The sequence below is a fragment of the Balaenoptera musculus genome, chromosome 3 (genome assembly GCF_009873245.2).
Source record: "Balaenoptera musculus isolate JJ_BM4_2016_0621 chromosome 3, mBalMus1.pri.v3, whole genome shotgun sequence".
In the NCBI taxonomy this organism is placed as follows: domain Eukaryota; kingdom Metazoa; phylum Chordata; class Mammalia; order Artiodactyla; family Balaenopteridae; genus Balaenoptera; species Balaenoptera musculus.
In genome coordinates, this window is record NC_045787.1 from 54,196,653 (window position 1) to 54,470,749 (window position 274,097).

A 274,097-nucleotide genomic window follows, 5' to 3' on the forward strand; every position below is an offset into this window, starting at 1 on the left:
TTGTATTAGTTAGCTTTCTTGGAAATCATGCTGAAAAACAACCTCAAATCTCAGTGGCTTATAACAAACATATTCTCTGTTGGATCCATGGTTTGGCTGATCATTCTAGGACCCAGGCTGAGGGAGCAGCCACTATCTGAAACACATGCTCATGGCTTATGAGGCCAAGTCAAATTACACAAGCACATTTCGTTTCTACTTGGAAGAGGTATACATTATTTCCACCCAGGTTCCACTCAAGCTCAACATCACTGGGGCAGGAAAGTATACTCCCACAGCAGGGAAGTGCTGGGGAAAGCAATGGATATTTGCTGAAAAGAATACAGTCTACCACAGCCTGCTACCTTGGTCTTAAATATTAACTTCCCTTCTGCATGTAAAAGATGCACCTCTCCCCAAAGAAGGTAAGCTAACAATGTCATCTAGTCATACCAGTTTCAAAGAGTCTTCACATTATTTCAGATGTAGCTCTTCCTGATCTGGAGACCTATGAACTGAAAAGACAAGCTATACTGCTTCACACAGCCAGCAAACAATAGTGGAGAAGGACTGTAGCAATTCTGAAATATTGCTTGGCAGGTAATAGGAGGTGCCCTTTCCTAGGGGACAGGGAACACCTTTGGATTTGGCTCTCTGGAAGCAGTTCTTTATCTGTGGTTCTTCATTCTGCCCTTTGGGAGGTTCTCCCTATCCATTACTAACTTTGGCCATATCTGAAGAGGGCATTAGAGATTATGCCTATCTGAACAGCTTTCTTAGTTGGGGACCCAAATATCTTTTTACATCTCAAATAGTCACAGTCTTAAAATCCAGGCTAGTGGTGCTTTTGCGAATACATTTTTCTTAAAAATGGTGGTGGTGGTGATGGTTGTTTTGGTTGGTTGTTTCATCATATCAAACTATGATTTACCAGCTGACTGGTTTTATAAATAAAGTTTTATTGGAACAAAGCCACACTCATAGGTATACATATCATCTATGGCTGCTTTCCCTCTACAATAGCATACGCTGGTCCCCTGCTTATGATGGTTCAGCTTAGGATTTTTCAGCTCTGTGATGGTGCAAAAGCTATATGCATTTAGTAGAAACCATACTTTGAATTTTGAATTTTGATCTTTTCCTGGGCTAACAATACTCTCATGATGCTGGGCCGCAGCAGCGAGCCACATCTGTCAGCCACACAGTCACAGAGGCAAACAACCAATATACTTAGAACCATTCTGTTTTTTTTTTTTAATAAATTTATTTATTTATTTATTTATTTTTGGCTGTGTTGGGTCTTCGTTTCTGTGCGAGGGCTTTCTCCAGTTGCGGCGAGCGAGGGCCCACTCTTCATTGCGGTGCGCGGGCCTCTCACTGTCGCGGCCTCTCCCGTTGCGGAGCACAGGCTCCAGACGCGCAGGCTCAGTAGTTGTGGCTCACGGGCCCAGCTGCTTTGCGGCATATGGGATCTTCCCAGACCAGACCAGGGCTCGAACCCGTGTCCCCTGCATTGGCAGGCAGATTCTCAACCACTGCGCCACCAGGGAAGCCCAATCATTCTGTTTTTCACTTTCAGTACAGTAGTCAATAAGTTACATGACATTTTCAACACTTTATTATAAAATAGGCTGTGTTAGATGATTTTGCCCAACTGTAGGTTAATGTAAGTGTTCTGAGCACATTTAAGGTTAGGTGTATTGGGACTTCCCTGGCGGTCCAGTGGTTAAGGCTTCACCTTCCAATGCAGGGAGTGCTGGTTCAATCCCTGGTCAGGGAACTAAGATCCCACATACCTCACAGCCAAAAAGCCAAAACATAAAACAGAAGCAATATTGTAACAAATTCAATAAAGACTTTAAAAAAATACATTAAATAAAAGGGTTAGGTGTATTAAATTCATTTTGACTTAGGATCTTTTCAACTTAGGATAGTTTATTGGGACGTAATCCCATCATAAGGAAGATCTCTAGTTGAATGATTGAGTAGCTGCAATAGATTATATGCACCCCCTAACCTCTTCTTAACAGTCATTGACTTGAAGGAACCAGTTACCCTGTAGAAAGTTCTCTATTCTGATTAGTCTGATTGCTTCCTAGTAGTTTAGGTAGCTTGTTTCACCTCTGTATTCCTGTAAATCAGAAGTCAGATCTAAGTGCTTTTTTTTTTTAAATTTATTTATTTATGGCTGTGTTGGGTCTTCATTTCTGTGCGAGGGCTTTCTCCAGTTGTGGCAAGTGGGGGCCACTCTTCATTGCGGTGCGCGGGCCTTTCACTGTCGTGGCCTCTCTTGTTGCGGAGCACAGGCTCCAGACGCACAAGCTCAGTAGTTGTGGCTCACGGGCCTAGATGCTCCGCGGCATGTGGGATCTTCCCAGACCAGGGCTCGAACCCGTGTCCCCTGCATTGGCAGGCAGATTCTCAACCACTGCGCCACCAGGGAAGCCCCCTAAGTGCTTTATTAAAGTAGTTTCAAATTTTTTTTATCAAGAAAATTCACAAGTTGTTCTGGGTACTTTGTATTGCATCACATCAGGAAGCTGTCATGCACAATGAGTTCTATCTACCTAACAGATGTACAGCAAATGTCAGGAACAAGGTACATGGAACAAGAAAGGAGTCAAAGGCCAGATAAGACAGGGACGTTAAGACACAGTATAAGGTAGAATCAGATGGTGTGCTCCACAGGTCCATGAAAATAGTCAAATAATAGCATTCAGGATATAGACTTTTGACTGAAAGAAAAATGCACAATGTAAGAGCTGTGAGTTGTTTTATTCAGTGTCCTACTGAGGACTAGGAGACAGCCTCTCAGATGCTCTGAGGAACTGCTCCGAAGAGGTAGGGGGACAGGCCAATTATATATGTGACTTTGGCTAATAAGTATGTGCAATCCAGTATACATCTCAGTAGAAGGTTACTGCTAGTCAAGAGGAAGAGGTACGCCAGTTAAGGATTTTAGTGCTTTTCTAAGTATGGGAGGATGCAAGAATCCAGAATCACAAAAAAAATTTCCTGAAATATATCTAACTAAGGGGCTGTTTTGCCTGTTCTCCTAAAGCACAGAGTGCCTCCTCCTGTTCTTTGTTCTGAATTCCTTTCAGGGTGTACTGTAGGTCAGCTATTGCAGTGGCTAATGACTTGATCCTTGTAGAACTGGAGGGTGGGCAATATTGTTTTACAAGACAACAATCATGAGACTTGCATGGGATGAGTAATAAATGATGTGATGACAGGAGGGTGATTGAACTGAGCAGCAGGAAGATAAGATAGGATTTGGTTTGCTGCCTCAGCTTCAGCTACTTTTATCATCTTCATCCCAGAAAGAACTAATCAAGAAGGGGCCTGGATGAGAATTCTGTGGAGTATGAATGCCAACACTTACAAATAAATCCACAAGTAGAGAAAAGTCAGAGCATTTTCCTGGCAGTCTTCTCAAACAAAATTCATACCAATATGACCAGTAATTTGTACTGCATTTGACATTTTCTGAATTTATCATCAGGTATTCCCAGGAAACTTCTTGGTATTACAGGACTTGGAAAGTTTATCTTTTAGTAAAATCTCTAGACATATATACACTAATATGTATAAAATAGATAACTAATAAGAACCTGCTGTATAAAAATATAAAATAAACTTCAAAAAAAAAAAATCTCAGGCTTCCCTGGTGGCGCAGTGGTTAAGAATCCACCTGCCAATGAAGGGGACACGGGTTTGAGCCCTGGTCCGGGAAGATCCCCCATGCCACAGAGCAACTAGGCCCATGTGCCACAACTACTGAGCCTGCGCTCTAGAGCCTGCAAGCCACAACTATTGAGCCCGCGTGCCACAACTACTGAAGCCCGTGCACCTAGAGCCCGTGCTCCACAAAAAGAGAAGCCACCGCAGTGAGAAGCCCATGCACCGCAGTGAAGAGTAGCTCCCGCTCGCCACAACTAGAGAACGCAGGTGCGCAGCAACGAAGACCCAACGCAGCCAAAAATAAATGAATAAAAAATAATATAATTTTTTTAAAAAATCTCTAAATCATGGGAATTATTTGCCCATTTTCTTCATCTCTTTCTTAAGTATAATCATAAAGGAAAATGACAAATATTTATTTTATTTAGAAAAGTAGCCAATAAATTCTCTCTTAAATGACCAGAATGAGAATCTAATATTGTAGATTTTCACATAGAAACTTGCTGTTTCTCTGAATGTAAATGAAAAGTCTGTGTACTAGGAATCTAAGCTGCTGTTGCTTTTGAGCTTACCCCCCCCCCAGCTTTATTGAGGTCATTGACAAATAAAATTGTAAAATATTTAAAGTTTTCAATGTGATGATTTGTTATATGTATACATTGTGAAAGGATTCCCACAATCCAGTTAACACATCCATCACCTCACATATTTACCTTTTTTTTCTTTTCTTTTTTTTTGGTGAGAACATTTAAGTTCTACTCTCTTAGTAAATTTCAATCGTACAATACAGTGTCATCAAGTATAGTCACCATTTTTGAACTTTAAAAACACATTAGTTTATCTGGTTTCGGCAATGGTGACTTTAAAAAAAAATTTTTTTTAATACACTTTATTTTTTAAAGCAGTTTTAGGTTCACAGCAAAATGGTGCAGAAAATCCAGAGAGTTCCCGTATACCTACTTCCCGCACACAGGCACAACTTTCCCCCACTGTCACCATCCTCCACTAGAGCGGTACATTTGTTACAACTGAACCCTAACATTAACATGTCATTATCACCCAAGGGTTGTATATTCTATGAGTTTTGACAAATGTATAATGACATGTACCCACCATTATAGTATCATACAGAATAGTTTCACTGTCCTAAAAATCCCCTGTGTTCTGCCTATTTGTCCCTCCCTCTCCCCAACCCCTGGCAACCACTGATATTTTAAGTGTCTCCATAGTTTTGCCTTTTCCAGAGTGTCATATAGTTGGAGTCATTCAGTATGTAGTTTTTTCGAGTACCATCTTTACTCCCACTGTCGATGAAAATTCAATTAACTATTCAGTTAGTTGATATTCAATTAACTATCAAGATAAGAGGGGGGGGAAAAAAGGAATTTTATTCAAGCCAAACTGAGGATTATAATCCAGGTAGCAGATTCTCAGAAAGCTCTGAGAACTTTTCCGCCTGTTAGAAGTCTAAGGCACAGTCATACATTTTTGAGACAAAGGATTGTACATCAAAATGACAAACTGATATTTTACATAAAGTTCACCAAGCATATATAAACCAGGTGAGCAGCAAGTCACCGTGACTCCCTACAGAGCTGGGAAAGAAGGCTATTGTTTTAAGTTACATTGCTAGCGTCAGAACTTTGCAGTTGAGCAAGTGCTCCCATGTTTGATGAGCTCTGGTTAATGTGTAATGCAGATGCACAGCGCACATTAGGGAGGGAGGAGGCCCAAAGGGACACACAGAATTTTATGTTTAATTTTTCTTGTCCTGTCTTAAAATACAAGTTTCATTTCATCACCACCAACGATATACATTAGTGCCTCTTTCCCTACAGCCTCCCCAGATCATATTGTCCAAATCTGTCTGTTGGCCAATTTGACAGATTGAAAATAGCGTTTCAGTGTAGTTTAAATTTTTCTTTAAGGGAGGTTGAATGTCTTTTAACGTTTTTAAGGGCAATTTGTGTTTCTTTTCTGTAATTTACCCGTTCATGTGCTTTGCCCATTTAACCACTTTATCAATCTGATTTTAGAATACGTGCTGCTAAAACAAGCTTTGAAAGCTTTAAAAAAAAAAAAAAAGATTCCTGGTGTCCTCCACACACATACTGAATCAGAAGGGCCCATATTTAGGCTCAAGAACCCTCCTAGATTTAGAAACCACTGACCTAGATTATCAAAACAAATTTGTCACTCTAAATATTTACAATAGTGTAAGGCTACATTACCTACAAAGTTAAATGGCTGCAACATATTGTGTATTAAAATTTTTTAACATTGTAAACATTAATATTTACCATAGAATTTAATATAACGTGGGGGAATGATATGGATGGCTCATGTTCCAAAAAGAAAAACTTGAACTTCTGAGTTTTCTCAAACTCGAAGTAGGCAGCAGTTTAATATCAGGACTAATGGTAGAGAAAGGAATCAGAATACCAAATCGAGAAATGTTAATAAGCAACGGGAATTAATACAACATTGTAAAACAACAACACTTCAATAAAAAAAAAAAAAAGCAACGGAGTATTAGGTGGCCTTGTATGGACCCGGAACTGACCACTCTTTCTGAGTTTGCTTCTTACTCCTAAACTTTAACAAGATTGTTCGTTTTAGGAAGACTCAAGGATTTACATTACTTATTTGGTTTCAGATTAAATTTTGGACTACACTGAAACTGGAAACTGGCTATCTGGAGAAGAAACGGTCCCAGATCACTCATAGGCCGGTGAACAAAATAAATACAATACCACAAACCTTCGTCTGCAAAACGAAGCAATGGGAAACATCTGGGTCAGTTCCCAGGCAGGAAGAGAGGAGGGGCGGTGTCACGTACAAGTGGGTGGGGCTAGCTCCGCAGTGGAGGAGTGTCTCTCCCGAGCGCCCGCTCCTCCTCCGTGACGTCACAGGTAGAGCCCGCCCCCAGCCGCCCAGGACTCCTGTTATAGCCGCTGCTCGCTAGGGCCCCGGAAGCTGCCCCTCTCGGGGGTCATGATGGGCAGTAAGATGGCGTCTGCCAGCAGGGTCGTTCAGGTAAGGAGACTCGGTTGCCTTTCCGCGCCGTAGGCAGTAGAGACGGTGCTGACTGTAGCACCGGCGCTGGGGAGGAAAGGCGGTGGTGGAGACTGCTCGGTGACCACGGCCCTGCGTAGGGCCAGTAGCGGCTTCCCGGGGTGTATGTGAGAATTGGACCTTGAGCTCGTTGGGTCGGGCAGTGAGCCGGGGACCGCAGCTGAGGGTTCGAGCCAGGTCGCGGGAGTGCATCTCAGCAGGTAGGCACGTAGCTGTTCCGAAGTCCCTGGACTGCCCTCCACCGGGACCTCGTTAGCCTGTTAGGAGTCTGCAGGCTTGGCTGTCCTGGCAATATCCTGGCCAATCAGCGACCAGTATTGTCTGTGTTGTCGCGGATCAGCCAATCGGAAGGAAGGCGGTAGCGTTGAGTGAAAGGAAGCGAACCCTGCGTCTGACCTGGCGTCCCTTCAAGGTCTTGGAAATGGCCAGAGAACTGGCCCCGCGGGCTGCGTCCTCGCCGTCCTCGCGGAGGCGGGTTCTCCCCCACCAACCAGCGTCTCGTTACAGGCTGGATGGGGGAGAATGGAAAAAATACATATTTAAGTTTATCTGTAATATATGTCTTAGTGTTGGTTTCCTAAGCTTTTTTCCCCTGAATTTAGATTGGCGCTAGAGGAACTTTATTGTTAAAACACACATCAATTACTAACTCCTGACAGCTTTTGTTTTTGCTTCTCCAACTGTGATCTCTAGCTTAAATAGGAGAGGTAAAATTGGTATTAAAAAAAAAAAAATTGGTATATAATGGGCCACAATCTCCACTTTTGTGGTTGTTTTACACGAGTTTTTTTTCAACTCTTAAAGTGTATTATTGTACAATTAACTTTTAACTTTGACACGAGAAGTGCATTTCCCTTTGCACATCTCTTAAAAGACCTTTTCTTAAAGTTATTTCGCTCTGAAAGAGAATCCTAGATCCCAGTCTTTGCTCCCATTGCAACGAATGATCCTCACTTACTCATTCAACGGGTAGTTATTCAGCGTTAAAGATGCTGTGAGGACAGAACATCCGACAAAGGACTGGTATCCATAACAGATAATTATATATATCCATAATATATAGCCCAGTTTTTAAAATGGGTAAGAAAAACTTGATATTGCACAAAGCAAGATATTCAAATGAGCACTAAGCCAATGAAAAGATACTCAACATCATTACTTGCCAGGAAAATGCAAATTAAAACCAGGAAGTACTACCACACCCACCAAAATTATTTTAAAAAACTGACAATACCAAGTGGTGATGAGAACATGAAGCACCTGAAACTCTCATACAATGCTGGTGGGAATATAAAATGGTACAGTCACTTTGGAAAACTTTTGTGGGCCTCTAATACTAGTTAAACATACCTACCCTGTGTCCAAGCAGTTTTTCTCATAGGTTTATATCCCAGAGAAATGAGTGCATATACCTATTTAAAAAACTATATAAAAATGTTCATAGTTGTTTTATTAATAATAACCCCTAAACCAGAAATTATCCAAATGTCCATTAGCAAGATAAGGTGTGGTAGATTTGTTAAAATGGAACAGTACCCAGCATTAATGAAGAACTTACTATTGATATATGCAACAACAAAAAAAAGATGCTGTGAGGTATACAGTAAGAAATGGTCTGTCTCCTTTTAACAAAGCTGCAAAGACTTGTATTCAGGTTCATAATACAAAGCAGTATGTGCTGACATGTAATAATTACATGTTAACATTAGCAAAATGTATTGAGTACTTCTGTGCCAGGCCTATACTCAGTGCTGAGACTGCAGTGCCAACAAGACAATACATGGTGCCTCCACAGAGCTTAGAACTTGGCTGTTGATTGGTGTCTTGAAGAAAGAGTAGTATTTCAACAGGCTGGCACAAACTGATAGGAATTCACAAAGCATAGTGTCACCATTAAGTAGAGGGATTTGGCTGGACCACAGGGTATTCAAAAGTAATTTTAGAAGAGTAATTTATAGGTGTTCATTAAATGCCTGCTAAATGCCAAGCAGGGGCTTCCCTGGTGGTGCAGTGGCTAAGAATCCGCCTGCCAGTGCAGGGGACACAGGTTCAAGCCCTGGTCCAGGGAGATCCCACATGCTGCGGAGCAACTGAGCCCGTGCACTACAACTACTGAGCCTGCTCTCTACAGCCTGTGATCCACAACTACTGAGCCCGCGTGCCACAACTACTGAAGCCTGTGTGTCTAGAGCCCGTGCTCCACAACAAGAGAAGACACCGCAACAAGAAGCCCGTGCACCACAATGAAGAGTAGCCCCCACTCAACACAACTAGAGAAAGCCCGCGTGCAGCAACGAAGACCCAACGCAGCCAAAGATAAATGCATAAATAAATTTATTTAAAAATAATAATAATAAAATAAATGCCAAGCAGTATATATTTGATATGTTTGGGATGATGCAATAGTAGAAAGGAGATAGTTAATCATTTAGGAAATTGTTTGGCTGCATGAGACACAGGGGAAGAAGATAAGTGGTTGGATTAATTCAGGGTTTGAGCTTTACAGGTGAGGTGAAAGTAAACCTCCAGCAAGGCAGTTGAGAGTGCTAAGAGATTTTTGAATGGACTGTAGGTTCTAGGCTAGATGAGAAAGGAAGTAAAGTCAGGATGGAACCAATTGACTGGGAGAAAAGGGAACGATAAAGGAAATGAAGGGCTTGCTGGAACTGATGGTGGGAAATAACAGAGAAGAGAGTTGTAAGTTAAAAGGTTGTAGTTGAGTTTAGATTTTAGATTAAGAGTTTAGGGATGGTACAGTTCTGAACTCAGTAAAGAATTAAGAGTAGGGCTTCCCTGGTGGCGCAGTGGTTGAGAATCCGCCTGCAAATGCAGGGGACACGGGTTCGATCCCTGGTCCGGGAAGATCCCACATGCCACGGAGCCACAGAGCCCATGTGCCACAACTACTGAGCCTGCGCTCTAGAGCCAGTGCGCCACAACTACCAAACCTGCGTGCTGCAACTACTGAAGCCCGTGTGCCTAGAGCCCGTGCTCTGCAACAAGAGAAGCCACCACAGTGAGAAGCCCATGCACTGCAACGAAGAGTAGCCCCCGCTCGCCGCAACTAGAGAAAGCTCACAAGAGCAGTAACGAAGACCCAAAGCAGCCAAAAATAAATAAATAAAATAAATAAATTTATTTTTAAAAAAAAGAATTAAGAGTAAAAGAAAAGAACCTTTCAGGAATAGATGCTAAACTGGAAAGAATATAAAGGTCAATAGGCAACTTGGAAGTTTTGCTAAAGGAAATAGTGGAGGAAAGGAGAAAAATGATTTTTTTTAAAAGTCACAGATAATGAATGAGGCCTACGCAGGTCCCAACCTGTCCGTGGTTTGGGGTTGCTATCTGCCTCATAAAGCAAAGTAGAGGGTTTGTCTTCTGGGAAGACAAGAGTTGTCTTCTCCTCTAAAAAAGCCTCTTACATAGTTGGCTTTGGCATCTTCCAGGAATAGTAGGGCAGGGATTGAGGCCTCATGAGGCTCGGTTTTTAGTTGAGGTAGAGAGAGGAGATGGTGGTTATAACCAGAAAGTCCAGAGTGGAGTGTTACCTCCAGAACTCGTCACTGTTAACTCTGCCTGGGCTTCATGAATCATAGAAGTGGATTCCTTAATAGAATAATAGTTTCCAAAAGAAATCACTGATAATGAAAAAAGATGAAAGGGATTCAGAGAAAATCATAGAAGTAGATAAAGACAAGACGATGCAACTTTTGTATAATAAGTAGTCTCTGAAAAAGTGAAAGTAGATAGAGTTGACCAAGTCTCAAAACCTATAATTTAATAAAACTTTCCTGGTACAAAAGAAGACTTAAAGTTATACCTTGTAGTTGAGAGATTTGATCCAGTATGTTTGATTAATGAGTACATTCTAGTAAAATCATTAAATTTTAAAGAAAAAATTATTTGGTGATCCAAGCGACAAGACCAAGCACTTAAAAGAGAATGGAAGTTATCAGAGTTTTCAACAATAATACTTCATTAAGGAAAACATGTGGATAACATATTTAAGGTAGTTAAAGAAAATGTGAACCAAAGCTTTATCTAGCTACATTGACCTTCAAGTGTAAAGGCCACAAACTCTTCTAAACCTTTAATAACTCAGGGAATATTGTTCCCTGAAGCTCTTCTTACAGCTCTCACAGAGAATGAGCTTCAGACAACTAAGAAATACTTATTTGTACTTGTGGCTGTTTTAATATAGGAACTGGGTATAAGCACTGAATGTATTTAACTATAGAACTAAGACTAAATGATGCAGATAAGGGAGAAAGACTTGTTGGTAATATTATTTTTTTTGACAGTATAGATCTAATAAAACTTTTAAAATGGAGGGAATAAGGGGAAGAGTATACAGAAGGTAGAATAAACTTGCTAATTGCCTCTGGTTATTAAATGGTAGTAAAAGATGGGGAGGGAAGGCAGAGAAGAGATTACCATCAACTCCTTTCATTCTTTCTCATAATAGTGAACCAACAGATAGTATCTCAGAAATGGGCAACTAAGAGTATTATCTAAAGGTAGCAACATAACATAAACATTATACAAAAGTACAAATCTTTCCAAATACCAAAAAACAAAACAACAAACCCCACAAATGAAAGCAAAGAAAAAGATCATATGACAAAAGACTTTATATTTAAATAATCATATAATGATATGACAGAAAATACACCAAACTTGTGAGTTATATCTATAAATTTAAATGGTCTAACTGCCCTTTTAAAAGTATTCTCAGATTAGCCAACAAATGAATATTCAATGCTATGCTATATATGAGGCACAGCTAAAACTAAGAGACTTAGAAAGGTAGAAATAACAGGATAGTCAACTGATCTTTGACAAAGAAGCAAAGGCAATACAATAGAGAAAAGATAGTCTTTTCAATAAATGGTGCTGGAACAACTAGACATCCACTTGCAAAACATGAATCTAGATACAGACCTTATACCCTTCACAAAAATTAACTCAGAATGGATCATAGGCCTGTATGTAAAGTGGAAAACTATAAAACTTCTAGAAGATAACAGAGAAGAAAACTTAGATGATCTGGGGTTTGGCAGTGACTTCTTAAATACAACACCAAATGCACAGTCCATGAAAGAAATAATTGATAAACTGGATGTCATTAAAATTAAAAACTTTTGGTCTGCAAAAGACGCTGAAGAGAATGAGAAGACAAGCCACAGATTGGGAGAAAATATTTGCAAAAAGAATATCTAATAAAGGATGTTATTCAAGATATATAAAGAACTCTTAAAAGTTGCCTGGTGGCACAGTGGTTAAGAATCCGCCTGCCAATGCAGGGGACACGGGTTCGAGCCCTGGTCTGGGAAGATCCCATATGCCATGGAGGAGCTAAGCCCGTGCACCACAGCTACTGAGCCTGCGCTCTAGAGCCCACGAACCATAACTACTGAAGCTCATACTCCCTAGAGCATGTGCTCCGCAACAAGAGAAGCCACCGCAGTGAGGAGCCCGCGCTCACCTGCAACTAGAGGAAGCCCGCTCACAGCAACAAGGGCCCAACGCAGCCAAAAATAATAAATAAATTTATAAAAAAAAAAAAAAAGTCAACGATAAAAACAGCCTGACTAAGAAATGGGCAAAAGAGCTGAACAAACACCTCATCAAAGAAGATATACAGATGACAATCATATGAAAAGATGTTCAACATCATAGTCATTAGGGAATTAATTTCAAATTAAAACAACAGTAAGACACCTCTATATACCTATTAGAATGGCTGAAACCCAGAATACTGACACCACCAAGTGCTGACAAGGAAGTGGAGCAATGGGAACTCTCATTCACTGCTGTTGAGAATGCAAAGTGCTACAGCCACTTCGGAAGGCAGTTTGGCAGTTTCTTACACAACTAAACATGCTTTTACCATATGGTTGAACAGTCACACTTTTACCCAAATGAATTGAAAACTTACGTCCAAACAAAAACCTGCACATGGATGTTTATAGCAGCTTCATTTATAATTGCCAAAACTTGGAAACAACCAAGATGTCTTTCAGTAGGTGAATGGATAAATAAACTGGTACATCCAAACAATGTAATATTATTCAATACAATATTATATTATTGTAATATTATTATATAATTATATATTTGTATATTATACAAATGTAATTTGTAATGTTATTTCAAAAAGAAATAAACTACCAAGCCAGGAAAAAACATGGAAGAAACATACATGTGTCTTACTAAATGAAAGAAGCCAATCTGAAAAGGCTACATGCTGTATGATTCCATCTGCATGACATTCTGGAAAAGGCAAAACTATGGAGACAGTAAACAGATCAGTGGTTGCCAGAGATTGGGGAATGAAGGGATGAGCAGGCAGAACACAGAAGATGCTATAATAGTGAATATGTCATTGTACATTTGTCAAAACCCTTAGAATGTACAACACCAAGAATGAACTCTAACGTAAAACTTTGGGTGATAATGACATGTTAATATAGTTTCATCATTTGTAACAAATAGAATACTCTGGTGGGAGATGTCCATAGTGAGGAAGGCTGGGGGGGTGGGGTGAGTGGGGGCGGTGCCCAGTGGTATATGAGAACTGGAAGAAGATTGGAAACGACTCAAATTAACAACCCAAATTAACAGGGGGCTGGTTGAATAAACTCATGGCATTTATCATGACTTCCTACTGATTCCCTCAGATTCCAGTCTTAACACTACAGTATTCTTCCTTGCCTTCCCTCATCCCATATTTGTATTTTCTTTCTCTCACAGGGAAATCCCTGCCTTCCCCAACCATCAATATATGTATATACTCATTTGCTTAGTCCTACAATATATACAAAACGTATAGCTATATCTATACAACCAACCTACTAAGTAAAAAGTTAAAGATTTCTTTGTATTTCTTTTTGTCTTTAGACTGAAGGTATATAGTCCAAGCACTATGAAAGTTATTTGGATTAGCTTTTTTTTCCTTAGTTATAAGCTGCTCAACTAATTGACAGACTTGTTTCTCTTTGTATTTACATTTAGAGTTTTAAAAAGACAATTTTGAGATAGGAAAATTTGAGCATAGCTAAATAATAGATGATATTAAAGAATTATTTTTGTTAAGTGTGGGAAAAGTATTGGGATTATGGTTTAACCAAAATCCTTTTCTGTTAGTGATACATGTAGATGGTATTAACAGATGAGATGAGATGACTGGGATTTGTTTAATGGGGGAAGGGTTGATGAAATAAGATTGATTACTGTTGAAATTGTGTGATGTGTTTATCAGGGTTTATTTTACTACTCTGTCTACTTTTATGTATTTTTAAAATTTTCTCTTAAAAAGGGGGGATACCAAACTGTGGGAATTTAATCTATATGGGCATATTACCATATTTTTAAGTGTACAAAAGCAATGTTGAAATGGCTTCTTTCTCTCTGGTGTATGTACATTTGTTTAAGTGTGTATATACATACTTACATACCTATACAGTTAGCCCTTACTTACAAATGGTCTATTCACTCATTTGTCAAATGTTTGCTGAGCATTTACTACGTACTGGCTACTGCTGCAGAAGTACTTAATTTTCCATCTCTGCCTTTCCAGGAGCTTTGCTCTCCTGTAATCATTGGCTCATTTACTGTCCTCTACACAATATTCTTAAGATGTTCAGGTTGCTGTGGAAACACAGGAGGAGTTTTTAAATCAGATTTAGGAATCGGGAATCTTCTTAGAGAGGAGTGACAGTTGAGCTGTTTTCAAAGATAAGCAGTCAGATGAAAGTGGAGGCATGGAAGCGGGTTGGGACCTGGGAGAGATTTCGTGGCAGAGCACACAAGCTGTAGATTGAATGCGGATGGAAATGGTATGAGGAGTTAGGGAAATGAAAAGTACTTCAGAATACTTGGAGTGAAAGGTACAGTGGTGGGGAATGAGGCTAGAGAGGTAGGGAGAGGCCTGATTATGATGGGCCTGTGTGTGCCAAATGCGAGTTTGAAGTTTATCCTGAAAAGCTTAGGACTATAGGAAGGAAAGAACAAGAAGCCTGGCTATGAAAAGAAACAGGTACTAGATGGAGTGAGAAGGTTTGTTTTTTAACACGAAAGATGTGAACATGCTTTTATGCTTAGGGAGACAACTATCTTCCAGCATTTTCTCACAGCAGCAGAATTATGGTGGTTAGTTTTCAGACCCATCCCTACAAGCCTATTTGCTTCTGTACTCATATAAAATGTGTAATGTTTAGTACATACATACAAATATATTGCAGATAAACACACACCTGTCTCACTAGTAACACAGCAACTTATAGATTACGTTAGTAAAAAATAGTGCTCTGTTTATTAGAGTCTCAGCATTTTATATATATTCAGATTTCATACTGAAAGTTCTGCTTAAGCTCCTCTGTAGCATTAACTGGAATTTTAGGGATAAAACATTAATACTCTTCAAATATCTTATTAAAAACAGTGTTCTAAATACATGTATTTCTATGGGTATAGGAAAAAGGCTGAAGTCAAGGGCTATCAAATGTTTAAATCTGTTTTATGTGGGTTTTGGCTTATAGTTGGTGTTTTCTTCTTTGTGCTTTTCTGTGTTTTTTCCAGATTTTTTACACAGAACATGTGTTACTTTTGTAGTCAGAAAAAGTATTTTTTTGATTACCTAATTTTCAATATCCTTTTTATCCTGCATATCCAGTATGCAGGGTGATTTAGAAGTCATGCAACATAAAATCCTTGTCACCTTATAGGGTTGTTTTGAGGTCAGTAGGCAGTACAGTAAAATATCTTGTGATGTATAAAGTACAAAGTTCTTATGAATATCAGATAAGATAATAGTTCATAGACTAGCTATCCTTGTTGGGAAAGAGTAAAATTTAAAATAGTAAAATTTAAAGTTGCTGTCAGGTACTCAGTTATTTAACAAAGGCATCTGCTTGTAGGGTTCATTAGATTATTTCTTATGTAGTAAATGAGGTTATTTTAGTGCTTCATTTCTTTTTCATGCATTTTATTTTTCCTTTAGGTAGTCAAGCCACATACTCCATTAATAAGGTTCCCTGACAGAAGAGACAATCCTAAACCCAATGGTAAGCTGTAGTTTATTTATACTAAAAAAATATGTACATGCAGATTTATACATGAATATTCTATTATACACAATATTTCTTATTTTAGAATCAGGTAGACAAGGTAGCGTAGATCACAATGGTACGTTAGGTTGCATTAACTAACTTTCTATTACCTCCTTGTAAAAAAGTAGTAACTTGACAGTAGATATTTCTGAATTTTTAATGATACTGTGTTTATATATGGGAATTTTTGTTCCACCTTCTGTCCTTCAGAAGAATCTCCCATGCTTATATTTGCAGAGATTATGATGAATAACCACCATTCCTATATTTCTCTCCCAGCTAACCTTCTTTTCTTTCATTCACTGATTTATCTGTTCATTCAGGCAGTAGATATTTCTTGGATTGCCTTAGAACTTAGCAATCATTGCCTATTAAAGTAACTGAAGATTCTGAACAAGTTCTGTTTTTCTCTTACTGCTCTGTCACTGTCTTTAATTATAAGATACTTGACCTTTAATTCAGGGAGAATTTTAACAAATTTTGTATGGATATTTTTAACTTATTGTAACTCTTGAAAAATTAAGATATAGGTGACAAACAAGTATGGAGAAAACAAATCTCATCTGCATTTACCAACTTTCTTATTCTTCATTGTATGGTATTACCTGTAATCTCTGCCATATGACAAAATTTAAGTAATGTAAGTTATCCATACGGGTTGAACTCCACTACCTAGAAATTTCATTATTTTATGAACTTATTCTTCAATTTAGTAATTCATTCACTTAAAACTACCTCATTTGCTTTAAAAAGAACTTTATGAAACTATATTATGAAACTATATATAGCTACCCAACTAAGTTACTCTATAATACTTAGCTCTTGGATTGTAATACTTATCATTTTAAGAATAACTTGATTATTTAATGATAGATAATTCAAAATAGTATTTTAAGACACTGAACAATTCCTCTATTTTTTTTTTTTCTAATTTCAGTGTCAGAAGTTCTGAGATCAGCAGGACTACCATCTCACTCTTCTTCAATTTCACAGCATTCTAAGGGAAGTAAATCGCCAGACTGGCTGATGCATCAGGGCCCACCAGACACTGCAGAGATAATAAAAACTTTACCTCAGAAGTACAGAAGGAAACCTGTATCTCAAGAAGAAATTGAATTTATCCAAGTACGTTGTTGCTCTTTATCCCAATACTGTGGAAAACACCTTAACGTTATTGGCTTTGGAGTTTCATATTGCTGATTTCCATGTTCTTCCCATTGTCTTGTCAAGGTGTGTCCATAGCTAAGACAGGGATGGTCATGTAGGCCTGGACTATGAGAAATAAACGATGTTCGAGCCCTCAGTAAATGTGCATGAAGGAATATATGTGTAGAAGTATAGTATGGTAAATAGCAAAATACATACACCCCATGGAAAAAAGCGCTTTAGGGTCCTCATTAATTTTTTTTAAATTAATTTATTTTTGGCTGCGTTGGGTCTTCGTTGCTGTGCACAGGCTTTCTCTAGTTGCGGCGAGCGGGGGCTACTCTTTGTTGCGGTGCGTGGGCTTCTCATTGCGGTGGCTTCTCTTGTTGTGGAGCACGGGCTCTAGGCGCACAGCCTTCAGTATTTGTGGCGCATGGACTCCGTAGTTGTGGCTTGCGGGCTCTAGAGCACAGGCTGAGCAGTCGTGGCGCATGGGCTTAGTTGCTTTGCAGCATGTGTGATCTTCCCGGACCAGGGCTCGGACCTGTGTCCCCTGCATCGGCAGGCAGATTCTTAACCACTGCGCCTCCAGGGAAGCCCCCTCATTGATTTTTTAGAGTGTAAAGGACCAAGAAATTTGAGGACCATTGATCTACGTCAACCTTGAGTCCCCTTCGGATCTGAAATTCTTTATAACATTGATAGGAGTGCCCAAAAGCTATGAAAAATCTGAAATTGTTTTTAAAACCTAAAGATCATTGGCTTAAAATGTTTCAAATTTGTATAGTGGCCATGAAAACATTTCTTTGTAAATGAAACACCTAATCTTATTGCTTTATTTCTTCCTTTTCAGCGTGGAGGTCCAGAATAATCCCTGACAATGTGGCTGCTGTTTGTTTAATCAGACAAAGAAGAGTCTTTACAATGAAGGACTTCCAGAATGACAAATGAGAAATTGTACATTAAACAACTTTAATAAAATTTCTGTAAAAAAAAAAAAAAAGAAGAAGTATAGAAAATTTAGATGGACACTTGTATCTCCTAATTTATGTATCTCGGTCAGCTTCTCCACAAGCTTACCTGATTGTTTATATACTTTATACTTATTAAAGTATACATTTTTTAAATGTTAGCCTATTAATTTACTCAATCAAATTATCAAGCATTACAGTGTTGAACTATTAAAAGTACACAATGTCTAGTGAACAATCATAGGTTTACCATAATTTCACTTCTCTTTCAGTTTCTGTTTAAATGTGGAAAGAATATATCCGGCAGAATTGCAGCTTTCTGGAATTAATTTTCCTGGAATTGGATAAGGATCAGTGAAATAATGACTCCATTATTTGTTTTTAATTCTCTCAGTGTTTTTGCATTCACAAAGTGACTGGAGAATAACTGGCTCAATAAGCATATCGTACTCTAAATAATAAAAATACAGCCATGGTAAAACAGATGACTTTGTGGTATTAAGACTAGGGAGTTAACACAAAAGATTATGTAACCTGTGTTGAGAAAAAAATGTCACTGTATAAAATGGAAAATGAGAGATCAAAATGAATATAGCATAGGAATAACATTTGACCAGAAATTTTAAGTTATTATGTTTTTAGGGGTGTTAAGAAAGTCTTGTTCTTTGGTTTATTTTACTGTTTTGATTGTGATCATGTGTACAAATCCTGATAATCATAAACTTTCTCAAACTTCATTGTCCAAAAGCCTCATAAAATCAACCTATTCACCTTATTAAGGCAATTTACAGAATTTTAATAGGCTCTTCCTGTGCCAAGGGTATGTATAATTGTGAAAGTAAAGCCTCACAAAGTGAAATAAATTCTCTTCTATACCTTTAATGATTTCTAGACTATGCGTTAAAGAAGTCATCCCTAATAGTAAGGGTAACTCATGAGTAATTGACACAGTAGAATTGTTGAGTACGTTTTTGTATTTGCCCAGTTGAGTATGGATTAATCTTTATACTTTTTTTTCTTTTTTACTATTTCAGAGTTGATCTGCTTTTCGTGTAAATTCTGTATTGTGGCCTAGTATAAATGTTGCCCAACTCGAATGTGAAATAGGAGTTTGGTGCTAGCAATGAGCTATTCTGGTAACTCATGAGAAATACATGACTCATGATTTCTTTTTTATTATTTCAAAAATATACTTGGAAAAATTTCTTTAAAAACTAGCACTATTCTCTTTTTTCTCCTTAGCTTTCTCATTTCAGTAAAAGGAAGCCCAAGGCAATTTTTTTGCTCTCAGGAACAGAGTAGGTGCAGGAAATGAAGAGTGGCTTGAGTAATGCCGTGGGCCAGCAGTTAGAAACCCCAATACTGGAACCGTCTGAGGACCACCTTTACTATAGCTGCTGCCATGAAAGTTCCAATGAAAAAATATATCACCTTTACAGAATTTATGACTAGAGGTATGGCAAAAGGATGTTAGTGGGAATTGCTGTCATAGGATGAGCTCCCAAGGAGGATGGTGTCATAGAAAGAATTTGGGCTTGACTTATCGAGTAAATAGCTTGTGTTTTCATTTAGGAGTTAAACACTTATGTATCTGTAACCGTTAGCAAATTGCTCAGTTTGTCCAACTTGGAGTTTTTTCTCCAGTACTATACAGTGTGATAGGCAGGATCAAATTAGTGTATTGTCTACTACACTGTAACAAATCACCCCCAGATTTAGTGGCTGAAAATAACACTCACTTAATAGCTCATGGTTTCTCTGGGTCAGGAATTCTGGGGCAGCTTGGCTGGGCAGTTCTGCTCAGTGTTTCTCATGAGGTTGCAATCAATGCCACCTGGGGCTGCAGTTATCTGAAGGTTTCACTGGGGCTGGACCATCCATCTCCAAGATAGCTCACTCACATAGCTGGCAGGTTGATGCTGGCTGTTGGCAGGAGGCCTCAGTTCCCCTCCACCTAGGCCTCTCCACAGGGCTGCCTGAATGAATTCATGACATGAGGGCTGACTTCCCCCAGAGCAAATGATCCAAGTGTACAGGCAGAAGCAGCAATACCTCTTTATGATCTAAACTCAAGTTATACACATTCATTTCTGCAATACTCTATTAGTCACACAGAACAGCCTGTTTCATTGTGTGAGGAAACTACACAAGTGCATTAATACCAGAAGGCAAGAATCATTAGGGCCATCTTGGAAGCTGGCTACTACTGGTGTGTGAAAGCGCTTTCTTAATTGTAAATGCTATACAGATGCTGAATAGTATATTTATACAGTGCCCTAATGAACCCAGAATATCACTTAAACATTGCCTTTGTTACCCTATTTAAAATGTCCCAATATAGGAATTTACTTGTCAGCAGCATGGTATAATGTGATTATCAATTCATATGCCATGGCACACTTGGGAACCTCAAGCCTCAAATTTAGCTCACTATTTAGCTTGTTTCTACTACAAGTGAGGTTAGATTACTGTTAACAGTGATGTCTTTTAGAAGGAACGATGACCTAAGTCATGTGACACCACATATCACTAGGTATGACTTGCCACAATTAAGAGATATAAGTGGTAGAGATGGTATGTTTTCTGCAACATAGGAGAATTTTGCTTAATGAATATATCAACGCTCAATAAAGACCCAAGTAGTGACAAAGATCTGGAAGGTGACCAGTAATAGTTATGTGATGGCTAATATAAACTGCACAGTCAGTATGCTAAGGGTTTCTGACGTGTGCAGTCATTTAAGCCTTACAGCAACCCAGTGAGTAGGTCCTATTACAGAAGAAACTAGCAACAGAAATGTTAAATAATTTGCCCAAATCATAAACCTAGTAAATGAATAGTGGTGGGGCCAGTATTCGTATGCAAGTAGCCTAGATCCAGAGTAAGGACTCAGCCTTTACACTGGATTACCTTGAGTAAGTTATGAGTTTTTGTATTCTGCTGCCTTCTTCAACCTAACTCTGAAAACCAGGATTCTCAACTCTTAGAAGCATCAAATGCTCCAGCTCAAAACCTTAGAATTATCCTTTTCTTCCCCCACAACCCATGTCCAGTCTGTCAGCAAATCCTATTGGCTAGAAGCCAAACTGGTACCCTCAATACAACCATCTGGATTCCTGCACTAATTCTTTAACTGGCCTTCTTGGTTGTCCTTGCCCCTCTAAGTTTACAGTGTAATCTCTCACAACAGTCAAAGGGTGAGTTTTAAAACATTAAGTCTGATATCACTTGTCTGCTCAAAACTCTGCAGTGGCTTTTCAGTAATGTCTTTCTGGTACCACCCTATTTAAAATCACAAACCCTACTATCTATCCCCTTTCCCAGCTTTATTATCTCTGTAGCACTTATCACTATGCATTATAGCATATTTTAATTATCTCCTCCCATTGGAAGGCACTGATATTTGTTTTTCCCCTGCTGATTTCTCAGAGTCTGCAACAGAGCCTGGCATATAGTAAGCATTCAATATATATTCGTTGAATAAATGAATTAATTGTTTGTTGATTTGTATGAAAACTTATGAGAATCAAAGTTGGGTACTGATCACAGTTAACCATTGAGCACTATGTCTAAACTTTGTGCAAGTTTCATTTAATTCTCGCAACCACCTATGACGTAGTCTACTAGTTCCACCTTACAGGGTAGAAAACTGATGGCCAGAAGTCTGTTCCACAGCACGAAATTGTTCAGTTGACTTGGAACTTGTTTGCCTAGACGTGCTTCTTCATAAAGGACTAAGAATGCCTCTTGATCAGCCCTTAAGAACTGGGCACTCGCTTAAGTAACCTGAAATTGTCGGCTTAGGCGTCCACAGTAACCATGGTGACAGGACACCCTTGAGCAAAAACTAGAGAGCGAGATCAGAGACAAGGCCGAGCCTTCCGCACTCATACACACCTATTAAATCGTGAACACAGAGCATCGTATCAGAGCGCTGATCCGTCTTCGGTAGTGAAGAAAGTATCTAAGTTAAAACGGTAACGGGGTGACACAGTTAGCCACCACCGAGAGCACCCCGCTTCCGGTACAATCTGCGGTCACGTGGTAGGGCGGGGTGCTGCGCAGAAGAGCCCTCCTGCCCTGCCTCTTGCTGCTCCCTTAGGGCGGGCTCTGGCCGGACCTACTTAACAGCATCCCCGCCCACCCCGGAAGTGGGGCGGAGCTAGTGAAGCATCGGTGCTCAGTGGGCGGAAGTGGCTGTGGGAGGCTTTAAGGTGCTTTAAATTCTTGCTGTCTTGGGAGTTCCCCCACCTTTCAGTTGGAGTCGAGCTCAGCGCGACAGATGGCTGTGGACGTGAAGTCGCGAGCAAAGCGTTATGAAAAACTGGACTTCCTCGGGGAGGGACAGGTGAGATTCTCGGGCGGGGCTCGGAGGGCCCTGAGCGGGGAACGCCGGGCCGCCTCACACCGTCGCGGGTTTTCTTGTGGAAGCCAGGGGACGGGCCACGCTACTCGTTCTGCTTGCGGGAGGCTGCCCAGACCCCTCCTGCGGCCCCTCTGTCCACCCTGGACATGAGACCTTGAGCGGCCTTCTCCGAAGGATAGACTGGAACGGAACGTGGACGGCCCCACCACGTTTCAAGCCGCCGCGAGTTTTTTCCCAAGAACCCTGGGTTCCTTGCGTCCCCAAATCTAAAAAAGTAAAAAGGCAAACACAAACCAAAAAAACTCTCACCAACTTAACTTTATTCCTCTTCTTCTCTCTAGTTTGCCACGGTTTACAAGGCCAGAGACAAGAACACCAACCAAATTGTCGCCATTAAGAAAGTGAGTTGCAGTTTGTTTTTCCTTGAGTCTCCTTGAAGATTGTGTATATGGGAGCTGGCGCCTGGCCGTTTTACTTCTCTTGACCGTGCTCTGCTAGTGAGGAGTTACTTAGGTCATTTGCAAAGAAACTAGAATTTCTTAGTGTCTTGTGTTCCAAGGTGGAACTCGTGTTGAACTTGTGTTTCGTTGCATTCATTGAAATTGAAATGAAGAGGAAGCTGTGTGTTTTGTTTGTTCTGTAAACGCAGACATTGGCAAAGGGGACAAATACTGCTCGTCTGTTGGGTCCTCAGAACACCTGACCTTTCCAGGTCCCTATTTATGCCTCACCTGCATCCACTTTGTATATCGGTATTTCCTGAGTACAGGTTTACCATGAAAGGCTTTTGCCAGCATTAATGACATTGCTGTGGTGCGGGGTTTTTTTTTAAATGGTGTCAGTAGCTTTTTTACTCGCATTCATTCAAGAAACTTCGGTCGTATTTAGCTAACTTTCTATATACCAAGCATTTTCACCCTCGTTTTTTCATTTAATCCTCATAAGAGCCCATGAAGTAGGTAAAGTATCTCTATTTTACACTTGAGGTGGCTGAAGCTGAGAGAGATTAGGTGACTCATCAAGATGGCACAGATAGTAATTGCTAGAGCCGGGATTTAGATCCAGGTGTCCTGCTCTCAGGTTGATTGCCTTTTCCCATACTACGGAAATCAGTAACCTTCTCAAGAGAAGCTTGGTTTCTTCACACCTCAGGCCTGTTGGTGGCTTAGGTGACCACCTTCCTTATTATTCCTGTTGCTGCTTTGAATCTTTCTCCTTGAAAATCCCTAATTCCTTTGAAGCATATCCCTCTCATACTCTTAACACCTGCTTCCCACTCTTCCTTTCCACAATTATTCCTGCCATTGTTATCTTTTTTACTTTTTCTGACGTGTCTCATCTCCTTTTCCAGTTTATGTTCTATAAACCAATGCCATAGCTACTCCCTTGTGAAACCCTTAACTTTGTTAATTCTTTCTAAAGTTATTTTTCTGATTCTACCCCTGGTTCACTTTATTCTAGCCACACTGACCTTTCTGTCCCTTGAATACATTAAATTCATCCCAGTCCCAGTATCATTGCATTTGCTCTGCCTTCTGGTTAGTATATTTTTACTCGAAAACTTGAGTAATCATGTAATCAGGAATCATGACTGATTCCTTATCATTTAGATCTCAGTCAAATATCTCCTGTACATACATGCCTTTGCTGGTCATTCTAGCTAAAACAGGTGTGCCTCCCTTCTTACCTGGTGTTCTTTGCATATTTCTCTATTATTATTTCATAGTGTTTATCAAAATATAAAATCTTTTACCTATGAGTTTATTTTCTATTTACTACCACTTGAATTATATTTAGGACTGTGTCTAGTACATTTGCAGGCACTCATTAAAAATGTATTGACTGACTGATATAGTCTCTTCAAATTGGTATAATCTCATTGAATTCTGTGGTTTTCTGAAAATCCTAGTGGGTTTTCTTGTTTGCTTACTTTTATCATAAACTAGGATTTAGAATTCATCCTATTTCTCAGTGATAGACTTGTACCCCTTGAAAGTGACTCATAATGGAATATTCTTTTTTTTTTTTTTTAATTATTTATTTATTTATTTATTTATTTTATGGCTGTGTTGGGTCTTTGTTTCTGTGCGAGGGCTTTCTCCAGTTGTGGCAAGTGGAGGCCACTCTTCATCGCGGCGTGTGGGCCTCTCACTATCGCGGCCTCTCTTGTTGCAGAGCACAGGCTCCAGACGCGCAGGCTCAGTACTTGTGGCTCACGGGCTTAGTTGCTCCGCGGCATGTGGGATCTTCCCAGACCAGGGCTCGAACCCGTGTCCCCTGCATTGGCAGGCAGATTCTCAACCACTGCGCCACCAGGGAAGCCCTGGAATATTCTTTTACATTTAATTTTTATTTCAAATAGTACATCTTTGTGGTTTTATGCAATATAACCTTTATATAAATGAATATATAACCTTTAAAAATTGTGAATCACTATGTTGTACACCTGAAACTTATATAATAGTGTATATCAACTGTACCTCAAAAAAAAAAAAGAAGCAGAAATATTTCTCCTTCTACCAAACCAGTTATTTCTCAAAACATTTTTTTTTAAAAAGTCAATTACTAGGCCAAGCATGCCTGTCTCCTCTACCCCTGGTTTTCACTCCTTGGAGCAATCACTTTCAACTCCAAAACTGTTTTCTCTGCTATTTACATACATTTCTTTAGATAGTATGCTCATCATTATTTCGTCAGTGGTCTCTTTCCCTAGTTTTAGGCATTTTCTATACTTCATACTGTAAACATTGGAGATTTGGTGCTTGTGCACCTTCCTCTCCCAACACTCAATTTCTACTCCCACTCATTTACTGACATGTTTAATTTTACCAAAAAAATGAATAATAAGCTATGTATTCTGTATTCTTTTGCCTATTGTATTTTGGACTTTTAAGACATCATTAATCTACCTTATCCTTTTTAAACAATTGTATTGAATTTATGTTTCCCAATTTATTTAACCAGTCCCCTATGGTAGTTTTTTGGAGCCTTTCTCATTTTTCAGTATTTGTTTTGTGTATCTCAACAATATATATAATATTGCATACTTCTAAACTCTTTCTCTCCCTACACACACACACACAGGCACGCGTGCACGCGATATTCTTCTGCAGCTTGTTTTTCTGAATCAGTATTATTTCTGAAATCTTCCAGATGGATACATGTAGATCTGGTTTATTCATGCTCATCAATGATTAGATTCTATTATGTGGCTACACTAAAATTGGTCTATCCAAACTCTTGTTGATAAACATTTAAGCTTTTTTTTTTAATGTTTTACTTTTATACAGTCCTTCTACAGACACTCTTATACATATGTGAGTTTCTCTAGAGAATGTATCTTTAGTTGAAACCAATTATGAATTGTTGCTGCATAGAGAATACACAGCAACGTCGCCAGAGATTGTCAAATTGCTCTCCAAAATGGTGGGATAAGTTTAACATCCCACCACATTCTCACCATCGTTGTATTGTCAGACTTTACAACAGTTGTCAATTAGATGGATCAAAAATGGTATATGGTTGTTTTTTCAATTAATATTTCTCTGATTACCAGCGAGGTTGATCATCTTTTCCTAGATTTATTGGCTTTCTAGACTTTTTCTGTTAGGTTGCCTACCTTTTTTTCTTTCCTGTTGATTTGGTGGGGAATTTCTTATATATTCTGTATACCGATCCTTTATCAGAAATATGCACTGAAGATACCCTCATTGCTGTAAACAATCAATAACCGATCTATAATAAGAATAGAAGAGTATTATTCAAACCAAACTGAGGATTATAGCCCAGAAGACAGTCTGTCAGATAGCTCTGAGGAACTGTTCTGAAGAAGTATGGTTTTCAGCATAGTTTATATCTTGTCAGAACAGAAAACACAGAAAACATCAAGCATGACAGGGTACATTCCTTCAAAGTTTCAAAAAAAAAAAAAAAAAAGATCAGCTGAAGACAGATCACCGAGTACACAGTGAGTCAGTATGGCCTTGCTCCTGGGAAGGGAGCCTTATCATCAAAGGAGTACTACTACTGAAGTCCCTGGAAGGGAGGCATTTATCCCTATCTTCAAAATGGACATTCTTTACTTCGGGACAATGCACCCTTTTTTTTTCAATGGTTAAAAGCAGATGTACAATGTGTGTTTGATAGACCACAAAACAGGCTGTTCTAGTTAGCAAAAAGTTTGTTAAATCATGTATAAGCCAAAATGACTTCTCCATACTTCAGTATGTAAAAATTTTTTCCATCATCATCTCCCAGTCTTTGGCTGGGCTTTTAGTTGATTTATGGTATGTTTTGAGGCACAGATATTTAAAATTTTAATCTGGTTAAATTTGTCCATTTTTTTCCTTTATTGGTTCCCTTTTTTGTGTGCTTCCCTACCTCCAGGTTATAAAGAATTCTACTATATTTTCGTCTAAAAATTTTTAAGTATTGCTTTTCACATTTAGGTCTTCATTCCATTTGGAATTAAATTTTCTTTGTTGTGTAGTATGGGGATCCCATATTTTTTCCCCAGCTCTCTCAACACTATTGATAGTATATCCTTTTCCTGGTGAGTTGTAATGCCAAGTTCCAGTTTCTACTTGGATCTGTTTCTGGGCACACTATTCTTTTTTACTGGTTGACTTTTTTTTTCCCCCATCCCTGCTCCAATACAATAAGTCTATAATTACTATTGCCTTATAAAGTCCTGAAGTCTGGTAAGTTCCACATAGCTGTTTTTCTTCAAAATTATCTTGGCTTACTCTATGGGTCAACTGAGAAATTTGAAACAGATCAGGAGAATTTGAATATGAACTAGTTATTATATGCTACTATGGCATTATTATTAATTTTGTTAGGTATGAGAATGGCATTATAGTTATGTAAGAAAATGTCCACGTTTTAGAGGTGCCTACTTAAAGAGTATAGGGATGAAATAACATGAAGTCTGGGACTTGAAAAAGTGTATATTGTAGCCAACAAAAAGGGGAGGATGAATGAATTAAGTATGGCAAAATATTGGTAATTATTGAATCTGGGTGATGAAGTAGATGGCTTCATGAAACTAGTCTATTTTTTATTGTGTTTAGAAAATGTAATAATGTTTTAAATTATCTGTTCTTAGCTCCTTAATTTTCCATATAAAGTTTAGAATCCATTTGTCAATGTCCTTGAAAAATGCTGTTGTACTTTACATTTAGTTCCATTAAAGAGAATTGACATATTTGACATATTTATGATATTGAGTCTTTCTATCCATGAACATGCTATCTATGTTTATTTTGATCTCATTTCTTAAGCATGTTTTAAGAGTGCTTTATAGTGTTCATGGAAAGCTTCATACATCTCTTGTTGGCTTTATTCCTAAGTGCCTTATATTTTTTGGTGCTATAATAAATAGCCTACCTTTAAATTAAAAGTTCTGTTTGTAGTATATAGGTGGGGGATATTTTTAAAAGTAGAATGGTTGATTTTCTGGAGTAGGATTTTTTTTTTTTGTATTCTTGGTTACATTGTCATTGTATAAAGTAGTTAGCTCTTGTTCTTTAACCTGGTACTTGGTTTTGTGTAAGACTGAACCTATTAATGCAGTTTGATGTGCTTATTCACAGTAACAACAGTATAACCATTTTCTATATCCATCGCAATTTGTAATTTTTCTTTTTGGAAAATGTGGTCCCTGGGAGCATATTATTGGACACATTAAGCATCTTATTTTATGTGTTATGTATTTCCTCCCAAGTAGTCTAACTTGAAGTGCTCGTTTTGTTTATTAGCCTCTATGCGTTTAATTATTTGTTCATTTAATCTAACAAAGATGTGTAATTCAAAACTTAAGGGGAAAGAAATGATAGGTACTTGATCCTTTCTTATATTGTTAATTTTGCCTTTCTGATTCATGATTCCCACTCCCTTCTTGCCTACTAATACTAGCTACATACGAGTTGCTATGTTTTTTTTTTTAATTAATTAATTAATTTATTTATTTATTTTTGGCTGCGTTGGGTCTTCGTTTCTGTGAGGGCTTTCTCTAGTTGCGGCAAGTGGGGGCCACTCTTCATCGCGGTGTGCGGGCCTCTCACTATCGTGGCCTCTCTTGTTGCGGAGCACAGGCTCCAGACGCGCAGGCTCAGTAGTTGTGGCTCACGGGCCTAGTTGCTCCGCGGCATGTGGGATCTTCCCAGACCAGGGCTCGAACCCGTGTCCCATGCATTAGCAGGCAGATTCTCAACCACTGCGCCACCAGGGAAGCCTGCTATGTATTTTTGCTATAAATTTTTTTTTTAAGAATTTTTAAAAATTTTAATTAATTAATTTATTTTTGGCTGCTTTGGGTCTTTGTTGCTGCGTGTGGGCTTTCTCTAGTTGTGGCAAGCGGGGGCAACTCTTTGTTGCGGTACGTGGGCTTCTCATTGCAGTGGCTTCTCTTGTCGTGGAGCACGGGCTCTTGGTGCGCGGGCTTCAGTAGTTGTGGCACGCGGGCTCAGTAGTTGTGGCTCACGGGCTCTAGAGCGCAGGCTCAATAGTTGTGGCGCACAGGCTTAGTTGCTCCGCGGCATGTGAGATCTTCCTGAAACAGGGCTCAAACCCATGTCCCCTGCATTGGCAGGTGGATTCTTAACCACTGCGCCACCAGCGAAGTCCTTGAAGTGTTTATATATATGCATTGGTCTAAATAAGTTAACATATTTCTAATGTGTTTGTTTTTTCCTCTGCCAGATCAAACTTGGACATAGATCAGAAGCTAAAGATGGTAAGTAACTTATTTCATGTAATCTGACAGAACAGGAAAGGTTCGTATTCTCAGTGAGGAAGAGAACAAAGTATTAATTAAAGTTAACAATGGTTCTGGATAGAGTTATTGCAGGGTCCCAGAAGAGTAAAGATAGGCTCAGGATAGAGATAGGATATTTGTGATTTTCACCATTTGGGTGTTCAGAAGAATATTCAAGTCACCTAAGTAGATGGAAGACCGCAAGGTTATTAGTGACTTGTCTTGATGTCTTCATTACTGCTCTAGGTGTTGTTACAAGCCATTGTTTCTTCTTCTTCTGAGCTGCTGATTACTTTGAAAATTCAGGACTCATGGAATTATACAAAGCTTACTATAGAATAAATGTATGGGGGTGGGAAGATTTTTTTTATCCCTTCTTCCAAAGCCTTATTTGCTAGAGTGCTAAGTCCTATTTAGTCATCAAGAAATAGTTCCTATATAAAGGATCCATCATCTCTGTAATAACTAGTACCAGATTTTATTTTAAACGTTGAGTTCCATCCTTCACATTGGGCAAGATGGTATCTAATCACTAGTTTGCTGTTAGCTTAAAGAATCTGCCACTGATATTCATAAGGCAAGAGAAGGGAGCCATTAACTTCTCACCTATATGCTACACACTTGTGTACATGTTTTTCCAGCAGTCTTCAGATCTGATATCTCACAGATAAAGTGAATACTTTTTTCACCATTTATCATAGTCTGTGCTAAGCTATTTTAAAAATAAAGCAATATAAAATGGAAATGGGTATGTCATAAAAATTGTTATTTTTTTTCCTGAGGAATAGTCATCGCTATTTCGTCAGACTGACCTTTCCCAAAAAATACGTTTACAAGAAGGTTTGAGATTTCAGCATTATTTTTCACTTTTTTCTTTGCCTTTTTATGTAGGTATAAATAGAACAGCTTTAAGAGAGATAAAATTATTACAGGAGCTAAGTCATCCAAATATAATTGGTGTGAGTATGATCTAAGTTGTTTCTGGGATTTGGGACCCTGCCTTTCCTGAATGTGGTAGATGTTGATTGAAGGCTCAGCAAGATAAGTTGTTCTAGATGAGCCTTGCAAAAAGGCTGAAATTTATTTTCTATCCTAATTGTTCTTGTAGGCAGTGTCTTAAAAACTATACAACTGATTAAATAAATATTGGCATACAGGCTAACTTTGTCAGAGATCATTTTGAAGCCTAGAGAGCTCTAGCATGTGTAAGACCTTTAGCAAGTTCCCTTGAACTCTGTGCCATAGTCCCTACCTCATAGCGTTGTTATGAGACTAGCTCACTGAATACACGTAAAGTACCTGGGATAGTGCCTGGCATAGAGAACACGCTCATTCAATGAATGATAGCTGCTGATGCTATTTGTAGGATATTCTTAAGTACCAAGTTTGGGAATTTTTCTAAATTGGAGACTTAAATGAGGTTTTCATTAATTCATATCTTTATTATAACTCCAAAATTTGGAGGGAGAGGTTAAGTATTTAGTGATTTTTTTTTAATAGTAAGGTAATATCTTGTGCTTCAAAGTACTAATTTCTAGCCAAAAAAAAGGATAAATATTAAATTTAATAAAATTATTTAAACTTTACAGAGAATTATCAACAATCCAAATGCTTGTTTAAGTTTTTTAAAATTACTTCAGTTGGTGTAATACTGTCAAGTGTTTAATAGAGAATCACATGTTGATTTTTTTTTAATTTTGCTTTGCAGCTCCTTGATGCTTTTGGACATAAATCTAATATTAGCCTTGTCTTTGATTTTATGGAAACTGACCTAGAGGTAAGATTAAAATTCCTGGAGGAATTTTTTTTCTCTATTTATCAAAAGAGAATCTAAATGTTTATTTTCTACCTTTGAAGATACTGGCAGTCAAAAGAATGCTTAATTTTGTTGAAATCTAGATGTGTTCTCAAGTCAAAGATCTTCTGAATCATTTAGCCATATTCCCAGGGTTAAATACAAGAGTTGGATTTCAATAACATTGTGTCTACCAAGTTCCCAATACCTTATTGACATTACTTTTTAGAAAAATGAGTGTTTGGCTTTGGAGGATTTGGAACTTCTTTGTGATATTATCACAGAATATCCTTTTGAAAGCCAGGTTTCTTTTTGAGAAAAATAAGATTTTATGCTTTTCATTAATATTAATTGACTCTCAATAATGGACATTCCAAGGATGTGGAACAAGTGGAATTCTCATACACTGCTGATGAGAATGCAAAGTGATGCAGCCACTTTGGAAAACAGTTAGGCAGTTTCTTATACAATTAAATATACACTTAAGGTACAATCTAGTAAATACCACCTCTACGTATTTATTTATCCAAGAGAAACAAAAACATGACTACACAGATGTTTAGCTTTATTTGTCACTACCCAAACTGGAAACAATCCAAATAGCTTTCATTAAGTGAATGTATAATCATAAAGTGGAATACTATTTGAGAATAAAAAGAAACAAACTACTAACATATGCAACAGTATAGGTGAATCTCAAATACATTATACTAAATGAAAGAAGCCAGGCTCAAAAAGCTATTGATATTATATGATTCCATGTATGATTTTTTGGAAAAGGCAAAATTAAAGGAACAGAAATCAGATCAGTGGTTGCCCGGGTTGGGAATCGAGGGGAGGATTGAGTAGAGAGTGGCCTGGGGAGAGTTTAGGGGGTTATGAAGCTATGTCTTGATTATGGTAGTGGTTACACAACTGGATGTGTTTGTTAAAATTCATAGAACTGTGAGATTAAAAGGGTATATTTTACCTATTTTAAAAAAAAGAAAATGTGAATTTTTAGCTCATATAACGAAAAGTCTAGGAATAAACTGACTGACTTGAGGCATAGTTCACAAATAATGCTAACGTAACACAGTCTTTCACTTTAACTCAGTGTTTTCTTCTCTGTTGCCTTGTTCATGGGTAGAATTTCTCAATATAGTGGCTCAGGCACTTGCAGGCTTCTATCCTTAGAGTTTAAAAATCCCTGAGGAAAGAAAGTGCTTTGTTCCCTTTGATTCTAGCACAAGTATTTGCCTTGGCTTGGCTCACATATCCATCCCTGAGCTAGTTTGGAAAGCAGGCTGCAGTGTGGTGACTGGCCATGCCTGGGTCGTGTGTCTACCTCTGAAGGCTACAGGTAGTGCACAGTCCTGTTTTAACCACGTGGACTAAGCTGGGAACAGATGGAGTGTTGAATGCTGTTGTCAGAAGGGGCTGTGTATCTGGGGGCAAGTGAAAACAACAGATGTTTGCTACACGGATGCCTAAAAGCAAAGCAGTAGGACATAAAGCACTGCTTTCTTTCCAAACCAAAGATACTTTCCCTAACCGTATAATTGGAGGTTCTGTCAGTACTTCCTAAGGAGAGTTAGGCAATCTCTCTTGAGATTCTCCTCTATGAATAAATCCATTTTATGTCTGTAAATGATTTTATATAGTAGAGTCCATTTGGAATAATAAAGCGTACCTGTATATTGTATGCCTGCTTTACAGGTTATAATAAAAGATAACAGTCTTGTGCTGACACCATCACACATCAAAGCCTACATGTTGATGACTCTTCAAGGATTAGAATATTTACATCAACATTGGATTCTACATAGGGTAAGGTTTTTAACCAAGTAGTATTGCTTCTTCACGTTGTAGTCAGACTTTATGTAGCCAATTTATTACACAAAAGGTCTGAATATGTGAATTGTTACAAGATAGAGCTGGGCCATTTTATCCAACCTTCTTCCTCTGTGTGCTCCCTTCAGTTCCACGACGTGGTGCTGTGAGGACTATGAATTACTATGTGAAATTTAGAAATGGAAGAGACCTAGTCCTTCGTGGTTTTCATAGTTGAAGAGCTAAGTTGCTGACCAAAGTTACATATTTTTTTTCAAGGCCAGCAGCTGACAACTGACAACAGTATTAGAACCTAGACATTTTGGCCTGAAGTCCAGTGTTCTTTGTGCTATACTGTTGTAATGGGAAAAAAATAAACAGAACCAAAAACAGTGGGAGTCTGGATTAAATTATGCAATGCAAAAATACCTTTGGAAAAATATTTCTAGTAGCTCTAAAATTCTAGGAAATAATGAAATAAAATTTCTGAAATGGCTGAGTCATTGTTAGGAGCATTCAGCTACTAGAACAAGGCTGATAATTTAGATAGGTAGATGTTCGTAGGCCCCCTATTTAGATGAAATAGCTAAAAATATATAAGTTATAGTTAGTAATTCTCATACTTACACTTGGAATCCCTTTTAGGTTATTGCTAATATATTTTTAGCATAGATTGTGAAGACTGTATTCCTCATCCTTATAAATGCCTAATATTTTTATTTACTGAAGTTCGTATATAGTGGGGGTTTTTTTGTTTGTTTGTTTTTGTTTTGTTTTTGGCCTCGTGGCTTGTGGGATCTTACTTCCCCGAACAGGGATTGAACTCGGGCCCTCAGCAGTGAGAGTGCAGAGTCCCTAACCTCTGAACCGCCAGGGAATTCCCCATATATATTGTTACTAAATTAAATAGCAGCAGCTATTTATTGAGTGCTTACTATGAGCCAGTCACTACACTTGGGTTTTTATAGGAAATATTAAATTTAATCCTCACAGCAAACCTGTGAAGTAGGTAAATTGAAGTTCAGTGAAATTAAGTATCTTCACCCAATGTCTCACTAAGTAATATGGCCAATCTTATTTTGCTTTGTAGGATTTTTTGTCAATAAAAATAATATTGGTGGTTGTTTAGATTTGGGATGTTAGCCCATTTCTGCTAAGTTTAAATTTAAGCCAACTAAATGTATCATTGTGATATTCTTCTCCACCCTGCTTACTTGTTTGTTTAAAACCTCCATTATATAGGACCTAAAACCAAACAACTTGTTGCTAGATGAAAATGGAGTTCTAAAACTGGCAGATTTTGGCCTGGCCAAATCATTTGGGAGCCCCAATAGAGCTTATACACATCAGGTTGTAACCAGGTAAGGATTCCTTAACTAACTGAAACCTTATATTGTGTAGGATATACACAAATGATTGTGATTACACAAATGAGCATTTGTCTTCTCTGAAATTTTGGCAGAGTTCAGGGATTACTATTGATATTTTATTAAAAATATAGCCCTTTTTATATTATGTATGTCTTACCACAGTGAAAAAAATATACAGCCCTTCTTTCAAACGGAGTTGAATTTAACTCAGTCCTCAGAGATTTACCAAGTTATTTTTGGGACTAATTTATACTTCTTATACAGTTTAGTTAGGTAGGTTGGAACTGTAGTGCCTATTCTTGTACATAAGCACGTGATTTGGGGGGCCTGTGTTTATTTTATTGGTCAGTCTTGGTTCCACATTTTATATCATTCAGTGTGAATGAAAATTCTCTAAACAAAGCAGTGCATTTTTATTTGGGTTTTGCATATTATTAGTTGCTTCCATTTTCTGTTTATACTTTTTATGTATAAAAACTAAAAATCACATTAAATAGATAGGGATGGTAGATTTTATCTTGTCAGGATGACATTTGTTAATTTCTCTGACTCTTTTAAGGATCTGAGAAGATCATCAGATTCTCTATCCTTTTAAATTACTTTGTCACCTTCCTCCAGATAGATCTCACTGAGTGTCAATCACCTGAGCCCTGAGTAAAAAGTAAGGGATATAAGTAGTTGTTCATGTAATTTCTGGAAAGATTAAGCCCATCATTCAGGAACACTGGGGACTCAGGAAAACAGGGACCCACATACATGAGTATTGTGTGCCACTGCTTTTCATCTACCCGTTTCTCATACTTTCTCTTCTTGCAAATCAAATGCTACTAATAGGTCAAATTAACGTGAGGACTGAGAATTAACAATTTAGATAACCTAGACAAGAGCAGTTTTGGTGGAGCGGTGGGATGAAAGCCTGACTGAAATGGGTTTAAGAGGATGAGAGAAGAGGAAATGGAGACAGTAAGAACAGACAACCAGAGAATGAGGGGTAACTGTTAGGGGAAGTAGGGTCCAAAGAAGTTTTTGTTTTTTGTTTCTTTATATTTTAGTTTATTTTTTAAGGCTAGAAAAAATAATGGTACATTTGACATTGATGTTAAAAATCTAGTAAGAACAAAAAGTTGATGTAGGAGAAAGAAGAGAGAATTGCAGGAGCAATATCCTTGAAAAGGTGTCAGTGCCCAAGTTGAGGGATTGACTTTAAAAACAATCAAGGATAGTTCATCTGTAGTTATGGATGGGAAGGTGGATTGTGAGAATACAAATGACTGAAGGTGAGTCTGTAGAAATTTTTTTTCATTACTTGCATTATTTCAGTGAATTAGGAAATAAGGTCATCAGCTGAGAGGAAGGATGGTGTTGAGGGTTCTTGGAGAAAGAAGGTGTTACTCATCTCCAAGTGGGAGAGTGAATGGACTAAGGGTGTATGTAATTTCCTGGCAGCAATATGGAACTTGTTGGTTTTATAGCCAATTTTTCTTGAGTTAATATATCCATAAAAGTGCCTTTCATCAGCAGATGATGTTTTGCTGAGGAGTTTTCTCTAAGAAATACTTTAATTCCATCCTAAAATGACAGTATTTCTTTTTGTTCTTCAGGTGGTATCGGGCCCCTGAGCTACTATTTGGAGCTAGAATGTATGGTGTAGGTGTGGACATGTGGGCTGTTGGCTGTATATTAGCAGAGTTGCTCCTAAGGGTAAGTCTGGGATTGATGTACACACTTCAGTATTGTTATAGGAATTTGTTTTTATAATTTGTGTAATAATTATCTTCCCAGAGGTAATTCCCAGAGAGGAGTACCATCCTTAAAACAAAAAGCCAACAAACAGGTTAATAAAAAAAAAAACCTCTGCCAAGTACAACCTTTTTATTAATGCTAATGCGAGATGAGATCTCCCACTTAGGACAATAAAGGTTTTATTATAGATCATTCTGTGTTCTGAAATGTAACTATAATAAAACTCATTGGGTTGTAATATGGTACTATCTCTACAGTAACTAAAAGTGTTAGGATAAACTTCTGTACTTCTGGTACTTTTTTGTTTGGGCTGTTTAAAAGTACACTTTAAGAGATATGTAATACCAACCACTGCAGATGCAACTCTGCATAACTTTAAACATTGTGTGAGAGGAGCATTTTAGTTCTGTTCAAGCAGAGCAGACGTGGTGGTCCTATAGCATTTCTCAAACTGAGACCATCTTACAATGAAACATCCTCTCCCTTCCCTCACTGTAGAGAAAGATGCCAACTTGGTAAGTTTTCTTTAGCTATGAAGTTTAGTTTAGCCCTTCTCGATGATGAAGGCAGAGGAATATTGGGAAATCACACTGAGGCTGAGTTTTTTTCCTTCTTACATTCCAGATTCCAGCCTCTACTCCCCCTCTCCTCAAGCCATGTGTATTTAAAGAAGTGTGGACCCAAAACACAAAAATACAGCTATTTATTTCCTTGAACACAGAAAATAGCTTCTGTACGCCAGAGAGAAGATACCTTCTTAAATGTCTTTTTTAGTTTAGTGTGAGTTCTGTGCATCATTTTGAGATGCTCACCCTTCTGAATGCTTGTAGAAGAAACCCTCACATTTAGGCTTGAAGATGATATAAATAATCCCTGTGCTAGTAATGGGTCCTCTGAATCACCTGGTGTGACAACTCTGCTACTCACAAAAACAGAGTTTACTGGAAGGGTACATTTGAGAATCTGTTAACTCTCAAAAGCCCAGTTCATTCATGACCAAGACAGAAACAGAATTCCATAGCCCCTAGTGTTACGACTGATCATTCCATTTAGAAAGTAAGGAGAGAGAGACAGCAGTTGAGAATAGATGGGCTAGAAATTGTGGACCTGGTTGAAGTCATAGTTGGAGTCTTACTAACCATTGGCATCGTTGTTGGAATTATTATTAAGGTTATGAAGGAGTTGACAGGCAGCCCTATTTGGTGAAGAATTGTACCATTTTGCCATATATTTTTCCTACACAATTAAAGAAAAATGCTTCCTATTTTAAACTGTCTCTGCTCATTTGAAAATATCCATGGAAATGCTGTCCACACAGTTCTAAATCTGTGGTGAGATTCTGCAGTCCAAATAGATAATAGTTGAAAGCCAGGGTAGTTCAGAAGATTTGCTAATATAAGCGTTTAACTTTTTTAAAGTGTTGTCTTTTTCTATATAAATTTTATAAAAGGTTTAATAACTAGAAAACAGGAGCAATAATAAGTAAGCCTATATCCAACCAAAGTAGTCTATATAGTTTAAAACATTTTAGAAGCAAATTGGTCTTCATTCTGACCTCTGAAAAGGAATTGAGAAATATTTATACTAGTGGAGTATTATGTCACTAAATAACACAAATCTACTTTTTAATTTATGATCTGTTTATGTTCTTTTTTCTTAATCATGTTATGAGACATAGTGATTAATAGAAAATCTAAACTTGGATATTACCTACTGAGCAAATGCCACTATCTGGTCTAGATAGTTTCAAAGATAACCATTTTAGTTTGTAAATAAGAAGTAGTTTGGGGGAGACACTTTATGCTTTATAGGAAGGTCACTGGGCATCCTACTGGCCTGCATTAGAGCATTCCCTAGAGATGATGTGGTGATACAAAGATTTGATCAACCAGCAGCTGCCTGCCATACTCTTACTTCATCCAAATGGTGAGTTCCAGAGCTAATGGCTTGGCCTGTGGTTGACCTTCAGCCCTCTGACATTCCAGTACTTCAGTTTGGCTGTATCAGCTCAGAACAGAGCTTCCATCAGTTTTTGCATAGGCTTCTGGATGCAGATGGGTGTTAGAGGCTATAGGATATCAGATGTTCAAGAACGTTATTGTTCATGCCTATTGCATAAAAAAACTTGCTGATTTTCTGATATTTGGTTTGTGATCCCTGCCTCTCTATGAAGACATGAGAAAGAAAAAATAGATTTCTGCAATGTCATTGTTCTTAAAAAGATGAATCTCAACACAATTTTTTTATAAATTTATTTATTTTTTATTTATTTATTTTTGGCTGTGTTGGGTCTTTGTTTCTGTGCGAGGGCTTTCTCTAGTTGCGGCAAGTGGGGGCCACTCTTCATCGCGGTGCGCGGGCCTCTCACTGTCGCGGCCTCTCTTGTTGCGGAGCACAGGCTCCAGACGCGCAGGCTCAGTAGTTGTGGCTCACGGGCCCAGTTGCCCCGCGGCATGTGGGATCTTCCCAGACCAGGGCTCGAACCCGTGTCCCCTGCATTGGCAGGCGGATTCTTAACCACTGCGCCACCAGGGAAGCCCCTCAACACAATTTTAAAAGAGAAGTCATACTGAAAAGAACCCGAGAGAAGTCCCTCTTGTGTTCCGGTACTGTTGAACTCAGTACTTCTCTTCCTTTTAGGATTAATTGGACTCTTTTTCCTAAAACTGAAAAGTTTTCATTCATATGCTTAGTCACAATTGTATTGATTAAATTCTGTTGTCCTCTAAGAAGCTGTTATAGAACAGGATAAAAGAACAATAAAGGGCTTCCTTGGTGGCGCAGTGGTTGAGAATCCACCTGCCAATGCAGGGGACACGGGTTTGAGCCCTGGTCCGGGAAGATCCTACGTGCTGCAGAGCAGCTAAGCCACTGCACCACAACTACTGAGCCTGCGCTCTAGAGCCTGCGAGCCACAACTACTGAGCCCATGCGCCTAGGGCCCATGCTCCACAACAAGAGAAGCCACCGCAATGAGAGGCTCACGCACCGCAACGAAGAGTAGCCCCTGCTCACCGCAACTAGAGAAAGCCTGTGCGCAGCAACGAAGACCCAATGCAGTCAAAAATAAACAAACAAATAAATAAATAAATATAAAAATACTGACTAGGACCTGGGAGGCCAAATCATAAAAAAAAAAAGATTTATTTATTATTTATTTATTTTATTTATTTTTGGCCGCATTGGGTCTTAGTTGCGGCATGCAGGATCTTCGTTGAGGCGTGTGGGATCTCTCATTGTGGCGCGCAGGCTTCTCTCTAGTTGTGGCGTGAGGGTTTTCTCTTCTCTAGTTGTGGCGCACAGGCTCCAGGGCACGTGGGCTCTGTAGTTGTGGCACATGGGTTCCAGAGTGCATGGACTCTGTAGTTTGCTGCATGCGGGCTCTCTACTTGAGGCATGCAAGCTCAGTAGTTGCGGCACGCGGGCTTAGTTTCCCTGCAGCATGTGGGATCTTAGTTCCCTGACCAGGCGTCGAACCATCGTCCCCTGCATTGTAAGGCAGATTCTTTACCACTGGACCACCAGGGAAGTCCCAGACAGTGGATTTTTTTAGTCAACATTGCATTGATGCTTAATACAATGAAGACATTTTAAAATAAAGTGATAATTATATCTTAAGGATTTTTAAGATGGCAAGGCAAAAATCTCCCCCGCTCAGAAATTATCTCTAAAAAGAAACAAATATAAATGTTTGAAATTAGGAGGTGCCTATAACACTATGCCAGAGGATATGAAACCAGAAATGAAGAAGGCTAAAAGTCTTCAGAAACAGATACCAACTGAAGGCAAATTTTGTTTCTCACACAGAATCCTGGAGTTGCTTAGCAGTGAGAGGCACCAGTGATCATTGATGGCAATAATGAGGTGCAGGACTAAAAACAGAAGGGTTGGTTGAAAAACCTGTATATTGAGCACTTAATACCAAGGTCCCCAACACAACCAGGTTACTTTCCTACCCCCAGCTATACTTCCCCCTGACTTATTCCTCCACCAGGGAAAGGTTTATTCTCCAAAGAAACTGAAACAGGAATCTCTAGACATGGGCATCCTTAGACACAGTGGAGGATGGGGGTGAGATGCCAGGGTGAAAACACACAGATTACATGAAAGTCTGTACACTAAACAGTAAAACCTCCAACTTATTTCCCTGTTCAGCTCCCAGAACCCTGGCTGCCAGTGTAAAACTCATTTTAACTCAAGTAAAAGATTAGAGGATCCTTCACTGGAAGAACTGGACGGTCCCAGAAAATAGACCCATAGGTAACTGGCATTAAGCTACCTGTCCAATCTTTCTAGATAAAGGCCATGAGTTAACAAGCTCTTTTCATAGATAGAATGCTTTGAATCAGCTTTTTTAGTACTTTACCTTTAAATATGAATGGTTAGCCAGTGATCAGATAATTATCAAGGATTTTCAGGTATATAATGACTGCTTCCAACATGTAAGGATCACCAGATAATTGGCAAGGATCATCAGATATTTGATGAAAGCGTCCAACATGAATGACAAACTGAAACAAACTAAAAAAGAAACTTGGAAAAAATAGAAACTATCAGGTAGCAGAAGAAAATTCATCTTCGCCTCCCCACCCACACCGAATCTTCAGAGAACTGAGAGCATATACTGCATACATAAAACAAGAACATGATGCTCTTTTACTAAAGGAACAATCAAAGAATAAAGTATACTTGAAATTTTTCAAATAGGATAACTAAAAGCAAACAAAAATACTAGAAAAGTAAGCTAAAGAACTCTTTCATTAAATAGAACCAAAAGATAAAAGAGATGGACTGTAGTAGGGAAAAGATAAGAAAATTAGGAGATTGATCCAGGAGTGATCTTAGAATATAGCAAAGGAGAAGAAAGAAAATCGAGGGTAGGAAATTCATAAGAAAATAGCACAGCATTGATGGATGTGAATAGGTTGGAAGTGCCATAAAGATTCTGCACAATGAATGAAAGAAGACCCATGCCCAGACACATTGTGAAATTTCAGAATACCAGGGGATTCTTAATTAAAAGCCTTTATTTCCAGAGAGGCAAAACATGAAAAGCTCACACAGAAACCAAAATAAAGGATTAGGGAAAAGATGGCATCAGACTTCTCAAAAGCAACATTGGAAGACAACAGAACACATTGTGAGGGATCCAAAGTCCACACATGAGGCAGCTCATTTTAATTTAAATTTCTTACATCAGACAAAAACAGCCATCCTTAAAATCTGGTTAAATTGCAAGCTTGCTCACAAAACTCAGGCTATGATGATGAGTGTCCCTGTCTTCAGATCTCATAGTACAATTTACATTGGTGGTTTTGCAAAGTAGCAGAAAATCCTTTGAGGTTTAAGAAGAAAATGTGAACACGTCTAAAAAGATTTATGGGGACTTCCCTGGTGGTCCAGTGGTTAAGAATCCGCTTTCCAGTGCAGGGGACGTGGGTTCGATCCCTGGTCAGGGGAACTAAGATCCCACATGCTGCGGGGCAACTAAGCCCACGTGCTGCAACTACAGAGCCCATGTGCCGCAACTAAGACCCGACAGCCAAAAATAAATAAATATTAAAAAAAAAAAGATTTATGAAATGTTATTTAATATCCCTTCTAGTTTCTATTTTATTCACATTTAATATACATAATAGCACACTATTATAAATATATAATTTAAATAGGGGTTGTGTTAAGTCTGGGTCCAATCAGAATATAGAAACCACACATTAATTTGAAAAGGGAAGTTTAATATAAAGAATTATTAACTATGACAAGAGGTTGTAGTAATGAGGGATTGACTAGCAAAAAGTAAAGAGAACTCTAAAGAATATAGGAATAGCAGATATAAGGAGCAGTCACCCTTATACCTAGGGGTAACCCTAGGACTAAGGACAGAGCACCCAATGAGAGGACACCCAGGGCTGAGATCTAGACCTCTTGAAGAGGGCACAGTGTGGCTCACTGGTTGGCAGAGAAGCTGCTCTAGAGCTGTGCTGAACTTGCTGGAAATCTGTCCTCTTGGATGCTGAGGAAAGTGTTCAGGGCATTTCAGGTGCTGAGGAAAGCATTTCTCTAGAGGCACCCTGCTACAAAACCATCTGCAGGGCGTTCTAGAGGGAAGCTGCTGGCCTCTGTGCACTGTTGGGGCTGAACACTGGAGAAACTGGCCACACTTCAGGAACCTGGTACTGATTCTAGAAGCTGAGAGTGGTGCAGGAGTCTGCCAGGCAAGCCGACTGGAACCAGGAAGCAAAACTTTTCTTCCTGTGATGTCTCTCCAGCATTCTCTACTGACAAAGCTTCACTTGGCAAAGGAAAAATATTTAAAGGGCCCAGATCCATTTTTACGGAGAGTCAAAAGGGTGAATTTGGAATATATTGATAACTGGCAGAGGTGTTTATGTTATGTTTTGTTGCTGGTAGAGGTCCACAGTAATAAAAATGTTGGAGACTTGGTACTTAATTTCATGTCTTCCCAGTGATTCTATAAACTTTTTCATTGCCTTTAACGGTGCCAAAGGCCTCTTACTCACAGAGTAGAGAAAACACCTTTTTTTTTTTTTTTTCCTGTATACTTACATGTCTGAGAATGAATTGGAAAATAATGTCTTTGTGTAGCAAAGATTTTGATCATTTCTTATCAGCTTACTGATGTTTAACTTATAATTATTTATCCTCTTAAAGTTGGCCAGGGGCTTCCCTGGTGGCGCAGTGGTTGAGAGTCTGCCTGCCAATGCAGGGGACACGGGTTCGAGCCCTGGTCTGGGAAGATCCCATATGCCACGGAGCAGCTAGGCCCGTGAGCCACAAACTACTGAGCCTGCACGTCTGGAGCCTGTGCTCCGCAACAAGAAAGGCTGTGATAGTGAGAGGCCCGCACACCGCGATGAAGAGTGGCCCCCACTTGCCGCAACTAGAGAAAGCCCTCGCACAGAAACGAGGACCCAACACAGCCATAAATAAATAAATAAATAAATAAATAATAAATAAATAAATAAAATTCCTTTAAAAACAAAAAAAAAAGTTGGCCAGTATACCTCTTCAAAGAAAGAATTTGCCAAGAGATTGTTTAAATAATATTGGAATAGAGATGTGTTCTCTTGCCTCCCAGCCTTTGCACCTGCCCTTTTGTTAGGATAGTTTTCTTCTTCCATCTTAGACTTTTCTTCCGGCAACTCTCATCTTTATCTGTCAACTTTCATGGCCACTTCCTGTAGGAAGCCTTCCCTCACCTGTCCAGAGTGGGTTAGGTGCTGTTCCCGTATGGGCTAGGATCCTATCCTGTGCTCTCACTGAACACATCATCTTGTAAATGCCACTTTACTGGTATCATCGTTGTTCACCATGTCCACCCCAGGGGAGAGCAGGGACTGTCTTGTTCCCTTGTTTAAATGCCTAGGGCTTAGCACAGTGCCTCTTACATGGTAAGTGTTTATTAAAGATGTGAGGCGTGAATCACATGGACAGTGTGGTACTCTTTACTTGGATAGCAGTGGCAGGATCTAATGCCGTATCCAGTATGCCTCAGACTAAATTTTTGTTATAGTTTAGTGTTTCTTATTAAATTAAATTTATAGTATTATTTGTGTAACAGCTATCAAAAACCATCTTGAAGTGGCTGCCTCTCACTTTCTTTCAGGTTCCTTTTTTGCCAGGAGATTCAGACCTTGATCAACTAACAAGAATATTTGAAACTTTGGGCACACCAACTGAAGAGCAGTGGCCTGTAAGCCTTCATACATGTTCTTTGAAATTTAGTTAGAATTCTGTATAGTGTATAACGTGAATATTACTTAAAGAAATGTACTAATTGTCTTAATTTATTAGTAATATATACTCATTGCAAAAGTTATACAAAGTAAAAGTTAAAATTATGATATACCATCCAGCCTTCTATATACTTATAGCCCTCCCCCATCCCAGTAATTCCCATTCCAGGGTTAATCACTCTTATTTTGTTGTAAAGCCTTGCCATGGGGATGCACACACAAACACATACACACATATAGACATATAGAGTTGCTTTTTCTTTTGTTTTTTAGCAAAAATGGGATCACACCATACAAATTTTTTTTGCAACCAACTTGCTTTTTATTTAATATTATTGACCTTTTCCTTTTTAAGCCATATAATATTTAATTTTATGGATGTTCCATGGTAGTTTATCAATATCTTGATGGACTTGGATGTATTTATTGAATTTTCGCTAACACAATCAAGATTTTTTAGTAGTATAATTTTGTTGTTGTTGTTGGCCACGCTGCATGGCTTGCGGGATCTCAACTCCCCAACCAGGGATTGAACCTGGGCCACAGCAGTGGAAGCCCAGAATCCTAACCACTAGGCCACCAGGGAACTCCCTATTATTTATTTTTAAACCATTACATGTCTGTAAAAAAGAAATACTAAATCTGTGATAAAATTTAAAACAATATAAATTGCTAAATTTTATATATTACAGTTCAGTGAAATTCTCACTTGTTTATTCTTTTTTCTTATTTATTTATGTATGTATGTATGTATGGCTGTGTTGGGTCTTCATTGCTGTGCGCAGGCTAGTTGTGGCGAGCGGGGGCTACTCTTCGTTGTGGTGCGCGGGCTTCTCATTGCGGTGGCTTCTCTTGTGGAGCACAGGCTCTAGGCATGCCGGCTCAGTAGTTGTGGCTCGCAGGCTTAGTTGCTCTGCGGTATGTGAGATCTTCCTGGACCAGGGATTGAACCCATGTCCCCTGCATTGGCAGGCGGATTCTTAACCACTGCACCACCAGGGAAGTCCCCATTTGTTCATTCTTAAATTATAATTGAAGACCGTTTTATTTTCCTTTCTGTTATAGCCTCATCTTCTGGGGAAAAAATAAATACTAGAAAAGAGAAATTTTGATCAGTCTCTTTATCTTCTGGTTAAAACTGTAATGAAATTATCTGAAACTGAAATTTAGGAGTTTCTTTTGTGCTGTTACTTCCTCAACTTTCTAACTGAAAGTTGGCTGTATGTTCTAATTGTGAAACATGCTCTCATAGCTTTCATTTATTGAACACTTACTGTATGCCATTAATGGTAGGGTTTCATAAATTATATTTAATTCTCCCAGCAATCCTATTAAGGTAGGTACTGTTATTCCCATTTTACAGATGAGACAACTGAGGTTTAGTGAGGTTAAGTAACTTGCCTGAAGCTACCCAGTGTCAGAGCTAGGACTGCAGTCTGGGTCTTAGTGACTCCAGAGCCATGTTCATAATATTTATTCTGTACTATTTGACATGATTTTCTAAATAATAGTTGCTTACTGATGTTTTCCGTGGATTTTTAAAAATTCTTATTTTGATTTACATGCAGAAGGAAATAATACAGATATATCCCTTGCACCCTTTACCCAGCTTCCCAAAGTGGTAACATCGTGCAAAGTTAGGATAAAAATCACAACCAGCATGCTGACATTGATACAGTTAATATACAGGACATCACCACAAAGAGCCCTTTTACAGTCATACCCACTTTCATTCCACTCCTACCCCTTCCTTAACCTCTGGTAATCACTAATATGTTCTCCATTTTTATAACTTTGTCATTTCAAGAATGTTATAAATGGAGTCATATAACATGTAAGCTTTAGGGATTGATTTTTTTTTCACATTCAACATAATTCTCTGGCGATTCATCCAGATTGTTGTGTGTATCAATAAGTCGTTCCTTTTTATTGATGAGTGATATGAATGTACCACAGTTCGTCTTAACTGTTCACTCATTGAAGCATATCTGCATTGTTTCCAGTTTGGGGCTATTACAAATAAAACTATTATAAACATGCATGTACAAGGGAATTCCCTGGTGGTCCAGTGGTTAGAACTCTGTACTCTCACTGCCGAGGGCCCAGGTTCCATCCCTGGTCGGGGAACTAACATCCCACAAGCTGCACGGCCAAAAAAAAAAAAAATGCACATACAGGCTTTTGTGTAAGCATAAGCATTTATTTCTACGGGACAGATGACCCAGGAGTGCAGTTGCTGAGTCACGGGTTGCACATTTAGCTTAAGAAACTGCCAAACTGCTTTCCAAAGGGGCTGTACCATTTTCTGTTCCCACCAGCAATATATGAGTAATCCATTTTCTCTGCATCCTCTCTAGCATTTGGTGTTGTCACTTTTTTACTTTAAGCATTCTGAGGGATTTTCTCTTCCCTAATGACTAATGAATGGTGTTGAATATCTTTTCATGTACTTATTTGTCATCTGTATAGCTTTAATGAAATGTCTTTTCATGTCTTTTCCTTGTTTTTTAATTGGATTGTTTGTACTTTGGCTGAGTATTGAGCACTTTATATATTTGAGATACTCGTCCTTTGATTGTATATGTGGTTTGCAAATTTTCTCTTACACTGTAGTTTGTCTTTTCATCCTCTTCACAGTGTTTCCAGAGTAAAAGTTTTTAATTTTGATCCAGTCTGTTTTTATCAGTTTTTCTTTTTATGAATAATGCCTTTGATGTCAAGTCAAAGAACTCTTATCCTAACAAAAAGATATTCCTGATGATTTTCTTTTTCCTGTAAGTTCCATAGTTTTACATTTAACATTTAAGTCTGTGATCCTTTTTGAGTTAATTTTTATATGAGGTGTGAGATTAAAAATGTCTTTGGAGGGGACGGTGCTGTTTATGATACCTCTCCCTCTACCAATACCACAGTCTTAATTAAGTAGCTATATATTAAGTCTTGATATCAGGTAGACTGATTCCTCCCACTTCTGTTCTTTTTCAAAGTTGTTTTAGCTATTTTAGTTCTTTTTCCTTTCCATATAGATTTTAGAATAACCTGTCTATATCTTTAATAATTTTGCCAGAATTTTGGTAAGAATTGCATTAAACCTGTATACCAATTTGAGGAGAATAGACATCCTTATGGTGTTGAATCTTCCAATACACGAACATGATAGGTCTCACCATTTATTTAGAGCTTTGATTTATTTCATCAGTGTTGTATAGCTTTCAGTATATGAGTCCTACACATGTTTTGTTAGATTTTCACCAGAGCATTCCATCATTATTTTTGAGTGATTCTAAATGGCATTGTTTTTCATTTCAGTGTCCACATGTTCTTTGCTAGTATGGAGAACTACTGTTGATTTTTTTATGTTTACCTTCCTGTAACCTTGTTTGCTCACTAGTTGTAGGAGTTTTTTAATAGATTTCTTGAGGTTTTCTACATAGATCCTCATATCATCCGTATGACAGTTCTATTTATTCATTTGAGATCTACATGCCTTTCAATCCTTTACTTAAGTTTGAATTATAAAAATATTTTTACAGGACATGTGCAGTCTTCCAGATTTCGTGACATTTAAGAGTTTCCCTGGAATCCCGTTACAGCATATCTTCATTGCAGCAGGAGATGACTTGCTAGATCTTATACAAGGCTTATTCTTATTTAATCCGTGTACTCGAATTACAGCCACACAGGTATTTTAGCATATCTTTAGAATTTCTTAAGATTTTCTAACATTCTTTAAATACTGAAAAGATGTGTTTCTGTTTTGTTTTAAGGAGTAACAAATTTTATTTTTTCCCTAAGCTACAAGCACTATTCAGACTGGTATTAAATTATATGATGCACACAAGTACAGGAGGGTTTATTCTTGCTTAAAAACATATAAATACATTTTAATTTCATAATTAATTTGCTTTCAAATAGTTCACTAGAGAGGAAAAAAAAGGTTTTTGTATTTGTTACAGCACTGGTATATTTCAGTTAAACTCGTATGTATTAACTAAAATTCTGTGCTAAAATCAATGCCAAAAGTGTTTTGTTTTTTCCCCATAAATGCAGTTCAAATATGCATTCTGGTCATTGTCACAGTCAGACAGTGATAATAGGGAGAAAATGGTATAGTCTGATACAACTGTATACTTATAAGAGATTGAAAGGTATTCTAAACAGAAAAACACTGAAACTGAGTTATTTAAAGGAAATAAGAATCAAAGTCAAGAAAAATGTGGAAGACCAAGAACATCTGCTCTTATAAAAGAGGGAAATGTTATCCAATACAAAAATATAAGACCTATAGATTTGAAAAGGTTTTTTTTCTTTGTTTTAAAAACAAGCACACAAAACTGGGGCAGGGACAGGCAATGCAAAAACGCAACACGGTACAATGATTTGCCTTCATAAAGGAAGAGACCAATTGAAATGTCACAAATCTTCATATCTCACAAAACATATTAATGTACAATATATGAGGGATACAAAGTGGTTTTTTTTCACTTAAGTTTATTGCAGACTACCAAATCATTGTTTAATGCATTTGCTTGTACAAGCCTTCTCTTTGTAGCAGTACATGCCACGTTAATACATATATACTAAATATTTTACCATTGGAATTACTCTTCTAATTTCAAACAAGTAACTCATTTTTACCTTTTCACTCATGCATATATGCATATTATCTCCATCATAAGAAACTTGAGACCAGGTCAGATTATCTAGAAAGTTGTTTTCATTAATAGTAAAACTCAAAATATATAGAAAAATACTAGTTGTGATGACTTATTGGGGTTGTATTTTGATAGAATGAATTTCTTTAATGGGTTTTGGCTTGTAGATATCTAAAAGTTGGAATGAGATACTCTTCTTAGATCTCTATGTAGCTCAAAATTAGTTTAATTTACTTATGGAACTGCTATGATTTGGAAGTAATATTTTATAAATGCAACTCTTCTGAAGTAAGAAATCTCTAAATTATTATTACTGCAAATAATATTATGTTGGCAAGTAGGGGGAGGTATGCTTGACAAATTTATATGACTTCTTTTTGTTCATAAGAGAATTATCCAAAAGGAAATACCTTTAATTACTGTGGCTATTGAACAGTACTGTGATGCAGATAAAGTATGAACTTGACAACTTTGTCATCTAGAATAAAACTGTTTTTATTGGAATTTTGGAACCAAGTAAAAATATCATATAATAGAACATTGGACTGGTAGTAAATAGAAGTAACCTTGGGCAAGTCCTTCCAAGTAAAATTTCTATTAATTTGTAATGGATTGTTGGATTTTAATCCGTTGTTTCCAACCTATCGCATCTTTTTAAAAGCTTTATTTCTAAGAATTTATGTGATTTGGAATTTGAATACATATAGATGTGACAAATAAACTTGGACGTTCTTTTTAAGCAAGTCTCTGTGTTTTGAACTACAGAGACTGTAATGTGTAGAGAGGTGAATTTTATAATATCTTACTAAGGATATTTTGTACTTAGTATAGGCTATTTAATTGTGGAAAAATTTGAAGGTAGTGTCTTTTTCTTATAGTAATGGAATTATCAGTCAGTCTTAGGCTGCTAGATGTTTATTTGTAGTAATCTGCATGTGCAAATACTTGAAATTAAGTTTGCTTGGGGAGGGGGTGTATTCACATAGTATTTTTAATGCTCCTTATAATTTTGGAGGTTAGCTTTTCTTAAACACAGTTCAGATATTCACTTAAAACCTTACTTTCTCTGGTATCTTTTCTTCTGAAAGGCATTGAAAACTAAGTATTTCAGTAATCGGCCAGGGCCAACACCTGGATGTCAGCTGCCAAGACCAAACTGTCCAGTGGATGCTTTAAAGGAGCAGTCCAATCCAGCCATGGCAACAAAACGGAAGAGAACAGAGGCCTTGGAACAAGGTAAAACTCTCATTTTCACAAGAAATGAATTCAGAAAACTCCAGATAGCTAATATATAGCTAGTGACTGAAGGGCAGCTAAGAAATGTAGACTCTGAGCTGTTTACTTGTATAAATTTAAATTGGATAAAGTGGAGTGTAGTGTTTTAGCTATGTTTACTTCCATTGAGAATACTTACATCATGCTTTTTAAAAGGACATGGGCACTTTTGAGTATACCTCAGAGTTACAAGTACTACTATCCATGTGCACCCTACTCTTTTCATAAATTCCTGCTGGTACACTGTATGCTTAATGTTTAACTAGTGCTATTGGAAAATCAAAGCGAGTAAAAATAGAGGTAGTTGGAATGCAATGACTGGTTAAAATTGCTATAAGATTAAATGTAAACAACCTCATTTTTCCCCCCAGGAGGATTACCCAAGAAGCTAATTTTTTAGTTACAGAGAACACTGGACAGTATTCTACTACTGAAGGAGATAGTGAAAAAGGCAAAATAGTAAACATTAATAAATGCTTTAAAAGAAATTTGTAAATATTCTATACATGTAAAATATGTAAAACTGGGTTATTTTATTAAATGTATTTTAAAACAAACTTAATTCTGATTTTTCTGATTAGAGTGCAACAGTAAGATAAGTTTAATTCTCTGAAATGTAGAGTTGAAAATGCATTTAAGGAATTCTTAATAAAAATAACTATCAGTTATTTTAATGATCTGGCCCATATAGCATTACAGATTTGTAGTAAAGGGGGTATTATTTAAAAATAGAAAGATAGTAGTAATATACCAAATACCTGCTACCCTGACTTAACATATGTTAATATACTAAATAGGAAAAAAAAATAACATTACAGATAAAATTGAGCTCCCTTTAATACATCATTCCATTTTATTTTTTCCTTTTTACCCTCCCCAAAAGAGAATGGCTCTCAGGAAATGAGTTTGTCCTTCCATGATTTTACACTGCTATTTTATAAGAATGCATGTAGTAGTATACAGTACTGTTTTGGGTCTCAGAATTTCAGTGGTAGACGGTACATCTCATACAGCATTTTTATTCTTACTCAAAACTTTAAAACTTTGAAACTTAGTTCCCCATCCTGTAGGTCAGTTACCTCTCATGGCTCAACTGTGTTTTTTTTGCATAGGCCAATATCAAGGTGTCAGTTGGACTCTGGGCTCTTCTCTGAGGCTCTAGGGAAGAATCTGCTTCCGAATTCATACAGTTTATGCCATTTTAATGCACATGCCTCCTTATCCTTGCTGGTTGTCGGCCAGGGGCCTCTCTTAGCTTCTTAAGGCAGTCCACTTGCCTTGTTGCATGTCACTCTCCATCTGCAAACCGGCAACAGTGTCAAATCTGTCTGGCTTCCTCATCTGCTGCCAAGAGAGAAAATTCTGCCTTTTTTTTTTTTTTTTTTTTTTTTTTTTTAAGGACTCACCTGATAAATGATGTCAGCTTACTAAGGGCTTAATTATACATCTTAAAAATCCCTTCATAGCAGTTCCTAGATTAGTGCTTGAATAATCAGGACAGGAATCATGAGAGGGCCATCTTTAGAATTCTGTCACGTGGACATTTAGGTTATTTAAAAAGGATTGTTGGGCTTCCCTGGTGGCGCAGCGGTTGAGAATCTGCCTGCTAATGCAGGAGACACGGGTTCGGGCCCTGGTCTGGGAAGATCCCACATGCCACGGAGCAACTAAGCCCGTGAGCCACTATTACTGATAAATAAATTAAAAAAAAAATAAATAAAAAGGATTGTTTATATGCACATGCAAGCGTTTCTCTAATGTACATACTTAGAATTGTAATCATGAGGTCATAGTGTGTATTTTCAATTAGTGTTGATATTGCCATATTTCTCCAAAGTAGTTGTATCAGTTTACACCCCCAGCAGCTGTTCAGTAGTTCTTAAAAATGAAGAAGCCCCTTACCTTACACTGTATACAGAAACTAACTCAAAATATATCAAAGACCTAAACACCAGGCCTAAAACTATAAAAATTCTTAGAAAATAACATAGAGGAAAAGCTTCATGACATCAGATTTGGCAGGGACTTCCTGGATATGATCCCAAAAAGCACAGGCAACAAGAGTAAAAAATAGACCATTTGGACTATATCAAAATTAAAAGCTTGTGTGCATCAAAGGAACATAATCAATAGAATGAAAAGACAACCTATGGAATGAGAGAAAATATTTGCAAATCATGTATCTGATAAGGGGTTCATATCCAGAATATGTGAAGAATATATGTTGTTATAGCTCAACAGCAACAAAATCCAAATAAAAAATGGGCAAAGGACTTGAAATTAGACATTTCACCAAAGATGATATAGAAATGGCCAAAAAAGCCCATGAAAAGATGCCCAACATCACTAATCATTAGGGAAATGCAAGTCAAAACCACAGTGAGATTACCACCTTATACCTATTAGGATGGCTACTACCAAAAAACCCCAGAAAATAACAAGTGTTAGTGAGCATGTGGAGAAATTGGGACCCTTGTAAACTATTGGTGGGAATGTATAAAAACAGTGCAGCAGCTGTGGGAAACTGTGGTGTTTCCTCAAAAAATTTAAAATGGAATTACCATATGATCCAGCAGCTTCACTTCTGAGTATATGCACAAAAAAATTAAATGTGAGATACCAAATGTATGCATTCGTTAACCTGTATGTAAGAATCTATTTCACTTCATCATCTCTAGCATTCATAATGTTTGGGGTCTTTGCTAATTTGGTATCTCATTCTAATTTACTTTTCTTTGATTTCTACTGTGTTGCTAATCATATATAATCCCTCCTTTGTGAACTGTTGGTTCATTTTTTTTTTAATACAATTTTTAAAGGTATTTTCCATTTAGTTATTACAAAATATCGGCTGTATTCCCCATGTTATACAATACATCTTTGAGCCTATCTCACACCCTATAGTTTGTACCCCCATTCCCCACCCCTATATGAACCCTCCTCCTGCAACCACTAGTTTGTTCTCTGTATTTGTGAGTCTGCTGCTTTGTTGTTAAATTCACTAGTTTGTTGTATTTTTTTAGGTTCTACATACAAGTGATATCATGCAGTATTTGTCTCTGTGATTTATTTCACTTAGCATAATGCCCTCCAAGTCCATCCATGTTGCTGCGAATGGCAAAATTTCGTTCTTTGTTATGACTGAGTAGTATTCCATTGCATGTATATATACAACATCTTCTTTATCCATCATCTGTTTATGGACACTTAGGTTGCTTTCATACCTTGGCAATTGTAAATAACGCTGCTGTGAACATTGAGGTGCGTGTATCTTTATGAATCAATGATTTTGGTTTTTTTGGATATATACCCAGGAGTGGAATTTTTGGATCATGTGGTAGTTCTATTTTTAGTTTTCTGAGAAACCTTCATACTGTTTTCCACAGTGGCTGCACCGGTTTACATTCCCACCAACAGTGTATAGGGTTCCCTTTTCTCCACACCCTCACCAACATTTGTTATTTGTGTTTTTGATGACAACCATTCTGACAGGTGTGAGGTGATGTCTCATTGTGGTTTTGATTGGCATTTCCCTGATGATTAGCAATGTTGAGCATCTTTTCATGTGCCTGTTGGCCATCTGCATTTCCTCTTTGGAAAAATATCTTTTCAAGACTTCTGCCCGGTTTTTAATTGGGTTGTTTGTTTTTTTGATGTTGAGTTGTATGAGCTGTTTATGTATGTTGGACATTAATCCTTTATCATATCATTTGCAAATATTTTCTCCTGTTCAGTAGGTTGTCTTTTCATATTGTTGGTTTCCTTTGCTGTGCAAAAGCTTTTAAGTTTAATTAGGTCCCATTTGTTTATTTTTGCTTTTGTTTCCTTTACTTGAGGAGACTGATTCAGATTCTCTGTCCATTTATCAATTGGAATATAAATTTTATCAATTTATTTGAGTTTGTTTTATATACACACATACTTCTTTCTAGTTTTTATAATTTGATTTTTTTTACACTTCCCACTTTGGTATTATTAAATAATCCCAGATCCTTCCTTTCCCTACCTTTTATGTTAAATTATTATATATACTAGGTGTGTATGGTCTTTATCCGATTCTCATTGACCTGCTGTTACATTGTTTTAAATAATGTAGCTTTGTATTACCATCAGGACTTTTTTTTTAATTTAATTTTTGTTTTATATTGGAGTATAGTTGATAGGATAATACATTTTAATATCTGGTAACAGTAGATCCTCATTATTCCTTTTTTCAAAATGTATTTGCCAATTTTTCAGCTTTTATTATTAATGCCAACCAGTGCTGTTCCTGTAACACAACTATAAATGGTTTATATTGTTACCTTATTATCCTACTGTTAGCTATCTAATTAAGTAGTAATTTCTTTTCACTAGAGATCATTTCACTAGAGATTAGTTTTATAACTGCTGACAAGGTAATGCACTTCCTTTGATATCATTGTGATGCTATTAATATAGTAATATTCCCAAAAGGTATTAAAGATTATTACTGTGTAATATTTCTAGAAAGAGAAAATAATTTTAAATGGCCTAAAATTCAGCATCAAAACCAAGAAGTTAATTCAGAGTGGCCTAAATGCCAGAATTCTGCGTAGATCTGGTTACAGAATGTCACCGCTCTGACGAAAAGGAAGCTATGAAATAGGTAACTAGCAATGACTTTGAATATATTGCTGCCAAAGTCCCACCATAATAACTTTTTTATTGAAGTGAAGGAAATTATTTTTAAACTTTATATGGCAAATGAAAAATCCAGAAAAACACAAAACCAGATAAATGTATTCCAAAAATTAACGTTCAGTCACTCCTGTTGTTGCTTGAGCCAAAGATCTCTATAAGTCAATCTAAATAGTTAATTTTCTTATCAAAATCACTATTTGTTTTTAAGATGATGTTGGCAAATACTGAAAATTTCAAAAATATAGTAATGAAATATGTCAACACAGAATACTAATAAATTTCTTGTAGAGAACATTTATTTAAGCTGCTTCCCCAAATTTAGAAATACCCGGAAAACATACAACTTCTGAAGATGTAGCAACATTTACATGGTCTGTTTTCAAAGTCTTGATATAAACAGCTCTCAGTTCTAATTTCAACTGGTTTGTCTTCAGTACATGATATTTGATGGCAAAGAATAGGATCTTTTAAGAGTTCTTGCGTAGTTTTGATCTGTTTGAAAGTGCTGAATTGAACAAATGCAGCCCACAGAATTAAAAATGTGAACACTTGAATGTACAGGATCACGTAAAACAGGGAATTCTGAAGTCTTCTGCCAGGGGTTTTTTAATAATGGAGAATTGTCTTTCATAGGATTTTTTCCTTTATTCTCTTTTGAGGTGGTGCCTTTGTCTTCCAAAGCCCGAGCAAGCATGTAACTAACTTTTCTTTGATGAGCCAAAGCTTCTTCTTTATCATTTAACTGCATGCACAGAAATTAAAAACGTACCAGTTAGTAAATCACAGAGTACAGAGCTATAGTCAGAAGTATTTCATGAAAATGTTCAATCTCCAATCTAAGCCAGTCAGTATGAATAAATCAATTAGGTGTCCACTGATTCCTAAGCATTAATGCTACGTGTTACTGAGGATTTTTTTTAAAGGAAAAATAGAAAACAGCGTTCTTTCTGTTGAAAAATTTTTTAAGTCATCTGAAGAGAGAGGAGAAAGAAGAAAGTATATATTTACATGGTATGTGTGTATATGTGTATATATGTATATATAATACCAACATGTACTTACCTCTGTGAAAGAATGTTGAAGTTATTTATATAAAAATTTTTATATTTTTATATGCAAATAAACTTTAATACTCTTCTATAGATAAGTATGTTCATATAACATGAGTTTCTTTGTATAGTCATCTATGAAATTGAGGATAACAGGACCGATTTCAGGGTTTTGGTAATGATTAAAGGATAGAATGCATGAGGAAGTTCCTTGAACACTTGAAAAATTCCTGAATATATAAGTCTTGTCATGAGCTGTATATGTAACTGCAGATGACGGAGATGCCTGGACTTAATTTCAGGGAGCCTCCTCTTTTCAGAGGTGGAGCTTTAAAGCTGCACAGGAAGAACACGGATGGGAGAAGTGGGAAGCATGTGTGGGGTGTTAAAGGAGATGAAGATCATAATTCTGGAAAATGGTACCTGAAATGGGAACAGAGCATAAAAGTCAAGTATAGAGCGATAAAGAGTTGAATTAATAGGAAGGAAAAAGATAAGCTCATCCACAGCCTCTAACAAAAAGCAAAGATACTAACCAAATCTATTAGCATCTTAAAGACTTCCTGAGGATCATGCTGGTCATCAGTACTCTTAGAACTGTTTTCCAAAGGGAGCATACCCAACAGTTTCTGCCCTAAGGTCTTCTTACTCCTTTGTGATGGTAACCCTAAAATGGAACATGAAAATCCAGCTGAGACACAAAAAGACACTCACTGAAGTACTTCCAGAAAAAGGGGTAAGTGTGAACCAAGGCTAATTCATTCCTAAATCAGTCAGGACCTTGTCCTCTTCAGGTGACCTCTAGCACGAGTGAGTCAGGCAGCACAGTGCAGTGGGAAAAGCAGACTTTAGAGCCAGGATGGCAAACGCAGGTGAGAGGCCACAGTGTGAGAACCCAGAGCAGCGCCCTGCCACTCTCATTGCTCAGCAGCTGCCCATGGGAGAATGCAGCCTGTGCTACCTGATAATCTCAGTCTTCCAAAGGAGCCAGCAATCCACATCTGCATGTGAAATCTCCCAGTGTGAAGGTTAGCCACCTGCCCACAATATTTGAGAACACTATTCACTCCCAACAAAACATGTCTGCAGACAGGTGGCCTCTGAACCATGCAAACTCTGCTTTAGAGCCAGAAAGACCTGGACTTGAATCCCCATTTAACCACTTCCTAATGGTATCATGTTGGACAAGTTCTCTAAGCTACATGTCCTCACTTCCAGAATGAGAATAATAGTACCTATGCTCTATTGTTGGGTTGCTGTGCCATTAAATAATAGAGCACGGGCTGGGGGAAGGGAGTGGGCAGTTAGTATTGAATGGGGGTACAGAGTTTGTTTGGGAAGATGAAAAGGTTCTGGAGATGGATGGTGGTGATGATTATACAACAATGTGAATGGACTTCTTGTCACTTAAAAATGGTTAAAATGGTAAGTTTTAAGAAAATGGTTCTAAAGAACCTAGGGGCAGGACAGGAATAAAGACACAGACATAGAGAATGGACTTGAGGACACAGGGAGGGGAAAGGGTAAGCTGGGACAAAGTGAGAGTGGCATGGACATATATACACTACCAAATGTAAGATAGCTAGTGGGAAGCAGCCGCATAGCACAGGGAGATCAACTCGGTGCTTTGTGACCACCTAGAGGGGTGGGATAGGGAGAGTGGGAGGGAGACGCAAGAGGGAGGAGATATGGGGGATATATGTATATGTATAGCTGATTCACTTTGTTATAAAGCAGAAACTAACACACCATTGTAAAGCAATAATACTCCAATAAAGATGTTAAAAAAAATGTACCTACTTAAAAAAGAATGGTAAGTTTTATGCATATTTTATCACAATTAAAAAAAACAAAACAGTTGTGAAAGCACCTAGCCCAGCTACTGACATATCGCTTAAAAGTCCACATCCTGCAATATGTACACTGATACTCTTCTTCATCCATAGAAAGGATGCAATTTGTAGCAGAAAATACAAAATTTATAGATTTATACAAAGCAAGTTTCAAGAATGTTTTTAGAATGCTCTGCAAATGGTCTAATGATCAGATAAAGTCTAAAGGGACAATTCCCTTTCCACCCAATCCTGATAAACCCCAGTGACTGGGCCGCACACCTGACCTTCTTCAATAGCAGCTGTGGCCAAGGGGAAAAGCCAGACAAGCTGACCAGCTCACCAGTTCTGAGAGTGGATGAATCTGTCTCTATTTTCAAGCTAAAAACAAGGAAACATGCTTATACGCTCTCTCTCGGAACTTGTCTAAGCAGCCGTATCAAGAAGAAAAGTTAACATAGTGTTAACCACAAATAAGAAAATGACCTGTAACAATCATCTTGTACCAGATTATTGAAGTATATTAAAATGAATCAAAGTCTTGTCACTAAGAAACTCACAAAGAGCTACTAAACCTTTTACGGACTTGTAAAGGCTCTTCAGAGATGAACTAGTTATTTTAAATGCTGCTTCCAGTCTCTCTCAGTACCTTAACGGAAAGCAAAGATTGGGAGCTGTACCTCTCAAATCATATTTTCTATGGAAAAGTTCCTGAATTCTGTAAAAAGCTAAGAAAGGCAGGAATTCTGGAATATAAAATGAGTACAAGTGCTGAACTGAATATGAAATCTACCGCTTCTTTCTCCCTACTCTTCTCTCTACCTTCCATCAAAACAAAATCAGATTTTCAAAGGGATTTGACTTCAGTTAACACAAAACACCTAGGCTGCCCTCTGAGAGTATACCTTTGAAAATTTTGCAATCCAGCTCCTATCAAGGGCCTCACTGAAAGAAGAGGTGCTTGAGGAAGATCACCTACACATTTGTTGTTCACGGTAGAACTAGATATTCTTAATGTTTTCCACCAATTCCTCAAAGGCTAAGTACATTGGACTATGTTAGCTTATTCCCCTGGCAAATCACTTACCTTGACATTAAGGTTATACCTTTATCTTTTATCAAGGAATTATTATAGAAAACAGCCACGTAAATACTAACTTTTTATCTATTATAAGTGACTGTTGAGGACTTAGCCATTATATTTGCTCACTGGCCTCTGTAAATCTCATATCAGAAAACACCTTTAGAAGTTAATTTCAGTACAATGTGGAATGCCTGATTAAGAACGAACAAGAGCTGAGGAACATTATTTCCCCCCTTTTGCCCTGACTTCCACCTGACTCTAAATACATAGCTTTTATAATCTGCTTTCACAGTTCTTGTTTACTACTTCTATTTTTATTATCCCTATAAGCTATTTCTTAACACTTCAGCAAAGAGATGGGTAAAGTTTAGTTAATGAAGCTAAAATTCACAACACTTGACGCATATACTAATGCTAATATGCACTGTTTGAAAAGAGATATTTCAAACAAAATTAGGTATCTACTAATAAAAGTTTCATTTTTAATACTACAAGATTCTTATTGGTCCTAAATTAATCTGAAAATGAGAGATACTGGAACTAGGATTATAGATTTTGTCAAATTAAAAAAGATTTAGAAACAGGGTCATGTCAGAATTTGAATACTAGAAATTTACACTTCTTAATAAACTTCACTTTAATCTTTCTTGACTGATAAATGGTTTCAAATTGGAATTTTAAATTGAAGCCATATGAAGCCTACTGAATAATACTTACAAATGAAAATTGAGACTGACCATTTAGAGAAACTAAAATTTCTAAAAAACAGCTACTTTGTTTATTTTGGACAGTCTACATACGTCAATGGCAATTTATTCTCTCATGCCATTTTTATATATTTTGTTTACACTAATACCATAATGACTCCAAAATGGCCATGAACTTTTGATAGGCTTGTGAACCAAAACCTAAACCTTAACTTCTGTTTCACTTTTTATAAGAATATTTTATTAATTTGTCCAATTTAAGATTATTCCTCTACTGCTCAATGTCTCCTTCCAAAGTCACACATTTCAATAAAGTTTAATTAGATAAATTTAATGTTGGGTTCCACTGTTGGGTTCTAGTGCTCTTATTATAAATTTTTTCCACTAAAAACCTCTACTAAAAAAGAGATTCTCCTGTTATTTTATGGTTTCATCTGCGTAAGTAACACCCAGTGACTCCTTTTTTCCCATAGTTGTTACATTTTTAGATAAATCCTAACTATATGTGAAATTTCAATTATATTCACCATATTAACTGTGCTTAATCAACTATGATTATAACCAAAAACGACTGAAATTACACCTGATTATTACCATTATAATTCATATTTACCATCATCTTTAAGGTGCTTCCAATTTGTCCCTTTTGTTGCTTTCTTACACATTTTATCCATTTGTGTCAGTCTTAGCGCCTGGTCATTTTTCCTCATTAATTGTTGCTCAAATGCAATTCTGAATGCATCTGCCATTATGTAGGCTGCTTCTTTACTCTTCTGCAGAAGTTCCAACTGGTTTTGAAAGAAAGTTTGAGAGGTGTTAGAGGCAAAACCAGAACAATTCTTGCCTGAATGCTGAGTCAGATTAGCAAATGCAGTCTCCCTGCCTAGTAGGAGTCTTCTGCCTGCCCTTGATCTATTGCATCCACTTAATCTAATTAGTACATGCCATTCTCTTCTGCAGTAGCTGCCCACTCTGAACTAGATTACCAGGAGTTTCTCTTGTGCCTGTCAGTTCCCTGGTAATCCTACTCCTCTTAGACCTCAATATCCTAGACGGGCCTTGTGTATGTCCTGCCCAGCGAGGAAGAAGGGAGGATGCCAATGGCTGCATTTCAGTTCTGCCTTGGGCCATGCCAGAAAATACCACTGAAAACAATTATGAATACCATCTTTCAGATACCTCCCACAGCTGCCTCTGATCTTTGTAATCTTACGCTTTTCCTGATGAATTGCTAATGTTTAGCTGTTTGCTTTCATATATACTCTGAAGACTAAATTCCAAATCTTCAATAAAAACATTTTAAAAATTATGGTCCATACTGTATTTGTTGTGAAAGCCTAATTATAATGGCAGCTATCATTTGATTAAATGCCAGGCATGGCCCTGTGCTAAACATTATATGTCTACCGTTTTTTATTTTTCACAACAACCCTCCAAACTAGTTATCAGCCTCCATTTAACATATGCGTCCAAAACCACAAAGCTGGAAAATGATGGAGCTGAGATTCAAACCTAGGTCTGGCTGGCACAAAGGTTCCTTCCACTGTACCTTGCAGCTTTTCTAATAAGCTTCATGTTTATCTCTCGGCTAATCAGTGTTGCACATACTGGTGATTTTAAGCATGTGTGCCTTTTCCTCTAATATCTAGTAATTTTAGGGCCACGTATAGACAAAAGAAATATGAACTTAGGAAATAGTAACTAAAACACAAGCAAACAACTTTTCATGGCTGCAATATCGTGCCAAGTAATGTAAACAAAATCCAGTTTATACGTTAATGTTATCATTTAAAACTAAGGATAAGTTCCATAGCCAAAGACTACCAAATTAAGCTAATTATTACATATACTTCCATTTATTCTACTTTGTGTTAATGGAGAAGCAAAACCAAAGCTTTTACTGTTTTGATAACACAATACCTCCTGTTTGACCTGAAGGAGCATTTTCTGAGTAGATGCTGCCCGTCTGGCACAGGTACAGGGGCTCCCTCTGGGACCGTGACAAAGGCAGGCTCCCACAACTGCAAGCTTTAAATCCAAAAGAATTATCCGTTACTAAGTGTCACATTGTTCAGCCGTACACAAACACGGGGCGCACACACAAACCCATGCACATTTTATTCAAGCACCTAATTCAAAGAAGCTGCAAAGGAAAACAAAAATAGGAAGCTGAGACCATGATTTCAGGACCCAAGGGGAAATGAACTACAAATGAGGAGAGACTGTTATTACTTGGAACAAAAATACACAGGAATTCTGCATTCCTTCTGCGCACGCTCCGAAACCTTGCACTTGGTACCAGTTTCCTACACTTCCGAGTTCTTGGCAGGAACTAGACCTAACGAAGTGAATATAAACATCCACAATATGGATTTCCTGTGACTGGGTTTGGCCTTGCTACCCAGCGTTCATTACTGTCAGGTCCTGCCAGGAGAGATGCATGCTCAAACGATGAGTGAATTTTAAGGAAAACAATCATCCTGCCACTCCTAAAAAAATGGTCTCTGATCATGTAATAAATTCTTATATATTTCTTGGCTCAGCCACTGTTCTGGAATTGCATATGGCCCTGATCCTTCAAAACCTGTCTTTGGATCACAATGAAGAAACGAGTCCATGTGGGTCACTCCTGGTTGACCACTGTAGCCAGAAGAAAAGTAAGAACTGTTGTACTTTTTTTTAAAACCCATTTTGGCAACTAACCACAAGTTGCTTTCCCAAAATATTCCAACAGCTTCCAATTTAATGGAGGCGGTCTATGTAACATATTGTGCCATATCTTTTAAAGTTTCACGTGGAACATACTATAAAATTATTGTCTAAGCTTCCTGCTGCTATAAATTTCACATGGACTGGCTTAAAGTAGAATCTTATTTTAGAGACTGTTTAGACAGGAAGATTCCACGGTCTCTCTTAATGTAAAGGCTATTTCAGAAAATTCCTTCTCGCATTAATGATAACTGTGAAGTACACAGTGAGCTTTCAGTTGACTCAAGTGTACAAATGGCGAATATGTGGCAGATTGGTATCTTCCCTTTTCAACTTCCGGCTCCTGATAATTGTCCCTGTGAAAGTTGCCAAAAGCAACTTAAGACCTGGGTAGGGCCAATATAAACATGCAAGGTTTCTGCAAGGACCTCTGCATCCTAATTCTATGTCCTTACCTCAGTGCTCCTTCATCAACTGGCTCAGGGCCCTTCTTCTTGCCTGCCATAAAGTTACTTAGAGCCTACTCAAGATTATAATAAAGCACGCTTTTTCTGAACTTTCTCTCCGTTCAGTTTCTTTTATTTTTCTTTTTTTTGCTATTACACTAGTTTTCCACCCAGGCAGTAGAGCATGGTGATCAAAAGCACAGACTCTAAACTCTACCTGGGTGTAAATCCCAGCTCCACCACTTAGTAGCTCTGTGACTTTGGGCAAATCACTTAACCCTTCTGTGCAAAAATTACCTCATTTGTAAAATAGGGATTTAATTGTACTCACCTTATTTGGTAGTTGTGAGAAATTAAATGTGTTAATCTATGTGAAGCACTTAGAACAGTGCCTGGCACTTACTAAGGACTATGTATTTGCTATTATTAGTGGTAGTTGCTTTATTTGAAGTTCTATAATAAGTGACTGGCTACCCCTTCTCACTCCACTGGGATGCTCATTTCTCATGAGTCCCCAGGACACTTGTGAGACCTTTCACACCTCAGTAAGCAATTAGCAATGCATCAGCAGATCTTTGTCCTGGACCTGGCTCAACCCCAGAGTGACTGCATCACTTTGGGAAAGTAACTAAAACTATCTGAGCCTGAGTTTCCTCATCTGTAAAATGGGGATAATACCTGCTTTGCAGCCCTCACAAGACCATTACCAAGATCAGATTAAAAAATGTGTGGGAAAGTACTCTGATGCTGTAAGCCTCTACCCAGGGAAGATACTACTAACATACTTTCTGCTAAAGCTGTAGAAAAAGGAAATAAAAGGGACAGGAAGTGGCTAGCACATCCCCTAATGTCCAACAATGCTGTGCCTGAAAGGTATGGTACCAGCAAGGCTGAAGAGTGGACCTCGGCCTCTCTCACCCTCAGTCTCAAATTGCTAAGTATGGTTCTATCCTAGAAGTGGAGCTGATGGCGACAGCAGAAAGAAAATGGAAGTGGAAAATTTCCCTCCTACTAAACTTTCATACCTGCTTACCTACCTCAAGACCTGAAACCTCGGTAAAGCCACTTGTGTCCTGGCACATGTTTTCCTGAGCCATCTTCTGCTGTTTGATATCAAGCAGGGCGAGGGCCTCCAAATACTGTTGATTCAAAACTAGGAAGGGCCATGTAAGAAAGTGTTAGGAGGTCTAACCCCAGCCTCACCTAATCCAGTTAAACCAACACCACATACTCACTTCTAAGCAAGGGATATACAACTACCCACAAAATCTGTCTCCAACCAGAAAATCTGATAGAATAGTGGGTATCAAGTGAGTTAACACTAGATAAAATGTTATTTTAATGTGGAAATAACTTTGCAACCAAAGTCTGGTCTTCATTTGCTCAAAGAAAATTTGTAGGATTTTCAAAAAGAGAACATACAAAGGCTAATTATCCACACTGTGAGACGATCAGATGATGAAATCTCATATATTGTATTAATGTCAACTGTACCAGCTCTCCAAACTCTATCAGACTTTTCTTTTAGTTAAGAGTTTTCACAAGAGGCTCTCAACCCAAATATTTAGAACAAGAGGGGTCCTGCTATTTACTGGAAAGCAGAATAACAGTAACTTTCCCTCTCTTCTTGTAGGGTGGAAGGATAGGGAGGAAGGGACAGGAGTAGTGGTTATGAGCAACTTCTGTCCTGGCACCAACCTAACAAGGGGGAAATCACTATCTGCTCAAATCACTGGTGTGGAGAAGCATATCTGTGTGTGCAGTTCTCACCCAGGGCATTGCCACAGTTCACTTACTACACTATGTAAAGTGCCGCTCTCGGGCCCATGACCTGACTGAGCACTCATTTTACGCCTTTCAAGCCACCACTTTAAAATAGTTTCTGCTGGGAATTCCCTGGCGGTCCAGTGGTTAGGGCTCCGGGCTCTCACTGCCAGGGGCCCAGGTTTGATCCCTGGTCAGGGAACTAAGATCCCACATGCCACATGGTGTGGCCAAAAAAAAGATTTCTAAAAAGTTGGTACCACCTTAATACTCTTTCATTAACTTTTGTCATATAGTGACTCATTATATAAAAGATATGCTCTGTGTGTGTGTGTATATGCACATACATCTATAAATTTCAAGTTCTTAATGAGTCAAATAATATTTTGAAAAATATTTGTATTAGTGACAAAGTCATAGAAGACACTTTTATGAGAAAAAATTATGTTGAATAACTATACAATTTTATACTTTTCCTACTAGATTCCCAATAAACATACACCTACTCAGGTTCCTCAAACATCAGGTGCTCTACCATTTTGTTTACACTGAGTATAAAAGCTAAAGGATAAAGGGAGAATCAGGAGAAACTGCTTAATGGGTATAAGGTTTTATTTTGTAGTCATGGGAACGTTTTAGAACTAGATGTTTGTGTTATGAATTGTTCACTTTTAGATGGTTAATTTTAAGTTATGTGAATTTCACCTCAAATTTTTTTTAAATTCGAAAACCTAACTGATCAAACCCACAGCCAACATCGTTCTCAATGGTGAAAAACTGAAACCATTTCCTCTAAGGTCAGGAACAAGACAAGGTTGCCCACTCTCACCACTATTACTCAACATAGTTTTGGAAGTTGTAGCCACAGCAATCAGAGAAGAAAAAGAAATAAAAGGAATCCAAATCAGAAAAGAAGTAAACTGTCACTGTTTGCAGATGACATGACACTATACATAGAGAATCCTAAAGATGCTACCAGAAAACTACTAGAGCTAATCAATGAATTTGGTAGAGTAGCAGGATACAAAATTAATGCACAGAAACCTCTTGCATTCCTATACACTAATGATGAAAAATCTGAAAGAGAAATTAAGGAAACACTCCCATTTACCATTGCAACAAAAAGAATAAAATACCCAGGAATAAACCTACCTAAGGAGACAAAAGCCCTGTATGCAGAAAACTATAAGACACTGATGAAAGAAATTAAAGATGATACAAACAGATGGAGAGATACACCATGTTCTTGGATTGGAAGAATCAACATTGTGAAAATGACTATACTACCCAAAGCAATCTACAGATTCAATGCAATCCCTATCAAACTACCAGTGGCATTTTTCACAGAACTAAAACAAAAAATTGCACAATTTGTATGGAAACACAAAAGACCCCAAATAGCCAAAGCAATCTTGAGAAACAAAAACAGAGCTGCGGGAATCAGGCTCCCTGACTTCAGACTATACTACAAAGTTACAGTAATCAAGACACTATGGTACTGGCACAAAAACAGAAATATAGATCAATGGAACAGGACAGAAAGCCCAGAGATAAACCCATGCACCTATGGTCACCTTATCTTTGATAAGGAGGCAAGAGTATACAATGGAGAAAAGACAGCCTCTTCAATAAGTGGTGCTGGGAAAACTGGACAGCTACATGTAAAAGAATGAAATTAGAACACTTCCTAACACCATACACAAAAATAAACTCAAAATGGATTAAAGACCTAAATGTAAGGCCAGACACTATAAAACTCTTAGAGGAAAACACAGGCAGAATGCTCTGACATAAGTCGCAGCAAGATCCTTTTTGACCCACCTCCTAGAAAAATGGAAATAAGCATAAACAAATGGGACCTAATGAAACTTAAAAGCTTTTGCACAGCAAAGGAAACCACAAACAAGACAAAAAGGCAACCCTCAGAATGCGAGAAAATATTTACAAACAAAGCAACTGACAAAGGATTAATCTCCAAAAAATATACAAGCAGCTCATGCAGCTCAATATCAAAAAAACAAACAACCTGGACTTCCCTGGTGATGCAGTGGTTAAGAATCTGCCTGCCAATGCAGGGGACACGGGTTTGATCCCTGGGCCGGGAAGATCCCACATGCCACGGAGCAACTAAGCCCGTGCGCCACAACTACTGAGCCTGTGCTCTAGAGCTCACGAGCCACAACTACTGAGCCTGCGCGCCTAGAGCCCATGCTCCGCAACAAGAGAAGCCACTGCAAGTGACAAGCCCGTGCACTGCAACAAAGACCCAATGCAGCCAAATTAATTAATTAATTAATTAATTTTTTAAAAAAAATCCAAAAATGGGCAGAAGACCTAGATAGACATTTCTCCAAAGAAGATATACAGATTGCCAACAAACACATGAAAGGATGCTCAACATCACTAATCATTAGAGAAATGCAAGTCAAAGCTACAATGAGGTATCACCTCACACCAGTCAGAATGGCCATCATCAAAAAATCTACAAACAATAAATACTGAAGGGGCTTCCCTGGTGGCGCAGTGGTTGAGAGTCTGCCTGCCAATGCAGGGGACACGGGTTCGGGCCCTGGTCTGGGAAGATCCCACATGCCGCGGAGCGGCTGGGCCCGTGAGCCACAACTGCTGAGCCTGAGCGTCTGGAGCCTCTGCTCCGCGGCAAGAGAGGCCGCGATGGTGGGAGGCCCGCGCACCGCGATGAAGAGTGGCCCCCACTCGCCGCAACTGGAGAAGGCCCTCACACAGAAACGAAGACCCAACACAGCCAAAAATAAACATAATAAAAAAAAAAAAAAATTAAAAAAAAAAAAATACTGAAGAGGGTGTGGAGAAAAGGGAACCCTCTTGCACTGTTGGTGGGAATGTAAATTGATACAGCCACTATGGAGAACAGTATGGAGGTTCCTTAAAAAACTAAAAGTAGAACTACCATACGACCCAGCAATCCCACTACTGGGCATATACCCTGAGAAAACCATAATTCAAAAAGAGTCATGTACCACAATGTTCATTGCAGCTCTGTTTACAACAGCCAGGACATGGAAGCAACCTAAGTATCCATCGACAGATGAATGGATAAAGATGTGGCACATATATACAATGGAGTATTACTCAGCCATAAAAAGAAATGAAATTGAGTTATTTGTAGTGAGGTGGATGGACCTAGAGTCTGTCATACAGAGTGAACTCAGTCAGAAAGAGAAAAACAAATACCGTATACTAATACATATATATGGAATCTAAAAAAAAAAAAATAGTTCTGATGAACCTAGGGGCAGGACAGGAATAAAGACACAGACATAAGAGCATGGACTTGAAGACACGGGGAGGGAGAAGGGTAAGCTGGGGCGAAGTGAGAGAGTGGCATGGACATATATACACTACCAAATGTAAAACAGATAGCTAGTGGGAAGCAGCTGCACAGCACAGTGAGATCAGCTTGGTGCTTTGCAACCACCTAGAGGGGTGGGATAAGGAGGGTGGGAGGGAGATGCAAGAGGGAGAGGATATGGGGATATATGTATACATATAGCTGATTCACTTTGTTATACAATAGAAACGAACACAACATTGTAAAGCAATTATACTCAATAAAGATGTTAAAAAAAAAAAAACCTAACTGATGCATTTCTTCTCTTTTATCCTTAAAATATGTTACTTCAAAATATTAGCACTTTGTCTATTGATATTGTGTTCTTAACATAGGACATTCTATATAAAACTGATCTTTTAACATAGTATTTTTAAAGAATTATCAAAATACCACTCTACTTACTTGTATTTTTAGACTTGAGCATTTTAATTTCTTCTGTTTTCAGTTTCAAAGTTTCTTTGAGGACTGCATTTTCACAGTTTAGCCTGGAAAAAAGTACCCCCTAAATAACTAAAACAATAATACTTTGTAGGTGAATGAGAACATTTAATCCCATAATTAGAACACGAAAACCCTAATATAATTTTTCTTACATCAAAACAGTCTAGAATTTATATATGTAATAAAATAAAAATTTAAAGGAGTGTGGTTAGACTTTGAACTTACTCTTAACCCTTCTGTATACTCAGCTGAGAAAGTATCAGAACCAGAAATACCTCTAAGTCATCTATTTTGAACACTCATTCTCTTTACTAAAGTTTCAGTCAAGTTAATAACCATTTGAACACCAACTACATGCTTAGGCCACCTTCCAAAATTTGCATAAAAAGATACATAGGGAGGTACAAACTTCCAGTTGTAAAATAAGTTAAGTCCTGGGGACGCAATGTACAGCATGAAGACTGTAGCTAACAATTATTGTACAGTATTTGAAAGCTGCTAAGAGAGTAGACCTTAAAAGTTCTCAACATAAGAAAAAAACTGTAATGATGTACGGCAATGAATGTTAACTAGATTTATTGTGATGATCATTTTGCAACATATACAAATATCAAATCATTATATTGTATACCTGAAACTAATACACTGTTATATGTCAATTATACCTCAATTTAAGAAAAAGATACATAGGGAGCTTTATCTATTGAATGAAAATTGGAATTACTTACAAGAGTTCCTAAATTGCCCAGCATCAGGACTTCCCTGGTGGCACAGTGGTTAAGAATCCACCTGCCAATGCAGGGCACACGTTCGAGCCCTGGTCCGGGAAGATCCCACATGCCACAGAGCAACTAAGCCCACAAGCCACAGCTACTGAGTCCGCGTGCCACAGCTAGTGAGCCCGCGTAACACAACTACTGAAGCCTGCATGCCTGGAGCCCATTCTCCGCAACAAGAAAAGGCACCATAATGAGAAATGAGAAGCGTGCGCACCACAACGAAGAGTAGCCCCCACTCGCCGCGACTAGAGAAAGCCCGCATGCAGCAACGAAGACCCAACGCAGCCAAAAATAAGTAAATAAATAAATTTATTTTTAAAATAAATAAATAAATAAATTTGTTTTTAAAAATAAATAAATAGCCCAGTATCAGAGGCTTAAAAAATTGCGCTTTTGTAATTAAAAACAGTCGCCAGATCATCTGGTCTAATTTATAACTTTAAATAAAATACCTATCAAGACGTGATATTCCTAGGGAATATTACATGCTGTGCTTGGGACAGGCCTCATATCATTAAAACAGTGGTCATGAAGTTAAAGTTTCTCAATTAAAAGTGAAATGTGGTTCACATCACAAGAAAAAAAAATTCTGTAACCATGTATGGTGACGGATGTTGACTGTATTGTGGTGAACATTTTGTGATATGTACAGGTGTTGAGTCATTGTGTTGTACACCTGAACTAATGTAATATGTCAGTTATATCTAAAAAACAAGAAATGTAAATCTAAGACATTCCCTTTCCATGAATTACCTACAAATTAATAAAACGTGAAATCAGTTTCTCAAGCAATGTCTATATCCCTTGAGGAATAAAGCACTTTTTTTTTGCTTTATAAATTTATTTATTTATTTATGTATTTATTTTTGGCTGCATTGGGTCTTCACTGCTGCGTGCGGGCTTTCTCTAGTTGTGGCAAGCGGGGGCTACTCTTGGTTGTGGTGCATGGGCTTCTCATTGCGGTGGCTTCTCTTGTTGTGGAGCATGGACTCTAGGCATGCGGGCTCAGTAGTTGTGGCTCATGGGGTCTAGAGCGCAGGCTCAGTAGTTGTGGCGCATGGGCTTAGTTGCTGCACGCATGTGGGATCTTCCCGGACCAGGGCTCGAACCCGTGTCCCCTGCATTGGCAGGTGGATTCTTAACCACTGTGCCACCAGGGAAGTCCTAAAGCACCTTTCTTAGCACAACCTCTTCCTAGGACTCTAGGTCTGTGATTCTCAAACTGAACTCTGAATAATTCTAAGCTTATGAGGACGTTCAGATGCTCACAAACATTTTATGAGATGCATGCAAACTACTTTATAAATTAATTTTAAAAAACAACCTACTCAGGGACTTCCCTGGTGGTCCAGTGGTTAAGACTCCACGCTCCCAATGCAGGAGGCCAAGGTTTGATCCCTGGTCAGGGAACTAGATTCCACGTGCCACAACTAAGAGCCTGCATGCCACAACTAAAGATCCCGCATGCCGCAACTAAAGATCCCGCATGCCGCAATGAAGGTCTCATATGCTGCAACTAAGACCCGGCCCAGCTAAATAAATAAATAAATATTTTTAAAAACCAAAAAACCAAAAACAAATCACAACCTACTCAGTCAAATGCATTAACTTTGCTGTCTGATTAACTATTTTTGTGCAGACCTCACTATAAAGCATCCTCTGCCAGTTCTGCCTAACTGAAGAGCATCCTAAGAGATAACCTGTTGACCAAGTATAAATCTGTGTATGTGAATCCGAATTTTCTGGGTTCTGTGCAGCCAAAACAAAATACAAAAAAAAAAACTGGGTAAACAACACTATCACATTGGCAAATATCAAAACGTATGACATATTCTCTTGATGAGGCTATGGGGAAACAAGCACTCTCATGAGTTACCGTTAGGAATGCAAATTGGTACAAGCCTCATAGAGAGGAATTAGGCAACGTCTAATAAGTCTACATATGTATCTACCTTTTGACCCAGCAATTCTACTTCTAAGAATTTACCTTGAAAATACATCTCCAGCAACATAAAAGTATATGTCAAGGCTATTTATTGCAGCATTGTTTATAACAGCAAAATAATGGAAACAATCTAAGTGCCTATATATAGGAGAGTGGTTGAGTAACTATTTCACAGCCACACAATAGAGTGATTTCCAGGATATATCATTAAACAGAAAAAGCACAAAAGAGTATCTACAGTAAACTATCTTTGATGTAAGAAAGAAGGGGAAATAAGAAAACATACATATACCTGCCTATTTGTGTAAACAGAAACAGAGGAAGGATAAATCAAAAAATAGTAAGATTGATTATGTACAGATAGTGAAGGGAAGGAGGAATGGCAGGACATTGGGAATGGGGTAGAGGGGCAAAGGACACTTCTCTGAATGTACCTGTCTGAATACTTCTGACTGTTGGAAGCATGTCAATGTTTCACAAAGTCAAAAGTAGACAAACAAAATAAATAAGTAAATTAATAAGGATAGTGAAAAACTCTAAAACAGAATACAAATGGAAACAAATGAACTTAAATGAAGAGAATAACCATACTGAAGATAAGAAAGAGGAAACTAACCAAGTAAGTTTTAAACACCGTATTTTGACCATATACCTTCAGGCTAAAAACAAAACTGTAAACAAATATGGAACTCTAGTTAATGGGTTTGATTTTACAATGGTATGTATTAGCAGTTCTAAAGTTACCTTCTGTATAGTCTATGATGGAACAAATAAGTAAACATACAGGATAACAGGAGCCAGGTTTCTCCTTGTGGGACTTACAAATGCAGAGAGGGGCAAGGCTAAGATGAACCCTGTGGTGGTGCTCTGCAATTGGAGATATGAGTATGATCTCATTGATATGTGACAGATACATACATACATAAATGATAAAGAGACAGGTAGATAGATGATAAATCGATAACACAGACAGACAGATAGATAGATGCATATATATGTGTGTCTGCATCTGTGTATTTTCCAACTCTGTCCTCTGAGAGGAACTCCATGCAGTGAACCCTCAGTAGTACTGAGCACACCTAGCACTCAGATCTTGATTTCTAAACACCATTCCCCATTAAAAGGAACTGCTGCTCCTTGAAGAAATACCTAATATTGTAGGCATACTGGCCTAGAATATCTTGTACCAGAACGCAAGAAAGTGCTCAAAGAAAAAGAGATGTCAAAAAGTCACAGGAAGGACTTCCCTGGTGGCACAGTGGTTTAGAATCCGCCTGCCAATGCAGGGGACACGGATTCAATCCCTGGTTCGGGAAGATCTCACATGCCACAGCTAAGCCCGTGCACCACAACTACTGAAGCCTGCGTGCCTAGAGCCCGTGCTTTGCAACAAGAGAAGCCACCACAATGAGAAGCCCGTGCACCACAACAAGGAGTAGCCCCCGCTCACTGCAACTAGAGAAAGCCCACAGGCAGCAACAAAAACCAACGCAGCCAAAAATAATTAAATAAATAAATTTATTTAAAAAAAAAAAAAAAAGCCACAGGAACACCTGTGCTTGATGGGGCTCCCACTGACCGAAGTTGGAAAATTTTAAACATCAAAAGAAATTATGGTAGTAATAGCTTTTAACCCACTGAATAATACAAGAATCCCTGAATCCGTATTGGTATAAACAAACAAATGAGAAGGAAAAACTCTTTTTTACAGTAAAATGCCAGCATACAAATGTAGAAGGAATAAGGGAATTAGAAAATTACCATTTGGCAACCATTGTAGTAATAATTGCTTCAGGTAGAATATCAGTGGATATAAAAACGAGTGGGTGAAAAGTCTGATGAGTCACATATATTTACATAATTTTCAAGTATCTCTCCACAAGATGCTTATTAATTACAAGGGGAAAAATAGTGACTTAATAGTGCAGAATGAGGGCAGACACCATACCTTAACCAAGTGATCAAGATTCACATCCTAGGAATAGGACAAATCAGCATCACATGCCTCCTGATATGATGCACTAAGAATACATTGTTTCAGTGGTAATATTGCCCAAAATGCATAACCCAATTCAATCCAGAAGCATCAGATACCTTCATTGTAGGATATTCTATAAAATAATGGGCCTGTCCGCCTCAAAACAATGTAAAGGTTATAAAAGATAAACACTGAAGAACTGTTTCAGATTAAAGGAGACTAAAATTTAGACGTGACAACCAAATGCAACTTGTGGTTCTGGATTGGTCCTGAACAGGGGAAATTGTTTTTTCTCTTTTGCTCTGAGAACATTATTAAGATAGTTGGTAATATAAAGAAGGTCTGCACATTAAATAATAGTATTGGGTTAAGGTCTTGATTTTTATAACTTTATTATGGTTATAAATAAGAACGTCCCTTTTAAAAAAAAATACAAACTAAAGTATTTAGAGTAATGGGACCCTATATATGTAAAATGGTTCAGAAAATATTACCTCTATATTTATGTATTTAACTACAAAGAGAGAGAAAGAAAGGAAAAAAGAATGATAAAGTAAATGTGGTAAAGAGTTAAAATTTGGAGAATCTTGGTGAAAGATAAACAGGAGTTGTTCTGTTCTTAAAACTTTTCTGTAAGTCTTCAATTATCTCAAATTAAAAGTTAAGAAGTAATAAATTTAAAAATTAGGTACTAAAGCCACCTATAACCCCAGATACCAAAACAATTTCTCAGTGATTAAATTATAGCATATTCATAAGGTCAAAGTTATTAAATAAATTCACACTAATACAAGAGTTGCTCAAAAGACTTTGCAAAAACAGTGCAAGGCTAAAATAACTTGGGAAACATGGCTCTTAAACTGTATTTTAATATACAGTTTATACTAGTTTTTAAAGAAAGAAAATTAACAGTAACGGTAAAATATGGAACTGGTAAGTGGGTAAGCAATATGAATCTTATTTTATTTTATTTATTTTTTGGCTGTGCCACGTGGTTTGCAGGATCTTAGTTCCCCGACCAGGGATTGAACCCGGGCCATGGCGATGAAAGCACCAAGTCCTAACCACTGGACAACCAGGGAATTCCCTGAATTTTATACTTAGTGTGCTCAAAAAAGAAGAAAGCCTAAGCTACATTTGAATTATACGCAGTTTAAAAATTTCCAAAGAAAAATTATGGAATAATAATATACAAACCTGTCATATTTTTGGATCCAAGATTCCTCTATATTTTTAAATCTATTGCGATCAAATTCTATTTCCCACTGCAAGGCATTTATTTCCTATAGAAAAAAATTAGCACTTTCAAGGAAATTACTACAAATAAATCACTTCATGACTTATGAATATCTGAAATAAATCATTTAGTCACTTCACAGAAACAGGTTAAAGACGAAAAACTAATTACTGCTCACAAAGAGTCTATGACATTTGCAAACACATATGACATGCCTCTTTAGCACTCAAAAAGCTTTGCTGAAGTTTACTTATTATAGGGAACATTTCAAATTTGCTGGCCTGAACCTAGACTTCTTGCTGCCCACAACCCATGCAGACCCCAACATATACTCCTGGAAGTCTGAGCCCAGGACACTCCCACCAAGGGAGAGTAAAACAGGAATAGGAATATGACCATCTAGGGTGATTCCTAACCACCTTTTTAGTGAAGATGAGATGGTCAGAAAGAGGCAGGCTCTGCAGGGCAAGCAGAAGAAGAAAAATAGGAAAAGAAAAACAGGAAGTGTCAATTTGGCAGGCTTAGCCCATGTGACAATCTGTTTTGGATTATAAGCTCCAAAAGGGAAGGGACTGTATGAAGTTGAAGTACACCTAGCAGAGGGTATGCACAAATGACATATCCACTGGTACGGTGATTTTTAAGGGAATTCTGTTTGAAAGCTTATTGAATTGAACAAGTCTACGCTATACACTATATGTGGTCAAATACCTTCTCCAAGGATCTCTTTTGTTCCACAGTTTTTTGAAGCACTGCCCGGGTATGACTTGTGGCTTTGCCAAATATTGCCTAAGAAAAATAAAGATTGTATCAGTATAAATTAAATTTCCAATCACCCTTATATGCAAGGTGAAGTTCACATTTTTATTTTAAGACAGTAGAAAATTACCTTGAGATGAGATTCCCACAGAGACCTTTTGTATAGTTTGATAGTTCAAAAGTCAGAAGATCTTGGTTTGGTTCTTTCCCAATGAACATGAGAATGAATGAATGGATTTCGCACACAAAGACATGTACATGAACATTCATAGCAGTATTAGTCATAACAGCCCAAAATAGCTATCAACTGGTAAATGGATAAACAAAATGTGGCATATCTATACAATGGAACATTATTTGGCAATAAAAAAGGAAGAAAGCACTGACACATGCTACAACATGCATGAACCTTAAAAATATGCTAACTAGAAGAATCCAGAGGCAAAAGAATCTAGACATATACTGTATGATTCTATTTATGAAATAGAAAAGGCTGGGGATGGGAATGGGAATAACTGCTAATGGGTAAGAGGTTCCTTTTTTGGGGTGATGGAAATGTTCTAAATTAAGTTGTGATGATAGTTACACAATTCTAAGTTTAGTAAAAGTAAATTGTATGCTTAAAACGAGAGAAATTCATGACGTTAAGTTGCATCTTAATAAAGCTGTTTTAAAAATCTATAGCTCAAAAAAAAAAAAAAAACTATATTAAACACTAATGCTTTTATTTTAAAAGCTAAAACCAGGGAGTTCCCTGGTGGTCTAGTGGTTAGGATTCGGCACTTTCACTGCCATGGCCCGGGTTCAATCCCTGGTTGGGGAACTGAGATCCGGCAAGCCGCGCAGCATGGCCAAAAATATAAAAATAAAATTAAATTAAAAAGATAAAACCATACTACCTATCATTGGAATGTGTACCTGATGAAAGTGTAAAAGTAACTTCTTACATTGCTTTGAAGAATTCTCAATGCTTCCTCTTTACCTTCAAGTTGTCTTTGAGATGCCTCAAGTTCAGTTTTCAAAATTTCTACCTCCTGAGGAGAAAAACACAATTAGTCTTCCTATCTGCGAGATATGCAACCCCAAATGATCAATTTAGACAGTTTACATTTAAGCTCAACATTCACTTTGACTCAAAGTGCTCTGACCTTACAAAATGAGGTTGGAAATTCCTCCAGGCTTTATAAGTGGACCAGAGAGGCTAAAACTGAGATGCTCGCTGTCAGGTGCCAGTTATGACTAAAAGCCCAAATCTTTTGCTTTTACCCATCTAGGCCACACAGTTAATAATTTGGAGAAAAAGCTTTAGACCACATAAAATAAGAACATGATCGGCTACACAGCTACAGTAGCTATTATGGGTAGAACTGTGCCCCCCACCCCAAAAGATATGTTCAAGTCCTAATCCCTGGTACCATAAATTCGACCTTATTTGGAAATAGGGCCTTTGCAGATGTAATTAATGTCATACTAGATTAGAGTAGGCCTCAATCCAATGACTGGTGTGACGCAGCTACAAGCCAAAGGTTGTTGGCGGCAACCACCAGAAGCTAGGAGGTGGCAAAGGATTCTCCTGTAGACCCTTCAGAGGGAACACAGCCCACCCACACCTTGATTTCAGACCTCTAGCTTCCATAGCTGAGAGAGAATCGATCTGCTCTTTTAAGACACCAGTTTGTCAGGGCAGCCCTAGGAAACTAGTAGAGTAGCGATCACCAGAAGAGACACAAATGCACACTAAGGGACTTCCCTGGAGGTCCAGCGGTTAAGACCCCATGCGTCCACTGCAGGGGGCCTGAGGTTTGATCTCTGGTCGGGAAACTAAGATCCCACATGCTGCGGCCAAAAAAAACCCCAAAAAACAAACAAACAAAAAAACAAATGCGCACTAAGATGGGCTTTCTGTTCCTGAAAGGACAAGCACCCTCTTAGAAACTCCACCTCCCAGCAAGATGGATGGCCTCCTCAGACCACCTGGGGTACTTTCTAGTCCTCTGACTTCAAAGAGGTTAAATTAAGTCAGGTTATTCCAAGTCACACATACTGGGAAGACAGACGGAAGGGAGTGATTATTTTCTCCAGGAGGAGTTAGAGAAATAAGTTGGAAAGGAGAACAGGAGGGCATGTTTATACGAACAGCCTTTCTGAGAGATGAGGAGACGACGCCACAGAGAGCAGGAGGCCAGTTGGAAGCTATGAGCTTGACGGTGTGGCTCGAGAATATCTGGAAAGCCAACAGCTGCCTTCCATACCATGTTAGTAACACTTACACAAAATATCTATCAGTGGACTTTATTCACATGAGAATCTGTATGTTAGCCAGAGTACCTACCTCTAAAGTTTCATGAAGACGTTGCCTTAATTCCACGTTTGACAACTCTGAATTAGAATCTATTAGAGGGGAAAAAAATATTTTCTTTAACTAGTTAAATATGGGACATTTGTTTACAAAATATCAAATACAGCCTTTCCCTAAACTGAAACAAGAAAATAACTGTAATAAACCAAACAGTGATAAAAACAGATAGCTTAAAACATTCCACAAATGAAAAGACACATACTTTTGAATCAAAAGACTCTTAAAAAAAAGGACTCTAAAATAAAACTGTTGTTAATGAATTGGTTACTTACTACATCCAAACACAGTATTAATGAATGTTGGTGAGTAAAGTAAATAAATTTTGGTGTTTGGCTTAAGCCTGATCAATATCGTGATATGAACATCTAAGAAATAACCTGAATTTAATTTCTTTCCAAGGAGAATCACTAGAAGTCTCCAGTAACTTCAATTATTCTCTCCTTAATGGGATCGATCAACTGAGACATTAAACTGGGCTTCCCAGGAACTTCATTTACATTGCAGTTTCACTGGCAATAGAAAAACATTGAAGTGATAAATTACAGCAAGAGAACAGGAAGTAAAAAGAAGCAAAAAAATTTAGAAAGAATATTTTGAGGGACATTAAAAATTTCTCAAAACAATTCTTTGCTATTCTGAACTTTCATCAACATGACAGTAACCAAGGGAAAACCTAAGTCATGTTTTTACTCTGATAATTCAGGGTTCCAATGAGGGACAAAAGTGACATTGGGGAACTTCCTTGGCGGTCCAGTGCAGGGGACATGGGTTCATTCCCTGGTCGGGGAACTAAGATCCTGCATGCAGCATGGTGTGGCCAAAAATTAAAAAATAAATAAAATTTTTAAAAAAGTAACACTGGGTTGACAATGACAAGTTCTATTCTATTAACACCTGTGGCAGGCAGAATAATGGCCCCCAAAGATGTCCACATCTTAATCCCAGAACCTGTGAATACCTAACAAAAAGGATTTTGCAGGTGTGATTAAATACTTGGAGATGGGAGATTATTCTGGATTACCCAAGTGGGCCTGATGTAATCACAAGGGTCCTTATAAATGAAAGGAGGCAGGGGAGTCAGTATCAGCATGAGGCAGAGGGAGAAGTGGCTATGAAGATGGAGGAAGGGTACCACGGCCAGGGAAGGCAGCCTCTAGAAGGTGGAAAAGGCAAGAGAGTGGGTTCTCCCCTAGAGCCTCCCTTCTGGAGGGGCTATGCCAACACCGCGATTTTAGTCCAGTGAAACCTGTTTTGGATTTTTGACCTACAGAACTGTAAGAGAATAAAATTTATGTTGTTTTAAACCATTAAATTTCTGGTAATTTGGAAACTGCCCATTAGCAAGAGGAAACTAACACAATATTCTTACCTAGGATCAAGTCAACTTTGATAAAAAGACAAAAGTCCATAACTCAAAAAAAATAGGAGCTCATACCATTACTATTACTTCTTGTTTCTATCCCAGTAGTTTCCTCACATTTTTGTAAAGGCATCTTAGCATAATGTTCAATTTTCAACATCTTGCTTGCAAAACAGTATCCATCCTCTATGCATGATAAGGATTTGGAAGAAAAATATATAAATAATCCCATCCTAATTTCAAGAAGGATTTTGAAGGACAGAGATCGATCCCCAGATGCACCATGTTTTCGTAAATCTGAAATGTTTCTTAAATTATTTTCATGTTGTTCTAATTGTGTTTGTTCCACTTTGGTGGGGAAGTTTTACAATGTGGATTACAAAAGATTCAGCCACATCTGAGCTGTACCACAGTGCAGGCTGGGACTCGTCCACCAGTTCCGGGTCACTTCACAGTTGTAACATTCTATCACAATAGGATTCTGAATTTTATTCTCTCCTTAGTGTACAGCACAATTTATTTTTACTTATGATAAATTAATTTTGTTTTGAGAATTTTATGACATCCCTAAAATAACCTGAAGCCTGTGTGTTCTGCCTGTAACACTCCTTCCCCAGATGAGCATCAGGCTTGCAGTGTTCCAATGTCACCTCCTTAGAGAGGCCTCTCTTGACCTGTGCCTCAAACAGCAGTGCCCCAGCCCCTCCACTCACTCACTGTCTTTTCACTTACCACTGCCTGATGTTACATAGCTGTTGATTTGCAGGTTTATTTTCTGTCTGCTCTACCAGAATGTGAACTCCATGACATTAGGGCCTTTGACTATTTTATTTACTGATGTGATTCCCAGAGCCTGGTACTGTCCTGGGCACCTAATAGGTACCCAATAAATGTTTGTTGAATAAGACAAAAAAAGAACCAATGAAGTATACCACTACTTCACAAGAAAAGCAAGGTAAGTAATTACTTATTGATATAACTAACATGTATGTATTGATGCAGAATAATTACTGTGCTTCACAATTTGTATAATACGTGGAGACAGAAACATCAATTACTTTTACCATCACCAATCAACCTCTAGAGGTGAATAAAGATAAATTTCGGGGCTTCCCTGGTGGCGCAGTGGTTGAGAGTCTGCCTGCTAATGCAGGGAACAAGGGTTCGAGCCCTGGTCTGGGAAGATCCCACATGCCGCGGAGCGACTAGGCCCGTGCGCCACAACTACTGAGCCTGCGCGTCTGGAGCCTGTGCTCCGCAACAAGAGAGGCCACGATAGTGAGAGGCCCGCGCACCGCGATGAAGAGTGGCCCCCGCTTGCCGCGACTAGGGAAGGCCCTCGCACAGAAACGAAGACCCAACATAGCAATCAATCAATCAATCAATCAATCAATCAATAAATCTTTAAAAAAAAAAAAAAAAAAAAAGATAAATTTCTAAAATCCACGATGGTGACCCATCTTCATGTGTTGGGAGGCTGACAGCATTGATAAAATCCACAGGGCAGAAAAGAGGAGGAGAAAGAGGATGCTAGGCATTCTTACCAGTGCTACTTTGTCGGCCGTGATAGGGAATTTGGGGTCCTTCTGGGTATGTATCGTGCAAGCTCTTATGCTTGGAATACTGAAAAACGGCACTGTTTCTTTCTTCCCCATTTCTTGAAAATGGGGGAGGACGAAAGGTCTTTCCATCTGATCTTTTTCTAGATGTAAGTAAATGTGAAACTTGCACTTCATAAATGCCGCCGGGCCTTCTTCTGAGGCCATACCCTAAATCGCCTTCTGCCATGTCATCGTCCTCTGCTTCCCAGGCCTGCCCCTCTGTCTCACTCTGCGGCCTCGCCTCCCTGCTCATCAGCCACGTGCCTTCTTTACCGTAGGGATAAACAAGTTATCTGCAGTTAAGAGAAAACAGTAGTTAAAAAGCCGTCAGCATAATCAAAGTTGGGTTTGCCAGGGAAGAAAAGTTCCTTCCTATACTTTGCAGGCACAGCCAGCAATGCGCAAGCACACAGATATGCCCCTTGCAATCCAACTGAAGCTGTTTAACATTTCAGGACTTTTCGGGTAAGAAAAGATCTGACTCCTTATTTCCAAGGAAATAGGAAAGATTTTTACTGAATCCAATAACCTACTGATCAGGATGAAGCAGATCAGGCTTTGCCAAGGAAAAAGAACACACCTGACAAACGAGCTTACAAAGGAAAGGGATCAGTTTTCACAAGCCGAAGAGCTGTATAAAATTCAGAAGAGTCTCTGAAAACCCAGCTTCCAATGACTAAGACCATCTTGCCTCTGTTCCTCACAACCCTTTATCTACTTCAGGTGCTCAGGGCCCTTACGCTCTCTCCTACAGCTCTACTTGGTTCATTTTCTATTTCTGTGCAGATATGATTAGGAGAGGTTTTGTCGGGACAGTGACAGATGGGAGGGAAGAAGGTCCCCCCATCGTCCCTCCCTCTCTTTCTCTAACCACGCCACACCTGTGTTCAAAACCCTCCAGTGTTTCTCAGCACAGAGTAAAAGTCAAAGCCCTTCCAGTGGCGAGGGGCCCCAAGCTCACCTCTGCCCCGTACCCTCACCCTGGGCCGGCTGCCCTGGCCTCCCCAGCCTCCCTGGTATTACTGACCGAGCCAGGCATTCCTGCCCCAGAGCTTCGAGTTCCCTCTGCCTGGAACGTGCTTCCCCCAGCCAGATGCACAGCTGGTTCCTCACCTCCTTGGGTCTTTCCTGCAGTGTCACCTTCTCAGTGTGGCCTTTCCTGGCACCCTGCCTAAAACTGCCAACTCCTCTTCCCTATCCCACTTCTCTGCTTGATTTTTCTTCTTGGCATTTATGACCTTCTAACACACCCCTCCATATTTTACTCATTTTTCAAAGCACACCATTCAAAGGGGGAAGGCAGTACAAATGGGAGCCTAGGGAAGAAGAAGGTGGCTCTGGCCTGCCTGTTACGCTTCTCAAAAGGTAGTGTGCCCTGGACATTTCCTCTACCAGAGCCCAAACCTGCTCCCGAGGGCCCGAAGTGGAATGCAAGCTCCATAGGGCAGAGATTTTGGTCTGTTTGGGTCGCACTGCATGCCCAGTGCCTACACAGTTATCTAAGACATGATCAGTGCTCGACAGTACTTTTAAATAAATGGATAAAGGGAGAAAGGAATAAACAAACAAACAGAGGGACTTCCCTGGCGGTCCAGTGGTTAAGACTCTGTGCTTCCACTGCAAAGGGCGCAGGTTTGATTCCTGGTAGGGGAACTAAGATCCTGCATGCCTCGCAGTGCAGCCAAAATAAATAGATAGATAGACAGATAAATCAGTTAATTAAATAAATAAAACCAATAAACTGAAATACTTGCCTGGGGCAAAAAACAACACAGCCACCTCTGTAATGCTCCACACCGGATAACCTGGGGCTAACTCTGGGTAAAAATGCCCTACAGAGAAATGCCCATCACTGAGCCCCCTGCCATGTGGAGCCCACTGTGGGCACCCACCTGGTGACAGTGGCCACCTGTTGGCTGGAGAGCACCGGAAATGTTCAGCCTTGTCCCTCCAGTACAAGGGCAGTGAAGAGGGACTTTCACCACCAGGCATTTCAAAACAGCTGCTTTGCTGAAGGTATTTAGAAATATTTCATCCTTTTCCCAAGACATTTTTTTTTTTTAAAAAAAGGAAAATAAACACATCTGAAATCCTTTCTAAATATCCTGCCGTTTAAGTAATTGCTTACCAGGACATTCAAAAATAATTAAATCTCAGTCTTGTATTTTTGCTGCAGTCTCTCTCTTAGTCTCCCACTTTTAAAACCACACAAAGATGCCAAATAAATCTATCATGTTTGAAGGGGTTTCTGTTATTTTTAGGGTCAAGGTACCATACATTTTCAATGTTTAAAAACAAAGGCCCTTAAAAAATTAAAAAACAAAACAAAACAAAACAAACAAAGGCCCTTAAAAATTTTAGAGAGATACATCATAAAAGAAGATACCTGGAGAGTTCCCCAGTGGCCTAGTGGTTAGGATTCCAGACTTTCACTGCCGGGGCCTGGGTTCAATCCCTGGTCGGGGAACTGAGATCCAGCCACAGGGCGCAGCCAAAAAAAAAAAAAGAAGAAGAAGAAGATACATAGATGGAAAGAGGCTCAACATCATTCATCAAGGAATTACAGATTACAATTACAAAAAACTACAATGAGATTCCACCACATACCACTGTCAATTCCAGGTGTTGCCAAGGATGTGGACACCCAAATACACTGATGGCAGGAGTATAAGATGGTACAACCACTGTGAAAAAGTTTGACAGTTTCTTTCAAACAAGTGACCCAACAACTGCATTCTTAAGCTTTACCCATGAGAAATGAAAACATGTGTTCATACAAAGATGTGTGCATGAATGTTCAGAGTATTATTCAAATTAGCCAAAAAACTGAAAACAACCCAAATGTCCATCAACAAGAAAATGGACAAATTGTGGTAGTCCACACACAGAATATATTCAGTAATAAATAATAAATTTCTGATATATGCAATAATGTGGATGAATCTTACATTATGCTAACAGAAGAACCGTGTATTGTATGAAATCCAGGCAAAACTAATGTACATGACAGACAACAGATCAATGGTTACCTGGGGTGGGAACCCTGGGGAGGGAACTTTTCTGGGGTGATGAAAAAGTCTTGTATCTTGACTGGAATGATGGTTTGTCAAAACTCATTAAACCATATACTTACAATGGTACATTTTATTATATGTAAATTATACCTCAATAATATGATATTAAAATTTTTTTTAAAAAACAGAAAAAAAGGGCTTCCTTGGTGGCGCAGTGGTTGAGAATCTGCCTGCCAATGCAGGGGACACGGGTTTGAGCCCTGGTCTGGGAAGATCCCACATGCCGCGGAGCAACTAGGCCCGTGAGCCACAACTACTGAGCCTGCGCGTCTGGAGCCTGTGCTCCGCAACAAGAGAGGCCGCGATAGTGAGAGGCCCGCGCACCGCGATGAAGAGTGGCTCCCGCTTGCCACAACTAGAGAAAGCCCTCGCACAGAAACGAAGACCCAACACAGCCAAAAATAAATAAATAAATAATTCTTTAAAAAAAAAAAAAAAAAAAACAGAAAAAAAAATAAGACCTTTTAACTGGATTAGGGGAAAAGACGAGAAGTGTGTTAATCAGCTGTGTCCTCCTAGAAAAGAAAATGATTAAACTGGATGCCTTAAATTGGCAACAACTTGGGCTTCCCTGGTGGCGCAGTGGCTGGGAATCCGCCTGCCAATGCAGGGGACACGGGTTCAAGCCCTGGTCCAGGAAGATCCCAAATGCCACGGAGCAACTAAGCCCGTGTGCCACAACTACTGAGCCTGTGCTCTAGAGCCTGCGAGCCACAACTACTGAGCCCACACGCCTAGAGCCCGTGCTCCGCAACAAGAGAAGCCACCGCAATGAGAAGCCCGTGCACTGCAACGAAGAGCAGCCCCCGCTCACCACAACTAGAGAAAGCCCATGTGCCACAAGGAAGACCCAACACGGCCAAAAATAAATAATAAATAAATTAATTAATTTAAAAAAAAATCGGCAACAACTTTTAAACCATGATCTAATAACAGCTAGCACTTGTTGCTTGCTTTCTGTGTGCTAGGCACTACTCTAAGTGCTCTACTTAGATTATTCTATTTAATCTTCACAAACACTTTACAAGACAATACTATTATTGTTTAAGTCTAGACAATTACACTCAAGTACAGAGAGGTTAAATAACATAGCTAAAAAGAGATAGAGCCAGATTCTGAATCTAGACCCCTCACACCAGAGATACTGTTAGACTCTTAGCCACTGCTTTCTATCTTTCAGAGAACTTCAGTGAGATTAACATCAGAGTAAACCAAGTTTCTATTATTTATGATATCAAGTAAAACTGAGAGTAAAAGTCTAAAATAGCTAGTTTGGCAACACTCAACAAAGTATATTGGACCCATTTTTTCCCCAAATTTTTATGAAATCATCTTGGTTCCTTTACAAGTTTATTTCCTAAATAAGTTTGTCTAGGGACTTCCCTGGTGGTCCAGTGGGTAGGACTCTGTGCTCCCAAAGCAGGGGGCCTGGGTTCGATCCCTGGTCGGGGAACTAGATCCCGCACATATGCTGCAACTAAGAGTTCGCATGCTGCAACTAAGAAGCCCTCACGCCGCAAGAAGATCCCACGTGTTGCAACTAAGACCCGGCTCAGCCAAAATAAATAAATACATAAATAAATAATTTTTTTTAAATGTTCGTCTATTTTTATTTGTCAAGGTAGATAGGATATTACTTACTGAATCAAAGACTAATCCCTAAGAGGCTGTATTTTACCTCTAGTGCAGATTCCTGCTTATAGATGCAGCCTCCTGCCTCTGTTAAGAAGGGTGTGGTCAGGGTCTGGTAGCCAACAGTGAAGAAAATAGAATTGGTCAATGCAAAGGAAAAAAGCAATAAGAGGAAAGAGTAAGCAATCACAGGATCAGCTAAGAATATTTTTCAATGTGCCACATATATTCAGGCGTCACAAGTACACCTTCCCACTGTTCAGAGTTGAACAAAATGAGCTTTCACATGGTCTAATGCTCTAGTGTTTTTTAAAATGTAACTTTGGGAATTGTTGGCTGTGTACTCTCCCACTTTTATATACTAATCATATAGTAATATTAATATGTAATGCAGTTGGGACTTCCCTGGTGGTCCAGTGGTTAAGACTTGACTTTTGGAACACATTTCTTCTAAGAAAGGGGAAAAAAGTTGAAGTTACTAACATTCCATTCAACCAGTTTTAAATGCATTCAAGGCTGACAACCAAGGAGGCAGCAGGATGTGTGACAGAGAAGGGCCCTGACCCAGAAGGCCTGGGTTCAAATCTCACACCACCACGTGCTGCTCTGTGATCCTGGGCAAGTCATTTAATCTCTCAGAGCCTATTTTAGGATTTCCAAAATGGCTTTAAGCAGAACTACTTTATAGGGGTATTTTGGACACTATAAATATATTTGAAATCAATGTTCATTAATATGAATTTGAGTATTAGTTTCTTCATTTGTCAAGTCAGGGGACTGGATAAGATTCTTTCGTTCTTTAGACCTCTAAAATTCTAGCTCTATAGCAGCATTCTCCAAAGTGTGCCCCATGGAACCCTGGCTCTATGGACTATTAGGTGTTACTAGAAATAAAAAGGTCCTTTTATTTATTTATTTATTTTTGGCTGTGCTGGGTCTTCGGTTCGTGCGAGGGCTTTCTCTAGTTGCGGCAAGTGGGGGCCACTCTTCATCGTGGTGCGGGGACCGCTCTTCATCGCGGTGCGCGGGCCTCTCACTATCGCGGCCCCTCCCGTTGCGGGGCACAGGCTCCAGACGCGCAGGCTCAGCAATTGTGGCTCATGGGCCTAGTTGCTCCGCGGCATGTGGGATCTTCCCAGACCAGGGCTCGAACCCGTGTCCCCTGCATTAGCAGGCAGATTCTCAACCACTGCGCCACCAGGGAAGCCCTAAAAAGGTCCTTTTGGTCTTATTATGGGTGTCTTCTTATGCCAGCCCAAGCATACATGACTTGCCCAAAATTACACAGGCAGTGGCAGGGCCAGAACTAGAATCCATATGCCTGGCTCCTGGCCCCCTTGGGAATGGCGACTGAATGAACAGACTACAGACTGTGAGCACACAATCTACTCTTCCATTAAAACAACTCTGAAAGTGACGTGTATCTTCCTAATTGCTAAATCTAAGATCTAGCCTCATTCCTCAGGTTCCCGCACCTCTGCAGAAGCTGTGATACTACTGACTCACCAGGTCCAAGTCCCCTGGTCCACCCTGGCTCCTCCACCCCACAGGGATCCCTGACTGGCTCCCACCTGCCCACTCAGACTCTTTTGCCTCTTCCTGTCCCTTCTGTATATGTCTGGCTTCCACTCCTGAACACTCTTAAAATACACATCTCCAGCTCGATATCCTGCCAGCAATTCAAACACAGCTTGTTCAAAAACAAATGCACTACCCTCCCCACTGCCACCCCAGGTCTCCTGCTGAGTCCTCTGTTTCCGCAAACCCATCAATCACGCCCCAAAACATCCAAGGCCAAAACTTTGGGATTTGGGGTTTTTTTCCTTTTTCTTCTTTTCAGTGCCTTCAGTTGCCAAGTCCTCTAGGTCCACAAAATCTCCCCAAACCATGTCCTTCTTTGCACGTCAACTTCACAGGCCCGGATGAACTTCTTTTACCTCTCCTGGGCTAAACCAATACTTCCCTAACTGATCCACTCCAAGCCATTGCTGCCAACTCAGTCATCTGCAAGCACAGATCCAGTGATGCCCCTCTCCTGCCCAAAAACATTCCATAGCGCCCACGGTATATATGATTAAAGTAGGTGTCACCTTGTTTTCTATAATGTAACCAGTTTTCACTTCCTGTGCCATTTGCCAGTACTCCCTGGGCATGCTCTGTGCTTCCGTGGAAAAGGGATTGTACCTGCTGCTCCCAGGCCCCCTCAGCCTGGTCTCTTTAAAGCCTCTGCTGGAGCCATTCTCCACCCAGAATGCTTTCTCCTCTCAGGCCCCCCTCAGTTCATGACAGCCACTCCCTCCAGCAGCCCTCCTGACTCCCCTGGGCCAGATGTGCTTTCTTCTACCTCTGAGCCCTCCTAGCTTTGCATTGTATCTTTCTAATAGTCTGTATTTCCTACCTGACTTGCTTTTTTATCACACACGGCCCTACTGGAGGGAATGAGTGTGTCTCATTTACTTGTGCATAACAGGTGTTCCAGAGACACTTAATGGATGGAATTGAAAAAGAAAACAGATTCCTGCCCTGAAAACTTGAACTAGAAGCATCCACACCCACTAGCCGGACAACTACTTCCTCAGCAAACAAGTTGATCAAACAGACACCTAATTCCTGTCAGGCTTGGCAAAAAAGGAACTGACTTCAGCCCTTTCTGTAAACAGTGATCTGTGGCATACCGCTGTAGGATTTTGCTTAAATTTTAATGTTAAAATAATTTTAGATTTACAGTAAGTTGCAAAGATAGTACAGTGAGCTCCTGTATGCCCTCTACCCAAATTCCTCTAATGCAATATTAGAGTACATTTATCAAAAATGAGAAATTAACATTGATACACGCACTTACCAAATACTTTATCAGGATTTCCCCAGTTTCTCTACTGATGTCCTTTTTCTGTTCTAGGATCCAATCCAGGATACCACATTGCATTTAGCGCGCTGTAGTTTTAAGGCTCATAATTAGCAGAAAAATATAGAAAAAATAATAATAAAGGAGGAGATGAGAGAGGTAGAAAGAGTCTTTCAAATCTGTTCCTTATTTCTACAATATCAGATGAGGCCATTCAACTAGCAAGAGGGGAAGGAGCCAGTTTACCAGCTTGCGCATAACCTGCCGAGTTTCTCGAATTTGCGCAGCCCCGGACCCTCTCCACTGTCCTTGGCGGGTGAGGAACCAAGAGCGGGGCTACGAGAGCTGGACCCCAGCCGCCTCGCGCCGCCCCCGTTCCTCCACCCCCTTAGCGCGCTCACCGGACGCCGAGACTCCAAGCCGCGCGAGCCGCCACTCCTCCAGCCACGTGACCGCGCTGCGCTGCCCCAACCGGAAAGGCGGGCGTAGTGGCCCGGGTCCCGGCACCGCCCCCTGGCTCTGCGCCAGAGCCGGAGCTCACGTGATTAGGGGGCGGCGCTGGTAGCTCTGTCTGACTTAGAAGCCGGTAACGACACCAGCTGTGCGCAACCGAGTTATAAATAATAGCGCGAGACCTAGAAAAACAGGGTGAGGCCGTGCGTGCGTCAATGGAGGTAAAATTAGCTGGTTCAAATATTAAGCGTCTAGGAATCGAGTAAGAGAAAGATGGAGCTGAGCTGGAGCGGCGGCTCTTGAAAAGCAGGCTTTCAGAGCTAAGGAATGAGGGGGCCTTCTAGGCCAGAGGAAGTGCTGGGGCAAAGGCCAGGCGGTGGGAAGGAGCCAGAGGGCAGGGCCTGGTGGGCCTGGAAAGCTGCTATACGGGCCACCCATTCCTGTGAATATACGGCGAAAGGCCCTTTTAACCCCTCCCAAAACGTGCTGGGTCATTAGCTTCACCTGGTGCAATGATTTTGGTACTATTCCCTAATACCCAACATCCTTGAAATAACTGAAGGTATTTTGTAGTGGTCAAAAACTTGACCAGATTTAATGATTACTCTGGATTAGAAATAAACTAATGCCAAAGAAAATTCAGTTAACAATGACATTAAGAAGAAAAATAGGGAATTTTATTGGAGCCAAACTGAGGATTATAACCCAGAAGACAGACTCTCAGAAAGCCCTGAGAACTGTTCCACCTGTTAGAAGTCCAAGACACAATTATATGCATTTTCAAGACGGAGGATCTTACATGGAAATGACATACTGATATTTTACATAAAGTTCACCAAAGATACATAGCCCAGGTAAGCACGTGCAAAGCGAGCAGCAAGGCACCATGACCCCCTACAGAGCTGCTCTTCTTTTAGGAAGTTACATGGCTAGCATCCGAAGAAAGGGAAAAAATTGATCTCTACGGTGGAGCATGCGCTCCCATCTTTGAGGAGCTCTGGTTAATGTTTAATGCAGATGCACGTGCACATTAGGGAGGGAGGAGGCCCAAAGGGACACACAGAGAGAATTTGATGTTTAATTTTTCTTGTCCTGCCTTAAAGTATACATTTTATTTCATCACTAGTAAACCCTTTTCTCGCAGTAACAAGCTTCTTAATCTTCCTCTTCTGCAAATCCATAACCATCCATTTCCCCAAAGTAAAGATACCTAGATATGAGGAAAACGAGACTTAGAACTGAGGCTTTAATTTCTCCTGATTATGAGCATACTAGAAGCTCAGGGATTTAGATTACCATAAAAGATCAATATGTTTATAACTTTAAAGCCAGTTTGCCTGCTGTCTTGTTTAGTGTGATGAGCATATTCAGTAGCTTTACAAACTGCAAATAATTTTTCTTCACTTAAAACTGTGACTTAACTATTTAAAATAGCAGTCTTTAAAATTTTTCAAGTCTCTCCCCCTAAAAAAAAACTTAAATAACTCTGTTTTCTTTGTCAGAACTTCTCCAGAATGCAGAACTTTGATTGCATGCATATAAAATTTATTATGAAACATTTTGAACTAATGTGGTATGCAGTTAAGTTTGTGGTTTATTTTTTGTGTATGGAGGTACATCATTTGTTGAAAGATTATTATTTCCCCCATTGATTTGTCTTTGCACCTCCATCAAAAATTGCCCCTATATGCGTGGGTTTATTTCTGGACTCTATTCTGTTCCATTGATATGTGTTCATCCTTCCACCAATACCACACTGACTTACTTTACTCTTTATAGCATATCTTTAAATCAGTTACTGTAAGTCTTTTAACTTTGTTCTTTTTCATCATTGGTTATTCTAGTTCCTATATGTTTCCATATAAATTTTAGAATCAGCTTATCAATTTTTACTTTAAAAGAGTATGCTGGCACCTAAGTGTCCATCGACAGATGAATGGATAAAGAAGATGTGGCACATATATATGATGGAATATTACTCAGCCATAAAAAGAAATGAAATTGAGTTATTTGTAGTGAGGTGGATGGACCTAGAGTCTGTCATACACAGTGAAGTAAGTCAGAAAAACAAATACCGTATGCTAACATATATATATATGGAACCAAAAAAAAAAAAATGGTTTTGAAGAACCTAGGGGCAGGATAGGAATAAAGACGCAGATGTAGAGAATGGACTTGAGGACATGGGGAGGGGGAAGGGTAAGCTGGGACGAAGTGAGAGAGTGGCATGGACTTATAAATACTACCAAATGGAAAATAGCTAGTGGGAAGCAGCTGCATAGCACAGGGAGATCAGCTCGGTGCTTTGTGACCACCTAGAGGGGTGGGATAGGGAGGGTGGGAGGGAGACGCAAGAGGGAGGAGATGTGGGGATATATGTATACGTATAGCTGATTCACTTTGTTATAAAGCAGAAACTAACACACCATTGTAAAGCAATTATACTCCAATAAAGATGTTAAAAAAAAAAGTATGCTGTGATTTTGCTTGGGATTGAATTTATAGATCAATTTGGAGAAAACTGACATGTTAATAATATTTATGAGTCTTGAAATTCATCAACATGGTATAGCCATCCGTTTGGATCTTTGATTTCTCTCATTTGAATTTTCTGCATGCAGATCTTGCACATATTTTGTTAGATTTATACCTAAGTATGTAATGCTTTTTGGTACTATTGTAAATGGTATTGTTGTTTTAATTTTAATTTCCAGTTGTTTGTCACTACTATATGGAAATGCAATTGATTTTTGTGTATTGGTCTTGTATCCTGCGACCTTGCTAAACTCAGTTATTCAAGTAGCTTTTGTGTGGTTTCTCTTTGGAATTTCTGCATAAATAATCATGTTAATTGAGAATAGCTTATTTATTCCTTTCAGCTCTTTTATTTATTTTCTTGCTTAATGCACTGGCTAGGACTTCCAGGAAGACCAATTTGCTTTTTATTTGCTAGTCTTGCTTAACAAATTATATTTTTCTAATCTCCCCTTCCATAAAAATAAACCCCTTAAAAAATAAACCTCTAGATGGATTTCAGGGACCTGTGAATCTTTGAAAAATATAAGCAACATTTTATGTTAGTATGTATATCTGTATTTCCTTGGAGGAAGTGGGTTCATAGCTTACATCAGACTGCCATAGGGATTTATGTCATCAAAAGGATTAAGGAATAAATTTTAAGTAAAAGCGTAGGTATAATTTTCATGATCTTGTTTTTCACATATGCAGCAACCAAAGTTATTAAGAACAGTGTTTTTTGTTTTTGTTTTTACTTTGCCCTCTCCCCCGTTGATAGGAAAGAATAAATAGTTCTCTGCAGTTTTGACCCTTATCACTTTTGTGTTAAAGATAAACACAGATTTAAATGTTGGTAGGGATTGGTGGTAGGACATGCTTAGAATGCAGAAGAAATATAGCTCAAGTAGGGCCAATACCTTATTTCAAAGCCCGCAAAAATAAAAATATACCAAGAAGGGCATAAGGGAAAAAAATGACTAGTTATCCACACATCAAAGCTTATTATCTTAAGACACTCTTGAGAAACTGAATAAATCATGTTAAGAAGTCTCATTTAAAGAAATATAAAATGATTTAAAATTTGCCACACTTTTATCTCCTTAAGTTTGGTTTAAATCAGCCTATTTAAACAAAAAGTTAACAAGTAGGTTTGGATAAAACCAGAGACAAACAGTAAATAGGATTATTTTTAAGACCTTTTTCAAGCAACTATAAGATGTTAAAGCATTGACACTAGTTTCACATGAAAACCTAGGGCTGAAATTAATAAGTATATTAATATTTTTAAGATTCTCATAATGTATTAGATTCCATTATTTCCTTTCTGTTGAAGGAAAATCTTTATTATTATGAGCCAATGTTAGTGTTAGGATGGATAATTATTAGCAATCAGTTGACAAGCAAGAGAATTTAGTGAATCCCAGTAGTGAAAAGAATATTGTCTTTTCAAAACAGCCATTAGTGGGAATTCCCTGGCGGACCATTGGTTAGGACTCCATGCTTCCACTGCAGGGTGGGTGGGTTTGATCCCTTGTCAGGGAACTAAGATCCCACAAGCCACGTGGAAAAAAAAAAAAAAAAAAAGCAGCCTAGTACTACTAAAAATAACAAACACATATATGGTACTTAGTATGTGCAAAACACTGTTTGTTTCGTCCTTATAGTAGTCCTCTGAAGTAGTAGTTGTCCTCATTCTATATATGATTTGATCCCACGTAGTACTGGTAAAACCTTTGTGATAGTAACTACTAGTCTGGGTAAGCTTTCTTCTCCATACCCATCCTTCAAGGACCTGCATACTACGTCATGTATCCTTAATTTTTTTCTTTTATTCTCTTACTATGTTAGAACCTCCAGAAGGGCACGTATCACAATCTACTGTTTGTTTAAAGTGTCCATTTGCGTGTTTATCTTCTTTGTGTACTAGATTAAGATCATCTGGAGGTCAAGAATTTATCTTAGGAGGACTTCCGCACCACAGTGATTTGCATGGAGTCTACATTATAGGTAATCTGTGTTTATTAAAATGAACCTTTTAAATGTTATACTTGCATACAGTTTATCTTCCAGGAATTTACTTGATAAACCTGCTCATGTGCAAAGTTGCATACGCATTAGGCAGCACAACTCAGTGGGTAAGAGCCTAAGATGGAATCCTAACTCTGATAACTTTGCTGTGATCTTGAGTTAAGTCACTTAATCCTTCTGTGCCTTGGTTCCATCACCTGTAATGGCAATAATAATAATACCTACACCTCAGACAGTAGTCATGTGAATTAAGAGTTCACTTTTGAAATGTGTTTAAAACAGTGCCTGCCACATAGTAATATATGTGCTATTCTCTTTTTTTTTAATATTTTTTTATTGAAGTATAGTTGATTTACAATGTTAATTTTTGCTGTACAGCAAAGTGATTCAGTTATACATATATATATTCTTTTTTGTATTCTTTTCCATTACGGTTCATCACAAGATATTAAATATAGTTCCCTATGCTATTCTTTCTTATTATTCTTGCACCATTTGTAATAGTAAAAAGCTGGAAACAACCTAAATGTCCATCAATAGGGGACTCAAACAATGCAAAGATGCTCAACATCATTAATCATTAGAGAAATGTAAATCAAAACCAAAATGAAATATGACTGTACATCTACAGGATGGCTATTAGATGAACAGTAGCAAGTGTTGGCAAGGATATGGAGAAATTAGATCCCTAATACATGGATGGTAAGAATATAAAGTAGTGCAACCACTCTGGAAAAGTTTGGCATTTCCTCAAAATGTTAAACTCAGTTGCAATATGACCCAGCAGTTTCCTTCTTAGCTAAATCCAAGAGTTGAAAACATACATCCACACAAAAACTTGAACACAAATGTTCATAATTCATAATACCCAAAGTGGATGCAACCCAACTCTGCCACTGATGGAATGTATAAACAAACTGTGGAATAGCCATACAGTGGAATATTATTCAGCCATATAAAGGAACGAGGTATTCGTAAAGCTTCAACATGGATGATCTTGAAAATACTATGCTAATTGAAAGAAGCCAGACACAAAAGACCACATATTGTATGATTCCATTTATATAAAATGTCCAGAATATGCAAATCTATAGCAACAAAGTAGATTAGTGATAGCAAGGGGCTAGAAGGGAAGAATGGGAAGCGACTGCTAATAGGTATGGGATGTCTTTTGGGTGGGGTGATGAAAGTGTTACAGAATGGGATAGTTGCACAATCTTGTGAATACGATTTTTAAAATTGATTGTACACTTTAAAATGGTGAATTTTATGATATGTGAATTACACCTTAATAAAGTGGATGAAGAATTGGAAGGTCTGTATGTTCTAAGATGGTATAATACCCAAAATATATTAAATGAAAAAGAAATTACAGAAGTTTGCATGGTATGCTACCATATGCTTTAAAAAAAAAAGTACACACACACACATGCTTTGCAGGCATAAAATCTCTGAAAAGATACACAGGAAACAAGTAACATTATTTCCTAAAGGAAGGGAATCTAGTGGTAACTGAAGAACAGGGTGGCCTGGAAGGGAAACCTACCTTTCCGGTACACATCTTCCTTGACTTACGACGGGGTTACTTCCCGATAAACGCATTATAAGTTGAAAATATCCTAAGTCAAAAATGCGTTCAGGGCTTCCCTGGTGGCGCAGTGGTTGAGAGTCTGCCTGCCAATGCAGGGGACGCGGGTTTGAGCCCTGGTCTGAGAAGATCCCTCATGCCGCGGAGCAACTAGGCCCGTGAGCCACAATTACTGAGCCTGCGCGTCTGGAGCCTGTGCTCCGCTACAAGGTAGGCCGCGATAATGAGAAGCCCACGCACTGCAATGAAGAGTGGCCCCCACTCGCCGCAACTAGAGAAAGCCCTCGCGCAGAAACGAAGACCCAACACAGCCATAAATATAAATAAATAAAATTTAAATGAAAATTAAAAAAAAATTCTATCAACTTAATAAAAAAAAAAAAAAGCGTTCAATACACCTGACCTGCCAAACATCACAGCTTAGCCTAGCTTACTTTAAAAAAATTTTTTTTGGCTGCGCCGCGCAGCACGTGGGATCTTAGTTCCGAGACCAGGGATGGAACCCGCACCTCCTGCAGTGGAAGCATGGAGTCCTAACGACTGGACCACCAGGGAAGTCCCCGGCCTAGCCTACCTTAAACATGCTCAGAATACTTTCATTAACTTACAACTGGGCAAAATCATCTTAACATAAAGCCTATTTTATAATAAAGTATTAACTATCTCTTGTAATTTATTGACTACTGTACTGAAAGTGAAAAATAGAATGGTTGCATGGGTACAGAATGGTTGTGTTTATCAGCTGTTTGCTCTCACGATCACCTGGCTGGCTGGGAGCCGTGGCTCCCTGCTGCTGCGCAGCGTCACAGGTATTGTGCTGCATGTTGCTAGCCCAGGAAAAATCAAAATTCAAAGTATGGTTTCTAGTGAACACTTACCGCTTTTGCACCACAGTAAAGTCGAAAAATCCTAAATTGAACCATTGTAAGTCGGGCACCATCTGTATACGCTTTTGTACCTTTTGAATTTTATACAGAGTGCAAGTATTACCACTTCATTTTTTTTAATTTAAAGAAAGAAATAAAAATGGAAGACTGATGCTTTATCTTTAGTCTAAGTTTTATTTTAAGAGATCATCTTCAATTTCTTCTGTAATAAAAGATACCAACCATTTGATCAGATTTATTTATTCTTTAGTAACTGAAGCATTAAACAATTACAGTTTTAACTCTCAATCCTTAATAATACTATTCATTATATTTGAGATTGTTTAGCTTTCTCATGGAGAAAAAAACTAAACATAAACCTTTATACTATCCACCTATGAGTCCAACAGCACAATTTCAATAAGGAAGTTGTACTGATACTGATAATTGAACAATTTATATGATGTCAGCAGAGAGGTATCAAGAGTGATTGTAAAGTGGCATTCTTGTTAAGTCAAGAGCTATGATCTTTGACCCACTGCTCTATCCATTTCAATATCTGATTGATATTATCCTCTAGATCTTCTGGTTTATTGCTCGGCAGCGGATGCACTATTTCTTCCTTGTAGGATCCCAAGGCTTCTTCATAAAGAACTTGAAAAATTTCACACTGAATATTGTCTTTTAGTTTCTTCTGATTATAACCCCTAGAAGGTAAAGAGAAGATAAACAAACTGAATGGCATTAACTGGAGTTTTAGGAACAAACTAGAAACTGGACACTTTTGAACACATGAAAAATCACGCAAAAATACTTCTTGTAGGCTCTTTACCTAGAGAAAACAGATTGGCATCTGTGAGTACGAGAGACTTCTTGGACAAGAGAGAGGGTTAAACTAAGGACCAAAGTTTAGCTTTGTCTGAGACTTTTTTCCCTACAATCTGTCAGCCACTCAATTAGCAAACATCTACCTACCTCAAGCCAGATGCCAAGCTATGAGATAAATAGTCTATAGCTACGTTCCTAAATTTCAAAAGAGTTAAGGTATAGACACATAAAACAAATAGATGGCATATAATAAAATAAAATGCATATGATAAGGAATAGCATATACTGATTGGGTACTTGATCACACGGATGTATCTGTACTTTACCAATTCCAAAGACATTGAAAAAATTATATAATCTTTATGTGGATGTAAATTAGCCAACTAATTAGCTAGTGAAAAAAGATAAGGAAAATTCAAACTCAAATTAGTTAAACTTTGTAACAATCAAAATTAAATTGAAGTACTTAAAAGAGGATTAACTTTATGAAAAAACCCACAGAATGGGAGAAAATTTCTGCAAATCTTATATCTGATAAGGGACTTACATCTAAAATACATAAAGAACTCTTGTAACTTAATAAAAAAAGGACAAATAACCAAATTAAAAATTGGGCAAAAGATCTGAATAGATATTTCTCCCAAAAAGATATACAAATGGCCAATAAGCACATGAAAAGATGCTCAACATCATTAGCCACCAAGGAAATGCAAATGAAAACCACAATGCGATACTACTTCACATCCAGTAGGATGGCTACAATCCAAAAGATAACAAGGATGTGAAAATACTGACGGCTTCACACACTACTCTTGGCAATGTGAAGTAGTGCAGCCACTCTGGAAAATGGTCTGACAGTTCCCCAAAAGGTTACGTAGTTAACGTACGACCTAGCAATCCTATTCCTAAAGAAATTCAATACCCAAGATAAATGAATGAACATGTAATGTTCACACAAAAACACGTGTATGAATGTTCATGGCAGCATTATTCGTAATTGCCAAAAATTGCAAACAATCCAAATGTCTATAATCTGATAAATGGATAAATAAAATATGGTATATCCATATAATGGAATATTATTTGGCAATAAAGAGAAATGAAGTACTGGTACATACCATAACACAGATGAACCTTGAAAACGTTATACTAAGTAAAAGCAGCCAGACACAAAAGATCACATTTTGTATGATTTCATTTACATAAAAAGTCCAGAACAGGCAAATCCACAGAGATAGAAGGTAAATTACTGGTTTCTTAGGACTGGGGACTGAGGGGAAATGGGGAGTGACTGCCAATGGGTATGGGTTTTTTGGTGGGGGAGGGTTGATGAACATTTTTAAAAATTGGTTATAGTAATGGATATATAACTCTGTGAATATACTCAAAACCACTTAATTGTACACTTCAAATGGGTGTACAATTCACATGGTATGTGAATTTATCTCAATAAAGCTTTTTTTAAGAAGGTGATTAACTTTGTAAGTTTTTTCAACGGTTAAAACAAGACTACTTTCTCATAGTTTTTTCATACTTTAGTCTTATTTACATAAAATAGTAATTTTTAATAAAAATGTTAAATGGTCTTTGAGAAAACACATATGTACTGTATTGTCTCTATTACTGCTCTGTTCAAATATTTTTAATGGCTTTTCCCTGACTAAAGAAAGATGATGAAAGTTTTAGGTATAGCTCCAACCTAACTTTCCCTATATATTTGCCACTATACTTTTTTGTGCAAGAATTTGCGAGTATCCCATCCAATGGTGCTTAGAGCTGACTATAGTCAGTGAGAACCACAAATTCTGAACCTGAAGTTAGGCAAACTTCTGGAGTTTTCCTTCTGGAGACTGCTTTCTAAATTCCTGTAAAATCCCCCTTTTTCCACAGCTTGAGTCAAAAGACAGTGGGAAAATGTCTTCCATAAAATTTTGCTTTTCTGGTTATTCTGGATTAAGTCTGATGCTCTCTTGAAGGGATGAACTCAAATATATTGTGAAATGTTAATTTATCTTGTTAAAGGTTGTAAAATGTTCATTTATCTTTAGTTTTTCATAAGCTTTCCCATTTCTGTTGTGAGGATGATTTGAGTGGGTAATGTTCATTCCATAGCAAAGAGTATGTTATTGGCTTGGCTGTTTTCCTATAAAAGTTTTACATTAAGGAAAAAGCATGACTATGTAGGGTTGATATATAGTACATTTTACTGAATCAGACTGTCAGTTGAGGTATTCATTTACTCAGAAACTACTGCTTATATTTTACAAATGCACCTTTTTCTGTTAGGTTCAGAATGTTGGTACCGTACAGACTTGGTTTATAATAAGACCAAAATAAAGTAGTCACGTTTTCAAATAGAACCTTTTATGATGTTCATGTTGGCCAACTTCAGGAATCTGAGTAAAAGTTTATATAATACTTTAAGGATTCAGTGTTCTTCCTTCCTTACCTAGTTTCAAGTCTTTTGTACAAAACACTGTTATCTGTTTTCAGCACAAATACTATATGAAACCAGCGTTCAGGGAAGAAATCACAACCATGGTAATCAACAATAACTCCACCTTCACTCATTTGGTTTTCTAACTCATCAACTACCTGTAAGAAAGGGGAGGAAAAAAAAAAGATGAATACTCTTTAAAAAAACTGAGGTCAACTTTCCTATAAAATTTTTTTAAATGTATACTGTATAAAAAAGATTGTACTTACTCTGTCTTCATCTAAAATGGGACAATCATACTCTTCATCATAGCCATCATATAACTGCCCTAAAAGAGATTTACATTGGCATATTAAAGTAGTATTTTCTAAGTAACTTTCAGTAATTTTCAATTACTCTTAGAGACAAGGGAGGGCACTAATACAATAGATGTCACACGGATAGCAAATATAAAGAGCAGTATTGATAAATTAGAATTTTGTCTAGAAGGAAACTTGGATAACAAAAATACCTGAAAAAGAATGAATAATAGCCAACTTCAGAATTTGTGGGGCTATTAGTAGAAGAGAACTAGTTTCATTGAGCTACAGATTGGTGCGAAGAGGAGACACATGGATACAAACACTCATACACACACTAACAGATTAAGTTCCAAATTTATTAGGCCAAGGATATGAAACTTATTAAAAGGAACAGCAGGTTCTCGATTCCAGAAATGAACCCTTTGTCACTGAGGTCACATCTTCATGGGGTTTGGGGAAGAAGAGTCAGTACCCAGATGCTCCTTTACTTCTAGAATTCCAGCATCCCCAAAAGCCAAGGGTTGAATATCTTATTTCAGAAGGTAAAACAAGAATGATGGGGGCAGGCATAAAGAAGGCAGATTTAAATCTAACATAAGAACTTTTCAACAAATTAAAGCTTCCTTTCAAAGGAAGTGTGCCTTAAGGAGGTGAGCCGTACCAATCCCACCCTCACCCTGAATCCCTAGGAGGTAGATACTCTAAGGCAGGCTTAGATCATTCTTTCAGCCATCTCGAAGAGCATGCTATAGTCTTCCCACCTCTTTCCCCTTAATATTTTGGCACAGGTTGAAATGAGCTTCAAAGGAGCATGAGTTCTGAAGTGACGAAGCGGTGGTCCTGAGGGTTAGTGGAAGGCACAGAGGCAGTTTTAACTGTCTTCCTGGAGGGTCTGTGGGCTGATTCTGGGCACATGAACCACTTCTCTAGCACCCCAGTGTGGCCTCTGACTTCTTGGGTTACAGTTCAGTTACCAGAAACTCTTACCAGCTAAAAAGTTAAACTGTCTTGGTATGGGGAAAATTGGTTAACAATACAGAAAATAATCTAAACCCTTACTTTACACCACAAACCCTAGGTGAATTAAAGAGCTAATTTCTGAATTCCAAAGATAACTAATGGAAAATTAAACCTACAAAGGTATGATACATTTGAGTTTGTGAAAAAAATAAAATAATTGATTGAAACATATAAAATGTTATATCTCTGTTCGATGAAAAATAATATAATTTTTAAAAAATGAAAAATGGCAGGGAGAAATACTAGGACAAAGGACTGAAATGTAGATTATATAAATACCTGAAATTCAAAATAACAATAAGTAGCTTAACAAAGAATAAGAAAAACATTCACACAGGATGGAAAAGATAATTAGTAAACAATACATGAAAAAATACTGTACTTTCCCAGCTACTAAAGAGATGAAAATTTAAATGAGGCTTTTGATACCTGTTATATTAGTTATACATGCATTTAGTAAACTGACTCTGGAAACGTATAATTTTTAAAAGAAAAACGTCATACCCGTTCAGAGATTTCTTTTGACCATTGAATTTCTAACCAGAAAAAAATTTAAAAAGATGCTTTAAAATGTTCAACAATAGCAAATTAGTTAAATCTTGTTTACTAACTTGCTAAAATATTATGTAATTAAACTTAAGTAAAATATTAGGTTGTTAAATTTCTATTATTTTTACAATACTATATATATATATATATATTTTTTTTTTTTACAATGACACAAAATCTAAGAATACCTACAGCTGATTTTGTACTATGTGGGAATCTGGAGTAGATAAATGTTCCTTCATATTTTAAATCCAGACTAGTTAAATCTTTAAAAATATATGCTGTCTAAAACACAGACAACTATAGCAGTATTAACTTTTAGAATTAAAGTCTTTATATACTGCAATGCTGAAATGCAGGATTTCTTAAGTCATGTTAATACATATTAATAAAATAGTGTAATCCAAGCTTTCCAACATTCATTTCAAAAAACATTTATCAAACACCATGTACCAGTAATTACAGAGGTAAGGAATATATAATAGTGAACAATTGAACAAGAAGACCGACTCAGTCCTTCCCTCGAAGAGTTCACAATAAAATGGGAGATGACAGACAAGTAACCTGGAAATGGTAATATTTAATGCTGTGGATCATGGTGCTCTGGGAGCAATAACATGGGGACCTTTTAGGTTAGGAACATAAACTTGGGATATTAGGGGAGGCTTCCTGAAGCAGGTAACTTCTAAGTGGAAACTTGAAGCAGTTAGTTCAGGAAAAAAAGGTAGGTAAGACGATTCTTTTTTTTTTTTTTTTTTTAAAGATCGTTTTGTGATCTCAGATTTACATCTTTATTCTTTTCTCTTTTTTTAAAATTTTTATTTATTTATTTATTTATTTATTTATGGCTGTGTTGGGTCCTCATTTCTGCGTGAGGGCCTTCTCTAGTTGCAGCAAGCGGGGACCACCCCTCATCGCAGTGCGCGGGCCTCCCATTATCGCAGCCTCTCCCGTTGCAGAGCACAGGCTCCAGACGCGCAGGCTCAGTAATTGTGCCTCACGGGCCTAGTTGCTTCGCGGCATGTGGGATCTTCCCAGACCAGGCCTCGAACCCGTGTCCCCTAGCATTGGCAGACAGACCCTCAACCACTGAGCCACCAGGGAAGCCCGGTAAGACGATTCTTAACAGAGAAAACAAGATATTCAAAGGCAGAGAGACTAAGGAGGGCAAGCCTTTCAAGGGAGGAAAAGTCTTTAAGAATAGTTAGAAAATAAGTGATAGGGGGTCAGGGGGATTAAGGCCAGATTAAAAAATACCTTGAGGGACTTCCCTGGTGGCGCCAATGCAGGGCACACGGGTTTGAGCCCTGGTCCGGGAAGATCCCACATGCCGCGGAGCAACTAAGCCCGTGCGCCACAACTACTGAGCCTGCGCTCTAGAGCCCGCGAGCCACAATTACTGAGCCTGAGTGCCACAACTACTGAAGCCCGCGCGCCTACAGCCCGCGCTCCACAACAAAGAGAAGCCACCGCAATGAGGAGACCGCGCACCGCAACGAAGAGTAGCCCCCGCTCACCGCTGCTAGAGAAAGCTCCCACGCAGCAACGAAGACCCAACACAGCCAAAAAAAATAAAATAAATTAAAAAAAAAAAAGACCTTGAAGGCTGCACTGAGTTTAGACTTTATCCCAAAGCAAAGGAAAATCATTAAAGCATTTTAAGCATGAAATGACATGATTAATTTCAAATTTTTAAAAATCATTTTGATTTCTGTGTGGAGTTGGAAGGAAGCAAGTCCAGAAAACGCATGGATACCATATAAAAGCTACTGCAGAATTTTAGGTGAGTGATAATTATAACCTGTACTACAGGGAACGGACAGAGATGAATTCTAAACTTTGTTTCAAATTTCCAAAAAGAGGAAAAATTTGTGCTACTTTAGAAACTTCAAGTGGTAGTCACATTTATAATTGTCTATACAGTGGATCTTCATATGGCAAAGCTTGATTTCATCAAATTATCGAAACTTAGAAAATTAAATCAGTTTCCTAAACAAAGTTTTATGATTTACTTAAATTACTTGCAGAAAAAAATCGATTGTGGAGCCGGTTAAAAGGCTTAAAAGACCTTCTTACCTTAAAAAGACCTTCCCAGCTGTCGTTAGTCAAGCTATAAAAACATGACCTTTCCTTTAACTGCCATCCTATCATTTATACACTTACGTGAAAGCCGTTCTTTAAAGCTAACGATATAGGGATGCTAGTCATCTATTTTGATGCTGCTGTCAGTACTTAAAAACATTTTCAAGATTTCCTCCTTTGGAAACGTATTTATCTCAATCCAACAAGAAGCTTATAACTGTAATGCAATTAGTATAAGAAGTTAATTGGTTTAGAAGGATTGGGAGCTTTGATACCTGGCCTTTTATGCAGAGAAGAGAGCAATGAATTCTGCCAAGAGAAGTTAGCACCAAAAGATGTGGCATTCGAGTAGAGCCTTTGAAGGAACTGTTTATAAGACAGATGAGGAAGGGCATGTACAGGTAAAGGGAATAGCATGTATAAGGACATGGAGATGGAAGACTCCCCATGCGTTTGAAGAATAGTGCACTGTGGGTAGACTTAAGGGGACATACGGCATAGTGGCTGCAGGGAAGGCTGAAGGTAAACTGTGGCCAGTTCATTACTTCATTAAGGTGGATGGCCTTTATCATTAAAAAGTTCAAGTAATTTCATCCCCTCTCCCCGCCCGCCCCCTTTTTAAAGGACATAATGATGGTGTACAGAAGAGGGAGGGAAGAGATACTGAAGAAGAGATTCAGCATGAATGGTCTTGAGAATGGTATAGCGGTACCAAAGGGACACAGCATTAATGGTCTCGGGAATGGGATAGGGGTATCAAAGGGATTTTTTAAACTATCAAGATTAGGAGACAAGTGCATCTGTGTAGTGTGTAAATGGGTTTGTAATGTGTGGGTGACAGGAATCAGGAATGGGCAAGCAGAGTCAGGGATGATTTCAGAACATGTGCTTTTTAAACATTAATTTGGAAATATCTGGGAACTATCCAAATTCTTAAATCTAGTAGATGTCTAGATATTGGGCTAAGTGTTAATTATAAATTTAAGAGTTATAAGCAAAAAGGACTAACTAGTCCTGAGTCAATGAAATTACCAGAGGGAGGGGCAGGATTACAAGATGGCTGCAATGAGTTCACAGGGGAAAGAGGTATATGGTGGGAAGGAGAGAATCAGATGAAAAGACTGGGAGAGCAGTGTTGGAGAGAGGACAACGGCGAAGTTAGTTTCAAAGGCTTCCAGTGGTAGTTGATTCAGGTGAGGGAAAAAAATGCGATACACATAGGTTAGAGCGGGAATGGCAAACTTCTGTAAAGGGCCAGACAATAAATACTTCAGGATTTGCAGCCTAGTCTTTAGCTAGTGGCTCCTACAAAAACAGCTGCAGCTTGCCAACCCCTGCATTAGAAACACATCAAGATTTTAAGTGTTGAGGGCCAGACATTTGAAATGCATCCAATGTCTAGACGTATGAGCATCCTGGGGTTAGGCACAGAGGCTGAAGACTGATAAAACTGGTGGCAGGAAAATTAAGGATGCTGGTAAAAGTTTAATTAAATGATTGCATATGGGAAAGGACATCAAGTGAGGAATGCAAGACTGGAAGAACAGGGATAAGAAAAGCATTCTTAGTCACTCCACATTCAGGACTCTCCATAGTTTTATTAAGCTTAATTCCCCACCTAATTTTTCCTGCTTTAGTTCTAAATGTCATAAAGAAGGTCTCTTACAAATACAGCCATTCAACATGACTACTAGGATGGCAATAAACTCCACTGAGACACAGTTGTTTAAAACCAGTTTTGTTTTTTGTCTCATTACTTATAGCAGGGTTTCTAAACCTGAAATACTACTGAACTTTTGAGCTTGATAATTGTTATGGGCGTGGAGGGCTGTCCTGTGAGTTGTAGGATGTTCAGCAGAATCCCTAGACTCTACCCATTAGAGGTCAGTAGCAACCCCCTCACCCCAGTTATGACTACCAAAATATCTCAGAAGGTGCCATATGTCCCCTGGAGGGCAAAATCACCCCCTGTTGAGAACCACTGCTTTATAGAAGATTGCGTGGTTTCCCTTAAAACACATTACCATTTGGAAAAAATGAGGAGGCTGAATGTCTCAGACTATTTCCTAGTAAGATTTTCAGATATACTCAGATGGCATCTGGGGGAAAAAATCTGGTACATTTTGAAAAACACTATAAAGCACCTCATCTAACACATGTCAAATCAGATCAGAAATCCTTTACCTGGCATAATGGGAGGGAAAAAAGCTCCACTTTTCCTTTAAGGCAGATTCTCATGAAATAATCTCATCAATAAAATACAAAGAGGATGGTCAGGACCATGCACCATCAAGTGTACACACATGGTTTGAGTACAAGTAGAGACTCAGTGAAGAGGAAGAGGAGTGTCTCACCGTGGATTATCCTTGGTCTGGTGTTACTGTTGCTCTCAGTGCTATTCATGACAGATTATATAGTAATTTCATTAAGTTTAGAAATATTGAGTGGGTGAGATGAGAACTGGAAGACATGACTGAAATTGACTGATGTATGTGACTCTGAAATCACTTGTCAAAAATAGTAAAGTTCAACAGGCAAAGGAACAAAACCAGATTTCATATAGGTATAAAACGGAGAATGACAAGCTATGCACAGTAGCAAATAAAGACCTAAGTTTTATTAACTATAATTTGAATGCCAAACCTGGATTAAAAATATAAGCATGATACTAGTTTATAGTATCAAGAATATGACAAGCAAAGATGCACAAAAAGTGATCTGCTAAAAAGGATAATGGGAAAAAAACTTCAAAAATTTTTAAGTGGTAAGATACTGAGAGCCACACCAAGGGTCCTTAAATATATCTAAAGGGATAGAAAAATGGGACCTAGGAAGAAGTCTGGCAATAGGCTGAAGATTCGCTATAAATAAAAATCCTGACCAAGTGGTCTCTCTAAAAAACAGACATGGTATACTTCAGCAATCTGAAAGAATGGCCGGTAAGAGTGACTTATACACCAGAGATCATAGTATGACCTAAATATCTGAAGACAGTAGAAGTGACTCTATTGGTAAGGAACAGACTGCAACAACTTCAAGCTTTTGCAACTGTTATTTCTGTTGGTGATAATGAGGCAGAAAATTGCATCTAAAAATGTAAAAACATTATCGCCAAAGTACCAACAATCAAATGGATGAATTACTTTATTTTTTACACTTAAAGGCTGATGAAAAACAATTACTAATCCTATTAAAGAAAATCCAACACAACATCTCAATTGAAAAGTATGGTAACCATATTTACTCATTAAATACTATTTCTCTAAAACACAACATGGAAACATCTAGCATGCATGTTTAATCTCAGTACAATGGATTCAAAACCAAGCATACAGGTTACATGCATCAAGGCTAAATTACAAATTATCATAGTCATCATCATCATCGTCATCATCATCATCATCATCTTCACGTTTTCTTTTCAATGCATTTGATGCTTCATTGGCAGTATTCTGTGATGACACCATGTTAGTGGTAATAAGAATATTTTTGGACCCAATTAGTGATGGATTAATTAGAACATTCTGAACTGCTGATGTTGCAGGAATTGATGCTTTTACAGCTGGGGATTGTGAAGTGGGCATCTGTACTGTGAACCTTTGCCCTGTGAGGGACACTGGAGTCCCTACTTTAGTTGAAACAGACATGGTTTGTGGGGTTGGTGTGCCAAGCGTGGGAGTACTTGGTCTGCTAGTAACTGAACCAACACTTAACCGTGGAACTGTTATTCTTCCTGCAGAAGTAGATGCCTTTTTTTGTAAGGATTTAAGTCTATAATTTGGAGCAGTCAAGCAATATCTATCAGGTGGCAATCTAGGACCTGAATATGGCTTGATTAATGGCAAAGGGGTTTGATTCCTTTGCCTTGCAATATCTAATAAAAAATCTCTTGGGGGAGGAGAGGTAAAAGACTGGTCAGCACGACACTGGATTGCCAATCGCACATCATCTGCATCAACAGTAGCCTTCTTAGCATGACTTGAATAAATTTTTGCATCATCTAGAATTGTGGTCACATATCGGAAGGCAAACTCCAACATCTGATTTATAACTCTTGGTTCATATTCTGTAATCCCCATATCCTTCAGGATTTGTGCCATCATCTGTGCATCTTTCGGCATGCTCTTGGGAGAAGCCATCTTGCCAGACTCCATGATATCCGGTGATCAGACTTTAGATCATTTGAAAAAAATATGTACATTAGATCAAACCTGAAATAGTTACTTTAGTAGCAACTGTCAGGAACTTTAAAATTTTTAAATACATGTTAAATTTTTAAAAATTTGAATTAAAAAAATACGTTAAATCTTTTTAATTTTAATGAGGCACATTTAAAGTTCCCTTCACTTAAATTTATTGAGTTTCTACCCACTAGAGAATATAAAAAGATGAAGACACAAATAAGGGAGTGATAAAAGATTGGGGAAAAACCGGGTAAAATAACCAAAAACATACATCACTTTAAAATATGTGCAGTTGCTTACAGGCATGCACCTATAAACTAATCTAAGAAAAGACCACAGGACAGCCATGTCCTACGGCCTGAGTTCAAAATCATGTCCTTCCAGTGAGCTCATATACTCACTGTCTCCATAGATATATATGCTTAGCACCACCCTGACCTTTACGTGTTCGCCCAAAATACTCTCCCTCTTCCTCATATTCAAACTGTCCTAAGTCCAATCTTCGTGGAAGCTATCCCACTTATTACTGTCCACAAGAACTGCTAGCCAACTGCAGAGGGGATGTAGTGGTCAAAATAACTAGGACACAGCATGAGACAATATGTTCTATTTCTATGGGTCCCCCACAGAGCATAAATTCCTTCATGGCGATTTTTCTCTGCTTTTTGTACCTTCTCACAATTACAGTACTAATACTCCATTATTTCTCTCACTTTTTTAAACAAATCTAACACCAAAGTGCCCCTTACCTTCTCGAGCTAAATCACCCACATTAACGTATTTCAGTCCTGATCTTGATGCAAGTTCTTTGCCTAGCGTGGTTTTTCCAACCCCTGGTGTACCTGCAAGACAAGCCACAGAAAAATACTGTTCATGAAATACTAATTAGACTTTAGCCACCAATGTGCCCTTAAGGTTCTTAACAACTGAAAAGTTTCCTAATTAGCAATCCTATATAAAATTACACACACCATAATCTAATCAAAACTACCCAAAGCCTGCTGAATATCAGAATTTCACCCAGTGTACCTGATTTTACCAGGAGTGGTGCTTGGGAGAATCTGATGACAGTTACAGACTGTCTGCCACCACCATGGAAATTCCCAGAATAAAACTAGCCACCTCAAATAAACTGCCATCATTTATTTGCTTTAATTTAAAAAAATTAAATTGTTCATGGAAAAAAGTTAAGCAGTATGAAAGAATATCCACTATACTCTGCCCTAGAGTCAACCAGTGTCAACCACTTTCTTACGTATCTCTCCAAATAAGTCATATACATATGTTTGTGTATACATCCATATATATGCATACATATGGTAGCATAGTACATACGTGTACATATACACACACTGCGTGCATACATACATACACACACCATATATTTCCTTCTACATAAATGGCCATACTATACATTGTTCTTCACCTTCCCTTTTTTATATTTATTGTTTCAAGATAAATAATCAAACACTTAATTTTCAGCTTGAACTAATGCCACTGAAATTATAAAACCTGATCATTATAATTAAAGATAAAAGTTATAAGTCAACTCTACCTATAAGGGCAATAACATTTTTACCTCCAGTCCACTATAATACACCAAGTCTGAATCCTCAACTCACCATGTTCTCAATAAAACGCTCACATTTAGACTTTTGACGATATGGCTTAATATTAAAAAACCAAGACACTGTCTGACCCAAACAAATCAGATGTTGTAAAATCTTCCCCTTAAGGACGTTTAAAGGCTAAATATTAATCTGTTGAGGTTAATCTGCTGCTCTCAGAAACAGACAGGACTTGTGCGCTGCCAATATGCTTACGTTTTGTTAAAGGATAAAACTTGGCTTTGTTCCACAAATAGCGCCTCAAATTTTATTGTGCTGCAACAGCATCTACACCCATTAGATTTTTCCAGGAATGCCCTATGATGCTATTAAATGCTACAATTTAGTAAACATTTTCAGAGTTAAACGACCAGAAATAATATTTTTTAAAGTCGGTATGCGGCATTTTACTACCCCTCACATGTAACAAGCGCCCTGAGTATGGATCCAAAGACCCAGAAAAAAACCCACGAACAGCCCGGAAATTTTACAGCATCTCTACGAGAAACGACCAGAGATACTCAGTAGATGCCTTTGCTTCTTAAAACACAAAGAAAAAGCCCCTGATGCTAACTCCGCGAGCGTATACAGCAAATTCATCACCCCACACGGCAAACATCCGAACCCCTTCATCGAAACCTGACTCTCAGATACAAAGAGAAAATAAGAGACCGCTCTAGAGGCCTAAGGACTAAAATATACACCATTAACGGATCTACTAAGGGCCAAATACTGCCTTACCTTATCTCGCTAACAACCCAAAGACAGCTCTGCCAAGTAAAGAAGCAACAGCCATTTTACAGACAAAAACCTGATTACGAAAGATTAGGCAGCTTGCCAAAAAAGGGAGCTGGATATTATCTACCTCTCTCCGCCTCACCGAGTAGCCAACCTCTGAGCAAAACAATTAACGTCCGTCGTCTCCTCCCCCCCCGCCTCCTGCAAAACCGTCGCGAGGGCCGGGAGTACAGGCCCTGACAACTACAACGCCACACGACCCTCGCCGAGCCTCGCAATAGAACACTAAGCGACCCCACTTCGGACTTTCCAGGCCGCAGAGCACTCCGCGCCCCGCGCCAGCCCTGCTGCCCACCACCACCCACCACCACCACCCACCACCACCCCCCACCACCCCCCACCACCCCCAGCGCGCCCCCTGACCGGTGAGCAGGATGTTCGGAAGCAACATGGTCTTCGCCGCGCTGGCTCCCGACGCCTCAGCACAGGCGCCCTACACGCGACAGGGAGGGGCCGGAAGGGGAGGGTAACGGCAAGCGCCAGTGGCGCCGGGGTACTCGAGGCCTGGAGTGGCGCTCGCGACCCACCTCCGCCGCCTCGTCACCCACCATTGGGTTACCTGGCTTTCTATGACACGCTTCCATCGCAGGGTCCGAAGTACGAGCACAGGTCGGGTCGGCACTTCGGGTCAGGCAATGCGCTGGATGCCTAAGACAGTAGCTCCTTAGGAGGCCCCGCCTTTCGGGCTGTGTCGCGGAAGCGCCCACCGACCTGGAAGGTCCCCGGGAGGCGGGACCTCCAAGAGGGTTCCGCGCTGAGCCCGGGTAGGGCTGGGTGGTTTCCCTTGCACCTGGAGCTGAGCCTGGGCTCCACCGCTCCTCTCGGCCCACGAGGGGATGCAGCTACCGGAAGGTAAGGCTGCCGCGGCTGCGGCTGCGGTGTATATATGTCCTAGAGACGCGAGTCCATCTCTGCCTTCACGCCTTCCCAGACTCTCATGGCTCCTCCTCCCGACCTGCCCATCCCATCTGGGGATGAGACGGGTCGGGGTGCAGAGCTCTGGCCTGGAGCCGGGGCACGCGAGCTCATCTCGGCTTTCCCTTGACTAGCAGTATTAACGTTGGACAAATGTGTGAGCTTGCAGTGTGTAGGATGGTGGTGGGTTTGCTAGAAATACTCTTCAGGTTCTCTTCTATCTCTGACGTCTCATTTCAGAAACCTGGTACCATCAAGGACAGTTGCCTGCTTTTTAAAGGAGGTAACTGTCAGTCTTGCTTTCAAAGAGCGACTAGAATCCTGACTATGACAACAGTCTGCGTCTTTTATTTCGACCTGCCAACTCTGTGTTTTCCACCTATGTAACTCTTTGAAACCGCAAAGCAAAAACTTCTCTAGTCGTGAACAATTTCTATGTGTGTGTGTATGATTTGTTTTCTAGTGTGTGGAAGTATTTACACATAAATTATGTGTGACTCCAAACTATAAAGCTCAGTTTACAGGTTTGTAGACCTTAAAAAACTTTCTTTCTGGCTAATTTAAAACTGGTGAGTTCACTAGTTTGTATAAACATTGAAGAACTATGAAAGTCAGAAAACAGTGTTGCCAAAAAATTTCGTAATAACGTATTCAAATAACAACAATTATAGAAAAAGTTTACAGTAAGATATAAAGTCTTTGTCCAAAGTAAGTGATAAGTCTGAATTCATTGTATGGTGCTTTTTTTTGTTATTATTTTTGAAATTTTGGAAAATTTTTTGAAATTTTATAATTTGAAATGTGGGGAATTTTAATTTTCAGTATGAAAACTACACAAATAAAATTGTTTAATTTTTCTTAATGACAAAAGGTAGGTACACAAATGTGTAGTTTTTCTGTTTTCTCTAATACATTATTGAGTTCGTAGGAAAAACATTACATCACCACAGATAATTTGACAGTTATAGTCATTAAAAGTAAAATTTATTTTAGCATTTTGATTTTTTGCTGCATGTATGTTTGCTGTGTTCTCTTTCACTAGTTCTTGAGCCTTAACTTTATTATGTCGTTGATTTTTATCAATATATATTAATTACTTCTGTTTTACAGTTTTTCTTAATTTGAGATTTTTTTTCGTCTTTTTTTCCCCTAGGTGAATTATACTTTAATGTACTACAGGTTGTATGCTACGGATGGGAACTATTAAAGTTTATAATGTCAAAAACTTTTCTTAGACCAAAGGTATCTTCCACAAAGGTATGATACACTAAAATGACCATGTGATAACTGCCAAAAGGAGTTATGAATTTTTATATGTGTTCCCAATGACTTATTACTGCTGTGAGAGTAATGGTGCCCAGTATTTGTTGTAATTAGTGATCTAAAAAGTTCAATAATAAATTGTGAAACAACTGTACACTGAAAACACAACCTTAATTTTGAAAAAATGTTTATTTACAATCCTGGTCACAAAGAAAAGGCTGAAAACTCTTGAATGAAAGAGCAGTAGAAGAAAAATACATGAGCTGTAGTTGGTGTTATAGCTTAACAACAAGCCCTGCTTCTTAGAAATTATGTGGTTCAGTGTGCCAGTTCTCAACAAGGCTAGCGGGTGGGTAGGATGGGTATCAGACAGTATACTGAAAGTTAGCTGTTTTCCTAGTGGTGGATCTGATTTTTCTTTTACTCTAAGTGAATTATTTAACTTTGCTGTTTCTCTTCCTCTTCCTCTTTTTTTTTTTTAAAGTAAATGGAAATCCACATTTACCTAAGAAATAAAACTGTAAAATGTATAAGTAACATGGAGATTGGAATCGTTAGATCAGAGTTGTTATCAAGAGTTTTACTACTACTACTATTTTTATGTACTCTTAAAAATAGAGGAAAGGGGCCAAAATTGTAATACTAGTAATCGTCTTTTTAAAGAGGAGGAAATGAATTGGGTAGCTATGACTAAAATTTTTTTCCCAAAACGTCTTCATTTCTTTACCCACTGCTGATCATAATCCTAGATTCTGTTTATAAGAGGAATGAAGTTTGATTTCACATTCATAAAATACTTGTAAGTATTGCTTCTCCCGAGCCTACTTTCAGCTCCAACCTCTGTTTTTTGTTTTGTTTGTCTCCCAGAAAGGAACACTGTCAAATAAATCGTTCACAACTATGGCTGAGTATTCTTTAAGGAAAATATAATCTTGTTAGTCAGGCAGGGAATTACAAAAGTCAGGTACTAAGCTAGATTTTTTTAGATTTATACTGTTGGAATGTTAAGAAAAAGTCCACTTTTAAAATTCTAATTATTAAAAAAAGAACGCTTTTTAATACTCCTAAATATTTTTAGGTTAAAATTGCTTAACTTAGCATTTTTCTCTGTATTCTTGCAAAGGATTTTAAAGAAAAGGAAATGTTGGAGGGAAACGTAGAGGGGTTAATAGTTTCTATAGACCAGAAGACCATGAAATAGAACTCACTGATTTTCCTGCTCTATTAAACCAGTACTCTTTTTCCTAAACAAATCTGACAAATCACCCTCCCTGGAAAGCCTGCCTCCCTTTCATAAACATATTAGTTGCTTCATGAGCTGAAGGAAAATATAATCAAGTCATAATTACAAACTGTTCATAGCTTCAGTATTCTTAGACCTATCTTCACATCTCTTAAAGCCAGTAGGGATTATTTGAATGTATAAAATGGTTCTTAGTTTGTGAATGTATTAACCTGGTCAAGGCAGAAGTGTTACGTTTCTTACTGCTCTACATGGTTAAAATAATGCCTTTTTTTCTTTATTCTGTTTTACTTCTTTTTTGGTAGGTAATTTTAATATTTGTGTTTCAGGGCTACAAATGAGTTTTTAAAGTATCAGTCTAATCTTTATTCTGGGAAGATTATAATTAATAAAAGGAATTAAGTTTGTATTCTCTATTCATTTATATGACATCCATCATTACCATGGTCAAGTAGATAAGTATACATTTATGCTTATTGTAAAGTACAAAAATGACTAATACAGAGTCAATTTTATTTAAAGAGTTAATTTGTGAGATTTTTATTTTAAGTGTTACAAGTATAAGAATTTTTTTAATAGAGTAGTTTAGTTATATAGGGAATAGATGCAAAAAAAATGTAACAGTGTTTACGTGGTTTCTTTTTTTCAGACAACAAACTGGGTAGACTCATCATTTGATGATTTTTCGGAGACTACAAGCATCTCTACTATTACTGCCACATCATTAGGTGTGAATAACTCAAGTCTTAGAAGAAAAAAGGTGTCTTCCACACTAGAAAGTAGCAAATTTCCAGCTAGAAAAAGAGGAAACCTATCTTCCTCAAAGCAGATTTATGGTCTAGAAAATTCAAAAGAATATCTGTCAGAAAATGAACCATGGGTGGATAAATACAAACCAGAAACGCAGGTAATAAATGGCATACAAACAAGTCTACGTAATTTAGTTTCAGGAAGGAGAGGGATGTGCATTTTCAGATACTATTCATAAAAATCTTTCTGCCTAAATGAATTAGAAAAAAATAATAATTTCTAGGTTTTTTGTATTCCAAGGCTCAAATTTTCCCAACAGTTATTCAGAAGGTATACCATTGGTTATTTGTCTTCGATTTAATTTAACCCCCAACATAGACTTGATCCATTTAATTTTTTGCTAAATGTAATACCCCTCCCTATTAATCCTCTTCCCAAAATGTATTACAGGATTTTAAAATATTTTATAATTGCATATGTGCCTCAAATTTTCATATACTGGGGTCAGTTTAAGAATAGAATTTTTCCATATCAATATAAAGAAATTGAATTAAGTATAATCAAAAGGACCTTTTTATTACTATATCATGTTACTTGTTTCTAGTTTTTTTCATTAAAAATGTGTAGATTAACCTGTGCTGATTTATCAAAAATTTTTGAGTTAAAATGTTTTATTTGAAACTTGAAAATTTTAGCATGAACTTGCTGTGCATAAAAAGAAAATTGAAGAAGTTGAAACCTGGTTAAAAGCTGAAGTCTTAGAAAGGCAGCCAAAGCAGGTAACTAAATAAGAAATGTGTTTAAAAACATTTGGCCTCAGATGTTTCTCTGGCTTATAGTTGGTTATAAGAAGTTAAAAACTTTCATGTTGACTTTGTTCTCATAAGTCCAGATCACCTGCAGTAGAAAGCTGTCTGACCTTACTACTTCTTCCTCATTAAAACACCCAAGAGACTTTGCATTTCCCCCTTGACTTATACCTCTTTTTCCCTCTTATATATAAAGCATAGTAAACCATTAGGGTGCTAATATATTTAGCATATCAGATTATCTCACACTAAAACAAGTAGGCAAATTGCATATTAGTTTTTGTATTAAATATAGCCTAAAATAGTCATTCATCTTACGCTTATGTTTTTTCTTTCACTTCCTAATTCCATAATTACCCTTGGCCCCCAAGCTAGAATATTCTCTCTCTCTCTTTTTAAACTTTTTTAATTTTGAGATTCTTGAAACATAAAGAAAAAATAGAATAGTAAAAATAGAATAGTAAGTGAATATTCATGTACCTGTAAAAATACCCATCATTTTCTCCCATGAGTATTTTAACGTAAATTATAAATGTTTGGCATTTAATTCTCTAATGTTATCTAATGCTCAGTTCATACTCACATTTTTCCAGTTGTCTTTTATATCTGGTTTGTTACAACCAGTATCTAATCAAGGACCACCTGTTACATTTGATTGTTCTATCTCTTAGGGCTTTTAAAATCTAGTACAGTTGCCTTCACCTTCTCTTTCCACAAGCCGCACAGCATGACCAAAAAATAACTAAATAAATTATAAAATTAAAGTGTAACTGGCTCTTCTCTGGGTCCAGGTATACAGGCCCTTATTTACTGTAGTTAATAAAGGTAAACAAATGAGCAAGGATTACAGCCCACCATTATATGTAGGACATCTTCCCCTGATAATTTTTCAGTTTTAACTTTTTTATCAGATTTACTGAATGAGGGAATGTTACTGGTAGCTGCATCCTCTAGTCTGTCTTTAGAGTCCTGTCTCTGGTAATGTATTTCTTAATATACATTTCTTAAAGAATCTGATATCTAAACTGAGGTTTTTCCATAAGAATATTATACTTATATAATATTGAAGTATATAATCCAAAGAGAGGTCTGTATTAAGGTTGAATTTTATGAGTTCAGGTAACCCCTAAAAATACTTGTTTCAGACATTACCTCTTTAATCTAGCTGAAGTTGTTTTAATTTGGCTACTGAGTAGTCCTTGGGAGGAACATAATGCAAGAATTGAGGAATTATCAGAAGCTATGCTTAGAAGTTCAGGAAATAAGATTCTCTTATCTAAAGCTGGTTTATTCCAGCTAGCATCGTGAAATTTAGTCTGCTTATACCCAACATTCAGTAAATATCTGTAGAGGTAATTAATATTTAGAAAGAATATTCAAACATAATATTCTAGCATTCCAATGATTTTGATTTTTTATTCATGTTTATATTTGGTTTTAGGGTGGATCTATTTTATTAATAACAGGACCCCCTGGATGTGGAAAAACAACAACTATAAAAATACTATCAAAGGAGCATGGTATTCAAGTACAAGAGTGGATTAATCCAGTTTTACCACAATTCCAAAATGATGATTTCAAGGAGATATTTAATCCTGGTAAGGTTTGCTCTGAAGGTAGTGGAAATAGTGGGGAAAGTCTGGTTTACAGGAGGTTTGTAACAAGCCCCCCATCTATATCTTTAAGATTTCTAAGACCCTATTGGGTATATGGGGTTTTTTGTTTGTTTGTTTATTTTTAAAATTTATTTATTTATTTTTGGCTGCATTGGGTCTTTGTTGCTGTGCACGGGCTTTCTCTAGTTGCAGCAAGCAGGGGCTACTCTTCGTTGCCGTGCACGGGCTTCTCATTGCGGTGGCTTCTCTTGTTGCAGAGCACGGGCTCTAGGCACGCGGGCTTCAGTAGTTGTGGCACACGGGCTCAGTAGTTGTGGCTCGCAGGCTCTAGAGCACAGGCTCAGTAGTTGTGGCGCATGGGCTTAGTTGCTCCGCGGCATGTGGGATCTTCCCAGACCAGGGCTTGAACCCGTGTCCCCTGCATTGGCAGGCGGATTCTTAACCACTGCGCCACCAGGGAAGCCCAAAACTTGTTATTAAATTAAATTAAAACTTACTGTTATTGAAAACAGCTCATTTATAGTCATGCACTAATTGGGAGAATCTTCAATGTGTAGGCAGAGTCATAAATATTTTTACCAATTGTATGACTTTTATACTAACAGCTGTGTTCTGAAATCAGTTAACTCCATATTACCTTCATTGGTACAGAAAAGTTACTGTTGTTCATAGTGACTTTTGTCTTTTGAAATGAATATTCTATTTTAAATTTGAACAGTTTTGCCTAATTAAAAAACAGTCTACAATATTGTGTGCTCCTTCATGTATATATAAATGTATTCATTAATGTATATGTATATTACGTACATATGTATAATATTGGTGTGTATATTTGGTTGAAAATAAAAGTATTAAATATGTTTCCTTTCAGAATCAAGCTTCCATGTATTTCCTTATCAGTCTCAGATAGCAGTTTTTAAAGAGTTTCTACTAAGAGCGACAAAATATAACAAACTACAAATGCTTGGAGATGATCTGAGAACTGATAAGAAGATAATTCTAGTTGAAGTAAGGACAGCTTTTGAAATTCTGCTATAACTATTGAGTAAACAATTGTAAGATATATTTTATGTGATAATGACATTTACTCTCTCCATAGTATTAGTACTGGTAAAATATAACATAAAGGCTTTGTGTAATAGAAGAAACCTAAAGTTTTTTGCAGTAAACTTGGATAGAGTAGCTACAGGTTAATGAACTTTAAGAATTTAATGGCCTAAGTATAGAAAGGCAAAAAACATTTGGAAAGTGACGTCTTAGTAAAAATGTTATAATCTGTAGTGATCCTAAGGAATTTGCTATCACAATCCCATTGATGTGTATTACTATTTAGGATATCAGCTATCTGATGTCTCCCTTAATTTCTACAAAAGTTCTGGTTACAGTACATTGAATAGATAACATTTTTCCTGTTTTGGTAAATATAAATCTGAAAATAAATTTACATGGGAATAAAACTGAGCTAATATTTCTCCTTTGTTTTGGGTAGGATTTACCTAACCAGTTTTATCGAGATTCTCATACTTTACATGAAGTTCTGAGGTGAGTTTCAGTGAACTTTTCTAAAACTCCAGATTAAATGGCAGGTGGTTTAAATTTCAACCTTGCTTGCTATCTTTTTTCTTTTTTTAACATCTTTATTGGAGTATAATTGCTTTACAATCGTGTGTTAGTTTCTGCTTTATAACAAAGTGAATCAGTTATACATATACATATGTTCCCATATCTCCTCCCTCTTGCATCTCCCTCCCTCCCACCCTCCCTATCCCACCCCTCTAGGTGGTCACAAAGCACCGAGCTGATCTCCCTGTGCTATGCGGCTGCTTCCCACTAGCTATCTATTTTACATTTGGTAGTGTATATATGTCCATGCCACTCTCTCACTTGGTCACAGCTTACCCTTCCCCCTCCCCATATCCTCAAGTCCATTCTCTAGTAGGTCTGTGTCTTTATTCCCATCTTGCCCCTAGGTTCTTCATGACCTTTTTTTTTTTTCCTTAGATTCCATATATATGTGTTAGCATATGGTATTTGTTTCTCTCTTTCTGACTTACTTCACTCTGTATGACAGACTCTAGGTCCATCCACCTCACTACAAATAACTCAATTTCGTTTCTTTTTATGGCTGAGTAATATTCCATTGTATGTATGTGCCACATCTTCTTTATCCATTCATCTGTTGATGGGCACTTAGGTTGCTTCCATGTCCTGGCTATTGTAAATAGAGCTGCAATGAACATTTTGGTACATGACTCTTTTTGAATTATGGTTTTCTCAGGGTATATGCCCAGTAGTGGGATTGCTGGGTCGTATGGTAGTTCTATTTTTAGTTTTTTAAGGAACCTCCATACTGTTCTCCATAGTGGCTGTATCAATTTACATTCCCACCAACAGTGCAAGAGGGTTCCCTTTTCTCCACACCCTCTCCAGCATTTATTGTTTGTAGATTTTTTGATGATGGCCATTCTGACCAGTGTGAGATGATATCTCATTGTAGTTTTGATTTGCATTTCTCTAATGATTAATGATGTTGAGCATTCTTTCATGTGTTTTTGGCAATCTGTATATCTCCTTTGGAGAAATGTCTATTTAGGTCTTCTGCCCATTTTTGGATTGGGTTTTTTGTTTTTTTGATATTGAGCTGCATGAGCTGCTTGTAAAGTTTGGAGATTAGTCCTTTGTCAGTTGCTTCATTTGCAAATATTTTCTCCCATTCTGAGGGTTGTCTTTTGGTCTTGTTTATGGTTTCCTTTGCTGTGCAAAAGCGTTTAAGTTTCATTAGGTCCCATTTGTTTATTTGCTTGCTATCTTTTGTTATTTTAGGAAGTACGTGCAGATTGGTCGATGTCCTCTAATATTTATAATCTCTGACAGTCTCAGTGGAGGTAATAATCAAAGGTTACTGTTTCCCAAAGAAATTCAGGAAGAGTGTGCTATATCAAATATTAGGTAAGAATGAAATTTCTGCTTAAAATTTCATATACATACTGTATTTTTTAATCAATCACGTAACCACTATCTTTCTTTATAAAACTTTGACAGTTTCAACCCTGTGGCACCAACAATTATGATGAAATTTCTTAATCGAATAGTGACAAAAGAAGCTAATAAGGTAAGTCTTTTAAGAACTGATTAATTTGAATCTTACATTGTAATTATAGAAAGCCAAACTTAAGTAGTATTATATAAACTTGAGGAGTTAGAGATACAAACTATTTCAGTTTTTAAAATTAAAGAATTTTAATTACACTCATAAAGCACGTCATTTTTGAAAATGTAGGAAATACTAATTTTAAAAATCCTTAACCTTTTTCTACTTTTAAACTTAATTTTCTTTTTCACATTGAGGTAAATTTCCCTTTGCTTGGCTTAGTGTTCTAAATTGTATCTGTTATCAAGAAGCTGTTTTCTGGCATCTAGGTCCATTAGTCAGCAACAGTCCAACTCTACTTTTGTCCTGTTGTCACTTTTTAAAGATTTAATGTATTTTTTATTTTGATAAAAATGCATATCATAAAATTTACCATCTTAACCATTTTATTCCAGCTTTATTGAGATATAACTGACATATAACATCATGTAAGTTTAAGGTGTATGACACATTGATTTGATAAACTTATGTAATGAAAAATGATTACCACCATAGGGTTATCTAACACCTCCATCATGTCATGTAATTACCATTTCTTTTTTGTGGTGAGAACATTTAAGATTTTTTTCTCTTAGCAATTTTCAAATATGTAATACAGTATTATTAGCTGTATTATGTATTAGAAATATCTTAACCATTTTTAACCATCCAGTTCAATAGTGTTAAGTATACTAACATTGTTCTGAAATAGCTGTACTTTTTTTTTTTAATTTGGTTGCGCGGGGTCTTAGTTGCGGCAGGTAGGCTCCTTAGCTGTGGCATGCGAAATCTTAGTTGCGGCATGCATGTGGAATCTAGTTCCCTGACCAGGGATTGAACCCGGGCCCCCTGCATTGGGAGCACAGAGTCTTATCCACTGCGCCATCAGTGAAGTCCCTGAAATAGCTGTTAACCTTTTCCCCCCATAAATTTATTTTATTTATTTATTTATTTATTTGGCTGCTTTGGGTCTTCATTGCTGCATGGGGGCTTTCTCTAGTTGTGGCCAGCAGGGGCTACTCTTCGTTGTGTGCATAGACCTCTCGTTGCAGTGGCCTCTCCTGTTGCAGAGCACGGGCTCCAGGAGCGCGGGCTTCAGTAGTTGTGGCACGCGGGCTCAGTAGTTGTGGCTTGCGGGCTGTAGAGCACAGGCTCAGTAGTTGTGGTGCACGGGCTTAGTTGCTCCGTGGCATGTGGGATCTTCCCAGACCAGGGCTTGAACCCGTGTCCCCTGCATTGGCAGGCGGATTCTTAACCACTGCGCCACAGGGAAGTCCCATAGCTGTTAGTTTTAACGCATCATTTTTTTCTATCTTTCAAATCAAGATGATGTTAAAATAAATTGATGAAACTTCTACTCCCAGTAGCATGGTTCTAGGGGGCCCTACTGCTATAAGTCAACTGGATCTTACATCATAATATATTTGGAGTGCTGGATCACAGGAACTGAGGGAATTCTCCAAGGGAGAGGTTATTTTGAGGATTAAACAAAATAATGTATGTATGTAGAGCACTTAGCTGAATAAGTACAAGTATTAATAGTGAAATATTAGAAACACCCTGAGTCCAGTAATAGAGGGAGCAGTTACTGTGGTGAACTATTATGTCATTAATTAGCGTTTTGAAAATATTCAGTGACATGGGGAAATACAATTTAATGTCAAGTTAAAAATAACAAGATGCGAAGTTATATGATAATCTAACAATAGAAATGGTGTTTCCAGCCCTTGATATATCTGTCAAGCCCTATGCAAAGTATTTTTACGTACCTGATCTTATTAAACCCTCACCACAACCATACAGAATTATCTCCATTTTATAGGTAAGGAAGCTGAACTTTCGAGGGAAATAACTCGAATAATATTCCATGACTATTAAGTATCAGATGAGTTTAAGTTTTGTTCTGACTCCAATTCACTGTGCTAAAACAAAACATACAGTTGTCAATGACAACACAATGCACATATATACATAAACCTATACATACTAGAAGAAATACATAAAAATGCTAAGTGTGATTCTGGATGGTAGGATTACTTGTGTTTTTTTATTGTCTTTTTGAAAAAAATCTATGTTTTTTACTATAAGCATGATAATTATAAACTATATTTAAATATTTATTAAACATTGAAGAAATAAAAATAGTCAGCATCATACTACTGTATCACATTACTCACAACTTCTTTTAAGACTAAGTCATTAAATTGCAAATGGCATTTACTCTAGCAAGTTAGTAAAAGGAGATACCATAACTTCTTTGTTATGTAGTTAATGTGCTTTACCTTAAATAGTTGACCTGCAAGAATTTTAGAACTAGTATACTTTTGATATCATCATTGATATGTTACATAAAAGGAGCAGCAACAAGCACAATATTTACATATAAATATAAATCAAATATAAAATCAAATGTTATGATACCGTCTGGAGTCTCCAAGGATGATAATGATAGTATAAGAAGATTTAAAGGAGAGTTTAATCTCTGGTATTCTGTAGCTTAGTTAATTATATTAGGGAAGAGTGTTGACATCTTAAGTGAATGAGTTATAATAAGAAAGAGTGTTGAATATCTTAAGTGTTTTTCTTTAAGTTTAAATAAATGTTTCTCTGTATTCATAGGAAGAAAGATCTTTAGTCTTTTCTGATATCATGAGGTATATAAAGTGTGGAAGGAACTGCTGATCATACATCTTAGCCATATTTGCCATGTGCACAGTAATTAACATCCATAGTATTTTCTTCAGCTACCAAGGATTATAATTTCAAGTTATATTTCCTTACTGGCAAGTAATCCATATCTAGAATTTTTCAAAAACAAGTACTCCTCTCAAAACAATTTTTAAGGTAAATATAGTCCCAATAAAAATAAAGTTAATCTGGAAGAGAAGGCATGAGCAAGAAAATTTTGTAAAAGAGTGATGAAGAGAGACTTGCTGTCTAGGTATTGGAACATAATATGATGAAACTATAGGAAGTACAGCAGTGTGGTATTAGCACAGTAATAGACAAATGGAAGAATAAAATGAGAAGACAGCACAGAAATAGATCAGTATGTGTAAATGGGAATTTTTTATATAATGGAAGTGGTATTTTACATCACTGGGGAAGGAAAGTAGACTATTACGGTTAACAACTGGTGTTGGAACAATTGGATATTCATATAGAAAAACATAAGGTTGCCTCTTTAGTTCATACTATGCACAAAAATAATTTAAACCTTGATTAAAGATTTGAATACAAAAATTAGAAGAGTATTAGGAAAAAATACTGACTTTGGGTTGGGGGAAAGTCTTCTAAGCAAGAAACAAAAACCTGAAAGCCATGGATTTACTTCAGAAAAAATGGAAAACTTAGGAAATGACAGAAGGCATGGTAAACAAAGATAAAAAACAAGCATGAGAATGAAAGAAAATATTTGCAGTTTTTTAACAGAAAAGCATTAATACCTGAATATATTTTTTTATTTTTTATTTATTTTATTTTTGGCTGTTTTGGGTCTTCGTTTCCGTGTGTGGGCTTTCTGTACTTGCGGCAAGGGGGAGCTACTCTTCATTGCGGTGCGCGGACTTATTGCGGTGGCTTCTCTTGTTGCGGAGCATGGGTTCTAGAGCACAGGCTTCAGTAGTTGTGGCTTGCAGGCTCTAGAGCGCAGGCTCAGTAGCTGCGGCGCACGGGCTTAGCTGTTCCACGGCATGTGGGATCTTCCCATACCAGGGCTCGAACCCATGTCCCTTGCACTGGCAGACGGATTCTTAACCAATGGGCCGCCAGGGAAGCCCCACTAATACCTGAATACATAAAAATATGCCTACAAAAAAAAAGGCTAAGAACAGAAGCCAGTACACAAAGAAATACAAATGGATAGTAAACATGAGAGGTGTTCAGCCCTATGTAGTAATCAGAGAAATTCGTATTTAAACAAGGTAACATTTTTCACATATCAGAGTACAAAAAATTTAAGATTTATATACAGGGTTGCCAAAGATACGGAAAAATGAACACTCTCACCTACCATTGCTAGGAAAAATAAAACTGGTAAATGTTACAGACACTTTGAAGGGCACTCTGCTTCTACAGAAATGTTCATGCATGTTGGCAAAGGTATACAGTTGACCCTTGAGCAACATGGGTTTGAACTGCATGGGCCACATATATGTGCATTTCTTTCAGTAGTGAATGCTGCAGTACTACTGATCCATGATTGGTTGAATCCGAGGATGCAGAACCACGGCTACAGAGGGCAAACTATAAGTTACACTTGGATTTTCGACTGTGAGGAGGGCTGGCGTCCCTAACCCCACATTAGTCAAGGGTCAGCTGTATATATATAGTATATATATAGGTCTGGAATAGTAAAAAAGTGGAAACAATGTAAATGTCCCTTCATTTGGGGAAATATTAGTTAAATTACTGTCTACCCATAATATTTTTTTTAAATTATGTAGACTTAAAGGTACTAACATAGAAAGATCACAAAGAATGGTGTTAATTCATAGAATAATACATATGATATAATCCCACTTACGTTTAAAAAATTAACTCTGAATATACTTACAGATACTGTATATACTTACAGATACTATATTTACTTACAGATATGTGTGCACAAAAAGTGGTCTGGAAAGGCTCCTCCTAAAGTGGTAACAAATGTTACAAAGTTGGGATCTGTGGAGCAAAAGGATAACTTTCATAAAGAACTTTTGAAACAGCTTTGGTTAATAAAGTTAAAAATATATTGAAGATCGTAGCACAGTACTATTTTTCTATCAAGAGCTGAAATGGGATCATCTATGAACAATCACATGAATTCAGCTTAAGTTATGTTGTCAGTAACTATTAAGAGTTTCTGAGGGGGAAGAGAGGATAAGTTTTTCTTGTCTTATACTTGATCTACCAAGGGTGTGATAGGTGATATATCGTATTCACGTATTTATGCATTTGTGTGTGAGTGTGTGTGTGTGTTTATATATATTTGTATATATGTATGTATATAGTGAAAGAGAGAGAACTTCAAAATATAACCTAGTCCAAGTAAAAAAGTAAAACGATATTTTATAACCTTGAAATTTTACCTTAAACTGTGATGTCATTGACACTTGTACCTTCATAAGCAGACTGTTGTTTAACATGTAGGCTTTTTAGCATTCAAATTGGAAAGATTCTATTATACTTCCATTAAGTTTAGAAAATAGGTGGTTTTGTTTGTTTTTTGCTTAGAAAATAGCTTTTTTAATTTTAATTTTTTCATTTTAGGATGGAGGAAAGATTGTTGTCCCTGATAAAACTTCTCTAGAGTTGCTCTGTCAAGGATGTTCTGGTGATATCAGAAGTGCAATAAACAGCCTCCAGTTTTCTTCTTCAACAGGTAACTGGAAAAGATACACTCTTATGGTATTTTATAGGTGACTAACTTTTTCTTAATGGTTCATGAAATGAAATTAAACTAAACATTTTAACTTAAAATTGGTATATACCTATCTCCACTTAACTATTTTTTTATTGAGACAGTGTAATAAAATTACGTATGTACACATGCATACACACACCACTGTGTGTCACCATATATATTTATATATCTGAGACAAAAGCTGATTTATTTACGTGGTTTGCCACTTTACCCTTCAAAGTTAATTTGGAATGAGACTTCCTGGGAGAAAATCCTGGCTCTGCCACTTCTCAGTGACTGAATCTTGCAAGTTACTTAATCTTTCCATGCCTTTATTTTTTCACCTTTTATATGAGAACCTGTCTGATCGAGATGTGTGAAGAGTGAGGTAATCCTTGTAGAGTGTTTATTCCAGTGCTTGACACACATTCAGTGCTCAAATGGCCAGCTGTTAATGAATTTAATAATAGTTCATATATGATATGTTTAACAAATGCATTTACACTTGTTAATATATAAAAGGGGTCCCTAGCCATGCTATAGTAAAGAGATAGCCCCACTAATAGCAATGAGTTAATTTTTGCACTTAATGATCATAATTTACTGCATACAGTCTTCATCAGAAAACATTTAACAAGTGACCTACTTGATGCTTAACATTGAGGAATTGACCTTAAAGAATTAAAAGCTCTTTGGAGATCTCAAAATCCACCTGAAATCCTAGTTTCTACCCACAAGTGTAACCTGTTCATTTAGTGACATCTTTGTTTTTCCAAATAACTCTACAGAAATAGACATCCTAACACAACTGAAACCAGAATTCTGCTTCTTGCTGTAGAAACATAAATGTAAATTGTGCTTAGGTTCACTACTAGAATTAGGGATGGGTCAGTTTGGGATCCTAACTACCATTTATAACGTTATTGCTCTGAGCTCAGAAATTTCAGAGGGAAGAAAATAATAGTGGGTCAGGAACTGTATTAGCAATTATGTTTTTTCATTTAATTCTCAGACCAGCCTAATGAGGTAGACAATAGTAGGATTCAAACCTAGATCCTGTGTTTTTCTAATACTCCAGGCTGGTTTTCTGAAGTCATGCATTCTGAGTTGTTTTTGTTTTGTTATAAATTTATTTATTTATTTATTTCTGGCTGCACTGGGTCTTTGTTGCTGCGCAGGGGCTTTCTCTAGTTGCGGCGAGCAGGGGCTACTCTTCATTGCGGTGCGCAGGCTTCTTATTACGGTGGCTTCTCTTGTTGCGGAGCATGGGCTCTAGGCACCCGGGCTTCAGTAGTTGTGGCACACGGGCTCAGTTCCTCCGCAGCATATGAGGTCTTCCCGGACCAGGGATCGAACCCGTGCGTTGGCAGGCAGATTCTTAACCACTGCACCACCAGGGAGTCCCTGAGTTTTAAAAAGTAGATTTCCCAGTGAAATTTGAACACGGGCTTATTCATAAATTGGAGACTGCCCAAATCAGTAAAGAAGTAATATAGCATCGTCGTTAAGCATGGATTGCAGAACCAGACTGTCTGGATTCAAATCACTTACTAGCTGCTGACCTTTAGCCAGTTACTTAACCTCTTTATGTCTCATTTCTTTACTCTGTATAATAATAGTTCTCCTCTGATAGGGTTGTTATGAGGACTAAATTAGTTAGTACATACCATGCACCAAGAATAATACCTTGCCATTAACACTGTGAGAAACCAAGGTGATATGACTATGTTAAGAGTATGTCATTGTGTATGTGAAAGTTTGAAGTCTGTGTCATGACATACTTTTAGATGACATTTAATTTCATTTTAATAGTTTAGTAACTGAAAGAGGACTCTGTATACTTCATAATTATTTATTAGAAAAACATTTAAATTAGAACACTTAGTGTAACTATATCTGAAATGTTCTCCGTTTTAATTTTCATATTTTAATTTTATTTTAAATGTTGTTTCTTGGGTGTATATTATTTAGGAAAGAACAATTTATGGCCAAGGAAAAAACGAATGTCTTCATTAAAATCAGATGCTGTGCTGTCAAAAGCAAAAGGAAGACAAAAACCTGATAGGATATTTGAAAATCAAGAGGTCCAAGCTATTGGTGGCAAAGATGTTTCTCTTTTTCTCTTCAGAGCTTTGGGGAAAATACTATATTGTAAACGTAAGAAAACCTTATACATTTTTAAAAAATCTGTTATTATCTTACAATTGAAATAAAATACATTTTTTAAAATGTCATATATTTGGTTCAGTTACAAGAAAGAGCTAGGACTAGGTCAGATACTCTTTGGCAGGACCTAAGAAAGGCATAGCAGAAAAATGTATTTAGATAGAGTATTTTTGGATTATGAGTGGGATTAAACATTAAAACCAACTGTTGAAAAACCTTCAAATGAGAGGTGCTATATAATTATAAAGGTGGTGTTGTTTTTAATAACTCCAGACATTTTTTTTAATAGGAGCATCTGTAACAGAATTAGACTCACCTCGATTGCCTTCTCATTTATCAGAGTATGAGCGGGATACATTGCTTGTTCAACCTGAGGTAAAGTCTTTAATAACACTTAATACTATTTACACGCTGTATACTATTAATATTAAATATGTGTCCATATAAATTTGACCACTGAATTTTTACCAAAATTATATATACTTCTTTTTATAGGAAGTAGTAGAAATGTCACACATGCCAGGAGAATTATTTAATTTATATCTTCACCAGAACTACGTAGATTTCTTCACAGAAGTGGATGATCTTGTGAGAGCCAGTGAATTTCTGAGTTTTGCAGATATCCTCAGTGGTGACTGGAATGTAAGACCATTTGACTTAAATGTTTTTGTTTATGACTATTTCCTCAGAATTGAGAAAGAAAGTTTACTTTTATTCATACTGATTTGACATTATTTTAAGTAACTTCTTAATAACAATGACAAAATTAATTCATCCAACCCAGTGAAACTTCAGCAGTGAATCTGATTTTTCGATGATAATATACACTAATTTTTTCTAAAGTTATTTTCTGATTATAAAACTAATACATAGTCGGAAAACTTGACAACCATTGAAAAGTAGACAGAAGGAAAGGAACTGTGCCTCTATCTTTTCCCTTTTTTTTTTTGGCCACAGTGCGTGGCATGCGCTCTTAGTTCCCCGACCAGGGATCGAACCCATGCTCCTTCCAGTGGAAGCGTGGAATCTTAATCACTGAACCTCCAGGGAAGTCCCCTGTGCTTCTTGCTATACTTTCTGATGGTTTTTAAATTTATTTATTTATTTATTTGCACATTTGAAATTATTCACTATAAAGTTTGTATTTTTTCTTAACAGTTTAACTCTGACTGGTATAGTAGTTACTAGACACTTGTGGCTATTTAAATTAAATTAAAAATTCAGGGATTTCCCTGGTGGTCCAGTGGGTAAGACCCTGTGCTCCCAATACAGGGGGCCCCAGGTTCGATCCCTGGTCGGGGAACTAGATCCCACACGCATGCCGCAACTAAGAAGCCCACATGCTGCAACTAAAGATCCCACATGCCGCAACTAAGACCCAGCACAGCCAAAATAAAAATTAAAAAAAAAATTTCAGTTCCCTGGTCACACTAGCCATATTTCCATCATTTAAACAGTTATGATACAGTTTCTGTTATATATTTAGAGTTTCATTATTCAGCAGTTGCATTTGCTTAATTTTTTTATATTGCTTCTTTTTTATTTTGAAATTTTCCAACCTGTTGACAAATAGAAAGAATACACAGTGACTACCTGAATACCTTTAACTTTTGTTCACCAGTTTTTCACATTTTTCCACATTTGCTTAATCTGTATTGACACGCTTGTTTTGGCTGAATAATTGGAAAGTAATTGTAGCATCACAACACTTAACACTTAAGCATGCATAAGGACATTGCTTTATTACAACCACAATAGCATTATCATACCTAAGAAAATAAACATAAATTCAGTAATATAATGTCCTTATTCCTGTTTCCCCAGCTATCTCAAAAATATATTTAAAGTTATTTCCACCACCTCCATCCAACATCCAGTTAATATTCACGCATAGTGTTTGATTATTATGTCACAGTTGAATTTTCTTCAAAATTTTGTAGCACTATTATTTTTAGGGCTGTGGTGAGGTTGAAAAAAATGAACATACAGTAACTAAATATGATTAGCCTTTTTTGGGGGTCAATAGTACCAATAAGTACAGTTTTATAAATCTCTTATTTTCTTTATTTCACATCTTGTCTCCTTCTCTAGACGCGCTCTTTACTCAGGGAATATAGTACATCTATAGCTACGAGAGGTGTGATACATTCCAACAAAGCCCGAGGATTTGCTCATTGCCAAGGAGGAGGAACAAGTTTTCGACCCTTGCATAAACCCCAATGGTTTCTAATAAATAAAAAGGTAAAAAAAAAGAATTGTACATTTTCGAAGAGTGAACTATTTATGGTATGTGAATTATATCTCAAAGTTGGTTTTTTCTTTTAATTGAAAAAGAAAAGTGATCTTTCATTCTTAATGAGAAATAGTTGCTAATGCCCACAGTTTTCTTAGAATTATGATAAAACATAAAAAGGACAGTCTTCTTAAATGCTTAGTCATTTTTTTAAGGAAAAAGCACTCAAAAATTGAAAGCATATACCTATTTTATTGGCATCAAAGTATACAGGCCTACCTCGTTTTATAGCACTTTTAAAGCATTTCACAGATAATGTGTTTTTTACAAATTGAAGGTTTGTGGCAATTCTGCATCAAGCAAGTCTATCAGCACCATTTTTCCAACCGCATTTGCTCACCTCGTGTCTCTGTGTCACATTTTGATAATTCTAGCAATATTTCAAACCCTCTACCAGCAAAAAGAGTATGACTGGATGACGGCTCAGGTGATAGTTAGCATTTTTTAGCAATGAAGTATTTTTTAATTAAAGTATGTACATTGTTTTTTTAGACATAATGCTATTGCACACTTAGGAGACTATAGTCTAGTGTGAGCATACCTTTTTTTTTTTTGGCCACACCGAATGGCATGCAGGATCTTAGTTCCCCGACCAGAGACTGAACCCGTGCCCCCCTGCAGTGGGAGCGCAGTCTTAACCACTGGACCACCAGGGAAGTCCCAAGCATAACTCTTATATGCACTGGGAAACCACAAAATTTGTGTGACTTGCTTTATTGTGATATTCACTTTATTGTAGTGGTCTGGAACTAAACCCACAGTATCTCTGAGGTATGCCTGTAGTTATAATTATATTTTCGTTTCAGTTGAAAATAAATCCTGGCTTTACCTCTAACCATCTGCACAAGTTATTTCACTTAATATGCCATTAGTTTCCACAGCTATAAATATGGAGGACTGAATTATTTAGAGGTCAAAAACAGGTGGCTCACAAGTTGAATACAACCCACACACAGATTTTTTTAAATGAATTGCCAATCTTTAAAAACTAGTATAATAGTTAAAACTCAGGTAAGGATTTCTGGCTTCAGAATTTCTGCGATCTCCTGAAAAAAAAAATTGGAAGTAAGGCAACACTGGTCCATATTTTACATGGCAGCGGTCTGCTCAAGCCAAGTATAATCTGCCCCTTGGTGATGGGAGTGGTCAGTACCACCTCCCCAAGCTGTTCCACTGCACTGATTTCTATTAACTGCCTGACTCCTATAGCATCTGAATTTGTGACCCCCAGACTAGGTCATCTCTAAGATGTCTTCCAGTTTTAAATTCATATGAACCTATCATTCATTACCTAAGAAAATTTTCATTGGATTTCTTGGAGAATTTCATTACTTTTAAGCAATTTATGTCCCTTATTGACTTGCTTTGTGCTTTATAGCATGTATATTAATTTTGCATTTGTTACATATAAATGATCTAAGACTGTGAGCGCCCGAAAGGCAGAGATCATACTTCTCTTATCATCACTGTAGCATAGTGCCTCTCTTAACTGAAGAAAATACCTTCTTTCATTGAGAAACAATATCCTCACATAATTTGTGATATGTGTATGCTCATAAACAGAAGTCCTTTAATTTTTAAGTTTGTTTTTCTTCTACCTTAAGTCTTGTTCTTATTGCTGTTATATCAAGTGTGAAATAGTTGTGTAGATAAAATGCTTTGTTAGATAATGCTAGGACAGTTATAAAGGACTAATCAAGCTGCCCAGCGTGGCCAAAAAAAAAAAAAAAAGGGACTGATCAGATAAACTCTTAGAGTATATTTGTAACATATAAACCCACATACTTTGTGATATAATAAACTTAGTCTAGGAATAAATATCCATATTTAAATTTTTATTTTTCATTTCACCATTTTTTTCCTTCTCTGCAGTATCGGGAAAATTGCCTGGCAGCAAAAGCACTTTTTTCTGACTTCTGCTTACCAGCTTTATGCCTCCAAACTCAGCTGTTGCCATACCTTGCTTTGCTAACCATTCCAATGAGAAATCAAGGTAATAACATGGGTTTTCCTTATCCCCGAGAAGTAGTGTTTTATAACATTATGTTTTTGTGGATCAACTTATTCCTGTGTACCAGTGACACTAAGTTTTTTTCCCCTTTATTTTTTGAATCAGAATTAATACATGCTTTTTGATTAAAAAAGAAAGAAATTAAATAATAAAGAAGTACATAAAGTAAAAATTGAAAGTCCCCTATAACCATGCGTAATTCCTTTTGACAGATTGGTGTAAGTTCTTCTAGACTTTTTCCTGTGCGTATACAAATGTTAGATGTAAGCTTTAATTTTTTTTGTCACTTATCATGCATAGCGCTCCATATTTTATAATTCGGGCAAAGGAGCTCTAGAGGCTGGGAAGTCCAAAATCAAGGTGCCGTCAGATCCAGTGTCTCGTGAGGGCCTGCTTCCTAGTTTTCAGATGGCCATCTTCTCATTGTATTCTCACATGGTAAAGAGCAGAGTAAAAGAGAGCTCTCTCTGGGTTCTGTTATATAAAGGCACTAATCCCATTCATGAGGGCTCTACCCTCATGACCTAAGCACCTCCCAAGTCTCCATCTCCTAATAACATCACTTCAGGGGTTAGGATTTCAAAATATGAATTTGGGGTGACAGAAGCATTTAGTCTATAACAGCAGCAATGCAAAAGTATATTCAAATCTAACTCATATTTTTTCAAAATTTATAATAATTTTATTCAACCTTATTAATAGGTATTTTGGTTGATTTCAATATTACAAGCAGTATTAATAGTATGTTTACATTGTCTTTCCAAGTTTTGAAATTATAAATAATGCTAAAAAAATTAGTATGCCTTTGGCAATACACATTTGCCTAGTTTATGTCCACTGAGGTTTGCCTTTTTTTGAACTTTACCAATTTTTCCATCAGTTGTTTCTCTTTTTTAATGTGTGTCTTAAGGGCCACATTTCATTAACAGTCCTAGGTCACATGTCTGTGGTGCTGATCTTCAAGGTAGAACAGAGAATTTGTGTAACATTGAAAATATTGCTAATCTACTACATAACTCATCAAACTTCTCAAGTTTTTTTTAAACTTTCAAATTTTTTTTTTTTTAATTATTTTTGGCTGTGTTGGGTCTTTGTTGCTGCACACGGGCTTTCTCTAGTTGCGGCAAGCGGAGGCTACTCTTCGTTGCTGTGGGCAGTCTTCTCATTGCGGTGGCTTCTCTTGTTGCGGAGCACAGGCTCTAGGTGTGCGGGCTTCAGTAGTTGTGGCACGTTGGCTCAGTAGTTGTGGCTCAAGGGCTTAGTTGCTCCGCGGCATGTGGGATCTTCCCAGACCAGGGCTCAAACCCATGTCCCCTGCACTGGTAGGTGGATTCTTAACCACTGCGCCACGAGGAAAGTCCAAAACTTCTCAAATTTTAAAGATAGGGTTTGCCTTATGAATTATCAGAAGAGAGGATGATAGAGTAAATGTCTGCCTTCATACAATGAGAGTCTCATCTTTTAAGAATATTGATACTTAAAGATTTAAAATATTCTGTATTTACAGGCAGAAGTGAGATGACTTTTGAGCAATGGGAATGATTAATCTGTGAGTCAGAATCCAGAGAGTTCCCTATCCTTGACTATTATTTTTAGATTATACTAGTTTTTATTTATTTATCGTTTTGGCTGTGCTGCATGGCTTGTGGGATCTTAGTTCCCCGACCAGGGATTGAACCCGGGCCCTCAGCAGTGAAGGTATGGAGTCCTAACCACTGGACCACCAGGGAACTCCCAGGTTATACTAGTTTTTAAACTTTATTTTGAAGTAATTTCAAACTTAGAAATTAGAAGAATGGACAAAGAAGTTCTTGTATATCCTTCACCAAGATTCCTCAGTGTTTCATTTTTTACCATATTTGCCTTTTATTCTTTTTCTTTATACATACATGTACACAAATATATGTATTTTTTTCTGAACCATGTGTGAGTAAAGTGTAGACATTATGCCCATTATTCTTAAACACTTCAGCATGTACTTCCTGAAAACAAGGACATTCTCCTACATAACCACAGTATATACATCAAAATCGGGAAATCAACATTGATATATTACTGTTAATTTATAGTTTAGTTATTAGACTCCATTTGTAATTTATAGATTCCATTCAAATTTTGCCAGTTGTCCTAATAATAATGCCCCTTGTGAAATAACAACAAAAACTTGTTCTTTTGTCTAGAAATCCAATGCAAGATCACATGATGCATTTAGTTACTTAGTTGCTATCTCTTTAGTCTCCTTTGATTTAGAATAGTACTGTGGTCTTTCTTCATCCATTACATTTTTGAAGCAGATTGTTATAACATGGACTGCCCCTCAATTTGGGTTTATCTGAGGATTCCTCATGAGTGGATTCAGGATATATATTTTGGGCAGGAATACCACAGAAGTGATGCTGTGTTCTTCTCAGTGCATCACATCAGGGGAATATGATGTCTATTTATACCATGCTGGTGAAGTTAACTTTTATTATTTGGTAAGATAACATCTCTCAGGTTCTCCAATGTAAAGTTATTAAGTGTTTTGTGGGGAGACACTTTGAGACTATGTAAATATCCTATTTCCCATTAAAATTTCACCCACTAGTTATAGCATCTTTTGATAATTATTTCCTGAATCCGTCATGGTTGGCAAGTGATTTTCTAATGGCATTATTCCTTCTGTATTTGTGTTAATAAATTCTGCTGTAAGGTATTGCTTCGCCTTCTTCCCCATTTGTTTGTTTGTTTGTTTGTTTATATTTGTATGGACTCTGGAGCTTTTTCAGCTGTTGTTTCTATCATTATTTATTTTGGACTTAAATTCTCCAGATTTGGGCAGTGCAAGCTGCTTTAAGGTAACTCTGTGCCTTTACTCTTAGAGTACTTTCTTTCCGATACAAAGTGTTCCCGGATTATTTCATACTGTCCCTACATGGACTTAGAAATCTCAATGAGTCCTGGTTCCTTTTAGTGGATATGGACCCATCTCCCACTTTGCTAAATATATTCACTTGTTTACTTAATCCCTATGTCTATAACCTATCTCCTGACAATGCAGGCTGCTCCTTCAGTCCCAGCCCTACTGCCACCAACTTACATTGGCACAGCCATTCACATTCTTTGTCCCACTCCTAGCTGTGGGACAATGAATCGGTTTGATTAGTAAGAGTCTCCTTGGACCGGAATCATCAGCATCACCTGGAAGCTTGAGAAAAATGCAGAATCTCAGCCTCAACCAAGACCTACTGAATTGATCTGCAAGATCAATTAGCAAGATTCTCCAGGTGATTCTTATGCAGGAGATGTTTGAGGAGTTTGAGAAGTATTGGTTTGGATTACTCACATTGGAATCATCTAGAGAATCATTATATCCACTAGAAAGTTCAGATTCCAGGATCACAACTCTTAAGTTTTCCATATCAAAAAGCTGTTTTTTAAAAATCCTAATTGTATTGTGTAGTGGATTTTTAAAAAGGTAAGGTAGTGTTTGATTTGCAAACTTTAGAAGGTTTATAAAATTTAGTCAAAAATAGGATGTTTTGGCTTTTTTTTTTTTTTAAGTCTTGTGGTCTGACTTTTTTTTTTTTTTTTTTGGCTGTGTTGGGTCTTTGCTGCGCGCGGGCTTTCTCTAGTTGTGGTGAGCAGTGGCTACTCTTCCTTGTGGTGTGCGGGCTTCTCATTGCGGTGGCTTCTCTTGTTGTGGAACACGGGCTCTAGGCGTGCGGGCTTCAGTAGTTGTGGCACGTGGGCTCAGTAGTTGTGGCTTGCGGGCTCTAGAGCACAGGCTTAGTAGTTGTGGCACATGGGCTTGGTTGCTCCGAGGCATGTGGGATCTTCCCTCACCAGGGCTCAAACCTGTGTCCCCTGCATTAGCAGGCGGATTCTTAACCACTGTGCCACCAGGGAAGCCCTTGGCTTTTCTTTTTATTCATCAATTTTTATCCCATTTCTTTCACTTTACTATGTCATTTCAGACATTTTCTCTTTATGTTTCTTCTGCTCATTTCTCTCTGTCCTCTTTTCTAGTCCTCCATTAGTATTTGTTGGAATGCTTACAGGTATCTCACGTTTCATTCTGTTTTCTCCTTGATTGCATAATCTCTATCAGTCTGTGTTCCAGGTTACTGATTATTTCTTCTCCCAGTTCATATCTACTGTTGAGCCCCTGTAGTGGACTTTTCATTTTGGTTATTGTACTTTCAAGTCCAGAATTTCCATTTGGTTCTTTTTTGCAATTTCCTTCTCTTTACTGATATTCCCTATTTGATGAGTCATTGTCATTATAGCTCCCTTTACTTCTTTTTTTTATTTTATTTTTTAAATTTATTTATTTCATTTACTTATTTTTGACTGTGTTTGGTCTTCATTGCTGCACACGGGCTTTCTCTAGTTGCGGCGAGCAGGGGCTACTCTTCGTTGTGATGCGTGGGCTTCTCATTGTGGTGGCTTCTCTTGTTGTGGAGCACAGGCTCTAGGCACATGGACTTCAGTAGTTGTGGCACGTGGGCTCAGTAGTTGTGGCTTGCGGACTCTAGAGCACAGGCTTAGTAGTTGTGGCACACAGGCTTAGTTGCTCCGTGGCATGTGGGATCTTCCCAGACCAGGGCTTGAACCTGTGTCCTCTGCATTGGCAGATGGATTCTTAACCACTGTGCCACCAGGGAAGTCCAACACTACCTACCTTTTGTCTATGAATTTGACCACCCTAGGTACCCACTTAAGTGCAACCATACAATATTTGTCTTCTTGTGACTGGTTTATTTCATTTAGCATGTCATCAGGGTTTATTCATGTTATAGCATGTGTCAGAATTTCCTTCCTTTTTAAGGCTGGATAATATTACATTGTATATATTTACCACATTTTGTTTATCTGTTCATCTGTTTTTGGACACTTAAGTTTCTTCCACTTTTTTTTTTTTTAAACACCATTATTGGAGTATAATTGCTTTACAATGGTGTGTTAGTTTCTGCTGTATAACAAAGTGAATCAGCTATATGTATACATATATGCTTCCATTTTTTGACTGTTATGAATAATGTTGTTATAAATATGGATATACAGATGTTTCTTCGAGATCTTGCTTTCAATTCTTTTGGGTGTATACCCAGAAGTGGAATTGCTAGATCATATAGTAATTCTGTTTTTAATTTTTTGAGGAACTACCTTACCATTTTCCACAGCAGCTACACCATTTTATATTTCTACAGCTTTCTCCACGTCCTTGTCAAACCTTGTTGTTTTATGGGGTGTTTTGATAATAGCCATCTTAAGGGGTATGAAATAGTATCTCATGGTTTTGGTTTGCATTTTCCTAACAATTTGTGACTTTAAGCATCTTTTCATGTGCTTTTTGGCCATTCTTCTTTGGAGAAATGTCTATTTAAAGCTTTTTAAAAATCTCTTTTAGCTCAGATTTCTTTTATCCAAGATATTGGAAGACTTCCTCTGAAGCGACACTTTGGAAGGTAAGCTGATCATTTTAATTTTCAAAGAGCTGTTACTGAAATAACCACCAAATACCTTATGTATTTATTCATTATACAGTCAATAAATGTTATCTGTAAAGGCCAAGAAATACATGTTGTACCAGTGATCAGAGACCATGTGATTGCATTGTAGACCATCTATTATATATATTACATGTAACAGCTATTTTCACCATCTCAGAATGGACTATTAGGCTAAATAGAATCATTGAATCACAGAGGCAGAGGAATCTTTAAAATCCTTGAGTTCAAATTTTGCATAGCTGAAAACCCCTTTTCAGCTTTCATGCCAAGAGGTGTTCTTAGCCTATATTTGGAGACTGCAGTGATCAGGAACTACCTCAAAAGAGCACTGTCTTTTTTATTTCTTTATCACAGAAAATTCAGACAAGTAAAAAAATATATAGATATAGAGAGATAAATCTACGTCTATACTGTTCATTCCATTGCAAAATGGCTTCTGGCCTAACATCAGTGATTAACACAGTGCTTATAGTTCATTTCTACTTGGCTTATTTGTAAGGTCAAATTATGCACTCAGGTATTCTAAAAAAGGTTAAAAAGTGCTTGCTTCCTGGTTGCAAGGATAAAAGTAAATGATAGAAATGGCATCTATTACCCCTTCTACTAGTTCTCCTATTCCTGGTCCCAAATGGAAAACTTGCTTATCTGGGCTTTTTTTTCCTCTGCCTTCATAGATTCAGTAAAGGCCTTTGTAGTGTTAATGGTTTCTTCCTTATAATGACTTAGCTATTGGGAGCCCATCTTTCCTTTTACAGTGATGGATGGATCTTACAGCATCGTCCCACTGGGATGTGATCAGGGCTCAGACCTTTTATAAACTTCCCTTTTCTCCTCACTTCCCTCTGAATCAAAGAAGGACCAGCTGTTTTCACTGGCTCCTTTCCCCACAAGATTATGACATCAAAATCAAGGGAAGACCATTGTCTTCTATTGTCTTTTTTCTCCTAAGATGTAATTAAAAGAATGGGAGTCACTGTTTTATTATTGGTTCAGCTACTTGATCTGAATTGGGAGGCAGGATTTGTCTGCTACTTATTACAATGACTAGTACTGTTGTCTTTCATTTATAGTGACCATTTTAAGATTAGTGACCATTTTAACATTATCTTTGATTTATATTGGTAATATTGAATATTAATACTTAAACTTAACATTTAATATTGCTATTTAATAGCTGCATAATTTCCTATAATTGAACCTACACCTTGTTTTGTTTTGTTTATTTATTATTTTTGGCTGCGTTGGGTCTTAGTTGTGGCACATAGGATCTTTCGTTAACAGCGCGAGGGCTTCTCTCTAGTTGTGGCACGTGGGCTTCTCTCTAGTTGTGGCGCACAGGCTTAGTTGCCCCGTGGCATCTTAGTTCCCCGACTAGGGTTCAAACCCGCATCCCCTGTGTTGGAAGGCTGATTCTTAACCACTGGACCACAAGGGAAGTCCTCCTACACCTTGGTTTTGTACATTTAGCTTGTTTCCAGCTTTTGTTGTCACAGCCTTCCTTGAAGCTAAATCATCATGCATATCAAATACTATTTATGTAGGATGAATTCCTAGAAATAAAATTGCTGGATCAATGGATATACACCTTTGCTCTGTATTGCCAGATTGCTTCCAAGAATATTTTGCCAATCTTATGCCCATTAAACAGTGTTTCAGCATGTTCTTTTCTGCTCTTACCACCACTGGGTTTTATTATTTTAAAAGGTCTTTACCAGTTTGAAAGATGACAATATTATTTTAATTTCCATTTTAAAATTACAAATTAGGTTGAGCAATTTATTTAGTAACCATTCTTCTGTAAGCTATCTGTACATGTTTTATGTCTGTTTTCCTATTCCATTTAATTCTTTTTTTTAAGAACTCTTTACTAAAGATATTAATTAACTTGGTTGTGTTATAAGTTGTAATGATTTATTCAGTTTGTCATTTACTTTTTAGTTTTGTTTATATTGTTAAATAAACCGGACCACCTGGCTAAACAGCACAAGGAAGGTAACTGAGAGACTACAGGAGAGGGCTTCATAAACACCACACTCATGGTGTAATTTAAAGGAATCCCCTCCTTTGATTATTATTAATGCCTGTGTTATGAATCTGGCAGATTGAATATGGAAGCCCTGACTGACAGGGAGCATGGAATGATAGACCTGGACAGTGGAGATGAAGCCCAGCTTAGTGGAGGGCAGCCTGCAAAGGAAGCGCTGGGTGAACGCACTCAAACAGCTGAACCTGAAACCTGGTCTCTTCCTTTGAGTCAGGATAGTGGGAGTGAACTGCCTGCCAGCCAGCCTCAGCCCTTTTCAGCCCAGAGAGACATGGAAGAAGAAGACATGATAATAGAAGACTATGAGAGTGATGAGACATAGAAAGCAGCCTGCCCATGAGATTGTTACTTGACAGATTCATATTCATTTTATTCAGTGGTACTTGAACAGAGATAATAGACTTTTCAGGTGAATTGGTTTGTTAATTCTTCACTCTTGTAGTATTTCAGCACAGAGAACTGATTTCTGTCATGTTGAAGTAAATAGAAGATCAAACCTTCAAATAATCTCTTAATCTTTTTCTCTAGTATTTATTTAGTCTTGTGAGTGGTGTTGGGAGAGGTCAGTGTGTATGAAATGTGTTTGAACATTATGCCAAATATCAGAAGATGTGAAGGAATAATTCAGAATACAGAAACTCTGTGGGTTGTAAATAAGAATTATAAAACAGTTTAGGATGCAATTAAGAGTGTAAATAAACTTTGTGCCTTATTCACAATTTCTCTCTGGTCTCTAGCTTCTTCAGATACCATTTTTATATGTTGTACAGTGGAATATTTTAGATACTTTCTGGAAACTATTTACATAATTTATATCAAAATTAAAATGTTGAATTTGTTTTGTTTTGTTTCTCCTGTCTTTCAATGATTCTTAACACGCACGGTCTGCCATGTGTCACTGGGCATAGTACGCAAGTCTCCTTCATCCAGTGCCAAACTTTTTCAAAAATAGGAAGGGGATTGCAACCTTGCGAAGAAAACTCTCCGGAGGGTTTGCTCTCACCCTTAACGACCTTTCCAGAGCTCTCCTAGCTGTTGCCCTGAGGTGCGGTGGGGGTGAGGGAACCGACCCGCCCGGGCCCCAGGCGGGAGTCCGGGCCTGAGAAAGCCGGACAGGGCGAAGTTCAACTCGGCCCGGCCCGGCCCCGCCCCCGGCGCCCAATCCTGGTTTCAGAGCCGCGGGCGGCGGGCGCGCCCTTCCCGGCGGCTGTGCAGGTGAGCGGAGCGCCAGGGGTGGGGCCCACGTGACCGGGACGTGGGCGGGGAGGGGCCGCCGGACCCCAGGCAGGCGCGCGGCGGGGAGGGAGCCCTCGGCGTCCCTCGGCCCCTAGGAGCGGCGCGCTCGCTGCGCGGCCGGCCACTACCTGCACCCGAGACCGGGCGCCGGCGCGGTAAGGGGTGCGGGGCCCCGGGGAGAGCGGGAGCCTGGGAGGCCGGAGGGCCCCTCGGCCAGCCAGGTTTCATTCGGTGGACACAGGTGCCGGGCGAGACGCGCCCACCCCAAGCCGCGAAGCCGCGGTCCTTCCGGGCGCGGGGTTATCCAGACCTGGGCACGTCCGGCCCGACTTATTTCCGGCCACTTTGGGGACAGTCTCGGGAGACGAAGAGTGTATTTTCCCTCTGACGCGGAGACGCGCACCTGGGTGGGCAGAGCTGAGGACTGAGCGAGGTTGGTGGGTCGGGGGCGTAGCGCTGAGCCGCGGCCTGGGGAGGGACCCCCGACGAGGATGCTCTGTATTCCCGGGCACTCGCTGGAGGGTTCAGTTCAGAGCGCAGGGGATTTCCCATCCCCCTGGAAACCCAGAAACGTCTGAAATCGGCCCCTTTCTCGGGGCCAGCAAAACTTTAAAGCCAGCTTAGGTGGTGATTCTGTTGGTGTAAAGGTGACCAACTGGATTCCTATAACACTTCGCTGGGGAGAACCATTTCTCCTCCCACCGCTTTGACTTTCGGAGATTTGTGTGCCAACTGAATGGAGTCGGGCCCCGGGGGCTGGAACAAAACAAAGACTCTCTCTGCCTCAGCGTGCTGATTCTAAGTGGACTCTCAGTGACACCCTGAGAGATGCTAGGGGTATCCAGACATTGAAATGTGGTAAAATACAACTGACTATTATTCCCTTCGAAAATTACATAATTTGCTATTCCACAATTCTTCAAATTTGTAATTTTGGCTTTTTATTTAAACACTGATAAGGTGATCTAATTCAAATAAGCCACATTTCACAGGTGAGCATGAATTAAATCCATTATAGTGAAGCATACTTTTGCCAGTGAGTTAAATTAAGCAACTGGTATCCTTTAAATGCCTGTATATCAAAGATATTGGAGGATATGTAAAACTTGCTAAAGTTATTTGTTGTGCTTTTGCCTCTACTATTTTTAGGAAAATGTATTTCAAGAATTATACTAGTACTATGCATTCCTAGAATTTAAATGTTTTTAGACAACAGATAAAGCGATGAAAGACAAAAAAATAACTGCTAATTGCTATCATTGTAGAATTTTTTTTCTATACTAAATTTTGTCTCCTACTTTGCATTGGGCACCATGCTGGGACTCACAGTTAATTCTCTAAAATTGGAGTGGCCCATTAGAAGACCCTAGAATTTAGACCTCTTCTCCATCTCCACCCAGTACCCAGGTGACTGTATTTAGTCTGTGGTAGTATATACCCTTCTGTGGGTAGACTGCCTACTTGATATCTTTACCTGGACTTCTAACAGGTATCTCAGGCTCTCTTCAGGCGGCTTCTCCTAGGACTGAGCTGGAGGGTTGGAGAAATGTTGCAGATGAAATGATCTGGTGTCTGGGATTTGCTTTAAAGTAATCTATTGACAAAAGGAATAAGGTAGAGGGTATAGACGAAACAAGATTGGTCGTAAATTGATAATTATTGAAAGTGGTTGATGGGCACATAAGGGCTCATAATACTGTTCTTTCCACTTTTTATTGTGTTTGGAAATTTCTAAAATAAAAATTTTTAATTCCCTGAACATAGAGTTTAACCTCTTCTTGCTATCTTTGTTGCTACCACCGTGGTCCATTGGATTACAGTTGGACAACACAGGTTTGAACCGCAGGGGTCCACTTATATGCGTTTTTGTTTTTTTTTTCAATAAATATGTACTGCAGTGCTGCGTGGTCTGCAATTGGTTGAATCCGTGGATTTGGGACCACAACTACATATTACCGACTATAAAGTTACACTTGGGTTTTTGACTGCGAAGAGAGTTGGTGCCCCTAACCCCTATGTTGGTCAAGGGTCAACTGTATTTCAGTGGCCTCCTAGCCAGTCTCCCTCTTTTCACCCTTTTCTCCTGGAATGTACTCTTAACAGAGCACCCAGGGTGATCTGGTTAAAATAAGTCATATCATGTCAGACCTCTACTGAAAATTTTCCAATGGCTTCTCACTCCCAATAGAAGCCTAAATCTTTCTAATGATTTTTATTTATTTATTTATTTTTACAATTTATTTATTTGTTTATTTTTGGCTGCATTGGGTCTTCATTGCTGCGCGCGGGCTTTCTCTAGTTGGGGCGAGCAGGAGCTACTCTTCGTTGCGGTGCACGGGCTTCTTAATTGTGGTGTCTTCCCTTGTTGCGGACCACGGGCTCTAGGTGTGTGGGCTTCAGTAGTTGTGGCACGTAGGCTCAGGAGTTGTGCCTCAAGGGCTGTAGAGCGCAGGCTCAGTAGTTGTGGCGCACGGGCTTAGTTGCTCCGCGCATGTGATATCTTCCCAGACCAGGGCTCAAACCCATGTCCCCTGCGTTGTCAGGCGGATTCTTAACCACTGCACCACCAGGGAAGTCCCTCTAATGATTTTTAAGCCCTAACGATTCAGATGGCTTCAATTCTACTACTCACCCTCTCACTCACCCTGCTGCTGCCTCCATTCCTTAACAGTGCTCGAACATGCCAGGCACTCCCACTTTAAGGCTTTTACACTAGCTGTTCCATCTGTGTGGAACACTTACCCCTTATACCTGCCTGACTTCCTCCCTCATCTCCTTCATTTCTATATTCAGATGTCATGTTCTCTCTGAAGACTTCCCTCGTCACTCTGTTTAAAATTATAACACCCTGTCCACACTGCACTTCTTATCCTCTTTCTTAACTTTGTTCCTTGGCATCTGATATATTTCACTTGCTTTATCTATCATCTGTCACCCCCGCCCTCCCACTGGAATTTAAGCTCCATGAAGGCAAGGATTTCCATTGGCTTTGTTCACTGATACATCTTCAGCAAGCCTGGTGCATGGCAGGCACTCGGTAAATACTTGTTGAGTGATAGATCTCCATTTTACAAAGTAAAACACAACAAAGCCTTAGGAATTTCTAAATTGTTCAACACCGTAAAGGTGGGATTACCAGCTTTAATTTTGAGACCTTTACAGTGCCAAGTACAATACCATGTGTCCAGCGAGTCTTCAGTAAATACTCATGAGCAATTTGAGGGAGAAAATCATTGTGCCTTAAACCTAGTAGTTATATTAGCAAATAGTTTCCTTTTTACATACATGTCCAGGTCATTGATTTCATGAAGGAAATCAGCAGGTTTGATAAAAAGTGCTTTTTCTATGCTTTATTTTTCAGGTGGATTGAATACCCTGTAAGATACTTCTTGAGTCTTTCCATGGCAACAGCAAGTCACCTTTAAATAATTGCTCTGGAAAGAGTGATGTCCATGGCCATTGCTGCCGCTCTGTGCTGTACTTTCAGGGAATCTTAGCCTTTGGTGATTTGTTTTTTTCTGAGAATTCAATTTTTTATATCTAGCATCAAGTGTTATACTATTAGAGTGGAAGAAGCAACTCCTGTAACGTGACTTCCCAAGTTAGAAAAGAAAGGGACTCTCCACTCCCTGTGTTTATCAGACTGCTTCTCCTGGGCCATTCCAAAGCAGACTTCAGTTAATGAAAGTGAAGAGTATTTGCTGACCCATCACATTTTGGTATGTGCAAACTCTTAAATATGTTGATTTAGATATTTGAGGAAAGAACTCTACTTGGAATGTGTTAGCATCCTGTATTATTAAAATTTAGTCTCATTTTTGGATTTTTGCATTTTGTTGTTTATAGGGCTCATAGGTAAATTCAACTTATGTTTTAATCAAGAGCTAAGATTTAAAATTTTGATTGCCCTTAAAATCTCATAGAATAATTAGTAGATCCCTGGCTAACATAATTGTTACACATGTTTAAAGTGTACATGATTTATGTTGTCATTTTTATATATCATGATAATTAGATATGATCATGTTGGTTTCCTGAATATGATCATTTGCTACTAAGTGAATAAAACCGGCATCATTGAAAGGATCAATAACTAAGCATAAGTGATAACTTTAATCTTGGCCCCAGGTGTGAACATCACAAATGTTGTCAAGTGACGGGAGACCCAGGAATCGGGACAGGCGCTACGATGAGGTCCCAAGGGACTCAGACTATCAAGATGGCACCGTAAGAACCTTCCAGACTCTTCACGACAGTGAGCTGGCTGTGAGCGCTGATCCGTTGCCACCACCCCCTCTCCCATTACAGCCACCATTTGGCCCAGAATTCTACTCAAGTGACACAGAGGAACCGGCCGTAGCGCCAGATCTCAAGCCTGTAAGGCGCTTTGTCCCTGAGTCCTGGAAGAACTTCTTCAGAGGGAAGAAAAAGGACCCAGAGTGGGATAAGCCGGTGTCAGACATCAGATACATCTCCGATGGAGTGGAGTGTTCACCTCCAGCCTCTCCCGCAAGACCAAACCACTGTTCACCCCCCAACTCCTGCAAAGATCCTCAGGGCGGGTCAGAAGGCAGCTGTCGTTCCCGGAAAGAGGCCGAGGCAGTGTTTCCCCATGATCCCTACGGATCCCTAGGCCGACGCACACACACAGCCCGAACCTACAGTGAGAAGGTGGAGGAGTATCACCTGAGGTATTCCTACATGAAGTCATGGGCAGGCCTGCTGCGGATTCTGGGTGTGGTGGAGCTGCTTCTGGGGGCCGGCGTCTTCGCTTGTGTCACGGCGTACATTCACAAGGACAGCGAGTGGTATAACCTGTTCGGATATTCACAGCCCTATGGCATGGGAGGCGTTGGCGGCCTGGGCAGTATGTATGGGGGCTATTACTATAGTGGCCCCAAAACCCCTTTTGTGCTTGTGGTTGCTGGATTGGCTTGGATCACCACCATTATTATTCTGGTGCTTGGCATGTCCATGTATTATCGGACCATTCTTTTGGACTCAAATTGGTGGCCCCTAACTGAATTTGGGATTAACGTCTCCTTGTTTATCTTGTACATGGCCGCAGCCATAGTCTATGTGAACGATACCAACCGAGGTGGACTCTGCTACTATCCATTATTTAACACACCAGTGAATGCAGCGTTCTGCCGGGTGGAAGGAGGACAGATAGCAGCGATGATCTTCCTCTTTGTCACCATGATTGTTTATCTCATTGGAGCTTTGGTTTGCCTGAAGTTATGGAGGCACGAGGCGGCTCGGAGACACAGGGAATACATGGAGCAACAGGAGGTAAGGGATTTCACGATCTTTCTTCTTTCTTTCTGTTTCCTCCCTCCTTAAATATGTATAGTTCTCAAAACAAAGCTGTTGTTGTTTTTAAGGGTCCGAAGTTCAAAAGGCCCCACTCAGCATCTGATATGCTCTGACCAGGATAACGCAGTCTGGTGTGTCATTTGTAGAATGTTGCAGGTAGACCCCAGATGTGTAATACAATATATAGTTTGTCGGTTGCAGTATTGTCTGTCCGATACTTAAGGGGAAAACAACTACTGAATTTCTACAAAGAAGAAATGATGATAATACCTGCATAAGATTATATAAAAGCCCTATTAAAAATATTTTCTTAGGAATGGTAGCAAAAATGTTAGAGTATGTTCTGCTAACTTCATTATTCCCTGAAATAAGTTGATGTTTTGCTTTCTTCTTCTAACTAAGGAGGAGTGTATAGTAGAATTTCCTGTGCCTCTGAAAATGTCAGTATTACCTTAAATATTTTCTTAATTTTAAGTCAACTATACCGTACATTTTTTTTCCCCACTTTTCCAAAGACTTCCTAGGTACAATGGCACATGGTGTATATTGGGCAAAACTATAGCTAAAAATAAAATCCTTCCTTATATACTCAATAACCTACGTATTTACTCATTGACCTATGTATTTTTTTTTAATCTTATTCATAACAACAGCAAAAAACTTGACTAACTTTATAATAGGTACCTTATGTGTTCTACACAGAACCCCATACTCTAGTGTCATAAAATATATTTATCTTACTAGAACTTGACATAGATTCAAGTTGTTTCTCAAAATTTATCTCAGCACTGTAAACATATTTTTTTTTAATTTATTTATTTAATTTATTTATTTGTGGCTGCATTGGGTCTTCGTTGCTGCGCGCAGGCTTTCTCTAGTTGAGTTGAGCGGGGGCTACTCTTTGCTGCGGTACGTGGGCTTCTCATTGCGGTGGCTTCTCTTGTTATGGAGCGTGGGCTCACTAGTTGTGGGTCGTGGGCTCTAGAGCGCAGGCTCAGTAGTTGTGGTGCACGGGCTTAGTTGCTCCACGGCATGTGGGATCTTCCCGGACCAGGGCTCAAAGCCATGTCCCCTGCATTGGCAGGCGGATTCTTAACCACTGAGCCACCTATTTTTTAAATTTACATCTGTGTATACAAAGTAAGGAACTTTAAATTCTAATCAGTGTGAAATCCAGATAGTGAAGCACACACTTCCTTATAATTGTATATAAGTTTAATAACAACAAAGTTCTTAATATCATTTCAAATTCTACATGAATATGACTGTTATCAACAGTACTTTTATTTCTTTTCCTTTCCTCAACAAAAATTTGTTTTTATAAGACGTCACATAATGGTTAATTAAACTTGAGTCACCTATGATTCCTGTTTGTGTGTTGCTATAACTTCCTAAATGTTAAAAGACATAATGGCATATAGCTTTTTTCTATTAATTTTATAATTTAACCATCCCAAACTCTTTAATCGTGCAAGGTAATAGGAACCAAGAATAAATAAAATCTCTAGGTAATTCAAAGCAATTCACATAAGAGTCACCACCATCTCCATATTTCCAACTCTGCTCTCTGCTCCTGATTGACAGGGAATCACAGTTATCCCTGCTCCTCTGGTTCTCCACTGGCCCATCAAAACGTGGCCAAAAGAGTAGGAGGATCATCTGTACAGTAGAGAATCAACATCTGTAAAATTGAGATTGGGCTATAGATGCAAATGGACAAAAATATTTGCAAAGTAGCTTCACACACCTGTGAAAAGTCATTTTAACTCTTTTTGTTCCAGATAAGTGAGCCATCATTGCCATCGAAAAGGAAAATGGTAAGAATAAAGTTCACGTTATATTTTATCTCTAGATTTGTTAAATAATTTTCTCTCTTATCTGTTTATCTATAGAGTAGATCATCTGTCTGTAAAAGTGTATCTATTGCATTAAGTTCATAATAGGACTTTCAGCTTTTTTCTTTCTTTTTTTTTTTAATTCTTTTTAAAATTTTATTTATTTACATTTTGGCTGCGTTGGGTCTTCGTTGCTTGCGTGGGCTTTCTCTAGTTGCGGTGAGTGGGGGCTACTCTTCGTTGCGGTGCGCGGGCTTCTCATTGCGGTGGCTTCTCTTGTTGTGCAGCACGGGCTCTAGGCACGCGGGCTTCAGTAGTTGTGGCGTGTGGGCTCAGTAGTTCTGGCTCGTGGGCTCTAGAGCACAGGCTCAGTAGTTGTGGGGCACAGGCTTAGTTGCTCCACGGCATGTGGGATCTTCCCAGCCCAGGGATCGAACCTGTGTCCCCTGCATTGGTAGGCGGATTCTTAACCACTGCACCACCAAGGAAGTCCCTCAGCTTTTTTCTAATACTAAGAGGAGCAGATCAGACAAGGTTATTTGTAGCATCTTTTAATTTTGTTAGATGAAGCTTCTACAAGTGAACCTAGTTGGTTCTCCTTACATATTTAAATTTAATTTTTTAAAAATTTTATTATTATTTATTTATTTTTGGCTGTGTTGGGTCTTCGCTGCTGCACGCGGGCTTTCTCTAGTTGTGGTGAGCGGGGGCTACTCTTCATTGTGGTGCACGGGCTTCTCATTGCGGTGGCTTCTCTTGTTGCAGAGCACAGGCTCTAGGCACACGGGCTTCAGTAGTTGTAGCACGTGGGTCTAGAGCACGGGCTCAGTAGTTGTGGTGCACGGGCTTAGTTTCTCTGCGGCATGTGGGATCTTCCTGGACCAGAGCTTGAACCCGTGTCCCCTGCATTGACAGGCGGATCCTTAACCACTGCGCCACCAGGGAAGTCCCATTCAGCCCATTTTTAATTTGAAAACCTTAGTAATTATATCCATAGCATTACTTACCCCATGGCTTAATTACTTTCTCTTGCTTCATAGTAAAGCTTTTCTTATATGTGCTGACAAGGCTGGTTTTTGCTAGATGCAAAGAAAGGTCCTATGAAATCTGGGGCCGTGTGTTTGTAATCAGGAGTACTGTTTGAAAGTGGTGTGTCCCAGGGCTGGAGCCCAACTACCTCCTTCCCGTGAAAGACCGAAGAGATTTTAATTTTTTGAGTCATATCTAGTTCTAGATATTTTTTCCCCAGTAGGGTTTTCTGCACTGATGATCAGTGAGGTTCACCCAAAAAGAGTGAAAGAAAATTTTAAGAGCATAAAAACAGAAAAAAAAAAGTAAAGCAGGTGAAATAGTCTGTGTGGAAATATTCTGACTTCTTAGAACTCCCTTTTTATATTAAAAGGTGAATCTTGGAATTAGAGATGGGCAAGTAAGGAAAATGAATAGTTTCTACTTGAAAAAACTTTACCTGAGAGGGGAGAAAACTCATATGGACTCTCCTCCCCAACGTGACTACCTGGGTAGAATTCGTGATTTTGACCAGGAAAACCGAGCCTGACGCCTGGAGCTGCTGACTAGGGAGTCAATGTGCTCCCTGGCCACTCCTCAGGCAGCGCGGGAGAAACGGAGGGTTAAATACTTAGAAGCTAAAAAGGGATGCCATGAAATGGAAATCCACTTATTTAAGCCAAAAAAGTTTCCCCGAATTTTAATACCATGATGGATTTTCAAGATTAAACATAAAAGAATTCATTAGGATGAAGAAATGACATCCCGACCAGCGAGGAACAAAGTGGGATAGATACTGACCTCAGAATATGTTTCCTGAAATACTCTTGTTTGACCTCCTTTCCTCTGGGTTTTCTGCTCCCCACTCATGTTCTTGCTGTTTGGGGCCGATGGCTGGGCATCCTTTCTGGCCGAGGGGACCTGGCTCCCCTTCCACCCAGCGCCTCGGGTGCAAGCTTCCCCTCTTGGTAGCCCTACCCCAGGGCAGGTCAGCAGCCTCCACATCTAATCCGACTAACCCACTAATCCGTGGGCTGCGCTATTTGGTGAGTTAACAGCTGGTAGTTTCTAGAATGAGCTAATGTTAAACCAGACCTCAAAGGCAGCCTCAGAGATAGAGAGAGAAATCAGGAAACAAAGGATTTTAAAAGCTGCCTGACAAGGTAAAGAGCAAGGTTTTTTAAAATCTTGTTTTATATTTTGTTTTCAATGGAGTCAGGTCGCTGCCGAGCAACTCTCGGTTAGTTCGGCGAGTTTAATTCAGCAAGCATGGGCTGAAGCCCCAAGGGGTGAGTGGAGGGAGCTTTCTTCTGTGTCATGGGATCAACATGCTCAAGCAGTATGGCTTTGCCCGCCCCGCTCCCCATCACAAACTCATTTCTAGCTTTAGGATTGAGCAGTATACATTTAAGTAAACCTGTTTCCTCGTGTTGCTCATTTAAAGAATCAACGAGCCAAAAAAGTGCTGGCTTGTTTGGTTGGTTGGTTGGGTTTTGGTTTTTAGGTGTGTTTTTTTTTGGCCGTGCCATGCAGCTTATAGGACCCAGGCCCTCGGCCGTAAGAGCGAGGAGTTGTAACCGCTGGACTGCCAGGGAATTCCCGGAAGAGTGCTGGGTTTTCCTTGCGGCTTTTCCACTCAGAGCCTTGAGACCTTGGAGAATTTACTGAACCTCTCTGAACCTTGCTCCTTTATGTGTAACATGGAAACCCCTCTCCTGGCATCCACCAGCCTCACCAATTTGGTTGGTGTTCTGGGCGCTGCCCAGTGGGGCCCCCAAGCACTCTTTTCCTAACCCCAAAGCTACACATCCACCTCACCCTGCCCATTCTGGAGTGGGCTCCCCTGGGTCTTCCACTAATGCGTCCCTCCTGTTAGCTATTTTAGCTCTTTTTTTTTTTTTTTTTAATAAATTTATTTATTTATTTATTTTTATTTTTGGCTGCATTGGGTCTTCATTGCTGTGTGCCGGCTTTCTCTAGTTGCAGCGAGAGGGGGCTATTCTTCTTTGTGGTGCACAGGCTTCTCATTGCGGTGGCTTCTCTTGCTGCGGAGCACAGGCTCTAGACACACGGGCTCAGCAGTTGTGGCATGTGGGCTCTAGAGCGTGGGCTTCAGTAGTTGCGGCACGCAGGCTCAGTAGTTGTGGCTCGTGGGCTCTAGGGCGCAGGCTCAGTAGTTGTGGCACACGGGCCCAGTTGCTCCGCACGTGTGGGATCTTCCCGGGCCAGGGCTCAAACCCGTGTCCCCTGCATTGGTAGGTGGACTCTTGTTAACCACTGTACCACCAGGGAAGCCCTATTTTAGCTCTTAAGGTCTATCCCCATGCTTCCTCCTTGGGCATTTCTGTCTCATGTTCTTTCCCCCTCTTTAAATGGATCCTTTTCCTACAGAGACCTCTAGGAGCTCTCCAGTGTAGAAGCCAGGTGACTTAAACCACTATCTCCAGCATTCTCATGGACCTCTTCAAGGAACCGCAGGTTAAGAACACCTGGGAAAGTAAAGACATCCACCGCCCTTCCCTTGGTTTTGCTTGCTCTCCTTTTCAGATGATGAAGCAACGTGACTCGTCCCCCATTCTGACCTACTCAGTGGCTACTTGTAATTGATTCATCTCAAGTTGCTGGTGTCATTTTTTTCTCTTTCCATTTAAGTCGACTTGTTCCATTTTTATCGCTGAATTTCTTATTTTGAACTACATTTTCTGTTCTTTTACAGTTAGTTGGGGTATTAATCTTAAAAGTACTTAAGACACATTTACCATTTCATCATCCACCTATGATGATCCCACGATTGGGATTGGAGGGTGTTTTATTTATTATATACTCTCGTAGCTCACTGTGTTTCCCTTAACTGTTACAAAAGTGTTCAGAACAACTATGTGACTATAAAACACGTAATTCTGAAGGGAAATTGTTGATTGCTGTCTCTACTTTTCTTCCTCCTACTCCCACCCCCCAGTTTCCTTCTAAGAATAAAGTTGGGATTTTTTTTTTTTTCTTCTGCCTTCATTTATAAATAAATCCTCTTTTTCTCTCTAACTGTAGTGTGACATGGCCACCGGTTGTGACAGACAGAGAGACCAAGAAGTTAATTTTAAAGAACTGAGAGCAACAAAAATGAAACCTGAGCGACTGAGTGGACATATTCCCCCTGGCCACATCCCGAAACCGATCGTGATGCCAGATTATGTGGCGTGAGTATCTACCTAAGTCCTTCTTCAAGGTAAAAATAGAGAGGTTCCATTTGGGTTTTCTCTCGTCTGTTTGTCTACAAGTTAATACTCTGCTTAAAGTCAATTATATTTGAACAGTTGTTTGTTTCCTGAGAGGTAGTATATTGAATTGAAGGTACAGTATGGTCGTTGAGGAATAAGCTAATAAGCTGATTTCCTATTCCTCTTGTTTTAGTGAAAAAGTTGTCACTTCACCTTATTTTTTTTCTTCCAGTTTTATTGAGATATAATTGACCTATAGCACTGTATAAGTTTGAAGTGTGCAGCGTAACGGTTTGACTTACATGCATCCTGAAATGATTATCACAGTAGGTTTAGTGAGCACCCGTCATCTCATATAGATACAAAATTAAAGAAATAGAAAAAAATTTTTTCCTTGTGATGAGGACTCTTAGGATTTACTCTCTTAACTTTCATATGTAACATACAGCAGTGTTAATTATATTTATCATGTTGTACATTACATCACTAATACTTATTTATCTTACAACTGGAAGTTTATAGGTTTTGACTACCTTCATCCAATTCCCTCTCCCCCTACTTCCTCCCCCCGCCTCTGGTAACCACAAATCTGATCTCTTTTTCTATGAGTTTGTCTGTTTGTTTTTGAAGTATAATTGACCTACAGCACTGTTAGTTCCTGGTGCACAACATAGTGAAATGTATATTTCTATACATTTCAAAATCATCCCCAGGATAACTCTGGTTATTATTTCTCACTGTACAAAGATATTACATAGTTATTGACTGTATTCCCCATACTGTACATGTTGTACCTGTGACTCATTTATTTTGCATCTGGAAGTTTTTACCTCTTAATCTCCTTCACCTATTTCTTCACTTCCCCCACCCCCCTCCCCTCTGGCAACCACCTGTTTGTTCTCTGTACCTATGAGTCTGTTTCTGTTTGGTTATATTTGTTCAGTTGTTTTGTTTTCTAGATTCCTCATGTAAGTGAAATCATACAGTATTTGTCTTTCTCTGTTTGACTTATTTCAGTAAGCATGATACCCTCTAGGTCCATCCATGTTGTTGCAAATGGCAGGATTTCATTCCTTTTTTTTTTTTAACTTTTTATTTTATATTGGAGTATAGCCGATTAACAATGTTGTGATAGTTTCAGGTGCACAGCAAAGGGACTCAGCCATACATATGCATGTATCCATTCTCCCCCAAACTCCCCTCCCATCCAGGCTGCCACATAACATTCATTCTTTTTTATGGCTCAGTAATATTCCTTTCAAACATTCTGTGTCTTTTGATTGGAGCATTTAGTCCATTTACATTTAAAATAATTATTCATAGGTGTGTACATATTGCCATTTTGTTAATTGTTTGGGAGTTGTTTTTATGGTTCTTTTTTGTTCCTTTCTTCTTCTTTTGCTCTTTTTCCTTATGATTTGATGACTATCATTAGTGTTATGTTTGGATTTCTTGCTCTTTTTTGTGTGCGTATCTATTATAGATTTTTTTAAAATATTTTTTTATTTATTTGGCCACACCAGGTCTTAGTTGCGGCATGTGGTATCTTCATTGTGGCATGCGGGATCTTTAGTTGCCACGTGTGAACTCTTAGTTGCGGCATGCATGTGGGATCTAGTTCCCTGACCAGAGATTGAACCTGGCCCTCCTGCATTGGGAGCGTGGAGTCTTAGCTACTGGACCACCAGGGAAGTCCCCTCTATTATAGATTTTTGGTTTGGGTTACCATGAGATTTATATATAGCAAACTGTATATATATATATATATCTGTGATTATTTTAAGTTGCTGATCTCTTAAGTTTGAACACATTTTAACAACCCTATATTTTGTTCTCCATCCCCAGCGTTTACTGTTTTTGACATCAAATTTTACATCTTTTTGTTTTGTGTCTCCCTTAACTACTTATTGGGGATATAGATGACTTTATGACTTTTGTATTTTAACCTTCCTACTGGCTTTGTAACAGGGCTGATTTACTACCTTTACTGTATATTTGCCTTTGCCAGTAAGATTTTTCCTTTTGTAATTTTCAGATTTCTAGCTGTGGCCTTTTCTTTTCTTTTTTTTTTTTTTTAAATTAATAGCTACTCTATTTATTTATTTATTTATTTTTAGCTGTGTTGGGTCTTTGCTCCGTGCGGGGGCCACTCTTCATCGTGGTGCGGGGGCCACTCTTCATCGCAGCCTCTCTTGTTGCGGAGCACAGGCTCCAGACGCGCAGGCTCAGCAGTTGTGGCTCACGGGCCCAGCTGCCCCGCGGCATGTGGGAGCCCCCCAGACCAGGGCTCGAACCCGTGTCCCCTGCATTAGCAGGCAGATTCTCAACCACTGCGCCACCAGGGAAGCCCGGCCTTTTCTTTTCTACTTAGAGAAGTTCCTTTAACATTTCTTGTAAAGCTGGTTTGGTGGTGCTGACTCTTTTCTCTTTTGCTTGTCTGTAAAACTTTTGATCTCTCCAACAAATCTGAACAAAAGCCTTGCCAGGTAGAGCAGGGGTCCGCAACCCCAGGGCTGCGGACCAGTACCAATCCCTGTTAGGAACTGGGCCACACAGCAGGAGGTGAGGGGTGGGCAAGCGAGCGAAGCTTCATCTGCTGCTCTCCATCGCTCCCCATCACTCGCATTACCACCTGACCCATCCCACACCCCCACCCCGTCCGTGGAAAAATTGTCTTCCATGAAACTGGTCCCTAGTGCCAAAAAGGGTGGGGACCGCTGAGGTGGAGTATTCTTGGTTGTAGGTGTTTCCTTATCATCACTTTAAATATATTATGTCACTCCTTTCTGGCCTGCAGAGTTTTTACTGAAAAGTCATGTGATAACGTTATGCCAGTTCCCTTGTAGTAAATTGTTGCTTTTCCCTTGCTGCCCAGGTTAGGGAAGTTTTCAGCTATTATGTCTTCAAATATGTTCTCTGCCCCTTTCTCTCTCTATTCGCCTTCTGGGACCCCTATAATGTGAATGTTAGTATGCATGATGTTGTCCCAGAGGTCTCTTAAACTGTTCTCCTTTTTTTTTTTTTCTTTTCTTTTTTTCCATTCAGCTGGAGTCATTTCCACTGCTCTGTCTTCCAGTTAGCTGATCCGTTGCTCTGTATCATCTAATCTACTGTTGATTCCTTTTAGTATGTTTTTCATTTTAGTTACTGTATTCTTCAGCTGTGCTTAATATGTCTTTTTATTTTTTCACTCTTTGTTTGAAACTTCTAACTTCTCACTCTGTTCATCCATTCTTCTCCCAAGTTCTTTGAACATGTTTACGAGTATTATTGGGTAGTTTGCCTATTTCCACTTTACTTGGTTTTTCTGGAGTTTTATCGTGTTGCTTCATTTGGAACATAATTGCCTGTAGCCTAATTTTGCCTAATTTGCTGTTTTATTTCTGTGTATTTGGTAGGTTGGTTTTGTTTCTCGACCTTGGAGAAGTGGCCTTTTGTAGAAGATGTCCTGTGTGTCCCAGCAGTGCACTCCCTTCTGGTCACCAGGGCTATATGCTCTAATGGTGTCCCCTTTGTGGGCTGTGTGGGTCCTTCTGTTGTGGCAGGCTGACTACTGTGGGTGGTCTGATAGGCATGGCCAGCCCCCAGTCCTGTTGGTTGCCAGGCCCTGCCTTGTGTGGGGGCTGCCGGCCACTGGGGGGTGGAGCTGGGTCATAAGGTTGCTGTCTGTGGAGTCCTGAGGGGTCCCAGGGCTAGTGCTGGTCCATGGATGGGCAGAGCTGGTTTCCAGGGTTGGTGGCTGCAGGCCTGGGAGTCCCATATCTAGTGTCAGCCTGCTTGAGTGAGACTGGTTCCTGACATGGCTGGCTGTGTGGGGTCCAGAGTGTCTCAAAGCTGGTGTCAGATCCCAGGGCAGCTGGCTTAGGGACCCAGAGTGTCTCAGCGCTGATGCTGGCCTTCTGGTGGGTGTGCTGGGGTCTGGGGGTCCCATGACTTCAGCCTGCTGGTAGACAGGGCTGGGACCCAGGGGATCCTGGGGCTACTACCAGCCTGCTGGTCGATGGGGCCAGGTCCTGGGGTCCTGGGGCTAGTGCTGGCCCACTGGTGGGCAGAGCTGGGTCCTGGGGTCTCTGGCTGCAGGGCCCAGGCGTCCCAGAGCTGGTGTTGGTCCTCTGGTGGATGGGATCCTGGCCCCATCCACCAGGGGGATCAGGGGATCTGAAGACAGCTGGCCTGTTGGTGGGTGGCACTGTGTCCCCACCTGGCTAGCTGCTTGGCCTGAGGCATCCCAGTCCCGGTGCTGACAGGCTGGTGGGCAGGGCCCAGTCCCTTTGCTGACAAGCTAGAGGGAGGATTACAGAATGGCGCCTGCCAGCACCAGTGTCCTCGTGGTAGAATGAGCTCCCCAGCATAGCTGCTGTCAGTGTCTGTGTCCCCAGGGTGAGCTCCAGTGGCCTCCTGCCTCTGCGGGAGGCTCTCCAGGATCAGCAGGTGGGTCTGACCCAGGCTCCTTTCAGATCACTGCTTCTGCTTTGGGTCCTGGAGCGTGTGAGATTTTGTGCGTGCCCTGTAAGGGTGGAGTCTCTATTTCCCACAGCCCTCAGAGTCCCGAAAGTCAGCCCTGATGACCTTCAAAACCAGACGTTCTCGGGGCTTGTCTTCCCAGTGCTGGGGAGCCCAGTGTGGGGCTTAGACACCTCACTCACTGGGGAGACCCTCTGCACTTGCAGTTATCCTCCCGTTTGTGGGTCACCCACCCAAGGGTATGGGTCCTGACTATACCATGTCTCTACCCTCCTATCCATCTGGTGGTGCCTACTTTATATCTTTAATTGTAGAAGATATCTTCTGCTAGTCGTCCAGTCTTTCTCATCAGTAGTTGCTCTGTCAATAGTTGTAACTTAGGCATGCCCGTGGGAGGAGGTGAGCTCAGGGTCTTCCTCCTCCGCCATCTTGGCCACTCCTCAACTTTGGTTTATTTTTTTTCCTCAGGAAATACCCTATGATTCAGACGGATGATGAACGAGAACGCTATAAAGCTGTGTTCCAGGACCAGTTTTCAGAGTACAAAGAGCTCTCTGCAGAAGTTCACGCCGTCTTGAAGAAGTTTGATGAGCTGGATGCAGTGATGAGCAGATTGCCGCATCGTTCAGAAAACCAGCAGGTGCGTGCCTGCAGCTGCCGGGGAGGGGTTCTGGTAGCGGAAGGATGAACTCCGACCTCGTGTGAAGGGTAGAGAAGGCATAACCGTCTGCATCTGCTGTCTCGGAAGCTCACTTGAGATCTTCAGGGTGACAGTTCAAAATATGTAATTTAATGTCTTTTGCCTTCAATTATTAAACAGTATTTTATTTTCTTACTTAAGTAAAATATAAATTTGCCTAAGATACACACCGTATCAATCAGGGTCCCAGAGGAGACAGATAGCACACTGTAAGGTAATTTGAGGAAGGTTTATGCACAGACGGTGGCCGGGGGTGTAGAGGAGCTGCCGGTGGCCATGCATTCTCCAGGGTAAGTCACAGCCGAGCAGCTAGCACCCCAAGCCCAGGGAGCACAGTGGGTAGAGATGGAGAGGGGATCTGAAGCTGCATACATGAGCTACAGGCTCATGCTTCAGACCAATAACCGTGATTATGGCAGAGAGGAAAACCAGGGTGGAGATGGCAGTCATAGGGGACGGAAGTGTTTTCTCTAATGTTCTGTCTTTTTTTTTTCTTCACATCTTACTATCTGGGAAATCAGGATGCCCTCATAATCAATGGCATTTTTTACCTGACATATATTTTTTCATTGAGAAATAATTCACATACCATAAAATTCACTGCTTTTAAGTGTACAATTCAGTGGGTTTTAGTATTTTCACAAAGGGGTATAACCATTACCACTGTAATTCCAGAACATTTTCATCACCCCCCCAAGAAATAACCCATACCCATTAGCACTTTTTCCCCATTTCCCCCCTCTCCAACCACTGACAACTACTAATGTACTTTCTGTCTGTCTGGGTAAATGCAGCGATATAATATGTGGCCTCACGTCTGGCTTCTTTTGCGTAGCATCATGTTTTCAAGGTTCATCTGTGTGTCGAGAATCAATATTCCATTATTTTTTGTGGTGGACTAGTAATATTCCATTGTGTGAATATACCATTTATCAGATGATGGACAGTGGGTTGTTTCCACTTTTTGGCTATTATAAATAATGCTGCTATGAACATTTGTGTGTAATATCCTGTCCTTTTTAAAGAGAATGTATTAATCTAATCTATTTGTGTAATTGAAATTTTAAAAACATACAGCATTTTTTAGTAAATGTCAAGTGTATGTATATATAATATATACACACATTTTTTATATAGATAGATAGATAGATATATTCTTCTCCTGAGACCTGCATTAGTTGGGCATCTTTGTTTTGACCAGACCTTTAAGTGTACATTTAAATGAGTTGTAATTACAAGTCCTCTAAGCCAAATGTATAGAGTAGTGACATTTTCCCAGTCTTGGATTGATGGAAGGGTGTTGGCTAAGAGATGCCAGTACCAGGAAGCAGGAGAAATCCAGCACATACTGCAGGTTCAGGGTCAGTTAGTACCATTTGGAAAACAAGCAAGGTCCACAGGTCCAAGAAGGGTGACCAGGTTTAGATGCCCTGAAAGGAGTGCAGGAAGGAAGGAGCAGGCACCAAGCGTCTGGATCACCGCAGGTCGGGAAGAGCAAGCTGGTTAACAGACATAACGCTGAGAAACCTGAATGTGACATGTGGCCTTTGAGCCCAGGCCCAGTGGCGTCGGGTGTGTAGGCTGTGTATGCGTGGGCAAGGGCTCAGGCTTGTGGGTGTGCGATTGGGGGTGGGAGGGTCCTGATGACAGCAGGTGCTGAGAAACTGAGTCCTCCCACAGTACTTGTACACAGTCTCGACAATAGTCATTTCCTTTGGTTTTCAGCATGGCTTGGCAAGTAAGTAGCCAAATGACAGGGCCGCAGTTAGTCGCGGTGTCTCCTCCAGGCCTTATCTAAAGTGGAGATATCAATTGTATCACAAAAGTGAACTTCTTCTCAGCCACAGGCTGAGCTTTCCCGTGGGCAAGAGTCTGCTGGCCAGGCTCACTCGTCCCCTAGCGCGTCCCCAGGGAGGTGTCTCTGTGCCCAGCGGGCCTGCTGGGGACATGGGTTCTCACACACAACTGCTCATGCACCCCTGAAAAATTAAACCATCACTTGACTTTTCTAAGCCCATCAAATAGGAGTTTTGCTCAAAATAATCTCTCCGGTCCTCACCCTCCTAATTCAGTCTCTCTGACCGACTCTAGGATAGATTTTACAACTCTCATCTCTGCCTGCGTCTCCAGCACAGCACCCCTGCCCCCCAGGCAGCTAGTTCAGTCCCAGGCCAGGACCTGTTAATGTAGATGACAACTGGATAACCAGGTTCATCTCACTGATGGCAAGCAGTCAAAACACAAACAATGCTCATGATCTTAGTATGTAAAAAACATTGAAGAGTTAAAATATATTGGGAAAAGGGTGTGGATTTGTGATGGAAAATGTTCTCAGGGGAAGCTTTTAGAACTATAAATTATTACATTTTATTTTGTATTTATTAGGTTTACAGTGTTTCGCAATCTCCAAAGCATAGGTTTACCTGGATAAATGAGGGCGTTGCTCTAGTAACCTATTTCCTTTGGATAGACTATTCAACCCTTTAACAAATTTCATATTTATTATTAAACTTAGAATAAAGTTGGAAGGAACCTCATATTAGCTATTTTCAAAAGTTGAATAGTCTCAACTTGCCAAAGGGGATGAAAATGCTACCTAATTATAGCTAGTGTGGTTATTACGTGCCAAGCACTTTAGAAGGATCATTTCAAATAAATGAACCTTCTCGCAACACTATGAGATAGTTATGGTTATTATTCCCATTTTACTGATAAGGAAACCAAATCTGACGGTAAAGAGCTTGCCCAAGTCACACCGCCGGCAAGCAGTGGCCCAGGGACTCGGTCCAGGTTTTACACGAGCAGGGGCCTCGCCCTACTGTTCATCCCTGGATCCCAGGGCCTGGCCAAGAGTAAGCCCTCAAATATTTATCCAGTGAGTTGAATTTGTTCGTGTATGAATATTTTCATGATAGTCTTAGGTAAAAATTGTTTTCTGTTCCTATGCCCACTGTACTCTTGAGACATTCTTGAGATATGATTTGAGTAACTGCAAGTATTTTCATTCACATATACAGTATATTATTTTTAGGAACATGAGAGAATTTCAAGAATCCATGAAGAGTTTAAGAAAAAAAGGAATGTGAGTAAAACCATTTTCTTCTTTAAAGTGTATTCTTATCCAGGTACAGTGGTGACAACTGACAGATTTTAGATTCTTGCAGCTAAAGTAGTTGTTTTTTTGTATTTCTTAAGATGCTACTTGTTAGGGACCATGGGTGGCTGCTGGGTGCCTTTTTTTTTTTTTAATTTACCTTTTGGCTGCGTTGGGTGTTCGTTGCTCTGCGCGCAGGCTTTCTCTAGTTGCAGCGAGTGGGGTCTACTCTTCCTTGCGGTGCACAGGCTTCTCATTGCGGTGGCTTTTTTTGTTGCAGAGTGTAGGTTTCAGTAGTTGCAGCGAGTGGGGTCTACTCTTCGTTGCGGTGTACGGGCTTCTCATTGCGGTGGCTTTTCTTGTTGCAGGGTGCAGGCTTCAGTAGTTGCAACACACGGGCTCAGTAGTTATGACACGTGGGCCCTAGAGCGCACAGGTTTCAGTAGTTGCGGCGTGTGGGCTCAGTAGTTGTGGTGCATGGGCTTAGTTGCTCCACAGCATGTGGGATCTTCCTGGACCAGGGCCGAACACGTGTCCTCTGCATTGGCAGGCGGATTCTTAAACACTGAGCCACCAGGGAAGCCCTTGGGTGCCTTTTCTTCTCGTCTCTGTCCTGAATACATTCTGCTGTGTCCTGATTTAGGAACCCAGGGAAATGAGCACCCATATAGAGCTCTTCACCCACATTTCATTCACAAAGATTAAGTTCTTTTACAGGTTTCTAATTCCATCCTTAACTTAATTGCACAAATTAGTAGAGGATGAAGAGAGCTTTTATTAATCCATTAATTACTTTTTTTTTTTTAATTTTTATTTATTTATTTTATTTTATTTTTGGCTGTGTTGTGTCTTCGTTTCTGTGCGAGGGCTTTCTCTAGTTGTGGCGAGCGGGGGCCACTCTTCATCGCAGTGCGTGGGCCTCTCACTGTCGCGGCCTCTCTTGTTGCGGAGCACAGGCTCCAGACGTGCAGGCTCAGTAGTTGTGGCTCACGGGCCTAGTTGCTCCGCGGCATGTGGGATCTTCCCAGACCAGGGTTCGAACCCGCGTCCCCTGCATTGGCAGGCAGATTCTCAACCACTGCGCCACCAGGGAAGCCCCATTAATTACTTTTTAATGTATTTTAATACTTAAGGGTGCCTCAGCTCTCTACTTCAACTCAATTTCGCTGTGAACCAAAAGCTTCTAAAAAATAAAATCCACTGAAAAAAAATGTAGAGAGCTTACCTGTTATTCTTGTTAGGCAGATTTTGAAATCTGCTGCCAGAAAATCTACTATGAAAGGTCATTTTCTGGGTGATAATGTGTGTTTCTGTGTTTTTCGCTGAGGAAGCCAGAGGCTGAGATAATAGCTATGTTTCTTTTCTAGGATCCTACATTTCTGGAAAAAAAAGAACGCTGTGATTATCTGAAGAATAAACTTTCTCACATAAAGCAAAGGATCCAAGAATATGATAAAGTAATGAATTGGGATGTACAGGGTTATTCTTAAAACTTATTTGAAACTACTTTTTTATATCAAGCTTCATATTTATTTACTGTCTTTTTTTATGCTCGTCTCTGTGATAGAGAAGCAAATGCCTCCTGAATCAGCTTGTAGTTGGTTTAGCTGGTATGTCAAGTTAAAACAGTATGTGATTGCATTTCAGACATTTCAAAACAAATTCAGATTTACTAAGGGCCTTTACTAAAAGTGAAAGAAATTCTGGATTCATCTGCGTACAATTTATATTTATCTTGTTAAAATTGATTTAAGCATTGTGTCCTTGTGGTGTGATGATCAAGTGGAGTATCAATTCTGGAGCTGCTTTTTCCTTTTTTACTTAGGCCAGTTCCTGGGATTCTTTTAGGACAAATTTCTCTTCCTAGCCAAAGATGTCACTTCTGCCCTTGAAAGGGGTTTGAATTCAACATTTTGAAGCCTTATGATCTTGGGCAAGTTGCTTAATCTGCCTGTGCCTATTTCCTCATCTGTAAAATGGGGCTAATCATAGGACCTACCTCCTAGGGTTGTTAATGAGGATTAAAAGAGTTAATATTCGTAAAGCACTTAGAACAGAGCCTGGCACATTTGTAAGCACTGCATTAGGGTTTGTGAACTATATAGACGTGTTTGTGGAATGAATAAACTACATAGAATAAGTCTCAAGGAAAGGACCTTAACGAGCAGGTCCAGCCAGCTAACCCAAGGCCACGGCCTCATGACTTTCTTTTTTTTGTGCTGTAAATAAATCTTACGCACGTCGCCTTAAGCACATGCTTCCCTGTGGCCCTGTGCCTACTGGGGTCCAGGGCAGCCTTCTTATCTTTAATCAGCATCACTGTGCACATCTCTCAACGTCCCCACAGCCCAGCCCTTCCTGTAAACCTCGAAAACAAGGATTGTGTGAATATTGTTGCCGTTTCTATCCTGTTTAGATGTCCATCCTAAGGCCCCATGATGTTGTATCTGCTTAGAATCTCCCTTTGATTTATTGGAATGCTTCATTGTCCCAAGAATTATCTTGGCTTTGAGGCTTTATTCATGAGAAATGTTTTATTTTTATTAACGTGAACAAGAGACTGCTTTAAAAATGTTTTAAAAAATCATTGTTATTGGTTCCTCTTCAGCAGCATCTATCTTGTAGATAATTTCCCAGGTGTAGAAATACAATTTCTGCTTCATATTGTTGCCATTCAAACAATTAATACTGGAGGAATTTTCTAAGTGATGAAACCAAAGAAAAGAATTTGGAAAAGCAAAGGCTTACGAAGTATTGATTACTGAATAAACTTCCTAGTTCTTCTTTGTCAATGATATCTTATTTAGTGTATATTGTTACTATTTTCAATCCATGGTTCTCAGACTATGTTTAGGGTGCTAAGAGTCTTAAGAGGTGAAACCGAGGAAAGTGTGAGGCTAGGCTCCCTCTGGACCGCCCCCCAAACTAGAACAGCTGCACTTTCCGTTTTACATATTGGGACCCCATGTTAACATTTCGCTTAAGAAGAGTACCCATGCTTTAAAAAAAAAAGAAAGATGAAATAATACCATTTTGGTGAACTGTAAAGAGATTAATATTGAAATGAAGTGTTAAGGAAATTTGACTTTGTGAAACTTTATTTTACTACAGTTGTAAATGTTAATCTTTGAAAACCAGTGTTGTAATGCTGATTTTTACAGTTTTTATGTGAATACCTAGGCATATTAAAATTTCAGTCACCCGTTGTTTTGTGTGTATCCTTTATTGTTTACTTTTCTAGCGTTCCTGAGTTGACTGGGCATATTCTCCATTATCAGAAAATAAACTGGAAAGTCATTGAAAGCTTGCGGATCATGGTGCTCAGGTGACTATTTCCTCCTCCCCCGTTATTTGCAAGAATTCAAAGTCAAGGCCACTGTTGGTTTCCTCGGGCTGCCTGCCATAACCAAGTACCACAAGCTTAAAACAACAGAAATGTATTGTCTCACAGTTCTGCAGGCTCGAAGTCTGAAATCAAGGTGTCAGCAGGGCCAACCTCCCTTGAAGCCTATAGGGGAATCCTTCCCAGCTTCTGGTGGTTTGGGCTGGCAGTCTTTGAAATTCCTTGACTTGTGTACATATCGCCCCAATCCTCCATCTTCACGTGGCCTTCTCCCTGTGCCTCTGTCTTAACAAGGCTATGTTCTTATAAGGACACCAGTCGTATTGGATCAGGGACCCACCCTCTCTAGTATGACCTCACCTTAACTAATTACACCTGCAAAGACCCTATGTCCAAATAATGTCACATTCTGAGGTCCCAGAGGTTAGGACTTCAACCCATCTTCTTTGGAGAGGACACAGTTCAACCCATAACAGCCACCTTTAGCAAGTTGTGAGATTCAGAAAAAGATAGTTCCCTGTACATTTTTTTTCTCACCTGACTTTTAACAGGTATTCTATTTTGAAACTTAATATGAGAAGATATCAGCATATCTAAAACTTGAAAAGAGAAAAGTATATATCCTTCACTCATTCATTTGTCAGTTATGTGCCAAATGCTTTCATTGGCCAGATGTTCTAGCACTGAAGATACAGTAGTCAGTAAAACAGGTAGAGACCCTGAGGTTACTGTCTAACAGGAGATCTGAATGAGAAGATAAAGGGTTGGTGATGAAGTATGCATTTTTCTTATGTGCTTTTCTATAAATGGTTTGTGTAGAGACCCTGATACTGAGATGCACCAATGTTCAAAAGATAGACAATATAGGAAAAATCTATAATTTTTTCTGACTCAATTTTTTTAAACTGTTAGAGAAAAATTTTTAAAAGAAAAAAACCGAATAGATACAAAAGCATAGAAAATGGAAGTCCCGCCACCCTGGTGATATATACTGTTCGGAGCATATCCTTCCAGTCTTTTTATTTTTTTTATTTTTATTTTATTTTATGTATTTGTTTATTTTTGACTGCATTGGGTCTTCGTTGCAGCACACGGGCTTTCTCTAGTTGCGGCGAGCGGGGGCTACTCTTTGTTGCGGTGCGTGGGCTTCTCATTGCAGTGGCTTCTCTTGTCGTGGAGCACGGGCTCTAGGCACGCGGGCTTCAGTAGTTGTGGCACGTGGACTCAGTAGTTGTGGCTCACGGGCTTAGTTGCTCAGCGGCATGTAGGATCTTCCCGGACCAGGGCTCGAACCCGTGTCCCCTGCATTGACAGGCGGATTCTTAACCACTGCGCCACCAGGGAAGTCCCTTCCAGTCTTTTTATAATACATGTAATCATTTTTTTTTTTTTTTTTTTTTTTTATTATTTATTTATTTATTTATTTTTGGCTGTGTTGGGTCTTCGGTTCGTGCGAGGGCTTTCTCCAGTTGCGGCAAGCGGGGGCCACTCTTCATCGCGGTGCGGGGACCGCTCTTCATCGCGGTGCGCGGGCCTTTCACTATCGCGGCCCCTCCCGTTGCGGGGCACAGGCTCCAGACGCGCAGGCTCAGCAGTTGTGGCTCACGGGCCCAGCCACTCCGTGGCATGTGGGATCCTCCCAGACCAGGGCTCGAACCCGTGTCCCCTGCACTAGCAGGCAGATTCTCAACCACTGCGCCACCAGGGAAGCCCCATGTAATCATTTTTGAATGGTCTACTTTAATACCATAAGTGTTTTCAAAGAAGAGTATCTGGGAGGTTGCACCAGCATGTGGTAGAGCAGCTCTCCTACATTAGACAAGCCAGGCTTAGAAGGAAGGTAGGAGGAGTCCAGCAGAAGGGCAAGGTGGACTTCAAGCTCACCACAACAAAGACTCCATTATTTCCTGTGTGATCTTGAACCTAAGCATCAGCCTCCTTATCTGTGACGGGATAATATTACTACCTGATGAAACTGTTATCAAAATTAAATAGAATAATGTTTGTAAAATATCAGGAAGATGCTTGCTCAATTAGTGGTGGCTAGATATTCAGTTCAAACTGTGCTTTTCACTAAGTTAGATAATGAATTGGCTGTTTTAAAGGTAGAATATCAAAATGACTTTAATAATAACAATAATAAAGGGCTGTTTTTGAAAGTGTATAGGTAATGCATTTATTGTAGAAAAATTTAGAAAATGAACTCTTCCAAGCTCACGCAAATAAAATTGCCCATAATTCTGCCCCTTGGAGATAGTCACTGTTAACATTTGAGATCATATCCTTCCATTCTCATCTTACACAGGTATGTATTTGTATAAGCATATTATATACAGAAAGTTTTGGTATTTACAAAATGAGTTTATTATATAGTACGTTGTGTTTTAATTAATAAAACTAGACCATGTAATTTTTCTGAATTTAGAGTTTTTATGTTTTCTATTTATTTCCTTTTAATGTAGTTATATTATCATTGTTTTAGTTACTGATGTTCATATTGTATGTCAGAAAAAGCAAGGAATGGGAGTTAGGTCTAGATTCAAGCTGTGTGGCCTCAGGCAAGTCACTTAACTCCTTTGAGCAATGGGATTAGGTGAGATAAAAGTACGTAAGGTGGGAACTTCCCTGGCCCTCCAGTGGTTAAAACTCCGAGCTTCCAGTGCTTCAGTCCCTGGTGGGGGAACTAAGATCCCACAGGCTTGTGGCACGGCAAAACAAAAAAAAAAAAAAAAAAAAAAAAAATTACCTGAAATAATTTCGTAAACCATAAATCTCTGAAAAATCCTTGCATTTATTTTTATATTTTTGTTCTGATAATGTTATCAATAAGAAATTTTCTTTAGTTCATTATTAATAACTTGAGCTGTTAATAAGCATATTTACTATATAATCAGGGCTTCTTCGGAGGTCTGTATATTCTGGTACAACCAGAATGGCCTTGACACATACAAAGAATATTTCCATTTCAGCTGATTGACTTGGAAGCCACAGCGTGTGCCAGTGTGAAAGAAGGAAAGAGCAGGCCACTTGGGAACAGGGGAGGAATTTTCCAATTAATAGAGCACAGATTTGGCACCTTCCTTTCTTCTTTATAAAGTAGAAAAAAGGCCCCAAGATATAAGAACTTAATCACGCACCCCACCTCCAGGTATGTATTTAATGGCAATTCTGTTTGCCTCGTAATTTGTTTAATGGATAACCCTACCACTTAATTGCTTTGGAGAAACTAAAGTTATTGCAAGATATTAGACCCCAAATAGGCGTTTATCAAGACCGTTTGAATTGTAAGCAGTGTACAAGGTTGCTCTTTTTACACAAAACACCATTTTGTGCTACCAATTAAAACAATAAATATTTGTAATCATTATTTATGGGGGAATTTTAGTAGGAGGATTTAGCAGTCAGTGTTCTCAGTCATAAGCCACAGAAGCCAAAGCTGGTTGACTTAAGAAGAGGGATTTATTACTATCTACTGTCTAGCTTACAGAATTGCTGGGAGACCTGGAAAACTGAGTTGGAGGCTATGCAGCAGGAAAAATGCCCAAAATCACACCTAAAATCCAATCTGGTGAAAACAGCTCTCCTGCTCCTGCTGCCCTCTGTGTGCCAAATGAACTACCAACCCTGCCATCCTTGGAAGCGTGACTCAGATTCGATGATTCAGAGTGAGAGATGGATTGGTGGAAGCTAGGTCCCTTGCCATGCTCTAATTGCAAAGGAGACTGGGATGGGAAGGGCCTTTTGAGCTTCAGCAGGCAGACCTGGCTTCCTACTGAGATTCGTCACTTGGGGAATTCCCCAAAGTATGAAGGGATTTGGATGCTGACAGCCAAAGAGAAAACAAATATCACCTACAGATTAGTAGTTGTCCTAATTGTGAGTGTAGTCAGGGATTTATCTTACTCATTTACGAACAGGCCAGATACACTCATGACAGCCAGTGCCAGAACACCTTTAACCTTAATGCTTCCAGAGCTGAGAGGAAAGACAGGAAGGGTCCCCACTAAGGTCCTAAGATGTAGGAATGTGTCCCTGGCCTCCAGGTTTGAGATTCAGAAAAACATTATCACCCAGAAAGCATGGCAGTACAGTAATTTCCTGGCCTTTCCAGATTAGGTCAAATCTTCCTACTATATGCTCTTCTACACTTGTACCTCTTATTGAAATGAGTACAAGTGTTTACCAAAAGGCGTGTACAAGAATGTTCATAGCAGCTTTACTCATAATAGCCCCGACCTAGCAATAACTCAGACGCCCATCAACAGTAGAGTAGTAGAAATGAGAAATTGTGGTATAGTCATAGAATACTACAGAGCAGTTTTAAAGAAGAGTGAATTGCTGTTACATGCGAAACACAACACAACGTTGAACAAAAGCCAGACCAGAGCACATACTGCACAATTCTGTTTATACAAAACCCCAAATCAGGCAAGATTAAACAATGGTGATCTAAGAATAGGGATTAACTTTGGAAAGCCAGTTATTAACTGGGAAGGGGTATGAGGGAGCCTTCTAGGGTATGAAAATGTTCCATACTTTGCTCTGGATGGTAGTTACATGGCTATATAAATATTTAAATATTTATTTCACTGCGCTGTTGGGTTCATTTTATACACTTAACATATGTCTGTTCTATATCAATAAAAAAGCTACTGTGTTATAAAAATCTAATCTCTGGTGATAGAATTCAGAATAGAGGTTACCTCTGAGAGATGGTTATTGGCTGGGATGGGGCATGTGGGAGCCTTTGGGGTGCTATACCTTGATCTGGTTGGTTACCTGGGTATATAGATAGGTAAAAGTTCATCAAGCTGAAGACTTAAAATTAGTGCCTTTTACTGCATATATGTAATACCTCAATTTTTAACAATCATATGTATGTTTGAAGAAAAGTATGTTCCCAATTTAAAACAATGTGAATTTGGGAACACAGTCCTTTCATAAATTGAGGACTGCCTAGTGTTCAGGTGGTCTTTGGAGAACATCTGCGAAGTTATAGCTGGGGCAGCACAACAGTCTTACAACTGCTGATTCAGTTAGTTATATTTGAAACCCAAAGTTGTACGTGTTTGTGACTGGGAACCGACCCCCATATCAGAGAGGGCAGATTATAATCATTTTCTTCCTCTTTTCCTCCATGAACTGTCCAAAAACAGATGGTCTACACATGAATGACCCTGAAGATTATTCATACCTGTTTAAATGCTTTTATTCTCACACTGTTGAATTCGTGGCTATTGATTCTTTTTGTGCATAGGGCAGGAGGCTGATGGGTATATGACAGGTGAGGAAAATACTGTTTGTTAGTAACGTGTGAAACACAGCAGCCCTTCCCTATTTAAATCTTGTTTGTGATCAGGAAGGCTGCCAATGTTGTTAATATTCAAGGGTACTCTGGGGATTGTTTTTGCCAAAGGGCAAACTCAAGTTAAACCGTGGGACAAAGTTATGCTCAACTACCATCCAAGTATTTGGAGGTGCCTGCCATGTGATTCAGCTGCCCAGACGCAACAGGGTGGTGGAAACGGTCTGTTGCTCTTCATATAATTAGTGGTGATATCCAGGATTTTCTTAGAAACCCTCAGGATTAAGCGTTTGAAATCAGAGACTATAGAGAGATTACATACTGCAAGAATGTTATTGTAGGTATCTGATGTCACCATGCCATGTGTCAGTGAGTAATTCTTCATGAGTCACTTTCGGAGTTTCACTGTTTCCCTACAGGCTGCTCCTTGATTTTCCCCTATTCTCATGATGAGAAATTGGTACCGAACAATAGGACTGTAGAAATTCTTCTTTATCTTTGTGACATTCAGATCCTCAGCAGCTCACACTGAGGCTGGAATAGCCACCTACCTGCTCTTCCCAGCTCCGTTTTGTGATGTTAGTTGAACAGGAATTGAGCTTCTCAAGTACACAAAGCAGATGCTTTGCTTATAGTGCTTCTCATGAGACTTAACCATGGTTTTTGCTTTCATAGAAGTCACTGGTGTACCATATGCCCATGAACTATGTTAGAAGCTGTAGAGTGGTTAAGAGTATTGGCTCTGGGACCAGACTGCCTGGGTCCAAATCCTGGCAATGCCACTTATTAGCTGTGTAACCTTGGGCAAGTTACTTCATCTCTCAGAGAGTAGGGACCATGACTCCATCATTTTTGTGCCTCTGCTTAGGCCCTTGAAGTGGTTGGTCTGATTTTCAGAATCACCTGGGATGCTGTTATTAGTTTAGGTTCCTAGTTCCCTCCCTGGGATTTTCTGACCTGTTTGGAGTGGGGTCCAGGACTTGTATTTGTTATGTATTTGTGTTTATTATGTATTATGAGAGAGACCCAGGGAAGAGACCCAGGGAAGAAAAACTCCCACCTTTTTCTCCTCCTCCTTCCATGTCCTGCTGGTACCTCCCAATAACCCAACCAGAAGGCAGAGACAAGGAGTCTGATGATGTGGTCTACCCAGGTCAGCTCCTGGGGTCAGTATGGAGAAGGGTGGAAAGTGGGTCTGGAGGAAGACATCCAGCATCCGTGTTACCTCACCAAATCCCAACCATCGTCAACTCCATGATATGCGTGCTATCGTTATACTATTTTACAACTGAGGTCACTGGGGCCCAGAGGCAGACACTCAAGTTTCCCACACAAGCAATGCTCAGTTCTACCTATGAGGCATTAATCTTAACAGGATTTGTATTGAAGCTCATATGGCCTAGATACCTCTCATTGAATACCCAGCTTATTTAACGCCTCACCTTTCTCATCCTCCTTTGTTCTTCTGCAGCATTTGTGGTCAGAGCTGCAGAGGCCACAATTCATTACTATCCTGGTTCCATTTACATATAGACTGTTGGAATCAGGGAGTTCAAGGAGGTGTCATCCAACTCATTTCTTTCTTTATTTAATATTTATTTATTTATCTGGCTGCACAGGGGCTTAGTTGCGGCATGCAGGATCTAGTTCCCTGACCAGGGATCGAACCCGGGCCCCCTGCATTGGGAACACGGGGTCTTAACCACTGGACCACCAGGGAAGTCCCCAACTCTCTTATTTTATACAATAATTTGGCAGCCCAAGATCCAGTTCATGTATTCATTTTCCATTCCCTGACTAGACTGTAAGCCGCAGGAGGGCAGAAGTCAAGTCTTTTATATCATCTCTATCTTCCACCCTCTTATCAGAGTGTAACGAACGCATTGCTGATACTCAACAAATTCATTTTGATTGGTTTGGTTGGCTAATATTTTTAGTTAAATAGCAGATGAGCTATTTTAGCCTGAAGGTGAGAGAGAAACAAACATCCTCATTCACAGCTGTTGAGAGTAGAAATTGTTAAACCATCCAAATGTCCATTGCCAAAATGTCAAATATAATGCAATCCTTTAAAAAAAGCTGTACCTTCTGACTTGGCAATCTCACTTCTAGGAGTTCAACCCAAAGATAAATTCATAGATACATGCAGATTTATGGACACATATGTTCATCTCGGTATCATCTCATGAGTATAACTACACATACGAACACACATAGATCGTGAGAGACTGATACAGGCAATGATCAAACCGTATATAAAAAGAGAATTCTGGCCCACAACCTGGCAGCAAGGAGTCCAGGAACATAAACCACAACCTCTGTATCAATCAGCACCAAACAGCAAGGACTTGATCAATAATTGCCAGCTTCCCTAATTTTTGCCCTCCTTCCCCCCTTCCAATTTAGGATCAACCAGAAAAAGCCAAATATGCTCTCCTAACCAAGTACATGATGCCTGTTTCTCATTAGCCCACCTCTAGCTTCCCTTGGCAACAATGTCCAATCAGGACATGCCTGAAGCCTTTCTTTTCTTTCAACTTTCTTTTTCTTTCTTCCTTTCTTTCTCTTAAACGTTTTTTTTTAATTAATTAATTTATTTTTTGGCTGCATTGGGTCTTCACTGCTTTGCGCAGGCTTTCTCTAGTTGCGGCGAGCGGGGGCTATTCGTTGCCGTGTGTGGGCTTCTCATTGCGGTGGCTTCTCTTGTTGCAGAGCATGGGCTCTAGGCACGTGGGCTCTAGAGCACAAGCTCAGTAGTTGTGGCGCACGGGCTTAGTTGCTCCGCGGCATGTGGGATCTTCCCGGACCAGGGATCGCACGCACGTCCCCTACATTGGCAGGCGGATTCTTAACCACTGCGCTACCAGGGAAGTCCCCTTTCTTTCTCTCTTTCTCTCTTCTCTCTCTCTCCTTTATTTTTCCCTGCATCGGGTCTTAGTTGCAGCAGGCGGGATCTTTTGCTGCAGCGTTTGGGATCTTTCATTGTGGTGTGCGGGCTTCTCTCTAGTTGTGGTGTGCGGGCTCCAGGGCATGCATGCTCAGTAGTCGCAGCGCACGGGCACTCTAGTGGTGGCCTGTGGGCTCTATAGCGCATGGGCTTAGTTGCCCCACGGCATGTGGGATCTTAGTTCCCCGACCGGGGATCGAACCCGCATCCCCTGTATTGGAAGGTGGATTCTTAGCCACCACCAGGGAAGTCCCTCAACTTGTTTCAATAAAGCCTGTCAACTCCTCTGCCTGCCTGCCTGCCTTTGAGTCTCTGCCATATGCATGTGATGGTGGCTGACTTCCTAGCTATAGCAAGCTCTGAATAAATAGCCTGCTCGTTCTCATTTGGGTGGTCTTCCTTTATTTCCACAACTGGAAACAACCCAAAGCACCTGACAATAGAAAATGGTGTATCTATATGGCAGAATATTATACAGTGAGTGAAAATCAAGTTTTTTGAAGAAAAGTCAATGGTAAATGCTCCTGAAGTAATTTTGGGTGAAAAAAAGGAAACATAGTTATAGTATGATCTATATACAGTTATACTTTGCTTATATATATATATTTTTTTTCCACTTCCCACCAGGGAAGCCCCCATGGTTCTTTTCTTATTGTGGTAAAATATACATAAAATTTACCATTTTAACCTTTTTTTTTTTTTTTTTTTAATATAGGAAGTGGATTTATTTAGAGAGAAACACATTCCACAGACAGAGTATAGGCCACCTCAGAAGACAAGAGGCCCCGGAATATGGGGTGGTTAGTTTTTATGGGCTGGGTAATTTCATAGGCTAATGAGTGGGAGAATTATTCCAACTATTTTGGGGAAGGGGGGGGGAAGATATCCAGGAACTGGGCCACTGCCCACTTTTTGACCTTTTATGGTCAGCCTCAGAACAGTCATGGCACCTGTGGGTGTGTCATTTAGATGCTGATGTATTACAATGAGCGTATAATGAGGCTCAAGGTCTAGTGTAAGTCGAATCTTCCGCCGTCTCAGACCTAGTTGGTTCTAACCAGTTTTTGTCATGTCCTATGGCTATGTCATTCTTTTAAAGGTTGTGCCCTGCCCCCTTCCCTCCTGTTTCATTTCCCCCTCAGAGATTTTACTCCTAGATTCTTATTTTAAAATGCACAATTCTTAAGTGTGCAATTCAGTGGCATTAAGTGCAGTCATAATGTTGTGCAACTGCCACAACTACCCATTTACAGAATTTTTTCATCATCCAGAACAGAAACTCTGCCCATTAAACTATAACTCCTCATTCCTGCCTCCCCACAGTCCCTGGTAGCCTCTATTCTACTCTCTGTGTCCAATATATGAATTTGCCTATTCTAGATACCTAATATAAGTGGAATCATACAATATTTGTCCTCTTGTGTCTGGTTTATTTCACTTAACATAATGTTTCAAGATTTACCCATGTTGTAACATGTGTCAGAACGTCATTCCTTTTTTTTGGCTGAATAATAGTCCACTGTGTGTATGTATTACATTGTTCTTATCTATTCATCTGTTGATGGACATGGGTTGTTTCCATCTTCTGGCTATTGTGAATAATGCTGCTATGAATATTGATGTTTATTTGAATCCCCACTTTCAGTTGTTTGGGATATATACCTAGGATGGAAATTGCTGGATCATGTGGTAATTCTATACTTCTTGAGGAACCACTATACTAGTTTCAACAGCAACTGCACCATTTTACATTCCTACCAGCAATGCCTGAGGGTTCCAATTTCTCCACTTTCTCACCAACTCTTGTTATTTTCTCTCTTTTTTTAGAATGGCCATCTGAATGGGTGTGAAGTGATATCTCATTATGGTTTTCATTTGTTTTCCTAATGATTAGTGATGTTGATCATCTTTTGATGTGTGTATCTTCTGTACAGAAATATCTGTTCAAGTCCTTTGACCATTTTTTAGTTGGGTGTTTTTTGTTGTTGTTGAGTTGTAAGAGTTCTTTATATACTCTGGATTTGATTTAGTTTTGAATTGGACTAAATACATCAGTTCATCAGAAGACTTATAAACATAGACTCCAGAAAATATTCTCAACTAGATTATCTTTATTTTTTATTTTTTAATTTAATTTAATTTAATTTTTTTTAATTAATTAATTTACTTTTTGGCTGCATTGGGTCTTCATTGCTGCGCGCAGGTTTTCTCTAGTTGCAGTGAGCAGGGGCTACTCCTTGTTGTGGTGCACAGGCTTCTCTCATTCTGGTGGCTTCTCTTGTTGCAGAGCATGGGCTCTAGGCGAGCGGGCTTCAGTAGCTGTGGCACACGGGCTCAGCAGCTGTGGCTCGCAGGCTGTAGAGCACAGGCTCAGTAGTTGTGGCGCGCGGGCTTAGTTGCTCCGCGGCATGTGGGATCTTCCTGGACCAGGGATCAAACCCGTGTCCCCTGCATTGGCAGGCGGATTCTTAACCACTGTGCCACCAGGGAAGCCTAGCTTACCTTTAGAAGCAAAAATATATAAAATAATATAATCAGATGGGGCTTAATGGTGGTGGCGGGTACTTAACAACACAGAAATTGGTCAAACGTTACTTCTGGACTGTTGGCTGGGCTGGACAGATTACTTAAGGACAATAGGTCACCAAAAAGTGAATGTCAAGCAACAAAAGCCAAGACTCCTTTCATTCCTGTGTTTGCTGTGTCCCTTGGTACCCGAGCCTGCTGTAGCCTTCTACTCCAGCCTGGGTGTCCATAAACTGATGGGAGATGGAGGGGACACATTTCTGAGGTGGTTTTGGCTTGTAGTGGGGGAAGGAGTGCTCCAGTGAATCATTCGGGATCTTCTATGTCAAAAGGTTCTGAAGAAAATGGAGTGTACACTTGGTGAACATAGTATGAGACATAGGAATGAAATGAGGAGTGCATTAAGGGGAAGCAGTTTCAGAGACATTGAGAGAATGGGCATTTAGGTAGAAATATTGAATGAGAGAATATGAAAGTAGTTATTCAGAAGTAAGTGTTTGGGACCAAGATTTTAAAGTCACAACAAACAACCTAATTATGCTTTTCACCCCCATAAGTGGTTTCAGAAACACTATTCTATGGGAATTAAAGTTATTTTAAGAGGCAGCCAACAAGAGTTATTTTAAGAGGCAATTTAAATATTTACTTTCATGCTATAACCTTTGCCTTGTCTGTAGTTGAGTTTAAGCCTTTAGACTGAAGACAAAAGGATAAAAGGATTTAAGTTTTGAGATAATTACATGAATATTATAAATAATTGAAGCACCATGCCAACAAAAATTGACCTTTTCAAATTAGCAACACAAAATTGGTTATATCTAATTTACAGAAAACTATTTTTATCTTGTTATTTCATTATAATTATTCAACATATATTCCAAACAAGAGGAAGGAAAACTATTTTAAAATTCTCAAACCAGTTAAAAAGCTCTTTAAATAATATGAATGAATAAATAAAATTTCTGGGTTTTATTAATCTATTTAAAAAATGGTTTAAAGAAGGACCTAAATCATATCATATATTTAAAAATCATATATTTGTGTGTATGTATAAAGTATACATTTAATTTAATTTAAACATACAATTTAATTGAGAAAAAAGTGGTGTGGGTTATTTTCTTGTTAAAAAGTGGGAGAGGACAGAGGGTAAATATTTTCATCTTAAATCTTTGCCTGGAGGAGGCTGAGAAGTGGAAAATGGGTTGTAAGTGTTTGTTTTTGTTTCCATTTAAAAAACCAAACTGTGTTATTTTGCCAGCTTTGAAAGTCTGCCTTTTCTTTGAGGGACTGGGGGCGTGGTGCAAATCGGAGGGTATGGCCCACCAGTTCAAAAGACCCGGAGGGGTGTTGCTTCCTTTTCTTCACAAGTTTAAAAGCTGTGGACGCCTAAGACCAGTCCCCAAGGGTGGGGAGAGGATGTGGCGTCACTCCTCTTGGTAACTTTGGCGGCAGGACCACATCCATTGGAAGTCCTAGATTAAGTTCATTAACATTTTTACTCTGAGAGCAGGGAAGGTGAAGAATCTGTGGCTCTGATTTGTGACTCTCAGTTTCTAAGGACATGACCTACCAACGGAGCCACCGTCCTCTATCTTCCCTCATGAAGTCTTTGTTTTATTTTCGACTGGCTTACAGTAGCTGACTTCACCTTCTCTCTTCCCTGCCCACTCTTGAGATGCCCCTTACCAGGAAATGACTCAGGCTTAATCCCAAAGGAATACTGAAAGAGGAGAGGGCATTGGTCTCAGAGAAGCTAATTGCGCCCTTAAATTAAAGAACTGGACTGGGGTCAGATCTATTGCTCTTCTTCTAGAAGCTTGCTCTAGACTTTATTTTTTTATTTTTATTTTTAAAAAAATATTTATTTATTTGTTTTGGCTGCTCCAGGTCTTAGTTGCGGCACACGGGATCTTTGTTGTGGCATGCATGTGGGAGCTGGTTCCCTGACCAGGGATCAAACCCGGGTCGCCTGCATTGGGAGCAAGGAGTCTTACCCACTGGACCACCAAGGAAGTCCCTGCTCTAGACTTTAGAATTGTCTTCCCAGTGAAAAGCTTTTAAAGTATGCAGGCCAGGTCAAAGGAGCCCCACCCACATGTGTGAAATATTCATTTTCCTCTCTGAAACCTGTGCACATTCTTACTCTCCCCAATATCCAATTCATTACCAGGTTTTACATGAGAAATATCTCTCAAAACCCTTGTCTTCCATTCATTTATTCAACAAATTTATTGACCATCTACTGTGTGTCAGGCTCTGCTAGCTACTGGGGATACAAGAGTAAAACAACTCTAGTGGAGAACCCAGTAGAGCTCACAGTCTGGTTGATTGCTCCCCAACTAAGCCAAACCAAACCAAAAAACTAGGCCAGCTCCCCATAGCAGTGGTCACTTTTCCCTCCTAACTCTTGGCACATACACTTCTCCCCATTTCACAGATGAAAACACTGAGGGCTGGGACCATTACGTAACATGCCCTAGGTCACACTTGGTAATCGGCTAGAATTCTCTCTCAAGAATCTTATTCGTTCATCATCCAAAAAGTATTGATCATTCACCATGTATCAGGCATGTCCTCAGGATATAGTGGTGAACAGAAGAGAATAGGTCCCTGATGTCATGCAGTTTATATTCTAGTGAAGGAGACAAATACTAAATAAGAAAACAGGAATTATGTCAGAGTAGCTGGATGGCTACTTAACTGGGTGGTCAGGGAAGGCAACTTTTTTTTTTTTTTTTGGCTGCATTGGGTCTTCGTTGCTGCACTCCGGCTTTCTCTAGTTGCAGTGAGTGGGGGCTACTCTTTGTTGCAGTGCGCAGGCTCTAGGCACGCGGGCTTCAGTAGTTGTGGCTTGTGGTCTCAGTAGTTGTGGCTTGCGGGCTCAGTAGTTGCGGCTCATGGGCTCAGTAGTTGTGGCTTGCGGACTCTAGAGCGCAGGCTCTGTAGTTGTGGAGCACGAGCTGAGTTGCCTCGTGACATGTGGAATCTTCCCGGACCAGGGCTTGAACCCGTGTACCCTGCATTGGCAGGTGGATTCTTAACCATTGCACCACCAGGGAAGCCTGGGAAGGCAACTTTTTAAGTCTCTGTAACCTCTACAGATATACTTTATGTTTTATACCTCTGTCCATTTTCCCAGAGTGGTAAAAAAGTAAAATCTTTAGGAGGGTCAGACTAGTTTTTAGAACAGGGAAGAGAGGAAGCTGGGTATATTTGTTTCCTAGGGCTCCTGTAGCAAAGTACCACAAAACTGGGTGGCTTAAAACAACAGAAATGTATGTCTCACGGTTCTGGAGGCTAGAAGTCTGAAATTAAGCTGTCAGCAGGGCCATGTTCCTTCTGAAATCTCAGGGGAGAATCTTTTCTTGCCTCGCTCCTAGCTTCTGGTGGCTTGCGGTGATCCTTGGCAGCCCTTAGCTTACAGCTGCAATCTCTGCCTCCGTTGTTACACAGTGTTTGCCCTGCGTCTGTCTCTGTGTTTCCTCTTCTTATAAGGACACCAGTCATGTTGGATTAAGGGCCCATCCTTCTTCAGTATGAGCTCATTTAAAAAAAAATTTTTTTTTTAAATTTTATTGAAGTATAGTTGATCTACAATGTTGTGTTAATTTCTGCTGTACAGCAAAATCACTTATACATATATATATATTCTTTTTCATTATGGTTTATCACAGGATATTGAATATAGTTCCCTGTGCTATACAGTAGGACCTTGTTGTTTATCCATTCTCTATATAATAGTTTGCATCTGCTAATCCCAAACTCCCGATCCATCCCTCCCCCATCCCCCTCCCCCTTGGCAACCACAAGTCTGTTCTCTATGTCTGTGAAGTCTGTTTCTGTTTCACAGAGATGTTCATTTGTGTCATATTTTAGATTCCACATATAAGTGATATCATATGATATTTGTTTTTCTCTATCTGACTTACTTCATTAGTATGATAATCTCTAGGTCCATCCATGTTGCTGTAAATGACATTGTTTCATTCTTTTTTATGGCTGAGTAATATTCCATTGTACATATGTGCCACATCTTCTTTGTCCATTCATCTGTCAATGGACATTTATGTTGTTTCCATATCTTGGCTATTGTAAATAGTGCTGCTATGAACACAAGGGTGCATGTATGTTTTTGATTATAGTTTTGCAGTAAGACCTCATTTTAACTTAACTAATTGTATCTTCAAGGACCCTATTGCCAAATAAGGTCACATTCTGAGATACTGGGGGTTAGTATTTCATAAGCTGCATGAAGCCTTTTTAAATTTTCATATGGTCAAACTTATCAGTTTTTGTGAGGGTTTAAGTCATCCTTAGAAAGGCCTTCCCCACTCTGAGACTAAAAATATTCTCCCATAGTTTCTTATAGATGCTTATCATTTCATTATTGGTGAGTAATTCTGTGATCCATCTGAAATTTATTTTAGTGTACAGTATTTCATCATATGTCTTAGTGGCAATGCCCCAGGTCCCCCACCCCCCACCCCAAAACAAACAAAAAGACAGATGACAAACTGGCAAAAAAAAAAATCTGTTACAGTGCAAAGGGCCAATTTCATTAATATATGAAAAGTCCCTGTAAATCGATAAAGATGAATAATCCAATAGAAAATGGCACAGGATGAAGACAGTTCACTGAAAGGAATACAAATGGCTCTTAAACACATGAAAAGTTGCTCATCTCATTCATTGCAAATTGAAATTATACCAAAATACCATTTTTTGGTCATCTATCATAGTGCCAAAGATTTGATAACCCACTGTTGACCAGAGTTTGGGAAACAGTCATGTACATATATTACCAGTAGGTGTGTAAATTGGTGCATCCTCTATAGAGGGCAATTTGGCAATATCTATGAAAATTTAAAATGAACACATCCTTTGGAATACTCTCACTTCTAGGAGAAAGATGCCCTCCTGGTACCAGGAAGGAGAGAACATTTTTATTACTGGAGCTGGGGAGTTGATGCCAAGATAAGTCTGCACAAACAAACCTTTCTGAAGTAATCCTTATCTTCCGTTATTTGCCCCCGTATATTTCCTAGCCACTTTCCCAAAATTTACCACCCTTAAAAACCCAACCCCCCTTTTCCTTTTTTTTTTTTTTTGATAAATTTATTTATTTATTTATTTATTTTTGGCTGCATTGGGTCTTCGTTGCTGCATGCGGGCTTTCTCTATTTGCGGCGAGTGGGGGCTACTCTTCTTTGCGGTGCGCAGGCTTCTCATTGCGGTGGCTTCTCTTGTTGTGGAGCATGGGCTCCAAGCGTGCGGGCTTCAGTAGTTGTGGCATGCAGGCTCAGTAGTTGTGGCTCGTACGCTCTAGAGCGCAGATTCAGTAGTCGTGGCACACAGGCTTAGTTGCTCCCCAGCATATGGGATATTCCTGGACCAGGGCTCAAACCCGTGTCCCCTGCATTGGCAGGCGGATTCTTAACCACTGCACCACCAGGAAGTACCCCCCCTCCTTTTCCTTTTTTTCCTAGTCATTTCTCCACATTTTTTGGCCATTTGTTAACATTGTATATAAGCCCCCAAGTCTAATCACTTCTTTGAGTTTTTCATTTCTTTTCCATGAAGCTCCAGATGCCACATAAAAATATTAACATCAAAAAAAATCTATATGCTTTTCTCCTATTAATCTGTCTTTTGTCAATGTAATTCACAGGACCTAGTAACAGAACCTAGGAGGGTAGAAGAAAAGTTTTTCTTCCCCTAGCTGGGTCATATGGTAATTCTATGTTTAAGTTTACCACGGTGGCTGCATCATTTTACATTCCCACCAACAGTGCACAACAGTTCCGTTTCTCCACATCTTTGCCAATCTTTATTTTCTATTTTTTTTATTGTAGCCAAGCTAAATGGGTGTGAGGAGGTATCTCACAGTAGATTTGATTTGCATTTCCCTAATGATTAGAGATATTGAGCATCTTTTTATGTGCTTATTGACCATTTATGTATCTTCTTTAGGGAAATGTCCACTCAAGTCCTTTGCCCGTTTTTAATTCAGTTGTTTGGTATTTTTGTTGTTGAGTTTTAGGAATTCTTTATGTATTCTAGGTATCAATCTTTTATTAGATATATGATTTCCAAATATTTTCTCCCATTCCTTGGGTTGCCTTTTCACTCTATTGATAGTGTCCTTTGATGCACACTGGTTTTCAATTTTTTTTTAATTAATAAATTAATTTTATTTTTGGCTGTGTTGAGTCTTCGTTGCTGCACGCGGGCTTTCTTTAGTTGCAGTGAGCTGGTGCTACTCTTTTTCGTTGTGCGCAGGCTTCTCATTGCGGTGGCTTCTCTTATTGTGGAGCACAGGCTCTAGGCGTGTGGTCTTCAGTGGGCTCAGTAGTTGTGGTTCACAGGCTCTAGAGCGCAGGCTCAGTAGTTGTGGCACATGGGCTTAGCTGCTTTGCAGCATGTGGGATCTTCCTGGACCAGAGCTCAAACCCGTGTCCCCTGCATTGGCAGGTGGATTTTCAACCACTGTGCCACCAGGGAAGCCCAGGTTCTCAATTTTGATGAAGTCCAACTTATCTATTTTTTCTTTTGTTGCCTATGTCTTTGGTGTCATATCTAAGAAATCATTGCCAAATCCAACATGGTAAAAACTTTTCTCTATATTTCTTCTAACTGTTTTATTGTTTTAGCTCTTATTTTGGGTCTTTGATCTGTTTGAGTCAGTTTTATTATGTGGTGTAAGGTAAGGGTTTGCCTTCATTTTCTTGCATATTATGGATATCTAGTTTTCCTAGCGCCACTTTTTTTTTTTTTTTTTTTTTTTTTTCCAGCACCACTTTTTGAAGAGACTGTTCTTTCCTCATTGAATGGTCTTGGCACTTTTGTCTAAAATAGCAATATATTTTAAACAAAACAACAAATATGTTGTCAATGTCATATCACAATGTGATAGCACAGTATAGAATATCATTAATATGTTTTTCCTCATAAACAAATTGAGATAGATTTACTGCTGGATACATAATATAAAATCACTTGGTATTTACTTGATAACAGAAGAATATGAGCTTGCCCACAGTATCTTATATTATGAAGCAATGCCTTATACATTTAAAAATAACCCATTGTTTCATTACACTTAACCTGGATTCCATGTTATAAGCTATATAAATAGCACAAATTCATGAGAAACACATAACCAATGAAGTACCAGTGCAAGGATATTTCTAGGGAATTATAAAAATATCTGATTTAGCAATAGAAGTATAAAAGACTTCTATTAGAATATCAACCCATACCCATCTTAAAGTCTAGTTCCTTGAAAATTGTGGTCCAAAAATCTTACTGATGCAAACGAGAATCACAAAAACCATACAATGAACAAAGTAAAACACTAAATTGACAATAATAAAGCTAAACTAACAATAATTGACATTTAAAGGAAAGACTAAGCCAACTTAATACCTAAAGACCAACCTGAGTCAACATTGACAGTACACACTTAACAAAGCCTTCTAGCTGGAAAACAGAGGAATTCCAGCTATCTGGGTGTTTGCATTGTGGGATCCTTGCAAAGTTGTTGACAACTCAACTTCTCAGTACAATGCTGAATCAATTCCTGTGTAAACTGGAGTTAAGGGTCAATACTCTGGTTTATGAATAGCAAAGATGAGTTACCTTTAATAACTTCTGTAGGTTATTAGTAGTCTTTAGAGTTATATAAAAATTTACCCTTTAGGGACTTCCCTGGTGGTCCAGTGGTTAATACTCCATGTTTCCACTGCAGGGGGCATGGGTTTGTTCCCTGGTCAGGGAAGATCCCACATGCCCCAGGGTGTGGCCAAAAAAAAAATTTACCCCTTAAAAAGAAAAAAAAGAACTCCTGCATTTTTTGTATGTAGGAACCAGGGAAAGGACTTTCAAGTTTTGGGTTAGTGGACGGCCCCTTAGGAGGTGCACTTGGAGAAAAAAAGCTAACCCTGAGAAGGGTGTGTGATACGGGGTGAGGTGAGGGAGTGGAGGACCAAAGAAGAGGGTTGACTCCAGAGACCCTTGGAGAAAGATAAAAGTGGCCTAGATTTCACAGTAAAAGCAGAGCTCTCTTGAGCTAAGCTGGAAAGAATGTGAAGGCTAGGTGCAGTTGAGAATTATGAAGTGCTCTGTGTTAGTAAGTACTGTGCTTTTTCGAATTCAGAGAAGCCTGAAAAGCATTTTTGGCCCTTTAGGAATTTTCCACAGAGCTGAGGATGAGGGGATATGTTTATGTTTAAATAGCAATTCAAGTGATACTCTACTTTTACATTTATATGACCTTTATTCTTAAGCCCTTTTACATAGTTTATTTTAGGATTGACAGCCCCCAACAGTGTTAGGAATTCTGGAGAGAGGGAGTTCTGGAGAGACTACAGTAGGCTGGAGTGGCCAGAAAGTGTTTGGATAAAGAAGTAAGTTTGGAGTTGAGCCCTGAGCTGGGTTTTCCAAAATAGGATGTGTTAAGAGGCTCTGAGAAGGTGAGATTGACTGAATTGGAGGTGAATCCCAAAGAATGCACAGACGCAGGTAGAAGAGGGTATGGCAAGTTCAACTTTGGGTTACTCAGAACTCAGAAACCTGGAGGGTTTGGGAGGTCAGGAAAGTGCCAGATTTTGGAAAGACCACACATTAGCAATCATCAGTCTCAAACCTCAGTCTCCTCCCATCCATTCTCCCCACAGTCCCAAGCAGTATTTGTGTTAACACAGTTTCATTTGTGTAACTTCCTTCAAAAGCTCCTTCTCCGGGCTTCCCTGGTGGCGCGGTGGTTGAGAATCTGCCTGCCAATGCAGGGGACACGGGTTCGAGCCCTGGTCTGGGAAGATCCCACATGCCGCGGAGCAACTAGGCCCGTGAGCCACAACTACTGAGCCTGCGCGTCTGGAGCCTGTGCTCCGCAACAAGAGAGGCCGCGATAGCGAGAGGCCCGCGCACCGCGATGAAGAGTGGCCCGCGCTTGCCGCAACTAGAGAAAGCCCTCGCACAGAAACGAAGACCCAACACAGCCAAAAATAAATAAATAAATTAATTAATTTAAAAAAAAAAAAAGAAACTGCCAAAGTGTTTAAAAAAAAAAAAAAAAGCTCCCTCTCCTTGCCTACACCATGAAATCGAAAATTCCAGCATATACAGCACACTCCATGGTCTGCTTTGCACATCATCCCAATGGTGTAAGAGTGGGGTGGTGTGAGAGGCTGTCCACTTCAGGGAGGCAGACTTTTGCATATGTTCTTACTTGTTTCTAGAATGCCCCTTTTATACCCTAGCTAAGTTTCTTTCAATATTCTAATGCATTCACCTCTTAGGTGCCAGGCATTCTGCTCAACCATGGAAATACAAAGATGTATACAACATCAAGATTATATGACTTACAGGCCAAATGGTATTAAACATAAAGGTAATTAAACATTTCATATTAAGTGGACTCTGTCACCTAATACATGAATCATCTTGAAGTTTTGTCTGAAAATAAATTTAAAAATTTCAGAAGCTTACGTGGATTTTTAATGATTGAAATGAATATTCCAACCCATAAGTAAGTTTGTACCTCCTATTGTTCAGGTAGGGCAGTTTTGAAGTCAACAGATTATTGCTCCCTTACCTGACGTAGTCAGGACCAGAAATTTGAATGTCAACTACAAAAAGTAGGTTGAAACTGAGGATCAAAGAGTGACACATAGATACCTTAAACAGTTCCATTTAATTTGAACTATACAATGTGCATTCATTTGCTATTAGTTTGATGTAGGATCAAGACTTTTCCTTTGCATATGGACTTTTTCCTCCTTTTCTCATTTTCAACTTTCTCATCATTTTCATAAACTATCTATGATTTTTAGTTTCAGTTTCCTTAAAGTTGAGTGAGAAAGTAAAGGTACTTGGGAAGCAATCTGAGTACAGAAGCCTTCTGAGTTTTTGTATTTTTTCGTTCCAGTCTTTTACAGTTGTCTCTACCATGTCTAACTTGACAACAAATGTTTTAACAACATCTTTATTGAGTCTTTTAACAATTAACTTGTTTTTCATAGGAACATCTTTCTTTTGGGGGTCTGTTATATTTCATCAGTTTATATAATATTTAATTTGTGTGTGTGTGTGTGTGTGTATATATATATAAAATAACAAGTACAAGTGGCAATATCACATTTGGGTAAAGCACAAAGGTTGCTACCACCAATTCCACTGTTGGGAGGAGAGTTAGGACAGTTCACTAGAAAATTGCCACCCAACTGTGAGATTCCAAGGTGCTGAAGGCATCACAAAGTACTTAAACTCAGCTGGTAAGTTATAGAAATAGCTGGTATGTTTTTTAAAATGGTCTCTGTTCTTTATCAAGTAAGTAATTATATGGTTTATAAGATATGAGTTATTTGAGGACTGAGACTGCATCAGTCAGAACTTCTTTGGTTGCAAGTGACAGAAACTGAACTCAAACCAGCTTATGCATAAAAGGGAATCTAGTGATTTAGAGAACTGAAGAGTCCAGGAGTTGACTTGGCCTCAGGGTTTCTTCTCAGCCCATCTCTCCTGTCTCCTCTGCTTCTCACAGCATATTAGTCTCATGTTCTCATACTTGCACTTCCTCTGGGTAACTGAGGAAGATGGCTCAGCTCCAGCACGCAGCATGGTTGTCTCTAGGGAACACACGAAGAGGTGCTCCTCCAGCAACCCTCTATCACATACATGTCTGAGAAGCCTCTGATAGGCCTTGATCTGGGTCGTGTGTCCATCGCTGGACCAGTCACCACATCTAACCAGCCAGCCTGGATCTCATCCCCACTTTTGTTGGGGGGCGGGCATTGTGACTGACAACCCCATCAGACCTCATGAAGTCAGGGAAGGGACAAGTCCTCAAAGGAAAAGCTGTGTGCTCTTAATAGAATCTAGACATGCAAAAGCAACAGATGCCCACAGCATAGACCATGCCTTAATTATTCGGTACTCTCCTTAAGACCAAGCACACAGAAGAAGCTTAGCTTTACATATTGAATGAATAACTATTGATGGCACTTTACACTTTCAAAGCATTTCCACAGACATTATTTTATTGTCAACAGTAACAGCAGATTAAATAACTTGCTTAAAGTTACACAGCTGATTTCTGATAGAGCTGAGTTTATAACTGCATCTCCCAGTTTCCAGTCCAGTTCCCTTAGGAAGTCTTCCTCTTTTCTTCTCTCTTGCTGCCAGGACTGATGTCAAAGTGGAAGGAAAGAAGAGAGAGACATTTTGGTCATATTTTTAGTACTTCTCAGAAGGTTTGATAGGGTTTTGTCCCTAGAAGGCCATGATGGTGGTAGGTGGCAGGTAGGTTGCCTCTTTCAGACTAATTATAGGTGTATGTAACAGATGGCTGTCATCACTATTTGGACTATTAATTCATTGAGTTATGGAATCTGCCAGGCTAATTTTATTTTGTTTCTAAGGCTAATATTTGCCCGTGTGTTTGACAATACTTTAATGTGCTAACACTCAGTCATGAAGATGGTACTTAAAGGTAGTGTAGTGGACTACAGGTAATGTAGGATGTAGAGGCAAACTGTGTTTGAATCTCAGCTCTGTTACTTGTAACTTTGGGCAAACTGGGTAACCTCCATGAGCCTTAGTCTCCTACAGAATAGGGTGATATTAACATCTGTCTACTATACCTACTCCACAGGGTTGTGGTGAAGAAGAAATAAGGTCATATTTGTAAAAGTACCTCAGTAAAGTGTCCTGAAGGGCTCCATGAAATTTATAAGCTATTGATTTTACATGATTATTTCTTATTTTAAGAACAAACATTAATAACAGGCATTCTCTCCTATCTGTATAATCAACTGTGGTCACAGAAAAGATACCCAGTTTTCTTCTCCTTCTAGGCACATGGAAAACTGTCTGGGTGAAGCCGTATATCTAGTTCTGGCAATATGTTGTTAACGGAAGTGACCTGATCACTTCCGAGTCAGAGCATTCAATTGCCAGTGTGAGACCCTCCAGAATTTTCTTTTCCTTTACTTTGTCTGGTAATATGAGAAATGGTGATTTCTCTGACACCTGGGTCCTAGAGTAAGAAAATTGTGAAACCAAACCCCTAGCCAACTCTCTTTAGACATGCAGCATGAGCAAAAACAAACCTTTGTTGTTCTAAAGACACCACAGTTTTTTGAGGTTTTTGTTATGTCAGCATAACCTAGCCCATCTCAGCTGAATCCTCAAGATTGGCTGGGACATTTTGGACATGGATGTTTTCGTTTATGTCACTGAAGGTTTGTGGCAATGTCTCTTTAGTAAAAGAGGCGGAAGAAGTGAATCTTGCCAAGTAATGGTTTTATAACTTCTTGTGAATGAGTTCTTCCTTAAGCGAAAGTGAGGACCTTCATCCCTTCACTGGTATAGAAGGCAATGGAGCCACGGTGTCAAAAGATCCTAGTTTGATTCCCAAATTCAGTATTGACCAGCTCTGTGACTTTAAGCAAATCACTTAACCAGCTGGGCTTAATTTCCTTATCTATAAAATGGGGGTGATGATCATTCCCACCTTGGAAGGGTTATTTATAAAGTGACTAGCCTTTTTCCTGGCACTAAAGCCCTATTATTCAATGGATATTTACTAAATGACTATACTTTCTATATCAGGATTATTTTAGCTCAATGCACCAAAAAAACCCAAGTTTAAAGTAGCTTACATAATATGGCAATGTATTATCTCACATAACTGGAAGTCCAGAGTGGGCTCCAGTCTCTGGTTTTCCTTAGTTCTTTTGGCTCTGCCTCCTCTGGGCGTGGACTTGATCTCTGGGCTGGTTCCCCTTGTGGTTGTAAGATGGCTGTCAACAGTGCTAGAGCAACGTGTCCAGCTACGCACAGCGCTGATTAGGTTTGGGTGTGAGTTCCTGAGCCAATCACTGGCAAGGGGTTTAGGTGTCTTTCTTGGTTTTTTTAATGGTTTTCACTTTTCATTTTTTAAAATATTTTTTTCCAGTTTTATTGAGAAATAATTGACATTCATCACTGAATAAGTCTGAGGCGTATGGCATAATGGTTTGATTTATGTGTATTGTTAAATTGTTATCACAATGGGTTCAGCTGACATCCACCTTCTCATACAGAGAAAATAAAAAGAAAAGGGAGAAGAAAGGAAAAAAATGTTCTCTTTGTGATGAGAGCTCTTAGAATTGACTCTCTTAACACCTTTCCCATATATCATACAGCAGTGCTTGCTATAGTCACATGTTGTTCATTTCATCCCTAGTACTTATTTATCTTATACCTGGAAGTTTGTACCTTTTGTCTGTCTTCCCCCAGTGCCCCCCTCCTCTTCCTCTCCACCGCTGGTAACCACAAGTCTGATCTCTTTTTCTATGAGGTGTTCTGTTTTTGTTTCTTTTCTTTAGATTCTACAAATAAGTGAGATCATACAGTATTTGTCTTTCTCTGTCTGACTTATTTCACTTAGCATAATGCCTTCAAGGTCCATCCATATATTCTATTGTATGTACACCACATTTTCTTTATCCATTCGATGGACACTTATGTTGTTTCTATGTCTTGGCTATTGTAAATAATGCTGCTATAAGCATGGAGGTGCAGATATCTATTTAAGTTAGTGTTTTGTTCCTTTTGGATATATTCCCAGAAGTGGAATTGCTAGATCATATGGTAGTTCTATTTTTAATTTTCTGAGGATCCTCCATACCGTCTTCTATAGTAGTTTTACCAGTTTACAAGCCCGCCAACAGTGTGGCGTTTGTTATCTCTTGTCTTTTGTTGATGGCCATTCTAACAGGCGTGAGGTGATACCTCATTGCGGTTTTCATTTGCATTTTCCTAATGACTAGTAATGTTGAGCACCTTCTCATGTACCTGTTGACCTTTCATATATCTTCTTTAGAGAAATGTCTATTCAAGTCATTTGCCCATTTTTAAAATTGGATTATTTGTTTTTTTGCTGTTGAGTTGTATGAGTTCTTTAGACTAGAATTATCTTTAGCCAATATGCTCCTCCCCTGGAGCTAGGATAGGGTCAGCCTCTCAGCCCCTCACCGCATGGGGAAGGTGAATATAAGAATAAAACTGAGATTCAGTATGATAGGAAGAAAGTGGCAGTGGCAACTGGGAGAGATTCAGTTGTGTTCTGAATTCATGCACCAAGGATTGGGGTGGGGAATGTGGACATAGGACCTCACAGTTTGATGTAGGGGGCAGGTATCTGAATAAGCACAGTCCTATGATGATGGCATGGATTTGGGGTCAGAAACACATGTGTTTTAAAATCCCAGCTTTATGCTCTTCTAGCTGTGTATTTGAAGACAGTTTTTTTTTTTTTTATCATCTATGAAACCCAGTTTTCTTATCTATAAAATGTTCATAATCTTTAACATGTGATATTTTAGTGACACAGAGAAGTTACTCAACAAATTGTATGTTCTATTTCTTTTTTTAACAATGCACAAAGTGTATGGGAACACAGAAGGGAAGCAAGTTATCTGCCTGCTGCATCAGACCAGGTTCCTGGATCACAAGTTTGATAATGAATGCAGCTTTCAGATGATGATTATGGATATTTGAAATAATATCTACTTATTTCTGTTAAAAGGCTGTATTTTAACTACTTCCTTTAGATAAAAACAGCCAAATTGCTCTACTGGAAATTCTTAAAGCTCAAAGCAACTTTGATTCTTTCAAGTGCAACTGTGATGACCTAATATCATGCATAACTCCTCTTGTATGGAAAGGAACAAATATTTGATATTCATCTTCATTGTTTGCGGTGGGTTGGTTTCCTGTTATTTTTTCCCCTCTGTCTAGAGGAAGGAGTAAAGGAAACTTCCTTGTTAACCTACTACTGTAAGGGACATGTTTGAAAAAAATAAGCACAGAGGGCAAGAGTAGAGTTTCTCATCAAGATTATTACCGGCATAATTCAACCCCGGTATACTTAGGGATAGTTTATTGAGGCATTGACTATTGTTCATTTACTCAAAGTAACTGAAGTGCAAAGTACAAGAAGGAGGGGTCTCCAGGGTGCCCAGGCAAGGAGAGCTCACCCTCAGAGAGCATATAGTCTAAGAGAAGGGCCCACATACTTACATAACCCAAGTTAGACAGTGATTTAACATTGGACAGTCAAAAGATTGAGGTAAATTGTTTTTGGAATACGTGGAGAATTGGGAGAAGCCATTTCTTAGAGAAGAAGAGAAGTTAAAGAAGGTTTTGTTATTGTTTAATAAAAGAGGTGGTAGCTCAGTCTTGAAGCACTTGGCAATATTTTCGTACACGAACCTGCAGACACCAGGGTGGACGGGGAACATTCCAGGTAGAAAAATTAGTGTGAGCAAAGGGCAAGTCACAGAGACAGGGGTGGGAGGAGCACATGGGCAGCCAGGTGAGCAGTTCCACTGAGGAAGTGTTGTTATCTCTACCACTCATCCTGCACTTAGCTGTCCTTTTATTATTTTTTGTTTGTATGAGTGTACACTTCATCTCCTAGACTACGTGAGGGAAGAGTGCTATACAACAGTATGCTTTGATTTCTTCCCACATCACCGACCCTCCTTAGTAAATAAACAAGCAATACATATATTATGCAGGTGAGGAGGTTGGTTGACTCCTTAAAGGCAAAACAGGAAGAAATTGCATCACTAAAAATTGTTTTTTCATGTAAGGTCAATATTTTAATGAATTAAAATATTTTCCACCTTCTTTTAATCACACTTTTAAATTCTTGGGTTTTTTTCCTTCAGAGTACTAGGTAGTGTTTGTTTGTTTGTTTGTTTTTTAGCCACACTGCCCGGCATGCGGGATCTTAGTTCCCAACCAAGGATCGATCCCATGCCCCAACAGTGGAAGCGTGGAGTTCTAACCACTGGACCGCCAGGGAATTCCCTAGTTAGTGTTGATACTAATATTTGATAGTGTTAGAAAAAAACATTGTGCACCAACTGATGCAATACTTGAGTCAGGCAAGAATCAGCAATGGGCACTAAAAAGCTTTCACTGGATAAAAGGTTGTTGGGGGATAAGATAGTCACAAAGAATCAAAGTATTCCCCCCACCCCACCAGAATACATATTAATTATTAAGGGAAAAGGGAGTTCTGGAAGGTACCACCTGATTCAAACTGACCATCACTCACCCTGGGACAACTTGATAGTGTCAGCCTCTGGACGTGATGGAGTATGAAGTCCACAACATCACCGAGATGGTATTCTTACCAACAGTGTTTCCTCCAAATCTAATAGTTCTGGGGATGGGGACATACAAATCCAGACTGTGAGACATTCAACAGAACAACTAGACCATATTCTTTTAGAAAAGACAATGTCATGATAGATAAAAATGGCATTGGGACTGTTCAGGAATTAAGGAGATTAAAGAGACATGACAATGAAATGCAAGGAATGATCCTTAACTGGCTTCTGGATTAAAAATAAAACAACAAACAGTAAAAGACATTTTTGGTACAATTGGAGCAATGTGAATATGTCCTGCATATTAGATAAGATTATGTATTAATGTTCATTTGTGGGCATATGTTAATAGTATGATAGTTGTTATGGAGTGAATGTTTGTGTCTCCCCCATATTCATATGTTGAAATCCAAACCTCCAATGTGATTGTATTAGGAGGTGGAACCTTTGGGGAGGTGATAAGGTCATGAGGGTGGAGCCCTCATGAATGGGAAAAGCGCCCTTATAAAAGACATCCCAGAGAGCCCTCTTGCCCTCTCCACCATATAAGGAGGAAAGAGCCATCTGCAAGCCCGAAGAGGGTTCTCACCAGAACCTGACCATGCTGGTACCCTGATCTCAGACTTCTTTCCTCCAGAATTGTGAGAAATAAATTTCTGTTGTTTATTATCCACCTAGTCTATGGTATTCTGTTAAAGCATCACAAACTAAGGCAGTGGTTGAATTGGAAAACGGCTTGGTTCTTAGGAGATACGTGCTGAAGTATGCAGGGGTGAAGTGTCATCATATCTGCAAATTACTTTTAAATGGTTGAACCAAATAAAAGTATAAATGGGTATAAATGGGTTTGGGTATAAATGTTTGAGCGAAAAAAATACACTATGTATACATTTCGTGTATGTATGGGGTGTGTGTGTGAGAGAGAGAGAGGGCAAGCAAGCAGATGTGGACAATGTTAACAATCTGAATTTAAGTGAAGAACATAATTCATTGTGCTATTTTCTCAACTATTCTACAGGTTTAAATTTTCCAACATAGTAAATTAGGGGGAAATTTAATATCTTTTTCCTAATTTTAAAAAATAATACAGGCTTGTTCAATGAGAAATTTTAGAAAAATATAGAAAAAGCAAGAGAAATAAATAATTACGTGATTATGGTAGAGCTTCTCTTACCCTCTCCTTTTCTAGTCCCTCTGCATCTGGTACCTCTTAGGCACAGAGGCCAACCTTTCTAATTAAGATTCATGTAGGAAGATGAATAGGAGTGGTTTACATTTCTCAAAGATAGTATCAATTGGGTTTCAGATCACCCTGGCTCCCTTTCTCAGGTTTAATCCTTTCTACTTAGAAGCTACAAACTTTAAAGATAAATACTCAAGAGTTACCAAAAATTATTTTAAAAAACAGGAAAATGCTGAGGTTGACACAAAATCCCACGAAATTCAAAACATCAATTCATCACTATAAAATGCCTAAAACCCTCCATAGCCTTCTGGTTGCAGATAGAAGAAAACAAACACTCAGGTGGCACAGCATCCAGGATCTGACCTCTGCCTTCCTCAGACTTCACCTCCCACTGTCTCCCCTTCTTCTGGCCTCCTGTGCTTTGAATCTCCAAAGTGGCCCTAGATTTTGCCCTAGGGTGTTCTTGGCCCAGATCTGGCTCCTTCTCATCATTAAAGTCTCAGCTCAAATGTCACCTCTTCAGAGCAGCAGCCCGTGACCACTCTGCCCAAGGCAGCTCCTCCCTGCTGCCTCTCCCAGCCCTCTCTGTCCCCTTAGCCTGTTTCCTCAAGTCACTCATCACTGTCTGCCATTATCTTGTTCATTTCCAGTTTAGTCATCACTATTGCATGGCTTCTCCCAACTAGAGTGTAAACCTCCACAAGGGATCCTGTCTGTCTTGAGTCCACTGTATCTCCAGGGCTGAACAGGATCCAGTACATAGAAGATATTGAGTAAATATTTTTTGACTGAATAAATATTTCTTTAGGTATGCAGTTGACAAATGTGCCATTTAGACCACACTCTCTGTGTGCAGCATCAACATTTCAGGAGCTGTAGTGAGCTCCCCTTTACAGGCTCCTAAATTTTCTCCTAAAGAAATTCCAAGTAAAGGGAATTCCCTGGCGGTCCAGTGGTTAGGACTCGGTGCTTTCAACTGCTGTGGCCTGGGTTCAATCCCTGGTCTGGGAACTAAGACCCCGCGAGCCGCTCGGCTCAGCCAAATAAATAAATTAAATTAAATTAAATAATTAATTAAAAACATAAAATAAGAAATTCCAAAGAAAATCAGAAAAGCTGCCATGTGGAAGCCCCTGTAATGGATAAGAGAATGTGTCTTAGAACCAGTAGAATGTCTAGAATGTCATGGGAAGTTTGTTGTCTGCTTAGAGTATATCCGTTTCATACTGACCCAGTTCAAGTGATTTTTCTAGGGTTGGGATTCCTTGTCATAAGTTACAAGGTCATTATCAGTACTTTTCAAAGTTTGGGGACCCAGGAGGCAAAGAGCCCCAAGAAGTTAAAATTCGATATGAGAACACAGCATTTGAAGTATTTGGTTAATGTTTACTTTTTCTTCTTTCCTTTTTTGAGCTGAATATTCCAGAAGGCCAGTTCCTGAAAAGGCCTTGTAAGGCCAATTTTCCACTGCAGTGGATGACTGATGCAGTTTAAAACACAAAAAATCAGCCCCAAGTCTCTTTCTCTGCATCATCCATATAATTATGGAAATATTCTGTCCAGATCCAGATCAAGACACTTCCTCTCCCTCTTCAGATGATGATCTCTACTTACTCTGATCCTATAAAGTGATCTTCTGTAGTATTTGAGGAATATTACTCACAAAACAAAACACCTAGATATGGGTATCCAACCACCTTTTAAGAATGTCCCTAGGGCTTCCCTGGTGGCACAGTGGTTGAGAATCTGCCTGCCAATGCAGGGCACACGGGTTTGAGCCCTGGTCTGGGAAGATCCCACATGCCGCGGAGCAACTAGACCCGTGAGCCTCAGCTACTGAGCCTGCGCGACTGGAGCCTGTGCTCCGCAACAAGAGAGGCCGCGATAGTGAGAGGCCCGCGCACCGCGATGAAGAGTGGCCCCCGCTTGCCACAACTAGAGAAAACCCTCGCACAGAAACGAAGACCCAACACAGCCAAAAAAAAAAAAAAAAAAAGAATGTCCCTAAACTCTATTCATTTAAATAAAATTTTTATTATAAAATATAAAATTCCTACCAGAAAGTGTATAAAGCGTATGTGTACAGTTTAATAACTTGTTGTAAGGCTCACAGCCGTGTAACCTGCACACAGGTGAGGAAACAGATAATTGCCAGCACCCCAAGAGCATCCCCACTCCTGTATTCCCATCCTTACCCTCCTTTTTCTCCTACAGATAACCAGTCTCTTGACTTTTATAACAATTCCTTTGCTTTCCTTTGTTGCTTTGCCACTTATGTATGAATCCCCAAAGGATGTAGCTTAGTTTTGCCTGTTTTTGAACTTTATATAAATGGAATCATACTGTATTGGCAGGGGGGACTCCTTTATTTTGTTCAATTTTATGTTTGAAAGATTCACCCTGTTTTTGGGAGTAGCTCTAATTGGTTCATTCATATCCATAACACTGAGTTGTACTCAATTTTTTTTTTTAGGATTATTTTTTTCTACAGCTGCCCTATGAACTCTTTTTATGGGTAGTTTTTTTGGAAAGTTTGGGTGTTCTTAAAGACAAAAAGTGATGCTAAAGTATAGTAAAACTGTTAAGAACATTAGTTCTGGAGGTAGATGACATGTGTTTGAGTCCTGACTCCACAACTTAGCAGAAATCTTGAGTAAATGATCAAAACTTTCTGAGCTTTTAGTTTTTCAAAAATGGGGGAAATGATAATACATCATAAAATTGTTACAAAGAAAAACAAAAGTTCATAAAGCACATAGTACAGTGCCTGGCACACGGACACAGATATCCTGAGTAAATGATGGTGGTTACTATTATTATTATTCCACTTGTTGAATTTCCAGTTCAAGAACTGTCTCTTCTGGAAGGATCTTGCTTAATACACAGGAATTGAGGAGGTAGAGCTTTAGTCACCAAGTGTCATCGTCCTCTCAGAAATTGCCTTCCTGGTGACTTCCCCGTAAATTCCTCCATAAATCTATCCAAGGAAACTGTGCTATGTGGACAGGCAGCCTCCCACCTTATGAACGGGTGAGGAACCTAGAGCCCTCGGTGACTCCAAACTGAGTTGCCCTTGAATTGCCCTTGAACAAACACCAATTGTTGCATTCATCCACTAAGCAGGTGAGGCAGAGTAGAAATATTCTAATCCCCCATCTTTTCTCTTCTAAGACTGAGTACTAAGGAGTTCCCTGGTGGTCTAGTAGTGGTTAGGATTCAGCCCTTTCACTGTCATGGCCCAGGTTCAATCCCTTGTCAGGGAACTGAGATCCCACAAGCCGAGTGGTGTGGCCAAATAAATAAATTTTGTTAAAAAAAAAAAAAAAAGACGGTGTACTAGAGATGTAACCCTTGACGTGCTATTAAGAATGTACTGCTTTCACAGGGGCAGCATGCTACCTGAGAGATGCACACAATTCCACAGGCATGTTGGATTCAGGAATCAGGGTTACATTCATTCACTCATTCAACAAATATTTATAGAATAACTGTGTGACATGACAGGGACTGTTTCAGGTAGCCAGGACACAGAAATGATTTATTAAAAGTATCAAGACTTGTTTTCTTACCCAGCATTTGGTTTATCTTGGTGAATGGTCCATGTGCCTCCCAGCAATCTTATGAAGAATATTACTTATTATCATCCCAAATTTACAGAGGACAAAAATGAAGCTTATGCATTTAGCTTCCCTTCCAGCTAATAAGTGGCAACACTGAGTTTTTTTTTTTTTTTAACTCTTAACACTGAGATTTTGAACCCAAATTTCTGACACTATAATCTGAGCTCTTAACTTTCTCCTTTACATATGAAAAGGAATAAAAGAATTGTTTTTTTAATCTTATTCATTTACTGCAAGTACAGTCAACAAATTTCTAATCATGGGTCCTCTGAGAATAATATTTACTTTGTTTCTGAGTCATGAGGATTTTCACCAAATAATGTTCATTAGTGGATAATAGTGGTTAATACTACAATGAGTTGCCAAGAAGAAATATTTGACTAATTAAAATTTTGTCACAATTTATGATTATGTAACATGATTACATTCAGCATTGCATCATTTACCATCTAACAAATTTTATTTTGCTACTGATGTGTTTAGTTTTTTTTTTTTTTAATTTTTTAAAATTTATTTATTTTATTTTTGGCTATGTTGGGTCTTCGTTTCTGTGTGAGGGCTTTCTCCAGTTGCAGAGAGCGAGGGCCACTCTTCATCGCGGTGCGCGGGCCTTTCACTGTCGTGGCCTCTCTTGTTGCGGAGCACAGGCTCCAGACGCGCAGGCTCAGTAGTTGTGGCTCACGGGCCCAGTTGCTCCGCGGCATGTGGGATCTTTCCAGACCAGGGCTCGAACCCCTGTTCCCTGCATTGGCAGGCAGATTCTCAACCACTGCGCCACCAGGGAAGCCCATGTGTTTAGGTTTTAAGGCTGAATTTTCTTTCTGAACATTTTCAACTACTACCTAATAGGCACGCTATTAGGTAATAGTTAAAAGAATACAGTTTTTAGATTTTTTAATGTTATGAGTATTGTTTGGAAAATTAATCTGAATGGAACAAAAATGGTATACAACATTCCAATAGAAATTTAGTTTAGTTTTAAGTTAAACCATATTAAATTGCCATTTTGTAGTTTAAAATGATCAACTATTACCAGTTTCATATAGTTCAAGTTAAAAAAATCCTACTATTCCATACGCCTGAATGCAGCAGTAACTAGAGTGTAATCTTTGCCAAGAAAGGGATTTTGGGGTTTTGTTCACTATTGTGCACATGGTAGGCACTTAGAAAATGGTTGTTGAATGAATAAATTAGGAAAGCAAATCAAACATAGTAACTAACCTTCCATCCTAACATCTCTTTGGGTTTAGGTTTAAAATGCAAATAAGAAAAATAACATGATATGAATGTTAGTCTCTTCAAATGATAAAAAGTTTAAATACTTAATTTACCCAAGAGAACTGAAAACATAATTTCACACAAAAACTTGTACATGAAGGTTTATAGCAGCATTATTAATAATAACCAAAAAGTGGAAATAACCCAAATGTCCATCAACTGATGAAGGTTTAAATAAAATGTGGTATATCCATGCAATGGAATATTATTGAGTCATAAAAAGGAATGATTTACTGGTAGGAACTACAACATGAACGAAACTTGAAAACATTACGCTAAGTGAAAGAATCCAGACACAAAAGGCCACATATTATATTAACAGTTAGTATAAAATGTCCAGAATGGGCAAATCAAGAGAGACAGAAAGTATATCAGTGGATGCCAGGGTTTAGAGGCAAGAGGAAATGAAGAGAGACTCCTAACAGACTTTTTCAGTGATGCAAATGTTCTGGAATTAGTGGTGATAATTGTACAGCCTTGTGAATATACTAAAACCCACTGAATTATATACACACTTTAAAATTAAGGGCGAATTTTACAGTATATGAAATGTATTTCAATTTTTTTTTTTTTTTGGGTATGTATTTCAATTTTTGAAAAGTGGGGAAAAAAACTTAAGTTCTCCTCTTCAGAACAAGTCAAAAGTACACTATAAAATAACAGACATGTGTTTATAAATGTAAGAGTATTAGGAAATGTTCCCTTGTTTAATTATAAACCGAGTGGAATGTTTGGAGATTTCAGTAATCTGACAGAGAACTTAAGAGGATTAACCTGACTTCCCCAGTGTTAACAATACCAATTTAAACTGCATCATTCAAAAACTACATAGTCATATTAAAGTAATTGCAGCAATGACTTCCACAAAGAAAACCAATTAGATTAATTACTCATTAAGGCTGTCATCATTTTAAATACCTTATATTTATATAATGGTTTTACTTCCTTAAGTGTTGAATTGTGCCTTGAGATCTAATGTATGGCAAAGTCACATCCCTAACCACTTAATTAGAGGCAGAGAAGTGGGTGGGATTGGACTGAATGTAGCAATGCTGACTTTGCAGATTGGAACACAAAGCGAAGCAGGACGTAAGAAACCTAAATTCTAGCCTTCAATATGCAGACACTTAAATAGCAAGAACTAAAACTGTCCCATTCAGCAGTGCAATTTTTTTTATATTGAACTACATCATATAGGTAAGTGTACACATCGTTAAGTGTAGACTATGAGTTTCCCTAAATTCAACACTCCTTTGGAAACAGCCTCCAGATCAAGAAGTAGAACATAGCACACAGAACTAGGGCTTTTTTTTCCTTTTTCCTTAAGCCTCAGGGAATATTCAAATAATTTAAATCCCCTCAAGAGCAGACTCTCAGTCATGCCATAGTTAAATTTGGGGAGGAAGGGCAGAGGACCCTGAAATGGTAATAACGTATATCTTAGTATACACTGAATTTTGATGGCAAATTTACCGACACCAGTATCTACAATACGTCACCTTCACTGAACCACTGAGTAATGGTCTTTTTCTGGATCCAGAGATTCAGAAACAGTTCCTAAATTTACGCATGACTTTTGAAAATCTCCCACATCTAGATGCTTCTTTCCAACAAAACTTTAACCAAAGTTTTGGAGCAGGAAAGTTTTGTGTCAGGTCGTGCTTTCCCTGCCAAAGTGCTGAGCACCCTTTAACACTCGTCAGGAGGAACGGTCCCCTCCAGACCTCACACGCCAAACACTCCGCACTTCTACCCGAAGCCCGCGGAGCTCCGACCGCTCCCTAGAGTGGTCCAGGGCCACCCTCCACCCTCGGGGAGCCCAAGCCTCTACCCCACGCCACCCCTCTGCTATCCGTCCCCGCCCACCCGGGCAGAAACGCCGCGCTGTTCCTTTAAGGCCGGGAGCGGCAAGGGTGTGCAGGGAAAGGCCGGTTCCTCCCGCCTCCTTCCATACCGCTCCCTTCCCTCTCCCATCGGAGTTTCAGGTGAATGGGTCACAGAGGGAGGAGGCCGCCACACCACTCCTTCTCGCCCGCGTCCACCTCCCCCCTTCTCCTTCGTCTGGCCGAGGCGGCGGGACTCCGGGGAGAACTAGCCAGATCGCCGAGGAGCCCGAGCCGGGTGCAGCAGGTGAGGCTCGCCGGCGCGGCTCGCAGGCGCGTGGCCACGAACCTCCAGCCCCCGGGCCTGGGGTTGGTGCGCATGCCCGGGGGCAGGACGGCGGGGTGGGTGGGGGGAGGGGGGAGGGGAGGAGGGGGAGGGAGAGGAGGAGGGCTGGGTCCCCTGCGGAGTCCCGGCTGAGAGCTGGCTGTCTGCACGTCGTCAGGTGCGCCCTCCAGGTGAGCGCGCTCGTGGGCTCCCGCCGTCCTTGGTGGGTTGGGCCCGGCTGCAGTGAGCAGGTGAGAGCCGGGCGCGGCGCCTGGGTCGCACGGGGGGGACCAAGGCCCCCCGGTCTTGTAGGGGAGGCGCAGGGGGAGGACGCCCAGCGCTGGTTTCGGTGGCGGTTTCGCTCCTGGGCTGGGACTCGCGGGAACCGGAGAGGCACGGGGCGGCGGAGAGAGCCGCGCCGGGCGAACTTGGAGGCTGCCTCCCAGGGGCGAGGGGCCGCTTGGAGCCGCCCGTCAGCTCTTTCGGCGGAAACGCTTAAAGCCACCAGTGTCTAGGCGGCGCGGGCAACTTTTCGCTTTCCTGGGGGCCGGCGGGAGGTTGGTGAACAACGAGAATCCTGCGCCCAGCTCTCCGGGCTGCGGTTCTGGGAGGTCCTCGGGGAGAGGGCCCTGAGCTTGAAAGCTGAAGCAAAGGGGCCGCTCGCTGGCCGGGGCGGGGCGGCTCGGACTCCGAGGGGAGCCTGCTGTTCTCCGCCCCCATCCCACCCGCTTTGGGTGTCCCTGGAGGAGAGGGGGTGGCCGGGTTTAATCCGTGCAGTATTCCTGGAGACCTGGGGCGGGCCGATCGGCTGTTTTCAACCCCCTTGGTGGGAGCTGTGTGAGCCCGCGTCGATTTAAGCTGGGGGGCGGGGATTTAATTTCGAATGAAGCTGTACTTCGAGGGAAGCCGCTCACGCATGGGATTCTCACCCGTGACCTAAAGGCCGCCGCGAGACTGGCGGACCTGCCTCGGGGCCGTCCCTGCTTGGCCAGCGCGGGCGCGCACCGTCCGGGGTGCTCCTGGGCGCTGCGGGGACGCACGGCCGCCGGGACCTGCTCTCGGCCAGGCCGCCGGGTCTTGAGACCCCGGGGAGGGCAGGCCCCGCGCGCAGCCGACATGTTGCCTGCGTTGGAGGAAGTGTGCGGGGCAGGTGGGATGAGGGGCCAAAATGGCCTCTGCACCTTGCGGCTGGGAGAGCAAGCCCAAGCCCCTCGTGTCCCAGGTGAAGCAGCTGAGCCGGAGGAGAGGCACGGCATCCTCGGGCCGGCCCTGGGGCTGGCCGGGCAACCTGCCCACCTGGGAAATGACCCAGGGCGGGGAGGAGGCAGCCTTCCAGGTTAGTGTGTGGCCCTCATGCACAACAGGTGTATTATTGGGATCCCGGGAAAAGAGAACCCCTTCCCGTTAAGGCACTTGTGTTTTTTTGTGATTGAAAACTGGTTCTTTCCAGACAGAGGTGAATTTCTCAAACTGTGTATTCCCTAGTGTAGCAATGTTTACTTTTGCACTGTACGTATTGAATCTTTATTTTCTTTTCCTGGTGTTTAAAATAGACATTTTAAAAGGTGGCGCCACAGTAATTGATATCTCCTCGGACAAAGCAGCAGCCCTTTTTTTTGTAGTTTTGCATTTATTTGGTTATTTGGCACCTTCTTTGTTAGAATATGGAGGGGAGGAGAGCGAGATTTCCACAACTTCCAGGCAATTTAGGGAAACGATGAGCATTGCCTCCTATGTGTAAGGCACTGTGCTAAAAGCCTGTTGTGCTTTATATCATGTAATCACCCCAGCATCTCTAAAAGCTAGATCTTATTAGAACTCCATTTTAAAAGTGAGTAAACACCGGGTAGGGGAAACATGTTACAAATGGGCTGGCTTGAAAACTACTTCAGCTAATCAGGGAAGGTATATCATTAAAGCAACAGTCCTTGATATTCCAGCGTGAGAACCAGATTTGGGGAGTTTTTCTGGAATTCTCTACCTTTGACTAGTCCTTATGGCCTCATATAAGTGTTCCCCATCTTGCTTGATGTAAAGGTAAAACTTTTCCTGTTTTCTTCTAAAGATAATGCTGTAGTTATTGCCCTTTCAAAATGATAGAAGATTGCTTTCAACCACGGAAAGTAACTGGTATGTCTTTCACCTTCCCAGGAACCTCCCAGAGGGAAGTTTTCTTTAGTTGCATTTCAAGGCTTACTTGATTACAATTTTAGTGGGCTTTTTTCATCCGCATTACTATTTATGGAACTATTGGAGTAAAAAGACCATTGTTACACCTTTTCACAAAATTCGCCTCCAGGGTTGCAGCTGTTCTGTACCTTCATGCTTTCCAATCTTGAATGTGGTATGAATCATCTGGGGATCTTATTAAAATACAGATTCTGATTCATAGGTCAAAGGTGGAGCCTGGAATTCTGCCTTTCTAATAAGTTCCCAGGTGATGCCTGTACAGTTGTGAGTTTGACCCTTTTTTCTCCCTTTCCCTCACACTGTAAGCACTTAACTACTTTTCTTGAACTTAACTTGAAGGATTGTATTTCCTGGGTGTTAGTTATGTGAAGAGCTTCAAGGCATTCACTGCTGGATTGAAATCCCAACTCTAATTTGGGCTGTTGATTTTATAAATCAAATATTGATTGAGCATCCCTTTGTAACAGGGACTAGATCTAGGGATCAGGAATGAGAGTGATGATCAAGACAGACATTTAAGTGCTTGGGAAGCTGGTATTCCTTTTGGGGTGGAGATGGTAGCAGTTTAAAAGAAAGAAAGAAAGAAAAAAATAATTAGAGGGGAAATTTGCTCTGAAAATAAATTGGTTTGGTGGATGGAATGAGTAACTGGGAGGACTTCTCTGAGGAGGTGACATTTGAGCTGAGACCTGATCGGGAGGTGCCTGCCATGTAAAGATTGGGCGTTCTAAACAGGAAACCCTCAGGATCAAGGCCCTCCTTGGATTGATGCCTTTATTCTAGGCAATGATTCTCAAAATATATGGCGTGGTTAAAAATCAGCTGGAGAGCGAATTTAAAATGTGGCTTCTGACTCAGAGCTAGTCTATTTCAAAATCTGCCTAATTTCAAAATCTAAATAGAATCATTTAATATAAACATAAAAAACTTCTTAAAAGCAAGTTAATGAAAGGCATGTGATCGAAAAGGAACAGACTGCCCTTAAATATAATAGTGTTTATTTATTTTTACTTGTTGACAGTTTGCTTTAAAGAATACTTTTGAAGCATAGCATTTTCAGGCTTTCCTTTTTAAAAAATATTTACTTATTTATTTATTTCTATTTGGTTGTGTCGTGTCTTAGTTGAAGCCGGCGGGCTTCTTAACTGCGGCACACGGGCTCCTTAGTTGTGGCACGCGAATTCTTAGTTGCAGCACACATGTGGGATCTAGTTCCCTGACCAGGCATCGAACCCGGGCCCCCTGCATTGGGAGTGTGGAGTCTTATATACTGTGCCACCACGAAGTCCCAGGCTTTCCTTTTTTATCTTAACTTAGTTTTCTAAGATTTTTTTGGCCAGTAAATACTTTCAAAGAGAACTTTTTATACTTTAACATCAACTTAACATATTCAGTAAGGGTCAACTGCTTCCCTTTTGGCCCTGACTCTGAGTCAGCTGTTTGACTTTTGTCCCTATCATTCTTACGACACAGTTTCTGCGAAGGTTCTGTGAAGGTGACCAGTGAGCCCCTTCAGCCAGATCCTGTGGCCTTTTCACTTCTCATGTTTTCCTTCATTCAACATACACTTATTGACCAGATATTGTTCATGTTGCCGTGCTGGGCATTGGGCAGCGTTCTTGGTCCTCTGTTTCCTCTTGCCTTACCTTAAAACCCAGTCACAGGCTGCCTTGAAAGATACCTTAGAAGTCCTCTGGTCCACTTCTCCCCACCCCCTGCAAATACCAAACAAGCTTGGCATAAATGGCATGAGGTCAAATTGTTATTTGTTATTTTGGGAGGGTGTGTGGAGAGACTTCCTAACGGTTGAGATGAGATCTGACCCTCTGGAGTGTTTTTTTTTTTTTAAAGGAACCATTTCTAGGACTACAAAGACAGCTCTACAGCTATTTGAAGGCTGCCATAGTGGTCCTTCTAATGTTGAGTTCTCCTGGCCAAACATTTCCTGTTTTTCCAGTCATTTGTCCTAAGACATGGTTTTTCTAGATCTTTAACAATCTAAGTCTGCCTCCTGGAGAGGCACCTACTTGGAACATGATGTTCAGATTTCACAGTTCTGCAGGGGTTTGTTTGTTTCTTTTTTTTTTTTTTTGATTTTATTTGATTTTATTATTTTTTATAGGTTTGTTTCTTTTTAATAACTGTATCATTCCTAGATCTAAGCACTATCTCTGTAAATACTGGGTAAGTTTGGGATAGCTTGTTAGCTTTTGTTGAAATTCTGATCAAGGAAATAAACTTATAAAAATGAACAGTTATTAAGCCAGATTTCCGTTATCTAGTACTTATACTATTAGTTTTTAAAAATTGAGTTTTACGTATTTAAAATGATTTATCCTGCCACCAGTATTTGAAAATGGATACAATATACCTAAGTGCCTAAACACTGAAATTTCTCACCTTCAGAATAATCACCTTGCTGTAAATGCTTTTTGCTCATCTTCTTTAATACATTATCTTACCTATTTATCCCAGTCCAGAGGTCAGGATTATCCCCCTCTTTGACACAGGAAGGTAGCGATGCTCACAGAAGAGAAGAATTTGTCCCCTCAGATTGTGAGCTTTTAACTAGGTTTGTTTTAGCTCATCATTTTAGCCTTACAGAGACCTTGATCAGTGTCGATGTACTTGTAGCCAGTGGGTTACCTGTCCTTTCCAGTGTCTTGTCAGCTGCAAATCGGGATACACTTGTCCACTTTGTCTGTGGTCTCGACTTGATACCTCCCTCCAGGTGGACATAAATGGTTCATTCATTCATCCTAATTAGCTTCCATTATTCAGCCCTGTAGGAATCTGCCTACCCACACTCTGTTACACGAGGACGTGTCCAAGATTCTCAGCATTCTGTATTCCCCTCATCTACCAGTCTGGTAACCTTCTCAAAAAAGAAAATGAAATTGATTTGGCATGACTTGTTCTTTTTTTTTTTTTTTTAACTTTGGTTTTATTTATTTATTTATTTATTTTATGGCTGTGTTGGGTCTTCGTTTCTGTGCGAGGGCTTTCTCTAGTTGCGGCAAGTGGGGGCCACTCTTCATCGCGGTGCGCGGGCCTCTCATTATCGCAGCCTCTCTTGTTGCGGAGCACAGGCTCCAGACGCGCAGGCTCAGTAGCTGTGGCTCACGGGCCTAGTTGCTCCGCGGCATGTGGGATCTTCCCAGACCAGGGCTCGAACCCGTGTCCCCTGCATTGGCAGGCAGATTCTCAACCACTGCGCCACCAGGGAAGACCTTTGTTCTTTAAGATTTATTTTTATTTATTTATTTAGGCTGCTCCAGGTCTTAGTTGCTGCATACGGATTTTTTTTTGTTGTTGTGGCATGCGTGTGGGATCTAGTTTCCTGACCAGGGGTTGAACCCAGGCCCCCTGCTTTGGGATGGAGTCTTACCCTCTGGACCACCAGGGAAGTCCTGGCTTGTTCTTAATTAATTTTCTGAAATTATTTGCTTCACAATTTAAAACCTCTGCTCTTAGGGGAGACATGACAAACTCCAGGAAATAGAAGTTTGGAAAGGGATTTTGTTTGCTGGATTTTCGACAAAACAAAACTTCAGCCTGAGTCTGGATTAATTTAGGATTTTTAAGAACTACCATTGAGCCTGGAATTTTTGGCATAGTCTTGAATGAGTGAGACCTAGTTATAGAAGAGGTAAGATTCCTCTAAGGTCAGTGTGTCAGTATTTGACATTCAGCTTCAGAAATAGGGTTCCATATTTAATAGTGTTTAAATTCAGTTTTCCTTAATGTTCTTTTTCTGAACATCAATTTAGGAAGACAGTTAATCTGGACTTTCACTCTTTCATAGCACTGTAATATTTTGGCCTAAATTGCTCATCTGTATGTGTGTTTGGGTGCTAGTTACAGGGCTGTATACACTTAGATTTGTGCACTTTTCTGTATGTTATACTTCAATAAAGCAGTTTTTAGAAATAAAAGAATGTAGAGAAGTTGCCTTTCCTCACTGTGTTTGGAAAATTATTCTAGTTGTGTTGGCATTACTAACATTTAATATATTTCCATCTTTGAGGTTTCACCTAGATACGTTTGGGCAATATTTTATTCCGAGAAATTTGTAATTGACTATTCTTAAGGATGTGGAGGATAGTTGCTGTTGATTTTAAAGAACAAAGTTTAAAGAGTTTGAATTGATTTACTGTTCCAAACATAGTAATGTGTGATTACACAACCCTTATTTGAAAAGGAAAAAATATTAGACACTTTAATATACTCCAGTTATAGATCTTTCTCATGTCCTTCCCACCATCCACCCCCAAGCTTCTGGCTCTTTCTTTCTAAGTCTTCCCTGTTATCTCCAAACTGCACTTAATCATGTAGTTCAGCCCTAAATAATGCCTGTTGTAGATGCTGTTTACTTTGTGCGTGACCTTCGGGAGAACTTGGTCTCATACTTAACTTCCACGGGCTCCTATGGTACAGTGTAGGCACTTAATAAATACTTGTTGATTGAGTGAAATTGCCTCTCAGATGTTCAGGGATTTTTGTTCTGAGGAATCTTAGAAGAAAATTATTCTGCTTTTCTCTTAGTGAAGAGGACTCTTTAATACAGTGTGTGATGTTTTTCCTTTTTTGAAAATTATATTCCATTTTGAAGACTTGGAAAAGGAGATAAGGGGAAAATGTCCATAATCGTACTATTTATAGATGCTTTTTGTAACCCTTTTTAATGATAAAAGCATACTTTTAAACCAGATTATGCTTTAGTTAACACTGACGGGCTGGTGTATGCTGGACACAGCTATGTATGCCCTTCCATATGCATTCTCATTTTATGTGAACTTTGAAAAGTAATATGAAACAGAATAAATGTATTTTAAGAAATTTTATCTTTTATACATCTTTATTTGTGTTCTTTGAAGTGACTATTTTAAAAAATACCACTTTTGCCTGTGCTGTAAAAAGCCTTGTGAAATTTTCATTATTGCAACTTTAAGTTTCAAGTTTAAACAATATTCATATGCCAGTGATGTGCAGAGCATGATGATAGGTGCCCTGAGGGCTACCAGGCCCAATGAGTCCTACACTCAATGCTTTCTTGTGCTCAAAGAATTAATGGTCCAGTGTGTAAAAATGACAGTGGAAAGGACAAGAGAAATAACCATGGAGTGAGAGGTCACTTGAGATTGATATCATTAGTTTTCTTAGTGATGCAAGGAAACTATGAGCTCAGTAGTAATGTCATTACCCTACTTCTGTTGCTTAGATTGGCTTATCTTGGGAGCTACGGGGCATTGCTCATCCTGAAGATCAGGTGACCACCGACATCAGCCATGTCATCCAGGCCTCTTGAAAGTCCACCTCCTTATAGACCTGATGAATTGTAAGTAAATACCTAAGTCTTTTTCTTTTTCTTTGACCGAGCCACGCAGCTTGTGGGATTTGAGTTCCCTGACCAGGGATTGAACCCAGGCCCTCGGCAGTGAGAGCATGGAGTCCTAACCACTGGACCACCAGGGGATTCCCCTTTTCTTTTTTTTAAGTCTATTACATGTAAAAAAAAAAAAAAAAAAAAAAAGGTGTAGTTGAAACTTTCATCTGTTATGTGTTTGCTATAAAATAGAATAGAATAGAATAAAATAAAATAAAACTGTTATGTGTTTGGTTGATTTGTAAAATCAAATTGAACCAAAGGGTATGCAGTGAAGAGTGAGTTTCCCTCTTACCTATAACTTCCAGGATGACAGTTTTTTTTTCTGCAGTGGGAGCAATTATCACTTGATTTTAATGTTTGCTCTAATATAGTCTAGGCTTATATTTGTGTGTATATTTGCTCCTTTTTGTTTTTCACAAGTGGTATGAAGCTTCCATATTAATGCCTTTTTTAGATGACTGTTGGCAATAGATTGTCAGTTTTTCAGATAACACCTTTATTGAGGTATAAGTCACACACCTGACAATTCACCCATTTAGAATGGGCAGTTCATTGGTTTGGGTGTATCCACAGAGTTGTGCAACCATTACCGCAATCAGTTTTAGAATATTTTCATCATCCCCTTCCCAAAGAAACCCCTCTATCCGTTAGCGGTCATTCCCCATTTCCCCCCAGTACTAGGCAACCACCAGTCCACTTTGTTTCTAGATTTGTCCATTCTGGATATTTCATAGAAATGGAATCATACAATGTTTGGTCTTTTGTGACTGACTTTTCACTTAGCAATAATGTTTTCCACATTGTTAATTTTAAGTGATTCCTTAATTATATTAAAACAAGAAACATGGGGCTTCCCTGGTGGCGCAGTGGTTGAGAATCTGCCTGCCAATGCAGGGGACACGGGGTCAAGCCCTGGTCTGGGAAGATCCCACATGCCGCGGAGCAACTAGGCCCGTGAGCCACAACTGCTGAGCCTGCGCGCCTGGAGCCTGTGCTCCACAACAAAAGAGGCCGCGATAGTGAGAGGCCCGCGCACCGCGATGAAGAGTGGCCCCCACTTGCCATAACTAGAGAAAGCCCTCGCACAGAAACGAAGACTCAACGCAACCAAAAGTAAAAATAAATTAATTAAAAAAAAATAAAAATAAAAAGCTCCCCAAAGTAGAAAATGTCCATTTAAAAAAAAAAAAAAAAAAAAAAGAAACAAAATTGAGGGTTCTTGGTGTCTTTAGCCATTTGGAGATTTAACAATGAATTCTTAAGTTTTAAATTTGCTGTCAAACATTGATAGGGGTTTCCTCCTTTAAGTAGTTTGTAGCTTTAACTCTGATAACTGTAGTTAAGGGGATGTGCTTCTATTACATAGCCTCCTGACCGATACCTGAATGTGGTAGGGACACAGTTGTTTATGGCAATGAGATATGCTGGAGAATATAGTAACTGAGTAGTGCTCCATTAACCTCATACTTATTTTTGTAAACAGTGGTGAAATATACATATAGAAAAGGGCACAGAATGTGCATATAAAATGATGAATAAATTAAATACAAAGCAAAATCATCATCTCAGTCAAGAAATAGAGCACCTCAGTCTTTGCCTGTGTCCTCTCCTTCCTGTGGAAACCACTGTTCTGACATATGGCCATCACTTGCTTTTCTCTATTATTTTACCACTTTGTACATCCTGAACAATATGGTTTAGTTTTACTTGTTCTTAAACTTTGTATGAACGTAATATGCTGTATGTATTCTTTTCTGCTTTGTTTCTTTCAACTTGTAAGATTTATCTACATGAATTTGTAGTTCATTTTTTTGCTTCAGAGCAGTGCTAAAGAAATACAGTGTGAGCCATATATGTAGTTTCATGTTTTCTTGTAACCATATTAAAAAGAAATTAATTTTACTAATATATTTCACTTAACTCAATATATCCAAAATGTTATCATTTCAACATGTGATTGATATAAACACTGGTTTACAAGATAGTTTATATTCTTTTTCTGGCAGTCTTTATTTTTTAGAGCAGTTCTAGGTTCACAGCACAATTGAGAGACACGTACAGAGATTTCCTATAGGCCCCCTGCCCACACATGCATAGCTTCCCCACTATCAACATCCCCACCAGAGTGGTGTATTTGTTACAACTGAGGAACCTACATTGACACATCATTATCACTCAAAGTCCATAGTCAGTACTAGGGTTCTCTCCTGCTGATGTTACATTCTTCCCTCATACTATGAGCACTTTGTGTTTTACACTTCACAGCACATCTCATTTGGGACTGGCCGCATTTCAAGTGCTCCGTCCATCTGTGCGGCTAGCGGCTGTCATAATAGCACAGCTCCGTAGCATTCCATTGTGAGGCTCTATCACAGTTACCCATGGCACTGTAGGCAGACGTTTGGACTGTTTCCAGCTTGGCGTTATCATAAGCAATGTTTCCGTGAACATTACACTGTTAATGGGAGTATAAGTGAATCAGTCACTTTAGAAAACAGTTTGACATTGTCTAGTAGAGCTGAAAATTAAAAAAAAAATTTGACCCAGAAATTCTACTCCTGGATATATACCCTAAAAAAAAGTGCCTGTGTGTATCAGGATGTATGTTGGAGACTGTGTCAGAGCTACGCTGTTCATGACAGCCCCAAATGGAAACCACCCAAGTATCTAAGTAGAATGTTTTACTGAATTTTCTTCCTTGACATTTTCATTGTTCTCTCCAGTTTCTTCATTTCCTTTTCATTCTCATTTACGGTACTCAGGTAATTCTAATTCCTATGGTTAGTGGCACCCAGTAGTAAGATGTCTCCTTTGGAGTGAGGAAGGCGGTCTATAGAAATAATGACAAAAACAAAAGGGGCTTTAGTTGGTTTAGGAGTTGAATTTTGCCTCGCCAGGGCCCACAGTTTTTAGATTCAATGTGTCCACGCATCAGTGTGTCTGTTACAAGCTGTGTGTTTATCGTTAAATTACTGGAGTTTGCAAGGTATTTTTATAAAGGAGATTCTGATCTGATTAGCCACCATTCTGACGAGCCCTCATTGGTAACTGATCTACTTTGTAGCTCTTGTCTTAACTGGCTGTAGTTCATGTAGTGCTTCGTTTAATGTCTTACTGCCCTGACAGACTGTACTCTGTGATGGACCTGGACTGAGGCTGTCCTGTTCACTGTTGTATCCCCAGTACCTAGCACAGAGCCCAGCACGCGTCAGCCTGGCAACTCCAGTAAATAGCCGCCAAATGAATAAGTGAATGAATGTGCTTTCTTAGGTAAGAGAGCGAGGCTGCCAGGATTTACACGTGACCCAGTGGAGGCCACTGTAAGTGTCAAGTCTGAAGGAATCGGTCTTCAGTCACAAAGGCAAAAGGGCTGATACCACTGTTCTAAACTCCCTGGGTCCCATCCCCAGGGATTATGATTTAACTGGTCTGGAGTGCTCCGTCTGGGGATTTTATACATCCCCAGGTGATTCTAACATGCTGCAAAATTTGAGAACCTCTGTTCCGTAGAAACTAAGCAGTCATTCTCAACGTATGGTTTCCAGACTGCAGCATCAACAGCATCTAGAAACTTGTTCTACCCCAGACCTGCAGACTCAGCAGCTCTGGAGATGAGGGCCAACAAACCCTCCAGGTGATTCTGATGCATCATGCACAGATATGTTTACTGTTCAATGGGTGTCTGAGTCAGTTGGGGCTACTGTAATAGAGTACCATTGACTGGATGGCTTATAAACAACAGAAACTTATTTCTCACAGTCTGGAGGCTGGAAGCCCAAGATACGGTGCAAACACGGTCCGGTTCTGGTGGAGGCCATCTTCCAGATTGCAGACTTCTTGTATCCTCACATTGTAGAAGGGGTGAGAGAGGTCTCTGGGGCCTCTTTTTAAAAAAAATTTATTTATTTATTTATTTATTTATTTTTGGCTGTGTTGGGTCTTCGTTGCTGCGCGTGGGCTTTCTCTAGTTGTGGCAAGCGGGGGCTACTCTTCGTTGTGGTGTGCAGGCTCTGGGCACGTGGGCTCAGTAGTTGTGGCTCGCGGGCTCTAGAGCGCAGGCTCAGTAGTTGTGGCGCACGGGCTTAGTTGTTCCGCGGCATGTGGGATCTTCCTGGACCAGGGCTCGAACCTGTGTCCCCTGCATTGGCAGGCGGATTCTTAACCACTGTGCCACCAGGTAAGTCTGGGGGTTAGGATTTTGATATTTGAATTTGGTAGGGGTGTGGGAGGATACAGATTGCCCCATTACAGTGGAACAGTACAAATAATAGTTTTATTTGCCAGTGGTTTGTTCAGATTATTCCAGGTACTTTATTTGTTCTTTCTGCTCACCACTACAAATTGCTAACTTAAAATTTTCATGTGCTTTTCAGCAAACCCAATCATTATGCACCAAGCAATGACGTATATGGTGGAGAGATGCACATTCGACCAATGCTCTCTCAGCCAGCGTATTCTTTCTACCCGGAAGATGAAATTCTCCACTTCTACAAATGGACCTCTCCTCCAGGAGTGATTCGGATTCTGTCTATGCTTATTATCGTGATGTGCATTGCCATTTTTGCCTGTGTTGCCTCCACTCTTGCCTGGGACAGAGGCTATGGAACCTTAATAGGAGGTGGTATTGGCTACCCTTATGGAGGAAGTGGCTTTGGTAGCTACGGAAGTGGATATGGCTATGGTTATGGCTACGGTTATGGCTATGGAGGAGGCTATACAGATCCAAGAGCTGCAAAGGGATTCCTACTGGCCATGGCTGCCTTTTGTTTCATGGCTGCATTGGTGATATTTGTTACCAGCGTTGTAAGATCTGAAATATCTAGAACAAGAAGATATTATTTGACTGTGACAATAGTGAGTGCTGTCCTGGCCATTATGGTGTTTATTGCCACAATTGTCTATATAATTGGAGTCAACCCAACTGCCCAGGCATCTGGGTCTCTCTACAGTTCACAAATATACGCCCTCTGCAACCAGTTTTATACACCTGCAGCTGCTGGAATCTATGTGGATCAATATTTATATCACTACTGTGTGGTGGATCCCCAGGAGGTAGGGATAGTTTTGTTTTTTTTCCTCCCCTCTTTCCTTGGGTCAGAGGCTCTCATCTTGGGATGCTTAATAGATTCACTTTGGGAATGTTTAAAAAGATATTGATGCCACGCCCCACTTCTATTTAAATCAGAAACTGGGAGAAGGGCTGGGTGTCATTAAGGTATGATTAACATACCATCTAATTCATCCATTTAAAATACAGTTCAGTATTTTTAGTATATTCACAGAGTTGTGCAACCATCACCACAGTTGATCTTAGAACATTTTCACTACCCCAGAAAAAAACCCCCATCCTCATTAGCGGTCACTCCTCATTTCACTAACCGTCCCCAGATCGAGAAACCACTAATCCTGTTCTATGGTTTTGCCTATTCTGGATATTTCATATAAGCAGACTCATACAATATGTGTTTTTTTATGATTGGCTTCTTTCACTTAGCATTAATGTTTTAAGGTGCATCTATGTTAGAACATGTGCCAGTACTTCATTCCTTTTTATTGCTGAATACCGTTCCATTGTGGGGATATACCACATTTTATTTATTCGCCAGTTAACAGACATTTGGGCTATTTCCACGTTGGCTGTTACGAATTTTTGTGTGAAACCTATGTTTTAACGGCTCTTGAGTTCAGTATATACCTAGGGGTAGAATTGATGGGTCTGACGGAGATTCTGTGTTTAACCTTTTGAGGAACTGTCACATTGTTCTACAAAGAGGTTGCGTTATTATACATTTACCAGAAATGTATGAGGATTCCAATTTCTCCACATCTCCCAGCATTGTTTTTGTCTGAGTCTAACCATGCTAATAGGTGTGAAGTGGTACCTCATTTTGGTTTTGATTTGCATTTCCTTGATAGCTAATGATATTTTCTTGTGCTTATTGGCTATTAGTATATCTTCTTTGGAGAAACGGTTATTCAGAATCTTTGCCCATTTTTTAGTTGGGCTATTTGGATATTTATTGAGTTGTAAGAAATTTTATATATTTGGATACAAGTCCCTTATAATATGATTTGCAAATATTTTCTCTCCGTTTTGTCATTCTCTTTTCACTTTCTGGATGATGTTCTTTGCACAAAAGTTTTTTAATTTTGGTGAGGTCTAATTTAATTTTTCTTCATTGCTTTTGCACCCCAAAAGGGTGTCGTATCTAAAAACACTTTGCCTAATTTGAGGTCACAAAGATTTACTCCTATATGTTTTCTTCTAAGAGTTTTATAATTTTAGCTCTTAACAGTTAGGTCCATGATCCATTTTGAGTTAATTTGGGGCATGTTATAAGGACATGCAACATTTCTTGCATGTGGATATCCAGTTGTCTTAAGTGTTATTTGTGGAAAGGACTGTTTCTCCATTGAGTTATTTTCATGCCCTTGTCAAAAATGAATTGACCATAAATGTGACGATATTTTTCTAGACTCTCAATTTGTTTCCATTACCTGTGTTTCTATCCTTAGGTCAGTACCACACTTCTTGATTGCTGTAGCTTTGTCGTCAATTTTGAAATTGGGAAGTGGGGGTCCTCCAACTTTGTTCTTCTTTTTCAAGATTCTTTTGGCTAGATTCTAGGTCTCTTGCATTTTCACATGAATGTTAGGATCATGTTGAATTTGTAGATCAACGCAATCCTTCAAAATCCTAGCTGGGAGAAGAATTGTCATATTTACAATAAGTCTTCTGATCCATGAACATAGGGTGTCTTTCCATTTACTTAGGTCTTCTTTAATTTCTTATAAAAATGTTTTCTAACTTTCACTGTGTAAATCAGTATTTCAAAAAGCTGTCAGGTGATTCAAATGTGCAGGTGGGGTGGAGAACCCTGCTTTTCAGTAACCATGAGTCATCCTAATTAAGAAAATGTTTCTAACTTACTAATCTTTTTTCCTTTTTTTCTTTCTCTGTACACTGACCCAGGAATTTTCATTCTTTTACCAGGATGAGTCTCTTTTTGGGGGTTAGACCTTCTCCAATAACTACCATTATTTTGAAGACTGAAATATAGGTTTCAGAGTTTTGTTGTTGACATTCAGAGTGTCTGTGGTAAATAGGGCTGAGGGCTGGTATTCCTTTCTTACCATATTGACATCCCTCTTAGTCCTCTGACTACCTGAAACCTGTATTCTTTGAAAAAGGATACCACTGTTACATAGACAGCTGCAAAGAGAGCTTCCTGTTACCCATTACCAGACATCCAGGCCAGAGCCCTGGTACCTGTCTCAACTCCCAAGTGCCTCCAGGCCAGTGTACCACTTAACATACCTGTCAGACACTAGGAGAACTGTCAGGGGTAGGGTTTCCTTGTCACAGGCTCTTCTAGTAAGCACACAAAAGACACCTAAAACAGAGGAACCTAACAGACTAAATGGATCATTAGCCCATTCTCTCTAATTTATAGCTTGGTTAGAGTGTATCTGCATAATTTTTGGTAAGACTGAAATTTACATTCAGTGTAAAAAGTTGTGCCAGGCTTGTGTTACGAACAAGGCTATAAGCATGATTGGGTACTTAAAACTACTTTTGACAGCTCGGTGCGTTGTGACCACCTAGAGGGGTGGGATAGGGAGGGTGGGAGGGAGGGAGACACAAGAGGGAAGAGATATGGGGACATAGGTGTATGTATAACTGATTCACTTTGTTATAAAGCAGAAACTAACACACCATTGTAAAGCAATTATACTCCAATAAAGATGTTAAAAAAATAATAATAAAACTACTTCTGAGAATAACATTTTCCAGCCCTTTAGAAGTATACCAGTGATGAGTTAATTTATTGGCCATTCTCATCTGTTTATGAAAATATGGCCCCTTGGTGCTCAGGCTTTGGAACTAGTTTTCTGTAATTCTAAAACAGGGATTTATGTTCATTCCAAGGATTGAATCAAGGTTGGTGTGTGTGTATGTGTGTGTGTGTGTGTGTGTGTGAGAGTGTGAGTGTGTTGCTAGGCTGAACTAGTTTGGGCTAGGTTTTATATTTCTAAAATGTAACCATTTGTATCAGTTTTATAGCAGTTAAACAATAGATATTTAGTAGGGCCTTAGGTATTTGTAGAGTGTGGGTTGGGATAAAGTAAGCAATTAAAAGCTAAATATGTCAATATCTTTAATCTCTTTTTAGGCCATTGCCATTGTGCTGGGGTTTATGGTTATTGTGGCTTTTGCTTTAATAATTTTCTTTGCCGTGAAAACTCGAAGAAAGATGGACCAGTATGACAAGTCAAATATTTTGTGGGACAAGGAACGTATTTATGATGAGCAGCCCCCCAATGTGGAAGAGTGGGTAAGTGTTTTAAGAAAGTCAGTAAATGTCCAGTTTTTTTATTAGACCCCCAGATTTGTCTCTAAATTTGACCTATACTGCTTTGTGAAACTTTACTTTTAGAATTATTGTCTTTGTATATTGCAAAAGTTGTGGCCTCAGGTTTTACTTCGAATGTGAAGAAAGTGGGGTGAGTGGACATGGTTTTGCTACAGGTAAAAGCCAGATTTCTATTTCTAAGAAGTGGATCCAGGCACTGAGAAGAAATGGCTTTTAAAGAAATCACGAAGGAAATAACGTGGCTTTGGAAAACAAAAGCATCTCCTCTCCCCTTCCTTTTTATTATCCTGCTGATCGTTTTGGAAGTAAATACCATTGCTCAGGATGTTTACTGTCTTTGGTCAAGATTGGCAAGGGTGTTTTTGGGGTGGTAGCAGGTGGCAGGTCTTTAAACTTTTTACATGTGGAACAGCCTGGAGAATCACAGGGACTACTTCTGTACTAATATTGACATACGAAATCCTTTAGTGAAGGCAGAGACAGATTAGGGCAGGTTTTTTTTTGCATATACTGTTAATCCTACCAGTAGGTTGCTTCCTAAATGATGCGATTTGCTGAAGTGCAGAAAGTCCCTCTTACCAAAAATACCTCCCAAATGCACGTTCCTGATAGCTAACCTGTTTTTAGGGATGTTCCAAACTTTGTTTCTTAGAAACACTTTGTTAGGATGTTGTTGAGAGCAGCCTCAGAATCTGCCTTCATAGGTTTCTTTGAGCAGATTGGTTTCTTGCCATGAAGGTTAGTTGAGAATCCTGGACCCTGGTTCCAGGGTAGGTTGGTTTTGGCCTGTGGGAGTAGAGCGGAGTGGGCTGAGGGTGGGTCCTGCTGGTCAGGTTGGGGCTGAAGATACTGATCATCTTGAAGGCTCCTAGCTCTAGCATCCTGTCCATCTGATGTTTGAAGAAATTTGAATGTAGATGAAATTTTTCTAGTTAAGGTACTGAGACGAAGCAGTCAGGAAAAACAGAAGGTATGGTACGTATGTGCCCGTGTTCCCGACCTCTCCTTGAAGCCTACTTGTTGTTTTCTTCTTCCTCATTTTTTCCCCCCGTAAAGTGTGAAGGTGTTGGGGATTGTTTTCTTTTGACCTTTAGCTCCAGGCAAGGCCACCTGTAGAGGGAATAGGACAGTCTATTGTGAACTGTGAAGTCAAGGTTTCACTGAGAGTTTCTGGGTGTGTCAGTTTTCACTGGCTGTTGGATTTGTTTACTTAAGGTTTGGAGAGCCTAAAAAACTGACTCAAGAGAGACCAGTGCCAGTAATATTAGAGTCCCAGTGAACTTTGGCTTCTCATCTGATTTTACTGTCATGAAAGTTTAATCAGTTCTAGGTACTTTGGATAATTTGACAAAAGATAGCCATAATAACTTATGGAGGTGATGATGACAATAAAGCCAAAAGGGCTTAACTTTTAAAGAGGCATTATTTTTATAATGCTTCCTTGCTGAATCCCTGGAAATGTGATAGCCAGCCTGTAGGTTGTTACACACATCATAGTTTCTCTGTAGTAATACATGTTTCGTCATATGAAACTTAAATAATCATCTGTTGAATAGTAGACATAGGATTTTGAGTACACTGATGTTTTATGCGGTACTTAATTACTTGAAAATTCCTCATGTCCTTTTTTCCCTTGTTCCCCCAACTCAAATGCCTAAGGAAGGCTATTGGAAATAAGCTCTTGGGAGGCAGTTTTAGTCACAGGTATTGTGCTTTACCTTCCATTCTCCCTTCACCTGCCCAGGTTTGCTTTGCTGAACTAATCCCACATTTTCATTCTTGCCTCAATTTACTTCCACAACCAGATGCAGACTGTTCCTCAGGTTTCTCTGCTCTTACGCAATATTCTGCTCGAATGGGTTTCACTCCGATAACATAGCTGCGCAAGTGGAAATGTTTGATGCTGCATCCGAAGTGCCTGGCATTACAGAGTATTGAGTAGAATACGGGAAAAGAATCTAAAAAAGAGTGGCTATATGTATATGTATAACTGAATCACTTTGCCGTATAGCAGAAAGTAACACAACATTGTAAATCAACTATACTCCAATAAAATAAATAAAGTGGGGAATTCCCTGGCAGTCCAGTGGTTAGAACTTGGTTGGCACTTTCACTGCCGGGGCCCGGGTTCAATCACCGGTCGGGGAACTAAGATCCTGCAAGCTGCGTGGCACGGCCAAAAAAAAAAAAAATTAATTAAAAAATAAAGCAAAATAAAATAAAGTGCCTGGCAGTGGAGTGGATTAGTGTTTTTTCTTCCTTTTGGTCATTAGAAAGTAATATCGTAAAAATTATCTCCAGTTGAAATAATGGAAGAGAATCTAGAATTAATTACTTGTACTAAATGAGAATTAAAATTTGAATTCTAGTTGTGGAGAACTAAGACAAGATACTCTCCATACAGCTAATAATGGATTGTTTGGGGTGCGGGGGTGGTATCTTACTAAACTTACTAAAGGAACAATTACCTACTAAATTTACTCCTTCCCTACACATTGAGGTAGGTCCTGACATTCATAATTAAATCTTACTGCCTTTCTTGAATTTTTAAAATCTTTAAGATAAGAACCCCCAGAGCAAAGGCACCTCAACAGCTGAGCCTTCAGAGTTTTAAGCAGATTTCAGTCCTTTTGTATTATCTGTGGGAAAATGTTTAATTTTCTAATTTCCTGTCTCTGAATCTCCGGCACAATGGTTTCTCTGCCTTCTTAGGGATTTTTTTTTTTTTTTTCCCCACCCCCTTCTTAGGGATTTTTAGGCTTGTTTTTTTTTGCCCTCCCCTTTCTGGATATCTTGTACTTTGTAAAATAAACAGGCCATGTTTGCACACTGTTTGGATGTTAACCTGGTCCTTTGTAGTCAGTCACTCACTTAAGTTTGTACCAATGTTGTTGTATTTTAAATGTTTAAAGGCTTAAAGGCTCTTTTAAAGTTGTAGATCTTTATTTTTTCTATTATGTCCTCAAACCCCAGGTTAATTAGTACTTTTTCTGAATTAAAAGAATATGATTATTTTAACTAAATAATTTTGAAAATACTGTGAAGTATAAAGAAAATTCTGCCATCCTGAGTTACCTTTTTGGTGTATTTTCTTTAATCCTTTCCTCCTCTTCCTACTTCTTATTCTAATTCAGAAGTATGATTTTAGTCCTTATCAGTGTAAAATTCTACCTTTTTTTGATTTAACATGATACAGGCTTTTTATCACATTAAATATTTCTCAAAAACAATTCTGATATTGTTAAAAATTTTTACTGAAGTGTAATGTATATCTATACACACACAGTAAAGTACATTAAATGCACTAATTTAATTGTATGGCTTGGTGAAGTTTTACACGTATAAGCCCATTTATAACCAGCCTCTAAATCAAGATATAATACATTCCAGTGTCCAAGGTTTCCTCATGCCTCTTAGTATCCTCTAGGGGTTGGTAACTCCTCTTATTCCTATCACATCAATTAGTTTTGCCTATTTTTAAACTTCACATAAATGGAATTACGTCCTGTGTGCTTTTATGTCCACTCAACATAATGCTATAAGATTCATTTAGGTTGTTGCATTGGTTGGTGTGGTACTGTTTTAATTTTTGTATTTTCTGGCAAGATAAAAGCTTTCTAATTACCCCTTTCTAAAAAGCCTATGGCCAGGGCTTCCCTGGTGGTGCAGTGGTTAAGGATCCGCCTGCCAATGCAGGAGACACGGGTTCAAGCCCTGGCCCGGGAAGATCCCACATGCCGTGGAGTAGCTAAGCCCATCTGCCACAACTACTGAGCCTGCGCTCTAGAGCCCGCGAGCCACAACTACTGAGCCCACGTGCCACAACTACTGAAGCCCGTGCACCTAGAGCCTGTGCTCTGCAACAAGAGAAGCCACCGCAGTGAGAAGTCTGTGCACTGCAACGAAGAGTAACCCCCACTCACCGCAACTAGAGAAAGCCCACGTGCAGCAACAAAGACCCAACTCAGCCAAAAATAAATAAATAAATATATTTTTAAAATAAATAAATAAATAAAAAACCTATGGCCAGAATTACAATTTTTCAAAAAAACAGGTTTTCAGGCAGTCTCCCTGCCATCCTTGTGTTTCCATTTGCCCATTTCTGGGTATCTTTCCTCACCCTCTCTCCACACTTGTACGTACTCTTCTTAGTTTCTTGTGATTCCTTTCAGTGTTTTATTTTGTGAAAATAAAACCAAAGAAAAATACACTTCCTGCTTTTTTATGCAGAAGTTAGTGTACTGATAATACCATTCTGTCTACACATCCCCTTTTTACTTTGCAGTGTGTCTTGGTGATCTTTCCTTACCACTTCATAGCCTCTTTGTGGTATGAATGTACCGTGGTTTATGTAATCAATCTCTCATTGTTGGATATATTTATTATTTAATATTGTAAACAATGATAGGATTTAAAAAAAGAAAACTTTGTATACCTTGTATAAATTTCACGGAGTATTACTGAGTCAAGGGGTATGTATATACACACGTCTGTAACTTTGGTAGATAGGAAGAAATTGCCCTTCAAAGGAGATGTACGAATTTATACAGCCATCAGTGGTGTGTGAAATTCTGGTTCCACACACCTTTTCTAATAACATTCCATTGTAGAGATGTATTTGACCAATCCCTGTTGTTGCATATTAGTTTTTTTCCAATTTTTGACCATAATAATTATGTAAAAAGTAATTTTCTTACAGTAAATATGTGGTACTTTTTTTTGAAAATGGAGAAAATTGATGTTGAAGGTAACTTACCTGTTACGTAAATGGAAGGCTTTTTTTTTTTTTTTAACTAATTTATTTATTTATTTATTTATGGCTGTGTTGGGTCTTTGTTTCTGTGCGAGGGCTTTCTCTAGTTGCGGCAAGCGGGGGCCACTCTTCATCGCGGTGCGCGGGCCTCTCACTGTCGCGGCCTCTCTTGTTGCGGAGCACAGGCTCCAGACGCGCAGTCTCAGTAGTTGTGGCTCGTGGGCTCTAGAGAGCAGGCTCAGTAGTTGTGGCTCACGGGCTTTAGTTGCTCCACGGCATGTGGGATCCTCCCAGACCAGGGCTCGAACCCGTGTCCCCTGCATTGGCAGGCAGATTCTCAGCCACTGCGCCACCAGGGAAGCCCTGGAAGGCATTTTTATTATTATTTTTTTTTAATTTTTATTTATTATTTATTTTTGGCTGTGTTGGGTCTTCGTTTCTGTGCGAGGGCTTTCTCTAGTTGCGGCGAGCGGGGGCCACTCTTCATCGCGGTGCGCGGGCCTCTCACTATCGCAGCCTCTCTTGTTGCGGAGCACAGGCTCCAGACGCGCAGGCTCAGTAGTTGTGGCTCACGGGCCCAGTTGCTCCGCGGCATGTGGGATCTTCCCAGACCAGGGCTCGAACCCGTGTCCCCTGCATTGGCAGGTGGATTCTCAACCACTGCGCCACCAGGGAAGCCCTGGAAGGCATTTTTTTTTTTTTTAATTTTTATTTATTATTTATTTTTGGCATTTTTAATTTACATGCCTGGGCTCACATAATGTGACAAAGCCAGGACTAGAGCCCTAGTCTAGCATTTCCATGCCAATGTGCTCCTAGGAAAGCCTTAGTAATTACATTTTCTGTCTGTCTCTTTTTTTTTTTTTTTTTCCAGATTGGTTTCAGGTACACAGAAATAAATTATTCCCGATTCTTGGTTCATGACCTTGTCGTCTTTGGTCCATTCATAGCCTTTTTGTATTTATTGATTTGTTTCATAATGAACACCCATCATCCTACCCAAGAGTTAACAATACGAGGTCTACATTACATTACCCCATGTGTTTTTTACTCTCCCATCCACCTGCTTCTACCTGCTCCCAGAGGTGACCTGTCTCCAGAGTGACTTCCCTACTTTAATTAGAAAAGACCATGATGTGTTCCTTCCCTTTTCTGTTGTCTTGATTGCATGACTGAAGTGCTTCTCAGTTCTGGGAATGGAACTGATGGTTCCGTTGTGATCAGAGAAGGTTCCCTCAGCTGTTCTCACTCTGAGTGGACTTCCTCTCCGTTGCCCTAAGTAATGTTACCATGTACTGGCCAGAAAACTAGGCTCTGCAGGGTTTTTGCGTTGCTTTAGAGGAGACCCTTCGTTTAGTCTCAGATGAACAGCCCTGTGGGACTGGTAGTCTTCCCCTTTCTTCTCTTGCTGTGTAATGCTGTCTTTTCTACTTCTGTCTAATAGAAGCAGTATATCAGGGAGGTGGAATACCAGGGTTTGAATTCTGGCTTCATTGCTTTTGCTGTGACTCTAGGTAGATCATTTCTGTTATTTTTAACCCATATGTATGTCAAGGAAGTCTAGTTTGGGGAGAATTCCTGGTGGAGGGAAAACAGCACTGGACCCTAAAGCTGTGGGTTTGAGTCCTGACTCCAGCATTCTTTGGTAAACAGATTACCCCTTCTCATCCTCAGTTTTCTTATCTATAAAATTGGCTATATTATTTGGTCTGCCTCTCAAGACTAATGTGAGATGCATGTGAGAAAATGAAGAAGACCAGTAATATATGGCTGTCTGCCTTACAGGGATATTGAAAGGAAAACAGCTGGCTGTGCAGAAAAGAATTTTGGTGTTGCATGAGTACTAGTTACAGTTGACAAAAACAGAACTTAAGTTAGCATAGGTAAAAAGAGGAATATATCTGCAAGATTTTGGGTGGTGATTTATGAAAACCTAGAAAGAGTTGAAACAACTTAGCCACAGAAGTAGGGATGTGGCTGTGTTTCATGAACAGCTAAAATCAGGACTTCAAGTCCATTGGGATCTGCTTTCTCATCTTGACTCCCTCCTGCCTGGTAGGCTTCATTTTCGCATGGAGAAGGGGAGCAGAAAGCAGCTACTTAGAGCTCTTGAGTTGTTCATATTAGTGCTTTGTCTAAGACTTGCCTGGGGAAGGGGCCCTGATGAATAAGTAGCCTTGGGTCAGGCGGCCATCCTCACACTAACCCACTGTGCCCAAGGGCAGGGCCCTTCTCACATAATCCAGCATGTGGCAGTTCCCACAGTTACTGTGTGGAATGGGGAGATGGTTTCTAGAGAAACTGCTCTGTAGCTAATACTTACTACCTGAATATGAGCTACATGGATTAATTGTAATTGCCCTTTTATTTTTTATGTGTGCGTCATCTGACCAGGTTTAAATGCAGAGTGCCATTTGAATAGCTTAGGACGTGTTTCTGAGCAGCTTTGAACGTGCCTGCTTCACCCCAGTGCCCCTCAGTACTCCACTGGCTCCTGTCTCACCCCAGTGCTCCGCAGTAGTCTGCTGGCTCTTCCCGGGAGGGTGTCACGCTACTCAGATCCCTTTCTGCCCCTTTGAGCTTGGCCTCACAGAACAGCAGGGGACTGTGGTTTAAGGAGCTGTGTCCTGCCAACACACTGAGAATGCTGGTAGGGGGACTATTCAGCCAGGAGTGCTGGAGCTGAGTTGGGAGGGGCTGATACCCTTATGTCCATGAAGATGAGTATTTCATGTTAATCTTTGTGTTCAAATCTCTCTTCCCCCACCTGCATTTCCAGAAGATCATAAATATAAATATCACGACATACATCTTCATTTTCTCTAGAGTAAATACTTAGAACTGGGGTCTGGCTTTGGAAAAGCACACACCTACGGTAAATATTAAAGAGTTGATTGTAAAATGTGTGTACTTGAGATTAGTTTTTATTGGTACCTGCAGTATTCTGGTGAAATAGTAACTGAAAGTTATGCACTTCAGTTTCCTGCGCTCCTGTGAATAACTTTTGGTTTGGCTTTGGTCAAGTGAAAGAAAACAGAATCTGAGAGCAGTCTGGGACCTTAGGGATAAGGTCATCCGGTCTGTCTCAGTGAACTTACACAAAGGAAGCTGCAGACCTGCGAGGTAGACACAGTAGTAAGAAGGAGGCCTGTTGGTGGTGATTTGATGAGTCAGGGCTAGAAGTTTGGACTCTGGTTTCTCAGTGCTCTTTTCAGTATAGTACATCAGGCTGACTTGGGATTGAGCTTCACGTCTTAATTTTGGCAATAAAGTTTCTTAAAAAGTCACAGTAAAAGAAAGGTAAGAACCACCATGTCCTAAGTAGCCATTATAGGCGTAGCCACTCTGTACATCTTTACAGTGTGAATAATTCTTCTTATACAAGGGGCAGTGAGGTTTGCAGAGGGCTTCAGTAATTTGTCTCAAGCCTGATGTACTAATAACCAGCAGGACAAGTGTTACGTTTGCCTTTATAACTTGTATTTTTTTTGGTGTGTGTTTTTTTTTTTTTCTCTGAGATCTCTGAGCCTCAGTTTTCTTTGCCAGTAGAATTGGGGGAAATAGTTCATAGTTAATAAAACTATCATTAAAATGAGATAATGTATGTGTAAAGTGCTTATCTCTACCACAAATCAGCATGCCAGTTCTCAGGGAGTATTTTCTGTCTGTCTCTTAAGTTGCACCTTTTCTTGTTATGCCACATGATTATGTCAGAAGCAAGAATAAACTAAGTTTGGAGAGACCATGCCATAAACTATTTCTTCATTATTACCAAGTAGTAAATAAAGGTTGTTAAACAAGATCCTGTTTTTAAGTACGAAATGTTTAGATCTAAAAGCTGAGTGTAGGGACTTCCCTGGTGGTGCAGTGGTTAAGAATCCGCCTGCCAATGCAGGGGACACGGGTTCGAGCCCTGGTCCAGGAAGATCTCACATGCTGCGGAGCAACTAAGCCCGTGTGGCCACAACTACTGCGCCTGCCCTCTAAAGCCTGAGAGCCACAACTACTGAGCCTGCATGCCACAACTACTGAAGCCCTCATGCTTAGAGCCCGTGCTCTGCAGTGAGAAGCCTGCACACCACAACGAAGAGTAGCCCCCACTTGCTGCAACTGGAGAAAGCCCGCGCGCAGCAACGAAGACCCAATGCAGCCAAAAATAAATAAATAAATAAATAAATTAATTAATTAATTAACTAAAAATAAAAGGTAAGTGCATTATTTAGGTAGCCTATTTCTAGAAGTTTCTAAGGCTTTGACATTGTGATGCAGCATTGTTATAGCATTGTTCCCAGCATTTACCTGTCAAGGTAGGAGCTAGTAAGGATGATCAGGCCTGGGTGTAGAGAGGGGTCAGGATCCTGGACCCTGTCCTTTGTGGTCAGCCTTGGGTAGCTTTTGGTATCCTTGGACTCTGATGGAGGTAATCACTTTGTCTGTTCATTTAATAGGTTTCTCATGTGTAAATGGGGAAAATAGAAGTTCCACCTACAGCATGTATATACTGATCCTGTAGCAATTAAAGGGCTTAGGTCAGGGCCAGCACATAATTTATTAATGCCCAATAAATTTTAGCCAGAGTAATAATTGTTAGTATTTGCAATGATGGCATCAAATAAGGGAGCTTGGGTAAGAGTACCCAAAATATAAATACATTTAATGTTGGTTGCAGTTGTTAAACTATTAATCTTCCTCTTACTTGTAAGCTTGCTGCGGGATAAGAACAGATGTTTGTTTTGTTTTTTTTTTTCCCTGTCCCTCCCCCTCCGACGGGCGCGCGCGCCGCGGCCCAGATGTTTTTTTGAAGGGTGTAGACAGGCTCTGCGTATCATCCCCTTGCACACAGGAGCGGGGAACAGGTCCAGGTGGGGCAGGTGACTGGCACAGGGCGGTGGTGGTAATCAGTGTTAGACAGCTGAAGAAACTCGAATAGCTTTCTTATTTTCAACCAGTAAGTACAAGTGTTCTTTAATGTAAGAGCAGTTCTGTGGGCTGCCGACAATTGGTATACTGGGCTCTCACCCTGGGAAAGGTTTCACTATTATCTGTGGTCTCAGGTGGCATGAAATGGAACAAGAATGGAAGTGTCCTATCCATGGACTGACCTTCAGAACCCAGCAGCGTGGAGGACGGAAGGCCGGCCCTGTCTGTCCAGGGCATCGTGAGGGGCTGGTGTAGAGAGTTGTAATGGAAGGTGAGGTAGGATGTGTGCTAGAGCTGGTGAGTGTCTTTGTGGCTTTCTGAATGCAGGGATTCCTAGATTTCCAGCACTAAATAGAGTTAATTCTAACTATAGGTATAATGGTCTAAACAGGGCAGTTGTCTGTGACGTCGAGGAAAACTGTCCTCCATCAGTGGTTCTCAAACCTTAGCAAGCATCAGAATCACAGGGAGAGCTGGTTAAAACAGCTTGCTGGGCCCACCCGCAGTGTTTTTCGTGCAGTGGATCTGGAATGGGGCCTGAGAACTTGCATTTCTGAGTTCCCAGAGTTCCCAGGTGATGTTGATGCTACTGGTCTGGGGAACACACTTTGAGAACCACTGTTCCATAGGCTGCAGCTATAATACCGCAAGCCCAGTGAGATCTGAGTTAAGGTATGCATAAGGTCTCTTCCAGGCATGGCATACTTAGAAAATGCTGAGGCTGTATGGAGTACTACAGTAAACTGAAGGGGATTTGGAACCCTAGGTGGTGGCTGGCATGGGCTCTGAGGACTAAGGTGTACTGTGCCTGTGGTACACCTGCTGGGGAGGCTGGCATGAGATACACGAGTGTTAAAATGCCGCAGGCTGAACCAGGGTTTTCCTTTCTAGAGCAAGGGGCCTCGAATGGGATCACTTACTGAGTGTAAGCTTCTCCACCTCACCCCTCCCAAAGCTCTAACAGCCCACTGGCTCTTAGGAGCTTCAGGATTCACCTTTGCCTGGTGTATGTTAGGACTTCCCTGTGGGCAGCCTGCGTTTGGATAGGGAACATGGTGTTTGCTAAATCCCCAGAGCCGTCTGATCAACGTAAATTAATCAGACTTGCCCAAGCCTGGTCCATGACCTCTTCCTTTGTGGGATTAGTCTGTTTGGGAGCATTTGCCTTCAAGCCACCAAGGGTGGAGAAAAGTCTGAGGGAACTTTCCAGAGGCAGTTTTGAGGCTCTTGTTGGGGGAGCATCTGTGAGTGTAAAATATCAAAACGGGAAAAACGAGTTGGACCACTTAGTGTTTTGAAAACTTGTAGTGCAAGGGCACATGGCCCGGGGAAGGTGGACCTCGGGTTGTAAAACTGGAGATGGTACTTTGAGATGAAGGCGCCCCGCCCTCTGATGTCTGGTATATTTCTCCACTTTAATTACCAAGCAGGAAAACCCCTTCTGTTTGCCTTTTGAGGGTGGTGTTCCTACACTCTGACCTAAACAACAGGAACCCGATGACTAAACACATATCATAGCAATTTTGTGTCAAAAGCTGCTTTTAGAATGATAGTCCAGTAGGCAAATAAAACTCTTCAAAATGGATTCACATCGTATCTTATTCGGATGTGGTGAGGAGTTAAGGCAATGAGAATGGTTCCTTTTCTTACTGGGAATAGTCAGTGCCCAGATGAGATGGGTACCTCAAGCCATATTTACATTACTGAGGTGTCAGTTTGTCATGCCAGAAACAGAAACAGAAACAGCTGAGCTTGGGAGTCAGGTGGACCGGGTTTACATCCGCCCTCTACCCTGTCACCTTGTGTGTGACCTTGAGCAAATTAATTGGACCTTAGAGACTCAGTTTCCTCATCTGAGTATGGAGATAGTCCTGTCTCACCGGGCAATGGTGAGGAACAAATGGGGTCAGGTTTTGCCTGACACATGAACTTCCCTCTCATGATGCAGGTCTAGTCTGACTCTCTTCCCGTGTTGTGTGAGCTAGGAAGGAAGAGCAAAATGGGGCGTGGCTGTCATCGCTCCTTTTTGCTTGTACTCATTCCAGATGCAGTTGATTTGTGTGGAGAGAAAGGGTTTTCCCAAACTTTGTTTTACAGGGGTGAATTGACCTAAAAACATTCTTGACCTTTTTTTTATTCCATCCCTGACTTCAAGGAGTCGGGGTGGAGAGGCTGCTTGTGAGTCAGTGGCGTTGATAAGCATGATCGTGCAGCTCCATCCTGGTCCCAGGGGAGGACGGCTCCGTGCTGACGGGTGTTGGGATGAGAGCTGCTCTGAGTCGCCCTCTTTGTTTTTCCCTTGGCACCCCACAGGGATATACCATGTTTTCATTAATTCTCCAAAGACGGTTAGTTAACAAAGATTTTTTTCACAAGTGACATAGAACACTTCTTTTTTTTTTTTAATTAATTAATTTATTTATTTATTTATTTTGGGGTGTGTTGGGTCTTCGTTTCTGTGCGAGGGCTTTCTCTAGTTGCGGCAAGCGGGGGCCACTCTTCATCGCGGTGTGCGGGCCTCTCACTGTCGCGGCCTCTCTTGTTGCGGAGCACAGGCTCCAGACGCGCAGGCTCAGTAGTTGTGGCTCACGGGCCCAGTTGCTCCGTGGCATGTGGGATCCTCCCAGACCAGGGCTCGAACCCGTGTCCCCTGCATTGGCAGGCAGACTCTCAGCCACTGTGCCACCAGGGAAGCCCTAGAACACTTCTAATGAGTATAATTAAATTCTGAATAAAAATTTGTCCTCTTGTTTAAAAAAAATTTATCCTCATTATAACTACCTCTTGTGAAGATCTTTTGAAATTATTTCACTTGAATTTATTTCATTTTGACATTTCAGAAACACTTTAGTTCTTTCTTGATTGGAATGTGAATCTTGGTAAAACGTTTCCTGTCCCCTTAAATTAATAATTCATACTCCTTAAACATGGTCTGTGAGAGTGCTTGTCCTTTTTGAATTTAGTCTCTAGAGTCTGCCTGTGTCATTCTTTGATTGGTTAAGGGTCTGTCTTCTCCTGTCTCGTCTTTCCCTTTTGTAAAGTCTGTCTGTGCGGCAAGGGTGCCACTAGGGCCAGGAACTCTTCAGGCAGATCCCAGTGAAGAGCGGCCAGCTGGGCACTGCCGTGTGGATTTCTGTACGTGTGGTGCCCTTCCGCCCCACGGCTGCCCCCGAACCCCAGCTCCCCCGCTGGAGGACCTGCGGGCGGGAGCCCCGGATCAGCCCCCCAGGCCCGAGGCTTCTCTTGGCTTCACAGCAGCAGTTCCAACGTTTGCTTGACTCTCAAACTTTCCTTTCCCCTCAGTGCTTAGTAGAAGGCAAATCTTCCTGCATTTGTGTTTTTTCACTTTGCTTTCTTCTGCCCCTAATTTCGTAGAGCTAGTTTCAAGTTACTTGAGGAAAACTGTTCACCATTTGCTGTTCAGAATTAAGCCGAGTTTTTCTCAGGTTCTAAATCTTTAAAATTTTACTATAGTTATTAAAATGGTAGAGTTGTTTCGTTGTTGTTGTTTTAAAGAACTTTAGCTACATCATCAGGCATTATGGACTGGCTTGGGATCCTATCAGTAATCACAGTGAGTCTCAAATCCCTCTTCTCATCATAGGAAACACAGGCTGAGGACTCATAAATTTCTACTAATGGTCCCTCCTCACTGGGGCTTCCCCGCTTCCTCCCACTGTCCTTTGAAAGCAGCAGGTTTATACTCACTTTGCATTGGTACCGTGAGAAAAAGTAATATTTTATCTTCTTTTGGGAAACGTGACGCATAAAAGGAAAAAAATGAACTTACTCCTTGTTTTACAAATACATTTTGCTTTTGCCTCTAGACACTTAAGCTCCTTTCGAGGACAAAGGCTGCTTCTTGCTCACCTTTGAGTCTGGCTGGGTGTTTTTTTCCCAAAACTATGTATCACGTCACAGATTTGCATGTCATCCTTGCGCAGGGGCCATGCTAATAATTAATCTTCTCTGTATTGTTCTAATTTTAGTGTATGTTCTGCCCAAGCGAGCATGGCCTTGGAATTTTTTGTGCACGTGTATGAAAAAGGTTGAAGTAATGAAAGAGCTGTGCTGGAGGGTGAAGTCAGTGTTCGGGCTAGTCTAGTTCTGCTGACTCGAAGAGATAAACGTCAGCTCAGGGCAGCTCATCTTCTAAGGCAGTTGGATACACACAGTGTAGAAGTAAAACAGTAATAAATGAAGTAACCTTTATGCAGCAAACTCTGGGCTCCTGCTTTGTGCCAGGTACTGGGCTGGGCTTTGAAGACCCATAGAGGAAGGAAGGTAGGAGGCTGCCCAGGGAGGGGCGGTGGATTGGAGCTGAGGCTTTGAAGTATTTAAACCCCACCTTACCATTTATTAGGTGTAGGTCCTTGGGAAAGTTGTCTAGCACCCTGAGCCCTCGCTTCCTCTTTTCTGAAAAGGGAGTACTAGCATTGTTAGCTGAAAACTGGGTTCACCTCTTGGTGGCTGTTGAGCTAATAGACACAACCAAGCCAAAGGTCGGGAGAAGGAAGAATTTATTATTACTTGCAGCAAGTGAGGAGAACACCGGGGATCTTCTCCAAAGCAGTGTCTGTCCGAACAGCGAAATTAGGGAAGTTTTAAGCTAAGGGTACTTGCGTATTCATGAAGGGGCTTGAGCAGAGGAGAATTCAGCATAGAATTGGGGCAGAGGTCCACAGAGTCCAAGCTTTAGTTGATTGAAGTCAAGAGTGGCACCATCATGATTCCATCCTCCAGCTGGGTGGGGTCCTTAGTACTTGCAGAGCTCAAAGATATATTTTGATGTGTATCCCTTGAGGAGGAATTAGGACTCTGCTTTATCACTGCACTGTCGTTTGAGTGCCTTTTCCCTGTTCCTGCATTCCTTTGTTCCCTCAAGATCATAAATTACTGAGACCTGTTCAAGGGTGAGCATGGTGGCCAGGCTTAGATCACAAAATGGCTTCTCTTATGTCAAGAAAGCCATTCCTGGTTCTGTTTCTTCAGGGACCCCCTAACTTATCTGCTTATAGTATTTACCTGTAAGGTTGTGCCTACTAAATGATCCCTCAGTTCAGTATGTGGCATGCAGTAAGCAGGCAGACAGTGGTGGCTTTAAGAGCAGCCCACTGCCCAGTGAAGTTAGAGGTGTGGGAGCAGCGTCACTCTGTGTGTAAACAGTCTGTCCGAAGTACACATGTGCTCTGCTGGGAGGTTTGTGTGCCCAGGTGCTGGCGAGACAGGAGGACAGGGAGGCGCCTCACCCAGCAGGGACATTTGTGGAAGGCCCCCGGGAGTAGTGGCACCATCCCAACTTGGTAGTGAGCCAGGACTTGAAGTCCACTTAAGGATTAGCTGGCAAAGAAAGGGGGAAGAACATTTCCATTCTGGGCAGTAGGAAGGCTCTGCAAAGACACCCAGACACCTCTTTTGTAAGGTTTTGGTTTCCGGTTTGCCAGGGTCAGTAGGAAATCCATGAGCTCTGCACCCTCTGCTAAATTTGCAAAGAGAAGAGTTAAATGGGTTTTTAAGAAAGGGAGGTCTTTTAAATCTGAAGTCTCCAGAATAAGAATACGCCTTTGGCTTGGCCAGGTATTTGCCTGTGAAGCTTAGCGGTGGTGTCAAGTCCTCAGGAATTCAGTGGGTGCCAAGAATGGTTCCCACCCGGCCCCCCTGTGGTGGGATCTGAGCACACTCCCTGGCAACCCACCCCCTGGTTTCCCAGTTGCTGCCAAATTCCACTTTCAGAAGGAAGTGATTCCATTCCTTTCTGACTCACGGGAATATTAAACAATCAAGATTAAATATCTCTATGTACTTCAGGGGTGGGGAAGTAAATATCTTTTGACATGTGATAGTGCAGTGACAGGAAAGGAGCAGGTCACGTTTTAATGCTATGCTTGACGGACAACAGAATGTAAAGTTTGTGTGTGTGGCAGGGACATACGCTATGTTGAATCTAATTGCGAAGATTTATAATAGCAAAATAATCCAATTAAAAGTCTGCCATCCCCTTTAAATACTTGTAAAAATTCTTTGTTTAGATCCAATGGCTTTAATTCCAGAAACCAGCATCTTCTGAGTCTTTACTGTGTTCATAAAAGCCCTGTGCTAAATGTGATACCTTGTCATCTCATTTAATTGTCAAAACAACTTTATGAAGCAGGGAGCTTCCGCATTTCTTACAGATGAAGGTATTGAGGCTTTCTAGAACTTGTAGTTGGGTAGTTGGCAGATCTGGAGTGAGCCCAGGTAATTGGATGCCATTGTGCTCATCACCAAGCTAAAGCAGTCCCACCCTCCCTAAGTTTGAAAAGTTGCTCTTTTTCACAGAAATAATTTTTAGTGTTATTTTAAGTTTTTTTTCTTTTCCCCCCACACCTTAGTTTTATTCCTTGACTTCAAACCCACTCAATGACTTGTCTGGGCTTAGCAGTTATTATTTTTCTGGCAGAGTAGTATGCAATAATGTGAAGATTTTTAGGTGAAATTTAAAGAGTGTCGGACCTACTACATCTAACAGGTAATGTTGAGACTCTAATTGGCTATGCTTATTTATATACAAAACTTTCTCCCAAAGGTTCTCTGGGAAACCTTTCATGTTAACAAGGCATCATCTCCAATGTGTATTACTTCTTAGAACACATTCACTCACACATCAGAATGGAATAAGAAAGGTAGAGAGGGAAGGCAGTGGTGCTGTGACTGTACTGTATAGGCTGTTAGTGATAGAGCCATTGAAAAAGTAAAGGGAGAACAGACAAATCTGTTACTAAAGAACCATAGCAGAAATCAGTTTGTGCTTCTTAATGTAGTTTTAACATTCCATGTTTAGGGTGAACGGATTGAGAAGAATCAATGTTCTTTGTCCTAGATTAGTGGTTTTCCAAGAGTGGTGCCCAGACAGCGGCATAAGCATTACCTTAGAACTTGTTAGAAATGAAAATTCTCGTTCTAACTCAGACCTAGGCCGGATAAAATGAGATTAGTCTTCCTAAGATGGGGTGGATAATTACTAAACCTAATCACATCAGGATGAGGATCAGGTAATTTGGATTTTTTTCTTGTTTGTAATTGATTCTGGATTTGTTAAACTAACAATAGCACCATTCCTGTGATTTGACTGTTAACACTGGATAATAACAAGGTAGTCAGATAGGTTAATAATATTTAATGAGCCCGATAAATATTAGATAATTTTATATATGATATTTTTCTTTCATTTCTTCCCCCTTTTATGTTACAGGCTAAATAATAACTGAGTCTCTTGGGACTGTTTCCTTAGGTTAAAAACGTTTCTGCAGGCACACAAGACATGCCTCCTCCCCTTTCTGACTACGTGGAGAGAGTGGACAGCCCCGTGGCCTACTCTTCCAATGGTAAAGTGAACGAGAAGCGACTGTATCCAGAGTCTTCCTATAAATCAACACCGTAAGTAGCGTCTTCCTTCTTTTGCTAGAATGAGTCTGAAAAAGTGAGTATTTGCATGTGTTTATGAATCAGTTACTGTTTTGTGCCATTTGCCTTAAAAAAAAAAAATAACCAACAGTTTTCACAAAGGCTGGAGACTGATCTCTGCCTTAGAGGTGGAGGCAGAATGTGGTTCTTTCCTATTTCTGGTTTTGAAGTTTAGATGAGGGTGGAAGGGTATTACAGATTGATAGCAGAGCTAAGTGTGGTTCTCAGTCTCTCCTCCTGCCTATAATTATTAGATCTCTTTTGCTGGGGGATGTGAAACTGATAAAGCCTCTAGATTTTGTTTTACATGTGGTGTGAAAAACCTCACAGTGAGTTTCTGGCCTAGAGTAGGTGCCATTCAGGTTATTGAAATAGTATCCCTGTTGCGGTTTTAGGTTACCCTGAAGCCTAAGTCTAATTCACCTTAATGACAAGAGAGAGATGTTGGGGATATTGTTAAGGACTTGGATGTAGTTTGCCTAAGGATGATAAATTAACGTTCCTGTATATAATTCTAGAACTCCGAGTTCCTTTGTAGACCAAAAAAATAAACCTTCCCTTTAGCTAATTTGATCGTTCTAAGTTAAAGGTTTATCTGCTGGGAAATTTTTGTTCAAAGTTTTATCTCCAACCTCCACCGCCACTTAGGGGGCCGAGTTTGTAGAGATCCACTCTGAGTGCATAGTAGTTTGGGTGCCTGGAGCCCCTAAGATGACACCAGCAGCTGAGTTAGGTATGGAATCAGTTTGAAGAGAATAGATTTTTTTATTACCCTAGAATGGAATTTGGAAGTATACTGGCATTCTGCCTTACCCTCCATATATTTTATTTTATTTTATTTTATTTTATTTTATTTGGTCTTCAGCATCAAGCTTACTTTTGATTTCAGTTGTAAATGATTTGGAGGAAGAGCATTTTCTCTGTTCTCCTTCTTCTCTTTGGATTTTGACAAAAACCAAATCAGGTGAGGCTATGAGAGACAGAGGTACACAGTAGAGATGCAGTCCTTGTAAAAGGTTCAAGCTATGATCTACATGACTTCCATGCATACAAAATAAATATCTATAATGCATATTGTGACCAGCTGTGCCTCCAAGTTAATTGTAAGGCCTGCAGGACTCCACAGTGTTCCCACATGCTGTCCCTTTTTATGAGAACTAAGATATTTTCACAAATTCATTTGGAACAGTTTAAATATCTTACTTATTCTTCAATAGGCCAGTACATTCATGATATAAATTTATAAGGAGCAAAAGGGAATCCCTTTTGTCCCCAGCTGTCTAGTTTCTCTCCCCAGGGGCAGCTAGTGTTACCAATTTCTTTTACGTCCTTCCAGAGGTTATTTTTAAATAAATATGCTGGCCAAATACAATGTTGGTTATTTTTGCCTTTTAAAAGAAAATAGCATATTAAATGCATTGTTAGCAATATATCTTAGTGATTGTCCTTATCAGTATAGAGTTTACTGATCTGTTTTATAGCTACATAATATTCCATTAAATGGGTATACTAAAATTTGTTTTATTAATCCCACATCGATGCACACTTTTCCCCAATGTTTTGTTATTACAGACCTCTGCAGAGAACGAACTTGCACATTTATCACTTTGCAAATATGTCAGTGTATCTGGAGGAAAAATATTAAAAGCACAATTGCTAGGTTAAAGGAAATTGCATATTTTATTTTGATAGATGTAGTCAAATTGTACTCCATATGGGTTGTACCAGTTTATACTCCCAGAGTACACCCTAGAAGTTTTTTGAAGGCCTGGAAAATGCAAATATGATGCTTAGTTTTAGAACCCAGCAGAAGGGGAGGATGGGGATGGTGCCAAGGTAAGGGATAACGAATGCAACAGTGTGTAGTAATGACGGGAGGAACTTGCAGCCTCTGGCGGGTAATAGACATTGTTGATTGTTGTCTGTGGCAGAGCATTGAGCGCTACGGAGGATTCAGCGTACGTCCTCCTGGATGACGAAGGGATCTGTCTTTCCTCAGGTGTTTCTTGAAGGTGTTTAGTAACTCACCAGTGCCTCTCCTCCTTATTATTGTAGTGGATGGGGAAGGAATTAGAATGGGAACATTGTCTGAGGTCCAGGTTAAGAATGAGGTACCTCAATACTAGGACGTTTTCCCCTCGAGGCATAACGTACATTCAGTAAAGGGCACTGATCTTGCTATACAGCTTGATGAGAGTTCACGCATGTGACCACTGAAGTAACTACCCTCAGACCGAGAGAGAGGCATTTCAAGCGCTCCAAAACGTTGTCTTCTCCACGGGTACCCCCCTTCCCCACCACCACTCTTTTGACGCCTGTCACCATATCACAGTTCTTATAAAATGGAATCATGTGGAAATTATTCTGGTGTCTGGCTCCTTTTGCTCTCACCATAATGTCCTAACCTTAGAATTTTAAGGCAGTTAGAATTAATCCTGGATTAGGAGACAGCAGAATGTAGCTGAAGATGGTTTCTTCTCCACCCTCTCTAAGTGAATTTGGGAGATAGTAGGTACACTCCCTACTCTCTTTTCCACACCCAGGGTGAATTAACCTTTGTAAATCAAAGAAGTGGAGTGCTGATGCGATGCAGAGCTTTCAGGGCAGGCTGACACCTTAGAGTGCCCAATGAGACCATTGTCTGGTAGTAGTATTTAGGCTGGTAGGATAATCTGTTAGGGCTTTTACGCAGGTTGTAGGAATTCACTGGTTCGCCTAAGGCCCAGAGATGGTGCTAGCTTCGGGCACAGCATGATCCAGGGACTCAGAAGATATCAGGGTTCTTGTTGCTATGCTGGTGTTATTCTCAGTACAGCTTCTTTTGTAGCAGGCTAGCCATGCACATTCCCCAGGCTGTCTTGATCTTCTAGCACCAGATTCAGAGAATGGAATTTACTTTCCCAAAACTTACATATCAAATCTATTGGAAAGATTCTGATTGGTCCTTTTTGGGTCCAGGAAGATGGAGTTCTCTGGTTGGCAAGGCTTGGATATTCCCCTCAGTGATGATGGCAGTTTTAAAATACCATGTATATCATGGATGTCATTCCGACAGTCATGACACTGATGTGATCATGCATTTTGTTTCTCTCTCCTCCCTGATACTGGGTGTCCTCAGTAAAGAGGATTCTTGTGAATGTCTTTTCAATTCAGTAATTACCTTGAACCCCTGCCATGTACTGGGCCAGGTGCCCCTGGGAATACGGAGTTCGTGTTCCCATGGAGGTTGCAATACAACAGAGGCGGAAGGAAGTGCCAATAACCACACTGTTGGGGTGAGATAGAGCAGCAAAGGCATGTGAGGGTGTGTGTGTGTGTGTGTGTGTGTGTGAGAGAGAGAGAATAGAACAAGTTTAAAAAAGAAGGAAGTCAAAAACTACACAAGGGCAGATTTCCGCACCTAGGGGACTGAGTCAGATACTGAGGAAAGTATACAGGTGGTTACTTCTGGCTTGTGCAGATTTTCGACCTAATCAGACTTGTCTCTAAAAGCAGGTTTGAAGGTGACTAAGAGTGCACATATCCCCTAACTGTTACATTTATATATACTTTTCTTGCCAAGCATTTCCTTTTTAGCTTTCATGTTGTATCAAGTTATTGTTTAGTGTTTGAAAGGGTGTAGGAAGAGGGGAGATGGAAAACTTCTAAGGTGAAGATTTATAATATCAATATCTAATATAAAATTACAGGAGAAGGGCCGCCTTGATATTTTGGGGTTTTTTCTAATTTCTTTTGCCCTTTAGCATCCTCCCCCTCTGGCCCCCAGCACTTCAAACAAACCCACTGCATTCTAAAGGTTTTATTTGCCACCTCAAAGCTAAGAAGCATAGTACCTGGCAGAGTGTCTAGGAACTCATTAATCATTGACTCACAGAGAAAGTCACATTTTCCTTCCTTTAGAAGTAGCATTAACAGAGCACTCAAAGCCATGTTAACCTGGATAAATTTAGAAAGAAGAAATAAATATCAGCCCTCCCCAGCCACCACCCCTCCTAAAGCTTTAGGAGTCTATAAGAAATTAATAAGTGTGATTAGAAATCTAAGACTTTGGCAACAGTTAGAACCAAGCAGTTTTGGATCACCTAGAAAACAGTCCACCTCGTGGGTAAAGCTCAAGATGACAGTTCTGTAAGTTGAAAGCAATAAAAAAAAAAATTCTTCAGACTTTTAAATAGTTGACTTGAATAGCAAGGCTGATGTTGGAAAGTCTCAGGTGCCTTGTTTCTCCTCTTGCCCTTCTCCAGCTCTGCTACAAGGGGAAAGTGCAGCTTTGCATTTCTGTTACCCAGAAGTAGTCTACAGTTGCCACAGCTCTTGGTCTTTTATTCCATGTTAGGCTTCGTTTTTCTGCTTGTGGCAGAAACATTATATGCAATCAAAAATCTGATGCAATATTAAATAATTGGCGTTAGAAAAATAAGTGTAATGTTAACTCTTCCATTTCATTCATTGTACGGGGCTTCAGGATTAACAGTGCAATTTAAAAAAGAAGTCTTAACGAGCTCTTTCATCTATTACAATATAAAGCTTTTTAGGTTTTTTAGTTTAAATTTTCAGTATTTTTCATTTTTCAACATTGTATCTTGAAAAGAGAATTGATACAGAGGAGTCTAAAATTAACATTACCGAGAGCTTATCTCTGAGAGTCAGCCTCTAAAGGTAGATATGTATGTGCATTCCTCTCCCCACTCAGCATTCCGTGGAACTAGAAGAACCTGTAGAAAAGAGTCGTGATTGTTATTTTCCTAACAGCCTTTTGTGGAGTAAGTCCCTGGCACGGGTCAGGTCAGTAATTCTCTTCCAGATCAGCGTGTTTCCTAAAGTGAAATCTTACATCCATTTTTCGTACAAGGTTTACTAATGAGCTCCCCTTACATCAGAGCCTTAAAGCTGTTCGTGTGTATTAGGGGAGCTGGGCTGGTGCTGGGTTGAGCGCAGGAAGCTGGGGATCTGCCCAGTGCTGGGCAGGTGGCTGGTTGAGTGAATGCGGCCCACGTGTTGCTGCCCTCTGTGGTCTCGGTGCTCTGACAAAAGCTGGTAATGCTCACGGACAGATGATTCCTGTTTTGTTAGGGTGCCTGAAGTGGCTCAGGAGCTGCCAGTGACTTCACCTGTGGAGGACTTCCGGCAGCCTCATTACAGCAACAGTGGTAACTTGGAGACGCTTTCAAAAAGGGCTCCCTCGAAGGGCAGGGCAGGAAGGTCGAGGAGATCAGAGCAAGACCACTATGAAACAGACTACACGACGGGCGGCGAGTCCTGCGATGAGCTGGAGGAGGACTGGATCAGGTACTGGGGCGCCTCTTGCTGGAACCCCTTGCGCACCTGATGGTTATACAGCCAGGTTTTGGTGGTGTCGCCTCCTCAACTGGGGTGGGTGGTACAGCTTCATTCTTTGCCAACCAGGGCTGGAGACAGTTTCTTGATACTTTTTTTTTCCCTAAGTACTCCTTTATAATAAAGATTGACCTGGAGGGAATGTGTTTGGCTTAATAGCACTTTGGCTTAAAAACATGTCTTAAAAACACTTTCAGCGCACCTCCACAAAATGACTGATAAACTTCGCCACTGCTGTATGCTTTTACCAACAGTCACCCAAGAAAGGTTTTTCGAATAAATGAAATACAAGTATAGAGGAACTTTGTTTTACTAATTATAAAATTCCGGACCAGTGCTATGGCTTTCCTTTGGCGTTTACTTTTAAGTTAAGCTTTCACGATGAGACCAGAGAGTCTTTTAAAAGTTTAATCCAGAGGACTTTGGCAAACAGTTTTGTAAACAGTGGAGTTAACAATTTAGTGTCGTGGTTAAGTTACTTTGTGTGTCAGTGGTTTTGTTCTAGTCCATCATTGTCAGCTGTACTCGTGTATGACCTGTAGCCTTCTTTTGCCCAAGTATTCTGAGGAATGGGACACAAATCAGAAATATTTGCTGTGTGGTTAATCAAAACATTGCTTCTCAAGGTATTAGGAGGGATGGATGGGGCAAGTATAGCTAGAAGTGCCGTACTCACTGGTGGCTCTCATATTTCATCTCCCCCTTACCCCTCAAGAGTTTTGGCCTAGTTCAGTCATCTGTCTATAAAATATTTGCCTGTCTTGTATCATGCAAGATTTAAATGAAAACTTTTCGAAATTCTGAATTCTTGTTTCCCTTCTGAGCAAATCATTTAATTTCTCCTGTCTGTAAAATGGAGATATTTAGACTGTCTTAGATATGACATTTAAAATTCCATATTGCTATGAAGTTCCTTAGTCCCGTGAAACAGTTCAGAGTATTTCCTCAGTGGATTATGGGTGGTTAATAGCATCACTGTCATATGTAAAGAATAGCTGGCATATTGAGAGATACAAGTGGTACAGAATTTCAGGGTTTTTTTAATAGCTTAACACATTGCCAGATTATTTTTACAATGAGCATACATTTTCATACATGTACTTTTTAATGTCTACTTTTACAATCAAAGTGATTTCTATTAAGGAGAAACAAGATCCCCCCTGCCGCCCCAACCAAAAAATTGCTCAAAACAGTCTGAAAACTGTAGGTGGTAGCAGAAAACAGCCAGCTGCCAGTCAGCTGCTCTGCCACTGAAGTGATGAAAATATCCTTTGAGTTCCACAATTCCAGTTTTAACACTTTTAACGTTAAGTATCCATTCTCATGTGGTGTGGTGTATTCAGAATAAATGAGTTCCTAAGACAACCCTGAAATTTCATAAATGATTTTCAACTTATTTCTAAAAATCAGTAGGCATGGTTTTTTTTAAAAAACATGAGCAGCAACGTAAAAAGCATAATCATTCTTAAAAGAACTCATTTGCATCCCACCTTTCTCTACCCATAAGCAACAACAACAAAAACAAAACCAAGAGAATGTCAGTCTCCACATCCCACCAGCTTATCATCTTTGAGGAAGAAGCACTGGATCTTAGGTGTGCTAAGGATACATAAGTAATCATTTTCTCACTGAATTTTTAGGGAATATCCACCTATCACTTCAGATCAACAAAGACAACTCTACAAGAGGAATTTTGACACTGGCCTGCAGGAATACAAGAGCTTACAGGCAGAGCTTGATGAGATCAATAAAGAACTCTCTCGTCTGGATAAAGAACTGGATGACTATAGAGAAGAGAGTGAAGAGTACATGGTAAATTGAAATCTGATAATTATATATTACATAGAATTTTATTCTAATCTATGGAGTACATTATCCTTTATACTAATATTGATACAGATTTTGCTAGTAATTATCAAACTGTAATTTCATTGAAGAGTAATTGAAATCAAGTCTTAGATTAAAGTCTTTCCAAATTGAAAAGTGTACTGACGTAGTTAAGAATTACAAAGCAATGGTCTGTGTACATATTGAGTTGGCCAAAAAGTTCGTTCGGGTTCGTCCATAATCCATCCCTTCCTGCTTAAAAGAAAATAGCTACACATTAGTTTTTCTATTTATAAACAAAGTTCACTCTTTCTGTAAAAATTTCAAATAATACAGAATTACATACAGAAAAATAAATTGCCTTAAATTTTGTCACCAAAATATTAGTTGTTAAAATGTCACCTCTGTGCAGAAGTGCACCTAGACACAATCTTTGATAAAGAATCATAAGTTTTACTTATATCCTTCCTGCTTTTTTACTCAATAATAGCTTATGGCTCTTTTTTTTTTTTCCTTGATCACCTGGCTGGAGTAGTGTTTGTCCATGTAAAGTTACTCATTACTTTTCAACCCCCATCTCCATATTGTGCTCTTTAGAAGGAAGTCACTATGCATAGATCACACTTAAGGACTGGGGAATTATACTCCAGCGGTATACCTACACAAATTATTTGGAATTCGTCTGCATGGGAAATTTGTCCCTTCCTCCCATTTATTTAATTATTTATGTCAGTATAGACTCATGGATATTTGTTTTATACTTTGGGTTATAATCCAATACTACTTCGTTTTGTTGCTTGAATTGTTTTAGCTAGGACCATTGGGAACTCTTCTGGTTGCCTCCTGTGTTTCTTTGAGATATCCCCATCATTGTGAAGGTTTTTCTTTTTAAATACTTACTGGCACTGCTTATATCTTGCTTTTTTATTCAACAGTAATTTGTGGTTATCACTTCATGTCAATGATAAAGATCTACTTACTGAGAAAATATCTTTATGTGTTAAAAAAATAACTCCACAATTTTCAATTTTGTGGTTGTACCATAATTTACTTGAGTGATCCTCTATGAATAGACATTTAGGTATGTCTCCCCACTGCCACACATACACTCTGCCCCTACTAGTAATACACTGATGAACCTCTCCATCCTTACACACTTACCCACTTATCTGCTAGAACAAATTCCAGAATGTGAAATTGCTGAGTCAGAGGTTAGTACATTTAAACTTTTGTTGCAAAAGTGCCCTCCAGAAAGATTATATCAACTGTATTCCTGCTAGTAATGCTCTAGAGGCTCCTCTGACCCACATCTCACTAACATTTTATGTCTGAAAAATTACTGACTTGTGTCTTAGATAGCAGTATTTAAACTTTCACATCATGTATTTATTGGAACTTCATAGTCCTTTTATGAAATACCCTTTGCCATTTTTAATTGGGGTGATCTGCTTTCCGGTTTTGAAGTATTTGCTTCGTATATAGTTTGATTTATTTATTGTTTTCTTTTATGGCTTCTCTATGGTATCATAAACCTTTCTTATCCAATCAATGCTTATTCATTGTTACTGTGTCCTTGATGTGGAAGTGCTGAGGTTACAGAGACAAATCATGTTTCCACCCTCAAAGAGCTCATATTCAAAGGGAGAAACTGACACCTAAACAACTTTGACAATGGGAATAATGCCATATTTACATTATGTATAGAAAGTACTGTAACTAACTTCTCTGAGAAGGAATAAAGTCTGCTGAAGGCCTGGAGAGTTTAGAGAAGGCTTCACTGAGAGGTAACCAGTACACATTCTCCAGACAGTAGGGGAGGTACATGAGTACAGCTATAAGGGGAACGTGATGGAAATCTGGAAGCATTAATGTGCTTAATTTTTTAAAGAATTGCAAATGGTGGGCACTGAGACTGGAAAGGTAGGAGACTAGATTAGTAGAGAATTTAATGGAGTGCTTAGACCAGTTTTATAATGGGATGTAACCTGATCAGAGCCGTGCTTTATGAAAAAGTTCTCTGGGGTCTACGTGCCACGTGGACTGGCATGGGGAGAGGTGAGAGGCAACAGAACAAATAGTTACCTGTCTGTGTGAGTGGAATGTGAGAAGTATCTTAATGTCATAAATTTCCCGTCACTGGATTCCTCAGGCCCTCCTACTGAGCATAATAGTTTTGAGAACTTTAAGACTTCGTTATTTTAATTCCCTATATTTTTGTCATAAGATGACATTTTTAGCTTCAAAATATAACATCAGGAGTGTTATTTTTGAAAGAGAAAATGCCCCACTAAACATATTCCTTTGTTTCTCATTAATAGGCTGCTGCTGATGAATACAATAGACTGAAACAAGTTAAGGGAGTAAGTATCCCAGATTGTAAGATTCTTTTAGGAAGAACTTATCTATTATGTGCTTTTCATTTAACCTTTAGAATGACTCTGAATACCTTGTCACACATGCACTGATTATAGACAAAAGGCCCTATAATTGCAAGATGAAAACTGTAAGAAGTTGGAACCTTAATTTCGGTTGTTTGCAACTACAACCAGCACTGATGCAAAAAAAAATAAAATTTTTTTTTTTTTAGTTTGAAGTATACATACAGAAAAATACACGGATTGTAAGTATACAACTTGGTAAATTTTCACAGAGCAACCACACACCTTTGTACCTGGCATCCCAATAAAGAAATACATTTCGTAGTACCCCTTGTATGCTCATCCAATTTTTACACTCAACCCAGAGGTAACCACCATCCTAAGTTCTAACATCATGTATTAGTATTGCCTATTTTGAACTTTATATAAATGGAATCATACAGTATGTAATTTGTGTGTGATTTCTTTTGCTCAGTATTGTTTGTGAGAATCATTCAGATGGTGGCATGAAGCAGTGGTTCGTTTTTAAGTGTGTATGCACACAGGCACACATTTGCTAGGTATATACATAGTCATGAAATTGCAAGGTCATTGAGCAAGTGGGGATCCTGCCTTGGGTAGGGACTGTCAACAGCATCCCTGGTTTGTGCCACTTTACATTCCTAACAAGCAGTGTGGATTCCTATTGCTCCATATCCTTGCCAACAGTTGGCATCATCAGTCTTCTTTTTGTTTTTCTCCTTTGGCCACACAGCGCGGCTTGTGGGATCTTAGTTCCCCAGCAAGGGATCGAACCCGGGCCCTCAGCAATAAAAGCACAGAGTCCCAACCACCCACTGGACTGCCAGGGAATTTCCCAGCATCATCAGTCTTTATTGCCTTAAAACATTTTTGGTTTTTAAAAGACTTTATATTAATTTTTAAAATTCCAAAAGTCATTAATTTTTTTTTGGCTGTGCTGCGCGACTTGTGGGATCTTAGTTCCCAGACCAGGGATCAAACCCGGGCCCACGGCAGTGAAAGTGCCGAGTCTTAACCGCTGGACCACCAGGGAATTCCCAGAACATCATGAATTTAAATTCAAGAGTTTAAAAACGTACATAGTAAAATTTCCTGTCTCACTCCCCATTTACCCCGTTTCTTTATTCTAAGTAAATCCATATCACCCGGTTTCTTGTTTTACTGATTTTTTTTTTTTTTAATCATGTTTTAGCAAAAAAAAGGCCGATAAATTTTCTTGGTGACTTTACAAATCATTAGAAATGAGTGTATCCTTTGTAAAACTCAGGTTAGAAGATACGATTGAGAAAAGAGAATCAGCTGCTCATGTGGTTAGAGATAACTGCCAGGTGCCTTATGCATGTTACTTCATTTAACACTCCCTGCAATTCTATATGACTAACGCTCCCCTTTTGTTGTTGTTCACCTCTGCCTTCCCAGCAGCTAAACCATAACTCGTTTTTAGTTTGTTCAATTTACGCGTTTCTTTTTTCTTCCCCCCCGCCTTTTTCCCCCCCTTTTTTTAGTCTGCAGATTACAAAAGTAAGAAGAATTATTGCAAGCAGTTGAAGAGCAAATTGTCACACATTAAGAAGATGGTTGGAGATTATGATCGACGGAAAACATAGATAGCAGATGCCACATTGTTAGGTTAAGAAGTATCTGAGTGACATCTCTGCAATGTTATCAGGAGTCAAAATGACTTTGGACTCTAACCTGGGAGGCCAAATCTTTGTGATCATTACAGAGTTTTGGTAGTTTTAATATCATCAGTATTGAAGCATTTTATAAATAGCTTTTGATAATCAACTGGGCTGAACACTCCAAGTAAGGATTTTATGCTTTAAACATTGGTTCTTGTATTAAGAACTTTTGTTTGAGGTTTTTAAACCTCTAAGGAAGGTCCTGGAGTACACTGTGCTGTGAACTTTCACACCCTAGGCAATCAGGTCTTAATACCTAAGTACGCTCATTGGGTCTTGTAGGGGATAGTTTAATTCTCCCAGAATTCTCCCTTCAGATAACTGTTACTTATAATCATTTATTTTCAGATAAGGAAACTGGGGCCCTGCAATAAAGTCTCTGAAGTGAAACTGCTTGTTGCCTAGCTTGCAGTTTTGGTTAAGTCTGTTTTATGACTCCATTGATAAAGTCCCTGGCCTTTTCCTATTTTAGCTACTACGGATACTGAGTCCTACCAGCCTCCCTATTGATTTTTTTCTGTGTATAAATGCTTAAGAGCTTTTTATTTCATGTTATCCTGGTAATAAAGATCATGTAAAAGTAACAAATGTGTGAAATTTGAAGATTGTAAATATATGTTTACTTTTGAAAAATCAAAGTTTAAACCTACTGGTTAGAATTTTGTTGTGTATTTTTAAATGCTTTTTATCTTTTATGGTTTACATGCTTTTTTTAAACCAACTAGCCTTTTCCATTATATCAAAGTATCCAATTACATTTATAATTCAATTGTGACTTGAATTGTATCTTACAGGAATTTTCAAGTTTTGTACATATTTTATAATTATTAAAACTGGTGTTTTCTTTCCATAATGTACCTTTTTGATGTCATTAGTGCTGTTAATATTAAGCTATGGAAAACTACACTCAGAAGTTGTATCTGTTACTGTTTTAAACTATTTTGGGTGCTGTGCTGGTTGGTAGCTTCCTAAATCCTTTGGCTAACAGAAGGCTGATTTGTCTGGAAATGGAATCCAATATCATAAAACACCAAATTATTTCAAATGGTGCCCTTAAATCTCAGCATTTTTTTTAACTCAGTTTTTTTCTGGTAAAGTAGAATTAGCTGATAATACTGGATATATAGCTAACCAAGTGGATTGTGATTATCCCCTCAGTTTGGAACTCTCATTTAAGTATATTGTTTTTAATATATAAGTCTGAATCATTTTCCAAAGATAAAAATAAGGTTTCCATTATAACACTGATACAGTTCTTCAAGTTGAAGAAATTCTTAATTTTCTATGTGCTGCTCATACTACAAAAGGTAATAAATAGTTTATGTTTTTCATATCTTTTGAATTCATACCAAATGGTAAGGACTCTATCGAGCAACTTAATTGATTTTTTTTTTAAAGGTATATGTCTTTTTTTTTTTTTAATTTATTTATATTTATTTTTGGCTGTGTTGGGTGCCTTCGTTTCTGTGCGAGGGCTTTCTCCAGTTGCGGCGAGCGGGGGCCGCCCTACATCGTGGTGCGCGGGCCTCTCACCGTCGCGGCCTCTCCCGTTGCGGAGCGCAGGCTCAGTAGTTGTGGCGCACGGGCTTAGTCGCTCCGCGGCATGTGGGATCTTCCCAGACCAGGGCTTGAACCCGTGTCCCCTGCATTGGCAGGCAGATTCTTAACCACTGCGCCACCAGGGAAGCCCTCAATTGATTTTTTTTTTTTTAAATTATTTATTTATTTATTTATTTTATTTATGGCTGTGTTAGGTCTTCGTTTCTGTGCGAGGGCTTTCTCTAGTTGCGGCAAGTGGGGACCACTCTTCATCGCGGTGCGCGGGCCTTTCACTGTCGCGGCCTCTCTTGTTGGGGAGCACAGGCTCCAGACGTGCAGGCTCAGTAATTGTGGCTCACGGGCCTAGTTGCTCCGCGGCATGTGGAATCTTCCCAGACCAGGGCTTGAACCCGTGTCCCCTGCATTGGCAGGCAGATTCTCAACCACTGCGCCACCAGGGAAGCCCTCAATTGATTTTTATATGTCTTAAAATTTAAACTGAAGTCAGCACACTTAGTTTATGAAGGCAAGTTTGCCAGTGTTGTGACTGAACAAAACCATTCAGCTAAATGCAGAAAGTCAAATAGCATGAGTTTGCGCTGTAAAATTGTGCCATAAAATTGAACTTTGAAAGTTAAAAAAATCATTTTTCAAATGTACTTACACACATTTGATCTCTGAGCCAGAATCAGGGTGGTTCTTTTGTGTGTGTGGGGGGGGGGGTGGCTTTTTTTTTTCTTTTTTTTGTCTGTGCCATGCGGCTTGTGGGATCTTAGTTTCCTGACCAGGGATTGAACCCGTGCCCTCTGCAATGGAAGCGCGGAGTCCTAGCCACTGGACTGCCAGGGAATTCCCCTGGGGGGGTTGGCATTAACCATTGGGACATAACTTTGAAAAACCACTCAGGCAGTTTTCTAGTCTGGAAAATAGAGGTTTAGATTAGATTTAAGAGGTCTCTTCCATCTCTGACCTTCTGTGGTTATGTTTGCATTCTGCTTTCTGCTATTAACCATTGTTCCAAAGATTTTGTTGAAAAAGCGTGTGGTTCGGGATTTCCGTGGTGGTGCAGTGGTTAAGAATCCGCCTGCCAATGCAGGGGACATGGATTTGATCCGTGGTCCAGGAAGATCCCACATGCTGTGGAGCAACTAAGCCCGTGCACCACAACTGCTGAGCCTGCGCTCTAGAGCCCGTGAGCCACAACTACTGAGTCCAAGTGCCGCAACTACTGAAGCCCGTGCACCTAGAGCCTGTGCTCCGTGACAAGAGAAGCCACTGCAGTGAGAAGCGTGCGCACCACAAGGAAGAGTAGCCCCCGCTCGCTGCGACTAGAGAAAGCCTGCATTCGGCAATGAAGACCCAACGCAGCCAAATAAATTAAATTAATAAATAAATTAAATAAGTATGGCCAGTTATACCTACTTTCCAAAGTCAAATGGTGAAAACAAGTTTTTAAAAGCAAACAGGGTTTTAAAAGTACATGTATCATCCCAATCCCATATGCTTGGTGTGTGCTGGGTACAGCTTTACTGTGTAAATTCTTTTTAGTTTTAGGCAGATAATTGCCTTATGTTTGGCATTGTGGTAATTCATAGATAATGAACAAATGCTTTAAAAGATAGTATAGAGTTTACATATCAAGTTAAAGATTATCAGGTACTCTTATAAGCAACTCTGGAGGGTTTTAATGAGTCTCGAATGATTGAGGTTCCATCTAAAGGTATTGCAATAGGCAAGCTCATCTCTCCCAGTCTTTGAAGTTTTACACTTTGAATTTCAGCTTGATTCCACTGGCTGAGCTGTTTGTGAATTTCCTAACTCTCTGGATTGTGTCCAGCCACCCATGGGCAGAGAACAGACTGTTCCATTCTTTATAGTTGTTGCTTAGTTTTACAGATTGAAACGTTTGACTAGGTTATATCATTTCTTTATTGTACCACTTTGTAAGCAATTAAAATATTGTGTCGGTCATAATAATGGCAAAAGATTACCATGGATTTATGCTTTTTTGTTTTGTTTTGCCTTAGTACCATTCCTACTTGATTCAAGATCTGAGACAGATATATTCAGAGGAGAGTAAACTTTACAGTTGGGAAAAGCTTGAATGATTCGGCCTCCTGTCCACAAATATGCTTTAAATTCTTTGGAGAGTCCTCTGTCCTTTTCCTGTTTTTCCACAAAGTCTTCCCAGACAGGTGGATAGTAAACATAAATGAGAAACTTGGGGCTTGGGGTTGTAACTGTTTGTTCTATAGGTGTGAATCCTGTCTTGGAACAGAATGGCTAATCAGAACAGAAGGAAAGAAAAGTGTGGGGTTTGTGGAAGGAAGGGAGGGAGGAAGAGGGGATACTAGGAAGGAAATAAAAGGAAAAAGGGTGGAGTTTGTGTGTGAGTCCTGTAAAGGAGTCAAAGATGTAGGGGAGGCAAAGATGGAAGCCAACTGGCACTGGGAATCAGCAATGCTAATTTCCCCTCCTCACCTTTTAAAGACAACATCAGAACTAAACAATGAGACCTTGTCTTCTGGGGAGAAATAAAAGGAGCTGGTTGTGGAGTTGCCAAGATGTGATGTGCAAGCCCTGTAGGGTAGGTGGAAATAATCCCATCTTATAGATCAGACTTGGGTTGTGACTTGCTTCAGGTCACCCAGCTAGTGTGGCAGAGCCTGATTTTTAATTCATGTCTGTTCTTTCCACTGCTGTGCAGGATGGCTTCTGTTTATGTTTTTGAGGGGGAAGAATACATGGAAAGATTTTAGTACCAACAAAACAATATAGGCAACAGAGGGGAAGCGTGCGGTGATGGGGAAGCAAAAAGGTTCCGGCAGTTCCTTTCTCCTTTTCCTGGGCATAATCCTTTCCTGAGGCTTTGGGGTGCCTTGCCTCTCAATTTCTCAGATATGGGAAATGCTAGTAATTTTGTGTGTATTAGCAGATATCTCAAACAACTTGTCCAAAATTGAACTGATCTTACCAACCCCCCACCCTCTCAGTAATTGCAACTCCAGCCTTTCAGCTGCTCAGCAACAACCTTTGGAGTCATTGATTCTTTTTTCATAACAAACATCCAGTCTATTGACAAGATTGAGAATCCAGCCGTTTTTCACTAGCTGCACTGCCATCTGACAGTGCTTCGAGACCCGCACTTATGATTCAGTTGCCACCACTCATCCCCTGCTTGCCCATGCCGTCCCTCAAACACACCAATGTGCTTCCACCCCAGGGGCCTTTGTACTTGCAGCTCCCTTTCCCTGGAGAAATCTTTCCCTAAGTGTCAGCACGGTTAACTCCCTCCCTCATTCTGATCATGGTTCGACTGTCTTCTTGGCATGCGGGATCTTATTTCCCCCACCAGGGATCGAACCTGTGAACCCTGCAGTGGAAGTCTTAACCACCGGACCACCAGGGAAGTCCCCTGACCACCTATTTTAAAACGCAACACTTTCCCCCTTCCATGCTTAATTTTTCTCTAAGGCACAATCACCATTTGATACAGTATGTTTTTCTTCATAATTGTCATGAGGGCAAGGATTTTTGTCAGTTTTTCATTTCTATTTCCTCAGTGCTTAGAACTGTACCAGGCCCAAAATAGGTGCTCAATAAATATTTGTGTCATTTAGCAGGAGCAGCAGAGCAGTCCAGGAAAACCGCTGCACGGCAAGCTGGCTCAGCTGAGTCTGCTGATGCGGTCAGAGTCCTTCATGCCAACCTTTTGTAAAGAATAAAATCAAGTCTCAGATCCCGGATGGACGGCTACCGGGCCTCCAACTTTCCAAGAGCGAATGGCCACCACTCTTCCCGCCTCTTTGCGAAGAGCTGGAAGGAAGCAGGACGTCCCTCCCCGCAAAGTCAGCAACACGGTTGCTCCGGCCTGCGAGCGCCACGCTCCGGCCACCACCGCTCCCAGCAGCCGGAACGTTTGCGCGTCGCCACCGCGCGCGGCGGAAGGACTTCGGCGGCGCCCTCAGAGCAAATTGAGCAGAGCTTCCGGCAGGGCGGCCTTCAGCAGGACAGGTGAGGCCGTGGTAGAGGTTTGCCCGGAGCCGAGGCGGGGATTCGAGGCCTGGGAAGTGTGGCAGCGGGAGGGGCCTTCGCGGCTGGAAGCGGGGATTGCAGGGCCCAGAACCGCCTCGTAGGGAATGAGGATGTGTGGGAGGGGGAGGAGGGCAACTTCCGTCTAGGGAGCTGCGTGGAAGCATCTGGGGCAGCAGTCTGGAGAGTGGCTCTCCTGCCTTAAGGCAGGGCACGAGTTTGGGGACTTGTGGTCCTGGGTTCTAGCTCGTCACCAGCCTCCAGCTGTGTGGCCTCAATAGAGTTACCAGCCTCAGAGCCTTGAGTTCCACACCAGAAAAGCAGGACAGTTATCACCCTTGCCTGTCGCACAGCGCTTGGCAGGGTTAGGTGTGAGGGAAAGCTTCATAAATTGCGATGTGTGGTGCAGATCTCATTTGTTTACAGGTAACTCTCTGAGCTCATGTGAAGGAATCATACCACCAGGCTTCCCCAGGGGGAAGTGGCTTTCCTGGGGTTGGATTCCCAGCGATATTTTTAAGAAGATGGAATATTGGGCAGTCATAGGCAGTTGGAGATATTGACCTAAGAGTTTACCAAGTATATTTTCCTCCAGGCTGCATAAATCCCTTCTCTATTAACTGCATGCATTGTAAACATCCAACTTCCCTTTGAACATCTGCAGTTGTGGGGATCTTAATACCTCTGTCGTATCCCTGTAATTTCCCATTGCAGACAGTTCGAATTAAGAAGTCCTTGTATGCAGTGAGCCAGAGGTGGTCCTGCTTGCAGTTTCTGCTCATACAGTTCTCACTCTGTTTCGGAACTTTCAGAGAATTAAAAGTAATAAAATAAAATACAGTTTAAATATCGATGTGATGGATGGCAGTAGCCACGTCTTTAAGAATTTAAGCTTTTGATTTTTGACATTCATGATAAATACAAAAACACCTCCATGGAAGATCAAAATATCCAATTTAGTCACTGTATGCTGTGTTACTACACTCATCATTAAACCTACAAGGCACCAACATGGTGTGTTGAAATAGCACTGATGTCAGAATTAAGGCACTTCTTGTTATTTCAGGACACTAAAGTGGATCACCTGATCTCCTGAAACAAATGAATCTCTTCCAGTGCCAGGGAGTGGCTTGTTAATTCACTGAGACACACAGAACTTTAGCAAATAATATCTGATTGTAGCAGGTGCCAGAGAAAGCGGTGATGCCATAAAAGCAGTCTTCAACTTGTCAATAGGTTTTAATTCCAGAAGTCCATTTATAAAAATCTATATATATTTAGATTTTTAAGTATATTTTTCTATAGGGAAAATGAAATAAATGAGGTTGAGGTCTTGGTTATCGTCCTCATCACAAAAATTAATCTTTGCCCCTGCCAATGATGGGATTTGTTTTGTCCTTAATGTCTTGGCACTTGGGATTCCTTTGATCTTTCATTTATGGTAGAAGGAAGTTGAAAGTGAGAATGTAGAATGGGGAGGGAGATTCCATTGGGGAGGTTGGAGGTGTGGATGTGACGGGGGTGTTTATTACTTGGTTATGGTTAATAGAGTCCTCCCAACACCAAATTTTTCCCTGATTATTATTATTTTTTTTTCAGATCCTATGATCTTTTTTCTAAAATAACATGTGAAATCCAGAAAAAACAAAATGCAAATGTTTTAAATTTTTAACGTTGAAATAATTTTAGATTTACAGAAAAGTTGCAAAAAAAGAAAAAAGTACAGAGTTTCCATATAACCTCCCTCTTGAGACAGCCTGAGCTAACGTATAAAGTTCCTTTCCAAATGCTTACTAAAATTATTTAAATAATAATGAAATTATTAAATAATTAAATAAAATTTAAAATAAATTAATTGAGCTCAAAATCAAGATGGGGTATCCCTGATTATTAAAGAAATACATGTTCATATTGAAAATATGAAAATACAGAAAAGAATAAAGAAGCAAAAAACCAATCATCCTTAATTGTAATATCGCCTCAAAACCATTTGTCCTATTTATTGAATTACTAAATATTTCCTTTTTCTTTTAATAGTTGGGGTTATAGTGTAGGTTTAATATTGTATTTTTTTAAAAATTGTGAGCCATAAGCATTTATCATCTATGAATAATAATAAGTTTCATTTAAAAACTTGATTATGAGAAAATTCACACAAACACAAAGGGGGAAAGATAGTACAGTGAATCACCATGTATTCATCACTCACCTATAATAAGCAGCAGTTGTGGCTCATGTTTCATCTATACCTGTACCCACTTCCCATAATTCTATGGTTCTGTCCTATGACACATCTTTAATACATTTTTGTTTTTTTTTAAATTGTAAAGAGATGCTTATTTCTGGTGGTGCCAAATTTGTGCATAATTATTCATATTCGTTCTTGGGGATGGGAAAAGAGTTCCATGAGGATTTTAAAGTATTTTTCATTCAGCTACAATTATTGAATAAATTGCAAAGAATAAGATGATTTTGCATTCTGAGTTTTTTTTTTTTACTTTGTATGTTTACTTCCCTCTCTTTACTTTTCAAATTTAATTGTATGCATTTGGTGACAAACATCTTTAATCAATTCACAATCTAATGATTTTTTTTTTACAGAATATTGAATAATACAATACAGTAAGAAAAAAATGGATGAAGAGCCTGAAAGAACTAAGCGATGGGAAGGAGGCTATGAAAGAACATGGTAAGTAGGGCATTATTACTTTCCCTTCCCTTTTAGACGTTGTTTTGGGTTTTGTTTTTTTGGTTTTGTTTTTACAACTTTATTGAAGTATATTTTACACATGTTAACATTCACCTGTTTCTTATGTATAATTCAATGATTTTTAGAAAATTTACTGGTTTGTGCAATCATCAACATAAATCAGTTTTAGAACATTTTTACCACCCCAGTAATATCCCTCATGTCCATTTACAATTAATTCCATTCCCACCTCCAGTCCTAGGCAACTACTGTGTGCTTTCTGTTTCTCTAGATTTGCCCTTTCTAGACATTTCATGTAAATGTAATCATATAATATGTGGTCAGTTGTGTCTGACTTCTTTAACTGAACATACTGTTTTCAAGTTCATCCATGTTGTTGCATGTATCAGTAGTTCATTCCTTTTTATTGCTGAATAGTATTCTGTTAATATGTTTATGCCATGTTTTTATTCATCCTTTCACCATTTGATGGACATTTAGATTGTTTATAATTTTTGGCTGTTATGAATAATGCAGCTGTGAACATTCAGGTGCCAATCTTTGTGTGGACATATGTTTTCATTTCTCTTGGGTTAATAAAATTTTAGCTTATCTTTTCAAACAAGTAATTATTGCTTACAGGGAGATTCTTAAAGAAGATGAATCAGGATCACTTAAAGCTACGATAGAAGACATTCTCTTCAAAGCAAAGAGAAAAAGGTAGGTAAACTTTGTGTGTGTTACAAAAGGTAAAATATATTCCTTTAAGCGTTTCTGTCCACTTACGGCCGCTCCTTGGTACTTCATTTGAGCTGTGTTTCAGGGAAACTGACTTGTAGCCTTCTAAATAGGGGGAAGGAGCCTGCAACCTAGTGCCTCAGCAGGGAAATTGATCTTCAGGGACTGTCCAAAATGCCCATAATTATATGCATCCATAAGTTAATAATTTATTTCACTAAAAAAATGCAGGTTAGTTGAAAAGTTGTAATGATTTTTCAGGTAGTAGATGGTATTCCATTAAAATGTTTGCATGATTTTAACAGGGTATTTGAGCACCATGGACAAGTTCGACTTGGAATGGTATGTTATTCTTTTTTCCTTTTCTGGTACAGGACTAGTTTGAGTTAGAGAAACATTCTGGCTTAATAGAATAAACAACAGTAAAACAAACTTTTTAAAGGAATATATTAAAAATATATGTGTAGAATATGTGAATACTAAATGACATTTTTACTTCTTGATCAAAAATGTATTTGAAAATTGTTCTTATTTGTGTGTTTTGTTTTTGGGGTTTTTTTTTGGTAGATGCGCCATCTTTATGTGGTAGTAGATGGATCAAGAACAATGGAAGACCAGGATTTAAAGCCAAATAGACTGACATGTACTTTAAAGGTATACTAAAATTATTCTAATTTGTACTACATGTGAGGAAGGATGCTGAATTCTATAAAAGAAATGGTTTTAAAGGAAGCAATCTTTTTTTTTTTTTTGAGCTAATACAAACTATAGCTAAGTAGAAGTGCTACCGGATCATTTACGGAAATGGTATACCAAAATAGCTAATTACTTTTGCCCTTAATTCCACTCCATGTTAGGATCTTGCTTTGTCAGTTATCCCTTTTCTTTATTGAATCTTCATTCTCCTTTGACTTACTTGAATCAATCTCCTCAGCTTATAAACACATTCAGATTATTCCTAATTTATTAAAACCCATCCTCAATTTTGCTTATTCTCCTGTTTGTCTTTATTGGATCTTTTCCTTGTTTAGATTGTTTCTGTCTCATATGTCCAAATGGTTCCATCTTTTAAGGCCTAGCTCAAACCTATCTCATCACTTACCATTTCAAATTCAGGTTTATTTAATATTTTAATTTTTATTTATTTAATATTTCAAAATTTATTATTTTTTATTTATTTAATATTTTTACTTCTGAGCATTTTTTGAAAATCTATAAACTTAAAAATCATTAGAAACAATGCTTGATAAGTAGATTTCACAGGGACTTCCCTGGTGGTGCAGTGGTTAAGAATCCGCCTGCCAATGCAGGGAACACGGGTTCAGTCCCTGGTCCAGGAAGATCCCACATGCTGTGGAGCAACGAAACCTGTGCGCCACAACTACTGAAGCCACGCTCTAGAGCCTGCGAGCCACAACTACTGAAGCCCGCGTGCCATAACTACTGAAGCCCACATGCCTAGAGCCTGTGCTCTGCAACAAGAGAAGCCACCGCAATGAGAAGCCTGTGCACTGCAACGAAGAATAGCCCCTGCTCGCCGCAACTAGAGAAAGCCCACATGCAGCAATGAAGACCCAACGCAGCCAAAAACAAATAATTAAAAAAAAAAGATTGCACAAAACCTGTTTTCTGTGGTTGTTGTTTTGCCCTTATCTAGTATTTCCTTTTTGTTTTCTTTAAACAGTTGTTGGAATACTTCGTAGAGGAATATTTTGATCAAAATCCTATTAGTCAGGTATGTGGATAAGTGATATAATTCAGAATTAGCATCCTGATATTATTGCCAAATATAATTTATTTTTTTAAAACATTGTACATATATTCTATTGGTGATTAAGTGATTCAGATCGTGTACAAGTTTCTGGCACACTTAGCAATGAAAAGCAAGATAACTCTAGAAGTTAATGTACAGTGAACACATAGCTCAGTTTATATCAGAAGTTTCTCATGTTACTTATTCCTTTTGTAATTAGTCATTTATTTTAGTTACGTACATTCTTATCAAGAAGAAATAATTTGTTAAATTAATAATCTTTTTTTTTTTTATTTTGAGATTGGAATAATTGTAACAAAGAGTAAAAGAGCTGAAAAACTGACTGAACTCTCAGGTATGCATAAAATTACCTTTATAGCACTCAAGGACTTGGCTTTATTTACCCAACCTTGTAACTCTGTTTGTAAGGTTGCCTAATAAGTAAAATGAAGCCTTTCTGCAGGCTTTTTAGGTAAAACACTTAAAAAACCCTCTATTAAACTCTTGGTCTCTAAAATGACCTGTTTTTTTGTTTTGTTTTGTTTTGCCGCCCACACGGCATGAGGGATCTTAGTTCCCCAGCCAGGGATCAAACCCATGTCCCCTGCAATGGAAGCACGGAATCTTAACCACTGGACTGCCAGGGAAGTCCCTAAAATGACCTGTTTTAAATTGAGTTCTGTTTTTTCATTTTTTTTTTTTTTTAATTGAGTTCTGCGCAGTCGTGAATAGTATTATAATGAATGTAAATGTTTATTCTTACCCTGAAAGCATTAAGATAAAATTATTTTAACCATTCAGAAGATCCACTTAATCTTAAAATTAATTTTTTAAAGGTAAACCTCTAATTTAAAGAACAAAGAGTATAAAAATTGAATTGTAGTTGTTAATGATTAGATTTTCTGCTTGCATGACATGCCTAACTGAATTTTATTCTCTTAAGAGATAATAATGGCAGATTTTATTTGCTTTGATATATGTGCTATTGCAAACTTACATCACTAATTCTATTTTATTTTCTGTAAAATACACTATCCCTTAAATGTGGTTCTCAACCTTTCATCCTCACCAATACACATAAAATTGACACACTTCCATCATTAGTAATTTTTCATTATGGCAGTAAGTAGTGAAGTGTATGTTAGCCTGGGGTCATCCAGGAAACTCAGTTGGAAGTAATCCAAAAAATCACAAACTAGCTTAAGGGCAAAGGGGAAATTACCGGCTCATGTTGAAAGGTGGGCTGACTTCACATATAGTTGTTTCTGTCTGGCTTCATTCTCTGATAGGTTTTCTGAGAGGTGAAAAGATGTCTATTAATAGCCCAAGTCTACATGACCCTCCTAGTCCGTAGCCTCAGCACAGGTTCCAAAGAGGACTCTTATTGACCCTTATTATGATCTGCCCATCCATGAGCCGTCAAAGTGGCCAAGGGAATGAAGTATTTTGTTGGTAGGCCTGGCTTACATGTCTGTGTCTGGAGTAGGGTAGAAGCAGGGTAAGTTCCATTTGAACCACATAGTCTAAACTGGATTCTTACACAGTGAAGGAAAGATGGTTCCCCTAAGAAAAGGATGTAGGGCCGACCCTCTTGCGTGCCCCCTCCCCCAAGTTAATAGTAATATTCTATGGGTGCACAGAGATGAAAAATCCTCTGGTGATTCTTATAGGCCTCTTGAAAGTACCCTCTCTTCCTCTGAACAGAATCACTGCTATAAACCACACTGACAATAATGTAAGTATGCTTTTTTTCTGTACTCATAACACAGTAGGAGATAAAAAATTGTTTTGTATGGTATGGTAGAAAGAAAAGTGGATAGAGAGCCAGAAGATTTTGAGTGCTGGTCCTGCCACTGGGTAGGCATATGTCTTTGGGCAAATCACTTAACTTATTAGATTTGTTTCTCAGTTATGAAATGAAGGAATTAGACTTAGGTACTTTTCATTTCTAAAATTTTATGATTCCAAGAATGAATACTTGCAGTATATAGCTGACCCTTGAACAACTTGAGGATTAGGAATGCTGACCCTCTGCACAGTTGAAAATCTGCATATAACTTTACAGTCGGTACTCTGTTTCCGTGGTTCCACATCCGTGAGTTCAACCAACTGCATATCATGTAGTACTCTAGTACATACTTAGTGAAAAAAAATCTGCATATAAGTAGACCCACATAGTTCATACACTTATTGTTCAAGGGTCCACTGTATATTAACTATGGCAAATGGTTAATATTTTAAAACTTATTCAAATAAATAAGAACACCAAGAAGCTCCAACTAGATGTATGGGCAAAGAAGATAGACAGTTCATGCCAGAATAAAAAGAGGAATTAAATAACGATTAAAAAAGAAAGTTTAGCCAAACTAGTGTTAAAAAAAAAAAAATCCTGCTCAACAACATTTTACATATTTTAAATGACCAAAATGAAGTTTCAAAAGCAATATATGGCTTGCTGAACCATGGAGAAACTGGTACTTATAATGCTGATAGTCTGGTTAATTTGTTTAACATTTTCTGGAAAAGAGCCATAAAAATGTTCCTTGGAGGACTTCCCTGGTGGTCCTGTGGTTAGGACTCCACACTTTCATTGCTGAGGGCACGGGTTCAATCCCTGGTCGGGGAACTAAGATCCCGCAAGCCGTGCGGCACGGCCAAGAGGGAAAAAAAAAAGGTATTAAAAAAAATATTCCTTGGAGTATACTTACGAAATGTTATAAAAGAAGAAAAAGCCTCACTCCACAAATATACTGTCTGCAATGGTATGTGTTGGGTTGGCCAAAAAGTTCGTTCGGGTTTTTCCGACGATGTTACAGAAAAACCTGAATGAACTCTGGCCAACCCACTATAATAGTGACAAATTGGAAGTAAATGTTCAGTGGTATGAAGGTAGTTTGCTATATGATAAACTCGATGTTTCATTGTTGTTAATTAATATGAAGACAATGTTGAAATAGGAGGAAATGTCTGAAGAATACCATATTTTACTGAATCTCAGATTCTGCCATTTGTAAGATACCTTTATTTTATGAGCCATCAAGAAGGAAACACTCTAGCAATTAACCTTTGATACAATGTCAAATGATACGTGAATTGTTCATACCAGCTTCTGGGTGGTTTGACATGCCTGTCAACTATTCTAAAGAATTTGGCGGTTTCTCTTACCTTCATTTGTATTGCTTAGCATGAGACAGACAGTCTTTTCAGATGTTATTTCAATAACAACGTAACACAGTTTTGTCTCTTTGTGGAAATCCTCTTTTTTGGGTCTTATAAAGTGCTTGTTTTTTACCCCTGAAGAAAAAAATGGAATTGCAGGCATTCTTCTATCAATGAGTTTTTGCTTCACCAATAACAAATTTACACCTCACTGTTCTGTTCCATGCCTTTCTACATAAAAATATAACCGTCTGTATTAGCCTTTCTAAAAACACTTTAAATTACAGTTAAACTCAACATGAACAGCACAAACAATGCACGTGATACAGTTGAAGCAGCAACACATCAACAGCATTCATAGGTTCGCACATGAGCAGGCAGTGACAGCTGTGTCACAAACGCTACCTGGCTGCCAGTGATTGTAAGACACATCGTGATTTCAGAGCTGTTAAAATGTGAACATATATTAGTATTAAAAATGATGAAATAGGAAATATTAAGAGTAAAAATTTACACACTCTAGGTTAATATTATTAAAATGTGTGCTAATAGACAAAGAGATTATTTGTATTCTGTTTTTTCAGTATGAGTGAGACTTTATATAACAAAACATTTCTGATGAAAGTGCAACTTGCTGATAAGAACCTGCTATATAAAAAATAAATAAAATTCAAAAATTCAAAAAAAATGCAACTTGCTAAAAATGTAAATCAAAGGGATTCTGTTGTTTAACATCATAGATATGTAAATTTGGGAGAAAGGTAAATTTCTATAATGTATATATAGATTTTTATTAAAAGTAGATTATTCCATTTCTATTTTAGGAAACCCAAGGAAACACATAATATCTTTGAAGAAAGCTGTAGATATGACTTGCCATGGAGAGCCATCTCTTTATAACTCCTTAAGCATGGCTATGCAGACTCTAAAGTTAGTATTTTACACTTATTGTTTGTAATTTATTTCAAAGTTTTTTGAATGAGTTAAGTTGAAATGATATGTTAATATGTGTCTCCATAAACCCAGCTATAATGAAATCATTATTGAGAGAAATATGTAATGTCATTTATAATGTTTAGTATGGTGTTGGTAAGTAATTTTTATTTTACATTTTAGTTGCTGAGGTATATCCTTAAAGGTTTTAGAAAAATAAAATTAAAGCTGTAGTAATATTAGTACAAAAGAAATATAAAAAATATTTTATTGAAAATTGATTGTATATGGAATTTAATGTGATATAATAACTGAGTTTGTTGTACGTTGTTTTTTATTAACTTATTTTGTAATACATCTATAAATTAATAGCACTTTTCTAGCAAGTTTAACTATGTGGAATATAGTTAAAGCCCCAAAGAAAGTGTTCAGTATACTTAAAGCTTATATATTTTATCCCTGGATAGTCTGTCCTGACTCAGATTTTTATACCTTTATATGATATTTTTTTAGTTTTGAAGTAGATGAGAAGGAGGTAACACACATAGTGAAGGTAGGCACAATAGCAGCATCCACAAGTGAAAGCTGAGCCTAACAATGAAAATATAAGCAGGAAAGCTACAAATAATTGATAAAATTGCTCCAAAAAGCATAGAAATATCTATTTGGTATAGAGGAGAACAGTTCATCACATCTTAAAATCCCATAAACCGTCATTTAATTAAATGGTACACAAACATTACTGTTTATGAATATTATGACTGAATCAACATGAGATTAAATTATAGTCTTTAAAAAAGAAGTATGTTACTATTTTCAAGCCACACATATGCACCTTAAAGTTGATTCCTATAGTATTGTCATACTTTCCAATGTACACTTTAGACTTTGTATGAAACAAATCTATTAGGATGTAAGCTTCATGATGTCAGGAACCTTGTTGGTCTCGTTTATCACTTTATCCCCAGAACTTAAAAGAGTATTCAAGAAATATTTATTGAATGAATAAGTGAATCAATGAATTTTTTTTTAAGTGTGTAGCTAATTTTAGAAAAATGGGCATTAAGGTTTTTAGAGTATACTCACAATTCATTCCTTTGTAATGTTGAAACAAATGGGGTTATTCTGTAGTCTAAGTGTGTAAACCATGTGTACTATTGTTTCTGAGTTAAGTTTTTTATTAGTGTAATTTGTTATACCTAATTGGAGTGGTTTTTATCTTTCTTTAGACACATGCCCGGACATACAAGTAGAGAAGTCCTAATCATCTTTAGCAGTCTCACAACCTGTGATCCATCTAATATCTATGATCTAATCAAGGTAGAACCAATAATTTCTTCATAATCAAAATCAAAGTTACAACTCTAAAGAGAATTCTATAGTGAATTTATTACTAGTTTTCAGAACATTCTATTTTTCAAACACATTAATTATTCAATTTTTTTTTCTTCCCTCAAAACTCTCCATTTTCTTGGATTTTACGAAGACCCTAAAGGCAACTAAAATTAGAGTGTCTGTTATTGGATTGTCTGCAGAGGTTCGGGTTTGCACTGTGCTTGCTCGTGAAACTGGTGGTATATATCTAGAATCTTCAATATTTACTCATAATTACTATGTAAAGTAACAGTTTATTAATTAGGATGTTTTTATATGTTTTTTAAGCTGCTAAACTTAAATCAGTTCATGTTCTGAAGTCCAAAATATGGGTAGTTACATTAAATATATCACCGATTCTATAAGCTATCATCTCAGAATGCAAGGAATTTTCAGTAGTTATGTCAGTGTTCAGAGGAAGCATTAGAACTCTTGAAAAGCTGGAAATTTTACTATATTAATACTTAGTGAAGAACTTGTAACTTGGCTTTAATTAAATTATAATTACACTTATTCCTAGAGAAGTCAATTTAGAGATGTTATTTAAAGTTTTTGAAAAATGATAATTTAACTTAAGTATTTACTTTGAAAATGAACATTTTCACATGGTAAAACTTTTACAGAATTATATAGAAATTACAGTTCATTCTTATGTCTGGAAAGCTGTTGTTTCTTCTCTTTTACTTCTCGTCTTGTTAGGCACATACCATGTTATTTTAGATGAAAGCCATTACAAAGAATTGCTGACACATCATGTTAGTCCTCCGCCTGCCAGCTCAAGCTCTGAATGCTCACTTATTCGTATGGGTAAGTATTTATTTTGTGTTATTTAAGTAATTAATTAATTAATTTTTATTTTTAATTTTCTTTTTGGCCACACCACTTGCAGGATCTTAAATAGTTCCCCAATCCGGGATCGAACCCCGGCCACTGCAGTGAAAGTGCCAAGTCCTAACCACTGGACTGCCAGGGAATTCCCTATTTTGTGTTATTTTAAAATAGACATTTAAAAAAATATATTTTGACTCAAGCTAGACTTTCTATCTCATTTGCACAAGTTATTTTAACGTTTAAGAGTTTCTTGTATTTAACTTAAATGTTTTATAATTAGAGAAAATTATGCTGTTGAAGCAATTTTGGGACATACAGAGAAGTAAAAAGAAAATTAAACTCACTTGTAGTCCTATCACTCAAGGAACACTACTGGTTTTTTTTTTTTAATTGTTAAGGTTAGAAAGGTATAAAGACACTGTGTTTATAGAGAAATTCTTGTATTAAGAAATCAAAAAAGCTATAAAATCTGTACTGTTTTATCAAAGCTATGTAATACAATTATTATTTTATAGTAAACATTTATTTGTAAATTGAAATAGAAAAAGCCCAACTTTTTTGTAATTTGTAATTGAAAAAGCCCAACTTTCAATACAAAAAGAGACTCCTTGTTTAATGTGCATTTTTAAACTGTCAGTGAGATGGAATGCTTTTCTGCCTTGTTTTTGGCCATTTATAGTACTGTTCAACCTCTCTTTCCTGTTTCCTCATCTCACGTGATATTAGTATCTATTTCATTGTGTGTTGCAACGATTGAGTTAATACAGACCAAGTATTTAGAGTAATGCTTGATATAAATACTCAGTACATTTTAGATATTATGTTGGCTAATCTTTTGGATTTACTGATACATTTCCTTAGCCTATCTTAAAGTTATTTTTAAACTTATAATAATTCTCCAAATTGATTTATTAGAACCATTTAGGAATATCAACCCATTTTCAGTCACCTGATACAAATGTTTTTTCAATTGGTCACTTTCCTTTACTTTTATTTATTTGTTTTGAAATGTAGATAGGTTTAAAATTTTTATATAGAATGAAATTTCTCTTTTTTTATGGTTTCTGCTTTTCTTAGACTTGTTTTCAGAATTTAAAAATATATATGGAAAATAAACTACATGGGTTTGGACATTCCAAAATTTTTAACTAGAAGTATGTTCTTATATAAAATGAAAGTAGACTATGTTATAGACTCCTCTGTTATATCAAAGTATTTAAAAATTACACACATTTTCTTTTTAAAAAGCAATGTGTGTTAAGTGTTGTTAAATTAGAAAATATGGATATGAACTTTAGAATCTGAGGCCATATGTATGGACAGATCTTTCCCCCATTTCCTCCACTATTAATTCTTTTTCAAACTGGGAATTACTGTCAGTTTGACCATGCTATAATAAACATATCTAAAAGGCAGGAAAGAGAACTTTTGCACAACTTAGTGGGCTTTCTGGTAGGAACATTTTTAGGTTTCTATTACTAGAATTTTTCTGTTTCCTTGGGGAAAAAAAAGTAATACATTTTCTTCTGTGAAGGATTTCCTCAGCATACCATTGCTTCTCTGTCTGATCAAGATGCAAAACCCTCTTTCAGTATGGCGTAAGTAAAAACCTTGAAACTGTCCGTGATAATGTTTTTACATTGTTAAGTCCTTCCTGTAAGTTATAAATTTAAAAGATGGACTTGAAATGTAATGGCTTTTGTAGAAGATTACTTTCTATGTAGCTGTAAAAAGGAGAGAAAACTATATATACTTCTGTAATATTACTAAGTAAAACAGTAAGGTAGAGAAAAGTGTATAGTGTGCTACCAATCATCTAAGAAGAGGGTGGAGGTTTGAGTAGACACATTCTTGTTTATATTAATAATAAAAATAGGAATGAAACCAAAAAGTAAAAAGTAAAAAAATGTTTACTAACGCAATGTGTGGAGAAAGGCAAAGAGATAGATCCTAGACTTTTCTGCATATAACTTGTTTTAACTTTGGAGCTTTACATTTTACATAATTATAAAACAAAAGTAAATTTAAGAAAGTAATTCTTAAAACTCATAAATAAGAAATAAGACTACTGTCTTTAGCTATAAAAGTGTAATAGGGACTAGATTTACACTTCTGTCTCCTTGCAGAAAACCAAACAAAATATACAAAACTGTGGTTTTCGTACATTGGACAACAGGCAGTGCAGATAATGATCCCTGGGGAAACAAATGAGGTGGGCCCTCTGATTGCAGCTTACTGCCTAGAGAGAATTTCCAGGCTGCTGTGCAGGGAGGGAAGACCCACACAGAGCCAGGAGGTTTTGCTCCGTTCAGAAACAAAGTTCAGAGTTTGCGGGGGTGGGGTGGAAGCGACTACCATTTTGCAGGGCAGAGTACTCAAGAGTAAAGAGCTGCACAGAGAGCTCTGGAGAGCTTCAGAGACCTCCCCACGAGTCATTAGCTGAGTGTTGATCTGTACATTCCTGTCCAGAAACTCCTGGAGGCCAGGGAAAGAAGAGCTGGAGAGGAGCAGCAGAACAATCCCTAGAGCTCACACGGGGCAGGGAGTAGTCCATGTTCCCACCAGTCAGTGTGGAAAGGCCTCTTAACACCACAGGCATTGAATAGAGTCCACAGTCATGAAACCAAATTAACTCTAGACTAGCAGCTGTTCTGGACAGCCTAACAAACTTAAAAGCAAGTCTTGGCATCAAACTATTTCACAGTTACTTAAGTATATTCCAGAAAAAGCCACAGTGTATTTAAGGCAATGCAAAAAAAAATCCAGCACCCAAAACAGAGCAAAATTCACAATATCTGGCAACCAATCAAAAATTACCAGTCATGCAAAGAAGTAGGAAAGTATGACCCATAACAAGGAGAAAAATCATAGAATGGAAACATATCCAGAAATAACACAGTTGATAGAAGTAGTAGGTTTGGTGTTAAAATAATTATTATAAATATACTCCATATGCTCAGGAAAGTTGAGGAGTACATGAGTATCATAGGAGATATGGAAGATAGAAAAAAGACCCCAGTCAAATTTCTAGAGATGAAGAATACAGTGTTTTAGATGAAAAATAAGCTGGACTAGGATTAACAGCAGATTAGTTACTGAAGAAGAGGAGATGAGTGAATTCAAAGACATTAATGGAAAGTATTCAAAACAAAATGCAGAGAGGAAAAAAAAGACAAAAATGAACAGCGTAAGTGAGCAGTGAAACAACTTGAAGGTTTTAAAATCAAAGTGGCTTTTGCTCTAACTGCTCACATCTTTATATATCACTTTTTAAAAAGTAATGTTTCCCCCCACAGGCATCTGGATAGCAACACTGAGCCAGGACTTACATTAGGAGGCTATTTCTGCCCCCAGTGTCGGGCAAAGTACTGTGAGCTTCCTGTTGAATGTAAAATCTGTGGTAAGAAACCAACTGTTCATTATCCAGTAAATTAATCTTGAATAACTTCTTACCTATATTGCTATTAAAATAAATATAAATATTAAGCTCTGCCTATGTTTCTGGATTTAATCTGTGAAAAAAGACATAGATTACTTTTTTTCATTGTGTGCCTAGTATTCCATTTTTAAAAATAAACATGGCATTCTAAAAGAGTTTCCTAATTCTCTTTCTGAAAAGAATTATGTTCTTTATAGGCAGTGCAGTAGATCTAGTAGACGTTTTTGCAGCTCTTCATAAAATAAATATATATATAAGGAGAATGAGAAGTTAAAGTAACAGAATTGTAGAATTTTATTTAATTTATAAGTAAGGAAATATGCCAAGAGAGGTCACATACTTAGTGACAGAACTAAGACTCCATCCTGGAGTCTCCTTTTATGGCCACAGGTAAACTAAAGAAATGAATGCCTGCAATCCTAAAAAAAAAGAACTTGAAAATATTTAGCCTAAGTTATATCATTTGACATTTCAGCCATCATCTTTATGAGGTTTGGGTTATTAAATATGTCTTTCTGCTTTATGTGTTAGGTCTTACTCTGGTGTCTGCTCCCCACTTGGCACGGTCTTACCATCACTTATTTCCTTTGGATGCTTTTCAAGATATTCCCCTGGAAGAACATAATGGAGAAAGGTACATGAGTTTTGATTAATTTGTATCTGTTACAAGTGGTAATGTTTGAATATATTGTTACTACATTAAAAAAGAGTCATATTCACTTGGTCAAGATTACTGCTAACGTAGAAAATGAGATGTAGAATGCCTTGTTTATGACTGGAATGATTCATTAAACAGATCTGGATCTCCAGAGATCTATTAATTTCCCTAAACCCATCTATGCATCTATGCATCTATGAGTGGTGGTATGTTGGTAAATCAGCTCTCCAAAAAAGAAAAAAAAAAAGCCCCGATTTGTAGCATTTGCTGATTTCCATGGTGTAAAACTGGAAGATTTATCCAGAAGGCCTAATATCAAAATAATATAACAAATAAAGAAAAGATCAAATGAAGAGTATGAAAGAAATATTCAAGGATATTTTCTACTATCGAAGGAAAGAACTTTCTAGATTGAAAGGGACTGTCAAGTGCCTGACATATTGAAGGCAGACCTGCACTAAAGTGTATCATTGTGAGATTTCAGAATACACAGCAAAATACTAACCCTAAACATTTCTGGAGAGGGAGAATTGGGTCACATGACCTGGAATTAAAATTATTTGGCTTCTCGTGAGCAACACTGGATGCTGACAGGGAGCAGTTTCCCTCAAAATTTGGAATGAGAATTATTACCAACCTGAATTATATACCTAACCAAGGTATTTAAGTGTAGGTAGAATAGGGACTTCCCTGGCAGTCCAGTGGTTAAGACTCCGTGCTTCCAATGCAGGGGGTGTGGGTTCGATCTCTGGTCGGGGAACTAAGTTCCTACATGCCGCGCAGTGCAGCCAAAAAAAAAAATGTAGGTAGAATAAAGATATTTTCAGACTTGTAAGGTCTCAAGAGACTTTCTTAGGAAACTGTGGAAGAGATGATTCAAAAGAACTGAGAAAGAGAATGAATGAAAGAGAATAGGAATATTTACCTAATTCAAAAGTGGCTAAAGAAAGCTGTAGGATGACGTCCTAGAATGACACTTGTATGTCAGATATGGAGAACAGTCAGTCCTGTTTGGAGAAAGTCAGAATGCTCCAGGAGAGATGTCACCAGAGGATGGAAACTATAGAATTCCTGATGTAGCTGAACATAACAAGAGGATATTCAGACTTCTCAGGGATCGGTTGGGGCTGAGTTAGTGGTAATTAGAAAACTTAAGCTTATGAATAACAATACAGTTATTAACTCCAGGAAAAAGTGTTTTACAGAGAGGAAAATTTGTATGGCATGGCTCAGCTGAATATGTCTATAGACATATATATATATATATATATATAGTATATATATATATACATATATAGTCATAATAAACTAAACATTTAATACTGTTCTATCCAAAATGACTTAACAAATGTCAATCTCAATTCTTTCTATGTAGTTATGTGTACCCATGCTATTGGTTCAAGATAGCTGAAAGAGAATTAAAATCTCATCTTCTATAGTGGGAGGATCATAGCCAATGGCCTATGAAAAAAACCAAGAGGTAGCACTATGAGCATTTACTCTGGAAATGAAGTGGGGGTGGGTAGGGACAGAACTGCTCTCTTTTGTAATAAATTTTGAGAACTTTTAATTCTTTAAACCATTCCTTGAAAATTAAGCCCTTAGGCATCCATTTTTATGATAAATTAACTTCTATCCATCTAGACTTGTACCAGCTGTCTGCTGTCTTTGGGAAAGTTGAAAAATAATCATGCAAATCATTTTCTGTAGGTCTTAATTCCCTTGCAGAATACCAGTTGAGAAATCATATTAATATTTAACCTTGATGAAAATAAAATAAAATTTGTTTAAGGAAGATTTTAAGCTGTCAAATGACCTTGGGATTTACTGTGGAATTTTCTTAAATTACTGGTATTCTTAATTCTTTCTCCTAAAAATCATATGTAAAGATAATTACAGTTGACCCTTGAACAACACGGATTTGAATTGCAAGGGTCCACATACTTGTAGATTTTTTCCATAAATACATACTACAGTACATGATCTACAGTTGGTTGAATCCTCGGATGTGGAACTGCTGATATGGAGGGTCAGAGAGCCAGAGGGCCAACTGTAAAGTTATACTCAGATTTTTTTTTTTTTTTTTTTTAAACACTTTTATTATTTATTTATTTATTTATTTATTGGCTGTGTTGGGTCTTCATTTCTGTGCGAGGGCTTTATCTAGTTGTGGCAAGCGGGGGCCACTCTCTTCATCGCGGTGCACGGGTCTCTCACTATCGCGGCCTCTCTTGTTGTGGAGCACAGGCTCCAGTCGCGCAGGCTCAGTAGTTGTGGCTCACGGGCCTAGTTGCTCCGCGGCATGTGGGATCTTCCCAGACCAGGGCTCGAACCCGTGTGCCCTGCATTGGCAGGCAGATTCTCAACCACTGCGCCACCAGGGAAGCCCGCTATACTCAGATTTTTGACCTTGGGCATTGGTACCCCTAGCCTGCGTGTTGTTCAGGGGTCAACTGTACTTAGTAATAAGAGAATTCTTGTTGAAATTTTCCTGAGCTATTTTAATGAGTGAGTCCTTAACAAAATGATTCTTAAACTTTCTTTTTCAGATTTTGTTATGCCTGTCAGGGGGAACTGAAAGACCAACATGTAAGTTCATGTGCTTTGTAAATATTAAGTATTGTACAATAAATATTGAGGAAATAGTATTATAAGTTTTCAATAGATTGTTGAAGACCAGATTCATATCGGGTTATTCCTCAAAGTATAACAGTAGGTAGAGATAAAATGGGAGCTGTTACAAACAGTTGTTTTGTAATTCTGCATTCTTATTTTGCTATAAAGATATTTTAGTACTTTGTCTTCAGTTTGCAAGCTAAACTGAAATACTGAAATATTAGTTTGGAAATACTAAAAGTTTTTTTCTCCATGATATACTTTAGGCACTCATAACTCATTTTGAAGTTATCATTTAAGGTGACCACAGAGCAAAGGTTATCCCCCCATTGTGCCACTGAGAAAATATTTTTTAAAATTTTGATGGGGCCAATTTGAACATATAAACTTATATAAAGTTGCAAATAAGATAGATCACTGTCTAGTTTTAATTTTTTGTTAATTTAGTTACATGTCCATATTTAAAACTATACTTTATAAACTATATAAAATATTAGTTGAAAGGATGGCTTGTTTTATTCTACTCTCACATTTCATAAAACAGTTGTATCGGAGTTTCCTGGTGGTCTAGTGGTTAGGATTCGGTGCTTTCACTGCCGTGGCCCAGGTTCAATCCCTGGTTGGGGAACTGAGATCCCACAAGCCTTGAGGCATGGCAAAAAAAACCCCCAAAAAACCCAAATATATATATAAAAAACCAATTAAAAAAAACAATTTTATTAAGTTTTACATGCCTCTTTGACATCAGTAGCTGCATCCTCACTAGAACCACTTTTTGACTCATTTGAAAGTTTTTAAGAAGACACCATCTTTTTTTTTATAAATTTATCTTATTTTTATTTATTTTTGGCTGCACTGGGTCTTTGCTGCTGCGCGCGGGCTTTCTCTAGTTGTGGCGAGCGGGGGCTGTTCTTTGTTGTAGTGCAAGGGCTTCTCATTGCAGTGCCTTCTCTTGTTGCAGAGCACGGGCTCTAGGCGCATGGGCTTCAGTAGTTGTGGTGCACGGGCTCAGTAGTTGTGGCTCGCGGGCTCTAGAACGCAGGCTCAGTGGTTGTGGCACACGGGCTTAGTTGCTCCATGGCATGTGGGATCTTCCCTGACCAGGGCTCGAACCCTTGTCCCCTGCATTGGCAGGCGGATTCTTAACCACTGTGCCACCAGGGAAGTCCCCAAGGGACTTTAAGGACTCAAAAACGAAGTTATTCCCTCATTTCTTTTTTTTTCCTTTTATAAATTTATTTATTTTATTTATTTATTTTTGGCTGCATTGGGTCTTTGTTGCTGTGCGCAGGCTTTCTCTAGTTGCAGCGAGCAGGAGCTACTCTTCGTTGCGGTGCACGGGCTTCTCATTGCGGTGTCTTCTCTTGTTGCAGAGCACGGGCTCTAGGCACGCGGGCTTCAGTAGTTGTGGCACGTGGGCTCAGTAGTTGTGTCTCGTGGGCTCCAGAGCTCAGGCTCAGTAGCTGTGGCACACGGGCTTAGTTGCTCCGCGACACATGGGGTCAATCTTCCCAGACCAGGGCTTGAACCCATGTCCCCTGCATTGGCAGGCAGAGTCTTAACCACTGCGCCACCAGGGAAGCCCCCTCCCTCATTTCTAAGGAATAATTTTTTGGAAAAAATTAATTGCCTTTGATTTGAGAATATATAGTACATTGGAACTAATAAAGTTGGTAGGTGAGTAGGGAAAAAGTGATAGAGATATAAAAGAGCAAAGCAACTTGAATGTCTTCTAACTATGCTGTACTTAACTTTTGGAAACTACTTTTTAAATTTAGTTTTCTTCTTTTCACTGCAGGTCTATGTTTGCACTGTGTGCCAAAATGTTTTTTGTGTGGACTGTGATATTTTTGTTCATGACTCTCTCCATTGTTGTCCTGGCTGTATTCATAAGATTCCAGCTCCTTCAGCTATTTGATTCCAGCGTATAATACACATTGAATGTGTTAAAAAGACATTTGCGACTGTAAATAAAATGATTCTTTAGAAGAAACTCCAGTGAAGAACAGTTTGAAAGGAAAGTCTGATCTAAGAAACCTATTACTTTAAAGCTTCCTCTAATGATTGGTAATGATTGGTAAAGTATTTACTTAATGATGTATATCTAATACGGCCATTTTGGTGGTTTGTTATCTGAGACTGGCTTACCTTTTATAGTTCAGGTTAATGAACTATCCTTGTTAGCCTCACTCAGGTTCATACCCAGGGACTGTTTAACTTAATCCCCCTCAACTTTCCTACCCTGGGTCATCAGAAAAATGTAGGTGAGAATGTATGATGAGGTCCATGTTTCAGGTTCAATGAAGATATACTGTTATAGGCAGGACTCTTTCTAGGGTATACCCTTCTGAGAGTGAATCAGGTTTCCATAGCAAAGGTATATTTATTTTAAATCTACGAACTTTAGTCACTCTAAATTGAGTTTCACTATGATATTCATGATTTTATAAATAACAATTCTTAGTGAAGAATGTTATCAGTAAAGACAATGTAATCCCACCCTGGAGAGTCTATTCAATAAATCTTGGAGGAAGCCCAGGAATATGCATTATTTTCAGTTTTATATATATATATATATTCTTTTTCAGATTCTTTTCCCTTATAGGTTATTAGAAAGAATATGTATTTTTAGCAGCACACGTGTGCACACACACACTAAGACATAATTTGACCAAAGTACAGATCTTTCTCCCAAGAGTCATACTCTCTGCGCCTAGACGCAAATGGTTCTTTACAAGTAAACAGACTTTGGCTCTAGGTAACCAAATTAACTGCTGTCTTCCTTCCTTTTGCTCTGTCCACAAGAGGTATCAGTGACTTGAAGGAGATGCCTTTAACATAATCAGAATATTTTATCTCCCCCTACTTGAATTAAAAGAAAGGCCATGAGTAGGCACCTCTTGAAAAGTTACTTAGAAATATATTAGACACACACTCACACTACTGTATATAAAAGGGACATTGAGTGCCTTTTTGGGGGCTGCTTTATCTCTTTCTACAATTTTGGGTTTTATTTGTATACTTGATAAGGTTAAGGTGAATATTTTAGTTAGACGTAAGGAGGAGTTTCCAGTCTCAAAATTATAGAGAGGGCTTCCCTGGTGGCGCAGTAGTTAAGAATCTGCCTGCCAATGCAGGGGACACAGGTTTGAGCCCTGGTCCGGGAAGATCCCACATGCCACGGAGCAACTAAGCCCATGAGCCACAGCTACTGAGCCTGCGCTCTAGAGCCCACGAGCCACAACTGCTGAGCCCATGTGCTGCAACTACTGAAGCTTGCACGCCTAGGGCCTGTGCTCTGCAACAAGAGAAGCCACCACAACGAGAAGCCCGCACACTGCAACAAAGAGTAGCCCCCCGCTCGCCACAACTAGAGAAAGCCCACGCACAGCAACGAAGACCCAACGAAGCCAAAAATAAATAAATTAATTAATTTAAAAAAAATTATTGAGAAAATCCTGGTTTGTTTAAGATTATAGAAATAAAAATGGTGATCTAATAATACTATTAGTTCTGACCTTAGTTTCCCTCATGGAACTCCACAGTATACTACAATAATGAAGGAAACTTTTTAACATTAGGAATCTTTCTGAATAGTATGTCTTTCTGAGTTCTGTTTGATTAGAAAACTCCTTAAAGCTTAAAATTCGTTATGAAAATTAGATTTATTTTAAATACTTTTGAATGTATACATTTCACTTCATATTCTTTTTTATTTTCCTGAAAGTCGTTTTCTTTTAACTGAAGCATTTAGTCCATTTATATTTAATGTGCCTACTGATACATTTTGGTTTAAATCTACCATCTTACTTTGTGCTATTTGTTTCAACTACTCCATCTTCATTTTTCTCTTCTTTCTTGCCTTTTTTTGTTTGTTTTTTAAAATTTATTTTATTTATTTTGGGCTGCGTTGGGTCTTTGTTGCTGCGTGTGGGCTTTCTCTAGTTGCGGTGAGTGGGAGCTAGTCTTCATTGCGGTGCGCAGGCTTCTCATTGCGGCAGCTTCTCTTGTTGTGGAGCACGGGCTCTAGGCGCATGGAATTCAGTAGTTGTGGCACGCGGGCTGTAGAGTGCAGGCTTAGTAGTTGTGGCGCATGGGCTTAGTTGCTCCGTGGCATGTGGAATCTTCCTGGCAGGGATCAAACCTGTGTCCCCTGCATTGGCAGGCGGATTCTTAACCACTGCGCCACCAGGGAAGTCCCTCTTGCCTTTTTTTGGATTGCTTGTTTCCCACCATTCTTTGTTTTCTTAAACTAGTTTGGAAATTGTATACTCTATTTTTATTCTTTTAGAGGTTATCTAGAAATTACAGTACACATAATTCCTTAACTTGGGTCCTCTAGAAAGTAGAACCTCAGGCAAAGGTGAAAGTATTGTTGCTTTATTTGGGAGATGCAGATCTAGGGAAGTATGGGTAAGGAAAAAAAGGGAAAGTGAGACAAGGAAAAACAATATGTTATCACAGTGGCCAGGCTTGATGACAAACTGTGAAGAGTCATAGGAGTCTCCCAGCAAGTGTGTTCACTTAGAGTTTGGGACTTCTCCAGAAGGTTTATAAAGAGAAGCTGCCCCTCTGCACAGTCTACCGAAGGGAGGAGGGGAGGGTAATGCAATTTCCTAACTTCTTCCATTTCCCACTAGCCAAGGCTTGCCACACAGGGCTGTGTCATCTGGTCCTTTGGTAACTGCTAAGGAAGCCAGCTGTCAGGCTCAGTGGTGTGGCGTTGCAGCCAACTCTGGAAGGTCAGATAGGCTTGGTGTGGTTCAGTTTGGACTCCAGCCCACTCAGGAAGCTGGGCAAAGGCAGCAGCAGTGCAGAGGAGGAGGCGGGCAGCACCTTGGAAAGAAGGGCGTGACCAAGAGAATCTGAGGAAGCACTGCTTCCAGTACTCCTTCATAACATCAAAACCTAAAGTTAACTTGTACCTTTACCCTCCCCACGGATAACACATTTAACCTCACTTTCCTCCTTCCTCATTTATTATTATTGTTGTACATTTAATTCTTTTGGTGTTTCACTAGACATTTATATTTGTTTTAATCAGTTAGTGTTTATTAAGATTTAATCACATATTTACCACTTTCATGGCTCTTGATTTATTCTTACACCTCAGATCTGTTGAGGATCATTTTCCTTCGACCTGAAGTACATTCTTCAGAATATATATACTAGTGTTCAGAGTATATAGTATGCTACCTGTTATGTAAGGAAGAAGGAAAAATAAGAATATATATTTGTCTTAGCAAAAAGAAACAGTGGAAAACAATAGAGAAAGTCGATGAAACCAGAAGTTGGTTCAACCAATTGACAAATATTTTGCTAAGTTGACCAAGAGAAAAACAAAGAAGACTCAAATTACTAAGATCGAGTGAAAGAGGAGACATCACTATGGACCTTACAAAAATAAAGATTGTAGGGGAATACTACAAACAGCTGGGGGAAAGAGTGAATTTTAATGGGTATAGCGTTTCTTCTTGGAGTGATGAAAATGTTCTAAGATTGATTGTGGTGATGGCTGTTCAACTCTATGAACATACTAAAAACCACTGAATTACACACTTTGAATAAGTTAAGTTACATGGTACGTGAAGTATATCTCAAGAAAGCTGTCTTTTAAAAAAATGAGGGAATTCTCTAGCGGTCCAGTGGTTAGGACTCTGCGCTTCCATTGCAGGGGGTACGGGTTCGATCCCTGGTCAGGGAACTAAGATCCCGCAAGCCGCACCACGTGGCCGAAAAAAAAATTTCTTTTTTTTCAATAAAAAGAAACACTGGAAGAATACATAGGGAACTAATAAAAGTGGTTGCCTGGGGTGGTGGTGTAGCACAGTGGAGAGTAAGAATTATTTTTAAATATTTTTATATAGTTAAAAAATTTAAGTCCTGTATATGAATTAAGTATTCAAAAATAATAAAACTTATGGAATCCTGGGAAGTTGTGGTGAGGGAGATGAAAGTAATGTAGCTAATGTTAGCTGTTAGTTGAGGGCCTGAAAGCAATCATGTTCATCAAATAAGGTAATAGGTATGGAACTGGAGGTTGGAGGGGAACTGTAATAAAATATATTTTTCATTTATTTGGGTCATAGTGCAAACAATACATTTCCACCTATATGTGGCAATATGTGCACTGTTTCTGTTTGTTGTAACCTTGTTTGCCCTTGAGAATAACTACAAGGTGAAGATTGCAGTACTATTTGGAGGCTGAAGAAGAGAGATAATTAGATTAAAAGCAGGTAAGTCCTGTATTTAAGAAGCACAGGTGACCCACTGTATATCCGAGTACACGCCATAATCAAAACACTAATGTATGTTGAAACAGTGAGGGAACAACAGGGCTTCTGCTGCTCGGAATGGCAGTAGGGAAGAAGAACTGCAAACATTTTGTAAGATTTCTCAATACTTTGTGAAATTCCTCATGTTTGTGGTCCTATCTGTGTTCAGCTGTCTGTATCTCTGTAATGATTGGCAAATTTATAACATGAAATAATTTCTTGAGTGATGAGAAAGAAAGGGTACAACCAGCCCTTGGGAAGTGGGGCAGTAGAATCCCATGATCTTTAGTAGGTGATAGAGTTTAGGTGAAGGGGCAAGAAGTTTGAGTCCCTGAGGCCTATAGTAAGGAAGAAAAGGGCACAGGAGATTGTCATGCTTCTGGGAAGTAGCCTCGGGAGTGTCCTGATACCCCTTTTGGGTCCAGTTCTATAAGAATAGAAGACTCATTATTTTTTTTCCACATTTCCTAATTCTCTTCTTGGGAGACTGATGGGGTGGGTCCTTACGGGATTTAAATTCTTGATTTCACGTGACTAAATTGTTATTTGAGTCACACCTCAGGCCAGAGCCCTGGAAGTAATGCACAGTTTGTTCATTTATTCATTAATTCACTCAACAAACCTTGTACACCTGCTGTCTGATGAGACCCTAGCCTTCAGGATATAGACACCAAGAAGAAGACACAAACCCTAACCTTGTGGCTCTGTGACCCTCCCAGTCTAAGAGGCAGACCTTTAAAGACGTCCGCGTGGGGACTTCCCTGGCGGTCCAGTGGTTAAGACTCTGCACTTCCACTGCAGGGGCCATGGGTTCGATTCCTGGTTGGGGCACTAAGGTCCCACATGCCGCGTGGCGCAGCTAAAAAAGATAATAATTAATTTTTTAAAAAAGTGTGAAAGTGCTAATGATAAACCAAGTGCCTGGGAATGCAGAAGAGGGTCTGTAAAATGGGCTCAGATGCAAATTCAGATGCCCGAGGGGACCAGGCAGGTAATGCAAATACTTGAAAAGGGGCCAGGTAAATGCAAAGTGGTAGCATCTGGAAAACACTGGTTCCATGTAAAGGAGGCAGCCTCTAGATGCTGGGCTCGGGTAGAAGAGAGATGTCGATTTCACTGTACACCTTTCTTTGTACCTTTTGAATTTTATACATGTGCATTTGTTACCTAGTCCAAAAGAAAAAACGTTTTTTTCAAAGGAGGTAACTATTACTCAGCCGCAGCCTATTTTTTCTTTCTGGGAATGTAGTTTCCCTCGGGCAGTATATTTTGATATTTAAACAGAAACTGAAAAACTGGATTTTGAGTGAATTCTCCTAAGTTTTAAATGTTGACGTCTAATTTTTTTTTTTTTAATTTTTATTTATTTATTTATTTATGGTTGTGTTGGGTCTTCGTTTCTGTGCGAGGGCTTTCTCTAGTTGCGGCAAGTGGGGGCCACTCCTCATCGCGGTGCGCGGGCCTCTCACTGTCGCGGTCTCTCTTGTTGCGGAGCACAGGCTCCAGACGCGCAGGCTCAGTAATTGTGGCTCACGGGCCCAGTTGCTCCGCGGCATGTGGGATCTTCCCAGACCAGGGCTCGAACCCGTGTCCCCTGTATTGGCAGGCAGACTCTCAACCACTGCGCCACCAGGGAAGCCCGACGTCTAATTTTTTAAAACCACACGGGCTAAATAAAACTTGCTTGAAGGCCGCCAGTTAACACACTTTGGCCTGGCCAGTCTCTTCTCTGTCCCTTATTAGGGCAGAGAATCTTTTCACTTTTAGGTGTCAGGCTTTTCTGGGATATACCCAGTTTAGGGAATAATTCAATTTAGATTTTAGGTATTTAGAATGGATTCTTTGGAGGAAGAGGGAACTTTTAAGGATCTCTGGAATCGGCGACTCTAAGGGTGGTGTCTGGCTCGGTAGCATCAACAGCATCACCGGGAACCTGTTAGAAATGCAAATGCTTGGGCCCCATCACAGGCGTATTGAATCAGAGACTCTGGGAGTGGGCCTAGCAATCTGTTTTAACAAGTCCTCCAGGTGACTGTGATAAATGCTAAAGTAGGAGAACCACTGCCTCTAATCATATTACAGAGATACATAGATAACTTAAAAACGGGTTCCTGGTCATAGAATTCTGAAGTTAAAAAAAAAATTAACTCAGGTAGCTTTACAGAAACCAAATCCCAAACTTGGAATTGATTTTTCATTTCTTTAGATTCTCCTTAAGAAGTTATTTGTATTAGAATAAAAAAAAAAATCATAGTCGAGTTATAATTAACAGACGATAAAATGCTCCCATTTTAAGCGGGCAGTTTGATACCTTTTGACAAATACACACATGCAATGACAACTACGATCAGAAGAGAACACTTTCATCTTGCCCAACAGGCCTCTTTGCAGTCAGTATCCCCAAGGACTTCTAGCCCCAGGTGCCACTCATCTGTGTTTTCCATCACTGTAGATTAGTTTTGCCTGTTACACAGTTTCTTACAAATTGAATCATACAGTATATGTGGCTTCTTTTGCTTAGCATGTTTTTAAGATTCGTCCAGGTTGTGTATATAAACAGTTTGTTCTTTTTTACTGCCTACTAGTATCCCATTGCATGGATACTTTATCATTTGTTTATTCCCAATGGCCATTGATATTGTTTCTGGTTTTTTGGTTATTATGAATAAAGCTACTATGAACATTCCTGTATAAGTCCTTGTGTGTTCGTATGTTTCCGTTTTTCTTGGGTAAATACATAGGAATGGAATTGCTAGGTTGAATGGTAAGTGTATACTTAACTTTACATGACACTGCCAAGCTGTTTTTCCAAAGAATTGCACCATTTTACACTCCCACAAGCCATGTA

The 274,097-nt window shown here is 39.3% G+C and overlaps 9 protein-coding genes and 1 non-coding gene across 33 annotated transcripts; 6 read left to right on the forward strand and 4 right to left on the reverse strand.

The window, feature by feature from the left end:
* Nucleotides 1-6,562: 6,562 nt before the first annotated feature.
* MRPS36 (mitochondrial ribosomal protein S36) lies at nucleotides 6,563-18,847 on the forward strand. Of its 2 annotated transcripts, XR_005019313.1 has the most exons (5): nucleotides 6,563-6,699; nucleotides 15,740-15,803; nucleotides 16,786-16,973; nucleotides 17,848-17,951; nucleotides 18,238-18,847. XR_005019313.1 is itself a non-coding variant. In XM_036847411.1 (4 exons), the coding sequence occupies exons 1-4, from the start codon at nucleotides 6,658-6,660 to the stop codon at nucleotides 17,863-17,865; spliced, it is 312 nt and encodes a 103-aa protein (XP_036703306.1). In that variant the 5' UTR covers nucleotides 6,563-6,657; the 3' UTR covers nucleotides 17,866-18,448. The 2 variants fall into 2 exon arrangements, 1 of the variants encoding a protein (XP_036703306.1); XM_036847411.1 differs by having other exon boundaries at nucleotides 17,848-18,448.
* Nucleotides 18,848-21,967: 3,120 nt separating this feature from the next.
* On the forward strand, nucleotides 21,968-50,857 carry CDK7 (cyclin dependent kinase 7). Of its 4 annotated transcripts, XM_036847407.1 has the most exons (12): nucleotides 21,973-22,313; nucleotides 22,673-22,732; nucleotides 29,034-29,067; nucleotides 29,980-30,047; nucleotides 30,797-30,865; nucleotides 32,582-32,692; nucleotides 33,938-34,056; nucleotides 35,667-35,766; nucleotides 43,436-43,522; nucleotides 47,099-47,248; nucleotides 49,309-49,456; nucleotides 49,867-50,124. In XM_036847407.1, the coding sequence occupies exons 1-12, from the start codon at nucleotides 22,248-22,250 to the stop codon at nucleotides 49,893-49,895; spliced, it is 1,041 nt and encodes a 346-aa protein (XP_036703302.1). In that variant the 5' UTR covers nucleotides 21,973-22,247; the 3' UTR covers nucleotides 49,896-50,124. The 4 variants fall into 4 exon arrangements, with proteins under 4 accessions (XP_036703303.1, XP_036703302.1, XP_036703304.1 ...); XM_036847408.1 differs by lacking the exon at nucleotides 43,436-43,522 and having other exon boundaries at nucleotides 21,968-22,313; nucleotides 49,867-50,857; XM_036847409.1 differs by lacking the exon at nucleotides 29,980-30,047 and having other exon boundaries at nucleotides 21,975-22,313; nucleotides 49,867-50,852.
* Nucleotides 50,858-54,433: 3,576 nt separating this feature from the next.
* Nucleotides 54,434-87,574, reverse strand: CCDC125 (coiled-coil domain containing 125). 3 transcript variants are annotated; one of them, XM_036848116.1, is made up of 15 exons: nucleotides 87,533-87,565; nucleotides 87,129-87,220; nucleotides 81,967-82,047; nucleotides 79,524-79,873; nucleotides 78,055-78,165; nucleotides 76,593-76,651; nucleotides 75,208-75,294; nucleotides 74,213-74,290; nucleotides 73,462-73,547; nucleotides 67,524-67,606; nucleotides 63,022-63,137; nucleotides 60,750-60,857; nucleotides 59,443-59,617; nucleotides 55,743-55,873; nucleotides 54,434-54,899 (listed from the first exon to the last, which is right to left on the reverse strand). In XM_036848116.1, exons 4-15 carry the CDS (start codon nucleotides 79,831-79,833, stop codon nucleotides 54,588-54,590), a joined length of 1,656 nt encoding a protein of 551 aa, XP_036704011.1. In that variant the 5' UTR covers nucleotides 79,834-79,873; nucleotides 81,967-82,047; nucleotides 87,129-87,220; nucleotides 87,533-87,565; the 3' UTR covers nucleotides 54,434-54,587. The 3 variants fall into 3 exon arrangements, with proteins under 3 accessions (XP_036704011.1, XP_036704012.1, XP_036704013.1); XM_036848117.1 differs by lacking the exon at nucleotides 81,967-82,047 and having other exon boundaries at nucleotides 87,129-87,574; XM_036848118.1 differs by lacking the exon at nucleotides 78,055-78,165 and having other exon boundaries at nucleotides 87,129-87,574.
* Nucleotides 87,575-94,760: 7,186 nt separating this feature from the next.
* Nucleotides 94,761-108,986, reverse strand: AK6 (adenylate kinase 6). Its single transcript, XM_036846375.1, has 5 exons — nucleotides 108,754-108,986; nucleotides 106,735-106,827; nucleotides 98,118-98,176; nucleotides 97,861-98,006; nucleotides 94,761-95,290 (listed from the first exon to the last, which is right to left on the reverse strand). The coding sequence occupies exons 1-5, from the start codon at nucleotides 108,779-108,781 to the stop codon at nucleotides 95,098-95,100; spliced, it is 519 nt and encodes a 172-aa protein (XP_036702270.1). The 5' UTR covers nucleotides 108,782-108,986; the 3' UTR covers nucleotides 94,761-95,097.
* On the reverse strand, nucleotides 104,919-108,879 carry TAF9 (TATA-box binding protein associated factor 9). The gene is made up of 3 exons (XM_036846374.1): nucleotides 108,754-108,879; nucleotides 106,735-106,827; nucleotides 104,919-105,972 (listed from the first exon to the last, which is right to left on the reverse strand). Exon 3 carries the CDS (start codon nucleotides 105,953-105,955, stop codon nucleotides 105,158-105,160), a length of 798 nt encoding a protein of 265 aa, XP_036702269.1. The 5' UTR covers nucleotides 105,956-105,972; nucleotides 106,735-106,827; nucleotides 108,754-108,879; the 3' UTR covers nucleotides 104,919-105,157.
* On the forward strand, nucleotides 108,873-138,224 carry RAD17 (RAD17 checkpoint clamp loader component). Of its 5 annotated transcripts, none has more exons than XM_036846372.1 (18): nucleotides 109,097-109,242; nucleotides 110,459-110,562; nucleotides 112,461-112,718; nucleotides 113,257-113,340; nucleotides 114,812-114,968; nucleotides 115,858-115,994; nucleotides 116,476-116,528; nucleotides 117,810-117,935; nucleotides 118,029-118,098; nucleotides 122,712-122,756; nucleotides 123,370-123,481; nucleotides 125,474-125,659; nucleotides 125,958-126,043; nucleotides 126,164-126,310; nucleotides 127,760-127,909; nucleotides 129,834-129,954; nucleotides 135,365-135,422; nucleotides 137,569-138,224. In XM_036846372.1, exons 1-18 carry the CDS (start codon nucleotides 109,227-109,229, stop codon nucleotides 137,831-137,833), a joined length of 2,175 nt encoding a protein of 724 aa, XP_036702267.1. In that variant the 5' UTR covers nucleotides 109,097-109,226; the 3' UTR covers nucleotides 137,834-138,224. The 5 variants fall into 5 exon arrangements, with proteins under 5 accessions (XP_036702268.1, XP_036702267.1, XP_036702265.1 ...); XM_036846369.1 differs by lacking the exon at nucleotides 109,097-109,242 and adding an exon at nucleotides 109,359-109,588 and having other exon boundaries at nucleotides 126,221-126,310; XM_036846368.1 differs by lacking the exon at nucleotides 109,097-109,242 and adding an exon at nucleotides 109,360-109,588.
* A 423-nt stretch (nucleotides 138,225-138,647) lies between these two features.
* MARVELD2 (MARVEL domain containing 2) lies at nucleotides 138,648-161,707 on the forward strand. 6 transcript variants are annotated; one of them, XM_036848793.1, is made up of 9 exons: nucleotides 138,778-138,902; nucleotides 142,109-142,466; nucleotides 142,876-144,039; nucleotides 145,845-145,880; nucleotides 149,952-150,100; nucleotides 155,054-155,225; nucleotides 158,317-158,367; nucleotides 159,747-159,836; nucleotides 161,621-161,707. In XM_036848793.1, the coding sequence occupies exons 3-9, from the start codon at nucleotides 142,891-142,893 to the stop codon at nucleotides 161,627-161,629; spliced, it is 1,656 nt and encodes a 551-aa protein (XP_036704688.1). In that variant the 5' UTR covers nucleotides 138,778-138,902; nucleotides 142,109-142,466; nucleotides 142,876-142,890; the 3' UTR covers nucleotides 161,630-161,707. The 6 variants fall into 6 exon arrangements, with proteins under 6 accessions (XP_036704683.1, XP_036704682.1, XP_036704688.1 ...); XM_036848788.1 differs by lacking the exons at nucleotides 138,778-138,902; nucleotides 161,621-161,707 and adding an exon at nucleotides 138,648-138,726 and having other exon boundaries at nucleotides 159,747-161,585; XM_036848787.1 differs by lacking the exon at nucleotides 161,621-161,707 and having other exon boundaries at nucleotides 138,764-138,902; nucleotides 159,747-161,585.
* A 34,954-nt stretch (nucleotides 161,708-196,661) lies between these two features.
* On the forward strand, nucleotides 196,662-242,610 carry OCLN (occludin). Of its 7 annotated transcripts, none has more exons than XM_036846984.1 (9): nucleotides 196,662-196,880; nucleotides 204,310-204,426; nucleotides 208,851-209,529; nucleotides 212,652-212,813; nucleotides 229,796-229,941; nucleotides 235,042-235,257; nucleotides 236,946-237,117; nucleotides 239,451-239,492; nucleotides 241,037-241,606. In XM_036846984.1, the coding sequence occupies exons 2-9, from the start codon at nucleotides 204,377-204,379 to the stop codon at nucleotides 241,136-241,138; spliced, it is 1,569 nt and encodes a 522-aa protein (XP_036702879.1). In that variant the 5' UTR covers nucleotides 196,662-196,880; nucleotides 204,310-204,376; the 3' UTR covers nucleotides 241,139-241,606. The 7 variants fall into 7 exon arrangements, with proteins under 7 accessions (XP_036702879.1, XP_036702882.1, XP_036702880.1 ...); XM_036846987.1 differs by lacking the exon at nucleotides 196,662-196,880 and adding an exon at nucleotides 197,035-197,089 and having other exon boundaries at nucleotides 241,037-242,609; XM_036846985.1 differs by lacking the exon at nucleotides 196,662-196,880 and adding an exon at nucleotides 197,058-197,149 and having other exon boundaries at nucleotides 241,037-242,609.
* LOC118893676 lies at nucleotides 226,425-226,536 on the reverse strand. The gene has a single exon (XR_005019534.1). It is a non-coding gene; the product is annotated as a U6 spliceosomal RNA (small nuclear RNA).
* A 3,978-nt stretch (nucleotides 242,611-246,588) lies between the features above and the next one.
* Nucleotides 246,589-266,990, forward strand: LOC118893393 (general transcription factor IIH subunit 2). 3 transcript variants are annotated; one of them, XM_036848908.1, is made up of 16 exons: nucleotides 246,589-246,766; nucleotides 249,386-249,473; nucleotides 250,116-250,193; nucleotides 250,517-250,553; nucleotides 250,779-250,865; nucleotides 251,896-251,946; nucleotides 252,265-252,319; nucleotides 255,948-256,053; nucleotides 257,286-257,376; nucleotides 257,543-257,630; nucleotides 258,130-258,237; nucleotides 259,796-259,859; nucleotides 261,558-261,661; nucleotides 262,232-262,334; nucleotides 264,908-264,947; nucleotides 266,773-266,990. In XM_036848908.1, the coding sequence occupies exons 2-16, from the start codon at nucleotides 249,418-249,420 to the stop codon at nucleotides 266,890-266,892; spliced, it is 1,188 nt and encodes a 395-aa protein (XP_036704803.1). In that variant the 5' UTR covers nucleotides 246,589-246,766; nucleotides 249,386-249,417; the 3' UTR covers nucleotides 266,893-266,990. The 3 variants fall into 3 exon arrangements, with proteins under 3 accessions (XP_036704803.1, XP_036704805.1, XP_036704804.1); XM_036848910.1 differs by lacking the exon at nucleotides 246,589-246,766 and adding an exon at nucleotides 246,771-246,783; XM_036848909.1 differs by lacking the exon at nucleotides 246,589-246,766 and adding an exon at nucleotides 246,986-247,210.
* The last annotated feature ends 7,107 nt before the right edge of the window (nucleotides 266,991-274,097 follow it).

What these genes read in the sequence shown, in the direction of transcription:
- CCDC125 (XM_036848117.1), bottom strand. Translation starts at nt 79,833, where the DNA reads ATGAGCAGGGAGGCGAGGCCGCAGAGTGAGACAGAGGGGCAGGCCTGG. An exon ending in AACAAGAAGTAATAGTAATG is followed by an intron (nt 76,652 to 78,054) that starts GTATGAGCTCCT and finishes CCCCTCTAATAG; the next exon opens with ATTCTAATTCAGAGTTGTCA. An exon ending in AAAAGAGATCCTTGGAGAAG is followed by an intron (nt 73,548 to 74,212) that starts GTATTTGACCAC and finishes TTTTTTCTATAG; the next exon opens with GAAATAAATGCCTTGCAGTG.
- TAF9 (XM_036846374.1), bottom strand. Translation starts at nt 105,955, where the DNA reads ATGGAGTCTGGCAAGATGGCTTCTCCCAAGAGCATGCCGAAAGATGCA.
- MARVELD2 (XM_036848788.1), top strand. Translation starts at nt 142,891, where the DNA reads ATGTTGTCAAGTGACGGGAGACCCAGGAATCGGGACAGGCGCTACGAT. An exon ending in TGCCATCGAAAAGGAAAATG is followed by an intron (nt 145,881 to 149,951) that starts GTAAGAATAAAG and finishes CTCTAACTGTAG; the next exon opens with TGTGACATGGCCACCGGTTG. An exon ending in GTGATGCCAGATTATGTGGC is followed by an intron (nt 150,101 to 155,053) that starts GTGAGTATCTAC and finishes TTTTTTCCTCAG; the next exon opens with GAAATACCCTATGATTCAGA.
- LOC118893393 (XM_036848908.1), top strand. Translation starts at nt 249,418, where the DNA reads ATGGATGAAGAGCCTGAAAGAACTAAGCGATGGGAAGGAGGCTATGAA. An exon ending in GACTGACATGTACTTTAAAG is followed by an intron (nt 250,866 to 251,895) that starts GTATACTAAAAT and finishes TTCTTTAAACAG; the next exon opens with TTGTTGGAATACTTCGTAGA. An exon ending in ATATCTATGATCTAATCAAG is followed by an intron (nt 257,377 to 257,542) that starts GTAGAACCAATA and finishes GATTTTACGAAG; the next exon opens with ACCCTAAAGGCAACTAAAAT.
- RAD17 (XM_036846368.1), top strand. Translation starts at nt 109,459, where the DNA reads ATGTGTGAGCTTGCAGTGTGTAGGATGGTGGTGGGTTTGCTAGAAATA. An exon ending in TAGAAAGGCAGCCAAAGCAG is followed by an intron (nt 113,341 to 114,811) that starts GTAACTAAATAA and finishes ATTTGGTTTTAG; the next exon opens with GGTGGATCTATTTTATTAAT. An exon ending in GAAAATACTATATTGTAAAC is followed by an intron (nt 125,660 to 125,957) that starts GTAAGAAAACCT and finishes TTTTTTTAATAG; the next exon opens with GAGCATCTGTAACAGAATTA.
- CDK7 (XM_036847407.1), top strand. Translation starts at nt 22,248, where the DNA reads ATGGCTGTGGACGTGAAGTCGCGAGCAAAGCGTTATGAAAAACTGGAC. An exon ending in ACTTCCTCGGGGAGGGACAG is followed by an intron (nt 22,314 to 22,672) that starts GTGAGATTCTCG and finishes TCTTCTCTCTAG; the next exon opens with TTTGCCACGGTTTACAAGGC. An exon ending in AACAGAGGCCTTGGAACAAG is followed by an intron (nt 49,457 to 49,866) that starts GTAAAACTCTCA and finishes TTTTCCCCCCAG; the next exon opens with GAGGATTACCCAAGAAGCTA.
- OCLN (XM_036846984.1), top strand. Translation starts at nt 204,377, where the DNA reads ATGTCATCCAGGCCTCTTGAAAGTCCACCTCCTTATAGACCTGATGAA. An exon ending in TCTTCCTATAAATCAACACC is followed by an intron (nt 229,942 to 235,041) that starts GTAAGTAGCGTC and finishes CTGTTTTGTTAG; the next exon opens with GGTGCCTGAAGTGGCTCAGG. An exon ending in AAGAGAGTGAAGAGTACATG is followed by an intron (nt 237,118 to 239,450) that starts GTAAATTGAAAT and finishes TCTCATTAATAG; the next exon opens with GCTGCTGCTGATGAATACAA.
- MRPS36 (XM_036847411.1), top strand. Translation starts at nt 6,658, where the DNA reads ATGATGGGCAGTAAGATGGCGTCTGCCAGCAGGGTCGTTCAG. An exon ending in CTGCCAGCAGGGTCGTTCAG is followed by an intron (nt 6,700 to 15,739) that starts GTAAGGAGACTC and finishes TTTTTCCTTTAG; the next exon opens with GTAGTCAAGCCACATACTCC. An exon ending in AGACAATCCTAAACCCAATG is followed by an intron (nt 15,804 to 16,785) that starts GTAAGCTGTAGT and finishes TTCTAATTTCAG; the next exon opens with TGTCAGAAGTTCTGAGATCA.
- AK6 (XM_036846375.1), bottom strand. Translation starts at nt 108,781, where the DNA reads ATGTTGCTTCCGAACATCCTGCTCACCG. An exon ending in TCCGAACATCCTGCTCACCG is followed by an intron (nt 106,828 to 108,753) that starts GTCAGGGGGCGC and finishes CTTGTCTTGCAG; the next exon opens with GTACACCAGGGGTTGGAAAA. An exon ending in GGGTGATTTAGCTCGAGAAG is followed by an intron (nt 98,177 to 106,734) that starts GTAAGGGGCACT and finishes AATCTCTTTTAG; the next exon opens with GGCAGTTATATGATGGCTAT.